The 288,358-nt window shown below is 31.3% G+C and overlaps 1 protein-coding gene and 1 pseudogene across 3 annotated transcripts; one reads left to right on the top strand and one right to left on the bottom strand.

Annotated features, from left to right (window-relative positions):
- Positions 1-3,968: 3,968 nt before the first annotated feature.
- Positions 3,969-176,326, bottom strand: LOC142326313 (sodium-coupled monocarboxylate transporter 1). Of its 3 annotated transcripts, none has more exons than XM_075368721.1 (12): positions 176,170-176,326; positions 90,221-90,426; positions 42,775-42,908; positions 40,801-40,989; positions 31,328-31,482; positions 27,362-27,502; positions 22,951-23,169; positions 18,895-19,013; positions 17,173-17,327; positions 15,426-15,655; positions 12,391-12,491; positions 3,969-10,862 (listed from the first exon to the last, which is right to left on the bottom strand). In XM_075368721.1, the coding sequence occupies exons 2-12, from the start codon at positions 90,423-90,425 to the stop codon at positions 10,660-10,662; spliced, it is 1,851 nt and encodes a 616-aa protein (XP_075224836.1). In that variant the 5' UTR covers position 90,426; positions 176,170-176,326; the 3' UTR covers positions 3,969-10,659. The 3 variants fall into 3 exon arrangements, with proteins under 3 accessions (XP_075224836.1, XP_075224829.1, XP_075224844.1); XM_075368714.1 differs by lacking the exon at positions 176,170-176,326 and adding an exon at positions 128,727-128,749; XM_075368729.1 differs by lacking the exon at positions 176,170-176,326 and adding an exon at positions 111,111-111,266.
- Positions 155,986-158,202, top strand: LOC142317731 (uncharacterized; annotated as a pseudogene).
- Positions 176,327-288,358: the final 112,032 nt, after the last annotated feature.

Here is a 288,358-nt window from a genome sequence, read left to right on the forward strand (position 1 = left end):
ATTTGGACTGACGAAGAATGTGACTATTACCACAATGACCTATTTATTTATGCATGTAGGATTATTTTTTGTGAAATTTTTGAATTTAAGATTACCTATGTAACTCATAAACTTACTTTAGCAGAAACATTATTGCGTACCCAGCGTCTTGCGCTTATAACATTATGTAAGTCATACAAAATGACATTCACTGCGGAATGTCAGTCTCCTAAAGGACTGGTATTTTAGGAATCCTTATTTAGGACTGGATTTAGGACTGGTCAATACCAGTCCTTTAGGAGATGTGGTAGCAAAGTGGGTTGAATTGTCCCAACAGGTTAAGAATGATGAATGTAAGAGTATAGTTAACAAAGAACTGCAGGACATTATGCTTAGGAATTGGGAAATTCGATGGGATAATGGATTAACAGGTCATGTGAGCTATGAATTCTCTTTGTGGACTGAAGGAAAGAATGGCTCTGAAGTGGCATAATTGGGACTACTATACCTTGCAGTTTTTGACTGTCTATGAAGGAGTAAAAAATACAATTCTGACAGACGGTTGAAACAAATCAATAATTACTTAACATGGTTTTTATTACAGAAAAAATATTTTAATAGTTCCCACAGTTTTAAAATTATATCTATGCAAGAAATAATGATAGTCATCTGGTTTATGAATGGGACTGTTGAAAACGAGCAACTATAAGAAGAGTTCTTCTTACATTCTTAAAAAAACGTAGCAGAAGAGGCTATTTTCCATTCATGGTTTCTGCTAATATCCCATTGCAGTTTCCTATTACCATTAAATTCTGATCACCTTTTTCAATATAAATTACTCATCCATTTCTTCATAAATCTTTTCCGTGGATTGTGCTAAAAACCTATTTATTCTAAATTTATTCTCATTTCTACTTGAAATAATACACACTATGACTTATACTTGTGTTTCTTATCCATTATAATTTCTGTTCCTGCATTTTAATTTTTTCATTTTGTATTAATCACTATAATTTTTCTAGACCAAAAGTTTTTTCCATCTTTCCTAATCAATTCCTGTAAAATCTTGTTCTTCATTTACTTTTATTGTTTTAGATTATCCGGTCTTCTATCATTATTTAAGCTTCAAACATTCCATATTCCAACATGAAGATTGCCTTAGTTTTTTTACTTCCTGATCTCTTCTTCAGCCATCCTCACGAGATCTAATTGGAGATATATTTTACTTTCTACATGTTTTACCAAAGAGGATATCATGACATTGAATAAAAGAGAAAAAAGAAAAGGAATAAGGATAAAATTTCATCAAAAAATACTCCAGTAGCTTTCCATTGCTGTCAATAATGCAGTACTGCCTCATAAAAATATGATTTGTTGTTCAGTCTGTACAAACATCAATTAGGTAATACTCTCAACAATTACTGAAAGGGTTTTTGTCCTTTTTCAGGAATAACTTCTCTATCTATTCACGTAGCCATATCTATCTAGTCATAGATACCCAGATATGATAGCACCTACAATACAACAGAGCATTCATACAAACCTACAATTAAATTAAAATTATAACATAAATTAAATGTTTCAATTATTTTAGTTTTAATCGGTACTAATTTATACCTTTTCTCAAACATACATTTACACACATACTTACATCATTTTGTCTACATACAAATACAGTACATTTTGATTCATAATGATCAAACTGTCACATTCACTTTTAAATCCTAATTTACAATATGCAATGTACAATGCTTGCTTAATACATTCTGATAAAGAAACACAAGAAAGTACTTTTGAGAAAGTGAATGGTCATTTTACTTTTAGTTTATTCATGATGTACCTATCAGAATTTAGTGGATTCAGTATCCTAAAAAAAATAATAATTTATGAAATGTATCTAAAATAAATGTAAATCTAACATAAATTATAAATTAATAAATGCATGAATTCTATATAAATGCCTTCTTAAATTCTAAACCTTCTTTATACAATGTATTGTATATATGTTTTTGACATTCATTGAAAATATAACTTTTTATACGTGGATTTTGCTCACACATGTATGCAAGAACAAGTCAGGTACTGTCTGACTTTTTCTGTAACATTCACAGTACCTTTAGAGATGTTTTATTTACCTTAAAATTATTCATCTATAAATCCACTGTTTATTTCTGTATATGGTAAACCAAAAAAAATCACGTTTAAAAAATCTCATTATACAATTCTGACTTATAAGACAAACTCTAAATTCACAATACCAAGTAATTGTTTTATTTTTTGTTTTCATAAAAATCTGATTTTCCTCCTTCTTCCTCCTTCCTTCATCTGGAATGATATTTTTTAATTATTTCTTGAAATGTGTAATTTCTATTCGATTAAAAGTAAGAATTTTCAATAAGTGCTTACACTGAAGAATTGAAAAGTACAATTTAATTTCAGTCCTGATCTGTAATCTACTGTTCTGTAACAGAGTAGTAAAATGTGGTTCACATATATAAATAAATGAAACCAGTGACAAGGCAAATAAAAATACTCAGTTAACAAGGCAGCTGACAAGGCAAAAATACTCAGTATAGCAAATAATAATTAATTTATAATTAATTATTATTAGCTATCATGTGAAGTATGAAGGCTGTTAATTTAAAAGTTGTGACTATGAAAGAAAAAGCTATACAGTACATTCAAGTTTGAAGGGCATATATGCAGTAATGAATAAGTTCTGCATTATCATTTATTATTTGATTACCTTTTTTTAATTCTGTATATTTCAGTATTCTAAAGCAAATTTATTATAGTTTTATAAAGAGGTGAATAGTGCAATAATGTTTTTCAAAATACCTAATATTGATCCTAAATTTAAAGAAATATGTCTATGTAATTTAAGCTTACCTAAATGTAACTCTTACACAAGTATTCATCTTTCATATCATGCAAGTGGTGTATCTTGTGGTCAAAGATGATTCTGATAACTGAGTATTGGCAGTTTAGCCATAAAATCTTTTACAACAAAGAACTATTTTGTACATGCGCCCTTGTTCAGTGTGGTTTGGTCAGTATTCAGTTTTACCAAAACTCTGCAGAGACAATGGGATAAAACAACTCTGTTCTTTTCAAATTTTCAGTTAAATAAGTAACCATGCAAAGTAGCCAGAGAGGAAATTCAGTGAGAACCTTTGGATTGACACTTCTATACATTTCGGATGCTTGAAATTCAAATTATTTCATGGGATCGTAAATTAAGGTAAGTAGTTATGGAGGTGGAGAGGTATGAGCTGAATGCATTAGGACTGAGTGAAGATATGTGGTAGCCTTGGGTGAGATAAGAAAAACAGGTGGTATAACATTTTTATATTCTGGACAAAGAAACAAAGATGGTGCTCACCAATACAGAATGAGTTTGCTACTGTCTGATGTTGATATCTGTTAACAGCTTTTTAAGTAAGTTCAAGGGCTTATATGCAAATAACTTTTTAAGGAGAATGAATTACAATACATAAGAGTATACATAAGTTGCTTGCAAAGGACGAAGTGGTTAATATCTAAAATTTGCAATGTGTACATTATAGACTGTATAATAATCGGCCAATAAGAAATTTAGGCAAACGTAGTAAAAATACAACCATAGTCACTTGTGAGAATTGTAAATCATCTATTTTCACAGTAATTTTGATCAGATCTTTGAGGGTGAAGTGATCAGATGTTCCTTCCTGTTACTTAGTTGATTACACTGTATTGTTTGCACTGCATGACCATTGTACATGTACTGATTATTCATGAAATTTAATTTTAATATATCTGATGAAATAGTTATGAAAAAGAGTTTTTTCAATACTTGTCCAAGTATTGAATATAACAGATAAATGTATCATCAAACCTTTTGTTAAATACATTTAATTCACATTAGCATCACTTTTTTAACATAAATCTTGAAAGAAACATAAAAACTATAGTTTATTGAGATAAGGGAGAAATAAAATGAATGTAAATGATTTATATTCATAAAATAGAATTTATTAATGACTGAGAAGCTTAAAATAATTTAATTAAATTATTAAAAACTTCATTATATAACAATTAAGTAAACATTGACAGTAACTGAATGTAAATCTTTAAAAATACTGAATGATGCTTATAGTTGAAGCTTCATACTTAATATCTAAAATTCAGCACAACTGAATGACTTGGTAAGAAGTTTTACTACTATATGTATATTTTATATGAAAGTTAAAAACTAAAAGATATAAGTACTAAATAACTGTGAAAATACATCTGGACTGCACAATAATTAAAAAAATTTCATTTACATATATGTCTGAAGGAATAAATATCTTACATTTCTTGCAGATTTCATCAAATCCTAAGAAAAATATTAAATTTAATCAAACCGTAAAACTCTTATATTTATCCAATGTCATTCACTTCATCAAACCACCAGGTACTACCACAAGCTAAGCCCCCATTCCATAATTAATTTTAAAGCAATATTTTTTATTTGTTAATACATCTATAGTTTTTGAAATATAAACCTAACATCTATCAAAACTAACAGAGATACTAAATGAAGAAGAAAATATCCACTTAATAATATTTAATTTTAAAATTATTAGAATCTTTGAAACTAATGTTTAGTAATAGTCTATGGTCATTGTTTTTTTTTATTTAACTTTTTTATATAATTTGAATTTTTAAAAAAATTTTTTAAGTAAAGTTTTTAAAAACATTTTTTACTCAAGTACAAAATTAAAAATTCATATTAATATTTTCATACAGAAAAAAGTATATGTGCATCAAATAATATTTTTTTTTTTTATATATATAATTTCCGTTTTACCATTTTTTAAATCAGTTAAAATAAAGAGAACAGTGGTCAACCAATGTTATCTATGATTAGGTATTTAAATTTCTAGGCAACTTTGCAACCTATCAATTTTAATGCTGTTGAGCGCCCTAGTGAAAAATTCTTTGTTCCTATATACTAGGTCACTATTTATAGGTTTTCAAATTATTTTGCTTAACATACTTTATCTATTCTATAAATTATAATTAGTAGAACATACTTCTGAAAATGATATCTAAGATATAATTTGGTACACCCTATAAAAATTAAAAATGAAGATAACACCAAAAAAAAAATGTTCTAATTATACCAAAAATCTCTATGTAACAAACAAATAAATCATTCAAAATACTACCCTGTCTAATGTTTATAAAAGAAATGTTTAATTACAAATATTTTATGAATAAATTACCGTGTTTCACAAAGTTACCAAAAATATGCAAGAAATTACCTTCAGAGAAATGGGAGAAATGCAGCCTCCAAGTACATGCTACTAGCAAACCAACTTAAAAAACAAACGTAAAAAAAACAACAGCCAGACATCATGAAGACATTTTTACAATTGAATTGGAAATGTTGGTGAATATTTTCACTATAAACCATAGATATTTCAATGAAAATAAAATAAAATAATACTTTTTTAAAGAAATTTAAAACAGAATTTATTTCAATATTGAGTATTAAAAGAGATAAAACACAATATTCTGATAAATAAGATTTTTTTCATTTTAATTTGCATCAAATTATATAAATATAGTAGTAACTTTAGAATGATTATTTAAAAAAAATTATTTTCATATTAAATATGAATAAATGATTACTTTCTTCAATGCAGAAAAAAAATGTTTAATACTTAAGAGTTCAGACATAACTAATAATCTATTTAAATAATGTTTTTTCTGTTTGCAGGCAGAATGTTATTATCAACAAGTTATCACAAATGATAGTTCTTTGTAACCTAATAACTATTAACTATTTTTTATTTCTATAACTACTTTTAATGCTCAGGTTAATAAATACAGTCTTAACTTTTGTGGCACAATACTTTTTAAATCTATGATTATTTTGTACAAAGTTTTCATTCCTACTTAATTTAATTTACACATATTTTCTTTCTCACATATTCAATATCTATCAAATTTTAATATTTTATCTCATCTTAATGAAGGATTACATTTTATAATTAAGACAAAAAAAGTGCTTTCCTAATAATCAATGTGGGAGTTTTGACATTAACTTCATTCATGTGTTCCCTATTACACCGGAATTACTTAATAAAAGTGATAAATAAAAGCAAAATGTGGTAATTAATTTAATTTTATTACTGCTTAAATTCATATTTACAATTTAAACTATTAAGTTTACTTAAATATTAATTATATGCAGTTACTGAGTTTTTATCATTGTTATGTTTATTCTCTGTTGATCATTCAGTGCCTGAAATTATGAACTACTTTCTTCATAATTTTTTTAACTGTGTGTATTTTAATCATTTTTAATTTTTTTAATTCTAAACAAAATAAATTTATTTAAACATACAAATCTGTAATATTTATTTTTTCTGCCTTCTAAAATCATTAATGTAAAAAAAAGAAACCTCATTGTTGTATTTAATGCCCAAACCTATTTAAGTAAAATCTTACATATATCTTTATTGTGGCTTGAATTACAAATTCTGGATTTTATTAAATAGTATACAGATTCAGTATAATTATTGTATTTGTAACAATACTTTATTTATTTTGTATTCAAGATTATACTTTATTAAAAACCAGCTGTAAGCACAATTAATTATAATTAAAAAATTGGTCTTGATCTGCCATATGCCAATTACTCCTGTGAAAATACCATTAATTGAACACCACTGATCAGAGTATTTTGGTAACATAATGACATCTTTAATAACATTTTTTAATCTTTAAAAATCAATTAACAGTTTGTTGTAACAAAGACAGCAAGCAATTAATTATTCTCCTAACCTTCGGATTGTAATTGGTAATCTAAAAACAATATACCATTAAAAATGAATGACTCATCAAGAGACATTAATAAACCATTAGCAACTCAAGAGCATGAAATACAGGACGTATAATTTCATGTAATGCTGTTTAAGATATCTATCAGAACCTGAAAAACTAAAAACTTAATTCTGCTTGTTCATTTATTGAAAGTACATGTGGAAATAACAGGATAGCAAAATGATTAGCACTAGCCTTCTTATGTGAGAGGTTAATCGATTCAAACAGACCAAATCATGTACATATTTTGAGACTATTGAGAATATTTTTAACAATATATATTACTATGGATAAACTAAACTGTAGCTTGAGATTTAAATATAACAAAAACTAGTTTAGAAAATCATGATACTTAAAAAAACTTTTTGCAAAAATATTGCATTACTTCCAGGAGCACTGTAGAATGTTTATTTAGGAATATAAATGGAACTAAATTTATTATTTATTTAAAATTAGTTGAAATTATTATCACAATGTTTTTTTTATAAATGAGATTAACTAAGTAGTTAATATTTTTAAATCTTTTTCTATTATGAAACAAATAAACTTTTTTTTTCTTAGTTTTTTGTAGGTAGCCTTAATTGCTAAACTCTCCTTTGGGTATATTATTCAATAAAATATTTATTTCCCTAAAGAATTTTAAATGAAGATAGTCTAAGAAAACTCATATATACTTCTTAGTGATCAATATTACTTTTTAACTTTATATGACTGTATTTTATCTTCCATAAAAGAGCAATGAATATCTGTTCTGTAGTCTGATTTCTGTTAGAATAAAGATATTACAACATTTTTAAAAACAAGCAACAAAAATTTAAAGTTGAAAAAATTGGAGGACCAAAAGCCATTTTTAATCCTTACTCACTTAATAATTTTACCATTTGTTTGTTATTTTTCACATCATTTTGGCTTTTGAAATTCCTGTGTCCCATAATTTTTCAGATCTAAAATTGAACAAAGTAATCTATACTATTAACTTACTTAATAATATCGGTTCTAATTATGAATATTCTTCATGAAAGAGAAATAAAAAGTACTTAAACTTTATAAAAAATGTAAAAATAAAAAAGTAATTGTAAGCAGCTGTACCCAACTATCAGTTTCTTTTACAATATAAACTTGAATATAAATTAATTTAAAAAAATATATATAAATATATTTATAAAAAACACTAGTTTAAATCAAATTTTTTTAGATATTTTACCTACTCCACCTAATACAGTACTGAAGTGAAAATGTGCGCATCCCTTATGAATATGGTCTCTGAAAAAAGAATTCATCAAAATGGAAAAATTTGCATTCTTCATGAATATGCTCCACAAAAAAAAATCCTCATGAATATGTGCATCCTGAGAATATGGTCATTCCATTTTTTACTATAGAAAATTTTCAATAAATCAAAAAAGTATTAGTATCAAAGTACTTGTAATAGTTTACTGAGATGTTTTTAGAGAGGAAATTTATAACATACTTCCAAATATGTTTTGTGTAGTGAAGCAATCACACAGTACATGCGGTTGTATAAATGTATGTATACGATGAAACAGAAGAATTGTTTTATTCCCATTTTAACATACTCTTTTGATTTGCAATAATAGGGACATAAATTATGTTATAGAATTGCTCATTAACACTTAAATGTCTTCTAACTCAAAATTTCTTCAATTTTAAGGAAGACAAAACACATATCCTTGAAACAAACCTTATCTTAGTCTGACAGCAAAATGTTTATGAGGTACACAATAAACCAGAAGATAAAATTCCTGTAAAGTTAAAACAAAAATTTTAAACTGGCTCCCTAGAGAAAAGAGTTAGTATGTTTTCTAGGATTTTAACATATCTGATAACTTATTACTTAGGAACAGCAGAATATAAATTAGGTTCTTATTTTAATGGATCGTACAGTATTTTTACTCTGGATTTTATACTATCTCCTTTTTACTGCTGGACTTTGTACACCATGGCTCAGTGTAAGTATGATTAACTTCCATGTCCACAAGTCTATTTTGTACCATTGGTCTAGTTCAGAGCATAAAAAGTGTAATGTGTAATTTATTAAATAGTGTAATTTATTCACTTATTTCTAAATTAGGTGGTTCAAATTTTAGGAAACTCAGATTTTTGTACCATTTCTTCAAGTGCAGATTACCTGAGTCCAATTTTATTAGGTTTTTATTTTTCTTTGGTTTTTAATGCAACCAGTTCCAAGTTTTCGAACTGATAACTCATTAAAAGGTATACCAATGAGAAAAGTATACATACTTTAAAGGTACATTACTTAAGAAATAAAAAAAAACATGTTAAGCTTTCTAATAACAAATTTTGGTTAACAAAGTTTGAATTCAACAGCCATAAGCAATGGAAAGACACAGTGTATAAAACCATTTAGGAAAGACAAAATACATTGTATCACTAAGCAAACTTTGCCATAGTGAGGAAGCAAGATATTTATGAAAATATATCCATTCACATCTTTAATTATTTATTCCTTGAATTACAAAAAAACAATCCTTCATAAATGCTAACTGCTGATAATTTTAAAAGCAATTGAATATTATGTGGTTTTAAAACAAATGCAGTTTTGTTTTCTGTTTAAATTTTAATCACAAACTTTATGTATTTTCTTAAAACCGAACTGTTTACTGTTTTACAATGCACTAAATTTTGCTTGAAGTACTGTTCCCAAGTGTTTGTTACTTCATATTTCTCTTAAATCTTAAGAGTATTTCTCCATTTATAATTAAATACTATTAAACGGCCGTACAGCCTAGGGTTGTACAGCAAAAATAAGTTAGTTAATGTTTACATTGAGTGAAATATAAAACTGTGGGTACATTATGGTAAATGAAAAAGTAGAGAGCAATTTGTTACTAAACAGAAGTAGGACTGAAAACAATAAACTTATAATGATTTTTTTTTAAATGCTTACTTACAAAAAAAAAATAATTAATTTGTACAATATAATAATACATCTGTATTTACAGATTATTTTTTAGTACAAAAATTGACTAAAATATTACTTCAGTGAAATTGGTAGCTTAATATCCCTAAGTAAACTTTGGATCATGAAATAAATAGTGTGCTAGAAAACAATGAAATTCAGTTAAGCACACAGTTAACATACTTTAGCTTATTCAAGAAAGCTAAAATCATTCATTCTTAAGATATTGTAAATACTTTTATCTGTTGAACAATTAACCGTAAATTATAAAAGTAATTTTGAATGAAATAAAATTAAATTCATGAAAATTTAAGTTTAATTTTAAATAAATGAAGTTCAAAAAATAATGCTACAATATATTCAAATAAAATTTCACCATAAAATTAATTAATTTCTGTGCAATAAATAAATTATAACAATAAAATTATTTTTGTACCAATACTAAATAGAATTGTAATAATTTACAAATATTAATATTCTGGGAACTACTTAATCTGAATGAGATTTAAAGATAAATAATTAATAATTCAAAATAATTCTCAATAAAAATATAACATCACTTAAATTAAAACTTATTAATACTCCATGTACATATGTAACACAAAAGAACTGATTAATGAATGACATTGATGATGCATCAATTAGCCATTCATTTATTATGAATTATTATTTAACTACTATGTAATTATTACATTATTGTTATTTCTATCACAGTTCATTTCTTTATTCACCTAATATTAAGTCTCCATTCATCAACATCAATAAGTTTATTAATAAATAACTCAATACCACATTTGTCTCATAATTAAAGTTCACTTCAATCTGGAACAACAGAACAGTAATAAATTTCTCAGCAAGTAAACAACACAAGATATCTATAAACATCAAGCAGGGCCTGAAGTTTCCTTAAATTTCTCTGATTTTTCAGTTTTTTCACTAATACTTGGTATTATCGTTGTATTTGTAGATGTGCTGTTAGGTGTGGGACGTGAATTAAGATATTTTCGTTTTTTACCTGGTAGCCAATTACTAACTTTTCTAGCGATTGGATGAATAAGTTTTTCGTCATAAATATCATCCTCAGAACCTGCAATCAAATGATAATAAGTCAATCAAAAATTAATTAAAATATTTATTTTTATTTATTTTCAGTAATGTGAAAATATATAGGAAATCTACAAGTATACAGGCCAAATCTCTTTCTCAATAAAAAAAAACATTAATGATAAATTACAGACAGATCTTTGTCATTACAGAAACAAAATAAGAACATAATATAAATACTAATACAACAGAAAACAACATAATAATAGAAACAGGATAAATTTATGAATACATAATATATTAAATATCCCAACACAAATATGTATAGTGATAACATTGTTCAATATTTAACATTTTTATTTAATATTAATATTATCTTTAAACAAATACTGTAAATGAAAGCAGTGTTTCAGTAGTTTCCTAGCCCCTGGAAACATGTAAAATGTTTTTGAAATTTTATATTTAAAAAAAAATAAACATCTTCAGATGTTACTTTTTCATAATTTTTTAATTTCACTGAATATCTTTAAAATGTTAGACTAATTAAACAAAATCAAGAACAAAAGTTTTTGGTTTCTGCATCAGTGGCGTAACTAGAGTTAATAAGAGCCCTGGTGCAGGTTATATAAAATAGGGCCTGAGATTTTTTCATCATGTTTACAGCTGAATAAATCTAGTCTTATGTAATTAATTTTTATAAAAAACTTATTTGCAAAGATTTTTTGCTCACTTTGACTTTTGCAAAACGGTTGGTGATTTCCTTTCCACTGATTTTCTTTCCTCAATCTTTTTCAGTAGATAAAATAGCCAAACCAGGAATAAGTTTTATTGTGTCATTGAGCTTCTTAAACAGTTTTTATAAATTTTAAAGTATTATAATTTTTAAAGTTGAAAACTATCTTTAGCATTGGCAACAGTTACAGGAATTTAAAAAAATAAAATCAAGCTGTATCAGGAAATGTAGACGACAATGCTGAGTACTTTATAAATAACAAAGAAGCAGTTCATTTATAAACATAATTTTTTTAATTTCTAAAGCCATACTATTTCGGAATGATATTAGTTGTTGAGAAAATGAATCAGAATATCATTCCATCATCAATTTCATACCTTTTCAAAAAAAATTGTTCTAATTTCCTTTTTTCAGTTAAAAGAATTAGTAAATCTTTTATTCCATTGAATAAAATTTAAGTTATGCAGATATTTATTTAATTATAAATTTAAGTTATTGTAGATAGAAAACTGATTATTTTAAATTTAGTTTATTATCACATAATCATTAATATGTAGAAAGCTCATCAAAGTGGCACTTAACTATCCCCATTCTTTTTGATGTAATCTTTTTTCTGTAAAAAAAATGGTATGAAACACAAATAAAATGATAAAAAAAGTAAAATTAAACAATTCATAAAGTTACACTACGAAAGTTAGCAAGCTCTGCTAATTTAATCCCCTCCATACTATTACAAATACATTTTGTAGTAAAGGGTAACCAACTTACTTTTTTATTGAAGTTCATTTAGATACTATACTTATATCTGATCGGAATAAATAATTTATATGAAACTCACTTGTGAAATAACTGATGATAACTCCCAAAACTACAGTTATAGTTGTTCCTAGGAAAGAGTAATACATGTATGTAATCATGTACAAACTTGTAAGGAAATCCCTGAAACAAAGTTGAAAAGTTAAATATTCTTTCATTTATTAAATTATAACATTACATTAAATAATGTGTTTAAAAATTCATTGAACAGTAATTACATTACCTTCCTAAAGAATTTTGTTTTTATCCACTGGCATACTTCTTTTTTTTACATTTAACTACCAAAAAACCCTTCTTGCACCAAATATACTGGTTTTATTTGTTTATTTTCTCCACAAAGTATGGCTTAAACTCACTACTTTTTTTATGATGGAAAATAGATTTTGTAATTTATGAATTTGATATTCCCAAGCCTGACTGGGGAATTTGAATCCAGGACTTTCCACATGAAAAGCAAAGGCACAACCATTCTACTACAGAGGTTGGTATCTATTACATCTATTCAAAGGATATGCAAGACCTTGAAATTGACAATTATTTAAGTCTACCTGATTGGCCATAACTGTAAGGATTCTAATATTCTAATTACAAGACTACTTGGCCCTTAACAAGACAGCAGTTCTGTGACACTCCAAACAACATGTTCTTTTAGGAATGCTTACTTTTGTGATGTATATATAGTGTTATTTTAAAACATGCACAAACAATCTGTCTGATCTAAACTGTGTAAACATTATCCTACACTACAGTTTTTAAAAGTTTCATATATTCGTATTATGTCTAGAGTTGTAAAAATGCATTTCAACTGTTGTAAACAGTTTAAAAATAAATATTTATTGACCTCATTTTAATTTGAGTAGTTTACTCTTCAATAGAATGGATGATCTAGCCATCCATCATTATTACTTTTATCATGTTGCTTTGTTTCTTTAAATTTCTTCAATATTATAACATTTTACTGACAGAGACAATATCGATAAAACTTTCACAGACAGTAACAAGTTTTTAATTAAAATTATGCTATTGAAAATAAACGTTAATAAATAGCAGAAAAATATTGCAAAGACATTGCAATTCTTAAAGTCTGCATTTAGTTAGATAGAGTGAAGTCACAGAATCTTGGTGCTTACAGGTTAAACTGATAAAACATCTTTTTTGCATCAAATTAACACCTTCATTTTGAACAAATGAACAAAGTTGGCAAACCTGTCTTTCAAAATTTAAGTCATTTTAATGTGTTCCATACTTATTTAAATAATTTTACAGAATATTATAACAGGAGCCTATTTATTTTTAAAACTAGAATAACGTTTTTAAAGTTATAATAATAGAATCCTGCTATTAGTAAGTGTAGAATAAAAGCATATTTAATGTTATAAATAATGTGGGTAGGATTGAATGATCTAGTGAGCATATTGCTTTGAATATGTTGATGTCAATATACTGGATTTGATATATATATATATATATATATATATATATATATATATATATATATATAACACATACAGTAACATGTTTTTAATGAATATGGTTTTATTGAAAGTAAACCTTGATAAATAGCAGAAAAATATTGAAAAGACATTGCAGTTCTTAAAATTAATTCAATCAGCACATACGACTCCATCTGGAGAAGGGGGTACATTGCTATTTAATATTTCTGTAGAGTTCATTCTTTATTATATAGAGATAGTTATCTGCTAATCACTAACATTCCAAATAATTACAATGAAGGAATCATTACAGTTTTTGAAAATTAAAAGAGGTGGAGTACACTATTCATAAAAGCTATTCAATTAACCAGAAAGGCAAGAGATAGACTGGTTAAATTGAGAAGAAAGACTGGTTTTAAGATATTTCTGCTAATTTACATTCACTCATTAGTGCAGAAGTGTTCATTTAAGTGAATTATGAAAAATCTGATGGCTCGTTAAACAAATGGAGCACAGAAATTATCACAGATTCTACAACATAATGGTTAGGAATTGGTAAACTTAGTTCTGGTGAAAGAAAACAAGAAGCATGTTAACCTATCTTTGTGTTTATATTTATGAACAAACAGGCTTTCCTAAAGGAATACTCACTTCTTCTTAAAAAATAATAATACACATCTTTTCTAAATCAGAAAACAGAAATTTGTATAACTCAATAGAATACTCTAAACTTATGAGAAAAGGCCTTATTATGCTTACATTCCTATTTTTCATAAATTTCTGAACCATTTGAAAAATCTTCCCAGTTTATTTAAAATTAATCTAAAGATTCTCTTTTACAAAAACAACAGTACTGTGTAGATGAATCGTTAAACAAAATGAATTAAAAAACTATTTAATCAACAAATGGTTTAACGTATATGTACTTAATGTTTACAAATTATTATATAAAAAAGCACTTGTAATGTTTTACTCTGTTAAATTGTATCAACAACTAGTTGCAACTAACTTGCTGCTGTAAAAATATATTATATATATAATGTAATTATGAATATTGTATAAATGTTTTACTACTAAAGGTAAATTATTGCAGAAGTTTTCCCAGTTCATGTATGACAATTTTACATAAAAAAACTTACAAATATTAAATATCCTTCTAGTGCTTTTTTTTCTTTTTTTATATAAAACTTTTTAAAAATGCAGAAAAACAGTACAATTAATATGATGTAATACCTATAACACTACACAGTGGACATATATACAGTGATGTCACCTACCACTAATATAAATTTTTCAGTTATTCATGAAACATGATTCATTATCATACAAAGTAAAGAAATATATTCTTTGGATTCAGCTCAGGATATTTAAAGAAACCATTATTTGGAATATATATCAAACTTTTTTCAATACCATATTGTCCGAAAATGTGTGAACAAAAATAATTATAGGACATAAAGTTTTGTGATTATTATCCCAAACTATTCTTCAGTAATGCCAAATTCAAGATTGACTAAAAGGCATACAAACAAATTTGTATCACTTGCAACTTTAATACTATTGTTTAGATCACTTAAACATAAGCACATTATCATTCATTTAGTTCAATATTTGTTTTACTTACCTTTCAGGAGCAGCACGATTAACAATTGGGTTTGGTGTTGTGCTTTGAGTCAAATTCAAGTAATAGCTTGTTTCTCTCACCAGTGGTCTAATATGAGGAGAAAATGTATCGTTTCTGCAACCATCAGTTGTAGTTGGTAACATAGGAATTTTGGGTTTATCTATCATTAATCCATTTATAGTAACCCAAAGTACTGTTATATGTGAAATAATCATACCTATAGCTGCTCCCTGTAACATATTTTTTTCATTGCAAAATTTTTATTTCACTGAAGACAAAATTATTGATATTATAAATTCTACTAATGAATAAATAAATTTTTTAATTATTTTTTGCATTTTAACCTTTTATCTATCAGAAAGTCATACATGACATTTCTTCTGTGCCTAATTGCACACAAGTTATACAGCTTGCTCTTACCTAAAGTGAACTGTCTTTATTACTAATACTATTAATAACCACTTACTGGCATTAAGGTAAGTTTAAAACTAAGGCCTGAATGAACTATCTTTTCTGAGATTTTAGCTTAGATGATATTACCTAGAAGTACATTTGTTACTTTATTATCTGTCACAGTCTTTCATATAGTTATAATGTAAATCATCTGGTGTACAAGGTACACTAGTCAGCTTTCTTTATTCTAAGAGAAATGATCTTCAGTGTACAGCCAGTAATGCAGAAAACAGTGAAAGCTTTACTTTAGAGATGAACATCTGTATTTTGTTGGACTGGACATATGAATGTGTAAAAGTCCAATTAGTTCAGTCAAGAATGCTACTGTAAGCCATAAGAAATGCTAATCAAAATGATATGGTTGCAGATTACTAATTCTTTTAATATGACCTGAAGTACAATAGTAAATATAAACCACCAAAACACAGTAATTGGATAAGTAAACTTACTATGTTATATGTATTACACCTTACAATATATCACATAAATATCAATCAGTATTTGATGATATCCATTTTCCTTTACTTTAAACTAGTAAATTCTAATAAAACTTCATTATTAGTAATTTTTAACTGACTTCAAAAAATGAGATTGTTTTAAATTTGATCGTTATGTATGTTTTTATGTTGGCCATGTCATTTTTTTTAAATATGCTGACTTTGATGGCTGTTTTTTTATTATGTAGAAGTTCTTCTAGTGATTGCAGATAACTTTGTAGAAAATCTTTTAAAATTAAATCTATTAGTTGTCATCATAAACTACTTGAAGAAATTTATTTAAGGTCATTATTATTTAGGATTGCTGAACCAGTCATATGAATCCAGATGTCATATAGATATTCATGAATTTTCTTCTGGAACTTAAACAAAATTGATAGAAATAACATAACTGGTATTTAAAGTTTTGCATCTCATCTAAAAAAAAAATTATGATAGAATTTAAACACAATTTTTAAGTATTTTTCAAATATATCCTAGATTAATGATAATAAATAAAATCACCTTTACCTATAAATTTCATCCCTTTTATATACTTATTCTGAATTTGAAATTTGATGTAATAGTAAATGTAAGAAAATTAATGCATCTTATATTTATTAATAAATAAATCATAAAATATTAAAAATGATATTTACATAGATCCTTATAAAAAAGTTTACTCTGTTGACCAGCAAAATGTTACCATTATCCTCACTTCAACAATGACAATGTAGATTGAGTCATATTTCAGAAAATATTACCATAAAATATTCATATAAATACTGAACAATTTTATATTATCAGTGGCTATTTACCTTCCAGTTTGCAGAAGGGAAAAACATTGCCAGCACAAACACACCAAGGAGGGGTCCACTTGTAGCTGATGTTACTAACAAAGAAGATTCAACAACACCTGACAGCATAGCTACCATACAGGCAAATCCAAGAACTGTAGCTCCACATATAGCTCCTACAACATTTAAATTAGAATTAGTTGCCAAAATTTTGTACACCTTTCCATATAATAGAATACAATAATAACCCTTCACATGAAATTTGCTGACGATTAGACTTCACAAAGTCTCTGTTACACAAGTAGAATGCACATTGTAACCGAGCTACTGAGTTTAGTGTGTTATAATAAATAAAAAAGTATATAGATCATAATTATAAGTCTAAAACCATCAGTCTTTCTGATAAAATGAAATTCCTTTCTTCAGTTAATTTTCATTAGCTAGAAATGAAAAAGACTTTTCTTATCATTGTTTCTCTTCATATGACTAATTGTAAGTAACACTTAAAATCTGATAATCTGAAATCTAGAATTTTAATCAATTTGCACAGTAATAATACGAAAATAAGCCTTTCTTACTCATTTTTAAAGGTGCGGACTTCAGCTCAGTAGCAGAATGTATTTTACATCTAATGAATTGTACATACCAAATATAGAAATCAGAGTACATGGTTAAGATTATGCATTACAATTTCTTTCATAAGTGATCAATTCATTCAAAGTTGCATAATAATCACAGTTAATACTTTTAATTTTTATATAATAAAATATAATAATAATAATTTGTATATTACCAAAAGAAACCACATTCCAATATATGCTATAGACATAGTAATCAGAAAAAACTCTTAAATGATTTTGATGATCATCAGTCATCTACGCTTCCCTCAATAATTTGCAGGCGTCAATGATACTGGAAACATATTGTTATTGATATTACCTACCACTAAGTTAATCTGTCACTAAGGTGAAATTATCATTTCCACGCAGATGAGATTACATCTTACTAGAAGTATGATAATAAAAAAAATCCATTTAAAAACACACACTCTCTCACTCTCTCTCTGAGTATGTGTGAATGAGAGAGAGAGAAAGAGAGAGAGAGAGAGAGAAGGAGAGAGTGAGAGAGAGAGAGAGAGAGAGAGAGAGAGAGAGAGAGAGAGTGTGTGTGTGTGTGTGTATGTAACTTGTAACTATAATAGGTAATGTGAATATTTATAATGGTTGTAATCAATATCCAGTATATCAAACTTTGACTGTGAACATTTTATCAACTTCTGGGATATCAATTTAAACAATGCTGGAGACAGTATGGAACATTTGGCCATGGTGAAATGTAATTTGTCCTTTCTTTAGTTTTTCTGCTACTTATACAAATTCAGTCTTTTCAATTGTTAGAATTTTATTAAATATGATACAACTTCTTTGCAGCAAAAATTATTTATTATATTAAATCATAAAAATTTCTTCCAAAGAGTGTCATGAGCCAGAAACAGTTATAACAAAGTATTCCAAACTTAAACCTTCCTAAAAACCATATACAATTGCAGTCTTACGATTTGATCCATTTATAAAAATAACTAAATCAGAAAGCAATTAAAAAGCAGCGACTCACTTGAAAAGACCTCTTCAATTTGGTTGCAAAATTATACTTGTAGCAATCTTAGAAGAGCTTACTAACAACACTGTTTAATTGGCATTAAGGTGGGATGACTTATTTAGACTTACTTAAAAATTGACTTACCTAACAGCTTAATAACCATTAACTGCTTCCTGTCTGAGAGTCCTTTCATAGATGGAAGTTGAGAAATAAAATCTTCCCATAAAACAGTGGAAATAGAATTGAGATTCGATACACACAAACTGGAATAAAAAATAATAATTTTTCTAGGAAAACAGCAGCATTTTGCTTAGCTTAGTTAAGAAAATATAAATGCATGATGAATGCTAATTTTCTGCAGTCAGTTGGTCCACCATAAAAAAATGTATCAGAAGTGAGGAACAAAACACACTGTTACTGGTTATTAAAAGTTTAATATGATTATTAAACATTTAAAAATAATCTGATTATTAAAAGTTTAAAAATAACAAATTCTTTTATCATTTTTAAATTTTCTTATTAGTTCTAATACAGATTCAGCCTAAACCATTGAATGAATTTGGTAAATCACAGCTCATTTTGAATATTCTGGTGGAGAAATTATATATTGTTTTTACAAAATTGTAAACATTTTATAATCTGATAAAAACAGTGGTTGTTTTTATTTTTCACTATATAATCTCTATTTTCATAAATATTTTTATAATAGTAATAATAGAGTTAGTATTTCAGGCTTTTTGGGCAATTGCAAATGATCAATGGGCAGCTGTGCATGAATAAATCTGAAACTACTAGTGCTATTGAACGACTGTGTTTTGATTATTATTAAATGACCATTCTCATACGCGATTGATACAATCGTACAAGGTTGAAATAAATATCATGTTAATAACACAAAGATTAAAAGAAGTAAATGATTGTAAAATTAGAAATATTAAATGTATTCACTATCAGTTAAATAATTTTGTTCTGCAGAACTATGACTCAATTTTCATGTGATCACAAACAATTCATTGGTGTACTCACAATCATATAATTATGTTTTAAATGAAAATCAAATTATTATGATTAAATGAGGGGCTTTTTTTTACTGAATGCAATTTTTTTTTACATATTAAAGATATATATATATATATATATATATATATATGAACCTTACTACTTAATGACTGTAATACTTTGTCTAATGTAATTGCTTTACATTTCAATCTAATAATCACACTTTGCTCTTACAAGTCTATTGTTCTTTGGCTGGCAAAACTGTATTTTTCTTTACACTTATTTTGTTATCACAGATATGGATCTTTATATAAGTCAGTTTGTACTTTTTCAGAAATTTTGAAAACAAAATCAATAACAAATAACTAAATAAAAATTATTCTTCAAGAGAACATTATGATCTTGTAGATCTTATCAGTTACTTGCAAGAAATCTTCATCATGATTTGTTTTAACATCTAATATTTGCATACTAACTAAATCTACTGCACTTTTTGGTAAAGTAGGCAGGAGTTTCCTTCTAATCTATAAATAGTTTTCCCTACAACTTACTTCAATTATTATTAAATGGACAGTTTCTAATTTACAATTTTTGTTTGGTCTTTCATGAATATCACTCACAGCTTTTTGTTTAGCAATATTACTTACACACTGATGCTAAAGTTGCTGATCGCAGCTTTATAAGTAGAATCTAATAGTTGTCCTTTCATTTTGTTCCTTAAATATTATGTGCTGGAGTTAATGTTTTTTTAGTCCACCTCCATTTAAAATCATCACTTCCCATTAATTTAAATTTAAAAAATGTTAAATTATTATCAATTAGTAGTTCATTATTTCATTCGCTTTTAACAAATTCCATATTACTCCTTCATTGTTATAAGTTGGAGTGAATTGTAAATAAAAGAAATATATATTACTATTCAATAAGTAATTATTATTTTATATTTAAGTAACTTATTAGTGCTTTATAATAATTTAAAAATATAATTTGTATAATTATTATCTCTAACAACCCATAAACATAATAATTATCTAATAAGAATGAAAAAAGACATTTGATTTATTAATAAATTCTTTTATTAAATGAAGTAAATAACTCTGAAATAGTTTCTGTGAAATACATTAAATAATAAATAAATATGGTATGATAAATACGCATGGTTGTAATGTATAATAACAGCTATGAAATAAAAGATCTAGGCCTATGACAATTACCTTTAGACAAGAGACATATTTTATCTAGTCATGCACAGTAGTCCATCGCCTTGTGTTTCAACTAACACTGATTGAAATAAAATAAAAAAATCACTCAACTTAATCTATACTACACCTCCATACCAAAGCATACAACTAAGTATAATTTTAGTAAGTTATACATTTTTTTCATAAAATAATATCTTGTTATCTGTATTTTGTAGAGAATCTGAAAATTTTCAAAAAATGGACTTTTTAATGTTTCTTGAAAAGCATAATTTATTCATAAACTTTCAGCATGATTTTAGGGAAAATGTCTACTGACACAACCACTTCTCAACTTTTAGGAAATATTTTAAATAACTTAAATAACAAATTCCATTTCCAACTTTAAAAAAAAAAATAAAATTACATTTAATTGAATTCGCTTTATTTATTTTTTTATTGATAAAATACCTTAAAAGCATCCTTAAAAGCAATACCTTTCGCAGCATCTTGGTTGTCATCTGTATGCCAGATATGACTGGAGGAAATCATTACCGGTAGTTCTGACAAGATAATTACGTCTGTGAGTCGACTAAGAGCAACTTCCCAGCAGCTGTCCAGTGACCAGGAGGTCACTGGAGAAGTAGGAACTTCTGTTGGTATTTATTTGGAGGCACTTCATTTGCGAGTTGAGCAGTCCCTTGTTTGACTCGCAAATTTCATTTTATCACTTGCTTCAAAACAAATGGAGTATCTTAAGAGCATCTACACAAGTGCCACAAAGGAAAACAGTGCAGTTCCTCTTTTATAAATGTTACTGATACAAAATATAAACCCTTCCCTTGATTACAAAATATTACCCTGTAAATCCTTACTGATTCAAAATATAATTTAAAATCTCAACTCAGCACAGTAATTATTTTATTTGATCAGCATATAATATGATGTTAAATGTTTGTCGCTGTTTTATAGTATTAAAGTAAAATTAAATTAAAAAGACAAATTACCATTAGTCTGTGTAAAGTATATGTTGAGGTCATTAATGAGACCTGAAAATACTAAGTTAAAGTTGGAAAATTAACTTGTTCAATTTTTCAAAAGTTCTTAAATTTTAGTTTGAATTTGGAAAAAATCTGAATTTTTGATAAACTTTTTAATAAAGATTTTTATCTTATTCAGACAGAAATATTTTATCTACAAATCTGAACTATATACTCTCTATTTTTATACTACACTACCTCATAAATCTAAAATGATTGGTCTACACAGGGAATTGAATTTCAAATATGTCAGAATAAAGAGGTTGTTAAAAATTAAAATACACTTAAATACACTCAAAATAAAAACAAAATGAACTTCTTGAAACACTAAAATGTATGTATGGAACTCTAAATTACAGTATTACATGCACAGCTGAAGAATGAAAATGGGGGCGGATGATTAATAGTGTACATAGCTTGAATAAGTATTTTTATTCAGCAAAAGTACATGCAAGTAAGAGTAATTAACTTTCATGAGTGGGAACTTCATAGAGTATTGGGAATAGGTGGGGTAAATATCTAAAATAAACTGGTCTAGAAATTTGCTGTGAATGAAAATGTATAAAACCTCAACATCATTACTTTGGTCAGCGAAAGACTATTTTAAAAAGTATAGCTTTACAACCCTAAGTTTTGTTTGGTTGTTTTTATGGCACTGAATTATTATTTATTTCTTTTTTGATAATTGTAGAAAGCACATTATTTTATGATATCTATTACTTACATTTTTATTATTATTCGTAAGGAAAATAAAGTAGCACAAATCAGAGTTAATTTCACTGGGAGTTATGATATTCATCCATTTTATACAATATGTAGTATTTACAGTAGTATCTAATATTATTTAGTATTATAATATTATTTATTATCTAATTTACATACAATTACACAAATTAATAAATAAATGGATGCACATAATAGTAACAATTCCCATGTAAGATAGGGATCAAATAATAATTTACTTTTAGTATGATTTTACTTACTTTAAAGCTCCATTAAAAAGACTAGCCATAATTAATCCCAGAAATCCAGGAAGAAAATAAAATTTGTCTTCAACATAAAATGGTAGTATTTCATCAATATCTTGAATATATCCTAACTTCATTGGATCACAGTTAGCATAACTTGCAAATATTACCATTCCTGCTACCCATGACATACTGAAAAGAACTGTCATTACAGGCATATTTCCCATCAGTGTTCTGTAAAGAAGGAATGATAACATTATTGTGTAGGTATTATAATGGGTTACAAATATAATTATAAAAAAAATCATAATTTTATTAATTACTGCTTTGCTATCAATGGATGAATGCTGCTTCTATATTCTTACATTTAACTTCTTGGATTGAAATGTTCATTTTCTACTTTATTAATGCTGAGGTAGAGGTTTTAGTGGTTTGGTGAATAGTTTTTCCCCTTCAATAATTAGTGAATATGAAGAGATAATTGCATTTATAAAATGTATCTTCATCCTTTAGTATCAAAGCAAATAATCATCATTTATTTCAATAAATCTCTGTAGTGCCTATAATAGTTTTTGAAATTTATCATTGAAAAAATCAACTTGTTTTTTGAAAGCATTTTCTAAATGATAATTTCACCTCTTCATCATAGCTAAATTTTTTATCCTTCAAGTGTTCTTTTGTCATTGGAAACAGATGGGAATCATTATAAGGTAGGCCTGGACTATGTGATAGCAAACTGAAAAAATTGATTCAATGAACTTACATTGTTTGTTGAGGTTGTCATGCCAAAAAAGAATTTCATTTTTTTTGTCTCAACTTGATTGATTCTTCTTTCCAATGAAAGATTTTTTAAGTAATGTGTAGAATTTATTGTGCCTCTTTTTTAGAAATTCTGCAACAACAGCTTCAGAATTCCAGGTTGAGTCCTTACCTTCCCAACCAATGATTAAAATCAGAAGTTTTTTGGATGATTCTTATGAAAGTATTTTATAGACTGCAATTTGTTTTTGGGGTCATAATGGTGAATTCCAATTTCATCACCAATTTCATCAATTATCTTCATCAAGAATTCTTCACTTTTTTAAAATGTTGCAGGAGTTTCTATGAAACACAAATTCTTTAAACTTTTCTTTTATTAAGCAACATTTTTAATACCAATCTAGCAGAAACTTTGTAGAATCCAAGAAAGAATCCTACGCAGAAATCCTGTCCTTTGTAGAAATTCAATTTATGAATAATTTCTTTATATTTTATGACACAATTTTTGCAAATTATTTAAAGAATTTGATTTTAATGAAAATCATCAGTTGTAATTAGAAGTCTTCCATTTTGATTTGTTGCTTCACCTCATCTTTGCAGTGCCTAACGTCTTACTTCACTCACACCGACAAATTGATCTACATAAATGACTTGAATTTATCTATGAGTTTCAGCTATAGAAACCCTTTCGCAGTTTAGAATTTAATAAAAGCATATTGTTTAAACTGAATATTTGAATATCATCCTTTCAATATGCACGAAGCATAGTTCACATTTATCTCAGTTAGATCAGTCTACGTTAAGTATATGTTGTAATTATAATTTTTATTTAAGGGCATACAAACATCCTATGATAAAACCTTGGAACTATTACTAAAATACTTTAAAAGACCAAAAATGGTGAAATTTATGCAACAAAGAAGTTGTTCATAAGAATGTAAGTATTGTATTTACAAAAATTTTTATTTTCCAAATATTTTGCTTTTATTTTATAAATACGCGTATATTTATTCAATCTGACACTGATCAGAAACAGAAGAGTATGTATATATTTTAAATGTAATTCATAGCTTAGCAAATTGTATCCTAGTTGTAGAATGTAATTGTATTTAAAAAATCATTTTATTACTGCTGTTTTTTTCATTACTTGCCTTCAGTACTTTTGCAGAGATCACTGCTTCTTCAAAACAACTCTATTTTTATTTCAAATATAATTTTAAAAAAAACATTTAAGTCTATTGAGATACAACATAATGCATGTATGTCTACAGTTATTACAGTTATGTGTTATGTCTACAGTTATTTTAGGAGAATGGCCTGAAAAATACGGCACAGAGATTTTGTGAGGTTCTGCTGGAGCTGGATCAGTGTGATGATCAGGTCAAATTTTAACAAGCCATATCCAAAGCCTTGAGGAAGGAGGTAAAGTGAGGAGTCTCACCATGATTGAGGTTGCAGATACTCAGTCTGGATAGCCTTTTGACTCAAGAGAAGATGAAAGACGAGGTTGTGTCGGACATTAGACTACCTGGAGGAAAGTTAAGGTTATCCTGTTCCCACCCAATTCCAGAGTGGACAAAGTCTTTGTCCTCAAGCTTGTTGACAAAGGGGCATCAAACTCTGGATCTGGCTGGGGAATGGGACAATCATATAATCACATAAATGTTAGCTGTTATCTCTTCACAAATGATAGTATCTGGGTAATCCAGTAAGTTTTGAAGGATATGCTGGAGGTTTTGAAGGACATGTTCAGGAGATGCCCTACAGAGGTTATAGAGGTCAGTGACTTCAATATCAGGGTGCCAAAGAGAGGCATGAGTCATTTGGATATTAGAGAACAGCTTATCTTGAAGATGGTGGCCAGATTGGACTTGGTGGGGTTGAACAAGAAGAACATGACTACATACCAAAGACCAGTGTTCCCCTTCTTGATTCCTGATATAATGCTTGAATTGGAGGGACTGACTCTCCTAGTCAGTGAATGAGGTGTGATTAAGGACTATATGAGGACCAGTGACCACAACTGTATTACTTTGCAAATTGGCAAAATAGACATGAGAAAACTCACTACCACTTATCGAAATTTAAGCGAGTAAGTCAGTTCTACTGGCCTGGTGGAGGCAACGACTGATCGATTTCTGCAGCTGATACAATGGAGCTGCAATGGTGGTAAACCCCAGATCTGTTGGTGGACTGATGGACAGTCCACATCGCAGACATCATAAGGAGTGCCTTAATATTAGAATGATGGCGCAGCCCACTTGCAGCAGACTGGACCTGTAAACATGTCTACAGTATATAAGGTTGCTAAAAAGGCACTGATGAGAACCATCCAAGAGAGTAAGGAGAGTAAGGATGGGGGATGCTGTGCTAGAAGATTGATCAGGACTCCTGAAGGAAAGACGTGAAAGCCTGGTTTTGGAACTGTGAACTTGGTGGTAAAGCCCACCTTTTTGGGGAAGCTAGTTCCCCATGCAATTAAGAGGAGATACCCTGAAGAAGAGCTCATGGAGGCAGTCAGCTTTATGAAAGAGAAAAAGGCATCTGGACCAGATGGCATCCCATTGGAGGCATTGAAGGTTGTTATAAAGACCAGCCTACAATTCTGGCTTGGTGTATATAACGCATGTTTGAGTGAATGCTCTTAGCCCTTTGGAAGATCAAGCTGCTGGTGCTAATCGCTAAAGGAAAGGAAGATGCTGACCATCCTTACCATCAGTCTGCAGACCATTATTCATTTTGGACATGGCAGGTAAGCTGCTATTGAGATTGCTGAGACCCGATGACTGTAACTTGCAACTGGGGAAACCAGTAATCTTTTGAGCAGGCAGCTTGTGTTCCGGAGAGAAAACTCTACCTTCCAAGTCTTCTCTCTGGTGATGAAGGCTGTGGAGCAAGCACAGGCACCTTCCCAAGCGGCTAGGCAGGTCCTGCTGATGATGTTGGATATCAGGAGTACCTTCATCCCTACTAGATGGTACAAAATTTTGAACACATTGAAGCAGAATTCTGGTTTCCTGAGTATATCCTCCCCATAATCAGGGAGTATCTGACAGATAAGCCACTCGGGCACATCACTCATGAGGGAATGAAAGGGAGGAACTGCTGGGAATGCAGAGGTTACTGCTAGGGTTGTCCAGGGGTCTTCCTTGGGACCCCATCTTTGGAACTGGTCTTTTAACAACTTGTTTGGGATTGAAATGCCAGAGGATGCATTTTTGATTGTATACTCAGACGATGTGGCTGCAGTCATGTCTGGTCATAGTGCCGGCCTGGGTCAGCTTAAACTGAACCTGATGATGAGAGGGTAAATCATTGAATGACTGATCACGGACTCAAACTTGCCCTTTTGAAGAACAAAATTATTTTTGATGGCTGACAAAACCACATAATCAAAAAATACCACTACACCTGGTGCCTTGGAAGCTTTTCCTCTATCTTGAAAAACAAATTATCTTTGTCTTCAAAAATTCTGTTCAATACACTGATAAATCAGGATTATGATTATTATGATAGGAAATAGATAAAATAAATAAAAAATAAGAATAAATCACTTATCTAAATGTAAAAAATTATGTTAAAAAACTAATACTTTTAATATGTCCAATGTAATAAAAACTAAATAACTGCATTTTAAGTAACAGAGCAAATATAGACAATGACTTACTGGTAAACTTTGCCTTTTGTTTTCATACTGCAGTATCTCTGAACAAAATTTTGCTGGCATCCAAAAATAGAAAGTGACATGAACAGCTGTCCAACAAGTGCAGACATAGTTGATACTCTCTGAGTTGGATCCATGTTGAAACTGAAAAAAAAATTAATATTAATTATTAATAAATTAGATTCTTTTGTAACAACATCTTAAAAAATAAATAATTATAATTTTTTTTGTTTCAGTATTATTTAAGGCAACATACAAAGTCAGCAACTTGAAGTGCTCTTCTTTCAAGTTTGAAACAAAATATGCACTCAGATAAATATATCATTAGTGATTCGGTTCTTTTTGTACAGCATAATAAGGCAGTTTATATTGCAATGGTTTTCAGAGAAACTCTTGATTTGGAAGACTACCTCAAAGAAATTAATTTTAATAGGATTAGTTGGGTTCAATGATTTTGTAAGGGAAATTTTGACAGTAAACAGGAAAGAATCGACAAATAGTAAAGGCATAAAACAAACCTTACTTTGAAATAATAGACAATAAAAACTACATAAAATGTAAACAAACACTGTACTCCCTTTTATTTAATAGAAAAATAATGCTAAAAGATCAGTAGTTTAATGTTACAGCAGCTTCATTTACAAAATCAATTTTTGTCTTTAGAAATGAAACATACGTAATTAAATCCATTGAAAGAGCGAAAGTACATCAATTTTAAGAAAAGAAACTGACATTTAAGATATGTAGGACTAATTAAATGATAAATAAATATTCTATTCAGAACATAATAAAAATATTCATTATTTACATCAAGGCAGGAATGAAAGGTTTGATATTCCATGAGCAATAAAAAGGAATTGCTCCTTCATTTGTATAGAAGGATCAAGGGAAACTGGAAAACTTTGGATCACAACAGCAACGCAAACCATAAAATAAAAATAAAAATACGTGATTGTAGTAATCAATAACACATAAAAATAATTATTTTACAAAATAATAGTCCAAGAAATATATAACGATGGGAAGATAATAAATAAATAGAACTTGTACTCAATAGATAACAAATTTAAACACATTAATTTTAATTTTGTAAGAAGACATTAAACAAAACACAAAAAAATTCATGTTTATCTAATTAGTTATTTAAAAACTTATCAATAAATCATTCTTGTTTATTTTAAATGGAAATATTTTAATTTAAGTTTATATAAATTGACAGGAAGATATTTAAGATCATTAGATAATTTATTAAAAATAGAGACTGAAGTATAGTTAGGTTCTTTCGGTCAGTGTAAGTATTATGATGCTTAATTCAAAAATTTTGTTGTCAGATTTGAAACAAGCGAATATTGTTAAACTTTAGGTCTTTAGGTCAAACTAACACCTGATAGCCTATTTTTATATCATGAAAACTTTACTGACTTTCAGAAGTAGTCCCAAGATGTAATATTTCATTTTAGGCAGGAGTAAATGAAGGTACAAAATATATTAAATAATGATGTCAAACTTAGCAATTGATTAAGACACTTTAACATGAAACTCTCCACATGATTAGCATTGGTACTTTTAAGCATCCGTTCAGTGAATACTTTTACTTTCCTGACTATTATTATAGAATATAACAGAGAAACAGTATTGTTTCCATCTTAAAAATTACCCATCAAGATATGAAACAAAGGAAAATTTAACAAAATAACCAGCCAGAAAAAGTGTATATGTGTGTGTGCATATATAATATGAATATATGTGAGTGCGAACGCATGTATTTCAATCAGTGCTGATTTTCATGAATTCTGTTGTAATTTAATAGTATTATTGCTGTAAAGTATGAATTGAAAATGCTAAAGTCTTAATTGATGAATACTTTAAAGAAGTGGAGAGAGTAAAAGTTTCAGTTTTTGCTTGTATTTCCAAATTCTGTTAACATAAAAATTAGAAATTTTGAAAATTGACTTCTACATAATGACACATTGCATTACTGCCAATAAAATTTTATTTGAAAATAATAGTAATTAATGTAGTAAGATGATCCCCCACATAAGCACAGGAAAGTTATTCAATTTGTTGTGACTTTTTTTCAACTGCAAACGAAGAATTAACTTAATCCTGTTAACTAGTAATCCTCTGACATCAGATGTATAAGCTGTAAAGAGGGAAACAGTAAATGGTGTGATATTTTGAGGAAAATAATTTATAAATACTAAGAAGAGCAAGACCCCCTAAGACATCTGAGGGACCACATGTTCTATATTTTGTAGTGAGGACTTACATTTTTTTAAGGGTTCTATAGTCAAAAGATGAAATCTTAACCATCTATTTAATAAAAATGTGAAACTTTGAATGATAAGTGGAAAAAGGTTGCAACCAAAATAAAGCAACCATAATCTAATCAGGATCATTTTAAGCACAGAAAATCAGAGAAACCAGATGTGAACCAACATTGCTTTGAAACTGGTCATAAAATAAGTTTATTAGATACAAATATTATACAAAATGTTAGTAACCAACAGGAAATAGACATTGGGAAAATTTAGTTTTATTAATAACAATAGAGAAAATTATTGTTGATTAATGATAGGGAGACCATATTTAAATAAACTATAGAATCTTAAATTTAGTAAAAATCTTTTACAAAAGTTTTGGATGTATGTTCTGTATGTACAATCTATGTAATACAGTATTAGTGATAGGGAAAATTTGTTATGTGTTAATATGAATTTTGAATAAACTTCTGTATATTACTTTTACTAGGTACATAATAGTGTAGTACAGTATACTGCATTTTATTTTATTATTTACTGTTACACATTAATGTAAAAGAGCATGTAAATAGTGAACTGCAGTATAGTATTCCGTTATTTTAACACTATCACTTTATTAAATGCTATTTTTGGATCAACAAAAATTTTGCTACGATTTTTTATTATTTGCGATCATCTTCCCAGTTATTATCGCAGATAATCAATAGTTGATTGTATATATATATATATATATATACACACACACACAGAAGTATATAGACTTTTATCTATAATGATTAATAGATAAAATCCTATGTATTGAGATGAATCAATGTAAAATCAATATATATATATATATATGTGTATGTGTATACACACACACACACACACACACACACACACACACACACACAGGTATACGTGCATGCACCTTACACCCACTTTTTCTATACTACTCTTCATCTTTACACATTTGAACTATACTAGCAGATGTAATTAATAACCACAGTGGAGTGGTACAAAAGAGTAGCTGTAATTAAGTGAATGCAAAGATAATATTTAAAAAAAGTTGTTTAACAATATCCCATAGAAAGGGTGACATTAATTTTTCTGGGATGCACTATTTGTCCCAGAATTACTAATGTCTCTGTTGTATGGAAATTTTCTGAGGTACAAGCCATCACTAGAGGTATAAGACAAACTTGTTTTCTCTGAGAGTAATGATATTCATTATACAAGCAATCTCTGTGGTGAACAGGGAGATAGTATATCTGAATATCACCTGAGTTTTGGAAGACTTGCCATGCTGATACTCAGAAGTGTACTTGACTCACTGAAGAAGGCTATGAGAGACCACTTCAAACATTCCCTGATAATCCTGTCAAGTTTATTATTCTCAATAGTTGTCCCATTTTCATTAAAGGCCTTACATTAAAGGTTAACCTGCCTACAACCATTTGGTTGGCATGATACCCAAACACATCAAAACAAAAATATATTTTATACTATTCTAAGACATCAATTATACATGAAAATTTATTTATTAGATTCATTAGTGAAACAAGAGAAACAGGAAGAGAGGTTTGAAGAAGACTTTTCAGGTGTTTATTCTGGTTGATAAGATGCTATTTACTGAAAAAAAAAAGAAGTATTTTGTAAGTTCATAACACTAAGAGTAATAACAATAATATCTTGATAACTTCATTTATTTTTCTTTTACATAACTTACTTGAAAAAGTTAAGACGACCTCTTTCATAATTTGTCTTGACTACAGGGGTGACCCCTCCATTATATATTATACCTTGTACAATAATTGCAACACTGCATCCCATCATTACTAGTAATTGTGCAACATCTGCCATAATAGCTGTTCTTAAACCTCCCTGAAAAAATACATTTTTTTTTAATATTATTATAAGAGTATTTTGGTCACCAAACATCAAACTGTCATAATCATTCCATCAGAACTGCTATAAAATTCAATCTGATTTTAATATGTTCTGCATCACAATACAGCTAATAATAATGAAATTTATGATTTTTAAAAATTATAGTTATGATAAATTTTTTTTATAAGAAAAATAGAAAATATGAAGTTTGTCATCATGTATGATTATCTTTCTTTTCCAAAGCTGAAATTTTCACCTTTGTTGTTGTCTACTTTAGTCGAGAACACACTTCCGAAATAATCACGCTTTATTTTACAGTCAATTTTTAATCCTATCCTTCAAACTTCTCTAATCTTTGTTTTTTATGTATTGTTTAATTGCCCATTTGTACATATATTATCACAGTTTTTCTTTCATTCTGTAATGTATAGTCTAAAATACTTGCATAATTTTAACTGTAGTTCTAGCCTCCACAAACTACTTCGAATGCTTAGTAATTATCCCAAAACTACTTATTCTGTCAGCTTGTCAAGATTATTAAGACACTAATATTAATTTTTTTTAAAGATCATGCAATATCAAGTACTCACTCATTTCTACACTAATAATTTCTCCTCAAAAAGAGGCAGAAAAATTTCTGAAATATTGTTTAAATTTTATAGATACACTAATCAAAAAAGCCACTACGTAATGCTAACCTCCTGTTGATTTTGTTAGATCTAATAAGCATCTAGAGCAGTGGTTCTCAATCTTTTTTTTCAGTACCATTAATGAGAATTACAGATCAGTAGTATATCACTGAACTATTAAATATGTAATATGTCATTAGGATAGCAACAGAATTATATTTCAGTATGGTAAAGGAAAAAAATTATAATCTTTTTAAAAGTATCTATTTTATAAAAAAATCATGTTACAATTTTTTTATTTATTAAAAAGATTTTTAATCATTTTTTATAAAAACATTTATTTACTTTACAAAGAAATGTTACAGTATAGATTTACTTACATTACTGATTACACTGCCCAACAATGCAAATGTTTCAGGCTCAAAATAGCTTATGCTTATGTACTTCCATCTGGTGAATTCAAAAATCACCATAAAAATGACTGATTAGCTCTTGGTTTGGATATACAACAACATGTTATTTTTTACCCAATCTACATATATAGTTTGGGGGTAATTTTGTTTTTGGAGTTTACACACCTGTTAAATGACAAAACACAATGTTCTCCAGCTGTTTGTAAGTTATAAACATTATAACTATTGTTGTGACTGTGAGTTTCAAATTGTTTGTGTTGTAATTAGTGCAGAATTTCTGGTTTTCAAGTACTTTTGAAATGAAAAATATGTTAAATCAAAATGCCATGAAAATGTGTAAATTCAGTGAATAATTTTTGTTATATTTGTGGTGAAATAACATTTTCGTCACAGAAACACAATCTGATACTTCTTGTGAAGACTGCATGTCAGCATTATTTTGACATGAAGGTAGGGGACCAGGATAAGTTATGGGCTCCACATATATGTTCCAACTCTTGCTCAGTTATACTACGAGAATGGCTGAAAAATAAAAAATGATCTATGGCTTTTGCTGTGCCTATGGTTTGGCAGGAGCCTAGAAATTATACGGATAACTGCTATTTCTGCTTGACTTCACCTATAAAGGCAGGATTGTCAATGAAGAAAAGAGGAACAGTTCAATACCCTAATCTTTCATCTGCTATTCGACCTATTCCACATTCAGATAGTTTACCAGTTCCTACTCCACCACAAAATTATGAGCTTGAACTAGAAACTGAAGACATTGTGAGAGAAGAAGAACCCAACAAGCCTTCCACATCCCATGACTCTGATTTTGGCAAAAATGATAAACTGCACAGACTCAGTCAAGTGGAATTGAGTGATCTCATTCGAGACCTTGATTTGTCGAAGGAGAAGGCAGAACTTCTAGGGTCAAGACTGCAGGAGTGGAATCTTCTCCAACGTGATATCAGGGTCTCACAATACAGACATCATCATAGGGATCTGCTTCTTTTTTTTTTTTTTTTAAGAAGAAAAAATCTTGTTGTTTGCTAATGATGTTAATGGCTTGATAAAATGTTTGAATTTGAATCACAATCCAACTGACTGGAGGATATTCATAGATTCCTCCAACCTTAGTTTGAAATCTGTATTACTTCACTAACAGCAACTGTCTGTCTTCCTTCTATTCCTGTTGGTTATGCAGTTCACATGAAGGAGACTTATGGAAACATGATAATCCTCCTATACTGACATTAAATATGCTGAACAAAAGTGGAAAAGTTTTGGCGATCTAAAAGTCATCGCTGTACTCTTAGGAATGCAACTGGGGTTCACTAAATACTACTGCTTTTTACATATGTGGGAAAGTAGGAATAGGAAATCACATTATATTCAAGCAGATTGTCCTGCAAGAAATCTTAACTCTAGCGAAAAGAATGCTGCAGAGCTTCTTGTGGGCCCAAAAGATGTTCTTCTTCCTCCCTTCCATATAAAGTTGGGTTTGATGAAACATTTTGTAAAAGTGTGAACCAAGAAGGACAGGTCTTTAAGTACTTAAGAGACAAATTTTCTACATTAAGTGATGCAAAAGTTAAGGTTGGGCCACAAATTTGACAACTTGTAGAGGATCCTGCGTTTGACCGAATTTTGGAGGGGAAAAATGAGGTAGCTTGGGAAGCCTTAAAGGAAGTCAGTCATTCATGGATTTTAGGCAACAAAAGAGATGAAAACTACAGTCAGTTGGTGACAGTACGTCTGCAAAAATACAATCAATTTGGATGCAACATGTCCCTTAAAATCCATTTTCTCCACTCACACCTGGAATTTTTCCCTCCTAGTTGTGGAGTTGTCAGTGATGAACATGGAGAAAGATTCCATCAGGATACTTCTGTAATGGAACAAAGATATCAGGGTTGTTGGAATGAAGTCAATGTTTGCGAATTACTGGTGATTTGTGTGTAGGGATGCACCGGAACTCACTTACAAGAGGAAAGCCAAAAGACAATGATCTCATGAAGCCACCACATGATTCTCTTCAGACCCAACCAACTGCCAGGTATTCTTCCATCACTTAAGAACTCTTAAAATGTAACTGTCATTAAAAAAATGTCAAATGGACTTTCTATGTTGTTGGTATATGTAATTAAAATATATCGTTGTCTTGTAATCCGTTAAAATGAAATACTTCTATGTATTGTATACCACAGAAACTAAATTGTTGGAATGAAGTCAATGTTTGCGAATTACTGGTGATTTGTGTGTAGGGATGCACCGGAACTCACTTACAAGAGGAAAGCCAAAAGACAATGATCTCATGAAGCCACCACATGATTCTCTTCAGACCCAACCAACTGCCAGGTATTCTTCCATCACTTAAGAACTCTTAAAATGTAACTGTCATTAAAAAAATGTCAAATGGACTTTCTATGTTGTTGGTATATGTAATTAAAATATATCGTTGTCTTGTAATCCGTTAAAATGAAATACTTCTATGTATTGTATACCACAGAAACTAAAGCTAATAAAAATTTTTCTTTGCCATATTAATTTTTCTCAATCCAAAATTAGTAAAAATTTGACTCATGAAGTGAAGGAAACATTAAAAAAAAATTCTTTGTTGGGCAGTGTTACCAATATTCTTGAAGACTAAAAGTTCAGTGAGAAAGATGGTGATACATACTTGAAACAAGTAAAGAGATATCTGGTTCAGTTGAACTTAATTTTTAGTAAAACTTTGGGTCAAGGTTCAGTTCATTCTGAAATTTATTTTTTACTGTCATGAAATCAGAAAATCCAGTTTCACAAAGATATCTGGTAGAAAATGTAATTAAAAATAACAATGCTTTTCTGGACTGCGATCGATATCGCAGATTATTTTTAACACAGATAAAACAGCAGCAAAGTACTACTGTTTTATCTGTAGCAAAGATATTCATTTTTAACCATTAGTCAAGATTTACATAACAATAATTTAGTAAATTCCATTTTCAAATCTCCATCCTGAATAGCTTCATCAAAGATTTTCTGTTATTAGGGATCCAGGAATGATATCCAGCATGAAAGGGTTACATATCCACAGGAATTCAGAATAGTCTTCTTTAAAATATTCTCCAAAAGTTTCAGCAAGCATTGGGCAATGATGTTTTGTGTTATTGATGAAATTATCTTTTATTTCAATTCTGTTTGCAGTCACAAAATTTTTCAAATTCATAAAAGACTGCAGGTTTTCAATCAAAATATTATTGATTTGAAAATTGATTTGTTGTATCTACTTGTAAACTTATGTTTACAAGTAGATACCTCAGTTTATGTCACTGAGGTAACTGAAAATATCTGATAAGTAGGCTAGTGTTGATCCACAGCTCATCTGTCAATCAATCATGTAGTTCTAAATTTGTATCCAATTTAGAGGTGCAGGAGCACCTACACCTTTGAAAAGAACTCAAAAACTTTCTTAGCATTTTTTCTTTAAAAAGCCATCTCACCTCTATGCATAACAGTAACTGAATGTGGGTGGTTACTGCTCATTTCAGAGCACAGTTAAATTTAAATGAGAGTTTAAATTTACACAAAATTGTTTAAATGAGAGTTTAATGCCCAAGATTTAATAAAATTGATCACCTTGATGATCCCTGATGATCCCTGAGAACATGTTTAAACTTTTCAGGTATCCATTTTATTGCTAAAACTTCTCGTGGATACTGCAATGAGTGACAGAAAATTTTTTATTACTGATTTAGTTTGGTACCCACATTTCCATATTTTTCTGTAATAGCTTGAGCACTTTCAGAACAGAAGCCAACTTGCTGCTTCCAGTCCAGTTCATTTTCTGCATTTTTGAATATTTAATCTGCAGTACTTCTTGTTGATAGCTCATCAAAAAACAGAAAATCATCTTTAATTGTTCTTTGAAAAATATACCACACGTAAATCACAAGTTGAGTATAGTTTCTCACATCTGTATGGCAAAAATAAAATCACTATTTCTGACTTAAGCTATGTTTATGCTTTGACTTAAGCAAAGTTATTTTAACATTTAATGCCATCTTTCAATTCTGTACAGTATCATTTGACAATGGTATCATATCTACTGTTTTGCCAATGATTCACCCAACATGCAAGTCCTCATATCTTTTGCAGCAGGCATCAGCAGTTCTTCATTGATTTTATGAACTTTTCCACATTTTCCTATCCTTACGCTCAGTAAGAAAAATGCCTCAATTGCTTTTTGAGTACTTTCTGTGAAATACAAGATACTTTTATAAATATTTTATCTTTTAAAATGTTTGAACAAAATAATCCTTAGGTTTGTTTTCTAACATTGAATGTTTAGTACTAAGGTGTTATTTCAATAATGAGGAATTCATGATTAAGTTTGAAAGAATTTGAAGGGAGATTACAGTTCATAGATAAAAAAGCAGGTCGTAGCTTATTGTTTACATACATTACAGTAGATCTAATATTAATATACTCATTTTCTTACTACTTTTCGTATCTTAGAAGGAAAATGATCTTACTTACTGCAAATTGATTCTGAAGTAGAGCTCAGTGTTACAGAGTTTTTAAATTACAATTTTTAGTTAGTCTATTGTTGCTCTATTAAGTGACTTATCCATGCTGATTTACATTGTATGTCAATTAACTGAACTAAACCAATTTAATTCAATATACATAAGTCTCTTAATAAAAATGCTCGGAAAGTGTGGAAAGCTAACTAAGTCAATAATAAAAGTCTCTTTTGAGATACATATGCCAATCAATGGCATTTCAGTATAATGAAATGAAAAAGTAACACAATAACAATATTTTCAAATCAGATTATCATAAAGTATGTAAACATAGAAGAACTATATCCATCTGTCTGTAGGACATTCATGACTGATTTGCTTAACTGCTGAAGGAAAGCATGGTAATTCTTTTATAGTAGCATTAAGAAACTTGCTTGTACACGTGTGATGCAGTGCACATATAAGACAGATAAGCCACTGCATGTGCACAATGGGATGTAAGAAGCCGTAGGCATTGCATGTTCTTTCATGCTAGCTGAATAATATTCTTGTTGTTGCTAAACACAAATAATTTCCTCAAATTAAAGGAAAAGGAAATGCATGATAAAATATTTTTTATAATAAAATATCAAAAAAAGTTTAAAAACCACTGATCCACTCTATTAATAATAATAAAAACTAGTACTAATAAATATCTAGAGAACTCTACATATTTTTCTGAGTAATAAATTATGATTAATTATGCAAATTATCATTGTATATCAATGTGTCAACAATCCACAGATTTAAATAACCTTAATATTTAAATGGATTTAAGAAAAAAAGGTACTTATTTTTTTTCAGCAGTTTTGTATCAAACTGAGAATTTAAAGAACAATGTAGTGTTTATGGTATCCTGTAGCTTGGCTCTTTTAATGTTTAACAAGTTTACTTCAGCACAGAAATTTTTTTGTTATTTTAATTATTTGTAAAAATTATTTGCTGCCAATTATGCTCTAACATGAATACAGTAATTTATTGAGAATAAATTACATCAAACGAAGGAAATAAAAATTTTTGAAGAAACCATCCTCATTCATTACAAAAAAAATTAAATTAACAAATTATAAAAAAAATAGTTGAAGGAATGGATAAAATTGATATATTAGTCTATTAAAACAAGAACGTACTACAGTACACAGATATTTTAATTATGGGAGTATTATTCATATTAAATTGGTCCTATTATTTGCTTTTAATCAGAATTCCTTTAGAAATTCAACAGATTTTTTTTTAATATAATCATTAGATTATATGAATGTAATTTAAAAACAGAACATACAAAAAAAGTCAAGTGATTACACAGAAAGAGTGTAAATAATAAATATTTTACTCTGAACTGTACATAATAATACATTATATAGATCATAACAGAAGGGAGTAGGTCTGCTAGTCCATAAAAAAAAACGAACTCCTCCAGCATTTGCCTAAATTCAGAGGCAATGAGAGACATAGTAAAATATGCAATTAGACTTAAAATAACACAAAGTGTAGCTAAATTCCTTATCAATATTTTAAAATATAAATTCAAGAAGTAATTGTAAATTAAATGTGTGAAGTTGCTAATATACATATAACAACAAAAAAGAACATATTTTAATTTTTTTTAAAAATAGACTGGTGGAAAGATATTTTAAATGGATCAGTAATTTGTTGAAAATTGAAACAGAAGCATAAGGCTCTTATGCTTCCCACCAAAGAACCGCATTGATTTACATGATGATGGTTCTGCTCTCTGGTTTGAAAGAGGTTTGTAATATTATTTTTAAGAGTAAATAATTATTTTTTAAGTGAAGGCTGTAAATGTGTAAATATAAACATACAAATAAATTAACATTTTTAATTTACTAAATTTCAGCCTTCATACTCATATTTATAGGCCCCAAACAATGAACTGTACAAAGATAGGCCATTTTTTTATCTTGAAAATTATCATTCTTGTTTTGACTTTTTAAGTGAGCCCAAGAAGATATTATATTCCATATGGGAATATGCATAGACATAATAATAAATTATTAATAATTATTACAAGCATAATGTTTTATTAAGATTCTTCAAAGAAAAACAGTAGTTTGATTTTATTGCAAACTGAAATTAATATGATTATTGCATGATTTGACACCTAACAAAATACTAAGGGCAGCAGAAGTACTAACATTATCATTAATCAGAATTCTATTCATGCTATCACCATTATATCTGCTTAAGAACCACAATACAATAATTTTGTCCAAATTTAAAATTATCATTACAATTTATCCAGCGAATAATGTTTTGAACTCCTAAGATATTTTTTTCTAAATTTTCTAGTCTTAAATATCTCTCTATGAATATAGACAGTTTTATCAACTGCAATTATTATTGTAAATACAAAAAAAAATATATATATATATATAGAGAGAGAGAGAGAGAGAGTGTGTGTGTGTGTGTGTGTGAGTGTGTGAGCGAGCGTGTGTGTGCATAACAAAAATATCTTATGCAAACAACCCCTACTTCCTTAAAAATGAGTTATTTAACAAATATGTTTAGTTTATGGTATTCAGATCTTGTTAGGAAACCAATAGCAACTGATGTCACTATAATGCCGAATCATAATATCTTGCTCAACAAAAAACAGTAGCAAGCAATAGCTTAATTTTGATACAAACTCTATCCAGCGTATTTTAGGGAATCAATATTGTAGCCTTTCAAACAATAAAATAATCTAGCAAAGTATTAAAAATTTGTATAGCCGGCATAAACAAATAATTACCAAGACTTGTTTACTAAATGACCAGTAAAATTTCCAATCCAGTGAACTTGATTGATGTTAGAGTCTTAGGTTTTCAAAACTCACACAATGAAATAGTCCAGCAGTGTCCTTTTGATGTTTGTTTCTAAGGTGCACAGCTCCAGCATCGACTATATGTTTTATAATATTAAATTGTGCAGTGAATATTATGTGTATTCATTTTAGTTCATAATAAAATAATGAGGTTTTCTGCTGTTTTTGGGTATTTTACAAGTCAATGTACATATTGTACAGGTGAATAGATTTTGGGTAAAATCTTACAATGCAATAACTGGCCCCTGCTCCAACTAAATTATCCACCTGTAAGCATACCCATTTCCTCAGTCAGACAAGTTCTTACACAGTAGCATTTCTTCCAAACAAATTAATTTCACCTGATACCTCCAAACCTATTAATTCATTTAATGAATTGTAATACTAATCGTGTTCCCAATTTCCCTCTCCAAATCACAGTAAACACTAATCAGCATTTCTTCTTTAAAACAATCACTCTATAAATACTTGTTTTCCATTATGTTTTTAATTCTTTCAAAACATTTTTTTTTTAAATTTATAGATGAGAATCTGCAGTAATTGTTCATGTTCCAAAGATTCCTTTTGCTGTTTCTTCAATTTTTCTATTATCATTGTTTTAGTCAAATCTTCTTACTATAATTAAAAGTGTTTTTATTTAAAGAAGAGATTCTGGGTGGATTAGTCAACTGCATAATTTTCTGCTTCTTCTTACTAATAATGCACTAACTGTTTATTTTTAAAATAATAAGTTATAAGTTAACGTATGCTTATTGTGTATGTAAAAGCATACTATTAAAATTAGTGATATATACATTAAAAGAATGAAAATTATATAATCTGAAAGAATGAAAATGAACAGTTTAACTACATACTGCAAAAACTGATTATAATATTTTTTTTTTTAGCTGAAGAAAAACAGATAAAAATCTTACCATTACTGTGAAGAAAAGAGAAATAGCTACTATACTTGATATAGAAGCAATGTATGGCAAACCAATAACTGTTTTTAATGCAACACATGGAGTGAAAACAGTTACACCAAGATTAAGCAAACTGCGAGCAACATAAGTTCCAGAAGCCAGGCATCTAACCAGACGGGACTTAAATCTTAAGTCCAAATACTGTAACAAATAACAAAAGTAAATATTAGTGTTTACCAAGATAAAAACAATTCCTGAGACATTTTAAAAATTTTGCAGAAAATTGTACAATATACGCAAGTGTTTATCTAAAAAAATATGCTTTTTTATGTCCATTTTCAATGTCTGTAAATTGTTTCAATCAACAGTTTAAAATTAAAAAAAACAAAAAAAACTGCAATTAACAAAACAGATAGTAAAAACATATTTGTTTTGCTGAGTACTGCTTAATAATCATTCTACAGCAATTTGGGATTTTGATTTTTTTTACTCATTATGGAATGAAGAAGTTGCATGTACTATTTATACCAGGTGATCATTTGAAAAGTTACCACATTTATTATTCAACAGCCATCAGTCCTATCAGTATTTCTGTTTACATGCATTTATACCATTCTCGGGGGGGAACCTTTTTAAAATTATTTTCAAAGGAGTGAAACCCATTCTCACCACTACACCTACCCCAACTCAAAAATCTTAAATGGCAATGGTAAAATTTAATTACATTAGTTGACAACCCGAAAAAAATAATGAATTTTGATGAAAAGAAAATTAAAATCCACCCACTCCTTTGCTCAGTAGATGTGAAAACCCATTTGGGGTAGTACTTTTTTAAATTTCAGTCCAACAAAAATAACTTTAAAATTATATGATAATACTTCTTAAACCATATGAAATAATCATAATTATGTGATATTACTTCTTAAACCATATGAAATAATCATAATTGTGGATTAAAACTGTGAAAATTATTTTTTAAATTACCAACATAAAATTTCATTCTTAATTGTTTCTTAAATTTTCAAGGGTTGAAAACTTATTTTTTTTAAATTAACAGTTCAGGCTTAGGTCAGGCTTGGTGTTTTTTACATGCTCACAAAATTTATCTTATTAGAAAAAATATACAATAACAGTAAGTAGGTGTTAGCCTGAATTTACCAAAATGAATAAATACATACTAAAATCATAGATGGGTTTAAAAAATGTATTTTTATTAAAATACAGTTAAAATTTATTACGTAAGCACCGATAACAGTATTTCAATGAAAATGTGAAGAATCCATGTGAAGGTAATAACAGTAGAAATGAACTTATGAAAGTATTAACAAATTATTATATTTACAAAAAAAAAGGAAAAATTGAGTCTTGCAGGAAAATTAATCATGATAGCAGCTGAGAAAATTGTTGCAATACTGGATAGAGAAATACTGAAGTGACAGAGGGATCTAAGTGTAGAAAAGTGTAACAAAGATAAAGAAAGAGTAACAAAGATTTTTGGTAATAAGAAGTTGAGAAGGAAGACCAATATGGCTGAAAAATATAAGGCACACATTTCATACCAATGGGATAATTATGACTAGTGAAAATTATGTTGTAATCAATTTTGGAAGAAAGAAATGCAGAATTACAAAACTGTGATAAAAAGACTTTTACTACATAAATTACAATATGAAATTGTTTAAACATTAATTGGAATTCATTACAGTTGGAATTGGAAATTATTACAGTGTTTTATTTCTTTAATTAAACATAAAAAACATAAATTACATTTATACATTCTTAACAAGTTTGCTTGGATAGATGACAACAACAGCAGTGAGAAATATTCTTTAATAAAACAAAGTGGAAGGTCAATTAGTACAAATATAAAACAGATGTTCTACTTCCTTTTTCTTAGAATAAATAAAATATTACTACTTTTTAGAAATTCTTCATGAGGTTCACAAAACTAAAATAAAAAAAATTTTAGTTAAAAATAATAGTCACCTGATAAACTGATGTAATTCCAAGACTGTAATACACAGGAACAAAAAAGAAACATACTAATGGAAAGGCTACTGTCATTCCATAGAGAGTTTCCCACATACCACTACCTCTATAAAACAATTCAGAGGGATAACCTGTAAAAAGAATTACAATACAATAACAAAAAAGAATCAAAATATTCCATCTATTTTATTCAAAGTTATGCTATGGTTAAACTCAATTGCAGTTAACTGTTAAACAAAGTGATTACTGAGGTTTGGTTAACAGTAACATCCTAGGGAAATAGAGGTAAATATGATATGTATGTTTTGTTCTTGAATATTCCTTTTTCATAAAGAAGTGAAAAATATTTTTTGCACTATTAAACTTATTTGTGTTAAAGGATATTATTTAATTTCTTGCAGTCATAAGATTACTTCACATCAAGTTTTGATTTCAAACAGTTAGTTAATAACAAGTAGTTATAAAATAATGATGGTTATTCTGGTGAAGGGAATAATGATCATGCCAATGTGGCATCATGAGTGTATTAACATACAGTTTTACATATATGTAATACACATGTATATAATGTATTTATCAATTATAATTTTAAGGTATAGTTTTATTATTTTTACAGTATATATATTTGTTACCTAATATTTAGGCTATACTAGTGTATTTTTTATTTGATACATCTGCAAACATAATGAAGCTTATAAAATGATAATAGTACTGATATTAATATAAAGAAGAATGAATATATGTATTACTGTAGCACAGAAGTTAGTTTAAATGTAGTCCTTCACTGATCATACTTACCAAGAAATAATAAATTCTCTATTTTCTTTTAAATGTTTATGTAGTTGTGTGTGTGAGCGCGCATGCGCGTTTGCGTGTGCAGTGCCCACATTTATTTGTAATTAAAGATTTACTTATTTTAATCTATGAAAAGCAAAAAATTTCTCTTTATTAACAAACCCTCTTATTTAAAAATAAGCTGAATAACCAGCTAACACATTGCAGCCTTCCTAATTTTATGTTAAATTTTCTTATCATGATCACATAAGTTTTCACTAATAATAGATTAAAAATAAAGCTTCTTAGTATTTAAAAATCAGTATATTAAACATTTTTTATATACTTGTATTTATTGGTTACATAAAAAAATAAATATCTCATCTTATTTTTTATTTTTAACAAGTGGTTGATCCCTGTTTTGTTTGATCTGGTTGCCCTCAGCGATTTAGTGATAAATTACCGATTACAGTTATTCAATAGTGCTTAGTCATATTATTTTTACTAAGTTTTTATTTAATCAGTCTTCATTCACTGAGAGCTAACTAATTCTTTTCAGTATTATTGATTTAGTCTTCTAACACCTTTATTGCTATCATCAAAACATAATTAAAGACTGAAAAACATTTTTAAATAAGCATAATAAGTTTAGAAAATGAGAATCAATGTAAACACTACTTTTTACTTCAATTTGTATAATCACAAAATAGGTAATACACAAGGTGGGTAAACATAAATTTAAAGAAATTTTAATAAAAACAATATTCACATTTGAAAAAAACAAACAAATACATGTTATTCAGCTGTAATTTAAAAAAAAGATTAAGATGTTAAAATCGAAAAAAAATAAACCTTATTATTCTGAATTTAATCAACATTTGAATTTTATCTGTGGTATTGTACTTCAAATAAACTTAATGCTAGACTCTCACAGTATTCACTTGTTAAGTTTAAACTATTTGTAACGCTATCATATTCCTTCTCATTCTGTATGCAGCTTATTCCATAATGTACAGATTGATAACAAGAACAACTGTTTCCAGAAAACTAAAAAAATAAGTGTAAAGAAAAAAGTAAGTTTTTAAACTTCGTTGAAAAACTAGGCTTTCTACAAAGTTTTCAGTATGGTAAAGAAAATAACTAAATGTAGATATCTCTAACATCAGCATTATTTGAACATTCAAGAATATTCTTGTAATTTTTCTGAAGCGCTGAGTCTGAGTTCCAATAGTTCCAATGGATACATTCCACATTTACATATATGCTTCACTAACAATGTAACCAGCTTTAATGGAAAAAATAACAGGAGGTACCCATCCTCTCTCACAATAACTTCTTCATGAAGTCACAATATTACACACCTAGAAGAAGAGATTATCAAAATCTTACTTTTTTCCTCTCCCCTGGACCGGATCCACAGTTACGCATAACACAGTCCAGAGGAGTGTCCACATACTTAAACAAGAATTCCTGCCTACCGGCTATATCCGGTATGACATGTTGGCCTGCTAGTCGGATCTTTCCATTGTGCCTTCCTCTAACTTCCAGAGAAGAGTAACCAGGCCCAACTATGTCACTCCTGGGCCCCACCCCAGAAGCCAGGTCTCAGTTTTTTCATCAATGCCTTTAACAGTGACACCCCAGAAGGGGCAGCCCCAAAATCTTACTTAGAAATAGGATACTCAACTAAATAAACTTTCAACATATGTAGACAATAGATAGGAGATTTTATTCTAGAATTTTACCAGCTTGGACTAATAATAGGCCTTCATTTTTTATTTCTTTGATGGAGTTGTTGACAATCTATAATAACTGACTCCCTTCCCTATCTGTCTCATATGTTTTATTATGTAGTAGGCTTCAACATAAAACCATTAAATAATTTTTACCATGATCTAAATTACTCATTGCCTGTTTCAATGATTTTCATACCATGTTTTACTTTTAATATCAATCTGTTACAATTCTTCAAACAAAAGACACACTTGGTATACATAATGCAATGTCTGAGAATTCATATTTACTTTGACCTTTAGTGTAACTGAACTTACTTTCATTTTTGGAGAAGGTACTAATCCCATGGATAAAACATGATTAATTACACGGATCTTTTTTAAACATACAATAACAGAGATCTATCATGGATTGTTATTTACAGTCATGTATGAGCAGGTTTAATATTTTACCAATATTTCTGTTATGCAATATCTACATAACATTTGCCATTTTTGTACCAATTTATTGACTCCAAATAACCTTTGTTAGACTTTATAAACCAGTAAAAAGCAAACTGACTATTCCATAGAATGTTTCTCAGGCTTACATTTTCAAGTATCATTATCCTTCTTAATGTACAAAAATGAATCATTTCTGGGTCAATCAAAACAAGATTTCTGGGACATGAAGTCCGTTGCTCCCCTATTGTCCTTGTGAAAGCTGACACAGGTAAAGAAACATCTAAACCAGCAAAGAATGTTGTACACTAACACATATGAAAAGAAATATTTTTTGAAACAGTTATGCCAAGTTTATAAGAATGTTGTTCTAAAACTACTCACCTATTTTATTAAAGAGATTTTTTTTGCAAGAATATGTATATATATATTAATGCAAACTACATTAATGTAATTTAATAGTAAAAATAAAATACCATTACCATTAAAATATTTTTAAAGAACTTATTTTATTTCAAATTTCCTTTTTCAGTTTTTGTCTTTTGTATTTAATTTTTATTTCTTTACATTATTTTAAATAATACTGTAAACACAATGATAATGCTTTGTTTCATTATTTATGTTATTATATATTTATGATTTTTATCATAGTGTAAAGGTTATTTCATTCTAGTCACAAATCAAACTGTGAAAATAAATAACTGAGTAAACTTGTAAGCTATTATTCTAAAAAAAATATTTATTTGAATTTTGTATGCCTATATCTTTTAAATTCAAATGTTTTACAGTTATGAATTATTTATTACCTTAAAACAAATCAATCATAAAATAAATGGTAACAAAGCTAGGTTATTAATGAAAACACACAAAATACTATATATATAAATATATTTTTAAAATATGCTTAAAATTGACAAAGCAAAAAGTGATAAATGATACACATGTTAGAGTCTGTCATTAAATTATTAATGTTCCGATTAAACTAATATTTTAACAATCAAGTTCAGTAAGTTTATTTATTATTTTTTAAACCCTAATACAGTTCCCAAAATCATAAATAAGATATTGAAAAATATAAAATGAAGACATTTTAATTAATTTTTATAATTTCAGTGATATCAGAAATTAATTTTAATATTACTCTAACAATAGATTATTATTACTAACTGAAAAGTCAATTGAGACACAGAGGTATATTCAAATATATTTCAATTAATATCCATAAAATTTCATTTGTATGATAATGTTATAATAATTTAATCATTTGTATGGAAACCTAGTTCAAGAAAGATTAATCTTAATCTAATCTTACAATTAGGTTAGTTTTGATGAAATAACAACAATTTGTATCAAATTTCAATAGAATAAAAATTTAATATGAGTAATCTATTTGATATAAAAGACTGATTATTTTTCATAGATGTTTTCAATCTATAACAACTACTTTTAATGCAACTACATTTAGTGCATCTGCAATGTCAAAATTAAAAAAAATATTCAATCGATTTTCAGTAATTACATCAGAAAACTTAATGGGAAATAGTTTACCTTTGATAACAATTCTGTATGTCAGAAAACTTCTGTCTATGACTAAAGCACACATAACACAAAATATAAAACAGTAAGAGTTCAGGACACCTACAGCTTATAAATAATAACTACAGAATAAAAAATATAATCAAATTCTCCACAGGAAAACTTACTATCTTAAAAATGAGTATAATTTTCTGGTGGAATCAGAATAATGTAAATATCAGTTAACTTATTCTGTCTAAGGTCCTTGTATTTTTCCCGAAGGCCAGGTACCATACTGAAGATTTCCATTATATGCCCCATTAAAGTACAAACTACACACTCATCATGCCCATCATAATGCATAAATTCAAGAATTCAGATAATATTGTTCTATTTCAAAAGATTTCATTTTTTAATATTTTAAGTTGTATTAATAGTAATACTCTTTCTTATTAAAAGTATTAGTAAAATAAAATAAACATAAAAAATAAGTAAGTCAAAAATATAAATTATTATTACTATATTATAAACAAAATTATTATGTTGTTTATATTGTATTTTATTATATTGTTTTTTATATATATTGTCATTTATTATATTGTTTTTTCATAACTGAAAGTTTTCATACAATTTCAATTTCCTAGTACTTCTGAAATAATAGAAGTGGATTTTTTCAAGTTTAATAATCATGACTTAATAATCACATCAACTAATAAAGTTCATGAAAACTTCACAATGATATTCAGCGATACAATCAGGTTTCACCTCCCCCATTCTTAACATTTCTAACACTTTGGACACCAAAAATAGAACACAAAGAGCAGAAAACAGAAGATCCAGAAGCTGCAGACAAAGTGTTACCACCACCAACAGGCATGCTGTCATTGATACTAATTCGACCACCAACAGCAATAGGTATGTTGTCATTCTTAAGAATCCTACTGCAACTACCACAAAGATATTTACTTACACCATTCAGCATGTAGATATCAACTCGTCACTGCCTACATGAAAACAATCAGAATGAAATACCCTAGCAAAGAACCTTTTATAAGATAGACACTTCTGTTTCCCAGAGAAGAGTTTACCATGTAGTAACCACTACAACAAATAGTTTTGGATGGAGCCATCATGTCAATACTACAGAAATAAAACTCAGAACCTAACTAAATTAAAATGTAAAGCTAAGTTAAAAGATAAAAACTTCCTCAGTTTTTGAGTCATTGTCCCATGAGTAAGGATATCAGAACCCTTGCTGATATCGGCTGATATGGGATGTCGGATACCGACATCCCAGAGCCCTGGGATGTCGGTATAGCGGGTCAGGACTAGTATCAGTTACCTGTCTCCCCCAGCCCAGGTTAAATCTGTGGGAGGCGGTTGACTGGGGAACCCAAACAGGATCAATGATCCGGGGCACCGCCAACCACCTCTCCGCCCGCATGTTAAGAAATATTGACTGATGAAATCTCATTTATGGAAACTAACTTCCACAATTTCCGTAACAGAGAGTCCACGTAGAAATCCCTCGTCCTGGAGAGCCTTTGTTTCGCAATAGATGAAAAGGAAGAGCCTTGAGTTCAGCGACTTACAGAAGAAGGATCGAACTAAGTTCCGACCAAAAGGCTACGAAGCCATGCCAAAATATTTGGTGATAAAGAAAAAAGAAGGTGATTTTTCCAAGATCATTCCTTTTGTGATCGCTCGAGGGATCACAGAAGAAGCAGAAGGACCTATTAACGAAACAAGGAAGACTGCGACGGACTGTTTGTTGAGACCCGTCAATGACATACAGTCGTCACGGCTACTCAAAGCGAAGAAGATAGGACTCATCGACATTAAGGCTGTACCATATAGTACACAAATACCTCCAAAGAAGCACCTGTGTGCATGGATTTGCTGAACTGCACAGAAGACGAAATTGTAGAAGAACTCAGTGGACAGAGAGTTGTTGCATGTCGACGATTGAATATGAAACGGAGAAGTCGTACCCTCTGTGTCACATCTCTTGACGTTTAACAAACCTAAGTGTTCTGAAAAAATAAAAGCTGTATTTCATAGGCTAAGTGTTTGTCCATTCATCCGACCTCATTGCGGTGTTTTGGATGTCAGAAATTCAGACACACAGAAGCGAGATGTTCGAGAAAATAAATCTGTGCTTGTAGCAATCTGTTGCACTGGGATAATTCGTGCAGGAATATGTGTTAATTGTAATGGACATCAACGGCAAGAACACGAAATTGTCCAATAAGCTAGAAAAATCGTGCTTAGCAGATTACCAAAGGTCACATCTTATGCACAGGTTGCTGCCGTTTCTGCAGTCTCCTTTAAAACAAAGAATGTGATATCTGAACCGGCGCCAGCCTTAGCGTATTTAGTCGACAGATTATTAATTGCCCCAAGCCTTCAAAAATAAAAATAGAAATGATTAAACAAAAGAGGTTTCCACCACGGAGGAATGAGCCTTCGACCGGTTCCAAGGCGAAGGAAAATGAAAATAAAATGCTGAAGAAGCCAGAAGCCAAAGTTAAAATTGAAAAAATCCCCATTCACCGATCTGAGAAGAAGGAAATTAAAATATTAGAAAATGAGGATGTAGCCGCCGAAAGTTCGAAGGCCTTTAAGTGAGACGGCGAGCATTTCAGCCGCCTCACACACTGTAGCGGGGAGTGCATCGAGTATCAACTCTGATACATTGCTGACCGTATCATCGGAGCTGCTATCATTAGATAGCAGCAGCAAGATATCCTCCGTAATTTACTGTGGAGGATCAGAAAAATCCAACTCCGAGGCCTCAGAAACCTTCTATTCGACTCGAGGCTTCAGGAAGATGAAAAAAAGCAAAAAAAGATGGGCTAAGGGTAAATCTAGGTGATAAAATAAAAGAATGAGACAGTTTTTATTGGAGAATTTTAATAAGAAGACGAGTTTCAGTATTTGTATAACATTGCAGCTGCTTTGGCAGTTATGATAACATTTCGTTAGAAATGGATTGTGTGTTTTTAAGTGGCAAGGACCCTCATTTACACCCTTGTCGGCTTGGATTTCTTTTGTGGTTTTAATGTTCTATGAAAAGTCTATTTCTAGATGTTCTGTTTTAACAAACTAATCTTCTGACTAGTTCGCTAGTGCATTTATTAAGAAGAAAAGATATTCTTTTTCATTTTTTTTTTGTTGTAGAAAAGGGCTAGTCGATGCCATTAACACTAAAAAATAAATAATAATAAAGTAACAATAATAATAATATGTAACTAATAATTTCAGCACCACTAAAAATTAAACGACTAGGTTAACTAAAATTACTTACTTCACTTATCACAATATTTAATTTTAAAATTTAGTTAAATACTTCCGGTTCAAATTACTTAACAGAATATATTTTGAAAGCATACCATTCTACAAGAAATTCTTAAAATGCTTCCCTCTAGAGATCGGTAGTTACAATACAAACGATAGCTGGGGTTTATTGGAATATGTAGACAAATCCGTTTTGGATTTTCAAGACAATGTAGCTTCAGAAGCTGAAGCTTCTGAAGACTCTTGTGAAGTCGCAAAAAACTAGAACTTCCAGCATCCCTAAAATTTGACGAATATGTCAATACGATTAGAACTGAAACAAGTCACCTCCTAATAGAGAGTGAAATTGTTGAATTTTAAGCCACGGCAATATCGCAAGAAACCAACGAAGATAAAGAAGAAAGAATAAATATTGAAAGTGGCTTCAACAGACAGTGTTAGTAAGTGTAGGTTTTGTGTATTTTAAGAAGGTGAAATTTATGTTCTGCAAACAAAAGATGTTCCAGACGGTTCTCAAATCCTTATTTGAAATGGAACAGTTTATGGAAAATAGATTACTCAAAAAACAAAACAAACAAGTATTAGTGACTTAGTCGTGTTATTAATTATGTTTGTACACTAGAAGTCAATACTGCAAATTGTATAATGTACAGTAATTTTTTTTTTAAATAGGGGTTTTTATTACTTTTTTTTTCAACATTGGGCTGTTTATTACTTTTAAATCCCCATTTTACTGATGTGCAGTATTGTAAAGGCCTTAGGATTTTATTTTATCTGTTGATTCTTTAAGGAGTGAAATAAAATTGCAGTAGGCCTAAATGAAAGGTAAGGCAGAATACTTGTAGTAAGGGATATATATTACATATCTTTTCATTAAACTTGTGTTTTCAGTATAAAATACTTCTCAAAATAAAGTATAAATAAAATGATTTTATACTGAGATTTCAGTGTATTAAATCATTTTCACCTTCGTTTTAATAAATCAATTTAATATTCTATCGTGATCGCTTTTACTAAAGAATTTTTAATTTTATAACTAATTTTCGGTCCTACAACAAACGTATTCTGAAATATCCCATTTCAACACTTGTAATTTAGCAGAATTTTAGTTTGTAGGCCAAAGGAAATATTTTTCCACTGTTATAAAAAATAATGCCACCGTTATATTTCTTTCTACAATAGTAGGATAAAAGGTGAGTGCGCAAAGCGAATAAGCCAAGTCTCATCAGATAGGTTCTGAAATAATACTTTCGTTCAAACGTAAATAATTGATACAAACTCACTGTAATAATTAATTTTGCAATTTACTTTTAACTGAATCGAAATAAATAGACCTGCTCGTAAAGAAAGTATGAAAAGTATTCAAATAACGTGTTCTAAGGAGAAAGGATACTACTTCTACCAGAAATATTCTGGTAGAATATTAGAAATCTGGACTTGTCTTTATTTAGTTTTTTGATACCTATTCATTTTTTATGAATTTTCTTTCTAGAAACCATTAGTGTATATACACTTATACTCTCTCTCTTTTACGCTTTTTCTCCCTCTGTAAAAAATTTTTAATTGACAAATTATTATTAAAATTTGCAGTCATTATGGAGAAACTATTTTTTTTTTTTAAACAGAGCATCACTTAAGGGAATTTATTCTTTTAATTTATTTATTAAGTAATCTTTTTATAAATCTTTAACGGAAAAAATTGAAGGAAACAGAATTTTAAACAACATTTGTAGGAAATCCTTTTTTTCGGAATTTTGATTACGTGCCTCAAATTAATAGAAAACAATAATTTATCAAATGAACGGTTAGACAGTAGTTTTAATAAACCCCAAATTGAAACAGGGCCAAAATAACAACATTTCTAGAATAATGGATTCTGAATCAAAATCTATTAACTTAAGCCCAATAAAAATAGTCATAAAACCGTACCAGCTCCTCACACTAAAGTTGATCTGACTTAATAATTATATACATACTAGCTCTACCCGCCACGCTTCGCTGTGGCACATTGTGATTACATGGATGAGAAATGAGAAACAAAACAAAGCATACGTTTCATAGAAGTTTAATTTTGCAATACTTGTGAATATACAATATTTTTTGTTTTTCCACTGTCTGCATAGATATAAAGGCTATCTGGTTTGCCGACTCGGGAACACGCATTGCCCATGTGAGAAGCAATCCGCATCTAAATCTAAAACACACAATTCTAAAGATTGACCTTGAGCTTTATTGATTGTGATTGCAAATGCCAATCGAATTGGGAATTATCTTTTAAATTAAAATGGTGCATCGGTCGGGATTATGAGTATTCGAGGAATGAGGACATCTTCACCTTTGAAAGGCCCCGTTAAAATCGTTGCTTCCACTACGTTATTCATCAATTTCTTAACTGCAAGTCGCGTGCCGTTGCAGAGTTTTGGCTGATTAATATTCCGCAACAGGATAATTGTAATTTTTTGATCGAACCGTTGTTGGAATCAATCTAATGAGAAATGTTTTCCCAGTTCCTCCTGGCGCATCCAAGAAGAAGGTCCCTCCAACTCCGTCATTTATCATTTGCATTATGCGATCATAAATGCCTTTCTGTTCACGCGTTAATTTGGGAATGTTTGATTGGACATATGACTGAAGATCACCAATGTTGTAACTCTGTTCACGGCGTAAATCCACATCAAATGAAGCAATCGCAGCTCGGGTGAGTGCTGGCATTCCCAATTGACTAAGAACTTTATTTGTAATAGCTAAGCACTTGTTTTCAATATTTATCAATGCTTCGTTGTAAATGCCTTCTGTAAATTCCATGGTCATATTGGTATTTTCTAGGCGTACTCTATGCAAAATATCCTCAGCCATATGCGATCGATATCTTTCCCATAACTCTGTGGGAGATGAAGGGAAGCAAGCGGTCAATATAATTGCGAATAATGCGAGAATTTGGTTTGGATGTGCAGTGTTGCATGGGTCATTAATACATATATCCCACTGTTGGTCGTTTTCTAATAAATTCAGAGCTTGGTGAAAGGCGCAGCTCAATCACGACACGATCACACAAAAGTACCTCGATTAAAGTGAATATTTAATTCAGATTGTATAATAATCTGAATCAGATGCAAGTGGATACGTTTTTTTTATTATTAATAAATAATGTAATTGGGAGCAGGTATTGTTTCACATGTGACTGTGGTTGTCGTTAGCTAGTATGGCGAGTGTTCCCCTCGCTTCCGGCAGATGGCGCGGTCATTGGTACACAGCTGACCGTTAAAAAAACTGTTTTCTCGCGGTCGCGGGTATGTGACTGATGCGAAAAATAGATAAAAACAATCTTTGATGCGGGTTATATATCGTGCTAAAATTTGAGCTCAATCGGTGCAGAACATTTTGAGTTTTTGAAGCGTACACAAACGAACTTAACATTTTTATATATAAAGATTTGTGGGCTGCGAAAAAAAGCCCTTAAGTCGTGCGAAAAAACACATCATTTTAAATGCTTACAAAAGCAGAGTAATGCTTACAAATTCAGAATAATCAAACGGCGTTGATTTCAGATGTTAATAAACTGCTAACGTAAGTAGAAGTTGTGCTGCTTCAGTGTACAACGTGATTCTCGAGTATGAATCTACTAATGAATTACGGTCTCCAAAGAAAACAAAACCCCGCAGGTCAATTGAGAAAAAGGTGAGATTTTTATAAAAACGCGATTCGTAAAAAAATTACACGAATTTGAATTATTTAGAAATAGTTTAGCGGTGTATTATGTCATTTGGAAGAGAATCGGTTATTGTCTTCGACAACGCTTCTTATCATTAAACGAAAAGAATTCCAGCCGTGTTATAGAAAAACAATGATACCAAAATGTAGCTTAGTTCAAAAGGAATAATTTTTGAAGAGGTTTAAGTTAATGTTCAATCATTGCAAAGGGTTTCGCGTATTAAAAGTAATTATAGTCCGTATAAAATTGGTTTGACACACAACGCCATATTGGTAAGTCGTGTTTTTATTCGGCTCCTAACGAATATGTTTGCCGGCCTCCGTGGCGCGAGTGGTAACGTCTCGGACTTTAATCCGGTGGTTCCGAGTTGGAATCCCGGTCAGGCATGGCATTTTCATACGCTATAAATCATTCATATCATCATCTGAAGCAATGCATAACGGTGGTTTCGGAGGTTAGAAAAAACAAAAAAAACGAATACTTAGTTGTGTGGTTTCAGTGTTACTATTTGTGAATTTTGTTCTTTGCTTTTACATAGCAAAGAACGCTAAATGACCAAAAAACGATTGTTTGGTCATATATATGTAAAAAAATAACCTAACAAAGGATTTTTTGATCATTATGTAGGAATATTATTTTCTGTTTGGTTATTTCGACTTTTTTTGTTTGCATCGTCTTAAGTCTATCTGGGCTATAAGAAAGTTGGGTGTTTTAATTTATTTACTGTAAGTAATCCTTTTTGGTTCTTTTATTTTTTATTTTTGTTTTGGTTTTTTTTTTTTAATAAAATAAAGATGTTTTAGCTGTTAAATATAATTCAAAAAAATTTGTTACTTCATCAGTTGTGATTTTGTTTACATTGACAACGGCCATACGGGCTCTTTGTGATTGGTCGTTGTGTTTGACAGCGGCCATCTTGCATTGATCTGATTGGTTTTCCTTTGTTTACATTTCTATCTGATTTATTAGCCTCTTATTTATTAAAAAACTGTACAAATTAAAAATATATAGTTAGATTTATTAAAAATAGATGAAAACAATCTTTGATGCGGGTTATATATCGTGCTAAAATTTGAGCTCATCAGTGCAGAACATTTTGAGTTTTTGAAGCCGTACACAAACGAACTTAACATTTTTATATATTTAGATTAAAAAATATAAAAATAAATTATATAAATATCTAATAAATAACCAATAAATAAATATAATAATTATTAAATTTTAAAATTAAAAGTAATGAAAATATTTAGTTAAATAAAAGCGTGGCGCAGTTTTTATAATTTATGTAAAACAACACAACATTTATTTTTACAACAATTAATTTATATTTTCATTTTTAATAACGACGCAAGAAGACGGAAAGATCTGCTGGAACCTCTCCAGTTGAGACTGACTAGTTACAAGTAACAATCTGGGAAAATGCACCCACTCGCTTTCTTTGTACGTGTTCTCACATAGTTAAAGTTCATCTTCGAATTCTGCTTGTAATCTAAGCCAAATTGAACGCATTCTTTCCGCTAAAAGTTTCATTTTAATTAATAATGAATTTTTATTTAATGATTTCATAGTTACGATTACAATTATAATAATGATAATAATAAATAATTTTTCAGATTATCGTCAAAATGTAATAACTTTGTGCAAGATTTCTAAATTTAATTTTTATTTTTAATCTTATTAACCCTTAAAGGTCATCTCAGTGCAAATCTGAACCATCAAAGAATTAAAACGAGTTATTTTATTACAGATAAATAAAGCATATATATACTAAACAACCTCATTAAACAAAAAATATATTTTAAAATACAGTAAATGTCTATACATACTTATTCGAAAAGATTGTTATAAAAACTGCGCCACGCTTTTATTTAACTAAATATTTTCATTACTTTTAATTTTAAAATTTAATAATTAATACATTTATTTATTTTTTATTTATTTGTTATTTATATAATTTATTTTTTACTTTTCAGTGCATTTTTATATTTGTTAATATATTATATTTTTTTGTTTAAAATTCTCAATTTGATTTAATTCCTATTTTTTTTATTTTTAGAGGGTTTTTCTAATTTGTTTCCTTTTTTTAATAATTTTAATATTAATATTAGTTAAATAAAAGCTTTTTTAAAAAATAATTTTTTATATGTAATCAAATATATTTTTGTAATTTTTTTGTATTTTTTGTATTTTTTAGTTTTTAGTCTTAATGAACAATAAACTTTTTACATCCAAAAAAAAAATTCTTAATAATATTTATATCTGAATATTATTGTTTGTTCAGATTTGTTTATTAAGACTAAAAAGTAAAAATATTTATTTTTACACATCGAAGTTACGTACGTGTTCCAAATTTCAATCATTTTCATACGATAGTTCATGAGAAATGAAACTTTTCAACTAAATGCATGAATTTAGCGTAGGGGTAGCGCGTGGGGACGTGGGTGTGGGTCATATCAAATTCCGACACCGTAGTGCTGTATTGTCATCGAAGTTACACACGTGTATCAAATTTCATTGATTTTCATACGATAGATCAAAAGATGTAGCAGTTGCAAGATTTGATTATTCCTAAAGCGAGTTAAATAAAAGCTTTGTTTGTTTATTATGACTAAAAAAAAAGTAAGAATATTTATTTTTACACATTGAAGTTACATAGGTGTATCAAATTTTATTGATTTTCATACGATAGTTGATGAGAAATAAAAATTTTAAGCAACACGCATGAATTTAGCGCAGTGGTAGCGCGTAGGGGGGGGGGGGGTCATATCCAAATTCTAACACCGTAGTATTGTATTGTCATCGAAGTTATATACGTGTACAAAATTTCGTTGATTTTCATACGATAGATCAAAAGATATAGCAGTTGCAAGATTTGATTATAACTAAAGCAAGTTAAATAAAAGCTTACAAAAAAAATTTAATTTAAAAAAATGAGAACATCACTTACAAGTGATGTTTGTCGGGTAACGTTAAGAACTGTGCAAAATATTATTCTATATTACCCAAATAAAACAAGTTGTAACTGGTTATCCGTTATAACCATTATAACCAGTTATAACTGGTTAATCAGTTATAATTGGTTATCCAGTTATAACTGGATAACACACTTTTAATCACTTTAAAAAAGAAAATATAAAGCTTTTATTTTTATTTTTTCTCAAAACAAAAACAGACTTACTCCCAATTTATTTATGATAGATAAATTTTGAAGCGAATGAAAACTATAAAAGAATAAAATAAAGTTTAAAGCACGATTCTTGAACTTACACAATTCATAAATATTACTTAAGAAAAACATTCGGGGTGGTTGAGTTTGTATAAATTATCATAAGCCAGCAATCAAATTTTACAATAAGATTTATATAAAATAACATTATACAGTTACTCCACAACTCTTTCAAACACAAATAAACATGAAAAAAGTCTTACGATTACACAAAAATGGAAAACAATCATAGAAGAATAACCAAATCACAATTTACAATAAAAATGAATCGAATAATTATTAATAAATATGAAATAATTATCAATAAATATAAATTAAACATACATTTTACCAAACTTTACAAAAATTTCAGATTTTAAATTAAATATAAAAAAATTATACATATTTCAGTAATACATGAAAATAATGTAAGAGACATTAACGGACTATTAACATGACTTAGACAAATGAAATAACTTTCTTTTTTTCTTGATGATATCGCCACATAAGCTCGAAGTTTGTGCATGGGATATGGAAATGTAGCGTATGAAAAATGCTGTACCTGACCGGGATTCGAACCCAGGAGCTCTAGATAAAAAGCCGGGATGCTACTTTTGAGGCAATGGGTACAATACGCGAGCTGAAAGTTTGCCACCGCCAACTGCTGTGTCTAGTGTACTAGTCGTTGTATTATACTAGTCTGTTGTGTTCGATTAACAACCGCTATTTTTTAATTATTAAACCATCATTTTTCGAATTTACTCGGTTTCCCGTCATTTCTGAGCACGACTATCTTATATTTATTCAAGTTAACAAGTACATTCCATTTTTGACAGTACCCTTCCAAACTTTTAATCGTTTTTATCAAGGTAAGTCTATTAGGAGCTAACATACGCTAATAACTGTATAAGCGTACCGCGTATATTAGTTTCAAATAAGTATCTAAATCGTTAATAAATATTATTCTATAAAACTCGCAAATAGAACTGGATTCAACAAGCAGCACTGCTTTACTTCTTGAAAACGTCTCAAGTACATCAGATAATCTTTGCTTACTCCCTGTGTACACCCTGGCAGTTGTACACAGACAGATGTTTTTGAGTATTTTTATCATTTTTGACGATAAGCCTAATTCTGTCAACGCAGAAGAGAAATCAACAAAGAAGGCCTCTTCTTCTATACTTTCTGCCTCTTAAGACTAAGTTTTAAGTGTTAACTTGACAATAGTCATCAGACTGAAGATGTAATCGATAGCAGAATATGATTTACAGGACCCAGCTTGGAACTCTTTCAAAACTTCATTTCGATGGTACCGGTCCAAAAGTCTATCAAACAGCAAACCAGTAAACATCTTCCCAGTAGTGTTACAAAATGATATTCTTTGATGATTGGACACTTCATTGATATTTCCCTTTTTAAAAACAGGGAAAATAATAGATCTTTTAAAGATGTACGGGGTGAGTCCTAAAGAAAATAGCCGATTATAAATTCCCACAAACTTTTCTTTGATATTATCCGACACATATTTAAAAAACTCGAAGGAAATTCTGTCGTCCCCAGAAGCCTTTCCGTTCTTAGCTTTCATAAAAATCTTATCCCAGTCTTACTTCAAAAAGGTTACATCTATTATTTCATCCTCAATAAATGGTTCCACAAAATTAATTCCAACAGAGGTGGTATCAGGATTTAACAACTGTTTAAGACCACATAACCAGTCTTCTATAACTATATCAGATCCCGATAAAAATTGTTTCATTTTCAAACGTTGTACCAACGAAAATTAGTCTTTTCACACATCTTTAACAGTCTAAAAGTCCTACGTCTTTCCTCTTGACAAATTAAGGATTTTTTTTGTATCTTTTATAAATCAAATGATATAGCGCAAAAATCTATTACAGATGATCCCTGTAAGCCAATGAAAGTGTACTCGTTTTCAGTCCATATTGATCTCTTACCATCCGTCCATTTAGTAAGCTCAGAATAAATCATCAAAAAAGGACAACAAAGCTTTTACATTTGCATTTAGAACCTTATCCATAGAATTAAGTCTCTTCAGGTGATGAATACTACAAACAATTTCCTCCGAGATGACCTGCTTATTCTCAACTCTTCTATTAAAGTCGCTCAGTAATAAAAATTCGATCCTTAATACTTGAATATCAGATCAGATAATGAATTAAAATCTTGAGATCTTGTTGCAATTCAGGTATACTGGAATTAGATAATCTATTTGAGATTGTAGATTCAGTCTATAATACCAAGATCGGCAGTCTTGCTAAATCTAACGATTCTATCGTTGGTTTTACTTTTTTGATACCAAAAATAGAGCTTCTACTTCCAAACAAAAATCTTAACAGCCGGATGCCAAGTTATTTCATAATTTGGAAATCTATTTTAACATTTATGAAATGTCGTTTCATCAGAAACGAATGTTTTAAACAATAAAAAAATATCGTTCTTAGCTAAATTTCTATAAATTCTACAATTTCTAATTTTTCTAAAATACCCGCTACAAGAAAAGAAATAATGTTTATATAATCGCAACTACTGATGTTTTCTGTATTAGATTTACAAGTATCATTAATTTTAGTCTTAGACAGTAGATGACCTGCCGGGAGAAGCTGACAAACTTCGGGAACGAAAAAAGTCTGTAATACTCGCCACCGGAGCACATTTTATTTTTTTGGCAAGTCTTTCACTTTTCCGAGGATATTTTCCCTTTTCCAATCAAATTTCTTGAATTATTTTAGTTTCTAGGTCGAGATCTGCGGAAAAAATATTTTGCTACACTTGAGCTTTGCACAGTTCTTTATAACTGCAGCTTTCTTTAAATCGGACAAAACGTCAATAAAGCAGGGAGATTCTTACCGTGTGGTTCACCACCCAGTTTTCTTACAAATTTCAGAAGATGATTACCATATCCCCATTACAGAAATTCTAAATTGTTTCCTTTAGTTTCTCATTGTCTTCATCCCCATTTTCAGAGACGCCGGAAAATATTAAATTATTATTATTAGATAACTGTATCCGGAGACTTTCATTTTCCCCACTTAAATCGTCTATTATTTTGTTCTGCTCCTGGAGTAGAGAGGCAATATTTAAAGAATATTGCAGAATATCCTGCTTAATCACTGTAGCGTATTCGCGTTGATTTCCTCTTTCAACTTTTCTAGTAAAAATGCTGGACTGACAGCATTTAACGATTAAAAATGTTGGCAGTAGGACCATGCGCTTCGAATACCAAATCAGTGGAGTTTCACAAATTGTTTAATTACTCGTATAATAATGCAGGAAGCTTGGAAGGGTTTATTAGTGTAGCATTGTTTCTTGCAATTTAGGGGAAACTAGCGGAGACTACCACAGGCACTTAGTGCCTGTCCATTATCCATTATGGATAATGCTCCTTGTCGTTCTGTTCTGTAGGAAAAATTGTATACAGAAACCGGTTACACCGATTAGTAAGTCGGTTACAAAAAACGTTGTACAATATATTAGTGAAAAAGGAACTAACTGTTCATCTGTTAGAATTACACAAACCGGCAAAAAATAATAAATTTAATTCATATCTGTCCACTTTAGATTGTTTCGATCCTAAAGTTCATAGGTTAGCTGGAATCGACTGAATTAGCTGGAGCTAACATAAAGTGGTTATAAGAGAAATAAAATGCGAGATTTAGGTTTTAACAGTTTATTTGAACCGACTGAAAGCGGAGTTAGTACGGTAACTCAAAACGAGTGGAACAATTATTACATGTTGAGGAACAATATCGGATAAAAAAACATAACAGTATTGTGGTCAGATGTAGCTGTCATCGTTATATTCCTTGAAGCTGGTGGTTCTTCAATGAACTTCAAACCCAGTGTCAGTGAGATAGACAGCGATAAGGAACTAGCCTCAGAACTTCCATAATGATATTTTTTTTTGTTTTCAGTCATTTGACTGGTTTGATGCAGCTCTCCAAGATTTCCTATCTAGTGCTCGTCGTTTCATTTCGGTATACCCCCTACATCTTACATCCCTAACAATTTGTTTTACATATTCCAAACATTTCCTGCCTGCACAATTTTTTCCTTCTACCTGTCTCTCCAATATTAAAGCGATTATCCCAGAATGCCTTAATATGTGACCTATAAGTCCGTCTCTTCTTTTAACTATATTTTTCCAAATGCTTCTTTCTTCATAGATTTGCCGCAACACCTCTTCATTTGAAAGATAAATAAAACAATTATTTCAGTAAAATAAACAAAGTAATAAAACGGTCTCCAAATTTAATTTTTAATAAAAAATGTATACTTTAAAAAATAATAATTTATATAAAATCGTATATATAAAATTAATTTAACAAATAATAATATTGATAAATATTTTATTGCAGTGCTACTTTTGCAAACGGCTTTAATTTTGATAATACGTAGTTTTAATAATAGTGTGACCACCCCATCCATCTGTCTCTTTCGTTCAGCCACCCTTTACAGGGTAACAGTTGAGAATAGTAAATCGTTGAAAGTTATTTAGTTGAGGCCAGATTATACCATAAATAAAATTAAAATTATATTGCGACTTATATTAAGACAGAAATTTAACCACCACGCAGCTTATTGGTCTATTAATATGCACCTTAAAACTGTAGCTGTTCATTTTAAAACCTGATAAATAATTACAAAAAATAATCTACAATACAATATCTGTAACTTAAAAAAGATTTTAATAAATAAATTGTATGATTTCTTTTAACCGATACGTTTATGGTGTTATGTCCCACTTTCGTTTACGTAATGTAATCATCTTGGTTACATTGAGCGTCGTTGCTAACAGATATTGTTTACAGCTTTAAAGAATGCTGTTAATGATTTTAATCGAAGTCCGACACTTAAACGTTCATTTACCGCCCGATAATATCAATACTATTCTAATTTTAATACTGTTATGGAAAGAAATAAAAAAAAAACAACCGTCTATTAATAATAGCCTCGCGATGTCTCGTTCTCAAATCTTGTTTTGACTGTTGAGATGGTATGTAGACAATAAAATTGTGCCCAGTGACAATCTGAACAGTTTAAGTGTCAACCAAAGTTCCTCGGCACGCTTACCAGCTTATTTTTAGGTTTTTTTTAATATTTATAGTTTTTTGTTTACATTACTTTTACATAGTTCATTAACATAACACTAGTATATTTTTATTATATTTACGTGATATTTGAATAATAGACCAAGGTCAAACTGCTCTTTATCTGGGTATGAATAGACCGGTTGAATTGTCATAAATATCAGCATGTGCGGAGTTATCACTAGATAAAATGTTTCCATAACGTTTAAACTGCTATTATTCTAATCCTGTACGCATAAAATAAAATAAAATTATTATTCATATGAAAGACTTTATATATTGAAAAAATAATAATTATTTATTGCTGCTTTATTTCTTTGCCATACTGCATCGGTAAACGTATTCTAAACCGTATTTTTTATAACTAAATAGTCAATTAAAATTGATTTGCTTATTCATTACCTTTCTGCACGGGCTAATTAATTACAGTCCTTTTTTTGTTTCAAGAGGGAATTCATTCTTTGTTTCTTGTTAATTTCTTATGGTTATTACTATGGTATTTGTTAGAGATCATAAGAAAGGAAAGCCGTTAAAATGTGTGATTGAGATTTTATTACATTTACAATGCAATAACTGATGAGGGTGAATGAAATTAGAAGAACCTTATTAACCAGAATTATAACTGTATATCAAATAATAGTGAACTTAAATGAAAGGAAGGGGAAAAATAATCATAGTAGGCCAAATTACGAATTATGAATTTTTTTGAAAAGGGATTAATAGGTTAACGTGTAAATTTTTATCATTCGTATGGTTGAATTGTTAAATAGATTCATTAAACGAGAAACTACTATTTTCAGATTATCTCCAAAATAAGCAAGCTATTTTTTACCTTAAAAAAATAAATAAGTAGTTTCATTAATAAAATAATCAGAAGTAACCATTCTATGTATAACAAAAATCTATATATAGGTAAATCTACGTAATATATACGAATGTATATACGCAAATGTTTACGTAAAACTATCCGGTTGGGTCGAGCAACGATTACAGTAATTCAAAAAATTGTGTTCGAGCTAACAGTTGGAATTATTTACTATTCGTAGATGCTTGATTCATCTATAGTCATATTTAATAAGATGAATACATCAGCAGATTCTGAAGAGCTTAGAGACTGAAATAATGCCTCAATCAAATAAAATTTGCAGAAATTCATTTAACAATAAAAGCCGTATATTATGCGAAATAAAATTCGCTTATGTTTTCATAATGTAGTTGTCGAAAGAAAAATTACACGCAGAGTTAGAATAGCTAGGAAAGAGAGAGATAGAGAGATTTGTGATTTACAAACCTATTGAGTATTTTTAAACTTAGTCTGATGAACAAACAAGCAAAAAATTAATTAATGCTGATGTTACTAATTTTTCTTCCTGTTGTTTTAATAGATTTTTCCAACATAATCACCTAAATGTTGTAACAGTGTTACATAACAGGTTTTGATAAATACAAAACAGTAAAAGTAGTGATTGTAAAGGAGTTGGCATACGTCTAATACAAAAAAAAAATATTTATTTATAATTTTTTTTTTGTATCAGATTATAGCTATGCCTCACCCGAACTTGGGCCGGCTAATAAAAATATTCTACAAAAAGGTAAAATGAAGATTCAATTCAACAAAAATACCTAATAAAAGATTTTAACTAGAGACTTACAACATTGAAAAGGAAACAGTTTTATACTCACCAACAAACAATCTTAGTAGATGTCATACTTACGAAATCTAGTAACGTTTTATTTTATAAAGTGATAGGTAAGAAATACATCGTTACAAATAATATTTATTTTAAAATACTGGAAAATACAGGAAAAAAAATAATAGGAAAAATCTTCGAAGAATTTTACTTTTATACCACTTAAAAAAAATCTAGTTATACAGCGTTTTAAACCTTGTTCTGAATGTTGGTGAATGTTGGTGAATGCTGATATTTATTGGAAGGTGTTATATGTTACGAATTAAAAATTACTCAATTTATCCAGAAGTACGGTTTTCAGTTTTGTAACTTCGTTAACGAACAAGCATCAAAAAATTGATTAAATATATTTCAATTTATCTGCCATTTAAGACTTTTTTATTTCCTTGTACGAAGTAAAGGAAGTATTGTGATCGCGAAAACTTTCGGTTTTCAGATTTTAACGGAAATATCCATTTTGATCATTCCTGAATCCATTTGACTAGTTTCGACATGACGTATGCACGTACGTACGTATGTATCTCGCATAACTCGAAAACGATTAGCTGCAAGATGTTGAAATTTTGTATTTAGAACTTTTGTAACATCTAGTTGTGGTGCGCCTTCCCTTTTGATTGCAATCAAAAGTGCCCAAAAAAGCCCAAAATTCAAAAAGATGTATTAATAATTATTAACCTCCGATTGAAAAAAAAAATTAAAAAATCAGAAGTTATTAGTGAAATAAAATTTTATGTACTTAAAATGAAAAGTATAAAAATTTAATTTGAATTTAAAAATTCAAAATTTCTCACACAGGTTAATAATAATAATTATTAATAAATCAATATATCTAAATTAAAAAATAAGAAATAAAAAAAAATATATGTATATGAAGTCGATGTGTGCATGGTTACGGATCCGACACGTTCTCACACTACATAGTTACTTTATTGATGTGAAACAAAATTAATATATAAACTAATATAAAATGCTGATACAGACACCACAAAAAATGTGATGCAATGTGGTGTCCATTACAGTGCAATTGTGTAACTGTCCACTTTATTAAACAATTGGAGAATCGTATCTCACTTTCAAATGAAATAAATTTAAATTAAGTGTAGCAAAAAATGTGTCTACGTAATTTAATAGGCGTACAAGGAAGTCATGATCAGATTTTTATTTTTGAATATAAGTAGAATTTTTTTTGTACTGATTTACATGTTTTAATAACATTGATAAATACAAATGTTATTACTTCACGTATGATACCTAAAACTAATATTCTTTTTAATTCTGAAAACAAATCTATAGTCAGAATTTTTCATCACTTTATGTTTTTGAAATAATCCAAAATTTAAATTTTGAAAACGGTTGATATTATGTGCTGTATGATTATAAAATACGTTTCTTATCTTATACGATCATTTTGTATTTATCTGCTCAGTACATAATTTTAACTTTTTTAATCGGTTGTTAATTCTGAAATAATAACCTAAGTTGTAGGGCAAACTTCACCCATCACATATCAAAAATCATATCTTTCTGTTGATGCGTACATGAACAACATTCATTACATCTGTAAAATTAGAAAAAAAATACAAAAGCTTGCTAGCCTACTGCTTTTAATAGTTTAATTTTTTCAGTCAGTATGGTAAATGTATTAAGTCAGTGAACACTGAAGTCTCATAATGTCTTGTAAGTGTGTAAATAATTAGGCCACTTTTGTTATGTGCGAGGTGAGTTCACTATAAATCTCACAAGAAAAACATTATACCTCTAATTAAAAAAGCTTATAAATTTACTTGGACTGTAAAATCGGTGATCAGGACAAGTCATGGGTTATTCATACAAAATGTGGTAACTGCGCGGTCAGCTTAAGAGGATGGGGTAAAAAGCACAAGGCAGGCCTGCCGTTTGGTGTGCCTACGGTTTGGCGTGAACAAAAAGATTACTTAACCGATTGTTTAACTAATGTATTTAGAATTTCTAAGAAGTCTAAACACCGTATACTCTACCCTTCATTGCCATCTGTACTCAGAACTGTACCTCACAATAAATCCTTTCCACTTCCCATGATTCCTGAAAACTTGTTTCGTGGAAACATTATTGAAGTATTGGACATTGTAGAAGACGACAATCATGATTCAGACTTTGAATTACAATCCAGCGAGCCACATCTCACATCACAAGGTGAGCTAAACGACTTGGTAAGAGATTTAAAATTATCAAACTCAAGCTGAATTTTTAGACTCAAGATTGCAAATTGGAATATACTTAAAATATATACAAAAATCTCTGGCTATCAAAGCCGACGAATAGTTTTTCCTTAATATTCTGCTGATGATAATTAGTGTACAAATATTAATGATCTTAGGTTACAATTAGGTTCATGAACTTGAATAGTGGCCCCTTTTCATAGATTCCTTCAAATACAGCTTAATAGCAGTTCTACTTCACAATAATAATAAATATCCTCCTGTACCAAACTGTTATGCAATTAGTATGAAAGAAACGTATGATGTTACGAAAACTGTCAATTAAAAAGTAAAGTATAAAAAACATAGTTGGAACGAGTGGAAATTAAAAAATTAATAGCTCTTTTGTTAGGCATACACTTAGGGTATACAAAATGCTGTTGTTTTATTTGTGGATGGGACAGCCGACTTAGGGATCGGCATTATTTAAGAAACGTAAGAACATTAATTTTTGTGTGAAAAAAAATTTTTTCATGAGCCTATGTTAAACCAGAAAAAATATTTTTGTCGTATCTTCATCTCAAACCGGAGCTAATCAAAATGTTGTAAAAGTTATGTTGAACGACAGTCAATGATTCTTGTACATAAGGCAGAAATTCCCAAAAGTAAGTAAAGAAAAAATGAAATAAGGGATTTTTGTTGGCCCACAAATAAGGGAACTGATCAGAGATGAAATACTTAACTCTGTGTTAATCGATATAAAACTCACTACTCGTCGAGCGTTTAAAAGCACTTGCGAACACCTCTGACACTTGTTTATGGACATCTCTGGGTGTTCATAAATCGAAAAATTACAAGAATATTGTAGATAAACTGATAAATTCATACAGAGTTATAAGATGTAATATGTCACTAAAAGTTCATTTCCTGTAGTCACATCGGGATTTTTCCGTCAAATCTTGAGGCAGTAAGTAATGAATATGGTGGACATTTCCCCTAATATATTTCAGTGATGGAAAACTATTACAAAGGCGAATGGAGTGTTAATATGCTCGCTTGCTATTGTTGGACTTTTTAATTCGAGTTGTGCCTGAGGCTACCTACAAAATGAGAGCATCTGTTAAGAAGTTTTAATTTACGTATATGACATCCCATAATATTTTTTATATTGACTTTTATAGATTAATGTGCCATTTCTAATTGAGGGTGATAGAAAGATTCTTTTTACAAATCTGAAATCTACATAAAAACCAATGCACAGAAAGGGATCAACACTTAGAGAAAAAATAAATAAGCTTTATTTTGTATTTCAATGTAATTATACTATAGCATATATAAAGCTTCGTAAATTCAATCAATAACATTATGGAGAAGGGTTCTAAAGTTAAAAAAAATTCAATTAAAACTGCTGCCAATCTCGGTCGCCTATCAGAAAAAAGATGCAATAGCTTACCATATTCCACAGAAAATTAGCTGTAACGACAAGTATGTATTTTGTAAAGACAAGTATTTAAATGCGTGTAGTAACATCTACGCTTACTGAGAGCAATTGTACCTTTTTCTAGCAGACATCCGAGATTCTAAACATTTTTAACGGAACATATCTTCCATTCATAGCTCTTTTTCTACCCCGTTGTTAAATTAAATTATAAGACTAGCTAAATAACATAATGGTGTTAAAACACACAGTTCACTACTTTTATTGAAAGCTGAAATAGAAATTTATTTTAATGTCCGACGTCTTGAAATAGATCATCTTTAAAGAATGTCTTAAATGACAAAAATAAATTTTTTTAAATATTATGGAACAGTACTTTTTTAAAATAATCTCTTAATGAAGTTAGAGAACATTGAAAGTCTTTTAAAAAGCAGGAAAACGGTGTATGGTTTATACATAATTTTCGGTAACAAATTTTCGCCAAGGAAAACAAGGTGTTAAATTTTTTTCAAGTTTTTCGAAAGATATAATATATACTAAGCAAAATAAACATTATAATTACTTATTTTTTATCGAGGTAATACTTTTTATTATATAAACCTGCGAATATGCCACATTTGTTACAAATATGGTTATTTGATCTTTGTTACGGTTATTTATTTATTTTGGTTACTTTTTAATATAATTTTTCCCCATTATTATTATTAGCCCTATAATTACTAAGTCTACTAAATTAATTTAACCCTAATGCGATGTGCAAATATAGGCCTAAAAAAAATATTTATATTAATCCGGGGTAGTGGAAAAGTACTCTCAGTCGCTCGCTTTTCTATAAGATCGGTCAACACATTGAAGCGTAGCGGTATAACTATACAGCAGCAGACAGAGAGCCGGGTTTTAGACATACCAGTATAAATTTATAAGAATTTTATACTTTAAATACTTTTAAGTTTAATATTTTATGGATTATTTTTTAATTGTTAGCGTTGTTTCGGACACTTAAACTGCGAATAAAAGAAAAATATATCCAGGTTTTAGTCCATAACATTTACCGTTTCCAGCGACTGATTTCTAATATAACAGTTTGTTCTTAGAGATATAGTTTCCCATATTTTTAATTTAATAAAATTTCAACTTTCTAATCGGGTGGATTATAAATTTTAGTGATTAAAATACGGGAATAATTTTCATTACAGAAATAGTGAAATAGTTCACTCTGCCATTCACATTAATATGTTTTTATTGCTGACACTTGTTTGAAAAATATATTTAAATTTATTTTTAGACGCTTATCTATAAAGTACCAATAAGACCCAGACCATATTTAATTTAATGGTTTTATTTCATTAGTATAAATCAGAGCAAGAATGAAAATTAAGAAGATAATAAACGGGTCTAAAAGTAATATTCTAGCAGTAAATTTGAGAATGTTTAATTTTCAAAAGGAAAAAACTGTTAATAAATATAGAAAATTGAACTAAGGTTCACGAAAGTTACGGGTATAAAATAATGCGAGATGATAGAATTCATTCTAACTAACCAAGAAAAACGGACTTGAAGTGTTACGACTACCACCGTTCCACCCAGACTTAAACACTATTGAGATAGTTTGGTCTGAAGTAAAACGATATGTTGGAAGTCACAATGTCACATTTGACTTTAACGATGTTCGACGGATTGCCGAAGATAAATTTTCTAAAATGGACCCATCGCATTGGATATCTTATTGTGAAAAAGTACAAAAAATTAAGATGAATACATTAGATAGCAGCACATAACTGACAACACTTAAGAATTTTTTCAAATTTCTTTGGTAGACAGTTGTGGTAGTGAAAGTGACGACACAGGAAATTTAGAATTTATCGATTTGGATGATGTTCAACCGCTTTAGTTTGTAAAGTGTTGTGTATATCTTAATTTCTGTAAAGTTTATGTAGTATTTAAATTTGTGTAAAACATGCAGTAGCTTAGTGTTTCATTTTTCTAAAGATCATTAAAACAATTTATACAGCTTCAGTTAATTACATACACTTCATTTAATTCATCACACGATCAGCATAAAATTAATTGAAAAACAAGATTTTTACTTCCTTGTACAAAGTAAAGAAAGTATTGTAATCGCGAAAAATGCCGGTTTTCAGATTTCAACGGAAACATCCATTTTGAACATCCCTGAATCCATTTTGACTAGTTTCGGCGTGACGTCTGTACGCACGCACGTATGTACATATGTATCACGCATAACTTGATAACGGTTAGCCATAGAATGTTGAAACTTTGGATCTAGGACTGTTGTACATCTAGACATCTCTGTACATCTGGACTGTTGTACACCTCCCCTTATATTTGCAATATAAGGGGAGGTGTGCGCCTCCCCTTTTGATTGCAATCGACTTGGCCAAAAGTGTCCAAAGAAGCCCAAAATCCAAAAAAATTGTATTTTCGACTTTTTCTTAACTGCAGTAATAAACCCTGATTGAGAGCTTTTAAACGATATATGATGATATATTGTGGTACTTATTTTCATTGGTTCCAGAGTTATAGCCAAATAAAAATTTAATTAATGAAATGTTTGGATCTTACAAGGGGAAGGCACATCAGTTCGAATCCAACTTCATTTCCTTTTTTTAACTTTTTTTTCTAATTTAAATATATTGATTTGATAATTATTAAAAAAAATTCGAAGTTATTAGTTAAAAAAAATTTATGTAATTTTCATTTTAATTCTTTTTTTTACAGATGTTAATAATTATTAATAAATCAATATATTTAATTAAAAATAAAGTCTAAAAAAATTATATGTATATGAAGTCGTATTCGAACCGATGTGTGCATGGTTACGAGTCTGACGTTCTCACAATTCATAACTACTTGAACGACGTTAAACAAAATTGATATATAAACTAATATAAAATGCTGATACGCACACCACAAAAAAATGTGACGCAATGCGGTGTCCACCACAATACAATTGTGTAACTGTCCACTTTATTAAAGAATTGGAGGATCGTATCTCACTTTCAAATGAAATAAGTTTAAATGAATTGCAGCATAAAGTGTGTCTATGTAATTTAATAGGTGTACAAGGAAGTCATGTGGTGTCCATATCAGATATTTTTCATAAGGTTCATTATCAATTAAATAATAAGGCACGTTATCAATTAAATATTTATCAATTATATTATTTAATTATTAATTCTTGATTAATATTAACACGAATGAAATAATAATCATGATAATAATAATAAATATTAGTAGTGCTAATTTTGTATAGTGTATACAGACGATTCCGTTGCGAACTGTATGTTACGATAAACAGGTAATAAGTGTCAGTTGAAGCAGTTAACAACTGACACAGCTTCAAGATCCATGCCTAATAAGTGTCAGTTGAAGCAGTTAACAACTGACACAGCTTCAAGATCCATGCCCTTTACTGTATAGTACAAAAATAAATAGTTTATACTTCTATTAAAAGATTATTATTACACTCCCGCCATGAAGGAAATTATGAAATGAATGACCATTTTATACGAATAAGGTTATAAAAATATTTTAATTCGAGTTACATATTCATTTTCATTTGTGAGTATTTTTTTTCTCCGTCGATTTCTCCGCCCCTTGGAGCCGCATTCGCGACCAAGCATAAGCTCAGTTCCAAGGGGTGCCATCGCCTCAAACTATCTCGGAAGATCACAAGGCCCCGCCCAGGCAGCCGGGATTCGGTCTTCCTCGTTTGCCATGCCTCAAATGAGGGGATCCCAAAAGGTTCCCCTCACCGGGATTCCAGTCTTAACACCTCGCCTCTAACGAGAAACCCCAAAGAGATCTCCCGCCGGGATCACGGTCTTACTTTCCCCCCCAACGGCACTGCAAGAGATCATCGAAGATGAAACGCCGGAGCCTACCACCCCTTCCGGATGAGGCTGTCCCTTGCAAATACCACAACGCAGCTGTGTACATACTCATGGTGCTGGCATAGGTGAGGCCACCTTACATCCTCGACCTCCGGGTGCATGTTCGTGCGATCTACGTGACAGACAGCGAGGTTCCTGTGTACAATCCCTTCTCACGTGGCCGGTCATGCCGCAGGCAAAACAATGACCACTCCGTTCTGGACCAAAACAAAACTTGGCCGTATGGCTCACACTCCAACACCGAAAGCAAAGGTCATCTTAGAGAAGTCGAGTCACCCGGCAGGCCACCCAGCCAATGCGGATGCGCCCGTCGGAAAGTAATTTCTCCACAAGAAGAGGTGGCACGGCCAAAGTGACCACCTGTGCTGACCCGTAGGCCGGCCGCATGGGCAGAATTTCCACGGACACTGACTCCCCAATGACCTTGCGAAGCTTCTTCATGAACTCATCCCTCGTTGTAAGTACGTCTAAGTCCTTGACAACAACGTGAGTCCTCCTGCCCCCTTTCTCAATTAATGGCGTAGTGGTGCCCTCGACCTTCTCCACAATGTCTCTGATGAGTTGTTCTGCAACACTACCGTCAGCACGCACCCGGAGATGCAAATGTTCTCCCTGACCCTGCCCTTCGGATAAAACTCCCGTCTCCCCTGGCGATACCGCATCCTTTACAGAGCGGAGGAGGTCCGCATAGGTCTTCCCCTCTGCCTTAACTGCAACCGTTGGTGGACCCGGCGGTATCTTCTTGCCTTTAGATGGCTGCGCTGATGCTAAACTGAGGAGATGAACAAAGTGCTTCGTCCCCATCCGCCTGGACACATACTCTACAGAGCACCATAAAATCTGACCGGAACGCTCCGAAGATCCAGAAAAGCAGACCGGGTGATTTCATATCTCCTGCAACGCACGTGGAACTGATCTGCCACTCCACGGTCCCAACTGCCATATCAATCACATTAATGTAGTCCGTCCGTGTACGATTAACGGTACCGCCGCTCTCTTCTCCAGATAAATCACGAACAGAAGACTGTACAGCTAGGATCTGCCCCGCTTTCAGCCTTCCCGTGCAAGCCAAGTCCCGGATTCACGGGGCCTTGGGATAAATCGGCAAATGTCGCGAGTGATCGACGCCAACATCCACATCCAAAATCCACGCAGACCTCACCCCCTCCGCCAAATCAGTAATGTCCTGTATTAGTGTAGAGGATTGGAAAACGTCTTCCGGCCCGCCTTTCAAGACCAGCCGCTCAATATTCCAGCCGCCGAATAGACTTATTCCCCGCCTTCTTCACAGAAAACCTGGAGATTAAACGGTCCGCTCGCCGTAACTTTTCCACAACCATGTCAGCAAAACTCTCAGCTCCACTGCTATCAGTAATAGTAGTGAACCCCTCCTCTTCTGGTGAGGCCATCTCCTTGGACCGATGCGGGCCGGCCAGGTTGATAACAGTAAAAATTTCTATGTACAAATGTAAATAAGCCTATGTAAACAAACTTACAAGTGTAAACAGACTCACAGCTGTATAAACAAATCCCTAGTAACGCTAGGCTAAGTTCAAAATTGAAAAAAAAAATTATTCTAAACCAACAAAGCAGAACAACTAAACTAAAAACTAAAACAACCTAACACAAACAGAAATCCTCACACAAAAACTTAAGAAATCAAAAACCATAAGTAACAACGAAAAATACCAAAATATAACCTATCATCACAGAGATCCTATGCAGACAACCTAACCCGTCGACGTCAGCTGTGATTCCACTTGCGGATATTAGTATTATTCAAGATCACAAGTTCAAAAACTTCGAAAAGAAAAGCAGGATCTTCTTAAATCTAAATCGCAGTCGTGCTCATTCATTACACAAAAAAAAAGTATAAACAACGTTCAAAACCAGTCACTGGACAGTCAGTTTTGATCAAGGCGTTGTAAGAAGAACAGTTAACTAGTTTCTCACAAAACATAATGAATTGCCTACATTAAATAGATTACGTGAAGAACTTAAGTGGTGGATAACTAAGTTTAAGTGGTGTGAAACTGATAATAATAGGAAAAGTTTGATCGAGAAAGACATCCGGAGAAAGCAATATAATATTTAAGAAAAATGACCGATTTCAGAAAAGAAAATTCTTCGATTGTTTATTTGGACCAATAGTATATTTTAACGTCCCATTCGACGACAAAATCGTGGTCGTATGACAGTGGTGGAGTGAAAGTGCCTCTTGATAAAGGTGATCGATTAACCATAATCCACGCTGGACGAGAAATGGAGTTCATTCCGAACTCGATGTTACTTAGAAATCAAGTTCAAAAAGCGGTGACTATCACGACAGCGTTAACAACAATTTCATGAACTGGGCATCTGAAACAAATTTCTGATCTCCCCCCCAGTCAGTGGTTTATTTCGATAATACACTATACCACAATTCACTTCTAAAGAAGCCTCCTAATTCAAATGTTAGGAAACGTCGAATGATTAATTTTTTAACAAAAATAATATTCCGTTTACTAAAACTAATGTTAAAACCACAATTTACGACATAATTAAATCACACAGAAATTCAAATATAATGTACCATTTTGGTAAAATATTAAAAAAAAAAACACGGACATCAGGTTCTGCTACTTCCAACTTACTGTCGATTTAAAACCGATCGAGATTGTACGGTCGGCTCTGAAAAGATACGCTGGTAGTAATAACACATCTTTAATTTCTTTTATTCAAAAATTTGAAGGAAAAAATGAATTAAATGAATAAGGATGATTAAAAACCATATTGCGAACATGTAAAAAAAAACTGAAATTGAGTTTAAGAAGATGGAACTGCTAATCGACGAAATGGCGAATAAATTTATTTATCATACATCTAGACAGTGCTGGTATAAGTGACTGTTTTTTGTTTTTTTTGAGATGAAGGGCATCGACTTCTTTGATCATTTTGCCCTACGAGAATGAAAATTTGTAGTGAATGATAAAGGCCATGCTTGACCGGGTTTCGAATCCAGGACCTCCAGATTAAAGGCTGAGATGCTACCACTCCACCACGGATATTGGGAAAGAGACTGTTCCGATGAAGACAGAGAAGATGGTTAACTTGCAAAGAAACTGGACATATAATGTAAATTTTAAGTAAGAGTTAATAATAATAGTACAATCAACAATGAAAACAACCGTACAAAAAAAAGAATTTGAAAATTCAAATAATAAAAATTTTAAATATTGTAAAAAAAAGAATTGTGCAATAATAGAGTTGTACATCTAATTTAGTGTAATTACGGATACAATATACATTCAAGCATTATTTGAGATTTTGTTTAGCTTAAAAATACACCTAAATTAAAATTCATCTTTTTGCATTCTTTATTTATTGAATTATTAATACTGATTAAGTAATAATGATTTATAACTAATAAAAACATGAAAACGGTAATAAATTAAACTTGCATAAATAACAGTACAACGATTATTGTTGTTGTCCTGTAAGATGGGTTTGAGTGTAGTAAGTTCAGTTTCGGTAGTAATGCATTTTCGACATTCTCCAACACAAACTTTTATTTTCATTAAACGCACTGTATATGTGAGTTTGTTTTAACGTTCCTACGTTTGTTTATCTTCAGTACTCCAATGTTTAAAAGCACAAAGTTTTCTAGGTCATCCAGTCGTAAAAACCAAATTTAATATTAAATCTGGCGGTGTACCAAAATTAAAAACAAAAATTGTCGTAAATTTAGCAATTTATAAAACAGTGCTCGTGTTTTGCGTTGAAAAAACGCAGTTTTTAACTAAGCAAAGAACATAGAATAATGATCGAAGGATAGTAATAATAATATAAAGTTCACTGTAAGTTAAGTGCTTTGACCTGTTAAGTGGAAAACAACGCTACTATGAAATCTGTTGCATGGTAACAATTAATTCGATAAAATGCAAGTATACTTAAATCACGCACTTGATATAGATAGATTTAAAAAATAAATTAATTTCACTTATTTCGTAATTTGATAAGTAATAACTTACACAAAGGTCTTGAAGTTTAAGTGAAAAGGATGCTTGATTTTATTATCAATTATTTAAAAATAATAAAGATAATGATTTTTTTTTTAATTTGTGTATATCTAGTTATTAATTATTTAAATATTTATTGATATAATATGTTACATAAGAACATATTCTGATCTAAAGTGTGTCTTTTGCGTTATATAACATGTCACGTAAGAGAGTAGATTTAGTTTTCACGTAAGAGAATTTAAGTAAGTGCTGACTAGATCGACAAATGTAATAAAGTAAAAATGCCCATCTCAAGTACAAAGAATCGAATTATAATAGAAATATTTTTGACCCGATTTTTAGTTTTTCTTCCAGCAGTTTTTTTTCTCTTTTAGCAGCAGTTTGTTTCTGGTGAATCTAACGCTTTTTCGAGTGACTTGAATGAACCTCATTGTATTTATAACAATACAGCTCAACGTGAAAGTTTTGTCATTAGAAACAAGATCGGAAATGTAATAAGAAATTGTTATAAAATAGATCTTGTGATTGGAATTTAATTTTATCTCATCTTCTTAAAGATCAATGGAAACGTTTTTCTGACAATTAACTTTAACAATTATTTTAGTAGTGGAAAATTTCTGTACTATTTTTAATTATCATTAGTTAAAACACTTTTAAAGGAAAAAAACGAATAAGAATTGATAAATTTCACTTTAACAGCCTTATTAAAAATCGTTAAGAAATAATACTTGAGATGCTAATTTATAATATATTTCGTTACTAAATTGAAATATCGTTTTCAGTAATTCTCAGTCCGGTTTTAAGGAGGGATTTCCACTACAGAAGCTAATTAAAATTTTCTCGGAAAAATAATAGTAATAAAAGAATTGTTTAATCTACGACAGAACTCACTTTGTTTACACATTTAATTTTTATAGATGCTCCTTTAGATCTTTAGATAAACTGAAAGGATATTTACTCAGTCAACTTATTAAATTAAGTGGATAAGTATGAAATTAAATATCTACCGCTGGAAATGTTTACCTTTTTAGGGTTGATTAAAGTACAGAGAAATGTTATTTGAGAACGTAGGCAGTTTATTTTTTGTCTTTAGATCAGAATTTTACGTCATCAAACAAGATGTATCAGAATTAATCTTAAAACCGGTATTTTTTATTTGAAAATTTAAGCTGATATGTATTACGATTTATGCAAATGACATTTTGAACGAATTAAAAACTATTTTTATTAGTTTCGCTTTAAGTTCACAAAAATGCCTGTACATAATCATCGAGAACCAAACCGAGAAAAAATAGATTTCAACCTGAACCGGGTGATCAATCTGAAAGAAATTTACCGTAAATTCTTTTCCTTGAAGGAAATTTTTAAATTCCTGTGACTCTAAGAACTGTAAGTATTAATTACGGAGTGACACATTTCAGACACAGTTGTGTGGATTATCCTTTGCAACTAAGTATTTTACTGACTATTTCTTGTACAAAAGATATGTGGTCGAATTGTGTTTAAAATATAATTTAATGATTGTTTCGGTCAATTTTTATGTCAGTTTTAGTTTGGTGATACATACTAATAAAAGAATTTTATAAGTTACCTCATACCATTCACTAAAGAAGTATAGACAATATAGTTTTACCCATTTTTGGGGGAGGGGGTATAGATTAGGCAAGGACACATGAAAAACTACCGAAGCGAATTACATGATACATAAACATACTAATATGTAACATTACAAAAGAAAAAAAGCAAAGCTTTTTAAATTTAATACGTAGCCTGAAACAGAATACTTAAACGCGATTTCAATCAACTCGAAGAAAAAGCCATCTAGGATTCTAGATGACATCTAGAGAAGTCATTTCTATTTCCTGAATTATTTTTAAGGCGAGTGGATATCTCTAAGTCAGCTCCTCGAAGAAGAGAAGGTATAATAAATACAGTCGTTATCGTAACATGTTAACTTAACGCCGTCATTTAACAGTCGATCGATTCTGTGATATTCTGTGAGCTTCCAGACACGTAACACAGCTCCAGCATTCCTAGCACACAAGGGAACACTTAAAGGGATCACTGGGAGGTACAACGAATAGAATTTTATAAAACGACCTAAGAAACATCACCATATTGAAGGAGCAAGGCATTAATGATGAGCATTGTTCACCAACGGTAACGATCGAAAAGCGTGATATCGGCCGTAGAACGAAACCGACCACCATTTTTTTTTAAATTTTCAAAGAAAAATAGAAAGAGGTGAGGTATTAACAGCAACTACCCTACAATATTATATTATATATTTTTTTCTCGAAAATCGATTACATAGTTTTTGATAAATATTAACGTAGACTGCAGACAAAACACAATTATTCAGAGCTAGGCTTCCTAGTGCTATTTCAATACTTCTGTTAAAGGATTCATCACACGCCGAAATTATGATCATAATTTAAATTAAACACACAAATAAATTACTTTAAATGTCTAAAAATTTTGACATTTGACAAGGTAGTTTATGTGTGTTTAATTTAACTTACGATTACTTAAATGTTCACGGGGACACAAAAAGGAAGTGAAACAATAACTTTAACTTCTGTCATAAGGATTCAAATAAACAAAAGTTAATTATCAAACTATTAGCAAAATTATTTTCCTTCAATAAACGACTTCGTTAGAACCATTTTGCCGAAGCGAACGAAGCGATTATTGCTTGATGAAGAAAGAAAACATTTTTGTATTCTTGAAAAGAAAAATATTGTATTTCCCGAATTAAAAAAAAATATTTTGTTTCTGGGTTTTCGCTAAAAAACTAAAAACCAAAAAAGGCAAGTTTTCAGTAGCTTATGTCCTACACAGCGTATCAACTGAATTAACAAAACGGTATTTACTTATTTAAGGGAACTTCTACGCGAAATATTTTTTTAATTAAGATTTTTTTTTTCCTAAAATCTACATACACATCTGAAAATGTATTTTATTTATACAAATTAATGATTAAAAATTTAATTTTATTGTACTTGAAATTTTAATATTGCAGTTTAATAATCTTATAATCCCAAATTTGATTGTATAATCTACGCAGACGGTATGAAAACCGTCATATTCTCTTGTCGCATCTCTATACATTTTTATTTTAATCGTTAAAACTTACTGTAATAAATTAGTGTACCAAAGATAAAGGTATACTCCTTAGGAGTGCATATTTACTTAAAGTGTACTTAGAGACGATATTTGAACTTAGTCATTGCCAACTGCTACAGTTATTTCTGAGACTCCATCTACATATTTCAGAGGGTAAAGGTCAAATCAGGGAGAATTCAACATAACTTGTAGGGAAAGTGGGTTCTATTCCGCCTATTAATTATATGTTTAGTGCCATTCTGTGAAAGATGCTGTTAACTATTTACCGTTACCGTTTATTTTTTGTTATTTATCATTACGATTACAAATACATTTTGGTAGATTTTCTTATTTATATAAAGTTGGAATTGATCTAAAATAAAACTTACTTATGTGATCAAACATTACCAGTACAATTATTATAACATACTTGTGTGTGAGTGTGTATATATATATATATATTTACAATAATACTATGTAAAATATTCCCCCAAGATATTTTTATTATGTATTTTAACCAAATACACGCCATGCGATTCCTTAGCAAATCTCGTCAAACATTTAATTGAAAAATTTTATGCTGCTAATCAACAGCATACTTATCAGCAATCAGTAATGAGGTTTTCTGAAATTCTCTTATATTTATCGGAAAAACATTTACTTTATTATTTTTTGGATCAGCAGGTATTTCACTTGTTCTGAGCTTGATCAATATCTGATGTTTTGACAACATAATGAATCTGAAACGCTCGTGTACACTAGGAAGTGAGGTATGCCATAAAGTATCTCATACAGATTTCTGCGAAGAATAATTAGATAGTGATGCTAAAAAGAAAATACTGAAAAGAAAATCAGCCTAAAGGCTGATTTTCTTTTCAGTAGAACGTGAAACAGAGATAGCTAACATTCTGGTTAATTCATTTTACATTATAAGCGATCTGAAAAAGTTTTTTTTTTGCAATTCTACTAAATATCATAAAATATAACAAATCCTTGAATGAAAGTAAAAGAATGAACTAAGTCATCGCATCGTATATTATCATTAGTTGTATTAATAAAAATAAATTAATTAAAGATATCAATAACCTATAACTGTTTTAAGTTAATTTCGGTCGAAAGTGATCATTAAAGAAGGGTTATTTATGAATTTGGGGCTTGAATAAAATAAAAAAAACTGCATCCGTAAATGAAAACCCTCAAAACCAATAAAAAGACCATGGCACTCATTTTTTTTCAACTTTTTTTCAATTAAACTTTCATTTGCAAACTAAAATGCTCGCAGGTTAAGTAATTTTTATGTTCGAGAATGCCATAAAATTAAGATGATGGAAAAATTGCTAACATACAAGTTCTGTTTCACGTTTCAGTTGAAGAGAGAATCGGCCCTAACATACTACAAAACTATTTTTCTCAGAAACGTACGTGAGATACAGTAAGTTCTATAACAGTTCAAAGAAATATAACTTTTAGAGAAATATAAATTTTTAGTTAATAAACGAAATAAAAAACTGTTCTCTTACAGCATAAACTGGTTCTGAATGTTTCTGAAATGACATACACGTTACGAATAACATACTTTATGATGTTAACTTCCCACTGAGTGTGATGTCACTGACCAGCAAGTTATTCATATATCACGACATTAATCTCTTTTCCCCCCACAAACTAAGAAATCATCTTCTTTTTCAGCCAATACCGTTGTATGAAAATTTTAAAAATGTGTAAAGTAACCAAGAACACAATAAAATCATACATAACTACAACGTTGGTTCTTCACAAACAGAAAACCGATTAAAATGAATAACATTCAATTAAGCAGTGTAGATGTAGCAAATATCTGTAAGTGAATAACTTGAATGACTAATAACGCCTCTCAACTATTAAATGATTTGTGGTGAATCGCATAATTGTAAATTGATATATACTACAGCAATCCGATCGATAAATTTTATCCTGATTAAAGAGATTTAACGCTTAGACAATGGTAACGTAGAATTTCTATAACATAGTATTCAATTCAAATAAGATCACAATCACATAGACCTAAGATAGTTGTGCGGTAATGATACCTTTCAATACACAGATTGGTCCATTCGAATACACATGGTTCTGTTTCAACCAAAACCTACGCTGGTCATCTTGACTTGTTATACGAAAACGATTAAAGAGTTAACATCTAACTTGTGTTAAAGGAGTAAAATAATAATTGTACACGGATTTTCTCTCTCCCTCACTCTCCACCCTGCTTCTGCATGTTCATATGACATGGAAGTGCTCAAAGTCAGACGTTAGAATGTGGTCGGAAAGTTAATTACATGTCATTGTATAATTATAGTAAAATTCGTGTTCTGATGCACGGACTACTGCTTTCGTTAATAATACTGAAGGAACAGCTATCAGAATAACTGAAGTGATATTTTCATGTAAATGGTATGTTTGTGTATGTGTATTTGTTCATGTCAACGTGAAGTGCTCTCTTATATGTCAGGTATGTAATTATTTTTGAATATTAAACTTAAGGAAAACAATAAAATTGATTTGATGAACAATAGACTTGAATGAATAAAATTCAGAGTGATTTTAATGAGTAAAAAGAAATAATAAGTTCTAAAGACCTGATTTGAATTTAAATTTAAAAAAACTGATTTTATAAATTCACATCAAATCACGAGATTTGATCCTTCAGTGATGGATCTGAAGGAAGGTTTTTAAAATAATTATCAATATAACAAAATGAATATAGTTAAAGTCAAAAGAATTTGATCATAAAACACAAATAAATAAAATCCGACGCAATATAATTTCCTTTTTATATCGTAAAGAGCAACATTTTCTTTTTTTTCTTTGAGCTTTGGCAGGAGTTTTAGTACCAATGTTATTCCATCGGCTAATCTGAAAATCCACCGCGTAGTGTAAGTGAACGGTTATCATCGTTAATCAGCTGATAATGTCACGACAAGCTCCATATTTTCCGTGTTAATTCACGAATTTGCATATTGCCTAAAACTGTTGTTGATATTCTTAAATAACATGTAGAAGAAAATCTAAAAATTAAAAGTTAAATCCTAGCATAAGAATACAAAACAACGTAAATTAACCACCAAAGCAATAATTTTAGCATTTTCAGTATATAAGTATTACGGTATTATATACGCTTTTCATTCAGCTAGTTCTAGATTCGATTTTTAATTACTGTGCATTTTAACACACGTGATAAAATGCACAGTAAAGTGCATCCTAAGCTCGTTAATTTTCTTTTGTATTAATGAATAATAAATAAATGTATATACAAATATATATTTAATAAATAATATACGAGTATGTAGTATATAAAATTAAATAATAAAAACTCTTACGCAGTTCTGAGCAAGCAGACCGACTTTTCGTTTCCGACGCCGTCACTATTTCGTAGTAAGAAATGCACTGATTTTCAGAGTACAATGTTCGTTGAGTATACGTTCGATTAACTAGTAGACACGACACATAAGCATCAAGTTTAAAGTTACTCTCTACTGTTTGCATATGAGCATGTGAAAAATACACCAATAAAAAGTCAACATAACCTTAAATTAAGGTTCTGTTGTCTCTTATCAACATTACACTGAGCGTAACTGAAGAACGATTCAACCAATCTTCATCAATTTTCATATGCACAACGTCAGATGCACGACTACAGCGTATCTAAATCAGATTAATTTAATAATTTTGGAGATTTTCGAGCCATAACTTTTATATATATATATATATATATATATATATATATAAGGAAATTACATTATAATGAAGGTATTCTTGTATTCATCATACTTCAAAACGTAAAGAAAATTCAATTTTACCTCCCTTCCCAATCAAACCATGCAACCGAAAGTAATAATGAACTTTTCTTCAAAAAATAGATAAAAATATAAAATTATAAAGTACTTTTAACATTTTACATGTATTTTCATGGTAAGAAAGGACATCCTATACCTTCCTTACTTTATGAGAGTACTCGTATAATCAAATAATGCAACTATTGTTGAGAACGCTATTGTTGAGATATAGTCAATCAATGGTTTTCTAATTCTTTAGCATCCAAGGTAAAAATTTTGAGATACCATATTAACGTGAGCACAGTTTATTCGGCATCGCTAGAAAGAATTTAAAAATAAAACTGAGCCTATTCGAGAATTGAATGCTTAATGAGAAAATAAAATAAAAACGATAAAAATTGTTAAAATAAACATTGTTTTATACATTTATAACAAAAATCGCTGTAGAATAAATTAAAAATGTTATAAAATGTAGTTTAAACATAACTTTTAGCGGCCTTATTTATTTTATTAATTGTGAGTAAAAAGATTTTTTCCTTAATTAAAAAATCTTTTCTTTTAATAAACATTTAATAATTATCAGGTTTAAAACTAGTAAATAAAATATAAATAATATTTTTATATTTTAACAACTATTAATTAATAATGTAATGTGAGATAGTATAAGGGCTTGTCTTATTGTGTAAGAAGCCTGGTCAGATGGGTACATTTTACGATAACGACTGCTTGTTACTCTCTCCGGCACATCCTAAGCTGGTAAATCAACTCACTGTATATGAGTAAGCGGGGCAACTACCTACATTCCCGAATTAAAAATACAAAAACCAAAGGGATTGGCTGAGTTAAAAACATTATTACTGTCAGATTGTCTCGGACCGGTGTATCTATTGTACGTCAGTTGCTTTACAAGTGTTACAGCCATAATAAAGGTCTGAACGGCTAACCTAAAGGAATAAATTAATTCAATTCTTTCTTTTGAAAAACAATGCAATATGTTTAGCGCTTCTGCAGCAGTACGGGAAAATTAACTGGATGGAATTAAAACATTGAATCACAAAATAATTAATCAATTTGAGTAATGAATAATAATGTGTATAATGATATACGAGTTGAATGAGTATTGATGATGCGTATTATCGGCAAAATGATGTTTGAATTTGATAGTATTTAATAATATACTGAAGTTTATGCTCAATAAAGTCACTTATTATTATTTGAAATATTATATATGTTTGTAATTTGTAATAATAATTATTTTTACTCAACTTGTAGTCAGTCTAATTTACAATAATCACTTATTTCAAATAACCAGGTAAGGTTTGAAATGTTATGGTATGTTGTGAGCGCGCTCACGTTGGCATAGATTAGTCTGTATATGATTCAAACAATTATCTCTTAAAACCCTTTAATATTTATAAATTTGTTATAAAATCAACAATAGAACAGATTCAAAGACAACAGTAAAAATTATTATTTACGTTAATTAAGATATTAAAATATTTGTTTTGCACATAACTACATAGTAGATAAATTAATTTCGTAATCAATATTACGATATGTACATTATTTGCTATGAATCATCTGACCAGTCATTGTTTAACCTCCAACATTAAATATGATAAAATTATTTTACATTTAATGTAAAGTACAGTAGTTTTAAATTAAACTGTATTAGTGTCACGGACACTCCCTCGTAAACACTGAGTTTATTTGTTCATAAGCTTACTGTATGTAGCCTAATTAATTAATCTATGTTTACAGTCGCGTGGTGATGTTTTAGTGCAGTTACAACGCCATCAAATTTCAAGGTTCCATCGGTATTTAATATTTGCAAAAGAAAACACTAACTCCTGCGGCACTTAATTTCTAACGGAGTGATCTCATTCTTTCTATCTGCTTTTCGTTCAGTGTTAACAAAAAAATTATATACCTGTACATTTGTGGTTTTATTTAATAAATTCATATTTATCACGATTCTTCAACGTACAGCTGAATAAACAAGTAAAAACGTTTTGTTTTTGTGTCATTTACATGAATAGCTGAGTGAAAACTAAAAAAATCTGATATGGACACCACATAACTTCCTTGCACGCATATTAAATTACATATACACTTTTTTTTTTTTTTTAATGAAAAGTACAAAAATTTAATTTCATTAATAACTTCTAATTTTTTTTCATATTTTTATTGTTATTATTGAATTATTATTTATTGCAAATTTTTATTAATAATTCAATATTTTTAAATTAAAAAAAAAGTTAAAAAAAGGAGATGAAGTCGGATTCGAACCGACGTGCCTTCTCCTTGTAAGACCAAAATATTTCATAAATTAAAGTTTTATGTGGCTATAACTCTGGAACCAATGAAAATAAGTACCGCTTATGATATATCTTTAAAAGCTTTAAATGAGGGCTTATTACTGCAGTTAAGAAAACGTCCAAAATCTATTTTTTTGGAATTTGGGTTTTTTGAATCCTTTTGGTCTAGTCGATTGCGATCAAAAGGGGAGATGCACAACTATATGTTACAATAGTCCTAAATACAAAAATTCAACATCCTACTACTAATCCTTTTTGAGTTATGCGAGATACATTCGCACGTACGTACAGAAGTCACGCCTGTGACGTCTGTCACTTTTATAAAAGATGAAAAAATTATCAAGAATTTATGAAACAAATTTAAAATTATTTAAGAAATAATTGCAGTACTGTATTAAGAACAAGATATACAAGCGTGTTTTTTTTTTCATTTCATTTCACCGAGTTATTCAGTACGTCTCGTATCTTAGTTCTCTGTTCTTTTAATGGAGTCAATTTTTTAACAGAATTTTATCAATGATAGTCAAAAAACTTAGTCGATTAATCCGATAGCGAGTAGGGTTTGTACCAAAAATTCAAAAGCTGTCATGAGGTACAGGGTGAGCAACCTAACCGGCTCTAACTACAGTTATAAGAGGGTCACCTTTAACGCTGCTGCTACTAATGCCATTATTATTTGTGTGTTACTACTTTAGTCTGTTTTCAGTTGTAAACTGTTCACACTTCAATGCAGTATAGTTTCGTAGTTTGCAGTTGTGTTCTTCTAAAATGCCTTATTCGTTCGAGGAAAGGTTTGCTAGAATGGAAAATCATGTACGTTTTAGATCCTTTCAAGAAACATTTCAATGTTAGCGGAAAAAATCCTATTGCCAGTATCCCGCTAGCACACACGATATGTACGTCAGTTAAAAAACTGACGTACAAAGGTCTCGGTTTAAAATACAAAACGAAATAGACAACCTTCCGTTAGCATTTCAAAGGTCACTTCACAGCCGATATTCCAAGAAGAATTTCTGCCCGTCCGAAAAAATATACGTGTAAGTAATCACAACAAAATGGTGTTAATAGACATATCGTCATAAAATTCTTGATGATTTAAATATGATACAATAAGGTGCAACAGCTTAATAGAACAGTCAAACGTCTTAAGTATTGCGACTGGTTTCTCAAAACCAACGTCGATGGTCTGATAGACTCGGTGCTGTATTTCATATCTGATAAGATATGGTTTCATTTATCTGGGAGTGTTAATTCGCATAACACCAGGTATTGGAGGACTGAAAATCCTCACCAGATGTTTGAGCGTCCACTTCACGATGAAAAAAATCAATGTTTGAGCTGTTTCTGGTAATTCTATAATGGAGCCTCTATTTTTTGATAAGACTGTCAACACGAAGTATATATTCAGAAGAATTCTTCCCTCAGTTAACAGATCGTGAAAGTGAGCATGGGTTTTTTCAACAAGATGGAGCTATGTGTCGCACATCAAACTACTTACTGGCACGCTTTCATGTGGCTTTTACAAAAGAAACCTCTGCTGTTTACAAAAGTCAGCAGAGGGCGATGGCCTCCGAGTTCCCCGTATTTGTCAAGTTGTGAGTTTTTTCTTTGCGGTTATTTAAAGGATAGAAATTATGAATCACACATTTACGCTATCAATGAACTTACGGTGAATATTCAACAAGAAACCGACGTCATTAACAACTAATTTTTGTTACAGATGACTAAAAGTATGATCACTCGATCACAAAATTGCATCACGGTGCATGTTGCTCACTTCGAACATCTTTTGCAAAATTATGATAAATACGTAAAAATTTACAAGTGTAAATACAGGATTTAATTTACGTTTTCATTTTTCCATTTCGTTAATAAAGTATTACATGTTGGAACAGTGTTTAGTCTGTAACGATTCGGGTTTAAGTTGCTCATCCGGTATTTCTATATTATGACATTTTTCCTGCTAAAATCTTTTCTTCAGGATTTATTTGTTTTTAATATGAATTTTCTTCTTCCTTATTGCTAAATCAATGCATTTAGCTACTAATTTTAGATAATTTGAAAAATAATTGCAATTAATGGGGAAAAATATATCTAAAGGAAAATGTTCACAGACGAGGTGTCGGTGAACATTTGTACACGGTTTACCGAGGTGGTAAACCATGTACATATAACGGCCAAACAATCAATAGTCCTTCCGAGCAATTCTCCTAAGTTTGTGCATTACTGAGACGGCGTCCGCCGCTACTTGTTTAATGTGGTTGCTAAACAACAACTTCAAACATCAAACAAACATCAAACTAAATCAAACATCATCAATCAAACATCAAACTAAACATCAAACAAAACACCTAGGTACTTATGAACTCTCACTCGGCTGATTACACAGCCTTTATACTTAATGTGGGGATTTTGACTGTACGATAATTTGTCTGCACCCTTGAGAAGCATAAACTTCGTCTTCAGAACAAGAAATCTTTAAATTTTGAATGACCATCCAGCCTTCTGCAGTTGACAATGCAGTTGGCGGCCTTGTCAACTGGTACTGGAAAATCGAGATGCGCTCGATCTTCCACCGCAGCTGGAAGATCGAAATAAAAGGAGACAGTCACCACGAAATAAAAGGAGACAATCACTGGCGAAAGCCTGGGCCGTGATCCCTTCTGGGAATGTCAATCCCAGAATCCCCTCAAATACCAGGTTTCACAGCAGGGGACCCAGAACGGAATCCTGCGGGCTCTCCTGGAGACGAATTTTTCCACAGCTAGGTGCGCATCTTTAAACAGAGCCGCACGATTAGACAATCACGTAGTACGGTCTGCAGGGCTACGGGAACATTGCGGCTTCCAACTTATAGAGGACAAAACTCCAACACAAGGAAGGAAAGGCTGCTTCTATGAGTATAAAAATTTCCAAAACATATTTACAGTCGGTGCTTTTCACCTTGACAAGAGCATTTAAGATGCAATCCTCAGTGCTAACCCACCACATATTAAATGCAAATTTAGTATAATGCTTTTTTTATTATTTTTATAATATTTGCCTTTTTAATATCAAAATTATCTCAATAGTTATTGAACAATTAAATATCATTCAGCACTTTATCGTTCAACAAGTTGAATAAAAACAGACTTGCGATTTAAATTTTTTTAAATACAATAGAATTAAATGTAAGTTTATGATTGTTGTTCCCCATGGTCGAATTCTCTATTCTCCAGTCAGTTAATATAACACTTTTGAAAATCATAATTCTGTTGTAAAATGATCATTCCCTAAAAATTTCATGGAACTTCTGAAACTCACAATTCAATCTCTCCCATTTTATTCATTAGTGAGTTTTTCCAAGTTAGTCTACTTTCAAGATGTGTTCTGAGGTATTTTACCTACTGCGATAAGGTAGTTGAACACCTCAAGAAATATCGGTGTACATGTTTCTCTTAAGAGCGTAAAAGTAAATGCTTTTATCTTTGTTGGTTTTCATTCGCCACTTATTTTATCGATCTTGAGTTTGATGCGGTCTGCAGTTAAGAGATGTTCTTGCAAATATTGTGAAACCATACTCGGTAAGTCAAACTTAATTAATATAATTTGCGTGTGAAATCAAAATCAGCAAACACTGACGTATTTCTGCTACAGGTAGATGAAAAGTGTAAAAACCACATTAAAATTGATCCAGACTGATTTCTTGTAGCACACTGGTTGTGCAGACTTACAACACTGGTTGTGTAGAGTACAGCTGTTTGCTCTCACCAGAATTTTGAAATGCAAAATCTGTCTAATAGATAATACTTGAAAATATTTAAAAAATGATAAGATAGTTATATTTTTTTTTTTGTACACCAGAGATCTTTACACCACGCTGTCAAAAGCCTGATTTAGGTAAAATAAAATTCAATCTTCTCCTCCACGGTTTTATGTATGTTACTTTATGAACTTTTTCGATGGTTCCTTGATTCCATTAAAAACCAGATTGATAAACTGGTATTTTATGTTCCTATAACATAGTAGTCTTTTTTTGTGTAAATGATATTCAGACAATTTAAATATATCAGGTAGGATTTTAATAGTTCTGCATAAGAGATTTCATTTAAAGGTTTTCCATGTTCAGCGACAACCATAATTTGAACATCTTTCGATCGATCTAGGATTTACTCTGTCCTTAAGATAACATTAAATAAGATTGTTACTGATCACAATAATTTGTTGGGAAGTTCCTTGAGTTCTTTTCTAGTGGTTAGATTATAACTAGGTACATTTCAGAACTAAAGGCATACTTCATGATTGTAGTCACTGAAGTTAAGGAAATGAATCAAAGGTATCAATGAAAGATGACTGAAAAAACATTTGTTAGGTGATTGGAAATCCCATCTGCCTATTCACGACTAAATTTTGCCCATTGCAATAACATGTTAGCATGATGTACTACTTGTTTTGATTTGTTTCATAATCGTAAATGGTTTCCACGGAGAATAGTTATTCTGTCTGGATTAAAAAGGAATTCTAAGTTTTTATGTACTGTTTATATAAATATTGTACTAGCTAAACAATTGTTTAAGGTTTCGTGCTTAATTATTAAACATAGCCTTAACCTAGGAATTTTTCAATCATATTCTTCACAGAGTTTAAACAGATTATAAACAATATCTGTTTCACTAATTTCTGAAGTTAGATCAGCAGGAAAAATTTTCAACATGAAATAATTTGTGTTTTTTTATTACTTTAAGAAATAACCTTATCTTCTACCTGAAAAAAGTTTACTGCGTTTTGTCCTTTAAGGAATTTCTTAATCAAAGGACAATATCAGTATGTACTCTAAAAATGGAATTAAAACTACCTACTTATGATAATAAAAATGTAACTTTTCCTTTTGTTCATAGATCTGGATACCAAACGGCTATTGATCAGAGGATAATAAAAGTATATTTTCTATAACATAAACTTTATTAACATAATATACTCTTAATCTCTTGAAATTGTATTTATGTAAGTTAAAAGGTAAAAGATCTGAGCAGTATAACGTGAGATTGAAAACCCTGGTGAATCTGTTATACATCGCTTTCAAGTACCTTGAAATTATTATCAGTGGTGTTTTTTATCTCATGGGCTACCTATGTTTCATTTAGGAAATTAGCAAAGAATTGGGTAGGTCAAATTGACCTGTTGGAAATTAAATGAAACAAATATTATTAAATAATCACTCACCTAGAAAAACTCTTACACCTAAAAATCCTCTCGCAACTGACAGCATCATAGCTACCACAGATACTGAACTGCTAGCAGCAAAAACATAATCTGCTTTAGTTCTTTCTTTTGGTCCTGACAACCTTCCATAAACCGCTACACTTGTAGATGCACATATCAGCAAAACGAACACAATATAGTCTATTGCTAAACTGCTTTCATCCATCCTGAAACACACATAAAAATGAAGTATAATTTGTATTACAGCACAAATATAAAATACATTATAATTAATAACATCAGATTACAACATAGTTATAACTATCACAATAACTTATTATAGTGATAGTTATAACTAATTTTGCTGTTGGGTATTTACTGATATTTTATTGTATAGTCCCTACATATTATAATTATACATGTTTATATGTTCATAATAACTCAAAATAACTGAAATAATAACAAAATTAAAGTAGAAAAACAAATATAATCAATTAAAAAAGTATACTTAAGTACAGAAAGTAGTTTTCCTTGTATAAATTATCAGAGCTACCTCCATAACTTTTCTCCACAATTAATTTAAAAAAATTAAGTATTTATTCGAATGATCTTGAAACCGGGAAGCCTGCTCACGAGGCTTTTTCTTACACGCCAATTAACCTCTTACCGGTCCTATCTAAACTATTCGAAAAGCCTACTTCGCAGGCTTAAGCAGGTTTTGGAGCGCGAGGAAGTAATTCCTGACCATCAATTTAGGTTCAGGTATGACCAATCCACCATCAAACAATCCGGTAGAGTCGCCAGCATCATAAGTGAATGTCTGGAGGAAAGAAAATTCTGCTCGGCGGCATTGCTAGATATCCAACAGGCCTCGACAAAGTATCGTTGCCTGGTTTGCTCTATAAATTAAAATTAAAACTTTCTTTCAGGTAAGATGTAATGATGAGTTATCGAGATTCTTCGATGTTGGGTGTTCCTCAGGGATCTGTACTGGATCCTGTGCTATATTCAATATATACTGCGATTTTCCGATCCTGGAAGGTTGGATCGTCACCACATTTGTCGATGACACTGCTATCCTTACTGTAAACAAGCACCTTGGACTAAACTTGGGGGAATTACTTTGGCTTTTGCAGAGAAACACATACCTCACATTGTAAAATAAAAATTGTTTTACAAAGCTATCCTACGACCAATCTGGACTTATGATATGGAGTTGTGGGGTGACAATAAGTAATAGTAACGAAAGTATCACACAATTCTTCCGAAACAAGGTAAAGAGAACAAATGCAGAGGCGCTATAAATATCTGGAGCTTCAGACAGTTCGTGAGGTTGTGAGACAGTACAGCGTTAAATTCCAATAACGTCTAGAAAATTATGTCAACCACCTAGCGATCAAACTGCTTGACAACAACGAGGACGTCCAAAGGTAGAAAGGCTTCCGTGTGCGCTTGACTTAAGGACTACTGAATGACAATTTGTAGTTACTATCGCCAAAAATCTAGTGATGTTATTTTTGTTTACTTCTTTTGTTTATAACACCAAGTTGTATTGTTCTTGATAATTTCTACCATGATATTTATACCATGATAAAACATTAAACTTTTATTATAAATTATATCCATTATGCATCATACTCTTTTTATGCTCAATAATTGAAATCAAATATTGAAATCAAAATTACAAGACTTGGACTATTCGTAGAACATTAGAATCTGTTTGTTATTAGTAAGTAACAATCTCTCTTGAACTGGATATTAACGTAGCGGAGTGGTAGCGTCTCTGCCTTCCATCTGAAAAGGTTCTTGTTCGAATCTCGAACCAGCTAAGCGTTTTCTTATATTAAAATTATTATCTTTCACATGTAACTATATATAGGGTAAAATAAATAATTATTATTCTAAAAAATAGTTCTTTTAAGTCCTCTCTCAGAAAAAAAAACTTATTTGGAATTTATCACACACCTTCAACTAAGATTCCTGAATCCAGACCTATAATTTCGTATGTGGTGGTGTAACGATCGAAAACGAATTAGTCCTTTTTCTGACATTGATTATAGCTAATTTTTTAACGAAATTTCTTTTAAATTTTTATTTTGAAAAATTTAAACTTTTAGGCCTTCATACGTAATATGAGCGCCGAAAATTCTTGTACTAGCAACAGATTTAAATATTATAAAAACGGTTTGCACTTTTGGAATAGCAGATGAATACAATTCTGATATTCTGCAAATATATTAATTATCTTTCAAAAAAATAATTTATCTTGCTGACAACTTAAATTGGTTCAATTCTTAGCACTAGGCTTTATATTTTCATCATACAATCACCTAATCGATCAAGTCAAATACGAACAGACTCGTAAGATAATATAACATTTTTTTTTTTTATTAAGCATCAACTGTAATATTAGTAGTAGAAGATATACAAATAAATATCTCCCACACAATCTCTCCGTAAATTATTTACAACAAAATAAAATAATTTCAAAACAGTAAATTAAACAAATCTAACACCGAATGCTAACACGTAACTGATGTCGAGGTACCATCTTTCCGGAAATCCTCGATGACGACTATACGCATCGGAATCGAGGTATAGCATTATCACACCATAATAATTTAGTTCCCGTTGTAGGCTAGCTGTTGAGTAAATAGATAAAAATTTCAAGACGCAATTAAACATTAAACAAAGTTTTTTTTTTGAATGAAAAATGCAACAAACAATTTAAAAAAATTATAATTCTTTTAGATTATAATATGGATTTGGTGCCAATGGAGCGACCTTCCGTCTGCTATCTGCCCTTCGATATTATTCTACTGACTATTTTAAGAAGGGTTCAAATTGGTCACCTAATATTAGGCGTTTTATGTTCTAGTCTTTTAAAGATAAAATATGATAGACTCATTCAGAATATAAAGGAATTTTTCTTTCCATAATTAATATAGTATTCATATCATAATTTAACATACAGTTACAGTCTATTTAACTTCTTTTTTGTTATTTTAACTTTAAGAGAACCTTAAATATATATTTAAGTGTAAATCATATTGAATTTATCATCTATGTGTATGATAACGGCTCTTTTTGTACAAGACTTGCACTTAGATATTCCAAACTTTATGCATTTTATATCTTTTAAAGATATTAATGATGGTCCACTTTATTTATTAATAAAGCAATAATCGATTGTGGAAATATCAAAACATATAATTAAATGCTAATAATTACATTAAGATATAGAACAAACATGTCAGTAGAGGTCCATAGAATTATATTATTTGGATGAAAGCCATCTATTTAAGGCCAAAGTTCATGGAGAAATTACCATATGATATTGGTATCGCTGATAACGCAAAAAAATTTAAAAAAGGTTCAAGCTAATTTTAATTTTAAAAATTGTTTTATTCCTTTGATTTATAAATAAAAGAAACTTTTAAAAAATTTTAATTTATAACGGTTTGTGTTAAAATTAGTAAAAAATAAATAAAAATTACTACAGTAATATTTAAAGTTAGATATCAAAGTTGTACCGGTTAAGGAAAGAAAAAATATTTAGGCCGGGCATCACAGTTTGTCTTCAAGAACAGTTGAATGTGAAACCAAAATAATAGTCAACGGGCATTATGATACAATAAACTGTAATAAAACTGAAGAGCATACGCAATTGTCGTATAGTACTCGTACGATACTCCTTTCAATTATTTTGTTTTGCTTTCTTTTATAATGCAATTGTTGATGTATTCGTTATATTTTCCGTACTCGAGTAAAACTAGCTGGAGATTATTATTGCAATCAGGAGAACGTTTTTTCAGTTTGTAGAATTAACCGTTGTTATATTAACAGAGAATAAATAAATTCTCTTTTGTAAAGTTGTAAAAATTGTTTAATTAATGCTTTCTTTTGGACTCTTTATTTTGGGATTTAATCATTACTTTCATAAAATTGTAATTAAACATTTTTGCACACTGTTGACATTATATAGTAACCGAATTTATTATCTAAATTATAAAACCAAATCACATTGTAGTTAATTTTTATTTAAGTATTACACCAATATTTCTATATTTTCAAAGATTTATCTAATTCTAGACAATTTTTTTCATAAAATGCAATAATATACATTTTATATGTTTATTATTTCTGTGTAATATATTGTTAAAATTTGTGTTCAAATTTTCTGTAATTACAAACAATAGAGAAAATAAATTATTATTATTTCCAGCTGCCGATAGGAATTGATATTTTATAATTAAGAGCAGAAATCTCAACTCGAGTATAAAAATAAATTTCTTTTTTTTTATTTATTTATTAAGAGAGAGAAAGAAATGCATAAAAATATATTATCAAAAAGTAATCTGCAATAAATTGTTATTAATGAAGTTAAGGCGTAAATGATTTTTTCCTCAGTGAAAGCAAAATATACTGTATATTTGCACAATTATGAATTGGTCTATTAAAACCGTCATGCTGACAAGCAGCCGAGTATCACGTGGGCGCACGAAGCAATTCTGAAAGCGGTAGATAATTCAGTTATGTCTTTCTGTGGCTATTTCAGTCTGAGCAAATAAACATGCGCTGGCTCCAATCCATAATGCTACTACTGCCAGAATTTAAGAGAAACCCAAGTGCACGGGTCCAGGTCTTATCAGTTAATTTGGAATAAATTATTACAATCTACATATTTCTCTATATAGTAATCACCTTAATTTAATGAACTAACTACAATACTATTAGTTACAACGCTTTAGTTTAGTGTTTTCTGTATAGATAATATTGATAAAATTGATGAATACATAAAATATGTACTACTATTTTATTGTGCATTAAATAGTTTAATATAAAATAATGTTAATATTCACAAACAAACACACGTACGTAAACATGCATAGTCACCTTATTCGAAGATTTTTTTCAGCGGTGTCTCAAAATGATCTGTGAACAGTACCATTAAACAGCACAGTTTCTTACTTTATAATGTGGTATCTACAAGCAAATTCGGTAATAATTAAAAATTACCACGAGCTAAGAGAATGTTATGAAAAAGAATGACAATGTATAAACAAAAAATTTATTTTATTTTGAAAAATAATCGAGGTATTGTCATCATATTGAGATAATCAGTTTATAGCAAAGATTTAAATAAATAACTTCTCGGTACCACAAGCATCTTTCAGAACAGTAGTATAGTGTGACACCTCGTGATTTATTTTATAATGAATTTACTTAACAATAACATGTTAGAAAAAACAGATTCTTGAAACGACAAAGTATTATTTCCAGCGAGTATAATTTTATTTATTTTTTCACATAATGAGGCTTTTATGAAACATGAGTCGGATTTTTTTAATACGATTGCAGACAGTTGAGGATATGGGTTCTTAAAAGCCGAGTTATTTTTTCGCGAAAACCGTTTGAAAATTGCAGTTCGTGTAGATATTTATTTTTTTTAACCCCAAAAAGATTGACGCCTCTCAATGTGTAATGATGAGATGTATCTTCAGAGATTGTATTAAGAGCATTGAGACATGATTGTTCAACTGATATGTAAAATCGTGTCAATTTTCTCCGGTAACGTGTGTATCTTCTAACTGATATATGAGTTATCCGTCGTAATAAACGTTATACAGATATTTTGTTCCTTAAAACTCATGGATTTTCGTAAAAGAAAATCAAAATAAAAATTAATTTTCAACGTTTATTAGTGATCGTAGATTTGGAAATAATGTCATTTACTTTTAGCCTAGTCATCGGTTCAAATGCTTTAAAGAAATCATAATCTCGCTCTTCATCTTTAAAAAAAAAAACGTTTTCTGATAAAACCTCTACTTTCATTACCGACTACAGACATATTGCTTCTTCATTTCCTTTTAAGTAAATTTATTTGTTTCGAATTCTGAAAATACGACTGACTGATACGTAACCTTCAAAACGAATTTTTCACCACAAAATGTTTCACCAAATCGCTTTTCTCGTCTGGAAACATTGCATTTTCTTCAGTGATTTTAAATCTTGAAAGTCTTCGAAAGCATGCATATTTCAGTATGCAGAAAGCTTGGTTTACGGGAACTGCCCTCACTGTACTTGACTGTGCCTTCACTGTACTTTTCAAATACACACAATTGTAACCAGTTAACTTAATGAGATTTACTATTTTAATGAAAGAATTAAACACATGTTCATATTATCTGAATAAAAATTTTCAGTAAATCTGACAGAGACAACAATGCATTTGAATTAACGTAGAACTCGAGGCACAAAACTTTTATCTTTTAAACCACGTAGGCGGGGCACGTTTCTACACATCTTAAATCATTTCATCGACTTAAATAATTTTGTACTTACATAGGTATTAATATTTCAAGCTGGCGTTTCGATTAATTTGTTCACAGCACAATATATCATCATACGTTTCATTGTTGCATTCTTAAAGCACAAACACAAGCAGCTGACACCTTACACAAACCTTTTATTTCAGTAACCTCGCCTAGATGCAGCAAAAAAAATCTGCTTTCACTAATTCTTTAATTTAATTTATCTCTTGGTAACCGTGGAACTTCCTGGGCACCACTGTGTAACTTGAAAACGGATTGCTATTACAAATAATATTAACAGCCGAAATTGGCAGTATCTTTGGCACTTTTACAACACACATTACTCAAATCGCGTCTTATATTGTTACGGTTACTCAAAACGTACCAACTACGTACGGTTTTTGCAACTCGTAATCTAGTCAGATTTGATCAAATGTAACATTTCCATTGAACTTGCTAAACCACAAAAGCCTTTCAGAGTTTAAAACTCGTTCTTTTTAAAAGAGACCGGAGTGGTGGCCGTTTGGCATCTTGATGCTTGATGTAATATAGCATGATACGAAATTGAGTCTAAAATCGTTGAAGCAATTTGTGGCTCGTATTGACGATTTGAAAGTAGATTAAACAAAAACGTTTTGCGGCCGAGGATTTCATTCTCTTTATTAGATTTTATTTGTACATAGAGTTTTAATTAATCAGTCGTATTTCCTGTTCCTTTTTTCATTTTATGTGTCTTAATACGGTGTTGAATATTCATCTTCCTCGATTCAGTCGGTGGCTTATGTACAATCATATATCTGTACTACTAATAAAAAGAAAATGAGAAAATGGTATAAATAATTATATTATTTTTAATAACGATGAGATTAATATGACACGTTAACGGGTTTAAACTCACTAACTACTTACTCAGTTAAGATTATTTATAAATGGTGATGGAAAATTACCAAAAATTCTAGGAAAAGAAATGTACTTTATCTAACGGTTCAGTTAAATGAAAATTAACTGTTTAGCAATATTAAGAAATCATGAGAAATTTTCAGTATGAATTTTATCGAAGTCGCAATTAGTAATATAGAAGTACTGAAAGGGAGTGGCAGTTTTTCCTCACATGTGTTTATTTCTTTAAAACTGTATAAAGTATTTTTAAGTTTATATTGCGACTCCTACGTTTTTAATTATTATCTTAAAAATATTTTTAAATGTGTCTTTATACACAAAAATGTTTTCTTAACTATAGATTACGAACAGTTAAGAAACGCTGGCCTATAGCCAACAATAATACTAATGATTTTACCCTAGTGAAAAATTAGTATTTATTATTACTACGCAATATACAGCCAATGTCGTACGCACATCCTTTTTCTCGGAAGAAATGGAGGAAATTGGGCTTATATCCCTATATCTGTAGCTAATTATGTTCGTTTGAGATGGAGTTTCATTTTTACTCGTACAAACATCCTCCTGAACCTTAACTTTCATTGTTGACTATACCAACATGAAATACAATATTTCTTTATTAATTTTTTACCGTTCTTATCCACACAGAAAACGTTTCTTGTAATTTAGTGTGTTTTATTAGAAATATGTTAGTTCAGATCCGGCATAAATAGCAGTTTTGTTTAATATTCACTCAGAAAATTAGTTTTCATAGATAAATTGAAAAATAACCTAAAACGTTATAGAGCAAATCGCATTGACCTTAACAAATAAAAGTAACACACAAAAATTAACAATTACAATTTTAATCATTTTAAATCAAAAGTATTCTTTAAATAATCTTATTTATTTAATAATACAAAATAAGATTAAATAAATAAGCCAAAGATTGCAGTTTGCAAAAGAAACATATAAACATGAATCATATTATCACACAATCATCTTTTTTAACTTAAATTGCTCAAACTATTATGAAATTTACAAATCCAAATACGAGTTTTTATAAATACTGCCTAACTTCTCCAGATAACCAAAACTCTGTACAAATTTAATTTCCTTAAGAATAACATTTCTGACAAGAAGAGTTTGTAATTTAAGAATTGAATAAAAGGTTTATTTACATAAAAGATCAGTAAATAATATAGTATATAATATATCACGCCAGAAATGAATATGCTACTCCAGGGATACAAAAAAACTCACGGAATTTTCCTGGATGTAATGAGGGATATGTGATAAAACCTTGATTTGAGTAGGACTGCAGAGATTCTTTCTAAGTCAGCTGATTTGGAAGTCGAGAGTTCCAGTGTTCAAGCCCTAGTAAAGGCAGTTCCTTTTATACGGATTTTAATATTAGATCGTGGATACCGGTATTCTTTAGTGGTTGGATTTCAATTAACCACACATCTCATGGATGGTCGAACTGAAACTGTACAAGACTACACTTCATTTGCACTCATGCATATCATCCTTATTCATCCTATGAGGTATTACCTGAACGGTAATTCCCGGAGGGTAAACAGAAAAAGAAAGAAAAGAAAGAGTAGGACTACACCATACAATATTACTTATTGGATAAAATCTAGATGTAATTAAAGACCAGACTAATTGCTTACAATTTAAACGCATTAAATAATGTTGAGTTAAGTAATTAAAGATATTATTTATAAAATATAATTGGAAAATAATTCACGATTCAGAATGCAGAAGACGTCATTGAAAATTACTTAGCACATGTACAAATTGAACAGGACGTAGAAATAATGGGCTTTTAATTTTTATTTTTTTAATAATATCTCAAATTCATCAACAGAATAATATTGTTTCTGTAAACAAATTTTTTTTAATTTCATTCAATGAGAAAATGTTTTAAATAAATCGATCGGTAATTTATTAAAAATGGCAACGGAAGGATAATATGGATCTTTAACATAAGCTAAATTATTTTCTTGAATTATATGAAAACAGTTCTGTTGTCTGGTAGAAACACATATTGTTACTTTTTAAAAATGACATTTTTAAATGATTATTCTTTTAAGGAAAATTACACATTCATAACTTTAAAAACATGGGTAATTTTACACTTTTAATTTTCTAAAAATCTATTTAGTTTAGCACATTCTTACTTATGAACGCCAAATAATGATTTGACAGCCCGTTTTTTTTTTCTTAAAAACACTTTCTGAGAAAGTTCCAAGCGATGATAATCTTTAGGTTAGTAAGTATAATAAATATTTAATAATGACGAAAAGATTGGTGTTTTATTTAGGCACTTCAAAATAAAACAATACGGTATCATTTTCTTATAAATAAAATAGATTTGATTACCCCCCCTGGGAACTTCTTATCTAATAAAATACCCAGAAATTTCGGTTTAAAAGCGAACAGAAATGATAAAATAATGGTTTCAATAACGAATACTGAAAAGATAGGGACATTATTTACAGAAATGCTTTATAAATATGTCCAGTTTTACCTTCAGTTTGTTGATCAAACCGACCAATAGAAAAATAAATTTTCAGCTTGCAAACTATTATTAGATAAAATCAGCGAAAACCAATAACTTAAAAATATATTATATATATTTACTTTTCATTTAAGTACATACACACATTTTGAGAAGGCAAACTGCAGTTAATAATACGATTTACAAGAAAAAAAATCGTAATTGGGGTTTTCTACTTTACTGAAAAAAAAACCTAAAATTTAAAATACATACCTTGATTTGTAATTATTTATCAGATTCGGTGAACTCAAAAATGCAAATTATTTTCATCTACTTTCAGCAAGATGTCGAGCATCAGATATTAATATCATTTTTTCCTGAGCTTGAAATAAACATTTTTTAGATTGCTGGATTAATCGAAGTCGCCCCATACCCTAGGTTTTATGAAGACACTTGGTAATCTTCATGGAGGATGAGTTCAAAAACATTCTTTTTACACAAAACTTATGCGATTTAAATTATTTTGAGAGAACTATGAAGTTATCAAAAAAACAATAATAGATATTTTACTCTAGAACGAGTGTACCCGCAAGTTAATCGAGATGAAATTTCCTCACAAATTGAAGCAATTGAAACTGCAGTTTATTAATTTGACATGAAAAGTTCATTAAATAAGAAAACAAAATTAATTTGCGTTTTTTTTTTTTACTCAATTACGTTCACTCTCATACCATTATATTATTTATAACGCTAATACATATGATCAATAAATATACACGCTACATTGCTTGGTGAAATAATAAATAATTGTCGATCTTTGTGGCGGAGAGGTATCGTCTCAACCTTTCATACGAAGTTCCCCGATTCGAATCACGGTCAGCATGGCATTTTTAATACGCTACAAAATTTGTATTTTTTATTCCCATTTAGAAGCTTCCAGCTTATGTGGTAAATTAATCATAAAATAAAGTAAGTGGTATTGTGTGTTTGTTCTACGGTTACAATTCAATTAACCACGTTGCTAAAAAAAAAATTGCAAGTATTCTTACATAATAACAGCATAAAGCATACACAACAGTAAAGTATAGCTTACAGAATAATAAATTTATAATTTTGTACTTATATTTTAATTATATTAACATAAATTAGAATCCGGATATACAATGCAAATTATCAGTTCGGGAAGTTAAAAAAAATTGTCGCCATGTTTTTCTTACAAATATTAGCCATATTTAGTTGAAGATTTTGAACAGAATAAATTAAAATTCTAAAAAAATATATTGAATTTTGTAGTTTTAACTTACACTGTCTTTATGCTGAATAATTCATATATGTGTACGAATAATTCGCATTGTTGGTCTTTCTAATCTAATATAAATCGTTAATTCATACAAAAATAGCCATTTTAAACTGAAAGTTACTTACAAATTAATTCAAATATTTTAGCAATAAAAACCTGATGAGTGAATAGCAAGAACTGTTATATACTAATTGCATATGAAAACACAACTCACCGGTAACAAACAAATAAACCACTGAGTTATAAAATGAAAATCCACTTCAAAACACGATAATAATACAAATAACGAGCTTCAGTAATTATCAGCGTAATTAACGTAAACTATTGAATTTAAAGATAAAAGTTCTTTTAAATAATAATTAGTAACCTAGTATTGAACGCTTTAATGATACAGAAAAATGTCATTTTGTACAAATTTTTAATTTGTCCTTTCAAATAACTAGACGTATAATTAAGTAGTTTTTGTCTACTTTCCAGTTTTTACATAATATTTATTCTGAAAGTAAAATTAAAAATGTACGAAATAAACAAAATTTTATTTGAAAAAAAATTTTAATTATTTAAAATATTTTCACTAATCATTGCTAAAAAAAAGATATTTTACATTTTTTAATAAAAAAAAATCTGATGTGGACACCACATTGACTCCCTGGTACGTCTATTAAATTACATATACACATTTTAAAAAAAATGAAAAGTACATAAAATTTTATTTTACTGATTTTTTTTCATATTTTATTTTTTTTTAATTGTTATTGTTGAATTATTATGTATTATAAAAGTATTTTTTTTTATAATCTGAGATTAATAATTATTAATAAATCAATATATTTAAAAAAAAAATGACGTCGAATTTGAACCGATTTGCCTTCCTTGATATATTTTGATAAGATCAAAATATTTCATTAATTAAAATTTATTTGGCTATAACTCTGGAACCAACGAAAATAAGTACTACTTATGATACATCGTTTAAAAGCTCTCAATGGGGATTATTACTGCAGTTAAAAAAAAGTCCAAAATCCAAGTTTTTTGATTTTGGCCTTTTTTTCGACATCTTTGGTCAAGTCGATTGCAGTCAAAAGGGAAGGTGCACAACTAGATGTTACAACGGTCCTAAATCCAAAATTTCAACATCCTACGGCTAATCGTTTTTAAGTTATGCGAGATATATACGTACTCTCTTTTCTGTTCATTTTAAGGAGAGATGCATAAACACACTGCAGACGACAGAGCGTTGAGGAACAGTATGCCTAAAAAACATTACATACTAAACTTATATTTTTTTTTAATTCCTCACAAAATTTTATACTCACTTTACAGTTAATTTATTTATTTAATTATAATTATAATTACTATTATAATTTATTTAATTGCAATTATTTATTTAATTTATATTTACTTTATACTTTATTTTATACTAATCAATCAACTTTTTAATTCCTCACAAAATTTTTAATATAATAAAACCTACGAAAGCAATAATATCCCAAACATAACTGCCAGTATTAAAAATAATTTAATAGGTGAAATATATAACTTGAACAAAACCTTACCACTTCGAAACGTTAAGAAAATTGCTTATCTTATTCTCTGTCAGCGTCCGACAAATACTGGATTCCCTTCATTACATCCGATTTTTTTCACTCCCAGATGTTGGCGTTGACGACGAATCACCTCCAATATTAATTATTAGTTCATCAACCCCAACATCGAGAAAATTATCTAAGTCCCACATCTTTTCTTCTTCTGTAACATGCTTCACGCACTGTTTCCACTTATCAGTTGATACCTCCCTCATGCCTTTTTCAAGCAGGATTTTAATGTCTTTCATTTTATATTTATTATTTCGGGCAGCATAGCCTTTTACTTGGCTCCACACTAACCCAATCGGATTAAGGTTACAGTGATAAGGGGGAAAACCTCGTATGATCTTTCGTTTCAGCCAAATCATCGATTAAAAATTTATTAAATTTGTTACGATTGTGTCTTACATGTTGACAGAGTTCTGCTTTTAAACTGTTTTCTCCAAAGTTGATTTTTTTTTTATTGCAGCCATAAAGCAATTTCTTGTTTCCTTCATGAACTGTTTACACTATGGTAAGGAGCATTGTCCATTACAACAATACTATTTTTGGGCAATAACAATACGTTTTCAAACCACTTCCTAAAAATATCTCCGTGAATATCATGGTAGTCTTCAGATTTTTTGGATTAAAAACGAGTAATCCTTCCTCTAAAAATCAATTTTTATTGACAGTATGCACCACAATAAATCGCTTTCCTTTATTTTTTGGAGGTTGCAGGTCCCTACATAAAATGCTGTTTTTACCGATGTAACTGTCGTATCACTCCAAATTCTTGGTGTGGCCTTCATTTACCCACGTCTTATGCAAACAAAATATATTTGTACCCGTTTTTCTCTAATTTGCTATTTTTTGTTTGTTTATGATTACGCCGCCAAATTATGATCTCTTCTCGACCAACAATTACACTTTTTTATTTCTTTTAATAAATTTAAAATCCATCGATAAGTAATTAGTATAAACTAGTGTATAATTTGTATAACGTCCAATCTTTGGTAAACTCTTGTCACAGTTAATCATATCCAGCAAGTTTTTTAAGCTTGGTATTTCATCGATAAAAGAAATTATGCACATTCAATCTTATTACATTTTTGTCAAATTCATCCCGTTTTCCTAGCACAGGTTTTCCACGTTTACTATTTTTAACAGGGGTCTCTTCTACCTTTCCTTTCCTATTTATTTCAGTCCATAATCTATTAATACTACTAACCGACACCCCAGTTAATTCAGAAGTAAGTTTCACTACTTTCTTTTTAACCAACGTAGGATATTATTTATCCAGCAGTTGAATGAATAAATTTAAAAATATTTTTTTTTTCACCACTTCGCATATTCTGTGCTTATTAAAAGATGTTCCTGAATTATCAGTCATATCGACAAACTATTCGAATACACATACAGGCTAGTCACACTATGAAATCTCACAATAATCAGTAATAATCGCAGAGAAATAAATCTCACAATAATCACACAATAACCGAATATACACACACAGTCACGCGTACCAAAAAAGCACTGAAACAGAACTACAATTGAAAATTAAAAATATCCAGTATGGAATAAGAGAATTTATACTGTCAGTGATAAACAACTATGTTTTATGTTTAAACATCCAGCAGTTACAACAGTTCGGCGTGTACAATAGTGTGCTGCATATCCACACACTACCACACTCGCAGTTTGTTTATTTCATATCTCCTAAGAATGAACATATTATACATACGTATGTAGAGACATCATCTCGAAAGTAGTCAAAATGGATTCAGGGATGGTCAAAGTGGATATTTCCGTTGGCATCTGAAAACTAAATTTACTTCACAATACTTCCTTTACTTTGTACAAGGAAGTAAAAATAGTAAAGGAAGCAATGATAAAGTAATTCGAAAAAAATGAATATTCCCCCGCAGAAGTCTCAGCATATTTTATCTTATAAAAGATGTTTTATAAGATTTGTTATATAACAAATTTAGCTTTTATTTTTTCAGTCTTACAGTACGTTACAAAGCCCTCGTAGAAATTACTCAATTACTGCCCGCGCGTTACTCAATTTTTGAGGATAAAAATCAACAATTTAGCTGCACGTGGCCAATTTTTTTCTTCTTTTTTTTAACCAAGGTTTTCTATCAAATTATTTAAAAGTCGTTTATTTCTACCTAGAAATTTGATGGGTAATCAACACATTTCTATCCCGGAACCAACATAAGAATGTTAGACCCCTTCACACGTGAGATAAACATTTATTTTTAACCCTCTCTACAATTTATAATTAACAATTTTATAATTATTGGATGGCATCCAATATAAAATAACGTGAACATCGTTATAAGTTATAAATAAACTATAAGTTAAAAATAATAAAGTTTGAAATTAAACAGGAGGACCTTTCAAAATAATTTCTTCCGTCAATTTTTCGAGAATTTGTTCAAAGATTTCAAATATCTTTTGAAGATCTGGTAAAGGTATCATAAGAGTAATAAGGCGACTGTAAACTGTGATTAGAACTACAAACCCTTTTTAACATGGTTTTCTCCCTCTTTCTGTCTTTCGTAAGATAATATCACCTGAAATACCCACAAGCAATATATCATAAGCAAAATAGTGAGCTTCAGACACCAATAGGGTTGTGTATTTTACTGTGTATGATACCAAACAAGAAGATACCTGACTGTAATCTTTTCAGCACAATGCGCTAACTTTCCCGAATCAATGAAACCTTTTCTTGTAATTGGTACCTAAAGTTCTCAAGTTTTATTTTCGCGAATGTTTCGTTTTCAGAGAAACGCATTAAATTCTATCAGTACTTTACAATAACAAATTTTCATTACTTCTGATAATTAGTTATGCTCCAGTGCTAGTAACAAAAATTAATTGAAGCAATTTTATATATACATACATACATACATACATGCGCGCGCGCGCGCGCGGGCACACACACACACACACATTTATATGTGTATTTAGAACCTCCATCAAGGCATTGACACTCACTTCTCACAATCCCTAAGGAGATCCTTTATCAGGATGGAAGCAACAAATTACTGATAAAATTTTTATCCATTATCCAGCCCAATATGTGCATCAATTAACTGTTTTTTTCTTTCAGAAAAAAACAACACCTGAAAATAGACTAAGCCTTCCTTTGGAAAAATTCTGATTCTTATACAGAATTTTTAAGAAGTATCTATTTGTGTTATAAACGGTTCAGAGAAACCACTACTAAGACTTACTTTCCCTTTTATTTCCGAGTACAGTTTGTTTTATCTATATTTAAAATTAAGATTACAACAATCAAAATTCAATAATACATCAAAATGATAACAATAATTTGACTTGAATAAAATGTTTTATAAACTTAAAACAATCTGCGGGAAATTAAAAAAATTACATAAAATATCAGTAAGATATTAAAAATAATAACTTCGCAAAAAAGAGAAAATATTAATCATGGTATATATTCAATAAATTAGGTACATATAATAAAGTAATACCAAAGAAATTAACTAAATTACAATTAAATATACATAAAGATGATCTTTTAGATAAAAAGTACTCCTAACAACAGTTCCTTGCATTTAACATAGGTGACTGCTGTAAGCGAATGACTTGCAATCATCAACTAGGTATAAAATAACATTTTTGGTCTCAAAATCCCCGATTGCTGTTTAAGCCAGGTCAATTGAATGGTATATCCATTCCATTGTCTGTAACAGAGGTAAATCGATTTCCATTTGGAATTTTGCACATTTTGATCACTGCTCCGTAAACCTGAAATTTTTTTTAATAATGGCTGATGCGAATTTGATTTTTTGTACGATTTTTTCAAAAACTTCATTTTTAAGTTTTATTTATTTTTTCATTTACACACACATCTTTCTAGAATATGTGGAATTTTTATTGGGCTTTCTCTTCGTCCAAAATTATCGTATTTGGTATATTTTAGAAAATCAGAAGGTACGATACGAATTTTAGTACACTATTAAATACAATAACACCAAATCAAATGTGTGACCAGGTTAAACCAGACTTAAAACCGTTAAAAATCTTTCAAAATGTTTCATTTTAATGTTAGTGGTTTTATTATTGATGACAAGTGTTTCATTATCAGGTGTTCTGAATCACGAGAACAAAGCCGCCAATAAAAAAATGCATCACCTGGTCTATTGATCTTTGGATGTAACATGTTTTAGGTATACTCGTTATACGAGCAAAGAAGCGTAGTTGCTTACGGGTCTCGAATCACAAGACACCTGCGATAGTTATCTGAGACTTTTAGACTGTTATACGAATCGATCGAAAACGGAACTATTTTAAAAGTAAAATCCGACAAAATAATCTGATATTTAGTCGATATTAATCTGAACGGTAAAAGTTAAAATATTTAGTAGTACTACCATAGTATACATCCTTGTAAAGTTTATTAATAGATTTCTTATAGGTTAAAGTAAATTCCATTTCAATTTACTACATTTTCTATTCTTTACACGTGCCTTGGTTTATTTTCAGTTTATACTAATACGATATTTTAGTATTAACACAACTAATTCATTTGTTTACCGATGATACAGTTTCTTTATTTGCTTATACTAACCGGTAGATACAATAAGGTTCTAATTAATTAAGAAGTTGTAACGAAAAAAAACAAATACGTATTACTTATGAAAAAAAAAAAAACATTTAAAAATATTGGTATTTTATACTTCTACGGCAAATATTTTAAGAAATTAACGTTAAGAATTCATTATTGTGATTTTTATTACATTAATGTTATTTGTAAGCGTGTCCAATATTGATAAACGAAAGCTAAAAATAATAAGTATTTATTGTAAAAACATACAGATTGAAATACCGAAGTCGTTTATCGTTCAGATTTGTAATATTCAAGTTGAAAAAATAATAAAAATAATTTCTGACAAATTAAAGAAAATGTCTAAATTCTCCCTTTATATATGCAAATTAAATGTAGAGATTTTGGAAATAGTTAATAAAGGATTGTTTCACTGATAATTAAGATTTATGATGTGAAAACGTTGTGATATTCTAAAGAAGTAAATAAACATTAGTATGACTTACCTTCGTTCAGTTAGAACTTACTATTATATTAATTAATTCACTACATTAACACGAAATAAAGTTCGACCCGTATGATAAACATCTAGTTTTATTATTCATTAAACGAACACGTTTCTTTGATTCTGTTTACATTTTATAGATAAAGTCCGTCTTTATAAGTTTTTTCAAGTAAAAAGTGGAATATTTTTTTCCATAAAAAATTATACTCTTTCCATAGATGATCTTTATTTGCTTCAAATTTCTATTTACAATCGGTTACTGTTCAGAGAGGATCTGATGGTCTGGATTGGGTAATAATTACGAAAGAGAGAGAAAACAAATAAAACAGCACATCAACATTATTTGAAGTTTGTTTAATTTATAATTATTCCAGAAACGCAAGAAGAGTTTATGCACCAACTGTAATAAAGGAAAACAATACGATAAATAATATTTGTGTTACAAGAACAGAAGACGGACCTGAGAACAACTGAATAAACATTACATTCATAAAATAAAAAAAAAACAGGAATTCAAACACATAATTAACTTACAGTACGAAAACACATAGCACGACGAGTCTTATCGAGATGTTGTGCTCGATAAGACACGTCGTGCTTATCGAGCACAACATTTCACTTAAAAAATAATCTAATTCTAGCTTTTCCAACAGCCGTGAGCAGAAAGTAAAAAATTAAATAAAGTCTTTAGATAACTAAAATCTTGTAAAGAGCTTGACGCGACGATTTATTGACAACAAAAGAACAATGTATACAGCACCGAAGCTAACACACCCAACGCACACAGAGAACAGACCGACAACAGCTGACATCGGCATTCGCACACAGGTCAGAATTGGGTTATGTTGTTTATAACACTATTCAGTGATTTGATGACAAACCCTTGCCCGTTAATACGAAATCGACAAAACTGTGGTTTTTCGAACAACGTTGTGTCTGCGACCTTGAGCAAAAACTGATAGTTACATTTTTTTGAATCTTAAGTATATTATATCACAAATTTTTACATTAAAAAGGAATCCCCGTTGAGATTCCTCATAAATTACATACTAATGCTACATACTAGAACTTCTGAGGGTAGAAGATAGAACGTAGAAACGTACACAAGGTAGTTTCGAATAAAAAGTACTTTCAAAAGAGAATACAAATAAAAATAAAAAACACAAAAATGGCAAATTGATAAAACATTTAGAAAATAAAAAATAAACCAATAAAGAAAAAAGTTAAAAATGAATGTGAAAACACAAACAGAGGAAGAGAATGAAGGATTGACTGATTAATGCACAATACTCAGCGGCTGTAATTATTATAGATTTACTAAGGTCCAGATCGTGTAATCGCTTAAATATTCTAACAGTTGTCCAGAAGGTTTACAGCCAAGTGCTTAACGTGGCGATTTAGCCGAAGTTCATATTTCAAACTAAAACGTTGTATTTCTTCCTTGACGTACCGTAGACACAAATATTCGAGGATTTCACTCCACAAGCCTCACTTATACACCTCGCTAGTTTGTTCTGAAACCGCTATATGATTTAAACATTTGCCTTGCTTACCATGCCCCATAGCTGGATGCCAAATGTCCATATTGGTTTTAAAATTGTTGACTATAAAAGTAGCTTGTTAGATTAATTTTATTAGACAAGCTTATTAGTATTAGCTTACTAGACGAACTTAGACCTGCTGCCCATCGGTACATGTCCTTGAACTTCATGTTCAAGAAAATGAACTTGTTTCTCTTCTTCCTCACAAGAAACTTTTACCCTAAGCAACGATCCAGCTGAAGAACCAGATACCTTACACTTTCAGTATATGGGAATAAAATGCTATCCCGCTGGATCCATGGACAGTCTCCTCTCCTCAGTGTGAGTATCACATGACTCGACTTAATTCGGTTTGTAATTGTTGTTAATTCAGTTTAAAAGTTAATAAATTGTTAACGAACTACCAATAACTATTGACAAATGTTAGTTTTCAATTACGCGAAAACTTCCAAAAGTCAAAATTTTAAAAAGAAATTAAAAACTTTAATTTCATATTTTTATATGCGATTTTTTTAAGTCCAATATATACTTATTTTTTAAGATTATTTTATTTTAACAAACAAAACATCATTAATTTGTTTAAAGGCATAAAAGCATTAAATTTTGTAACTTCATCTTATATTTTATTAAGCAAGAACAAAGGATTTTTTAATATTTCAGTTACGTTGGAAAGTATTCATTTTTTCTAAATTTAGTAATGGTAAATTTTTCAGATATTGATACTTTTTATAAATTTTATTGTTTTAACTACTACGACTACTTTTTACTTCCTTTTTCGAAATAAAGGAAGTATTGTAATCGAGACAAATTTCGCTTTTCAAATTTCAACGGAAATATACATTTTGATCCATTTTGACTCGTTTCAGCGTGACGTCTGTACGTACGTACGTACGTATATATCTCGCATAACTCAAAAACGATTAGCTTACAATGTTGAAATTTTAGATTTAGGACTGTTGTAACATCTAGGGGTGCACCTTCCCTTTTGATTGCAATTTACTTGACCAAAAATGTCCAAAAAAGCCCAAAATCAAAAAAAAATTGTATTTCAGACTTTTTCTTAACTGCAGTATTAAGTCCTTATTGAGAGCTTTACAAAGGTATATTATAAGTGGTAGTACTTATTTTCATTGGTTTCAGAGTTATAGCCAAACAAAATTTTAATAAATGAAATATTTGGATCTTACAAGGGGAAGGCATATCGGTTCGAATCCAGCTTCATTTCCCCCTTTTTTAAATTTAAATATATTGATTTATTAATAATTATTAACCTTTGATTGTAAAAATAAATTATAACAAATAATAATTCAATAATAGCAATAAAAAGACTAAAAAAAATGAAAAGAAATCAGAAGTTATTAGTGAAATAAAATTTTATGTACTTTTAAAAATGTGTGTATGTTATTAAATAGGCGTACAAGGAAGTCGTGTGGTGCCACATTAATTTTTCTTACAAATGTATAAATTAAATGATTAAAATGAAAACAATATGAATTTCATCATCAATTTAAATTATTGTAATTATTTTTTTACTAGATTAAACTTTTTATTACTGTACACTTATAACTATGTATTTCAGTAAAAGTAGTTTAAACAAAAGAACGTTTTGATAAATCCAAAAAATTTAGCTCTAATAAAAAGTTTTCCTCTGTTCAAAAAAAAAGAAGATTTTCGCTTGAATTTTTTTAATAAATCATTCATTAATTTGTACTTTACCTGATATTTAATTTTCTCGTTTGTAAATTTCAGAGTAATCTGCAAACATTGAAACACTGCTACTGTATGGAAAACTTACCGTACAATAAATTTAAATTCGCTAAGATACTTCGTTTTAATACGGCTTACCAACACGAGATATGATACCAGAAATCTATTATCATAAATCGTAAAATCTAACTGAAAATTTATTAATGTATATGCTAAATACATATATATATAATTAATTAAAAAATTACCTTTTTGTTTACCTTGTAATATTGTCAGAGCTAATAAGATATCACGTTAACAGATGTAATGACTGTCAGCTACTACAATACATATTTGTTTCTTTTATTGTAGTAAGAAAAATTTATTACTCTGCTGCGTTTATTGTGTTTATTTTACTTATCACAGTTGTTAGCAGTTTATAAAAATAAAATAAAGGAATAATATTTATGTACAAAAGAACATAAAACAATGTTACAGAAATAAATCGATGCATATATATATAATACCATAAGTACATGCAGACATTTCACTATTGTTAAAAAATAAAATAATGGAATGAAGTTCATAAAAATAGTGAACTCTATTCTGAATTTCCTTAATTCTTGTTCATTAGAAAGCTATTATTGAAATGGGTACCATGATTCGATTTCCGGAAAATTTCGACGTATCTTTGTGTTTCACATCCCCCAGACCTCAAACCAACGTCAGTTCAAATGTTTATATATACATTTATATAAATTTCACTTTTTTGTGGCACGATAACTGCCGTAATTTTGCGCTAATCACTTGTAAATTGATACATAAAATATAATGACCCAAAATCTCGGTCTATACGTTAATGGACCATGAGAGTAGAAATGGGGACTGTTTCGAAAAAAAAAATTCCCCATAACTTTCTTATTAAGTAAAATATCGATTTGGTTTAAGTTCCTACTATTCTTTGGATAAGGGATTAAAACTTATCTAAGTAAAGTTTTTTGATATCACCAACCATTGGCTCAGGGGGTGAAAAAATGGGGCTTCGAAGACAAAAAATCATAAGTCCCTTAATAGGCACAATATCGGATCGGTTTAAAGTGGTCGTTAGTCCTTTAAACATTACCTAAAACTTTTGTCAGAAGCAATTTTTGATATGATCAACCCTTACGGCAAGGGATGAAAAAAATATTGCTGGAATTGTAAGAAGATGGGGCTTGTAGTATGTTAAAAATGTGAAATTTTTTCACATTCAACCATTGTCGTATTGAGTAAATTTGAAGTTTTTCTTAACTTTAAGGTGGAAATCTCTCTTATTTCCTACTTAGCACCGATGAAATCTACTTCCAACTTCCGGTGTGTCGAAAGGGATTTTTTTATGTTCATTACATAACTACACAACTGTAAAAAATTTCCTTAATTCTTCATAAGTTCTTAATTTTCTTAAGAACGAGAATTAAGAAAATTTTTAACCATGTACAAAGGTATTTTACCTTTGTAAAATACGTTAAATATTCTTGTTATCCCAAGAATATTTAAAATTTTTTCTCAAAAAAATAATTTGCAATAGATAAATTGAGAATACAGGAGGTTTAATTTATAAATAATGTTAGGCTTACCATTTATAATAAATTTAACTTTTGATTGGTGTGTAAATATATATATATATAAATACACAGTATATATATATATATATATATATATATATATATATATGTATTGTTTGGAGAGATTTTTCTCTTCAATCCGAATTTCTAAATAGTTTCTTCCGGAGGTAGTTTATTTCATACTAACGTAATGAATACGTATTATTCGAGAATTTCGTTGAAATTTTATAAGTTTTCCTTTTTTATTCCTCAAAGTGATATACAATAAAGGTATTACAGACGGTTCGAAACAGTAAAATTCAACAGAAAGATGCGGAAACCAGTGCTAAATTGCTTTGTAAAAATTACTTAAAAATATATTTATAGGAATGATGTAACTGAATTTCAACGTAGTAACGAGCACTCTGAGGAACAACAACAGCCATAGTGCACAGATAGTCCAAATAACATGGATACCAATGAAAACCCAACAATTACTGATCACAGTCCTGTTAAATCATTCGGTGCAAAAAAGTAGGGGCTCTAGCTCGGATGGTAGAATCTTATTAAAAAATCCTGATACTTGGCTTACATTTCTTAATGTAAATTTTAGTGATTATATCCCAGAGATGAAACAGAAAGATATCTTCTTAAGTATTTTACCATCGGGTGGCTCTAAATTGTGAAAACTTTGTCACAAGAAACGTTGTGATAAGCTGTGAAAACGTTTGACTAGACTAAACTAGCCAATGTTTTAGCTAGTTTATTCTCGACAAAACAATAGTGTTTAGTGTCTTTTTTGCAAGATATTTAGTTCTACAGATTTCAATAACACTTTATCAGACCAAAGCGAAAAGTGTGATTGAAGACATACTGGAACTATTAACAAGTAAAAGAATCGATGACGAAAACCAGAAAATTATTGCAAAAGAAAGAGAACATGGAAAACTGTTCTTAAACGACTTCTTGTTATTAACACAATTGCTTGCACAGCAACAAATGGCTTTCCGAGGAACACATGAAATCTTTTATGAAAAGGATAATGGAAATTATCTCAGGCTTGAACTGGATGCAAATCCGAACCCCGTAGGGGAAGACACCTCCTAGTGACCAAGCTCGCGGAAGCGCGAACCCCGCGCTTAGTTCTACTTGTTATGAGCCAATTTCGTGAATGTCTCGTAATTCGAGGCAAAATAACACAACATACCACCAAACATGTTGATCGCAACAACGACATTTAGTCCTAGTTCCCTTAGTGAACTCAGCATATGCTTGAAATAAATCCCCAGACTTAGAACTGAAAGCACAGTTCGATCCTGTTATAAAAAACACATTTCTAGAGTATTATCAAACGAAAAACAAAAGTGTGTGATATATCGGTAAAAACAGCCAAAAAAACCGTTGACTTTGATGGGAAATAAAGTAATAAAAGAAATATTAAGCAGAATTAAAGAAGCTAAATACTGTACTATTACTTGATTCTCGACTGTACAAATGTTATAAGTAAGAAAGAACAGAGATCTACTCTTTCTGAGGTACGTGTATGAAACAAATGAGAATAAAGTTGAAATTTGCTAACGTTTTAAAATTTTATTGATATAACAAATACTGTAAGAAAAAGAATGGCAGAAACAGCCCTGAAATAACTGCAAGAGTACCATCTCTACATTTCAAATTGCAGAGGCCAGGAATAATAATGAGGCAAATATGAAAGGCAAACACTTTGGCCCACAAAAATAAATTTTAGACAAAACTAAAAGAGCTTTTTTCGTACCACGTTACTGTAACAGGTTAAATGTAGCAACAAATGATGTCACATAGACATCGGTCCCAGCAGTTACTCATTTTTGGAACAATTCAGCTATTATTTGTGTTATTAGCTCATCTGAAAAACGTTGGAGCAAGTTACTAGAAAGTCTGTTGGAATCAGCTGAGGAATGTTCAGTATTTGGGCCTTGTTTCACATTAAAAGAACTTGCGCAACTTGCTGGGAAGCAAGAATTTAAAAACTTAAAGCAGTAAGTTACTGTAAAGCAGTAAGTTGAATTGTACAAATCAAATAAGCCTTTTGGGACCTCCATGAGGATGCATCATTTGAAGACGAGGTTAGAAGTGAGGTATATTTCTTTCTGAAACACTTGAAAACTTTAGTTTCTTAATATTCTTGATTGTACGGTACCATGTTCTATTTCAAATCAACATGACCAGAAGATCAAAGATTATCTACTTACCTCACTCTGTAGCCATTTCGAAGTCCGTTAGGGACTTTTAACAAATTTCTGTGAAAATGGATTTGTCATTTGCTTAGTGAAAGCCAAAGAGTTGAAAATTTAGAAGTTGAACGAAAATTTAAAACCCCCGGGTTAGAAGGAAGAAGAATCAGTTAGATTATGAGGCTGATGATGAAACACTTATTGTCCTCAAGAGTGTTTTAGAGTTGAGTTTTTCTACCACTTGTTGACACTGCCCGAATGGCTGTACAGGAGAGGCTTGAGCAACTCAAGACCAACTCATTAAAAATTCAATTCCTTTTTGAACTTGACGAACTGCCCAAAAAAGAGAACTTGACCCTTAGTGAAAAAACCTAGATGACCTTCTTCAAATGGGGATCAAAGTGACGTAACAAGCGCTGAGTTATGCGAGGAACTGATTTTTATAGAGGTCTTCATGCCAAATGTAGCCAGGTTTTAGCTAAAGAAAAATTATCATCTCGATTTATTACTTTCGTCAACTGATTTTTCTGGTGCTCACACAAAATAATTTTATTTCAAAATTGAGCAGCAGTATTTTAACCCCTTTTTAAAATCGATATAGAAACCATAATTTCATTATTAAAATCCAATTTCCCTGTAATGTTTTCATGATTTAATGAAATATTAGAAAAAACGACACAGCCATTAGATAAATGTGTGAGTTGCTTTCAGGGTTCTCCCGAGTTTTACCAATATCGTGGCTTCTGCAGAAAAAAGTTTGTGAAGTAGAAATGAATAAAGACTTATCTTAGATGAACTTTGTCACAAGAAAGACTCAGCAACCTTTCAATATTATCTATTAAAACTGACGTTCGATCGTCACTAAGTTATAACGAAATTATTACTAAATTTTCTGCTATTAACGCAAGAAAGATTCATTTGTAAAATATATTTTCGGACACACTTTGTGTAAAGTAAATTTTTTAACTCGGCGTCGAAGCAAAGGGGAAACAAAAAGAAAAACTCTGATGTGAACACTACATGACTTCCTTGTACGCCTATTAAATTGCATATACACATTTTTAAAAGCACGCATTTTTTTTTGCTCAATAACAATTATAATTACAATCGGCTCTCCTGCGGAGCCATAAGTAAGTTTTCTGACAATAGCACGTGATAAGAAGGTCCTTAAGGAACCCCCAAAATAAATAATACACAATAAACAGTTATAAGCAAACTTAAAGTCAAATATGAAATTTCAAGCTCAGTCATAAATCACAATCCAATAATTTCAGCACCATACAGTCCACAAAACAAGCATTAATAACAAATAAAAAAGAAAAAGAAAGAGAAGTAACAAGAAATTAGATACGACACCACTAAACTTGACAGTGTTAGATTCCAAACTGTTACGCAGATCCTAAGTCGAGTACATCGGTTCGTTTCAACCGTTGGACGTCTCTGCTGTTATCGAGTAGATTAATTGCAAAGTAATTTACATGATTCTCAAGCCTCTGCAGTTATTTGACATTGCGCTGTCGTGCAATCTCACGAACCGATGGGAGCTCCAGATAATCCTGAATTTCATCATTCCGCGTGAACCACGGAGCTTCGGCAATTATCCTCGCTACTTTATTCTGAAATCATTGTATAATTTCCACATTACTAGTACTAGCCGTTCCCCACAATTCCACACCGTACGTCCAGATTGGGCGCAGGATAGTCTTGCAAATAAAGATCTTGTTTGATAACCTGAGGCCTGAGTTCCTCTGTAGCAGCCAATGAAGTTCCCTGTACCTTGCGTTTAGCTGTTTCCTCTTCATCCTCACAAGACACTTCCAGGTCAAACGCCGATTCAGATGAAGTCCCAGATAACGAAAAGTCTCTGTTTGCGGGATCAAAATACTATAGAAGTACACACTGGGACAGTCACCTCTCCGCATGGCAAATGTGACGTGCCTCGACTTACCCTGATTAACCTTAATCCTCCACTTTTTCTGCCACACGCACACACATTCCAGCGCCATTTGTAGGGTTGCGAGGCTAGGCCAGGGCTTTCGTTAACGGCCGGGATAGCAGTGTCATCAGCGAAAGTGGCGATGATGCAATCATCTACGACCGGAATGTCCGCAGCGAATATAGAATACAACACAGGGCCCAGCACAGAGCCTTGAGGGACACCCGATCCAATCTCAAAGAACCTTGAAAACTTGTCATTACATTTCACCTGAGCAAAACGCCCCTCAAGATAATTCCTATGACTAGGAAGTAGGGTTGAGGAAGTTGTAGCTTTAACTTGTAGAGTAAGCCACGTATCCATACCTTATCAAAGACCTGTTGGATGTCTAAGAACGTCGTCGAGCACAATTTCTGCTCCTCCAGACACCCACTGATGATTCTATGGGATTGTTCGATTGTGGAATGGCCACACCTGAACCCAAACTGATGGTCCGGAATTATTCCTTAACTCTCCAACACTGGCCTAAGCCTTTGCAGTAGTAGCTTCACAAACAATTTAGATAAGACCGGTAACAGGCTAATTGGTCTGTAAGAAGAAACTTCCTGTGCAGGCTTCACTGGCTTCAAAATCATCGCCACCTGCAACACCTTCCATTCCGCTGGGAAGTAAGACGTCCGTAGTACAGCGGTAAACAAATTCCTGATGTACTCAATACCTTTAAGGGGTAGCATTACAAGCATTTTGTGCGTCACTAAGTCAATGCCTGGGGCCTTCCTTAATCGTCTTCCTTGGTTGACTAATTTCAGTATCTCCCTTGCAGAGATCGGTTTAGTCGGAAGGCTGATTGGTATCGGGCTCTCAAGGAAGTCGTTAACATCCTCATCACCGGAGCCCTCAGCATCGTGGAGTCGGAACCGTACCTCTAGGTATGAAGTAAACAGATCGGCCTTTTCTCTGTCAGTCCTCGCTCACTATCCAGTACGCCTCTGTAGGGCGGGGAGCGTTCTTGATAATCGTTGCAGTCCCTTTGTAGCCTTCCATAAGGAGCATCCGTCCCCATTCAGGTGAGAAAAATTTCCTATGTACTCCTTAAATGTTTCGTCCCTGATAGTCCTCAACAACCTCCTCAGCCTCCGCGCCGTCCTATTAAGAAGAGTCCTATCTTCTGGCCTTCTGAAACGTTGCCAATTCCGCCGAAGACGCCGATTTGAGACAATTAGTTCTGTCACTTCCCTCGGATAGGTATTGCTTCTGGCTGAGTGCAAATCACCAGGTGTAGACCACCATGCTCCCTCCTGCATGACCGACGTCAAAAAGTACGTCTCGTAATCAATATCCCCAGGGGTATCGAGTGGAAACTGGTCAGTCAGTTTCTCTTCGATCCAATTCTGGTAAGAAACCCAATCCATTCGTCCCGTATTAAGAATAGGCCTCTCTTTCCTCCTTAGCACCGTCGTGCTCAATGTAAGTAGAACGGGTGAGTGGTCCGACGATGAATCATAGTTGTTCTCCACCAAAATGTATGCAGATGATATACCCGAGGTAACAAAAAAGTCAAGCAAATCCGGGATCTTCGTCAGGTCTGTAGGCCAGTATGTCGGCTGGAATCCCGATACCACGTCCAGGCGCAGATTTTGAACACATCTCTTCAGCGATCTACCCCTGCTGGTAGTCAACCGGGAACCCCACAATGGGTCTTTCGCGTTCCAGTCTCCTCCGGCAATAAATCTAGAACCCAGAGTCGCAAAAAAATCAGAAAACAACTCATCAGTTACAGTATGCCGTGGAGTAGAGTACACAGCGGACAGCCTAACAAGCCCCAACCAGTCTGTAACTTCAACCGTGGTTGCCTGGTCAGTGCAGAAGCCTGGAAGTTGATGATGTCGCAGAGAACTCCGAATCAGAATCGCGGTTCCTCCATGGGCCCTCCCATCTGGGTGATTCGTCACATACACAGAATAGCCGTGAAGCCTGAGGTAGTTCCGGTCAGTAAAATGCGTTTTCAATATCAAAATGACGTCTAGGGAATTTGATACTCCCATAACTCCTAGTTCCTCATGCCTAGAAAGTAGGCCGTTAATGTTCCATGCAGCGATTCGTAAAAATTTGGACATCAACATATTTTGGAGAGCACCTGGGTGAGCAATGCTATCAGACTCCCAATCTGTTGAACCAGGAAGTCTGTATTTGATGAAAGCCTGTCCAGCTTGTCCACACTGCCCTCACTAGCACACCCGGCTCTTGCAGCTTACGTTTTACGGAGAGATTCAGGCTCCGCGTTGACTGTCTTCGGCACACCACGACCCAACGAAGGAAAGTTCTTATCAAGCGTTGGGCCGGCCACTTTGCGGCTAGCGGGTTCGATTCTCGGAGGAAGTTGCGAGTTCCAATTCGTCTTTCGCCTACGCTTCCCTTCCAATATCTCTTGATATATTACTCTACAGCCTCGGTAATTTGCCGGATTGTCGGACTGACACAAGGCGCAGGTTGGAGGAGTGCTCCTGTCATTTCTGGGACAGTCAGCTGTCCGATGCCCCTCCCCACATTTCACGCAGCGGAAAGGCCTCTTACAATTGTTCTTACTGTGCCCATATTGCTGACACCCCATGCATTGCACGAGGCCTGTAGGCTTCCGTGGCGTCTCGAACGACACCCTGCAAGTGGCAATGTACTCCAATTCAAAAATGGTCTTATTGTTCTCCTGTGGCTCCAGGTTCACGAAGAAAGTCGATGTGGGCGCCTTAGTTATCCTGTGGCGTGCATTTATCAAGTCCTTCGCCCGATGCCCATGGCCTTCGATTTTGTCCTTTATCATCTCCAGTGGAATAGAGTGGTGCAGGTTTCTGATTACAACACGAAAGGCTCGTTGATCCTTCCTTGTGAAAGTATGACCTATCAGACCGTGTCTCGAACAACATGTATAATCTTCTTGTACGCCTCGATATCCCTAGAGATTATTCTCAGCTGCTTACCTCCAATCAGTCGAATGATGTAATCACTCTTGCACACGGCCGCCTCCAGCAGCTCATACAACTTCAGCACGTCGTTTATTCCGTAAAGCACAATCGGAGGAGGCTTGACTGGCTCAGGTTGGTTCACAACTTCCTTATCCTCTAGTGGAAGGCCACTAAACCTATTTGAGAGTGGTAAGTCGCCACTGCTAGGACTACGATTCACAGTTTTCCTCCTTGGCACAGGTATCGTCCTCCACTGACTAGAAGTAGGCTGGGACTTCATGGTTACGCTCTCGTTATCACTCGACGCACCTGACAGATTGTTCGCCAAGTCGTCTCTAATAAGCCTCCTGCGCGCAGCCCTACTCGGGTCCCTATCCAACGACGGTAGCACAACACAACTTAGTATAACAGAAAAACAAATTCTAGATAGAGAACACAAACATACGACTATTTCAAAGAACAGCTGATAACGACTTAAAAACACATAAAATTTAATTCACAAATAACTTGTGATTTTTCCTTTTTTTTATTGCTGTTATTGAATTATTATTTATTGTATTTTTTTTTACAATCAGAGGTTAATAATTATTAATAAATCAATATATTTAAATTAAAACAAAAATTAAAAAAAAAAAAGGTAATGAAGCCGGATTCGAACCGATCTGCCTTCCCCTTGTATGAATCAAATATTTCATTAATTAACATTTTATTTAGCTATAACTCTGGAACTGATGAAAATAAGTGTCATGATATGTCGTTGAAAAGCTCGCAATGAGGGCTTATAATTGCAGTTAAGTAAAAGTCCAAAATCCAAATTGGTTGGATATTGGGCTTTTTGGACACTTTTGGTCCAGTTGATTGTAATCAAAAGGGAAGATGCACAACTGATGTTACAACAGGCCTAAACCCAACATTTCAACATTCTGCGGCTAATCTTTTTGAGTTATGAGAGATACATACATACGTAAGTACGTACATACAGTCGTCTCGCCGCAACTAGTCAAAAATGAATTCAGGGATGGTCAAAATGTATATTTCCGTTGAAATTTGAAAACCGAAATTATTTGCGATTACAATACTTCCTCGTACAGGGAAGTAAAAAGGTAAAATCGTCCTAAATAAAGAAAGTGGTTATGTTACAGGTAAATTTACCAACTCTATTGTCATTATTTTTGCTTATTTCATGGAATATTATTGTAATACTTTTGTAATATTCAGGTATTTTTATAGTGATTTTCCAAGGTCTACTTTATTTGTAATTCATCTCTCCAATTCTTCTCTTTCTCTACTATAGGTCTTCTACTATTTTCCGTAACAACTGTATTCATTGCTCTTCATATACCTAAATTTGACACAAATTACAGATCCAACCATAATTTTAATACTATTTGAATTTTATTTTCTGTATTTTCACATCATTTTAATAATATTTAACGTTTATAGAAATAAAAATACAAATGTTTTAGTAAGAAATATTGGCAGTTTTATCTTCTATCATGACAAAATAATTACTGAAAAAGTTTTAAATGAGTATTTTGCTTAGCTTAGACACGATTTGTGTTACCGTGAGCAATGAATTAATTTTATAGTTTGAGCATAGAAATATTTTCAATAAAATTATTTATAAAATTTAATAATGAGTTAGAGTTTATTACAGTAGATCCACTGAAAAGAAAATCATTTCAATGTACTAAGTAGTAGGCTTTTTTGTTTTCAAAAATTTAAAAGCTATACTTTAAAGTTATTTAATTTTTGGGTTCAAATATCTTTAAAATGGCAATTTCAGATGTTTGATTTCGAAAACTTTCCGGGGGAGGGCTTTGGACCCCCCCCCCCGTTTTTTGCTCTTCTTAGGCCGGCCCTGAGTATAGAAAAAATATTGCAGAATTTCTAAATAAAATAAAGAATGAAGTAGAGCTTTCCATTACTTTCTTCGTATCATAAGAAAAACTGCGACAGATAGTGTAAAACAACAAATTAAAAACTCTTTTCGTTTTGAAACCATATCCGTTTCATACTCTGCTTCAACTAATTTGTCAGTAGGGAAATAATATATTTAAATACAAACGGTAAAATGAAAAACACACTAAGGTATTACTATTTGTTTAAATATAGCAAGCATAAGGGTGTTAGCTACAAAAAAATTCTGCTTGCTTATGCCGTTTGTGTATGTGTATTTTTCTCTTAATTGTAACTGACGATCTCATTACATAATGGATATGAGTGTAGGCTATGACTTCGAAGATACTATTACATTCATTTTTATTTATGCCTTCCTTAAGCCCACAAAATACCACGTCATAGGAATTTTTATTCATCTCACTACTTTTTTATTGTTATAAAAATGAAAACATAAACAGCGATTTATCACCTCAACAATCTGTTTCTTTTGTTTCTTTTAATTTAGAGCTTTTTATTTATTGATATTTATCTAAAAATAGTAATTTGATATGAAAAGTATCTAATTTGAATTTACAAAACAGAATTTTACATATACCAAGTCTTTTTGCGGAAGTAGTGAAGTCGTATCAGGTTGAAAGTATTCTTAACGTTATGCGCTTATATTTAGAATTTTCAAGATTATAGTATAATCAAGATTATAGTATAAGATTATAGTATAATACTTTCTCTATTTGTGACTACGATTAGTGTAGATTTCTATGAGAAGGTAAGGTTGGGAAATCGTAATTCACAATCATCACAAAAAAGTCTCGAAAACTCAGACAGGATCATCTCACTGTATTAGTGTAACACTAAAAACAGAATCATCTCAAAATAAACTATCTGGAGATTTTTACGATGTTAATATGGTTTCGTGAAATGTGAGATATTCGGAACGTAGAATTACAAACCACAAAAGTAATTGAAAAATATAACAAGAAATTAATGAATACTGTTATGTTAATAGAAACAGAAAAAAAAAACGAGTCTTACTCGATTTAAGACGCATTTTCATAGTATAGAAATTGTATGTCATTTTCGTAGTATATTATAGTATATAATAATAATTAGTGTAAATAATATATATTACAGTATCGTGGTATTTCGTAATATCAGGCTTCGCAATATTAGTAATTATAAGTTGAAACAACCAATATTCATGGAACTATCCGTGGAATTTTAGTCGTTCTCAGACGCAGTCGGTAACTATTTTTTTATTTTAAAAAGTACACTAAAATGATTAACCTGATATCTGGAAATATTTTCGATGGAGAAATCGGTCGGTGTAAGCAGTCAAATTTGACTAGTACAAATCAGTTAAATTTTTTGTTTGGAAAATTTAAAGATCATGAATCGTTGCGAATGTAGGATTATGAACGTACTTTCGATTTCAAGATGTACATCTTTGTGCACCTTCGCAAAACCATACTGGGAATTCGTACAATATACAAAGTCTTCGAGGGTCAGAGGTATTTACACATTATATTACAGCTAATCAAAAGTCTGCTACGCTAGCAAAGATGTTCACGTAAGTAGAGAAGCTGGTGTAGTCAGAGAATTTCTTGTATTTACTGAAGTAATACTGAAATCAAGATGGATTAAAAAAATTAATATAGTAAGGTATAACGGAAGAAAATATACTAGATATGAAGGAAGAATCTGTAAAAAAAAATTGTCAGAAAAATAATATAGTTTTAGTGTCGGCTGTTTAGAGAAACCGGGAAAAAATGTAATATATTGAAAAGGTCGTCATATAAAACCAGTAGCTTTTAATGAAAGAATTAAGGACGTTTTGGAAAAGAAAAAGAAACCTTATCTCAAATGGTTTCAAACTAAAATCCAGAAAGAAGAAATTGATATCAAGAGAAAGTCGAAATTTATATGTCAAACAGCACAACAGGAAGAAAGATCAAATAGCACAACAAGCAGAAAGACTCAAAAAGATAGGAAAAATATACAAATGTACATGGTAAAGAAAATTTTGCATAAACAATTACAAATTTAATCAAGGAAGAAAATTTTTGAATATATTCAGTTATTTGATAAAGACAAATTTAGGTTACGTTGGGAATGTACAGACAATAGGAAGTAATGGAATAGATATTGAAAGGGTAGAACTAGTAGAAAAAACAATTCTGAATAAAGTACATCAGTAAACAGCCATAATAGAGAAAATCCACAACTTAAAAAGTATAAGATTCTTTAGATTTAAAACGAATATCGGACACAGATGTGAATTACTTAAGAGTGGATTAAAAAAGAAATCCAAAACATAAGAATTACAGGATATGCATTTTCTGAGTATATTACATATGACTGTATCGATAATTTTTGTTTCATTTATATAATATTGCGATACAGAGTCTTCAATATATCTCTGGAAATATTTCAGATGATGAAACACATCACTGCTATGAATTTAGGTTAATTATAGAACATGCATCAATGATTTTGATAAGCGTAGTAAAACTTAAGTATGAGATAATCTAGAGCGTAATGAAATAACGAATCAGCTAAAGCGAATCATTAAAAGTTTTCAAGATAACATTAAAATATGCATTATGTAGAGGGAGGACAGGAATTATAATATTTGGACAAAGGCAGGGATGTAGTCTTTCATCTGTGTTATATAACACATGTATAGATGATGATGATCTACAGTTCTGTTTTATGAAAATATCTAAATATTGTCATGAAATCAGTAGGGAGAATTCAATATTTAAAAAATGTTTGAACAACAGTCGCAGTCTTTACTGATGAAGTTTCATTGCCATCATCAGCTTTTAATCTGCAGCAGTTTGTTGTATTTCCAATGTACACATTTTTTTTCTCAAAAATAAATAGCAAAACCTTGATTACATTGAGAACTGAAATGAGTAAATGAACGATTAGAACAAACAGATAGATTTAACAATTTGTGCGGTTTATTGTCCTGGAATTCTGACTTTAGAAGCAAATATGACAAAAAAAAAGGTTGTAAAGCTTAGCAGTATTAATGGAAAAGTAAAATGATTTTTAGAAGGAAAGGCCGGGAAATTTTCTGTAATATAAATAGAAACGGCATTATATATTCCTAAGGTAAAGAGTGTAGTCATTATTAAACAGGACAAAAAGATAAAATTTAGATTCTAAAGTAAGGTTTAAGGTCAGACACAAAAAAAACTTGACAGTGAAGAAAGGAGGCAGTAGCAAAAGACTGAAAACATTAAATATACATTCTAAATTTAAAATTTATAGAACAAGATGGAAACAAAATCTGGAGCGTATGCCAAACAGTAGATTTACTGTTTCTTTTTTTTATTCAAACAAAATTAGATAAGCTGGATTAAGAAGCCAAAATGAGAACATAAGAAAATTAATGGTTGTGATGTATCAAATAATTATTGTTGATTTCTGATGACGTATAGTACTGATCGGTGACAATTTTAACTTAATGCAGAGTTTAAAATTTTTATGTTAAATTAAGATGGCTTCAAAGAAGTATTGTTAAAAACATTCGATTCGTCTAAGATCAAACTTTGACCAAACACTTAATACTAAAATAAAAAAAAGGATATTTAAAATTGCATTTAAATTATCACAAATGATTCGATATACGAAATCAAATGTTTAGATGTTTAATGATTCTTCTAATATAAAAGTTTTATTTTACTTCTTAAATAAAGTTTGACATCTGAATCATTTTTTTTTTCAATTTTAGTATATTTTGGCTGGAAATTCATTTAAAATTTCTTTCTTTTTTCTGCTTAGCCTTCTGAACCTTTGAAAGGTATTACTTGAAAGAATGATATGTATGAATGTAAATGAAGTGTAGTCCTGTACAGTATTAAGACTAAACTTACAATTTCTGTATTTCTTTGTGTGTCAGTACTCCTGAGTGAATGTAAAAACAGCTGAAATTAAATTACATCTGTTGCATGTGAATGTGTGATTTTGAAAAACATTCAATTAAGAAAACAACAGACAGCGAGTAATTAAAATAGCATAATCCATTTTGTTTAACAATAAGAAAGTTTCATATAAGTAAAAAAAATAAAATATAGATTTAAACATTACGTATTTTTAAATCTTAGAAAAATATTCATTCAATAACAATATCGTGTGCGCTTTGTTAACATAAAAATACAGTTCTGGGACCTATTTTTTCAATTTATGAGGTCATATTTCATGTATAACCATTAAATTTATCCCTTAATTTGGGTCCTAATAATTACGTGCGCCTACCGAAGGCGTAGAAATAACGGCGAAATCTTTTGCCAATCGCCACTGGCTAATGAAGCGCTACTCTGGATCTATGCATACGTGAGCTTTCTTCTTTATTTTTAGCAGTAGAACATGTCCTGAAAGTTTATTACATTTTTCGTGAAACACTCTTTATATATAAAATTATAAAGTTCAATTGTAATTTTATCATAAGAAGTGGATGTATTTGAATGTCATTAATTTTACGGAAAGGAACACTGATGCAGTTGCTTTACATGTGCCCAGACTCATCTGCTGTTAACCCACCGGGTTGGTCTAGTGGTTAACGCTTCTTCCCAAATCAGCCGATTTGGAAGTCGAGAGTTCCAGCGTTCAAGTCCTAGTAAAGCCAGCTATTTATACACGGACTTGAATACTAGATCGTGGATACCGGTGTTCTTTGGTGGTTGGGTTTCAATTAACCACATATCTCAGGTATGGTCGAACTGAGAATGTACAAGACTACACTTCATTCACACTCATACATATCATCCTCATTCATCCTCTGAAGTATCATCTAAACGGTAGTTACCGGAGGCTAAACAGGAAAAAGAAAGAAAGACTCATCTGCTGTGTCTAAAAAGAATGATGAAATCAATGATTAACATATTTCATATGTTTTTTGTACAATAACTACTCTGGAAGTTGAGAAAATGGTGTAAATACACATAGGCTTCTACATTTACTGGCAAGCTTTTGTAGTGTTTGCCCAGACATTGCAATAGTATTGTACTCAAATACGTCATAGGCAGACAAGCCTATAATAGAATTTCTGTCTTATTGTTAGTACAATCAATAATAACGAATAATGGGACCCCAACGTTATTTTATCTGGAAATTTTCGTTTATGAAAAATTATACCGATAAACTTATTTTACGGTTTTCCTAACTTTATACATTACTTCGCTATTCACATTAAATAAAAATCATAAAGATATTATCAAACCTGGATTATTTAAAAAAAGTCTTGCTAATTTGAAACGCACTTTATAGCTCCAATTAGCTACAAGATATTTACGATCCTGCACACGTTAATTGTAGATGATGGATTACACCATTTTAACAAAGAAAATTAAATATGTAAAAAAAATTGTATAGTTACGCAATCAAGTGGAAGCATTAGTAATTAAGATTTTTCAATTAATTTCGTGTTAAAATGGCTCTATAGACATAATTTTACTCCAAAAACGTATAATGATGAAAATGAAGTGCTGAACGTAAAGATGAAGTTAAACCTTAACATATAACCTCAACATAACCGATATTTCACTACTTTGCTGCCGAAATTCCTGTTTTTTTACCTTAACATCATCTCTAGATTAATATTTCATTCACAGTCCTATTCGATACGGTACGATCGATATCCTAGGTAGATTCTATTTAAATGTTAATTTCTTACTGAATTATATAGAGATTTGTTATTATAAAAAACGTTTGGCGTTCTCTCGGATGGCTGGAACTAAATAATTAAAAAGGGAGAATGTTGTTCATTTTTACAAACGAGAAATTTCGGGAAAATTTCCCCAATATCCTCTTGGTGAATATCTGCTGACTCAGAAGTCATAAAAAAAATCATTACCAGAGATTTAGACGCAAGAGTTACAATGCTATATTATTATCATTCTTTAACTCTCATTTTAAAGATTTAGTAGGTTTATATTAGGTATAAAAAGTAATAACATTACTTGAATACCAAATGTGAATTTTAATTTCATTCATTCATCTCATTTTATAAGTTAAAGCCTAATTTAATATTCAATCATTTAATCCAAAACGATCATTAAAATTGTAATTATGATATAAATTATTGGTTTCGAGTGCAACAGAAAATACAGTAAATATTACATCGGTGGGATTATTACCATGGATTTATTGCAACCCCTATATACTCGGGTTATGAAGTCGCGTTATATTTTCCTCAATAAGTTTAACACAAGCTTCACCAAAACGGTAAAATAATTAAAATTTGTCTAACTTTAATCCTCAATCAGGTTTCTGTTGATGAACGCTTGTTTTTATTCGTTATAAAAAAGAAATTCTGGGGAAAAATATGGTAAAAGTTCCCCCTTCTTCTGACTACAACTCTTTTGAGGTATCTATCTCTATTTTTCAACGTAACTCGTCTTAACAACCATGTAAAACGCGTTTAAATGTACCCTAAAAACATCTAAACCGTATAAAGTTAGTAGACACTCTTTTTCTTGTAGTCCTCCCCACATTTGAATATTTTTAGGCAAATAGTATTCCGAATATTAGTCAATCCTAACCATAATATAACAATTCCAGTATGAAATAGATACTTTTTTTGGAAAATAGGCGATAAGCGGAGTGTTATGTCCAATGTAGACGGAGATTATGAAAAAATAATGTTTATTTGGTATTTAATTGGATATATTTTTCGAATTTCTATTCTTATTTCATACGAGTGTAATATCCACCTAGGTAAAAAAAGAGACAGAAGTTAAAAGGAGTTTCTTTGATTCCTTCAACGTTACGATGATGAATGTTACTAAAATAATAACACTACTCACATATAAGAAAGTTATTGCGAAATACACCATTTATTTGCATACACATATATCTATTTATATTTGTGAAAATATCCAGTTATTTATCTGTTTATTTTGTTGAAACGATTAGTTAATATTTCTTCAAACTAATTTAATGGCCAAGGTAAATAAGTATAGTATACTGATAGCATTATGAATTAAAACAAAATTTATTCATAAAATCGCCCAGGCTAACGATTTATTAGTACACGTAATACATACCTATACATGGTTTATGAATGCGTGCACGTATACCCGTAGCTGCACGTCTCATTAGGCGATGAAAATGAATGTAATTCGAAGATGAAGTATTCATCAGGCTACGCCGGTTTCACAAAGAAAGATGATGTCGAAGTTAATTAAGAGTTAATAGGTTCGAGATAAATTTAGGATAAGCAGCAAACAAGTTCAAGCTCTTAACACTATCTGGTTCGCTGAATGTACAAAAGCACGTGCACACTTGCGCACTAACACGAGTGCGCATCAAGCTGTCTTATGAAAAGAACCACATTTTTTATCTACACACACAAAAGTATACGCACATAACGCGATGAAGACCTTGAAAACTTGTTTATTTGAAAGAAATAATGAGTTAATAGTAATGATAAAATAACTTTACCTGAAACCGTTCCTGATAATATTTTAATTAATTTACAGTTCCTGAAACATCTCGATGAACGTAATATTACACGTTAAAGTACACATACATTTGTAATACATTGCGTAAATATCTAAAATTTAGAGGAATGTTTTAGCTATTATCAGTAGATTCTTTCGATAATTCTGTTACGTCTATTTTCATGCAGTGGTATAATACTTATTGACAAACATAATATTGCTGAAGTGTTACAGTATAATCATTAAGTATTATTTTCAAAATATAGTATTATATTTCACAATATATATATATATATATATATATACAGAGAGAGAGAGAGAGAGAGAGAGATCCACAGCTCATCGACATTATGATTATTTATTTTCTTTTTGATTACACTGGTCTACAAAAAAAAAGTTTTTTCTTCAATAAGGCGTTTTTGCATTCACTAAGGTATGTCTCATAGTTTTTTGCGCTGATTTCAATTCTGCAAAACAAAATTGAGCAGAGGACAGGATTTTTTAATTACAGAGCTTTAAAGAAAACCTTCTTACTTAATGAATTATACAGCGTATAACATGATATTATCTAATATCCGCTTTTCTTCAGTTTTCTCCTGTTTTCACCCTTAGGAATTTTCCTTTAAAATCTCTAGCAGTATTCAGAAAATACTTTCGAGCTCCATTTTTGATGGTAACGTGTTTCCATCATTGATATATATGCTGGTGAAAGCGTTCATCGTGCTCATTACTTACGTCGCCAAAGTTAGAAGAATAAAAGTCCAAATGTGAATGTAACATGTATATTTATAGACATATTGCATCCCAGTTTTTTAAAGTTTTAAAAAATTTCATCCGCTAATTCTTCATAGTTCTTATTCTTTTTTTGTTCAGTAATGATTAAACAATATTTTGAAATTAAGATTTCCTTAGATATCGGTTCCTAGATAATTCCAGTTCTATGGAAACTGGAATAGGTAACTCTTCACCGTTGAAATAGGTCTTATGACTGAAGGAAGACTAGAATATCCAACAAATTTCTTGGATTTATTTTTTATGCCTTTGATTTTTTTATGCAAAAATATCAATATGTCGAGTGGTCCTTAACTCCCTTCATACTACAGGAACATCAAAATGCATACATCGCGGCTTCATACTTAGCTATTTACTAAGTTAAGTTAACGAATTACAGCAGATATGCTAGACTATGAGGTCTAAGACTTGTCCTGATTTCTTATTTTACACTCAAAATAGAGTTCACACGCTTTAGAAACAAAGGAGTAGTATTTATTCTTTGAAATTTTAATGCTGACATAGTAGCAAAAATTGTTAGCATCATTTATACAATTACGAGGCATTTTTATAAAAATACTAACACTACATAAAAAACAATACGTATGAAATACAACAAAAACAATAGCCGTCTGAATAAAAAAAAAATTGGAATAAAATAAAAGACCGTACACTCAGTGGTATTAGCACGAAATTCAGAACGAAACTGGTCTGGATTTTTCCACAGTAAAAATAGTAATTGAAACTATAATATCAATTTCAATGTCATTAATAATGACTATTAATTAAATCACATTATTGTGACGACTTATTTTTCCCTGAAGGAATGAGTCTTAGTAAACAGTAAGTATCGATGTCACACGACGTAATACCATATTACCCACACTGGTCATTCCTTCAAATTACTCCACTCTGACCCACTTATAAATGTCGTCACACATTCGTACTACATTACCAAGATAAATATTGGCTCCCAACAAATGTTTTCAATTAAGTAGTCTTAACAGAGAAAATAGATCGTTTTAAAAATCTTCATCTTTTACGAGTGAAAACTACTAAAAATTGAAGTTCTTAGTTCATATTTTGAAGTCATGTTTGGATTCAATGTCAAAAAATACATAAGAATAAGCCAAAATTATCTGTGAACAAAACTCTTGTAGACCAGTGTTGTTAATTAAATAACTAAAGCTTCATTCAAGTCAAGAGATAAGTTTTTAAAACTATGTAATTGTGGATGTTGCTTCAAAGCTTACTCGAAGTTAAAGATAATTTTTTTTTTAAGGATAGGCTGAATAAAGAAGTACAAAAAATTATGAACACGATAATTGATGACTGTAATATATATAAAACACTTCACTTTCCGTTTAACTACTTTAAATTTCCAGTGCATCAGACTATTTGCATAACAAAATATGACATGAATTTGGTTGAATAATTGTTTTTTTATATAACGTACTCCACATGAGCCTTTTAAACTTTAGATAAACTTTTACTTATCAAAACATACGGTAAAACGCCTAATACAGTTTTTATCAATTTTGCTAAAAGTTTAATTCAAGAAAAGTAGACGTACTTTCTGTTCAGCATGACTTGACAAAAGGTACAGTTAGCCTGGTAAAAATAAACTATAAAATAATCGAAAAAACTGTTTTGTAAAAAATCAGACATTTCCATGAAAATATGCATGTAAAAATGTCTCTAATCGTACTATATGTTTAGATGTTGCATTGTTGACCATGATATACCTTATAAATTAGGGTGATGTTATAGAAGACAATTAATTGTAATGGGTACCAATCAAGTGTGTCTTTATACAATTGTGTCATTAGTGCTTTGTTGACAATATACATCCGTTAATAGTAAATTGTAGATTACGGAAGCAATAAAAAATAGTTACGGGTGAATTTATGACCGAGTTTTTTTTCCGTATTTCTAATATAACAGTAGTATTATTATAGTACATTTATAATATAACGGTAGTATTATATAGTTTTATCAGTAAAACTGTGATTATCATTATGCCACGCATGAAATTCTTTTCTGATTCCTTAGTCGTTATTAATACATACAATTATGTAATTTTTTCTTAACTATAATGATTGTTGTTTGTTGAAGACGCTTTATTAACAATGAATTTATTTTTATCACTCGATTTAATAATTCTAACTTAATGAGGGATTTATTAATAATAACAATAATAATCTCACAAAGAAAAATAATATTTAATTTAGAAAATGTCCTCTTTATTTTTAAACATACGAGTAAATAAAAACTCACGGTTTATTTTTGGTGTAGGCTAAGGTAGAAAGAATGCATTTACAATTTATTCTTTAGCTAGATGCTTTATGTCTACGAAGTTGCTTAGATAGTAAACTGTATTAACTATAATTAAGTAATAATTAACCTGTCACGAATTTTTCACTTCTAAAGTTTGTTACAAAAATTTAGCTACAATAGAGTAAAAAATCTAATTTGGACCAAATTTTATTAATTTATCACTAATTTTGATTGAAATTAGATCCAGCGCAAAACAATAATTAACACGAAACATTAATAAACGATTTCTACGTTCAAATAATAAATATGATATTTAAAAGAGAGAATGGTTTTTTTTTTTTATGGTCTCTCAATATTTCGTGTTAACATAATACTAATACATAGTACTAATACATAAATTAGTTACTCGTATATTCCAAAAGGACAATTTTCTTCCAAAAATAATGCTAATTTATTCCTAAATTTTGACTAGACGTGCCAGAATACATTTAAAAAAGAAAAATCAGTTAGTATATGAAAATAAAAGTATTGCACTCTCTTTGAACTGAATATTACTTCATTAGAGTTCCAAATTTTGAAAATTATTTACGGATTGTATTACGTACTTATTAACACTTGTAGGATAAAAAAAATTACCACGATAATACTTGACTAATAATTTAAATTAGAAAGTATTTGATAATAATTTACTTATGTAGGTCCAAATTATAAAACCACGTGTACTCAAGAAATTGTTTTTTGTTCGTTATTCCCTTTCCAGCCCCACACCCAGAAAAATTGACGAAAATTATAATTAATTTTTCACGTCTAATATAACCAATTATTTTGGATATAAGATTATTAAACTGAATAACTACTGAATATCAATAATTATTAAAAAGTGGTTCATTAATTATATTTAATTGCCAGTTTATAAACCGATTAAGACGATGCGATTACGACTGTTATAAATTTAAGATCCAGATACTCGATAGAGCAAGTTTTAAATTGAAAAATAAGTGTCGGGATATTGATATTGACTGTAATTTAATAAATATTAATGCAAAACAAATTCGATTTAATAATAATTTGTAATCGCTGTTACAATTATGCGCTATAGTGTAATGTATGTTACAGTAATATTAATAGAGAATAGTAATTAAACGATTATAAGGAGGTTCTCAGTAGTAAAAAGAGTAAGTACAGAGTGTTCAAAAAGTCGCCGGGCAGTATGCTTTAGAATTATGCGGTGCATTGTATTCTTTCGGCGTTAGGTTGGTTTCTCTGTGTGTTCGTTGAGCGTTGGTCAGTACTAAACCAAGACGTCAGTTGTTGAGTTGTAATAAAACGTGCTTCGTTTCGTTTGCTGGAATCAATAGTTGGAGAAACGTAATGGTTTATTCGATAGAGGAACAGATTTTTGTTGTTGAACACGTTTTTTGTGAAGGTAACAAGTATACTGCTTTAGTGAAGTTTTCTGAAAAGTTTCGAATACTCCTATTCCTCACCGCAATGCAGTTCGAACTCTTATCGAAAAATGTTATGCAACAGGCTTTGTTGAAGACGCTGAACGAAGTGGAAGACCACTTAAACTAAACAATAGAAGCCGCTTGATATTTCAGATGGTATGGCCGAAAGTACATCAAAGTCGATGCGTTAAGTTAGCACAGCAGAAAGATATCGGTGTTGGTAGTATGGGCGAGGATTGCAGACGAAGTAGCGACAGCGACCAATGAAGCTATCAATCTCGTGCAGCACTGGTTGATGGATACGGGGCTAACTTTGTCTCCTGAGAAAACATCATTCATCAGTCTGGGCATTCTCTTTCTCCGATTCAGATTACGGTTTAGTGCTCCAGCCTTAGTACCCCAGTTGGAGTCGGTGAAGTATTTGGAGGTATGGCTGGACCGACGGCGTACGTTCTCCATAAACTTCAAGAGACATCTCATCGTGCAGGAGCGATGGCGAGAGCACTGAGTAAGCTCCTGGGCAACGTGGCCGGCCCCTGGTTATCCAAAAGAATTGTACGGTCATGTGATCAATTGCGTTCTGCTGTATGGGGTCATTGTTTGATCGAAAGTTCTGGGGTACGATCGAAATCGGCAGGTACTGGAAGGTGTGCAGAGGTGAATTGCCCTCCACATCCTTTTGGCAAAATCTTCAGTTTCGACTGAGGCAGTTTTAGTCATTGCCGGGATCCCTCCATTTAAACAACTAGCCAAGATGAGGATTGGAAATATTGAAGGAGCAGACAGAAATGATACGCACAGGCGGTTGTTCCGAGAATGGCAGGTCCGCTGGACCTTTCCCCATGGGGCAATGAACACACCGTCTGATCCAGCAGGTCGAACCTTGGGTCAACCGTAGCATTGGTGAGGTCACCTACTGGTTGACCCACCAATTTTTATCTGGCCACGGCGTGTTTCGGGTGTACTTACATGCCAGGAGGAGAGCTGATGACCCTTTTGCCTTTCATTCGGAGAGCCCGATACACCTGAACACCTTGTATTCGATTACCGGACGCGGGGTAGTGAACGTCGCTGCTGTGAGTTGCTGGCTGGGCCCCTTACAGTTGACACAATCATAGACTGTGTATTATCAGGGGCAGAGAGGTTTTCCTGCGGTAACTGACATTTTGACACGGATACTCCAGGACAAAGCCAGGGAGAATGCGTGGCGAGGGGTTGGGGGACAGCCCCCTGCGGAGCTGCCGTTTGTCTGTGCTTGCACGGATGGGCGACAGTGATGAGGCACTGGGACTCGCTCATCCCTTCGCGAAAAAGACTGACCCGGTGTGAGTGCCCTACACAGGGTGCTCTCACTAGAGGTACTGGCGTCAAGACCGAGTCCCATCTGGGGTGGGATCCAGGAACGACATAGTTAGCCTTGGATACCCCGTCCTAGGGTTTAGAGGCAGGTAATGAAAAGATCTAACCGGCAGGTTGACCTGTCGGACCAGACGTATGGCCAGTGAACGGGAAGACCGGTTTGAGTAGACAACCCTCTAGGCTGTGCTTTGCTTTGTTGTGGATCTGGCCCGGGGAGGTAGGGTGGAAGAAAAAAATAAAAATAAAAAATATCGGACTTGCTTTCGCACATAAAGCTGTAAGGAGAGTACTGAATTTTTCCCCCGCAAAATAATGTGTGTTCAAGAACTGAAACCTACTGTTCATGCCAAAAGACTAAATTATTGCCAGTGGTTTAAACGTTTTATTGACCAAAATTCCGAAGGTATCCTCACAATTATGTTTTTTTTTTTTTTTACAGATAAAGTGTAGTTTCATCTGGAAGGCTATAATAATTCACAAAACACACGACTGTGGTCAACAATTACCCCCTAAGAATTACACGAACATTCTTCTTTTAACACAAAGCGAAAATTGGAGTCTGGATCGGTAGAGTAGAACGCGAATTATAGGTTTAATAATTTTTGAAAATACAGTTAATAGTAATCGTTATTGTGCTGTTTTAACAAACTTCATAATCAGTTAACAGAAGTGGAAATGAATCACAGTTGGTCCAACAAGTTGTCGCCACTGCGCACACAGCTAACAGATCAATGACGTTTTTACGAAATGTCTTTGGTGAGCGAACCTTTCGAAGGGTTTGTGATCTGCACGATCGCCCGATCTGACTTCCCAGATTAATTTTTATTAGGGGCAGCAAAACAAGCAGTGTATAGCAACAGACCACGCACGACTCACGAACTAAAAACCGTAACAACGGCATACGTACGGGACATTCCAGTTCATCAGCTGGTTAAAAGTGTTGGGAAGCAAATTGAAGCGTGTGCAAAGTTGTAGTGGTCTTGGGAGAAGGTCATTTTCAAGATCTTTTATGAAATATTCCAGTTACTGTAATATCCGTTTCTATAAAATAATGAAATAAAAATACAAAGTAATAATTAAGAAGTTGCATCATTACACTTCCATTATTCCAGTGACAGCAATTTTCCGAACGCAATGTATTGCGTAATAAGTTAGATTTTACTTCATTATTTTTTATTATTATTATTATTATTATTATTACGGCTACATTGTGATTACATAGAATTTTTTTTTTCAGCGGCTTAAGTGCCCTAACTAAATCAAGTTTTGACGATTTCTGTATATTAAACTTTACTGAGAACTCTCAATAAAACTATTATAGGAATTTTTTATTAAAAATACGTCCTTCATATGGTACTATTCCTGAGTAAGTGTTCTTTAAGGTGATTTTGTATAACTGGTAAAATATGAAAGATAACCGGAAAAACATCTGGATTACTCATTATTTTTACGTATACTTTTAAAGTGATCTTGGTTGGAAAACCACGAGCAATTTGCTGATATTATACAGCGAGTTAAGAAGAAGCTAAATTGACTCTAATGCGGTATAATAAATTATTTATAAAAGACAAATAACGATGACGGATAACAATCAATACTCTACCGATTTCAATTGAAACAATTATTAAAATTTACTCCTAACTTCATGAATCTGTTTTCATATTAATTTATTACCTCAATGATGTTTTTATGCGAATTAATTATATTACCGTTTGAATTTTTTTTATTGTTTCTGATGAAGAAGTTTTTTTATAGGAGGGATCGCTTTCAAATTATTATCTTTCTAAATGAAAGGACTAGACCGGTCGCATTATTTAATATATTTGCCAAAGAGTCTGAAGCCGACTAACTCGTTCCAAGAAGCGCTAAAAAAGGATATGTTATCCATACCGTTACTTTTCTTTAATAAGTTAGATGTTGCTTCATTATTTAAGTCAACCACAAAAAATCTGTACCTCTTTGATAGTTCTCCTACAGTTTTTGCTAAAATTAAACAGTCTCACTATTTTACTTTTAACGTATATTTATGCGGGTAAAGTAAATATTTAGCAAATATTTTTATTATTATTATTATTCGAGTCCAACAAATGAAATATATCACAGGTTTTTTAAGATCTTATAAATTTTTAACATATCGTTATTTTATAGAGGTTGCATTGTATTAAACGTAATCGTAACAGATTATCTAATTACACTGTTGCCAAACCAAAACTATTATACGAGTAAATAGAGGCATTTGAAATACAATAATATTAGAGAATGTTAAAAATTATGAGATAAAATTCTAAAGTAAGCGGAATTAAGATTAATAGAAGAGAACAGAAATAAAGTTTTCGGTACTAGAATCTTGTAAAAAAACTAAGCTAGGAGAGCCATGTGCTGTATAAGAAGTCAAGATTTATTTAATCTGATAAAAAGATTTTTTAAATAAAACAAAGATCAGAATATATAAAATAGGTAACTGAGAATATTATACATATTAAAATTGTTTACATTAAAAGAAGACCAGAACAGAACTGCAAGGAATGGAAAATAACATCTTATCATCGAACCATCGTAAAAAAAACTTAACCATATTAAGTCTATTTAGAAACAAATCGTAAAGATCGAATGGAATAGTGGCCATTGTGTTAATTAGTAGTAATGAATAAGACACAACATCTTTAAATCATTCTAAGCTTAATAAAAAATAAGAACACTAAACTATCGTAATACTATAAAATACTACTATCTGTTTCTTGCAGATTGAATTAATGCGAATTCAATCAAAAAATTAAGTAAAATTAGAAGTTCTTAAACAAGATTAAATAACAGTTTTACTAAAATCTAACAAATCTTATTAACCAGTAAATTTAAATATTATTCTTATAAAAGATTTAAGGTAGTTACCGTCTGAATCGATTAAATCCACTGTTAAGAAAAGCGAAAGGTGCATTATCTGTTACCGGAATCTTGACTTTTATTTCTGCCCTAAGATGATACGGCAGTACGTAATAACAAATAATACAAATTGTAAAAAAAATGACAATAAAATATTCAAATAAACGGAATAACATATTCACAATGGAAGCATAAGGAACTATTGCGACACAAACCAAAATATTATACGGGTTAGGTTGGTATATTCTTCTATTCTTATATATATATCTAAATTTACCTTTTATAAAAAGATAATGTAATATACTATGTTATCTATTTTAAGGGGGAAAAACACTTATGAAAACAATAATTTCTCATTAGATAAAATAAACCTAACTGAAGGGAGGATATAAATATTACTCTGCAAATATTACTCTACAATTATTCATTATTTTAAATAATGTTTGTAGAAATTAAATCGAATCGAATAAACAGGACTGGAAATGTTAGGAATTTTTAAAAATATTTTAATCTACAACCGTTTTAGCGTTTCAAAATTTTACTTTCATTTTAATTAAACATCTTTTTTAATGACTAAACGAAAACCATTAAAATTTTTAGTTTTAGAAAAACGTGATATTTTATTTTTAATACGAATCATTCTCAAAATTAAAGAAAACAATGATGAAAATAGGCTTTCCACTTCGCTTATTATTAAACGAAATAAAAAGTTTATATTTAAATATTTATAAATAATATAAACTTATAACACACGTTATAACGTAAAACATAAATATTTATATATAATATTAACAATCTATATTTAAATAAATATAAACAGTTTAATGAAATTTATTATTTATTTATAACTTAAAAAATATACAATTTAAAAAAATGACTCTTTAATTATACAGTAATATACGCGTGTCAGGTAATATGGATTTATTCTATCAGTAAGTAGAGGAAAGTATTCGCCCTCCTCTAAAATTATTAAAAAATTTAGATGACTGCGTAAGCACAGATCGATAAAAAGATTACGAAAGAATTATAAATTTTAACCGATGAAAATATATTACGAAAAAACGTGTTTCCACATATTTTTTTTTGGATGTAGTATTTCATTAAATGAAATAATGGTTTATTAATCTCACATAAAGGATAGAAAGGGAATTTTTTATCAAACTTTTCTCCCTGTTTGACATACTGAATGTTAGATAAGTTTTTTTTTATTATTGTGGTTATTGCGGTAAATTTACGTAAAGTGATAACGTGATCAATTAATGAAACACAATATTAAAAAATATATTTTGAAAAAAAAAAGTAATATACGACAAAGCATAAAATAAATAAAATATGATAAATTCAAACGAAGAATTTTTATTTACGACACAATATAGTAAAGTTAAAATATTATCCTCAAAATATTACTCGTAATGCTTATTTAATTATATAATATTTTACAACTTTTCTTCTTTTTAAAAAAATCAAAGATTTAAAACAGTATGAGTTAAAAATTGGACAAAAGAGAAAACTTTATTCTGCTGCGACCCTTTAAAAATTGAATATGCAACCAGGTCGATGAATACAGAATGATTAAGGTCTTTGAACCCTATTTGACTGTCATCAGTCAGTCTCGCGAATCTTAATACTTGCATATACAAAAACTAGTGAATGTAATACATTGTACAGTATGAAATATTACTGTAATCTACTTTTTTACAACTATAATTATCAGTATTATTAAATTGAAAAATTACAAAACGGGATTTTCAGTACAATACAGAAAATAACCACAAAAAAAGTATTTGCATTATCTTAGTTTACATAAATAGTATAACATATATTACAACTCTAATGACATATTTTGTACCTTATAATTGTTTGTAGTATTTGAGGTAAAATTAGAAGTAATTTTATAGTGAATATAAAATATATAACTTACAAAAAAATTGAAATGAAAGACTTAAATTTTTGCCTTCTCTATTTTGCACAGAAAATTTTGGATACAGAAAAATTCAGCGCGCGCGTGCAAACACACACACACACACACACACACACACACACACACACACACACACACACACACACACACACATATATATATATATATATATATATATAAGTATATGTATATGTATATATATATATATATATATATATATTCTCAAGGTATAATTAAACCTGCAGATACAAATTCTGCAATTTATTATACAATATTTTAACCGTATATTTTATTATTAATTTTAAATAAATATATATTTACAATTAAGTAAAGTAGGATTTATATCGTGCGAATCAACAACAAATAGTACTTTTCACATGTTTTCCCAATACATACTTTGACGATTGTATTAAATCTTTGTTTCAAATTTCAGCATATAAAGAACAAGTTTTAAATCTGTTAAAAATTAAGAAACATGACTGACAAAAAAAAATTGGATGTCCGGCCAGACCAGATCATTAACCCTACTGTAATATAGAAGTGCGGGCCCCTAAATTTCGGACCATCGCGATTAGATTCCTGAAGGTATTACGCCAATATGACTTAGTTAAAATGTCCATGTACTACAAACTTCCTGTTGCCTATTTCTTGGAAATGACATAGTTCATTTCGTTCGACGTATTAATTTTTTTGCGTTATTTGTATACAGTTTAACTATTTAAAAAATCTATTTAAATATTTTTATATCCTACGACACTTCCGGCAACTTAAGGATTCCATCGCGGGGTCATACATCTAAATCGGTGTAGCCGTTGAGCTGCTACAATGGAACAACTATACATATTCCTAAATAGACACTCCTTTTTGGCAGTCGTGTAACAATATCATTATGATTAACATAAAATTATAAAAAAGGTAAAATATAAAAGTAGAAATCAACGAAGAAGGGTCGATAAATAAGAATTTTAAAGAAATAAACTTTTCTTTCATTACAACCTAAATATTTAAATAAAGAGGAATCACATGAAAACTGACTAAATGTGAACATTTAGTCAATTTTTACATGATTTTAAAAAATATTTTTATGTAGATTTTAAAAAATCAATAGGTTGACAACACGATCGATGGTGCCAGTGGTTTTACAGTACGGAAAGAGATGAAATATTTGCTTTTTGAAAATCCTCCAAAAATACGGATTTCATAAAAAAATCGCAGTGCCTTTTTCAAAGCTCATAAAATTTCGCTTAGTCTGATATTTGTTCGGTCATTACAAAAAAATTTGACCGAGATAATTTTTGAAATACTGGCTTTTAAAAACCTATATATTTTACTCGAAAAGGTATAAAAATTACTTTAGTAGGTTTAATTCCCTTTTTTAATTTCCTTTTTTTTTCTGTAGGACAAAGAAAAAACTATCTTTTCAAAAATATATGTTCATGAAAAAAATGTTGTAAAATAACTTGTTTAGAATGTATATCGACAAAAATTTTAAACGTTCTTTTTAAAAGAAGGTTTCAATGAATACATATTTTTCTCACAATAACAATTTGATAATACAGTTTTTCATTAATTTATCTTTGTATTAATTTTCAGGGAACTGCAGTATTTTCGCTCTTCATTTTTGTAAGATCTTATCATGCTTTTATCATAAGTACAACGCTTAGATAGTCAATAGTGATTTTAAAATTTCCCTTAAATATGTACTATTTTAAACTGTTGAAAAAATTGACTTAAATAAAGATATTAAAAGATGAAAATATATAGTATAAACTAAAATTCCGTAACTTTCATCAATATTTTTAAACACAACATGATATATATGATTTGAATTTGCCTCCTTTTAAAAATTTTCAATGTTTTTTTTTTTATGTATTTAAGGTATCTTGTAACAAAAAGATTTCAGAAAAAAAAACCCTATGAGAAAAATTAAAACTGATAAATATTCTAATTTCCTATTTTCCCGAATTTTGCATGATGAATAGATATTTTCCATTAAATTTTAATTTTTTTTTTTTTTTGCTTAAAGATTAGTTGATTTAAAGAGCAAAGAAAATAATTTGTAGAAATAAAACAACCTAACGATCGAAATCGGATTTACTCTCCTTTTTCACATAACAGACCAAAACTAACACGAAATAAATGCGTTTATATTGTTTGCTCTATATTAATTATTAATTTACAAGTCACTTTATTCAATATCGATATTTATTTGTAATTTTTATACATATGTCTACGTTATTTTTTACGTCTATTATAATATTTTTATAATTTTTATTAATAGCAAACCTTAAAATTTTGTTCAACTATTTGTTCGATATCGATTAAATTTTGTTGAAAAGAAATATAACTTTCTATCAGCTACTGAATTTACTTACTTAAATAATAATACGCAATAATAATTAATAGTACACAGTATCAATTTTATGTACAAATATATTTTATTTCAGATTGAGAATCGCTTGCCAATTAAGTATTGACATAATCTAATTAAAATATTTTTGTAATGAATGTATTACAGAGTGATTCAAAGAAACGGGAAATTTTGAAAGTTGTGTTGGTAGCCGTGGGCGATTGGTACCACTTGATAAGTGGCGCCAGCCTCTCTAATCTAACCTGCCATTTAGTTGTCATGGATCCTTGGAGTGGTGCGCAACGTTCATTTGCTATCAAAGTGTTTTACAAAGATAATGACAGTGTGTAGGGAGCGCGTAGAGAATTTCGCCATCAATTTAATCTGGGACGGCACGACCGTGTTCCATCAGCACATGCAATTAAAACATAGATATATAATTTTGAGGAAACTGGTTCGGCAATGAAAAAGAAACGTCCAGGCCGTGAGCGAACCATCCGTACACCACAGAATGTTCAAGCTTTAACAATTTTACAAGATGCTGTCACACGAAGTCCACATCGGTCAATCCGTCGTCTCTCAGCATCTTTACAATTGCATAGTTCAAGTGTTCGAAGAATGTTAGTGAAGGACTTGCAATACCATCCATACAAGTTGCAGATCGTCCAGGAACTGAAACCGAACGATGTAGTTGTGCAAGCACAATTCTGTAATGTAATGCTTCAGAAGATAAATGATAATGAAGAGTTTGTTCACGAACTGTGGATGTCAGACGGAAGAGCATTCCCACCTCAGTGGATTTGTTAACAAGCAAAGTTTCAGATACTGGGCACAAGAAAATCCTACGCAGCTACACCAGCGTCCGTTGCACAGCCAGAAAGTGACCGTGTGGTGTGCTATGTCATCTTACGGTGTTATAAGCCCTTATTTTTTTGAGGATGACAACGCTCTTGCGACTACAGTGACGTCGGCTCGTTACTTAGCCATGCTTGAAACCTTTGTTGTGGAACAACAAAAGAGATTTCCACCAATTCTTAACACAGTCTGATTTCAACAAGACGGAGCAACGTCACATACTGCACGAATATCGATGGCAGCTGTACGCCGATTGTTTGGACAACGTATCATTTCACGAAATGGTGACATTAGATGGCCTCCCAGATCGCCTGATCTCTCAGCTTGCGATTACTTTTTGTGGGGTCACCTTAAAAGCAAAGTGTTCCACAGTAGACCTGCAATAACGGAAGAACTGAAGGCAAAGATCCGAGAAGCAATTGCGGAAATTCCAGTTGAGATGTTACGTCAAACCATGAACAATTTAACGAAGAGACTTCGTGAGTGTTTACATAGAAGAGGAGGTCACCTGGAAGATGTCATCTTTAAAAAATTAACTAAAATGTATGTATCCTAAAATGGCAACATTTGTACAATAATATGAAATAAAATTCAATTTCTAAAAAAGATTTTTCATTAACGTTATTTAATTTTTAAAATTTACCATTTCTTTGAATCTCTCTGTATGTACATATGTACGTTTCTTAAGAATAAAAAAAGAGAAGTAATGAAATCTGTTTGAGAAAAATCTGATCTTTTTTTATATATAATTATTATTTACATCTGATAAAATAAAAGTACGGAAATGTGTGGAAGATGACTCATTAAACACCTAAAAATTTCATTGAAAATTAAAAGGTACTTTTTAAAATATTTTTTACCGTTTTACTTCTTTATGTTAAACTGAAAGAATTCAAATCTTGAAATTAATTAATTTATTTTTCAATTAATTTAAATACGAGTTCTTTACAAATCTCCTAATTAATTTCATTTCATTCTGAAATTTATTCATTTAGTTTGTATCCATTTTTTATAAATTGAAGAGTACAGATTAGACCTCATATGACATGAGGTCTAATCTGTACTATGTAATCTGTAGTATCGGATTGTAGGGTTCTGTTGACAAAACGTGAAAAAATTCTGACTCTATTAGTCTCATATCTGTTTAATAAAAATTATAGTCGACTAGCTTATCCTAGAAATTTGATATTTTTCGTAAAAGATTTTTATCTGTTGTTTTTCGAACATGATTACGACTATTGAATGCTAGTGTTTCAATTCTACTCCAAATTCTTATTCACTAAATAAGCTGAAAACAAGTGGGTCAGGGAATAATGCTTTCCGCTAAGGCACTTGCAGCTTCAGATCCTCAACTGAACACATCTATTGCTCGTTGTAAAAACATCTATTGTAGTTAGCGTTGCAAAAAAAAAAAATCATAAACGTGAAAAACTGTGAGAAACATTTACTTAGAAAAACTTTCCATTTTGCATGTCATCATTACATAAAAGAGTAGATAAAAATAAACAGCAAAAAGCTTTCCTTTCGTGTGTTAGGAATTATAATTTCTGGATTTAACATTATGATCATGAAATTTTTACTAACTTCTAGAAACAAATCCAGGTTTACACAAGTATTGTCGTTACACAGTAAACATAAATATGTACCTTATTTATGCCATTCTAAAACTTAGTGAATAAGTTACTGCTTACAACTACACAGTAAGCTTTTTTGAGTTTTTCAGTAACATTCTGGAATCTAAAAAATGTTGGATCCTATTTCGGGTAGCGTTTGAAATCATATCATCCAGGAGATTCTCCTTCTTTTAAAAATCTTAACTAAAGAGTGAAAAGTAATAGACAACACACGTATCTGAATGAATACTTTTACATAATTGTATGCACGATAAGCAAATTTTATAAAATGTAATTAATTATATTTATTCCACTAAGGATTATACACGTTACCGGACAAAACATCAAATACTCAAATCAGGAAAGAGCTTAATAGATATTTTAACAAATAAGTAGAAGGCAATCAATGAAACATATTTTACACCAGAATACAGCTTATCTCTACTAGTTTAGAGATTTCCACATGAAAATTTGGGGAAAAAAAATCTTACCGACATCAGAGTTTAAAAGTTAAACATTAATTAGCTTAAATTTAAGATTAAACCCAAGAGTTTAAGTTAAAATAGATCTCAATTTTTAACAAAAAATTCAAATAATCTATAGTTTCGAAGAAAAGTGAAAGATCACAATTAATCTTTACAAAATATAAATTTACTGTGAAATTATGTATGTACTAATTATCGCAAAAATTTAATCCAATAAGAAAACTGCTACAAACTATTTATTATAAATTACCATAAATTATAGGATCTATCCCTTGATTTAAATTAAAGTTAGTCCTTTAATAATTTTTTTTCTTATAAACATAAATAAAAGCACATAGTTAAAAGAATTTCCGCAATTTTACTTATTTCGTGATAATTTAATGGTTTTTGATATTTTTACCATTGTAATGTTTCGGATTAGGTCCTTAACGACCAATTACACCAAAGAAATTGAGAATTATTCAGTTTTAAACAAATAACCTCGGGAAAATACTTATATTTTACATATTAGAATGATTTTTTACTTTTTTATTTCACCAAGTAACAAGTCGATTTATGTTGAAAGTAATTCAAACAGTTCTTTAATACTGATAAAATATTAATATAAAATATTTATTTCAAGTTAATATTTAAATTAGATTCATTTCTTTGGTATATCCGCTTTCATAAAATTTTAACCCGATGTTCTCAATTCTCTTGCTTCCGAGCATCTTTTCGTCACTTCCTTATAGCTACTTCTCTTTCTAATGCCTTTAAGTATTCCTTTCCTTCTCCCTGCTCTTCCTCTCTTTCCCATCCATAATCCTTCACTGATAACAATTTTACGTTGGATGAGCAGAGAAACTGCTTTTCCTCTTCTGTTTCGTCTTTGTCAAATTCCACTATTTCCAGTAGGATAGAATATTTTTAAATTCTCATTATTTCTTTGTATTAATCACCAGAAGCACAAAGTGGAATGGATGGATTTTCATCGATGTTAATCTTGGCCTGCTAACAACTAACAAATTTTATTTTTCATTAATATCAGAACATAGCGTCGTTAGAAATAATAAACGATTGTATGATGATAACCGTAAATTAATTAATAATTACGAGAACGGATTATTAGGTTTTATATTCTTTATCGGCAGCTAAATAATCAACTGCATAAAGAGAAAAAGAATATAGACAATATTTATTCTTGTAGTACATTAGTGAAAGTACAATTTCTTTAAACGTATGGCTATAAAACATAAAAGATTACAAGTTATAATCAATCCCATTGAAATTAGCTCATAAAATCTAACCTAAGACTAGAGTAACAAAAATAAGTATGCATATGTACTAATTATTTAATTTTTTCATTGTACACTCTCTTTCAATTTTCATCACATCTGCCTCAATTTTTTTTAAATTTTTTCATCTTTTATTAATCAATTTTGTTATTATGTTTATTCTCTTTCATTTTATTAAATTCTATAAATTTTAAGTATTAATTTATTTACTTCGAATAGTATCATTAAATGTAAATTTTTGGGTCAGTATTTTACCTGAACAGCCAAGAAAGAATTATCGGATCTTAGCATTGTCAATCGATTAAATATCACTCACTCTCTCTCTCTTTCTCCGAAGTCGAATCAATACTAACAAAAATGATCGGATAATATAATCAGAAGTAATAATTTCTTCAACTAAGTAATTGATATTATATATGTAATATGATTGCATAACATTTGTATATTTTAAGCTGTCTTACAACCAATCTCTCTTGAAAGATTACCTGAACCTTTGAATTAGATGTAGAATTTTAATCAAGATTAAATTATTTAATTTTTACATTAATATCAGTAAACGTTATTTCATTTATAAGCGAAGATAAATTTATTCTTACTGAAACAATGTGTTCTCTTTAACGTTAAATTTTTATTTAAAAAAAATCTCTACTACAAGAAAAAGTCTGTTTCTAATTGTTAAAAATACATTATTTTATAATTAGAGATTACACCAATAGTGATTTTGTCATTTCTGTTATTAATTACTATTAATATAATAAATATATATATTTACATTCACTAAAGACTAGCTTAATAAATAAAATACTGTATACGCGCTAACTATCTAGAAAAAGAAAGGACTTCACTAAATACTATATGTTTCATTCATTAATTAATTCTCTTTATCGGCCTTTATGTACTTTTCTTTGCCTTGACAAAAAACAGGTTTGCTTAAAAAAAAAACAAAAAAAATTGAAGCAAACGAATGCAATTTAAAACTGACAATATAAAGTAAATGATGATTTTTATGAAAATCAGGCATAATATTTTCATAATTGCAGTAAATTAAAAAAAAAAACAATGTATATTTATCAAATGCAATTGTAAATAATTTATTATTATGCTAAAACATACTATTATTGAATATTTAATTACTGCCTTTTTATTCTTTAATTTCTTGTGTACTCAGAAACTTTTAACATTGAAGTTCTGCGTAGATGTTTTCAACAAAATGATTTAAATGCAAAAAAAAATATTTCTTCTTGTGTAGAATAATGATTTTGTTTTGATAAAATCATAAAAAATTAGTTCTCATGCTTTACAACAATAAGGAGTATGAGTAATAATTCATATTTTTATTTGCTGACTGATGTCGATTGTGTATATCTTTTAATTTAGAATTTGCAATCATGAAAAGCTTTTTAATAACTAATCAACAAAGATCACTTTCCCCTTTTGATATAAATCAGGAATTAAAAAAAAATTGGAAATCTTAAATAAGCAAAATATGAATTTAATTAGCATTCAATTTATAAAATATTATTCCGATATAAACTAATAATGACTGTTACGGATCCAGAGATCTTCTACCTCCAACAGATTGACCCTCTACACACATACTAGAAAATTAGTACGATTACTAACGTATAAATATGTCATTATCAATTCAAACTCCTTAAAATTTCTACAGAAAATGGTATCAGTTTGGCAGGTTAAAGGATTCGTAAATATTTGCGGATAATCGGTTTAGGTAGGAACATGCTCCTGTACTCAAAGTGGATTTAAACTTCACGCAAATAAATTAATAAGTGAATATATTTTTCTTTATATTAGTTTTCAAGATTTGTTTATTTAAATAGTATGTTTTATTTACAAAAAAGGTAATTTTCATAACTATATTTCTCTTAAAGACTCTGCATGATCTTAGGAGTAGTTATTCGGCGGTACCTTTCGCGGCGTCGAATCACTAAGTAGCGGATAAGGAAGAAATACGGTTGTCGGCATCAACAACTGCTGAAAAGGAGTACCTGTTTTGTTATTTACTGCTAAAGCGGTGTTTTATGCTGAATAAAACATCCCTGAAAATGGTCATCTGAGTAAGCCGCTGCAGACCAAAACGGAACCAGAGGCCGCAGTAAAATGTTCTGCGTTCTGCCATAACCGATAGATCCAATTCAATCGTAAAATTATCTTTAAAATGTTTTTTAAGATGTTTTATACTCGGCCACTAGGGGAATGTAGACTTTGAAACTTGTTTCCTAATTAATATTTATTAACAGTATATCAGTGCGATTTGAAAAGAAAGTGCAAATAAAAGCGATTTAATTTTTTTGTTTGTTGTTTTGCTACAACACAATGATCCAACAGATATTAATAACCTATTCGAAATTACATATTCTTATAAATTATTATATTATATATTTCAAAATAAATATTAGTAATATTAATGTATTACTTGAGACTCACCATCTCGGAATATAATGGCTAGGATGGGGCAGTACAATCCTGTATCAACAACAGCAGTGTTAACATTGGTAGCTTAGTGGAGGATTGTAGTAAATATTACCCGAGGGTAGCTCTTGAATGGTCCTGCATTAAGCATAGCATAATCTGATGCCTAACTCTTATAGCGGCATTCGTGCACCAGGTCTTTCAAGAGGTCCAGCACCTCTTGAAAAAAGTGAGGATAGGTGCGTGGTGGATCAGTGGCGCCCGGCTTTCGTTATTTAGGATGATCTTGTGCAGAAAGTTCATATGGTCATCCCTGACCCGCCAACGAAACAGTTTTTAAAAAAAAGGAGTTTTATATTGCCATCTTACGGGTATCGTGGAAGGTTCTTTATTGGAAGATTGCCAAACCCAAAGGCAGGGCAAATTAGTAATCCGTACCTGATGAGGAAGAAAACCCGAATCATCGCAAAGGCCCAATGATAAGGAGGAAGCCGATTGGCGCAATCGTCTGATTCTGATACGTCAAACGGATAGATAGTTAACCCAAGACGATTTAACGATAATTAAAAGATTTTATCGCTAACATGATTGTAATGTGGATCAATTTATAGGGGATGGAATAATGACGGCGAAGTCATTGACGAATCAGTAAAGAAGTTTGCGTGTGTATTTAAATGTAAGAGCAAATGTAAAATCTCAATATTTTAAAATAAATATAAAAATAGTACGACGCTTGGATACAGGAACCGTAATGCAAGAAGCTTACCGACATGGTAATTACACTATTCCCATCTCAAAGACCCAAAGTAGAGGATAAATCTCCCAATTACTCAACTGAAAGATGTTTATACTTAGCTCAGGAGTCAATCGGTTAGATAAAAATTCAGTTATTTTGCTGTCTGTTTCAGAAAAGATGACTATTTTTTTAATTATACTGACATTTTCGAGATTAGAAAAGTGCAATTGGTAATGCAATCAAAGGCAAAAAGAACCACGGTTCAGGCGGTCTTTGTCGCAAGGCTACAAGCACTTTCTGCTAAAATTATTTAGTTTATTGTCGTTAAAAATTGTTACCTTAAGCCATGGTTAGTTAAGGGGACTGCGTTCAGTCCCAAGCCGAAGAAGGATCCAAAATCCCAAAGATTTATGGAAATCAGCATGGCTGCCGATTACAATAAGTTTCATACTGGTGAGAGTGTACGCTGGAATTCTTCAGAATTGTATTCTAGGGATGGTTAACGTCCATCCTTCCAGAGGGGATTTATGCCCAGAAATAGATGTTTTGAGAAATATTTCTTGATAAAGGGGCTAGATCGGGTAGACAGGAGGAGGATCACAATGGTTAACTTGTAAAAGTCATTCAACACTGTACAAAATTAAAAAACTTATTATAACAGAAATAATAAACTAAGTTCATAATAATAAACTTATTTTTACGAGTCGAGAATCTTTATAAAGAGCGACAGACTTCCGGTTCAAATATAGTTTACACCTGAGATTGAACGCAATCGGAAATAGCACTGATGTACATGGAGTCAGACTGGCTTTAATATAACACGTAGGAGATGTGTGTTAGGTGGAAACTCTAGGTAATGTGTTAGGCAGCTGGCGGAATCGCAAGACGTAGTACACCAAACATCACGATGAGGACAGAGTTTCCTCATCAAGTAAAATCTCAGGGCGTGCCACATTATATAATAATAGGTTTACAGCATACACCATACGGGGGATGTTATAAATTTAAGAATTAACAAGGCCCGTTAGATAGCAGTAGAGCTCATGGCGCCTCAGTTAGGACAATGCGATCATACAGCTAGCTACATAAGCTTGCTCAACTGGGCGAAGTATCTTAGGCAGAACTCTTCTAATGTAATTAGATAGTAATGTTCTATGAACAGTGTAGTTAACCAGAACGGTGACTTAATTCACAATAAAAAAATAAATAAATAAAATTTTATTTAAATGTAACAAAATATTAATTTCATTAAATTATATTTATTAATAAAACGTTAAATACGAGGGTAAATACGGCCATCTTCGTGTAGAATTCGAATCTGTGTTTTTCTTTTTGTATTTTTATTGCAACAAAAATAGTTATAATTTAAACAAGTGCAATATCTTCTGTAATTAATACGAAAGCGACTTTCTTATCTTTTTATAAGTTTGCAGAGAATTCCATTTTATTATTTTTCACACATTTTATTATTCCCACCCGCCATGACATTGGTTATTTACTAAAACGTTTGCATTTGCAAAAAAAAAAAATTTTATGAAATAAAATTATAATTATTTCATTAGTTGTTTTACAGATATAAAAAATATAATTGAGGAAAGATATTAAAATGATTATTCAGATTTTCTATTGAATGTTCTTCAGTTAAAATATTGCGTTATTAAAACAAATTATTCTTTATATAAGTATTATCTAAATTATTTATAAATATATTAAATTATTCTAATTTATGCCTGATAAGGAAAATAAACGGAATAAAATAGATGAAACCGAAGGAATTTAATTAAAATAGCTATTTACATAGAAAAAGTATTTACAAGAAAAATCTATCTACAAAGGTAATATCCTAACCTGGGCGATCTGTACCGTTCTGCCTTCTGTCATAACCGGTAGATCCACCTCTCTCGTAAAATTATATTTGAAATTTTTTTTTCGTACATATTTCTAATTAAGGTGTTTTATGCTCGACCATTATGAGGATGTCGAGTTTGAAACCGGTTTCCTAATTAATATTTATTAACTGTTTATCAGTGCGATTTCTAAAGCCAGTGCAATATGCATATAAAAGCGATTTAATTTTTTTGTTTGTTGGTATTTGGCTACTACGCAATAAACCAACAGCACATAATAACCTATTCGAAATTACATATTCTTATTTATTCATTATATTATATATTTCAAAATAAGTATTAGTAATATTAATGTATTATTTAAGACTCGGATTCTCAGAATAAAATGGCTAGGATGGGGCAGTACACCATGCATATGCAATTTATCCTTTATCAACAATAGCAGTGTTAGCATTAGTAGGTTACTGGAGGATTACAGTAAACATTACCTAAGGGTAGCTCCTGAATGGTCCTGCATTAATTTGGCATAATCTGATGACTAACTCTTATAGCAGCAGTCGTACCCAAAGCTAAATGCAAAGGTCCAGAACCTACTGAGAAAAGTGAGAATAAATGGATGAGTGAGGCCCGACTTTTGTTACTTAGGATGATCTTGTGCAGCTAGTTCATAGTGGTCATCCCTGACCCGCCAACGAAATAGCTTTAAAAAAAAAGGAATTTTAAAGTGCCGCGTTAGGGGTATCGTGGAAGGTTCTTTATCTGAAGATTGTTAAACGTATGGGCAGTGAAAATTTGTAGACCGTGCCTGATGACGAAGAAAACCTGAATCATCGCAAAGGCCTAATGATGAGGAGGAAGCCGATGGGGCAATCGTCTGATGCTCATATGCCGAACGGATAGATAGGTTAACCCAGGCCGTTTTAATGGAACCCACCCGGTTGGTCGTAGTAGTAGTAGTGAACGCGTCTTCGCAAATCAACTGATTTCGAAGTCGAGAGTTCTAATGTTCAAATCCTAGTAAAAGCAGTTACGTTTGTACGATCTGAATACTAGATCGTGGACACCGGTGTACTTTGGTGTTTGGGTTTCAATTAACAACACACTTCTCAGAAATGATCGACCTAAGACTGTACAAGGCTACACGTAACTTACACTCATACATATCATCCTCTGAAGTAATACCTGACGGTAATTTCCGGAGGCTAAAAAGGAAAAAAGGACGTTTTAATGGTAATTAAAAGATTTTATCGCTAAGATAATTGTAATGTGGATCAATTTATAGGGAATGGAATAATGGCGGCAAGGTTGTTGACGAGTCAGTAAAGATTTTTGCGTGTGTATTTAAATGTAACAACAAATGTAAAATCTCAATATTTTAAAATAAATGTAAAAATAGTACATGTTTTGAGAAATATTTCTTGATAAAGGGGCTAAATCGGGTAGACAGGAGGAGCATCACAATGGTTGATTTGAAAAGTCATTCAACACTGTTAAAAAATAAGAAACTTATTATAACAGAAATAATAAACTAAGTTCGTAATAATGAACTTATTATTACGAATCGAGAAACTTTATAAAAAGCGGCTGATTTCCAGTTCACATATAGTTTTAACTTGAGATTGAACGCAATCGGAAATATTACTGCATGTACATGGAGTCGGCCTGGTATTAATCTAACACGTAGGAGATGTTGTGGTAGCTAGAAACTCTAGGTAATGCGTTAGGCAGCTGCCTGAATTGCAAGACGTAATAAACCAAACATTACGATGAGAACAGAGTTTACTCATCAAGTAAACTATAAAGGACTACCACATTTGCTGGTTAGGAATAGTTTTACAGCATCCACCATACCCGGGATGCTATGAATTTAAGAATTAACGAGGCCCATTAGATGGCAATACAGCTCATGGCGCCTTACTTTAAGGACAATCCGATCATGCAACTCTATGAGTTGCTCAACTGGGCGGAGTATCTTAGATAAAATTGTCTTAATGCATGTAGGTACTATCGTTCTGCGGACAGTGTAGTTCACCTTGACAGTGACTATTGTCACAACAAAAAAATAAATAAATAAAATTTAAAATGCAACAAAACATTAATTTCATTTTTAAATCATTATAAATCATTATTATCATTATTAATAAAACGAAAAAAATACGGCATCAGCTTCGCATAGAATTCAAACTTGTGATTTTTTTGTATTTTTATTTTAACACAGATACTTATACACAAGTACAATATTTTCTATGATTAATACAAAAGTGACTTTCTTATATTTTTATAAGTTTGCGGACAATTCCATTTTATTATTTTTCATACTGTTTTTATTATTCCCAGCTGCCATGAAATTGGCTATTTAGTAAAACGTCTGCATTTGCAAAGAATTTTTTTTCTGTAATATTTTCTTCTACGCATCTGCATATAATATTTTTAATGCACCTGCATCCTTTGCCTTAATGTCTGTCTAAATTAGGTGAATTTAGGAAAAAACTTCTCGTCCTTTCATGTTGAGGTACCGGATTCGAATCCCGGTCAGGAAAGGCATTTTTCATACGCTACAAAATTTCCATTTTACATTCCCGTGCACAAACTTCGAGTTTGTGTGGTGAACTAATGATAAAAAAAACATGTACTGCAGAAATCCTTTTTTTTAAATTTTTAATAATGTTACTTCATCTAGAAAGTACGTATTCAATGTGCAGATGCTTGCTGAGTGCATCTGCACATTGAATACATTCTTATTTTGAATTCATTATATTTTACTTACATTGAATTTAGACAAAATAATTATACCCTAAACAATTTGAACGTTTTCCTTAATAACCGTTAGAATTAAACTATAAAAGCAATAAAGTTATAAACATTTGAAAAAACCGAAGGCCACGACTTTTTGAATCAAATAGGCCAAATTGCACTATGAAAAAAATTATAATTATTTCAATAGTTGTTTTACAGATATAAACAATATAATTGAGGAAAGATGTTACGATGATTATTCAGATTTTCTATTCTCTGTTCTTCAGTTAAAATATTGCGTTATTAAAACAAATTATTCTTTATTTAAGTATTACGCAATTTATTTATAAATATATTAAATCATTCAAATTTATGTTTGATAAGGAAAATAAACGGAATAAAATAGATGAAACCGAAGGGATTTAATTAAAGTGTTAAGTATATAGATTATTAACAGGAAAAATCTTTCTTGGACTTTAATTCAATAGTAATGTTTTACTGCACCGGATGTAAATGAATAAAAAGCACTGTTATTTTAATATATTTTTGGTAGAAAATATTCAGTAAGTTAATATACTGGAAGGTTTTAATTTAATAAGTTAGATTACAAACTGTTCTAAATGTTTTTTATTATATGTATATATATGTTTTTATATTTATTTATTTTTTAATAAAAGGTTAAATTACAATTTTCAATAAAACATAAAACTTTAAAAATCAAAAATAAATATTTCCAAATGTGTTAAAAATGATTAATTTTATTAATTATAACTTATCTTTCTGTTAACATGGATCGAAATATACATACACAGCGTTGCAACCGCTTTAAATAATTTTATATAATAATTTGAATATTTCAGTAGTATTATACAGTTCGTAAGTAGTATGTATCAGCAAAAATAAATAATTAACGAATAAAATTCAGCTTTACAAAATTTGTATTGTTTATCATCGTCATATCTTCTAACGCATAAAACTGCAGCTTTTCTTGTGATATATTCAACTTAATCTCATTAAAAGAAAAACGTCAGGCAGTAGCATCAATTAATAAAGGTTTCCTTGTTAATCTTCTGGGTAAAATACATAAAAAATGATAGAAGTTTTTAAAATACTTTAGTAAATATTTATTCGATTTATTAGATTACTGTTCGTTATTAATAATCCATTTTTTCTATCTTTACCCCAGGAAAATTAATATTACGTATACTTAAACGTAAATTATGCCTCAGAATGCAATATTCATCATACTATTTTAATTAAATCTATTTAAAGCGCGTGCACTTTTTAAAATCTAACAATAACCTATAAAACTTGTACAAATTATTTTCCTAGTATTTGCATTTAAAACAATACGAATTTGTTTACTTTCGCTTCCGCTTTGTTTTAGAATTTCTAACAATGAGTTTCCGATCCCCTTCAGCATGGTGTGTCATACATTAACATTTTTTCTGCGATTAAAAATCCATTATAATAGCAAAGCATAAAAACGTCACGAATGATTTGTTTTTCATAAAATAAGTGAAAAATCACTTTTGGGAAAAGAATGTTAATTACTATTATAATTGGTTTTATATTTATGGGGCTCATTACAAGAATTATAGTTACAACGAATCATAAGAGGACCTTACACGATCAATAATACTGTCAATACTTGAAAATACTGTCAATATTATTGTTCGTGTAATGTGTGTATTGATAGAATGTCGGAGCGAATTGAAGAATATCAGGATATTTTGAAATCCAAACTTCAATACTGGGCGGAGCATCAATCCTACTGCAACCCGCCTCTTTTAAGAGGGGATATTGACAGTAATATTAGTCGTATACGGTCTCGCATCAATATTTTATTTAGCACAGCTACGTTCTTATTAGTTTTGTAGTTAGTGTATAGATACTGATGTTAAAGTTTTTCGTTCTGCTAATGTTTGAAATGTCGAAAGTAAATGAATCTTAGGTGAACACGATTCAAGAAAAAGAACTGCTTAATGAATTTATTATGTTATACGAAACGTTACCCGAATTATGGAACCCTCCGATTATATTAATAAATATAAACGAAATTTGGCACTTCAAAAACTGTTAGACGTGTATTCTAAAATTAAGGGTAACGCTACGATCAATGACGTCAGAAAAAAATTAATAGCTTGAGGTGTAATAACGTAAAGAAAAAAAAATTACTAATTCAGTAAGAACTGGAGCCGGTACAGATGAGCCATCTTCATGGGTGTTCCATGCGTTACAGTTTTTACGAAACATCGAAAAATACCAGCGAAATTGAACACCGATTCAAGCATAGAAGAGGTAAGTAACTTATTTTATTTTTTTGAAAACAATACAAATTACTAACGTAAAGAAGTAACTCAAAAAACAAGTCCACTTATTAAACTTATAAAAAGTATACTGGACATGCCCTTTAGCAGTACAAGTCGATTAAGACTCGAGCTGAAGACGAGCTACATGGCCCGAACGTATGTCCTCAAAAGAACCAACTCGCACTGCTAAATGGCAAGTCTAATATACTTTTTTATTAGTTTAATAAGTGTAATAATAGAAATACATCAGAAGGAAGTAAAATAGGTGTTTCTTTAGAATTTTAATATTTCAAAAACAGTTACCGGTACATTTATTTCTTTACGAATTATAGTATCCATAATTAAAATGTATAATAAAACAAGTAAGTTAAGTCCATTCTGCATATTAAATGCATTCAAGAATACAGTAGTACTAATATTTAAAGAACAATAACAATTTTATTAAAATTACTTTGCTCTCATTGCTTTAACATCTGTACAGCTATTTCGTTTTAGTTTAGATTGTAAAGAAGGCAGTTTATCTTCGGTAACGTTATCACTACTCGAAGGCAAGTAAATCTATGAAGATTCTTTCATCAGAAAATTGTGTAAGTAACAACAAACCATTGTAATCACTGAAGCTTTGTGTGGGTTGAGAGATACAGGCTTCTGAAAGACTTGAAATCTGCTGGCGACAATTCCGAAAGCATTTTCTACTACAGACCTATCTACTTAACCGACAGTTGAGAGCTAGTTGTTCAGACGAGTTACAGTTACACTGCGAATACGGTTTCATTAAATGAGTAGATAATTCAGATGCTTCATCCCCAATAAACACAAATGGAAACGTTTATTAAATATTCAGTAACGGGCAAGGACTCGGCAGATTTAACGCTTTTTGCTCCATTAACTCTCCAAATTTTGAATGTAAGAGTACTCCTCTATCTGATTGATGTTGGCATGAATTAACATTCATGCCAACATCAATCAACATCAACTCTTCATTAGCGTTAACTAGGGCAATAAGTACAATACTAAAAAACCCCTTATAATTATAGTATAACGATTCAGAATGCGGAGGATTTTTAATCTGTATGTGGTTGCCATCCAACGCTCCCAAACAATTCCAAAATTGGTATTTCGTTCCAAAATCGTCGCTAATTTGTTTCCACTCTTCAACTGTTGATGGAAACTGAAACAAAACGAGCATTTCGTTTTCTAAACTTTCGAATTACAACCTTTATTTTAAAGATTTTTAATAAATTAAAACGTAATGTCATAAATTACAATTTTTTATACATTTTTTTTTTTTTAGAGAGCTGAAAACGAGCTTCGTGAGCCAGAAGAGTTAATTGTCAATAGCGGGGACAACATTGAGATTATTGCAAACATCATTGTCTTCTGTCCTATCCAGGCCGCCTCCGGCCAAATGGTAAAAACGTCTAGGCTCCATTGCCAAGCAAAATGAATTGTTATCTATGGCTTGTAGCTTCTTCGCCAAGTCAAATTCAGAAGACGATAAATCTAATAGTGAAAACAGTGCCGTGGCCAAAGTTTTCGCCCAAAACTCGTATCGCCTTGAACCACGTCAAAGATTATAGGCCGAAAAAGCAATAAATGACGTTTTATTTGAAGCTGACCTTCGTAATTTGAAAAAACATTCAGTAAAAATGAACGAATCGCCACCACCAATGACGTACCAAAGTACTTGGTCATCACCATCTGCAGTGACAACTAGCGTTGTTAGTCCTCTTTCTTTAACCGGCAGGACTAGATGAAAATATTACTGTTTTATTTTCTTCGTTTACCGAGGACAATTAATTTTTTTTTGATTGAAATTTGTTCTTATTAATTATTTCCAAAACTACAATCATTTACTTACATAAATTAATTTTTTTTTTTTTTTTTTACAATATAAGTTGATTTATTATATATATTTTATCTTTTCATTTGTTTGACTTACCTTCATGTAGTTTCATCGTACATCAATTAATGATTCGCATGTCTCTAGGACTGCTAAACTTATAGACGATGGTGACATAATGGCTGAAAATTTTAAATCTTTGAAACATCTTCCAGCAGTAAGGCATCGTAATGTTAATGCTAATCTTTCATGTATGCCTAAACTGTTTCTCATAACTGTCTCATTACGAGATAATAATGGCGTAAGAACAACTAACTTGTGAAAGTGTCTTCATTGTTCGTAAGAAATTAAGGTAGTCTTCTTTTTCATTAAGTAAGTAAGTCATTAGGTAAGTTCCTTTTTCATTAAGTTTTTCGGTAAACTTGTTCGGTGAACGGTGGTTTTTTGTTTTCCATTTTTTGCTTGAATTTCACGCAATAAGCGAATGTGAGAATACGCGACCCGCTTTTTAGCCAGTCTTTAATCCAACGTTTACGTTTAACTGATCGTTTAGTCGCTGGAACGATTACTATCGCTAAACACGCTTTAGTTTTATCATCCGTGACCGCAAACCATCATTAAACAAAACACTACTACAGAAAGTACCGATTAAAAGTATTCTCAGTATTAACGATCGTGTAATGTATATAAAGTATTGAACCTGCTTTGACGACGATATTGATGGAGAGAGTATTGACAATATTATTGATCGTGTAAGGTCCGCTATAAAAAATCATTATAGTAAAATTGGTTACAACGAAATTCGTGGCAATAATCTCTGTTATGAAATACTACGATTACATTAATGAATAGCCAGTAAATTAATCAACAGTGTGCATTATTTTATACAATAAATGTTTGTGAATAAGTAATTTTATGATTGAGTGTACTGAATGTATACAATTAAAATAAATAACAATAACAGATCTTTCTTTCGAGTTATGTTTTTTAAATGTATCTGTTTAAAATTACATTTTATAATCATCCTCTAGGTTATCGCTTAAGATTATAATGAATGTTAATTACTTTAAACCATGAGAAAATGAGTTAAAATCTTTATTGAAGGAAATATGTTTTGTTTTTTAATAATTATCATTTTTAGCAGATAATTTTTTTCTTATTCGCAAATTTTCATTATTAATAATAATGTCATGACGTAAATTAATCGTGCAATAACAAAAAAATTAATGCAATTATCTCTACTAATTAATTTATTAGAGATAATTTTCTTTTTTTTCAAAGTTACGTAATTAGCTTATTAAATATCTTTATTCGTGAAATATCGAAAGATTATATTAGTATCATTAAATGAAATACTAATTTTTCTTTTCGCATATAAATAAAAGTTACTGCTTCTTGCAATCACTCGCTCTTTAAGTGTAATTACTTTAGTAATGAACAATAATTCTACATTTTTAGCATTTTCTACATTGTAGATTCTGGTACTGAAATATCACTTGTCAATAGATGAAAATAATATTAAAAAAATCCAAGCAAAAATAAACGAATAAATTTTAATATCAATAACTCTCCTTATTATGTCAGATAAAGGTAATAACTGTTATAAAGTAAAAATAATGTTTTGTACAAAACATAACTCTTTTGCTGCATAAATTTAAGGAGTTGAGCTCACTAATCCGACTACACACGACCACTAAAGTTAAGATCAAAGAGTGCTCCGAGCGTATGAACAGTCATGTTCGTATGTTGTAGGGTTTGCAGGTGTTTTGGATGAAATACTTGTGGACCCTCAGGAGAGATCATCTACTCGGCTGAGCGCAGCGGATGATGCTACACAAACATATTTTATCATCACTGATATGGCGTCGCAGACTCCGGAAGGGGTCTACACGGACTGCAACTTGGTCGTCGATTGACGAACTCCGGCGAGCGATTAATTGCGGAGTTGCGAAGGCAGACATTGAGCGGTTAGTTCTTAGAGGCTGGCCTCAAGAGGTCTTCCTATCTTCAACTCTAGTAGAGGACACGACTAAGTTGCCAGAGAATGTTGGCTGCTTGGATTATAGACATGGCGTTGGAAGTCGAACACCCGCAACAGGCACCGGTGTTCCGTAAGACTACATGCATTAGGGACCTGGCCCGAGCGGCCAATTTGAAGGCGGGCAAGGTCCTTGTGAAGCAGTCTACTGCACGTGATCTAACCGGAGGGGACAATGGATGTAAAATTGATGTCAGCCGGACTATGCTTTAGTGGTTGATTCGGCAGTTGGGGAATGCGAGGTGGCCTCGGTGATTTGCAGGTCCGTGCCGCAGGTGATGCAAGATAGGCAGGATCGACTAGTCTGCTTTAGTGGGACCTCGGTCGGCTTGGCCATATTTAACGGCGTTTCGTGGGTACATGTGTAGGCGGGTGGAGAAGAAGCATTATGTGTATCTTTCACGAGTACCATCGGCATCGTCGTTAAAGAGCAAGATCCCACCCGTGGGTCCACCGATAACAACGGCGGTGGTTAGGGCAGAAGATGAAACCTAAGCTGACCTCCTGTGATGCCTCAAGGAGGCAGTGTCGCCGGGTGTAGTTGGGGTCCTCTCCGCAAGACAGGGGCAGGGGGAAAACTACATCTCCGGGTGCGAGCTGATAGTGGTGCAGCTGAACAACTGAACAAGGACATCGCAGAAAAGGTAGAGGGAGCCACTACGACTCTGACAGAAAGACGCGGCCGGATGGTCCACGTTGTTGTTAAGGACGTGGACGTACTCACTACGAAGGACGAGTTCCTAAAGGGACTTCGTCAAGTTACAGGGGAATCGGTCTCACTAGATAAACTATCTATGCGGCCGGCATTTGGGGCGACACAAGCGGTCACCTTGACAGTGCCGCCCATCTTGGCGGACAAAGTTCTGACCGATGGGCGAATTCGAAACGGGTGGTTGGCCTGTCGGGTGAAGAGGCGCACCTTTGATGACTTATGTTTTCGGTGCTGGAAGCCAGACCACAGGACCGACAGGAACCTCGGAGTCTCACATGCAAATTGCATGGCCATGCGCCTGGAGGCCGTGGATGTAAGGCGAATGAATTCGCCTATGTCATGAATTCGCTGCAATTTCCACAACGAAGCTACGGTGTCTGACAGCCCCATCCGGAAGGAGTGGAGGCTCCGGCGTCCCACCACCAATGATCGGGTGAGGACTCCCTTGCAGACGACGTTGGGAAGGAATGCAAGACCGTAGTGCCGGTGCGGGATCCCTCCGGGGGTTCTCCATTAGAGGCTAGGCGTCAAGATCGGAGTCCCGGTGGGGGAATCCCTTGAAGTTCCCCGCTAGAGGCATGGCATTTAACACAAGACCGAGTCTTGACCGGTCACAAGACCGGCTACCTGCGTGGAACCTAGCGCCCTACCGAGGTAGTTTGAGGCGAAGGTACCCCTCGGAGCTGAGTTTATGCGTAATTGCGGATCCGGCTCAAGGGGGGCCGGAGAGATTACAGACGAAGAAAACTGTTATCCACTACAGTTTACTGAAATCTACTACTCTCATCAACTAACTTGTTAATAAGCGATGGTAACACGATAATACATTTTCGTTTACGAAAATATGATAACTATTTAATTCAATTTGTCCAAAGCCTCGACGAGTTTATTAGTAATTTTAAAGTTCACGGTTAGGTTTTATTTTAAAATTATTAACAGTATGTTGTTCACAAACAGAAGAAGAAAAATAAAAGAGAGGGTGAAGAAAATGAAATTGATTTTGGAGAAAAGGATTTTGAAGTTGACAACAGAAAATGAAAATTTCTGTAAGGAAAATAGCATACATGTATTAATTCATTAATTTATCTTACGATAAAAGTTAATTGAAAAATTCTTGATAAATAACAAGGGCCAATTACAATATTTGAGTATCAGCGAAGAACTAATAAGAGATCAGATTTTCTTTCCTGTTTCAATGAACAAATTTTTAATCAAACTATCACAATTATGTTATGGTGTTTAGTGTTTGAAGTCATTTAAGTTCTTTTGAAGAAAATTTAAAATAATGAAATAAAAATTTGTCGGATGCACTTAGGGAATAAAATAAAACTACGCTGAATTCTTTACTATTATGAAGAGAGTTCTAAACGTCAATGCCAAAACGTAACACAGTAGTGTAGTAGTATTAGTGAAATACGTCAAAAATCCATTAAAATTATAAGATTATTATTTTTTCAAATATTGCCTAAAATCTATACGAAACGTTATCACAGCTTTTTGGATTATAACTTCCGTCGGTTTGAAGAGATAATGAATACTTAAGTAGGAACATGTAAAGTACCTAATTAAAAGATTTGTATGTAGTCTTTTTGTAGTGTAGGCACTTTTCTTTATATAGATTGGCAATTAGGCAGAAATTAAAAACTGCATATATTAAAACAGTATGAATAAAACTCCTGGTTGCAAATATAATAACACTTCTACCGATCCAGAAACGACTTCAGTAGTTAAAATATAGTTATAAAAGAGTAAGGAATGAAACAACTTTACACCTGAGTTTTATAGTGTTTTTTTCGCAGGTAAAATACTTTTAATATTTTTAACAAATATGTGACCATTATAATATAATTTAAAGTTCAGAATAATAAAAATCGGTGACTTTTTGTGTATAATGCAATTGAAAAATAAATTTTCCTTAAATTAAAAAAAAAAACTATTATTTTCTTTGGAATGAAATTTTGATTACATAGGGGACATGTGAATAAATTTCACAAATTATTATAAAATCTACCGGATATGTTCCTTAAAATAATTTTAAAATTCAATTTTTCTTTCTCAATTTATACAAAAAGCCGATATGGCTATGTTTTACTATTCAGGAAATAAAATATGAATTTTCAATGGAAAAATACAGTTGAAGAATCGGTTCCTAAGATTTTGGGTGTAACGGGCATCGGTCATCATCAAAATTTGTTCATTTCTGAGAATCCTGCTCACAAGATGCGAAGCAACTAATATAACTCGGTTTCTTTAAGCGAAAATTCTCATTTTTTTCCGAGACGAATGATTACGTGCCATCCTTTCGACTTAGTATTATATAAATAAACCTGAAGTATAAGTAAACTATCTTCACTTCAAATGAGAATAAATAAATGTTATCTAATAAACGTATTGGATACTATCTCTTATTCAGAAAAATATTATTTGAATTTTCAATGTATAAATATACAAACCAGTTAACATTTTTTTCTTCGCACTTCATGAAAAATAATTATGAATAATTAGGCAACACAGTTATGATATAGTATTTGATATAAATAAATATAAAATATTTAATCGGTTAAATAGGCTTATCTTATTGCTTTTCTAATAATGTTTTTTCTCATTATCTTATCATTGGTAATTTTTTATCGTATGTACTTAAAACTTATTAAGAAATAATTCTTTTAAAATGAATTTTTTAATTAAATAAAGTTATTACATGTATATATAGACCCCGGGCATAATCAGAATCACTTAGTACAAAAAGTAAACTTTGAGAAAATTGAAATTGAAAGTTTCAATGATATGTTAGAAATCAAGGTTAAAATGAGATCACGTTTTATTCCCAATTTTACAGATATTGAGTTTTTTGTAAATTATCTACACTACCGACTTAATTTTTCTGTCAGTTTGTGGTTTTAAAATATAAGTAAAGTATTGTTGCAATTAACGTCTTTTGAGAACCTATATTTTGGCGATTGTAGTACCTCATGGAAATCTTTCTTATAGTAAAGGAACAAAAAAAAAATCACTAAGATTCTCCTTAACTTAAATCTTAAGAATTAAAAGTTAAAAATTAATTATTGCGATGAATAAGAGATGATATTATTTTCCTAGTGAATTCTGCCAACTTCATTATCATATTTGCAGGATTACTTGATCAGTAACGGGAATTACATAAAATAAATTTTATTTTCTGTTACTGTTAATTAAGTTATTTTATAATTCCAAAATACAACAAAAATGATAATCTCTCTTCATAGTTCAATAACACTTATTAAAAAAAAATCCATAATATTCTTCTTTGTCAGATTCACTTGAAACACATTGTTCTGGATTTGCGTCTGGTTGGTTAAAATATGGCAAATTATTATACCAATGGTGGAATTCTATTGGAATCACGCCACTTGCACATATTCACTGAAAATGTGAAAATTCTTCATCTGAAATCGGAAAAGTACTTTTTTTTAAGCACGACTGAATTTAGTCATCCTCGGCCAAAAATCTTTGTACTCACCAGTGTCAATACAAATGATATGAACAAATTTTCTTTATATCTGAAAAAATTCTTCCAGAGTGACACTTAAAATAACGTAAACATCTTCGGCCAGTTAATTTTAAATTTATCAGAATTTTTTGTTTTATTTATTATTTTAGGGTTATATCTTTAAATCAAAATATTTGCCGTTCTTCAACTTCCTGACATTGTACGGGGCAGCATTTTCCTTCCTATTTGGGATCTAGCTCCTCTAAAAATAATCAGTTAGTCATACATGGTGTACACAAAAAAGCACTGTTTTTTGTGTTTAACATGTATGATAAAATTTTAGTATGTAAGATAGAATTTTCAATTTTATTTATTTTTTTAAAAATATTGTTGACACGTGTACATAGAATTTTATTAAAATACCTTAATCCCTCCTTGAGATATAATTTTTTATTAGAAAGACGAAAAATGGTGAACAGAGGGAAAACGAAGGGAAATAGGGCATTTTTATAGATGAATTTTATTACTTATTTTGATGTCCTGAATAAGCCCTTCAACTTTATGTAAACTTTATAAAATTTACAAACTTCATCATCACAAGCTGAATTCAGCGAGTCGCACGATATTATCTATTAAAACCTCCGATTGATATAAAGTGTGTTAAACAATTGTGTTATATAAATTTTGTGTTATATAAATTGTGTTAAAAAATAGAAGTTTAATAGCTAAAATTACTGTCGACTTTTACTTAAAGTATGAATCACAAATAAAATGAATAACTGTTAGACTTTTCAACTTAAAAGTGTTCAATATGAGCACTTTACGTCGCGAGGCATACACATCCAATCGATAGGAAAGTTCATCCCATACTTTAATCGGCATGTCTAGAAATGGGAGCGGCAGCTGCTTCAATCCTGTACCTCAAATCGGGTATATCAATAGGTAGTAGAGGCACATACGCAAGATCCTTTATGCAAATGAAGAAATCACGAGGGGTCAGAACTTCAAGGCCCCCGCAAACAAACTGTGTCATGGAGTCTATGCCGACCGTTCCAACGATCGGAGAAAAGTTCATTCAACCGATCCCATACAGAGTGCCAGTGAGGACGCGCATCATTATGTTGCCAAATAAGCAACTTATTTTACGCTTGCTTCCCGCAAAAAAAAAAAACTGCTCTTAAACTTGCCGTCCGGATATCGCAGAGAGAACATTTAATTTTGGGCAGTTCCTTTCGAATTATAAGATTTTATGGGAATTTTCTAACATTATGTATCCTCATCACATAATGTGTGTTAACGTTTTTAGTAAGATGGAATGTTCATTAATCAACGAACACAATACGATTAAGAAAGTCACCATCTACATGTGCAACATTTCTATTGCGAAGTCGGCAGGCTTCAAAGGCTGTAGCAGCTGAACATGGTGCGGATGCATATATAAACGCTTCTTTAAAACATTCCACAATGTCATCACCGGCATTGCTAGTTTCCAGCCGGCCTTCCTAATACATTTTTTTAAGTGTTTATTTTTTGTGGCAAATCAGATGTGTTTAACTTATTCTGAAAAATCTTGCGGTTTACTTTGTCATTTATACTAATTCAAAATTCCATAATTAAGCTCTAGTATCTGTAAGTAAACCCGTTAAATAATGGTTCTATGGCTTTATATTTGTTATTTCTATTCCATTTTACGCAGTCTGAAAGAGTTTCCTGATATTATAATATGGATGCGCAAAAAAATAGAATCCATTTTTTGTGTAGCTTAACGATTAACTAGAGCTTCTATAAAGGATATAATAAGAGCCTAAGCGTCAACTTACTGAATTTAGAAAAATTATTTATTTTTTATTTATCAAAATCGGATATTCTAATTTCGAAAAATCGTGAATAAATTTTGAGAAACTGATAATTCTCCATAAAACGGTGATAACACAAACGTTGTAACTTCATTTTTTAATTAATAAAGAAAGAACTGTTTCAATTAATGAAGAGCAGTTTACTTTGTACTTCATTAGCCTTTTGATAATGTCCCTCATAAGTAAAATTTCTCTGAAATTCTGACTTAATTAAGTTATATGGTTAAAGTGTATTTAACTGACGATGATGAATACGTAATTCTTAAAAATTTATACATTTTTCATGTAACGCAGTTGGATTAAAGAATATTTTTACTTTGTTTCTACACTGCAACTGCAATAAACCTTCAAGTCACGTGTACGAATTCACAAGACGCACGCGATTTAGCTGACAGACTATTCATATTTATCGGTAGTAGGCTACTCGAATACATCTAAAGTAAAAAACATTGTAATGTGATGTCTCGAACTAATCAAATTACTTAAATAAACCAATTAAGTGTCCTTTACAACAGCTTTACTATTCTATAAGCGTTTTGAAATCGGATAATAGCCATCTTACTATTCAGAACTGATAGTTGAATAATATGTTAATCACAATAACAATAAAAAAAAAATAGTAAAAAATTGGATTATTTTAAGTTTAATATTAAATATACAGATGTATAATAAAAGTATAATTACTATTTTCGGTCAGCATAAAAATATACTAACTACATAATGCAAGTGTATTTCGTCTCTCATATATTTCCGGAAATATTTTTAAACACTTATAAAATAAATTAGTAATAGTAATGATCGAAATAATACAATAAAATTGTTAACCATTTATTTCTTTTAAAAAATGCAGAAAAGCTAAACTAAGGACAGCAATAATACAATCATCATCTAGTAGGTTAATTTCTATTGGTTTTTGAACAAAAACTTACTGTAAAGCAATAAAGACAAAAATATTTTTTTCAGGTAGATTGGTGTTTCCCCTTTTAATCCGTTTAACCAGATAGTATCTAATATTTTTTTAACAATACTATTATAATTTAGTCCTCCACTAATACATGAGCTTATTTCTGTTATTATTCACTTCCCTCTCCTATCAGAAACCGTGTCAAGATACCAATATAAAGAGAATTTTAAGAAAGTTTTTTAAAAATCCATACACACTGAACAAATGAACTATAGAAAGAAATTTCATATTCGTAATCTCTTTCTCGAGATCTGAAATTATTCTTTAAAAAAATAACATTATACAAGGCATGTTTTTATGTAAAGTCCGTTTTGAATTTGGAGTCGGTATACGCCATGTAAACAGATGACCCATGCGTAGCTCAGTTATTTCAATCAATAGTCAGCTGTTGGCAACAATTGTTTAGTTATTTTGTTGTTAGTTTGTACATTAATTTATAATGAGTGCTACGATTTGTGATACCACAAAGTACGAGGAGAAATCCGATTATTGATGGCAAAAAAAATTCCTCAGCTAAAGAAATTCACCGGAAAATTTGTGACTTTTACGGGCCGAATATTATGAGTGATACTAAAGTAAGACAGTATTTCTAGTCTGAGTGCCATGAATGAATGGCATGAGTGCCATTCATTTCTAGAAGGACGAATGAATTTTCATGAAGAACGTAGCGATCGGTCTTCGGTGATTACGGATTATTTGATTGAAAAACTTAACGAAAAGATTCGAGAAAACCGGCGCTCCACCGTGTCCTAATCGTCTCTGATATTTCCTCATGTTTTTTCATGAGTTTTGATTTATAAACTTTGACTGAAGAATTTGGCTATAAAATACCGTGTACCAGATGGGTCTCGAGGATATCATCTTCAGAACCCATCTGGTACACAATCTTTTTACTCGTCATACACAAGGAAAAACGTTTTGCCGGATCGCATTAATTTTATTGGCGCTACCAAAATGAAGGTGATGAATTGTTTGATCGTACTGATTCGTTTGAGGGATGAAATCTGGATTTCTTATTCGAACGTCGAGACAAAACAGTAAAGATGCGATGGCATTATTCATCTCGTACACTGAAAAAGTTCAAACAAGAATGTTCGGTAAAGAAGCTTACGGATACTGTTTTTTGAAGCAAAATGATGTCTCGGTTATCGAATTTAATGATCGCCGAATTATTGTGAATGCCAATACTTATTGCGAAATATTAAAAAAAATCTTAGGATTATAAAAAACAAATGACGTGGGATGCTAGTCTACAAAATTCTTTTTGTACGAAAGTGTGCAAAATTCTTTTTGTACAATTGACAAAAAAGACGGTGAAGCAAATGGAAAAATTTCGTCAGAAAATCTTCAATCATCCATCCTAGCCCTGACATAGTTCCTAACGATTATTTTTTTTTTGTTTACCTTAAACAGTGACTTACATCACAAAGTTTTGACAATGACGACCAAACTGAAAACTGGCTTTGTCGGGTGGTTTAAATCACTAACGGCGGAATTTACTGAAGAGGGAGTGAAGAATATAGAGAAACAATATGAAAACTTTTTCGAAGTTGAAGGCATAAAAAAATATTTTTTATAATGTAAATAATAATGTTTGTTCAAATTTTTCAATTTTGTTTTTATTTCATAACGGACTTTACTTTAAAAACACGAATAACTTGTAAAAGTTATCCGTTTAATATTCAGATGAAATGAACCAGTACTCATGAACTCCCTAAATTATTCTTGTTTCACACAGGATATTTCTTCTCGTAAATAGCTAAAAATAAACAATAATTGTTTTTATTTTAAAATGTTTTTGTTTTTATAAATTGTTAAAAAATTAAACTGTTAAAAATAACAAGTGTTAAAAATAAATTGTTTTTATAAATTGTTATAAAAAACAATGTTTTTTAAAACGTGTTTTCCAAGATAAAATTTATTGAAAAAAAAAAAGTTGAATTCGAATAACTTACTGTGAAATAGAATGTTTTCTGAAATAGGATAAATTCCTTGAGAACGATATAATTGAATAATACCTACTCTTTTTAATATAAAAATATCTTATCAAAAGCAATTTGATATTTAAGACTGAGAAAAATAAGTCCATTGTAATGACCAAAAATCGTAAAGAAAATTCGCACTAAACTTATTTTCAATTTTTATAAATGAAATTAAATTATGCATGTATGTAAAATTAAATTATTTCAAACATTATAGATAACTGTCACTTTTCAACGTTATTACATCGACAATACAAAAATTATCTTGAAGGCATAAATATATCTGTTGTATAAAGTACTTAAATTAGTTCTCGTTCTCTGTATTATGAATGATATAAAATGATTATATATTTCTACCTTCCAGTAGTATAAAATTAAGCTTATCGGAGATGTACGAGTAATTAGTGCAGCCCTGAATTTTTTTGTATATCTTCTATAGATACGGTTCAAAGAGGGAAATTATTTTCACGCAGTATAAATTCTATTATGTAATATATTCCACAACTTAATAAAAAGAAAATAAAGTAAGGTAATAGATTTATTTTACTCTAATTCTTCGGTACCTGATGTTTACATGAGCTGAGTGGTATGATTGTGGTATTAATATAAAAACTTGAGTTAAATTCTTACTAAATTTATAAATTAAGAAATTATTTTGTTAAATTTATTAATTCTTATTACAAGAGAAAAATAAAAAAAAGATTTCCAATAAAAATCAATTATCTAAAATTCAAAATTGAACTGCATAAAATGAAAAGTTAAACCTAAGTAACTCATTAGAGAAAAATCGTTAAAATATGTATTACTTGTTTTAAGCTTTTCATTTCTAAATGTGATAATGTTCTGCGAAAAAATCTTATTCGAGTTTTACTTTAACTTCACGTAGGCTATCTTTGTGACCATATAGAATGGGCAGTTTGCAATATAAAAAAATATCTACTGAGCATACGTTAGAATAATATTTTGAGATGTCAGTTTTCTATACTAGTTAAATTATTTAAGGAAGATATAATATATTTAAAAAAATTACTTTTTTGTACCCAAAACAAAGTATTCAATCACTATAATTCTTTTAGGAGATAAATATGGAAAAATTTGACATATTTACATAATAAGATGTGATAGTCTCCCTTAAGACGGAAGAGAAATTAGTTAATACACGTTTGGTACCTGTTTCGGAGTATAAAAGTGATGTACAGTTCAGTCCGAATCACTTTAATACAGAGATTATAATTCAAAACAGTAATTGTACTTAAATGAATTTTTACTTTGAATTTGTGTCTGAAATTCAAATGTAATGCCTTTCCGTGAAATCGCAAATAATAATAAAAATACCCTACATAAATTGTTAGTATTATGATTATAATAAACAATACTTGGTGGTTTATTAGTGAATGTAATTCACATAAATGAAAACGAAGGCTAATGCATTTTACGGCCCCACTAAGTTAGACAGAAGGTTGATGATTAGATATAATTAAATTAAATAACAAATTTTATAGCGTCACAATACTTTAAAGATAAAAAAATAAAATAATAATAATAATAGAATATATATTTCTTTGTAAACAACTGGTTTAAAATTGTACCCATTTTCTTGTTTTTAAATGAATACAGAATTTATATCATTTGTTCACTAATTGTTTGAAATATTTCGTTGGGTGATGAAACGGAGTATCGGCAGATTTTTCATTCCCGATACTTTTGAATCCCTTTCGCCAGAAAGTTGAAACTTTCCTGATATATTCAGGGACAAAATATTCATGCGAATTATCCCACCTCTCACCCAAACGGGAAATAATTTTATATACTACATTACAAATTCTACATGATCTGAAGACCTATTTATGTAAATAATGTTCTAAAAATTCACATTGATTATTTCTTTATTTACAATTGCAAAGTATTCAAATATGTTAATGAGACGACTTCTTAAAATTTATTGCATTAAAAAAAAGAGAAAGTTTAAAAAACGTGTAGTGTTTCAATTTTTTATAAATTTGCATCGATATATATGCGGTTCAAATTCTAGGCTTTTGTTTAATTGAAAGTAGCCTAGTTAACCGTGAATGTAGGAAAAAATACGTTAATCGTACGTAGATTTTATCCACAGTTCTGGCATTATTTTTATTACGCAATTTTAGTTAAACTTATAAAAATAATAATAATTTAACTACATTCAAATTTAAAATTCTCTCAACAAATATTCTTGAAAGAAAGAATGGATACTGTCAAATAATTTCTTTAAACAATGAAGAAACCGATTTTTTGTGATGCTTAAACATCTGTATTGTTTACAGGAATAAATAATGTCTAATATGATCTATAATTTTGGAGAAAAATTTTAGAATTATTAAAGAATTATCGTTAAGAATTCACGTATCATTTATTTAGGATAAAAATATAACCTTAATTATCCAAAATCTTGAGACGATTTCGTTTTCCCTCCTGTAACCCCCCCCCCACCCTATGACCTTTTGTATTGAAAATCTAATAGCATCAATGCCCCTACTATAGAAATATTACAGCCACGTTTGGTGAAAACCGGTCAAATAGTTCTGGAGATATAAGGCGATTTACACGCCAACATATATATACATATGTACGCACATTTTGTCGCGGGTATTTCGATATCATTTTTAGGTTTTCTGGGGTCCTTAGGGGACAATTCGTCAAGATTGGGTGAAAACCGGATAAACCCAATTTTTGCCGGTCACCATACTTTCCCTTCTATATAGCTATAGCTGGTATATAGACAGAAAAGTAAAAGTAAATATCTAAATATCTTCTTATTCATTAATCTTAATGGCTCATTTAATCATATGTTATTTTATAATAAGTTTAGTACTTGTTTCGGAGTACATTAGTGAAGTATTGTTATGTTCAAATTATTTTCACACAGAGATTACGATACAAAATACTAATGGTTATACTCAACTGAATTTTTACTTTTAACACATCTGAAATTCCAGTCAGAATATACTATCTTTCCTTAAAATCTCAAATAATAATAATAAAAATAGCCTATAAAAACTGTTAGTATTATGATTATGATTATGATTAACACTTGGTGGTTTATAAGGGAATATAATACACATAATATCTTATTAGAAATCACAAATTTAACAACAACAATAATTATTATTTGGTTTTTAAATCGTAAAATATCACAAAAAAATACATTCCCAATTTTTGTATCATACTTTCGAATAAAAAAAATCAATACACAGGTATTAAAATACAATGAAAAAAGATGAATTTGTTGTACTCCAAAAAATAATTTTATCTCAAATTTAATAAGTTCTGAAAGAATTAAAACAAACAAAATGAAATTCTAAATAAACGTATGTTTTTAAAACAATGTTTTAACATCCTTTTTAATAACAATATCACAACGTTGAAGTGGTATTGAGTCCGCAACTTTAACAATTAATTTTTAACGTGTTTTTTAATATTGATAAGCGTGCTAAGGATAAAATCTGAAACTTTAATCATGGGGACATGTACTTCTAAAACTATAAAATAATAATTAGAAGAATTTTCATTTAATATCAATTATCAAATTCACTTAATGTTAACATTTTAAAGAGATACAAGGTAATTGATTTTACATTAGGACATACACGAAATGTACTGTAGTGTAGTACACACACTCTTTACAGCGACGTCTTAACTAACAGCCTACAACCTTAATACAGATCGATGTAAGTATGGTAAAATTTTACAAAGGTAAAACAGATCGGCCGACCTCTATACTGGAGTGACAGTTTCACCTTCTCTTATCCGGAAGGTTCTGGGTTTGAATCACAGTTAGACTTTACATTTTTGAAATGCTAAAAATTAATTCATCTCTCATCCAAAAGCAGAATAACATTAATTAGACTCCAATGTGTAAGTAATCGAATGGTAAACAAGTTATTATCTGAAATATTAATTTCTTCAATTATTTTAAATATACCAAAAAAAAACTTTTCAGACAAGATTATTTGTTACAACTCAAGTGAAATGCAATTTCTTAAGAAAAAAAGGCGATTTTTGAATGGGAGATTATAGTTTTCAATTAGATTTATGACATGTACATTAATAACAAGTATTATATTGACTATTTCTCAATAAATTCAATACATTAATACTTTTTATTTTTTAAAACAGCAAGTTAACTATGTCATTCTCTAATATTTTATAAACCTAATAACTTATGAATAAAAATAATTTTAGTAGAATTCGGATATGATGCATCACTGACACAAGAATTTTAAATTTAAAATAAACATATTTCTTTTTAAGCAAGCATATTATATTTTAATTAACGCTTGCTAATTATGAGTAAAATAAAATAATCTGATGCTGTTCTACTACACGATCCCTATCACTGGATTTGTTCTATCGTAATGTACAACTACCGTTTGATATTAATACTTTTCTAAACCATCGTTGGTCTAATGGTGAACTCGTCATCGCAAATCAGCTGATTTCGAAGTCGAGAGTTTTAAGGTCAAATCCTAATAAAGGCAATTACTTTTATACAGATTTAAATACTAGATCGTGGATAGCAGTGTTCTTTGGTGGTTGGATTTCATTTAACCACACATACCAAGAACGGTCGACCTCAGACCGTACAAGACTACACTTCTTTACATTTATACATATCATCATCATTCATCCTCTGAAGTAATACCTTACGGTGGTTCTGGAGGCTAAACAGAAAAAGGAAAGGAAGGAAGATAAGGCAACTGTGTGAGTTACTTTGTAACTCACACAGTTGCCTTATCTTAATGAACTTAAGCTGCTAATTTAACTTAAGCTTAATGATTAAGCTGCCTTAATCTTATAAACTGTGTTTGTAACTCACACTGTGTTTCTATTTATTTTATTTATTTCTATTTATTTTATTTTGCTAGTCTATTGTTCGAATTGGGAATTAAATTTAAGGAAACCTTTATGAAAATTTTGAGACCGAGCTAAAATGTTGATAGAATGCTAAAATTTGCAGTTGGTTAATTCGACAGCAACTTTTCGAATTAAGCAACTTTAAAGAATAAAAACCATCAAAGAGATTTCTTTTGGTTTTTCTCAGTATTACTGTCTGATAAATTGACAAATATATTCACAGAATACACATACTTATCACTGACATAAGTGTTACTAAATAAACATTTCGAAATAGCGAAATGAAAGGTTAAAATGATCTCTAAAATTATAATTAACTTACTAAATTCTCTTTACATTATGAACATTTATGTCGTTAAAAGTATTACATTGGATATTATAATAGATACTGGAACGAATATTTGTATGAATATTCGCGCATTAATTTTATAATTAGAATTTTGATTTTAAAAACCAAAATTTAATAACTGTTACGTTTTATGTTGTTTTTATTACTCCAGTTACAGTATTACGTATTACATGAAGCGACGTACAAGTAAAGTACTTTGAAGGCTTCGAATGTGATAAAATAATACAATATTTACACCATTTTATCTGTATAAGTTATTTTTTTTATTATTTATGTATTTAAAAATGCATAAATAAATTAAGTAATTAAGCAACTACAGGCTTACTTAAATTCTATTCCGTAATTTAATTTTATTTTATCTGGATGACGGTGGAATAAGTTTAAAAAATGTTATACTGCTTTGTAGCAAAATTTACTGTCAAAAGAAATACATATGGGTACTGGACACGAATTTTTAAACGGTTGCAGATTTGTAATGGAATGGAAAATAAGGAAGGTTCGTTTTGTTAAAGTGTAGTCCATTCATTACACAGATTATCCGGCGAAAACATCACGTTAAAAGTCAGTATTTATAATAAAGAAAATATTTCAAAATAAATTATAACAGTAAGGAAGTAAACTATTTACGCACTTTTAATATTCGTAGAATTTATTTTCAAGGATTCATGCCGAAAACTTAAAACCAAAATCTAAACTAATGATAAAAAAATAAGAAAATTACTGGTATTTAAAATATGGATACCGTATAGTGTAGTCTATCAATACGTATTTATAGGCAGAAAATAGAAAAATCAACAAGATTTTATGTTTTATCGACAAAGATAAAACAAAAGAAAATAAAGAAATAGAATAATTCTAAAATTATGCTGCTTACAGCACGCCACAGTATGCAAGTCCATAAATTAATTATAAAAATAGGTAAAAAGCTAAAATCAAGGAAAGAGAAAAATTACATGATCCAATATTGTGCCAAAATTCATTGCAAAGTATTGTAGAGATGTAATAGAAATATCTGAAACATATATCATGTTAAGAGAAACTTCATTGTTTTGCATCCAGTCAGTGGAATTCTTACTGTAATATACTCTTACTAACCAAATAACAGTCTGCCAATTACATCATGAGTTTAAATAAATAGAGTAACTTTGACTAGTGATGACAAACCTAAGGCAAATAGTAGTTTAATAGTGTAAGGCAAATCTCATCAACTTTAAAATTACAAATTAACATTTACATTAACATACGCATGTTCAAAAAATGCGTCGTGATACTATTAAAAAAGAAAGAAAATCAAAGTGAGTTCATTAGTAACACAAAAATCAATTTGTATTTCTATACTGTTCATAGGTAGTTTAACACAGCTTCGCACATGTAACATTTTGGAAACGCGGGAAACTAAATAAACGGTGAAAATAATTTCATAAGTTAAAGATACTATCTTCATTTTTATTATAAAAAGCATTTGTTATTAAATTAAAATTACTCTTTATTTCCAATATTTTGATTAATGTTATTATATTTTGATAGTTTAAGAAAAATTTGAACCCACGTCTTAACTGTAAATTTCTTCTCATCGGTGTTGTTTATAATTAGGAAAATAATTTTTTATAACTGAAAATAGTTAATTAAAAAAAATTAATAAGAAATTACCTTAAATACGGTTGTCTGTTCTCAACGAATTAGACGTCCAATGGTACGGACGAATATCACATACACACAAGAAGACGCTCCAGGGTGAACTGAGAAGAATCAATGCCAACTATTCTGTATACAGACTGAAGCTCCCCACCACAGTCGCTTGTCGTAACGTTAATCATTTTACCTCTCATTCTTTTTAACAATCCCTTCTTCATTTCAGTCACCCTCTTTGCGAGAAAAGTGTTTTATTTAAAACAAAACGTAAATCTCATTAGCATGCATACCTACACGTGATAGCGGTTTTAAAAACTGACACAAAACCTTTACACTGTCCTACTACGCAATCAAAAGTATAGGTCAGTATAATTACGGAATCCTTTTTCAAACGTATAATTAAGGTAAAAAAAGCCTCTCAACTTATTTTATAATCATTTCCGTACAATGAAATCGAAAACATTTTATCGTATAATTCTCATTCACGAATACAAAAGATTTGGAGCTATTTAATTCAAAGATTGAAATTTGAAAGATTTAATTGAGAGTATTGTGGTTGATATAGGCTTATAGATTAATTATCTTATCTCGTCTCAGTCAAATTAAAATAATTTTAGAAGTATTTTTATTTAAATGTAATAATTGAAAGGAAATTTACATAAATTTCGTACTTTCCCAGTTGATTATAATCTTCAATCGGAAGAAATTCGATTTAAAGATTTTGGGCAGAATAATTTTCAAAATAGCTTTTCCTAGCTGTAACTTTATTTAAATAAAACCCTTCCGTACTACTAAACGATTATCAATATTAAGAAATAAATATGTTTTTTGTGTAAAGAAGTTAATGTCAGTCAAATTTATTTCTAGTTCTCCTTTTTTCTTGTATATAACTACTTCAGCAAGAGAGAAATAAATCTGAATGAAGTCAGCCTTTTCCTTATAGCTTTCCATTTTAAATTTTAATTATATTAGTTAATATAACAAAATAGCTGATAGGTTGCTAATTGTTAGTAGGTTTATGTAAATACAAGAGAAATTTATTCGCGTAATTTTATTTACCGTATTATTTATTTTTTTTAAATAGATCAGGAACTTCTTTCCACCCTTTAATGAACTGATAGATCAAAGTTCTGATTTAAATTCTATAAACTATTCAAAGCCCTTCTGCTTCCCAAGGTTAATGTGAATGGGTTTTCTCAAAGCAACGGGGATTGCTTTGAACATATCTATACGTAAAGTCATCGTCAACCTTTCTCACAAATAAGTGGAAACGGAGTCATATCGAGTTTGCGTGTTTCAGCTAGTTGTGAGAGTTGTTATTTTTTTGGAAAGTGTTGGTTTTTATTTTGTAAAACGCACATACCCACAAATACCTTTTAAAATTAATATTTCTTGCATCAATATTATACTATTTACTATTTTTTCGGTAATGATTGCTTCTTGCATTAAAAGTAATGCAAGTTCAAATTAGTAATATGTATCGTTGTCAATTATCTATCTACTACGTAATCGGTCATCTTATTATGTGGTAAAGATTACCGCCATATTCAGATTCTTCATTTAGAATTTTCATCCAAAAAGAATTTTATCGAAAGAAGCTTATTCACAACAATATTGGCTTAGTAAAACCAGAAACCATCTATAGCAGCAAAATAATTGTAGCAAAGGATATATAAAATAAATTGTAAACAGATGAGACAAAAGGAAAATTTCCATTAAGTTTATTTAATGGAGTATAATAGTTCAGACATTAATTATTCAGAAAAGGAAATGATGGATTAAAAGAAAATTAAATATTGCAAGAGAATAGTTACATAATATAAATATAAAAAATAAAAAAAGGGAAATTAATACAAAACAATAAAAATCAGATTTGTTTACGATTTTAAATAGATTAGTGAAAATCCTTTAGTATTTTCATGATATGATAATTAAGTAAACGATTCTTTTTATTCTTAAATTATAATTTCCTTTAAAAGGTATAGGAATGTTTCAGGGATGGGCTTCTGCTCCGATATATGCCAAGGAATCCTTTAAAACATGTGCCAATCTTTAGAAACATCAGCTAAAATTTTAAGCAAAAATATCGCATTGATGTACAACAGTTTGATGAAATGGAAGGTATAAGAAAACGCTCGTGTACAATACCAAAAACAGGATACTATGTGACTATTTAGGAAGATTGTTTTGTAATACCATTTACATAGATCTCAATGAAAAGTTAACATAAGTATTTTAATATCAATAATCCACGAGTTACACAAGATATGGATGATAGCTAAGCCGGAATGATCAGTAATTTCAGAGAAGGAATTATCGTTTTATGGAAAAGAACATTCTGTTTCTATTAACATTACATTTTTTTTATCATCCAGACTCAAACAAAAAAAAGAGACTTTACTTTGCATGCCCAAAACCAGGTTCTAAAATTTTTTGAAACCGATTCATTGTTGCAGGATTCGTATTACCAGAGAATTCTAAAATAAATAAAACTGCTGTTAGTAAATAAGTGACACAGAAATTACGTCAGAATTACAAATGTGACATAAATTCAATAAGAATCATCTGACGACTGACTGGCAATAACGTGTAACGCCAACGTATAAAAAAAGGACGTATTAACACATAAATCATCATTCGTTATTATTTTTTAAAAGTAGGAATAAATTTACTAAAAACTAATAAAAATGATTTTATAATAGTAATAATAATTTATTCCATAAATAATTTATAATAAATAATCTTAATCATCAATAAATCACATTTAAAAATTAAATTAAAAAAATAAATAAAAATAAAACGTTAAATAGTATGAAAATAAAATAATATATTTATTTACTACTTAATTATTTTTAAATTTATTAATAGGCGGAAAGTTATGAATGGAATTATAGTAACTAACGTAATTTCAATAAGCAGGCTTATTTACAATATAGTATTTAGATTAGTTGCGGGTCGCTTCTAGGACTGCCGATGCGTCACACAAGCTCAAGCGTTGGGTAGTCGTCAATACAAATCACTGACCACCTCTTAACAAACTTTGTTTGCTGCCATCCATCTAGAATTAGGTATAAAAAAAATTGAAGTATTCTTATTGCCATATGCTAAATATCTTAAAAATGTTCCAATAACGTTGATTACAAATTCCAGTTTAATTGTCTCCCTCAAAACTTTGAAACCGAAACAAATAATCAGTTACAATTTATTTAAAATTATATTTTTCTTATGACTAAATCTTCATTTTTGAAATCTTTACGTCCTTTTCTACTAAAAATGATATCTGCTTATTCTGCTATTCTCTTTTTTGAAAAAAGGTAGTTATTCCGGTCGAACTTATTTTGTCTTCTGATAATTTAACAATTTAAGTTTGTTACTACTTGAATTGATTATAAAAGCATAAAATCTAAAAAAGTATAAAATCTAAAAGTATAAAATCTGGTAAAATTTTATTACCAGATTAAAATCTAAAAAAGTAATAAATCTGAAATTTAAAAAATATAAAATTTGGTAACATTTTATTTTTATTGTTGGTATTTTGTTGCCATCATCTTTATGTCTGTTCTACCTAAGAATTATGCCATCCTCACGTACCTTTAATGATGTTCCGTGAGAGTTTTCCTCAGTTAAGTAAGTACATATGGTTTTACCAACTGACCTGATTAAATCTATATTCCATTACTTCCTGTCAAAAATTACATTGAGCTAGATAAGAAATGCTACTATATATTACAGTGGAATGTCTAATTTAATTTGGTAGGGTTTGGGTAGACTTATGTTAGTTTTTACAATAATTGTCAGTATTGTCTTCTTCTATGTTCACAACCTTTGTCGCTACCAGTCTTAAAATATTGCCGGCCTCCGAGGCGCGAGTGGTAGCGTCTCGGACTTTCATCCAATGGTCCCGGATTCGAATCCCGGCCAGGCATTTCATTTTCACCTGCTATAAAATTGTCATTTCATTCCATCTTCTGAAAAAATATCTAACGTTGGTCCCGGAAGCTAGAAAAAAGTCTTAAGATATTAGTTCTTAATTCTGGCTGGTTTACAGCTGCATATTTATATTGGATTCAGCAAATTGAATTTTTTAAATTATTGACAAGAACTTTTTTAAAATAGGTTTTTTTTATATATATTAAACGAATCGCTTTCAAATTGTTGTATTTAGAATTGTTGTGTTTTCAAAAAATTATTTTGAGACTCAATATATTTGACGAATATGAGAGTGGTGTCAATCTTATTTAAAAATGGTTTATATCAGCTGATTGTAATTTTATAGTTCTATAATTAATTGACTACAAATGTAACTCACATACCTAATTCAAGTGGTATCCGCACCTATTCAGAATCGCTATCAGAATTAAGAATAAAAAATATGACGAAATAGAAATCTTACTCAATCATACTGTCACCTTTTTAGAATTTCTGTTTGTTAAACTAGTTCTCATAGATTGTTTTATTCTCCTATAACTTTATGCAAAGGCTTTACTTTAAGGTTTTATGCAAACGATTAGTGCGTGTGATGCATACGAAGAAATTAAGAATCAGTTTGAATTGTAAAAATCAGACGAATGGATGCACAGATATAAGCAAATTTCTAATTTAACCGTGGTAGATCCAGAGTAAGCCTGATCATGAAACAGATAGCTCTCAATATAAAATACTGCGTTTACATTTTGAAAATCGAAACGATTGGTTGCGGAGGTATTGTAATAGCACCCCATTGCGCACCCGAAATACGTCCCCTAAGGTCAATCCAATGGTGCCAGTCCATAACTGGTAATGAAATCAGATAACTCCCGCTAGAGAGTTGAGAATTTTTTTCAAAGCGCTAGGGCTGTCCATTTTTGACATATTTAGGTTTTTATCAGGAAATCTGGATAGGGAATATTTTACGTTGCTATTACATACGTTTATGAACATAAAGTAAATATATTTGTTTTATTTATTACTAAACATGTACGCGCGTACACGCACAAGCATACCCAACGATTATATATTTTTTTAAAAATAAATATTTATTGTTTAATTTTTATTTAAAAAAATATATACGTAATTATAAAAAATTAACATCGAATACTTTAACTTAGAACGATATATCAAAAAATTGTGTTTACACTACCCTCAAATACATCTGCTACGATAGTTCTCCCGTGAAGTTCTACCAGCGAATTTCATCTGTTTGCTTTATCTACCCACAGAATTTTATTATAACAGTAATAATTTTATCTGATGTAACAAAATTACATGTTACAACAGTAGATGACAAATAAATTAAAATCTAGATATTTGTATTTTTAAGTTGTAGGATACAAATTAGTACAATGAGTTCTACCCATATTCGATGAGTTAGGTATACGAGAGAAACCCACCAGGTTGGTCTAGTGGTGAACGCGTCTTCCCAAATCAACTGATTTGGAAGTTGAGAGTTCCAGCGTTCAAGTCCTAGTATAGCCAGTTATTTTTACACGGATTTGAATGTTAGATCGTGGATACCGGTGTTCTCTGGCGGTTGAGTCTCAATTAACCACACATCTCAGGAATGGTCGAACTGAGAATGTACATGACTACACTTCATTTACACTCATACATATCATCCTCATTCATCCTCTAAATTATTATCTGAAAGTTAGTTACCCGAGGCTAATAGAAAAAAGAAAAAGGAATATGAGAGAGAGGGTGAGAGAGAGAGAGTTTGAGATAGAGAATATCTTCTATGAACTATTATTAGTAAACGCGTGTTGTTCTCTTACAATCAATATTTGTTATCTTCAGATATTTATATTTTTATTACTTCATGAAAAAATTGTTATATACATGAAGTAGCAGATCCCATTATTATTGACATGGTCTCTATACATTTATAAACCGATAAATAAATTTATAAACCGATAAATAAATTTTTTTTTTATTAAAAAAAAAAAAAATTTATTTACATTCATTCAAAGTCTTGTTTAAGCGATTAGGATTTTGACAGTAGTTATTATAAATCACAGGATAAAATGTCAAAACATCAGAAAGAAGTGACACGTGTGTTTCTTAGTGACTGTCACTAAATTACATGTGTATGGTATTAGTTATAATTATTGTCAGTAAAACAATACTGATGGTCTACCAGACACTGACAAGTACTGTTATCAGATAATTAGATATACTTATTCAGATAAGTAGTGATTCCAATACAAAACATGATTTGGTACTTCCAATAAGTGAAAGTAAATTATCACCATAGAGTAGAATCGTAAACTCTTTTCAGTAGGCTTAACACTTATCACGAAGCTAGAGCTAGATAACCCAAAACGCGTCCTGTAGCTTTTGGGAGTGGACAAACAAATAAAGATTCTGGACCTGGAAAAATTCTGCTATTACAAAACAGTTTACTCCTGCTTTATGAAAGCATAAAATCCTAAAGAATTATACTCATAAATGTATAAGGAGCACCTTATATTTATGTCGGGGATCAGACCCCGAGCCGGAGGTACCCTCATACAGCACACACTGACAAATCAACTTTGCATATCAAGGCTTTGACTACGGAAGCTAAGACCCCTATGACCATCACGTTGCAGCTAAGAGTGTAGCTGGCACACATCCACCGAGGAGCAACGGAAAAACCCAAATAGAGCCCGCCAGTCAGCGGTGGGCTGGGATTGAAGCCATACCGACAGTTTATGGATAAAACGCCGCGTGGTCAACCATTTACCTAGAAAGGGTAAATGCACTACCAGGATCCTCGACACCATGCCTACTCATGTTAGTGAGGTCCCCTCATAGCCCTTCATGAGTAGCCGCCGGGTCACTCATGTGAGACCCCAATATACATCATTACCACAAGCCGCATCCATTACCCAGACTTGTCTACAACACAAGCAAGAAATACACCCGCCGATGGTAAAGTCTCCCCGTACCACTTGGTATAGGGCAGCCACACCGACAGTTCTAAGCGTAATCGCGGCGTGGTCAAACGTTTACCCGCAGTTGCTCGAATTCTTCACTTTGGTAAAGTCAAAGTGAAGAAATCACATTGAGTAAACACCCAGCTGGAACCATTGGCATGCTTTGCTTTAACTAGACAGTTGGATTTTCTACTGCAGATGTGAGTATGAGTCGGCGTGACATTTCGAGTAGCCCTCAGCCGGATTTTCAAAGTCCAGCGGAAACATCTGGACACCATCGTAACTGCGGTACTCTTCGCATTCTAAATCCTACATACTTGCTATAAGGTTTCAGGTAACTCATACACCTATAAAGAAAAAACAACACTTTCAGACTTCCCGCTGGCGCCTCCGGGTTATTATGGCTTACCCCGATGAGAGGTCGCAGTTGACTGCCCGTGAACTGACGTTTCCGGAATAGAAACCGGTTTATTCTTCATTCAGTCCACTGGTCGTAGGTATCGTATTTCTTTAATTTTGGTGTTTTATATCAGAATGATTTAAATCCAGTGGTACTGTAAATCATGAATGGATGAAAATAAACGAAGAGAAAATTTGTTGTGCGTTATAAAAATTTTATTTTCTCTATATTTTATCTCTTTTATTTTCTTACCGAAAGGTTAGGGAAGTGCCTCTCTTAATTTTACATTTTAAAAAGTTTTTATTTTTCACATTTTCTGTATTTCTAAGCATGGTATCTTACGTCTCCTTCTAAAACATAAATATTATTTTAAATAATAGTCGATTTTACACTGTAACATTTTAATTATTTTTAATAATAATCATAATAACTCTGGCAACTTCTTGTGAGGGGTACAGTTTAATGTGATGTGATGTTCTCTCCGTTGAAGGACAAGGAAAAGTTATCGTGAATATGACTGTTGTCTCTCGTCACGCACCAACCCTTGGTTTTTAAGCAGATATGAATTATATAACCGATATTCAGTAAATTAGTATTTTCGACTTTTCTGTGTCACATTTATCAGTATATTAAAATATTATATTTATAGCATAATATATATTTATTATTATAAAGCAAAAAGCAACAAATTGATGTACTTCTTTCCTTCTGTACAATTTTCTTTCTAGAAAATAACAATAAAACTTTGTAGGTAGATTTATTGAACAGGTGAGGTTCAGATTATCAACATATATATATAATATATACATTGATTATTGTTACTTTTCGATCGAATTTTATACCTGTTTAACAATGTTCATCTTTTGTAGTGGTTAAAATGTTCTTTTTTGTTTTATTTTTGAGTTGAACTTAAGATTAATTTATAAAATATTTTCCTTCATGAAAATTCATCGTCTCCCCGAACATCAGTGAATAAAGCAACGGAACCACTTCCCTTGTTATTTTTCCCATTAAGGCTGAAATATCTGTGTGTGAGGCTTATACGGATAAATCATAATGTCCATGCCCATTCGAGTACTTCCATGTCTCTAGTATTGATATCAGCTCAGCTTTGCTCTGTACTCTCAGGAACTCCTGGACCGATTTGAATGATTATTACAATATTTATTGAGCTTTAAGATAGGTTTTAGGCGTAAATTTATCCAGTTAGTTTAATCACGTAACAACTTACCAATAAGTTTTAAGTCATGAAAGTGTTGAACTTACATAATAATCTTTTTTATCGTAATAATTTTGATGCTGATTAAATGACGCTTTGTAAGAGATGGTTAATGTAGTTCCCACTTATGAAGTTTAGAACAGATTGAATTTTATTTTGGGAATTTAATTTATTCAAACTATACTCTCAGTGTTAGCAATTTTATAGAATATTTTATAATTTTATATTTTTTCGAAAACAAACCAAAACGTAATTCCTCGAAACGAATAACATAAATCTAACTGTTTACACTTACTGCAAGCCATAGAATAAAATCAAACTCTTTAAACTTACTGGAAGCCATATTTTTTTAACTAGGAAAGTCTTTATATTTTAATCTTAAAGTCAGACTACTTTGAGGAAAGTTTAGACGTTTTTCCAGAAAAAGTCATTCTGACTTAACAGTTATTTTGTTTTACATAATTTTCATTTTAGCGATGTTTTGAGTTCCTGAGAGAATGCGATGAAACTTCATATTATCATATGAAGTATTTACTAGACTTTAAACATTGTATGAGGTTTTGTATGAAAACTTATAGAGGTTTTCTCTCTGTATTATTGTAATAAATAAAAAAAGAAGCAAAAACGTACATCTCAATTATACTTCTTTTTTTTTTCAGGATCATGCATGAAAAGTAAACCGATTTTTACAGAACGTGCAGAGTAAACTAAACCCTGATTTCTGTACTTTTCAATGACTTAAAATATTTACGATGGGTCCCCTGTTAAAGAACCTCCCATATTTTAGACGAAAAATATACTTTTTGCACTTATTAGCTCAGCATACATTAAAAAAAATAATGTTATAGGATAAAAATTAGTCGAATCTAAATTAATTTTTGACTAGGGATTTCAATCCCCTTAAAGAAACGTGCTTGTCGTTCGTTGTTAGAAGATGCATGACGCAGACATCTCAAGGGAGAAAGATTAAAGACAGTAATGTTCGATGGGAAATATTTTGAAATCTCGTACGATAGCTCTAGTTTGATGGAAACAATTTAAACGATTCAATTTATTCAGTGAGAAAGTTACTTTTTTTTAAATTCAAATATTCAATTATTTTAGCGAAAAAATTCAACATATAAAGATTAAATTTTCAACAATACAATTTTTTTTGTCTTCAGTCATTTGACTGGTTTGATGCAGCTCTCTAGGATTCCCTATCTAGTGATAGTCGTTTCATTTCGTATACCCCCTACATCCTACATCCCTAACAATTTATTTTACATACGTTTCCTGCCTACACAATTTTTTCCTTATACCTGTCCCTCCAATAAGCGACTATTCCGGAATGCCTTATGTGGCTTATAAGTCTGTCTCTTCTTTTAATTATATTTATCCAAATGCTTCTTTCTTCATCTATTTGCCGCAACACCTCTTCATTTGTCACTTCATCCACCCTCTGATTTTTAACATTCTCCTATAGCACCACATTTAAAAAGCTTCTAATCTTTTCTTCTCAGGTATTCCGATCGTCCAAGTTTCACTTCAGTATAAAGCTATACTCCAAACATGTACTTTCAAAAATCTTTTCCTAACGTTGAAATTAATTTTTGATGTAAACAAATTACAATATAAAATATAATTTTATTACTTGAGAAAATACAATTATCCCCTACATCCCTATAAAGAACTGAAATATAGAATAGAATAACAAATTAATACTACTTTTGATCATGAACTAATATGTATTACAGATAAATATATACACAGTTTAAACTGTACTTAACACAGTTGTAGTGTATTGTTATACAAAGCGTGTTACGAATAGTGTAGAGATTGCGGTTCTGGGACAACATTGAGCTCTGACTCCTGTGGTCAGTAATAGTATTGCTGTGTACATATTCCTGTGTAATAGTATTTTACACAGCAATAATATTGCTGTGTAAAATATTAGACTACGAATGACGCTTAATAATATACGTACGGCGAGGACGAGTAGTAAGCGTCCTCGCCGTAAAATTAGTACATTGACTGGAGGATTATAAAGTATATCTCACGAAGAGATATTATGAGAGTGCAAACGAGAAAACCATAGAAGATATGAATAAGAATGGTGAGGTTATCTATAGAGGAGAAAAATACTTGGGTAGGGCAAAGATAATGAAGCTAGTTGAGTTTACATAATGTAACTTGAATAATGCGTAAATAAACATTAATATATTTATTTTGTTTTTATATATTGTTTATTTTTATTTTCATTCCACCATTTATATTTTTAAATTTGACGCTAATAATTTTTGACTATCATATTTGAATGTGGCGCTACTTTCAAATTGGCGGTGTTAGTTTAGAATTGAAAACCATTTACATACGTTTGAGGAAATTCGGAGGTAATAAATCAAAATTAACCACCATTTTTATGTAGATTTTAAAAATTGGCTGTAATAGTTATAAAATGACTTCCATTTATGATTAACGCTTTCAAAGGTTTAAACAATTTAAAATTGAGCACCGTTTTATATACAGTTTTGAAGGTTGGCACGCAATTCCGACGAGAGAGGACGTGTTTTGTATGCTCTAGCTAGGTGGGTTTTTCATTATACTATTCTGTATTATTTTTTCTTATATGTTTTTGCGTTTATTAAGGGTTTTTTTTGTTAACGTTCTGTGTTAGTTTTAGTTTATTTTTAGGTATTTCGTTTTTTTTTTGGTTTTTATACGGTTTTGATTATATGGATAGCTCAGTTTACCTGGGTTTGTTGAATAGATGTTTGAGTGTTAGGTTACTCTTTTGGGATGTATTCTTTTTGGAATTTCCCCTAGTTTGTGTGTTTGGTGTTTAACAACTTGGTTTAGAATTTTAATTTAGTGTTTTTGTCGTTAGTTTTTAGGCTTTTCGGACTGTTATTCTACCTTGGCAACGGCAGCCATACTGGTATTCTGTGATTGGCTGCTGGTTGTTGTTTACATTTGTAGTTTGTTTACACTGTTTCTTATTTTTTTTTTTATATATGTGATGATTGATATTATATTTTTCCTTGTGTATTTGTTGATTTTACTTGATGTTATTACTTGTTTAGTTGTAATATTTTTATTATGTGTGTTTCTTAATACGTTACCATGAATAATTGGAACCGAAGCGCAGTTATTCCGAAGCCCGCTGTTTGTTTCTATCCTAATATCACGCATAAGGGAACGCAGCCGTCACAACCGGTTCCATCACCTTTTACACCTCCACCATCATCATGTCATCTACCTTTACCATTTCCGTCTTCATCTTTTTCACCACCTCCACCTCCTCTGCCGTCACCATTTCATTCACCACCACCACCATCATCGCTCTCACCCCTCTCGTTATCACCTTCGAGAATTGCATAACCTCAGAGGCTGCTGCTGGAATGCCCTCAACAACTAGGGCTGCAGCAGAATCAGTGCCATTACCTAAAGCTCGCAAACGCCCTACGGCCCGCGGCTGCTGAAAGACCTTTTACACAATCAGCACTGTCTACATAAGGCCGTTGAGTAGTTACACTGCTGGAATTAGATGTGGATGCTGGAAAACCTTTTTCGTCACCAGCATTATCAATGTAATTGGGTGCACTAATGGCATGTCTAGTGTGCGATTTTCTTTTCCTATCTTTCTTCCTTCTCGTTCCGATTGAGAAACCAGTTGAAGTATCATCTCCACTTTCAGCATCAGATTTGTCATTGCCATCTGTGCTTGAGACTCTATTTCCTTTCTTATCTCATTTAAGGCATCTTAATCTAACTCAATCAAGTGGCAGATCCTTTTTAGCTTCTCTGATAGTACGGTTGGGGGAGGATGTGGCGACATCTGAAAAAGCATTCAATCAATAAATGTTAGCTTACTATATTATTTACAATCCTTCATTAATAGTCATTCATTAAATCTCGATAATGGATGCATAATTCTTTGCAAAGCAAGATTCATCCGCTCCTTTCCAACTGACAAGATATCCAATAATACCATAGTTATTGGATGATTTTTATTATATTCAGGCTCAGCTGGCTGTAGATCCTCCATCACTTCTATCAACTGAGCTATCACTTCGCACTCAGTAGAATCGTCTGTGAGATCGATCAGAATCTGTACGTCATCATAGTTTACATCTTCTCAGCATTCAAATCCTAACCATCTTCTATAGTTACGCTCAAATGCGTCAATTAATTTATGACAACGTAGCTGCTCCTTCCATATCCACTCCGCATTCTCATAGCCAACAACTTCCCTCTTTACCAAGTAGTAGTACATTACACCGAGGAGTTGCTCTGTTGAGGATTCCTTCACATCGGTCTCATCATAGCCTTCAGCCATCTTGAAGCAATATCTAAATCAGTATATAGTTTAGAAATATTACAAACTCGCCAAAATAATTTTTAAGCTCCATATACGTCTCACACATTCGATCTTAATTAAAAAATGAATTTTAAGAAACTGTAAAATCATGAATTCTCGGTAGCAAGATGCAATTCTTTCAGAAGTAATGTAGTTGACTGTCGACCAAGCAGTTTTCAACCATATTTTTTGCTGTACATTGAATACTAATTCGCATAAGCGGCAGACTGAAGTCATATTATTACGAGTGTCTAGTGTGAATATTCAAAAACCATTAACGCGATGCAAATAATATTAACTTCCATCTCTTCATTCAGTGGAAGTTCAATAAAATATTAAAGTCGTACGTGAATAGATCTACGGAATATATCGAAAACTATATATCCTTCACCAAATTTGTTTCTTTTATAATATTCACATTTATAATTTATCAAAATGTTATAAAGACTGCAGCTATTTAATGAAAAAAGGTTGCTTCACATACAATTTAAACCACTTTAGGGCTCCATCCGGACTCGTATCTGTATGGTAGTCAGACATGAATCAAAATTTCAGTTTTTCTACAAGAAGAAGATGATTTAACAAATGCTTTTCCACCTCATCTAACTGAAAACAATTCTGAATATTTCTTAATACCAATAGAACGGAGTATCCTACTAAGGATAATGGCGAATTGTATGTTTTAAGCTGAACATGATATTGCGAAGGCATTTCTCCATCTTACACAAATTCATCTCAAAAATCAATAACCTGCAAAAACAATCAAGAATTAACGTACAGTAAAAGCAAATCTCACAAACTTACATAGACTAAAACATCTTCCTCGCTATTTTACACCAATTTGATACCCATTAATATTGCGCAGTGTTTTAAGGTGTTTTAGTTTATGTAAATATGTGTGTGTGTGTGTGTGTGTGGTTATGTCTAATTTAAGTGTGTATATTTGTGTTCTCGTGTTAGTTGGTAGATGATATGTTGTTCATAATCATATTAATGGCAATGCGCATGAACTGCAGTGCAGAAATCTTAGATGAGGTCTTTCTTCTACTCAAAACGGTTGTCACAGAGGTGTCCGTTTATATAATATGCGCAGGCCAACCCCGATATTAAAATTATGCGATAACTTCGGCGCGTTTCACACTACCCGAATGGTCAATAGAGAGGAAGCCATCCATGTATGATGTTGCAAAGGAGGAATCTATACGAATTTTTTTTCGTATACTTAAGTATATTTTCGCCCGCAACCCAATAAACTCTATGATTGGGACGCCATTACACTCATATTTGAATTTTTTCAGATCTTTTCTTTAACCAATGAGAAGCAGGAATGATTGTGAGAATAATCAGAGGTATCGAACCATAAATTAAGGGTGGGATCCTCTTTCATATTCTTATAGAAAATTGCGCGCCCTAACTTCGTAAGGGGTTATCAGTATCCATATATAGCAAATCAATATCATGACCATACTTACACTGTAGTGGAAATTACACATTAGAGTTTTTCTCAACTCTAATACTGCTAATATATGCTATAATATATTCAACTCTAAATAAATACATGGGCTTATCCAACATTACATTTGTTTTCAGCACCTGAAGCACACAGAAGTTTTGAATAAATTAACCTATCTTAAAAGGAGGGTTTCGCAATCAACTTTTTTAATCGTGCAGACCGTAGTGCTACTTCTATATTAGTACGTTTACGCACATTTTCCATACACTTGCCGGAAATGGCGTTATTCATTAACTTGAAGAAATCCTTTTCAAAGCTATTTTTAGACACTTGTATTAGCAGTATTCAAATGAATGTACCCCTTCATGCATGCCTTCTGAGAAAATTGAAGTACTCTATGAACCTTAGTGACCACCATTCGCTATCGCCAGCTTCAAGTTGATGTAGTGGGACACATATTTCTTAGGTAGAACAATGGTCCGGAGCTTAGAATGATTAGATCCTGGTGGTTTTTCATTTTTCAGGGAAAAATGGTAAATTATAATGTTCTTCATGAAGCCTTTCGGGATACTTTACATTCACTTCTAGGATTTAACCTCTATCATAATCTTCTGGCAACTTGAAAATCGTTTCGATCGCTGTCTTTAATTTTTTTCAGGAGTCCATGCGAAATTTTTATAAAAAGGTGTTTACTCATTGGCCAGCCATGAAAGTTATTTGCATCAACATACATCAGATAGTTTGACACCGAGTTAGAATCATAACCTTCCACGTATGGATTATTCGCTAAAGCATGTTTTTTCACACATGTTGTTATACCATCTCGTATATCCTTCTTAATAGACATGTATATATCATAATCGGTAATAAACTCGATTTTGATCTCAGTCTTTAGTAACATGGTATCGAATGTAAATTCTGTAACTGTGTAGTAATAAGCACAGCCTAGTCCATATTCCCTCATACACAGAATTCTGAAACTCTGAAACACATCAGCCAACAGAAACACGTTGCATTTGAGGTACAGGTTACAAGTTATTCGCACAGAGTTTTGATATTAAAGTGTCGCCACATTTTTTTGACTCTCATATTCATTATTAGTTTCATGCTATCCAGTCAGTTTGCTATAAAATTTCTTCTTAAACGGAAGAGCTGTTTCATCGAGCGTGTCCTATTTTTTAGTATTTCATAACGATATATCCCCTTAGTTGTTACCTATGGAAAATCTTCTTCAGCGAACAGTTTGCGAATATGGTATCTAAGTGCTCGACCATTTTTGGTTCGGCAGATATAATGTGAAACTTCTTCTGCAGATGCTTATTTTACCGTCATGCTTTGAGTGCTGCAATCTAATCAATCTCTCATAATTTGAAATGTAGCAATAATGCCATTTTTCTTCAGAGGAATGAAGAATGTCAAATTGTTCCTCTCTTTCCTCCTCACTATCGAGCAGAAGTTCTATTAACCCCTTTTTAGCCTACTCATACAGATTTATAAATATGCCGTTCGCTTTAGCAAAGGTTTGGATCTGATGGATGGTAATGGAAAAATCTATCATAATAATTAAAATTTATTAGCAAGTTCAAAGTAACGCTTGTTCACTAGTTTTATATGCACTCCTTCAACATATTTACGAATAATGGTCTATTTGAAGCAGAAATCATCATAATATTTTGGGTTTAACATGGCTTTTCATCTGAAATAGATTCTGGTAAGGGGATCAATGATGAAGATCTTAGCGGAACATAACAGTTAATTCTGACAAGAAAACCCTCTACGTTATATAGGGTCCAACCGCTACCTTTACCAACAAATGTTGCTTCCTCATTAGCAGCTTATTGATAGACTGATCTATCACGTTCACGTTTTTAAGATGTCATATTCATAGTTTTATAGGTAATATCGCGATTCTCGTAAGTACTTTCTTTGAAGTTTGTACACTCTAATAGCAGATTAAATTTGATGGGGCTAGACATTTAGTAGCATCTCTTAAAAGTCTGCGTAATCCAACACTTTGAACTTGTAAGAACGTTGGAATGTGAGTGGGTACAGTGTTTTTAAAATAATATATCAATAGATTGCAGGAATGCGTGTCCTACTTCCTCAAAATGATTTTCATAGTTGACTTATGAGAGTCTCACCCTTTTCGAATAGAAATCAGGATAAAACTATACTAACATATTCATATAAAATTACCTTTTAAAAATCTCCAAAATCCTTTCCACTACTTCTGAAATCGGCAGTTATCGATATTCGAGAAACGTGTTAATCTCCCCCAGCAGAATGACCTGTAGGGTTATCAAAAACCGACTGATAATGATAAGCTGAATTGAGGCAATAGTGGACCTGTTATGAGAAACATTTAGTTTCACAATCATTCTTCTGAAGGATTCATATTTTCATCACAATCTCGACAATAAATTCTCCGCGATGGAGGAATATAAAATTTGTTAGTAGCAAACTATAACACGTATTTTTCGCTGACCAATAAGCATAAAATAAATAGCAGAGAAAAGAGATCTTGAGAAAGGTGGATGGTTGAAAATGAGAAAGAACCCCTTAATATATTGATGAGAGGTGTTTAAGTTGAGATCATTGCGCGTTAATTAGCAGTCTGACGGACTGATTATTATAAGAAATAGAAGAGGAGCAAAAATTCGCCAAATCATAAAAGAGAAGTACGCAAGTTTAGGTCATTACACGTTAATTTTCTGAAACAGTTGATCTAACGGACTGATCGTTCAAAATAAACAAGAATCTTGAATGAAATGTTATATCGGATCTACATCCGTTATAAGAAAGAGAAGAGGAGCAAGAATGCAAAATAGGTGATTAGGCCTTCCATATGATGAATCACAATTCAACTGTTTCATCCTGATGGAAAAAGCATGACCACTTTACCTATGAACAGAAAACGTTAATAATAAATCAAAGTAAGCAATGAAATAACGTGACTACCTATTTTTTTGAAATAGATAACATTAAAGAGATAATACCTCTAACTCTAGTGGCGATAAACAGAAGTGGAAGAACCCCTAACACGAATGACTGCGAAGGCTTGAAAGAACAATCAATCAATCGATAGAATAAGGCAAGAAGATGCTTAATAGGAAATCGGAAGTATACAGTGACTGTATCCTTAGATTGACTGTTCATGAGAGAAATACCCAGAGTTAGACAATCACATTGGTTGCAACCATTTATTGACTTTTAATACCCAACGTAGGGTGGAGGCTAGGAACAACTTTGAGAAGGATTACTTTAAACTAATGAACAACGCTGTGTACGGGAAATCCTTTGAGAACGTATAAAATAGGATTATGAATTAATGAAAATTGAAAATATACCCAATGTAGAGTGGAAGAGCAAAATATGTTTGAGAAGGATTACTTGAAACTAAAAGAAGAAAATAGAACAAGTATTATGAACAAACTCTACCATTTTATAACAGCAATTTAAACTTCTTTACTGTGTTCTTATTTTCTCTTTTTTTAATATTGTCTCTTTTAGAAAGTTATTATTAAGGTAAGTAAAACACGTATTATGAAGGAAAGTTAAAAAACCTAGAAGGAGAGTGATTGAGTCGTAAGGACTTAATCACGAAGTCATTGAATTAGATTTCTATCTTCCAAAGGAATTGAGCAAATAAGATACCGTCTACGGTAGATCCCTTGAAAACTTATGCAGTAGGATTTTGATTTAATAATTGAATCCAAATAATTTCCGTCTTCAAAAAGGAATAAAGTAGATCAAAATCAGAAAATTGGACCAGAAAACGCTTTACAACAAAAAAGATCCGTAATGTGAAAAGGGACTAAAGGAGCTAAAGAGCCTAAAAAATGATTCCACCATACTGCGAATCATTTTTTAGGCTGACTATCTGGTTCACATTCACCTAAGGCATGTGAAACAGCCACTGCTATCGTTAGGTTGTTTTAAAACCGTAATGATACAACATAATCTTAAATTCGCGCAAACGGAAACGAGTGGACACCTACTTTTTGTAAAAGAAGAAAACAAGTTGAGGTTGAGACAATGGATATTGAGGAAGACTACACCGCTAGACATTACTTACAAGTGAAATATACCAGCTGAATTAGCTAACTGAACAAACATATAGATAAGAAAACTGGAACACAACAGTTTTCAAGCTGATAAACGTTAACGAGATCAAACTTACGAAGGGAAAAGATCCGAAATGTCGAAAATTCGCCATGCGGTAATCATTTAGTACAAGTGAAGCCGAAATATCTTTAATAAACTATCATTTTTTATATGCACTAATAGTGACTTCAAGAGAAAGAACCAGTTATAAAACTTTTAAAAGGTTTTGTACAAATAGTACAACTAGTCATCGACAAAGAGCATTATTTGTAGACTGCTAGATGGCCACTTGGTATGAAAAGTGTATTCCTTTATTCGTGCAACAAATTCTACAAAGTAATAATTTATCCACAATTTCATCTCTAGTATGAAAATCACCATTTTTCTCTTCAATATCCTTTTCATCAATCGCTAAATTGGTGGAGATGACTACAAGCCATTTAGAAAGTTTTCTATATATAAGACAACTTCTCACTGAGAATAAGCACGATTTGCAGACCGTTAAGTAGCCGGATGGTAAGAAAACTATATTCCTCGTATATCGCACAACAAAGTAATAAGTAATTTATCTACCGTCTCAAGTTGAAAGCCATCACCACTAAATTCTCTGACCATATCCTTCTCATTAACTCTTACGTTTGTACTTTTTTCCAACCTTTCCTTTGTCAATCTGTACGTTTGCAACAGTCTAAATCAATCATTACCTGTGTATAAAGTCAGAAATTACCAAAATATCGAGTGTTTTCAATCCAGGAGTCATCATCATCTACCTAGTTATACATACCTCGACCACAGGAAAAACATGTAACTTTATCACATGTAACAATGTAGAAAATCCTGCCTCATTAAAATTTTCAGGTCTATTCACTATATTGGTGGGCCATTCTATAAAGCTACGCACACGATCAGTCTCTGATATATATTCGGGGATTTTTGAAGTAGTTATGTTTGTATAACACATTCATCATCTTCTTTACTTGAGCGAAGTGAAATTTCCATTCTGAAATAGACCGTCACATGCAGTCTGTTAGCAATATTTTCACAGGCTAGCTACAGGCTTTTTCTAAAGAGTGAAAAAGCGTGCACGCTAGCGTACTCGTTTTTCCACGCTTTTGGAAAACCGCACGTGCTAGCGTACACGCTTTTCAGGCTTTTAGAAAAGCGAACACGTTTTTTCACACTCTTTCACGCTCTATTATCTCATACCTATACTACAGACTTAAGCATATAAAAGAAAAACATACCTATTATGGAATCTGATTGAGCCGAGAAACTACAGCACACATTCAGAGAAAAATGATCAGATTCATTCAAATCACTGTAATCGTCCTCTGCTCTAACAGGGAAGCAAATTTAGCCGCTCTGAAGCGTACTGCTACTCGTGAGAATATGATAAGAGACCATCATTGATCATTTCTTCGTAACCATTCCCACATCGATAAATGAGGCAGAAAGCCATGCCAACATTGGACTAATTGCCCATTTCGTTGGCGGCAAGGCGCAAAACAATAATGTGGTCAAGAGAATAGTCCCTGCCACACGTTTTTGAATGTGCAGGCATGGAGAATCTAAAACTACATATAACATAAAAGAGATTACCCCAAAAACTACAAAAAAGTATATGTTGAGAGGTAAAGAGGAAAGTCTGACAATAGAGAGATTTGTGGCTGAGGTTATTCGAGCAAAGTAAGTAGATTACAAGAAGTTGGAGGAGTCCTCCTCATTATTTGTCAAATTCTTTAAGATATGCAACCATGAAGAAAGCTCTCACCATATTTGGACGGATAGGTCATTTGCAAAATATTATGCAGTGTTCTCTCATAGTGCTTTTCGTAGAGATGAGTTGGTGGTAATTTAAAGTTATAATTTCATTGGATTGAGGAAGAATAGATTAGGTCTGGGGGGGGTAAGGAAGAACTAGTTGAAAAGCTAGCTCCTACATCCTGCTTCACCTCTTTTAAAATAGGTAAAACTACACCCACCGATCACTTGGGCTGATGTGGTGAAGTATCTACCAGTCACATTCCTACAGTGTCCAGGAGTTTTTCACGCTTTCAAATGATTTGATCGGCGAGAAAACATTTACCTTAACCTTCTCCCATCACAATGATCCGCGCTTGATTAGCGCTCCGCGAAAATATGTTGGTATCTGATTGCCTCCCTTTATAGTCTTATGCTACCCTCTTGTGAAAAAAATTTCAAACAATTACAGTATATTTAAGAGATTTAACAGATACTGACAAAAAACGTTACGACTGGATATTATTTATGCCTGTAACAACAAAAAATTGTAATAGTACAAAAATTACGATAATTTAATTGCAGAATTGTTTTGCGCATTTCTACCGCGTTTTGTATTAGCGAATTTTTTTTGCTTTTATGAAACATAGTTTGCTGATTTTATAAATAATACTTTCAAGCAAATCGGTTGAAAATTGGGCAAAATATGATGAAAACCCCGTCATAAATCACAGATTAAGAACATATGTTATATAAGTGAAAGTAGATTCAGAAAATTACGTTTTATAAAAATCTCCACCACTCAAAAGGCTATTCAGATTGACAAAAACAATTTTTACTGTACACTGTTATTCAATACGAATCGTTATGTGTTACATGTTTACCGATATCATTTGTCAGAAAAGATATTTATAGACCTCAAGTAAAAGTGACATATTTATGACCACAAATTCCTTTTTTTGTGTGTGCCGTATATCATAATTTATTATGGGTTTCGATACATCGATATGTTGCTACTAAGATAAGCTATTTTTGTAAATAATAAATAAATCCATAATCGTCATAGCAAATATAATACACAAGTCACACACACATATACACACACAAGCACATTTCTGAGAAAAAAATTGTCATATTCTTTCTAGTATAATAAATAAAACATTTTACATCGTATAAACGTCCTTCAAATAGTGTAATAAAACTGATTCCTTAGTGAATATAAAACAGAATAACTGACTTAGATGCCGTATAAAATGATTTTGTAACAGCGTTTTAAAACTGACGCCGTACACAACCAGTTCCAAGGCTAAATGATCTGAAAAGGTTAATTTGCTCCTTTACGGAAGGATTTCTGATCACATTGATTCGGGAATCATCTGACCCTCTCGGAATATTTTTATCAATCGGTTTCCGATACAGATGTCGTTAACTGATGTCATCTATGAACATATGGCACGTTTGGTTTTTGTCAAGTCTACAAATGTAAACTAATAAGCGCTTCGTTAACACCGCTAGGTATCCGCACAAATACAAAAACTAAATAGAGTGCTTAGTTATCATCACTAAATATCCACATCCAAAAAATTCACTCATCTTTTCAGCAAATAGTTCTACTAGTAGTAGTTCCTCACTCTTGATACTGCTACAATTAATGTTTCCAATGAAAACTGATCCCTTTATATACCAATTTATTGCTCCCACCATCACTTCTCCATCCTAACCTACACCATTGACCTTTGAGTTTGACTATGCCCTTTGACCGTTGATCCCTTGGATGCTGGCACCATAACACTGATCTTCGAACCTGACTTCTGTCTTTGACCCCACAGAGGTCAAAGGTCAAGGTTGTCCATGAACCACCATTTCTATACTACTACTACTGTTACGCATTTGATGTTTGGAATACATTGTCTTTGCTCGATAAGGGAAACAGTTATTTAATATCGTTAATAAATATAAAACTAAGCTTAAATCACATTTTTATAAAGAAAAGTTTTAGAACTATTTTCGTAATCCGGGATTGATAGTAACTTACGTTTTAATTAAAAATCTGTAATTTATTTTTATTAATTCAACTAAATATTTTATATTACTTTAATTACGTTCTACTCCTTCACAGAAAGTACACTATCCAACCTATCATATAAAACGTGTATGAGGCAATTTAGAAGCGAAAAATTTCTACGGCTGTAGAGGATGAATAATGACCATTTAAAAAATAATATTCTTAATAGCTACCTGAGTAACATTAATAACATTACTTAAGAGACTGTTCAATTATGTACTTATACTAGTGCAACTGCATCATGAACGAATCAACAGAAATTTTGTATTTATTTTAGGACAAAATGTTCTCTAACGAACGATTTTGATTAAAATAATACATCTGAAATGTTTGAACACTGAATCAGAATGTGAAGACATAAAATATTAATATATTTTTCATAATAGAAGTTAAGTAAACTGAACCGTCTTATTAATTAATTGTATTTTTTATTATAGTGTGTTTGCACAGCTTATTTAAATATTTGTTTGACATTAAAATAATTATAAGTGTTTCGATGAATCTACACATCAAATTCAATACTACTTTAGGTTATAAATATTTTAATTTAATAAAAGTTTCTTGTAATCTATTTTATAAATGATAAAAATAGGCAGTTATTTTAAAAAATAGTGTCTGAAGATAAAAATAATAATTTATTAAAAGTATGACGCAATTTATAATTGCTTAATTATGTACTTCTTATGAATAAAAAATATCTAATCGTTGCTTGTGATTTAACACTTAAATCTAATAAGTGTTACTAATTTTAGTAATATACTATTAAGCATTTTGAATTACTCATGCTTAACATAAATATAATTTCATGTATTCAAAAAGACATAGTTTTCTCAGCCATAGATTTCGATGTTCCTGTGCGGTAATATTTTATTAGGCTTTTATAAAGAGATTCTATGCTCCACGTGAATATGATAGATGAACAAAAACTTTGCGAGTTAGAGTTTACGTCATAATAGTCATGTTTTAACTATGATAATACATAGTCAATATTTACTGAGTAAATATTTGCAGTTAACATAGTCGCATAGCGTAATCTCATGAACAGTATTTATAAATTATTAGTATATATGTATATATATATATATATATATATATATATATATATATATAATAGTAAAATTAAAATAGTTTACTTCATCCGATCTATCTTAATTAAACATTTAAACTACATACTATTTTATTTTTTAAAGATTTAAATCTGCCACACAAACACACATTCACACGGCGCGCGGGAAAACGTTTCTAATATAACTTGAAATAGTGACAGCCTCTTTGATAAACTGAATAAATTAGCTTGGCTTTTTAAATGGTTGTTTTAATACCAACAATCGTTTTCTCTTTCGCTTCAGTGTCAACAGTGCAAAAGTGGAGCACTCTGTACTGTAATTTTTTTGAAGTAAGCTTTTAATGAATACTTTTGAGAATGAGCGTCTCATTGGCGAAGCGAAATCGCATTCACTCCTTAAATAACATTTAATAATAACTTGCTTTACAGGTTATGTGTGTTAAGTTAGTGACATCAACGTAATTCTTCAATTCACTGGTATTTCAAAATTAGTCAATACTTTCATTCATTTTATTCTTAACATCCACACAGGTAAGGCAAAACGGAAATACACTTTTTTGTAGGAAAATATTTCATTCGAGATAGATCAACAGGTAGAAGTATGAATTTTATTTTCAATAATATTATACAGTAACAGCTTCAATAACAATCACCACGCATCGACACAGATTCTATCAATTGTTACAGGACCTAAAAAAGTAAAAACAGTAAGGAAGTTTTGCTTCCAAAATTATCGGTGATTTTGTTCCCTAACATTCGAATTTGACGGAAATTACTACTCCGGAGGCCACAGTCCCCAGAAGATTATTTTGGCTCGTAGAAGCAAACGTTAGTAAGCAAAAAATTAATTTTGGGATTGGTTTTAGAAGATTAGCCTTAAAAAACCGTTTATCAATAAAAAACCTGTAATAAAACACAAGAACCAGAGAAAAACTTATATCACAAAATATTTACTTTGGTATAAGAAAAAATTACACACTAATGATCACAGTTATTAGGAGCTCAGCCTCTGCAACTCTTTTACGTAAAAATAAATATGTCTTCGAATCACAGTAAAGATAGAAATTCAAATCTGTAACTTCTCATTTTCCAAAAAAAATTTAGTAGACACTAATTCAAACAATAAAGTGTCCTCACAATAATACAATCTACAATAAAGGACAATTATTGAAAATTAATCTACGTTCATCAATTTTTTGTTCAGTTTAGATTTCAAACTTACCTGTTATTCAGAACGCTACAACAGCAACTTGAGTTAAACAAGTGCGGACACTATGTTCCAACATTAATCTATATAAATATTTATCTAGAAACAGTATACTATATTTAAATATCCTGTCTTGAACTCACGAACGAAGCAGTTTTACAGGTTTTACGTTTTACAAATCATCCGTTTATTAAAACAGAAGTTATTCTTTCAAAAATATCTACTTAAACCGCTTTTGATGGATGGGGTTCAAATTCTTGTTATGCTAAAGATAATTTAAGATTCATTCATCCTACTTTCCAGTCAAAACATTTTCACATGACAAATTTTCGAATTAAGTATTACACGTTACATTTTGATTTAAAAGTTTCTTTATAGAGAATGCAACTGAAAAGTTTAAAAAGATTAAGGAACAGAAGATGATCTTTTCCATTTACAGTTTAAATATTTTGAATTAGCTTTTCAATACAATAAATGTTTTCTTCTTAATTTTATTCCTTAAAATTACTGGAACTTGGTTATATTTTCAAAACGTTTAGTGATTGCATTTAATAATTTTGTTAAACATCATGATGTGCTCTGTTGTGCAGTTTTAGATAGAAAATAAAAATCACTTAAAAAGTATTGTTTGTTAAATAAAAAAATAATTTTGTTGTTTTGAATAGAGGATTCTTTTTATTCAAGAAAAAAGCGGTTGACATAAAATATTTTACACGGTTTAGTTAATTTAGTGAATCACAACCTTTCCAAGTAAAGTGATGTATGACATCACATTATGTTGAAGTAACAAAATCATTATTACAAATAAATGCTTAACAGAAAATTTACGATACATTCTTATCAACCTCAGTCAATAACGATTAAACGTTCTGCACTCTTCTAAGTAATCAAATCACGGGAAAATCATGCAAAACAAAAACAAAACCCAATAAAATGTCATAATAGATAAATAAATCCCAAAAGTATACTAAAATAAACATGATGTGATGTTTTTGTCTGAGCATAAAATTTTCCTAGTTTTTGCTTATTACACGGAAAAACATTTTTTATTATCTATTATTGTACCGATATTGTCTATATATTTAACATGTATTATTTTTTTTTAACAAAATTCCAAATTGATAACAGATTTTGATAATAGAAATGTAGTCTCTCACCTTTTTTGATATCAATATCATTTTGTTATCTGCGATACTCTTACCATACGATTTACAATTTCATTGTAATTCTTTCGGATATCATTGCGTTTTATTAGAATATTCTTTTATTTTTTAATGAATTACTGATTGTTATCTTATGAATTTATTATTAAAATCTGTTGCCTTTTTAGAACAAACAAATATACATTTTTTTTTAATTTCACGACCAATTTTTTTGTCGATAGTCGACAAAAAAGTATAGTATTCCTTTAATATTTAATATTTTTCCTTTTTTAATAAAACCAGTATAATAACTTCATGAATCGAGGATCCGTGATGTAATATTGCACTTATTATCTTGTAAGTGTAACCCTCAATTTTTATCGTATCCGTGGATACACTTTTTTTTTTATTGAAGTTATACTTCTTTTGGCGCGTTGGGAGAAACTGATCAGACTGTATTTTCAGCATGTTACGGAAGTTGCGCGCGCCTATGTAACACACCATGAAGGTTTGCACAGGCCCAAGTGGATCAGTTTGTACGCACATGCGTGTAGTGTCTAATTCAGTCAGTCGTTCATTGCAATTAGTGATTAGCACGAGTTGTAAACATAAGAGATATTGCGTCGTAATAAATATATATTTATATACACGGATTTCTGAAGACATATTAAACTGAGAATAATGTTGTTCATATTCATAAAACTTTATTGCAGCGTATATTTTTTTTGTGAAAATTGTGCATGAAGATTTGAGATTATATTTAGAAAATTATTATTTTTTATGAGTAATTTATATTTTTTAATGACACAGAAAATAGCACACATCAGATAAATTCTTTTTTGATTTTGCATAAATAATTTTAAATTTACCAAAAGCAAAATTTTTGATCAAATACACTATTATAAAATAAAAATATTTGTATCATATTTTTAATATCATAAGCCACTGATAACCCTCGTGCCTATTCAATCGTCATCCGAAGAATTAATGGAACTAAACTAATCGAAATACATTCGATGAACTTTGTTTTATATGACAACGAATACTTCCAATACTTTTTAAATAGTATAAAATTAATATTATTTAATTTAATTTGTTATTTATTCAAACAAAGTTTTATTCATGATATTTAATGTCGTCTATTGATCGTTTGACTCAGTTCAAATTTTATTGAAAGCGTAAAAAAAATTATTTCTTATTCACGCCAAAGAAGTATAACTTCTTACGCGCGTTCATAGTACAAACGAGCTTTTTTTATTAAATGAACTTTATTTAATTTTTCCATCAATTATTTCAAATAGTTCTAATTGTTGAATAAAAGTTTTACTAATCAAATTTATTTCTGTTTTAAGTAGCAAATCTTTGTTGCTACATTTACAACACTTTCCTACCGTTCCTGTTTTTTGTGTTTTATTAGCAGCTATAATCTCTTGTAAACTAATACTTTTATTTTTGTTTAATAAAGTGATGAGAATTAAAAAAAATCTGATGTGGGCACCACATGACTTCCTTGTACGCCTATTAAATTACATTTACACAATTTTTTTTAACATGAAAATTACATAAAATTTTATTTCATTAATAACGTCTGATATCTTTTCATCTTTTTTTATTGTTATTATTGAAATAATATTTATCGTAAAATTTTTTTTACAGTTGAGGTTAATAGTTAATAAATCAATATATTTAAATAAAAAAATGAGATGAATGATACGAACCGATGCGCCTTCTCCTTGATCCAAATATTTCATTAATTAAAATTTTATTTGGCTATAAATCTAGAACCAATGAAAATAAACACCACTTATGAAATATCATTAAAAAGCTTTCAATGAGGGCTGATTATTGCAGTTAAGAAAAAGTTCAAAATCCAAATCTTATTTTAGGCCATCTAGTTGGCCTAAAGAGTAGACTAAATTAAATTTTTAATTTGAAGCTATGACTTTCACATAATCTTACATATTACCATCAAAGCTTGTTGTGAAAGTCATTCCGAGATACCGTTCTAAAATTATTTTTTACCTTTTATTGCGTTTAATTTAAAAGTGGTGTTTCAAAAATGTTTTTACATATTTTTTATTTTCTTCTTCTTTTCATAAGTTTTCATAATTTTATACTTTACAGCTGCGATAGCGCACAGGTTTGAGCGTATTTAGTGAAAGATCGGATCGGTTCGTTTTACGGTAGATGAGTGCAATCTAAACATAGAACTAAACGATTTAATTTCCTGATAACCAAGATCCGGTCGATCAAGAGTGTACCCGATGCGTTAAAAAGTTAGCGCTCGACCTGCTGATACATACGCCGTTTGAGTCTTAAAAATCGAACGAGCGGTTGCTGAGATATTACGGTGGCATCCCATTGAACCCCCTCCCCAATTTCCGAACGGCGCCCCGAGGGAACTTGACATATTGTCATCCGACAGGTACCACTGGGAGCGGATGGAATTATCATTTAGAAGGGGTGAAGAAATTTTTCAGATTTTCTTCCGAAATTTCGGATCCGGTTAAAAAGTACTAAATTTTCGCAAAATTTCGGTCGCGAATTTTAGATCCAAACTTACTGAAACAGGCTAGGTTGTCTTTCACTAAGAAAATATGCAATTTTACATATATTAATATTTATATTATTAAAAAAATTGTTTCTTCTTTAGTACTTTCGTTTACATAAGAGACTTTACTAATAAAACAAGCTGTAGTGTATTTTCTTTTAAATTTTTTTATTTATTTCAAGTACATTATCAAATTTTTGTGCGCCACCTAGCACTGTAAAGTATTGCTACCTATTGCGACGCGATTAGTAAAGCCACCTTCTTGAGGAAAAAGTGACATATTCCAGTCCCGCGGTTCATCAAATGGAAGAAAAAAATGTTGTCTAACAAAATTCCAGAATTTTTTGAAAGTATTCTTTATTAAAAATCTAACTGAACTGAAATATAATTTTTCATACCTATTTTAAAATTTTTTTCTCATTTTCTTTTCACTTTTAGTAGGTTACGTCATGTTTAGAACTGTAAACATAGTTCGTTGACTTCTCCAAGCCGTCCAGTTCTGCGGACTCTTATCGGCGAAGTTCGAATGAATTTCTTGATTTTATAGTAACTCATTACTATTGGGTGCTAAGAAGAATCAATCCATATAAAAAAATTTGAAAAAGTAATCAATAATTATGATTTAGGTATAAAAAATATCATTTTACGGAAATACTTCTTTACTAAAATTAAATCATAAGCAGCGTAAATACCATTCATAGAAATATCAAATTATACTTTTTGTCAACTACAGGAAGCCTAAATGACGCACATTACATGGACTATTGATTATAATTTCATTTCAATCTCAAAATATGAACTCAGTTTAACCTCTGGTTTTCTTGGTGAAGCGTTAAACGGGGTGAAGCACATCGCATTTAAAACAAAATTTGAATTCACCACTTAGATTTAGATATATTATTCTTAATGGCAAATAGTTTTTTTTTTTTAACCAATTTCATGAAATATAAATTGAACTTCTTTGTGTAAAACATCTTATGTGTAATTGCACTTTTTTAAAGACTATTTCTTGAAGTGATCGAAAAAAATTTAACAAACAAGGGGGAGAAACAATGACCAAATATATAGCCCCTGAATGAAAAATATATACTTTAATATGTTTGAATTATTTACTGTACAATAGTTTACAGTAAGTGTATGTAGTAAACATATTATGATTTCTATAGATTTTACATACGTCTGACGCTCTACGGAATGCTATAAGACGTTTTGATGTTTATAGGTATTTTGACTTAATGAATTGCATACTTCAATTATCTGTATCTGCATTTTAAAAAGTTTTTCATATTCATTCACCTGGAAATGATGGAATTTAATTCTCAGTTACGAAAACAGAAGAGTGCCTTATAATCTTGGAATTATCAAACTGGAATTTGAAGGTGATAAAGTTTCACAAAAAAAAAATATATATATATATGTGTGTGTGTGTATATATAAATTATCTGAGATAATCAGGAAATTAATCGACTGTTGAATTATGTAAAACATAAAGAACATGTATTAGAGAAATAATACCCATACAACAAGTTAAAAAGAAAGGAAAGTGACACTACTGTCGCGTGCCCTTGCGAACATATTCTTAAGAACGGCCCTGTAAGCTAGTCATGATTCACGATACGTGAGACAAAATACATGATATGATAGTGTTTTTTTACTCATTATGACCTTTGTCTGAACTTATTTTTGTGTTATATATAACTCAAAGTTAAAAATTAATTTATAAAAAAAGTCAATTTAATTTAAATTATAGTAGAATAATACCAAATTAAAATTATCTAAAATGAAGAAAATAGGAATTTATAAGTCTGAACTAAGGTTGTAGTTTTACATAGTTTATAATTTTCTCAGAAAAATTATTAAAAATATCTTTATTTATGACGTAAATCGACTGCCAGTTGCTTAGTTGTGCCTACAAACCTCCACGCAAACAACAACAGTCAGGAAAGTAATCCGCTAATAAAGTGGTATCAAGAAAAGACGTCTCTGTAATAACAATAATATCATGTTGTAATAAAGCTTAGTTGCAACAGCTTAGTGCGAAAGCCTCTAACTTTCTGATAAAAAATATCAAGTTCGGTTCAGCCCATTGTTGATGTTAGTTTACACACTCCTCCGAAATATTCTTCTGATTTTTAAACACTTTATTTATATATTTGGTCTTCCTTCAATGCTCCATGAAGACCAAAATTTCCTTAGCAAGACCTCCGAGGCAATTGCTTTCTCACAATTTTCTTGTAATAAAGTAACATAAAAAACGCTGTATCTTTCTCTTATAGTCTTGGCGCAAACATTTTATTAAATCTGAGTAGCATGTTTTAGTAGCGTTTGTACAGCAGGAAGTTCAATTGTGTTTTCAAACCGTGTCACAAATAGAGCTTACCTATTAGGATTTTTTCTTCTTTGTTTAATCTCCGGGACCACCATTAGGTATTGCTTCAGAGGTTGAGATGAATGATTTGTAGCATGTGTGAAAATTCCATGCCTGACCGGGATTCGAATCCGGAACCTCCGGATGAAAGGCCGAGACGCAACTACTCGTGCCAGGGAGGCTGGCGTGCCTATTATGTTTGACAAGATGTAAGTTAACTACATTACTTACTTTCCTTTTATCTACATGCTTTCCTTTTATCACCAGTTTTCTTAATCTCGGAATTTCTTCGTGTGCTTACTAGGATTCATCACATTCCTCTCCTTTAAAAGATTTTCCCTCTGAGAAAGAAGAATGCTGCTGTAATTAGTGTTACAATAATTACGAGAACTACCGTATCACATAGAACAAGAACTATTTTTCTCGGCCGCTTTGCCTTCAATCCAACACCTTCAATTCTCTTAATAATTTTAGCGCCCAACTGTACAAGTTAGTACTACTGACGCAACTTGACGTGAATACAAATGTAATCCAGAGTTTCTTTCAAAAAAAACATTCTTAGTCTTTAATTCATTAACTGCGGTTGATGAGTATCTCATCTGCATCATCACCATCATCATTTGACTTATTTGTTTCTTTAACTTAGAGATGAGCCCAATCAACTTCGGAAAAAATGTTAGCACATATAATAAATTGATTTAATAATAACGTTATTTTTTTTCTTAATTTCAATACTATTTTTAACTTTAGCAACACTATTCATGTTATTTGTGGAATATTTATTTCTGGTGTTTAAATTCCTGAAATAACACTGGTGATCAGAAACAGTAATCGGTGTGGTGAAACAGTAATCTTGGGTATAAGAGAATATTCATCACCAGTATATTTACTCACGCAGTTACCAATGAGGAAATCATAATCTTCGTCCGTAATACGCATACATTCCAGATGAAATAATTCTGCGCATGGACCGTTGCACTTCAAAAGCTTTTGTTTAACATAAAAGTCCTTCATAAATTTCTCGCACTTGATATTAGACAGTGCTATCCTGTCAGTAAATTAAACAATAAGTCTAGCTAATCTAATTTTAAAACTTTGGGTGCCGTAAGTTAGCGTATCTGTCAATAAAAGCCAAAAATAAATATAGAAATTAAACCTAACCTTTGGCCTGAGGTGAGTGAGAAAAGAATATTTCTTTGACCTGATTGAGACTAAAAAATGTTTCACCTCATGACCTACCTATTTATTGGGCACGAGATCTAAACAAGAGGAAAGAAAAAATATGAAGAAAAAGTAAATGGATAAATAAATTAAACTCAACGAAATTTTTATTTTTTAAGCTGTACTATGGAAGAAATTAACAGACTAATCCCACTGGCAAAACCAAATCAAGTTTCCGTACTCCAGACCGGCTGGAAAGTAGATAAGTTCAACAACCAACACGTCGTCGAGGTAGGATACATTTACTGTTAGTTGGTAAATGGCCTAAGGTGCTGAAGATGTCCGAAATGACAAGTTGAAAATTAAACTAACCCAGAATAGAGCTGTCAAAACAATTTAGCTATCTTAAAAGAATAAATTAGTATTATTAATAATATTATTATTTTTATAATTATAAACACTTTTCAAAGCAATTTTTTTTGGGAACAATACAGAAAAGACGTTTTGTACCGCAGGCCAGAGGCCGAGAAGCACTGGTAATGATGACGATGATAGTAACTGTGTACTGTTTTTCCGAGAGCATCCGCAGTTAGGTGATAGAGCACGTGTGAAAAAACCAATTAACACTTGCTGACCAAAAAGTGGAAACATAATCCAGCAGTGTCTACTTCCGCAGCCGTTGGCGGTCTGATCGCCTTCTGTTTCCCACATTGGGGCTGGTGAATATCAAAGCTACTGGAGGCCTGCTCGCAAGTACTTAGGTCGCAAATCCATTTTTTCTTTGTGGAATCAAATACTGAATTAAATACACAAAGCAGAGGAAAGAGGGAGTTGAGGGTTGGGGCTCCCTTCAGAACTGTCATAGTTTACAGCCAAAAGTTGAGATGGTTGGAGAAAGAGGCAGTCTTCAACCCTCTGGAGCCATATGAACTAGATCGATTACGCATACTATGATTGAAAGGAAGAGTTTGGTGACCCTGAGATGATGTTTAGCATGGGATCATCTCTCCATATAACAAGCCAAATGAATTTGGAATATCAGATTAATGCACCTATTAAGATTGTTTGGACCAAAGATGATATGATATAAATAATGTGGTCTTACTAGTATTTTAAACATACTTCAAGGAGTAGTGAGGTGAAAGTGTACTAGATATGGCGTCACCACAACCTGGATAGCAACTGAATATAGACTCTAAAGCTAGTAAACTAACATCGATGTATAAAAAGAAGCAAAAAGCTTTCAAAATTACAAGTTAGGAAGATTAAACAAGATATAAAGGATACCTCGTGAATAGAAAATAGTAAGGCGCACAGCCAACCAGACCAGTCAGATATCCTTTAAAACCCAAATAGATCAGCATCATCCCCTCGTAAAGAAATAACCCTTGTAAATCCATATTCATCTCCAGAGTTTTTTATCTGATACGGGAAACAATGTTCAAAACCCAGAACAGAGTATTCTGAGCGTCTAAAGAGCCCAAAATTATCTGATAATGATAAGACCAAGGAACTGATCTAACTAGCCAGTAGAGCGATTGGAAATATCGTCTAAACTCTCACTAGTTACACTATCTCAGATTTTAATTTATGTTGCAGCTTCAACAATTACTGACTGATATGGTGATAGTGCATCAGTCCTGGTCAAAAAAGAAAAATATTAACCTGCAATATGATGTACCCATGGAGGGTCTCCATGGGTACATCATATTAAGACAGAAATAGACAAACTCAGGATAGAAGCTTTATAGGATAGAAGCTTTATTAGCTGATGACAGATGCAACAAGGGCAGAACCAAAACTAAGAAAGCTATAGATACCCTGAAGCGTAACTATCATATTGCTACTGAGGAAGATCGAGAATCTAAGGTCAAACAACTGAAGTAAATAACAAAAATAAAAGCGAAGCATAGATATAAAAAAATATGCATTTAAAAAAGAAAACCTCATATTCTTACACGATGCGAAATGATTCTATCAACCATTAAAGACAAGGAATTCCAGAAATATCCAACCTTTTATCGATTATTTGTTTCATTTTGGAACAAACAGCAAAATATAATACAGAGGCTCTTTGGATTAAAGCAGAAGAAATTGTTGCACAACATATTTCAGAAATAGCCTCTGCATGCCAGTCTCAAGAAAGAATGTTCAGAAGTTATAGCTATAACAGGTAATTGGAAACATATTGGGATCGTTAAAACACAGAAATTCTGGGTCAAATGACTGGATGGCATGGATCCCCTTGTAGCTTCATATGAAAGACTATTGTTGAGAATAGAAATTTTCCCTAGTAGATGACACAAGGTTTGACGTATTTAATACCTAAAGATAACTACACACAACTATTATAAAATTTTAGGCTTATCACATGCTTATCCGTCTTTTAAGAACTATTTACAACAATTATATCCAATAAAATCTGTAACCACCTAAATACAAACCAAATATTCCCTTCAGATTAGCTTTAGAGACACATTTGGATAAAGAATTCTGTAAAGAATTTCTGGTATTAGTCAACACTAGAGAGATGCTTCTTGGAACAAGACCTTTCAATAGCCTGGTGGGGTTATCAAAAAACGTTTGCTAGCTTGTTCTTCTTAACTAGTTTATTGAATCCTTGATGTTAGTTAAGGGCCAGTTCTACAATACTTAAGATGTGTAAAAAACTATAAAAAATTGAAAAAAAAAACAGCTAAATTACTATGATATATGTAAAATGAAATCACCACAAGAATCCTATCAAGTATCGTGGAGTGAAAGAAAACCCGTAAATTTCTACAGAACCAATTAAAATCAAGTTATGGAAAGAATATTTGCTAGAGAGTCCGGACTGTTCTTCGTAGAGAGCTAATAGGTATAATAAGATTTCCTCTACTGGGAGCTTAGACACCCCAGTTTTGTAATACAACTTTAGCACGATCGGATAGAGGGTTAATGAATTGGAAGAACTTGATCATATGATAAGGAAAATGCTGAAAACTTATGGATTAAGGTACTGAAGATCTGAAATAGACAGATTACATGTCTCTAGGTATGTAGGTGGAAGATTCCGAGAAATAGTAGCTGCTCATGATCACACCCTATTCTTAATTGCCTTTGCGAATAAGTGGAAAGAGAAGAAATTGTATTGAAGCTATGCGATAAGGATGAATGCACAGGAGATAGATGAAAAAAGATCCGTGCATAGGTTAAAGGAATATGGCATGGGGAAACGGAGGCCTTGATAATAAGCCCTCAGGACAAGCCTGAGAATGAGGAATTACGAAAAAGCCGTTTTAAAAACAAGAATGGATGACAAATACAAGCTGTATTATTTAAAAAACAAAATTATTGGTCGCATAATTTCAGGATATCTACAACTTGCTAAGCATGAATCTCTAACATGACATAGTAAGGTGTGAAATTATATACACTTCTCAGGACGTAAAGGCTTGAGAATATGCATCCAAACTGAGAAGTGATGTATGCATCTACGTGACACAGTAGTAAGCACTGAGTGATACACGATAACGTACTACTTATCTGTACATACTGACCGGACAGTCAGTGCTAATAGGGCTGATCTGATCATTAAACATTTTCAAGAGAGACACTGCCAATTAATCAATGTTGTGATACTATGTGACATTATTCTAGATGTATATGCAAAATCATGAGGTATCTTTTCAAACGCCTTCTGAAAATCAAAACGTTCACCATCAACTTGTTTCTTATCTTCTTCCTCAGGCCCTATGAATAGTAACATATCATTAAAATTGACTAGGCTAGACCTCATAAACATAAAACCATACTGAAAAAGCAAGGTACTATGAGGCAGAGCAGAAAATAAATGCTGGTGAATAGTTGTTTCAAAGACTGTAGAAACCACATTTAGCAATGACATAGACATATAGTTCGAAATTAAATGGAGATCTTCCTTTTTATGAATAGGAGAAAACAGTCTTCTTCCAACAATCGGGAATCACTCCAATTGTTAAATTGAAATTAAACCACCGTTGCAATATTGGAGCGATACTATCACCCAAACCTTTGATTATAAATGGAGGAATACCATCAACACCAGCTGCAGCTCCACATCTAAGAGAATTGATGGCCTTTAAATCTCCTGCTTTGAAACCAAATACACATCTATAGTACCCATATTGTAATCTCTGTCACAGACGATAGTATATGCGGAATTATTTTTTTGAAATATAGAAAGTAAATAAGATTCTCACATACCTCCTAATATAATAATAATAATGCCTTACATAAATCTTCTGCATTATATATTATTCTATTATGAATATTATTCTATTGTTATTATGTCTGGTTGTCTTTTTCACACCACAATTTTCATTTAGAAAAGACTTCAAATATTTAAACAAATCTTGTGATTTACATTTGAGATCACCCACTATACCTCTAGCTCTAGTAGCTTCATTTAAATATATTTTTGGGTTGCTAAGTTCTTTTTATACTTGTTGTACTCAATGGTCTTATGATTTTAGACACAGTACCAGTCTCGTGAAAAACCATCTGTTGAGCAGCGACCTTTTTTGAGGAATATGATTTTCCATATTCTTACAAAACAGTTAATCACAACAATAATAAAAATAATGATAATAATAATGTCGGCAGAAGAAAATACAGTAAACCAATTCTTTGGCATAACAGATTTATAAAAACTAGAAGTAGCCACCTCGATCAAAAGTAAGCTTCTCAAAATTTAATGAAACTACTTCCGTGTCGAGGCCTATGAAGATGTAGTTTCCACAACTAGGAGGTGAGACACTTCCACTGAATAGAAGTTTAAGTAGCCGGCATTTGCATAGGAAATAGAGAAAAAAATTACCTACTCAATGATCCGCTGTGGAAACACGGGGCCAGACGACGAGAAGCGAATAGTAAAAATAATAATGTAGTATTATGTTACTGAATGAGTTCCGCAAAGAAATCGCACCCCGTATCGTCTGTTAGTAGTAAGGATATAAATGAAATTCTTATTTGGTTTGTAACAACCATCACGCAGTGTGGTTAAATGGTTAATTATTTTTCTATAATGATGGGGAATTTTTGCTATAAACGTCTGCAAGTTGGTTTTGTTTTCAAGCTTAGATTATAAAGAATATATACAATATAAAAAAGATAAGTTCTCAAAATGACAATTTTTTAGAAAAATAAAAGCTTAAGAAAAGAATTAATGTGTTCTACATGCGTGCGCCTGTGAGTCCAAGCATTCACACACGCGCACGCGAAAAACAGAGATATAAAAACGTACCCGAGATACACACACTCCTCTCTCTCTTTCCTTCTCAACATATTCCCAAAGCTTTTGGGGTAATTGCTCAAGGTTATTTCTAATAAATAATGAATTTTATTCTAAACCGCCTATAATGCATGTGATTTCTTTTAAACTCACAACTTTGAGCACTAAAAATCTAGTAAAATATTTTTAAATGATTTTAATCGAAAATTTTAGTGAATTAACTTAGAACTGAAGAGATATCAAATTCTCTATTCTTTGTGGAAGGTAACTAAAAAAGGAAATTGTTTACGCCCAAATATTTTATTTGTTCAATGCATATACTTTTTTTTTAATAATAAGATAAGTTATCATCATTATGACTTATAAAATAAACAATAAAACTAGTCTTTTTTACATATTAAATATTTTATCAAAATTTACAACAATTTCCTGGCTTTACAGTGTTTTTACCGTAGAAATAACAGAAAACAAATGAATGTAATCCTTTTTATAGCATTTTTATGTTTTGCAGTATTAAACAAAGATTAAAATTAATTAATTTTGCTGTTATTATACAGTGGTGAAATGGGTGTAAATTTTCTCGATAAGAATAAATATTATCTGTTATCTACTTTTATTTATTTGACACTAATGTTCTACAAAGTTTTATACACTCTTCCACAATCATCTATGAAATTAATCCTTTAAAGATTTTAATTGTTTAGTTGAACTAGTTCATTCATTTAAAAATTGAAATTTTAAATAAGTTTCAATCAACATTAAAATTATGTAACACGTTATAAACAGAGGTCATCTGAATAAAAAACTACTTATAATCTACGAATTTTTTTAACGTGTGAATGTTTCCTAACCGGAACAACAATTATTAATAATGCATGTAACTTAGAAGAGATGTACAAGCATTTCATACTTTTTCAGTGAAATAAATAAATTTGTTTCTACACTCCCAATGTAAAACGTTCAATTTTGCTGTCGTTATTCACATAAGTTTTTTCAAAAAACAGTAATTAAAAAGATAAAAAATAATAATAAAATATTTATTCTAATTTGTCTTTCTTTGTTTAATGCTTGTTATTAACACAAATTGACTACTTTACTTCATTTTTGAACAATATTTCTTTCTTAGTTATTTTTTCCTTAAAATTTGGTAATTTTTTTTTTAAATGGGTGAACAATTAGAAAGTAGTTCCTGTAAACCAAGAAATATTTATTGAATACAGCATAATACATTTTCTGATTTAAGCTAATTATCAAACCCATTATAATGAAGATTCTACCAAAATTAAATCGGAACATTCGTTTTTGTGTCCAAAGGGCTGTAGGCTTGTCGAACGTGTTGAGTGGAGAAATAAAGCAACACAATAAAGTAGCTGACTTTAGTTTAACTTATAAGTAATAAGTTTTCAGTAATAAGTCGGAGATAAGTTTAACTTATCAGACTGTAAATTACAAATGAACGCATGTGTTACTTAAGTTGTGTAAACATCAAGGAATACGTTAATGAATATTGGCCGTGCTAGTAGTATTTACTGCGCTTAATTTCAACACTACATTCAAATGATTAAATTGATATTTGTATATATTTAAATTTAATTGATTCTTATTACCTTACATATGTATTAAATGTAATTGATTATTACTAATAACATATGTTCTTATGTTACGAACAAATAAAAACGAAATTTCTGTAATGAAATTAATATTACATAATTATACGGAGTATTTATAAAAGAACTCCACGGTTTCAAGAACTATTTAAAGAGCATATTTAAAATATTACAGGATGGTGTTTAATACACTTCGATATGTGCACCGTAATTGCCCTGTACACGTCCAGACGGTAATCTAGCTCTTTTCACGTACTCGCCGGCATGTCGGGTACATTGGATACTACTGTCGCAACAATCCTCTCCTGTAAGTGGTTGATGTCACAGATTTTCTCCTAATAAACAATGTATTTTTCATGCACTCACAAAAAAAAAATTTAGTGAAGTCATGTCTGGGCTTCTTGGTGGCCATGCGATCGGACTCCTCTTCCAGTCCACGTGTTTTGAAACCCACTGTTTAATGCAGCACGGTCACGGTTGCTGTAATGAGGCGGAGCGCCGTCTAGCTGATAATTAATCTTTTTTTTTCCTTCAGTATAGCCAGTCTGCGGAAAGACGTAAAGTTTGAGGATATCACAGGAAATATCTTAATTAATTGTGCTTTCTTCAAAAATGAACAGGCCCACGATACAGTCATTCATCAGTTTGTACCGAACATTGACCTTGGAAGAGTCAAGTCACACAGATGTTCGATAATTTCATGCGATGACTGTAATCTCCAAATCTTGTAATTGTGTCGATTTACTGACCCACTAATGTAGAATGCCACCTCATTTGAAAACATGACATTTTTCAGGTAGTTCTCATTTTCATCAATATTGTTAAGCATTAAAGCTGCAAACTCCAATCTTTTCACTTTGTCATTGGATTTGATTTCATGTAAAAGTCGTATCTTATACACACGTAGTCTAAGCCTCTTACGCACTACTTTGTTCACTGTAGATTTAGGTAATCCTAACTCTAAACTGCGCCTCGGGCTACGCGTTCAAGATGCTCGGATCCGTTCCACATCCTATTCAGATACGGACGACTTCCTGGTGACATCCCCTTTAAGACACTGCCTGTTTCTTTCAACTGATTAAATCACTGGAGTATTTCACATATTCATATTATATTACTACAGTGTTATGCAGTGTATTATTACAGTATTATATTATTCATAGGCGCGGCACTGTCATATTCACGTCAATAATTACGCTGAACTATGATAACCGTTCTTGTTTCGGTAAACCAAATCGCGAAGTGAGTTTTTTCCTGCGGTATAGTCATTTCTGAGAATGAGACTGCCGACCGGATACGCTGTGAAGGTGAAACAGTGGTGCCAACCGAGACGAATATCTGTGATGAAAAACTTATCTGAAAAATTTCTTAAAAAAGCCTTTTCAAAAGAGGATAATATCTGATACTTTAATAAAACTGAATGCTTTAAGATAGGAATACCAGGTAAATATACGCCTTTATTCACTATATTTTAAAGTATTATCTTAAAACGGAAACTACCATGCGGTATTAGTAGATAGATCCACTTAACTCACAGCCAAACTGTAGAGGTAGGATTTTTATCGCCACTAATAGAACACCTTTAACTATCCCCATTTTAACAAACGATACGTCTGTTATACTCTTACATGGATTGCTGTGAAGTTAATCACTCGGTTAACAATGTTAAACTAAATGAACAAATTTTGAGTTAAAACGTCAGTTTCCTAACAACGAAGCGACTCCGCTGTTGTATTATTATGTTTTAATAGATAACATGTATAAGTTAACATGATGGTTTAATTAGTTACTACAGGAAAAATTTTATAGGGTTGCAAGAGTTAATGATAAGTATCTCTTTCACTAAAAAAATAAACTCGATTTTTCTGAATAAATCTCAATAGAAATAACAGTTCAGTTTATAAATTTATTGAAACAAAAGCATTTGTTAAATGCTGTTTTCATACAGATTTCTGCTTACATTTATATTACATTGCATGAAATAAGTATTAGACCATTCCGCAACGACATTAATTTTCTAAAGGTAACGATAATTTATGTAAATTTCAGACAGTAAAATTAATAATTAACTATGACAATATAATCCTATATAACTCAACTATGTTAGATACGTTATCTAGAAAAATTCCACAAGATTAATAGCAAAATCACGAAGGTCATCGAATAAGTGATATCATATTCATTTTTGTGTGGATGGTGTTTATAATGAATTCTAATGAAGAAAATAATCAGTTCATATAATATTTGCCTAATTTAAGACTTACTGCAGTTGTTTCATCAAATGCAGCAAATATTGGTTATTAATTAGGATCAAATGAAGTACAATAATAAATAAACTCATTTAGTTTTTGACAGAAGATGCTAATCAGACAGTTTAATATGATTTGCACAAAATATTTCATAAGGTTCCTTGCTTGTATGAGGCTAATTTAGTCAACAACAAACATGGTTAAAGTAACCGAGAAGACAAGTATCAAAACATTATCGAGTTACAGAAGTTAATCTATCCGTAACAGAAACTGCTAGATTGGTTGCAAAAAAAAAACCAACTGCAACCGAAATTAAATTTTCTTTCAATTAGTATTTTACAGTAGTCTGTTTTTCCATGGTAAATCATAACAACTACTACACCATGTAAACAGAATAACTGTTACCATTAGAAAGATTTGATAATACTTCATAGGAATCCTGACTTCCCTAGGGAAAGACACCCGCCTTTTGACTATCACGGTCGCTACACTACCCCCTCCGTTCCTAACCATTATGGGATTTACCAGAAGTCATCTTATAGACCCTTTAAATCTGATTACATATCACATCAGTTTGTTGAATGTTGTGACTTAAGTCGTCGGTATACTACTTCAACTAGCTTTGCAAAGAACTATAAACGTACTATATTCACCATTTTTCGCTAACCCACGCAGAAATCTAAGCGGCCGGAGTAGTGCAATTATCAAAAATTTATTGCGATGAATAAAAATAGGTAATAATAGTATAAGTTTACAAAAGTTTTATTTATTTTCTAGTAAGTTTGAAATATAACAGCTTCATAATAGTAAAAAATACGATGTCGGTTATTTTATTTTCCATTTATCTTCTGTTTGTGCAATTCCATCTCGCTACTAAAATGTTCTTTTTTTTGACTATTTTTTAACCTAACCTTAATTTTCATCTGCTTAAAAAGCTTACGTATTAAAAAAAATATGTCTTATAAATTGGGGTATTTTCACAAATCCTCGGCCAATTTGAAAAATTTTTTAGACGTTTAATTTTACGGTAATCTGTCATTTTTCAGGTCATAATTTCAATCAGTAATGATTATTTAAAAAATTATAAAAACTAGAATTTGATAGTTGTTTAAGAAAATTAAGAATAACAAATAAATAAAAAAGAATTTACATTACAATTTGGATGGTTCGCTAATAAATAGATTTTTTTAAAAGAAATTGTTACGTGAAAAAATGAAAGGGAGAAAAGTACTTTAAAGATCACTTGATAGTTACACCCCACACTTGCTACTATAAACTGCTTTCATAAGGCCTATCACTTTCTTGCAAAATTTACTGACCACCGACCTTACTAACGCGAAATATTTCATCATTGTTTTTTATTAAAATATTTTTTCATCCGCGATATTTCTTTAACTACAGATAAAATTAGTCATTGTTTAGAACGTTTTTATTCGTTTCACAGTGTATGAAGTCGGATTAGGGTAAAACGGAGTTACAATAAAGGAGAAGAATTTTAAATTAAATTCTATAAATTAATCTTAAAAATGAAATGAAATTCTAAATATTAGCCGAAATGTAACTAGGGATGAAATATATATATATATATATACCTACTATAGTTTTTTTAAAAAAATATTTAGGTACAAATTCATAGGTAAACATAAAATGCGACAATTATACATTTTAAGCTTCTGGGTGATAGGAAGAAGATACTTTACATTCATAAATACATAAGTTGCATACTTATTAATATCAATTATATTAACATCCTACACTGGAAAAAACTTCTTCAGGATGCTGCAATCAAGGAATAATAAATACAGGTATTTCTTACAAAAATAATTACTTTAAGACAGAATATGCAGAAACTGATTGAACTCGTTTACAAGAAAAATTACTCATCTAAAAGTAAATCGGTCTGACAGACGTGGTCTTCTTTCTGTGAGCGAAAGAAATGCCGTGTTCACTAGCGAAAAAAATCTAAAGATAATGAAAAATTTGATCTTGTACAAGGTGAAAAAAGGTACATGGGTGTGTGATATGCTAATTAACCCGAAGATAACTTCATGTTATCATCACAACATCGATGTTAGCATCGGAGAGTTCACTCCCCTGTAATTTTTTTGGCGGACTGAGGATTAAACCTGAAGTAATGGTTATAGAATATTTAACATTATATCAAACATGCAGTATTATATAGTAGACGTTAACATTAACAAATTACGTATCGCGTCTGTTTGTTTTAAGCTTTTTACGTTTTAACTAAGCATCAAGGTCCCTTTGAATAATAATTAATTAAATCAATTGACATCTTCAAAAGATGTAGCAGTTGCTTTAGTCAGTGTTTTTAGCTTTGATAATCACTAGTTCTACTGTTTTTCAATCTAATCATCTACTATTAATTATTACACTTAGCTTGGCTTCAGCAGGCATCATTATTTTTATAACTAGTAAATTTTGTCATAAAATATCTTCAGAATGGTGGTTAGGTATGCGTGAGATGAAAAAATACCTTTAATGATTATCTTTTTAATCACGACCATATAAAAAACGTCCCACTGTATCTTATAAAGTAGAATGAAATATATTTTTTTATTAATCAAACGTGATCTCTTTTTTACCAATTAAACATGCTATTACCTTTTTTATTGCATTAGGAGCACGTATTTAAAGGTATTATTTTTTTCCGTAAGGAAGATAAGTGGTTTCCCAGTCAGAGGACATTTATCAATCGCCAAGAGAAGATTTTTGTGTGATCTACTTGGAGATCTAACTGCTTAAAGAATGTGGTCTGAATTCAAACATATTTTGGACGATGAAAATCACCAGAAAATTTATAAAGAGGCGGCTTGCATCAGACTATCGTTTGCTTCGCAGAAAAAAAAAATGTTATGGTTTATAAAATAAACAGGGTTAGTGTAGAAATGGTTAATGTTTCAGTAATTTCGTTTTGTAAGAAACTGTAATTCTATTAGTATATGTCATTAGTAAATAGATCAGAGGAAATTTTTTTTCTAATCAAGAAATCCATAAGTCTCAAGGCAAATGAGATTGTTTATGAAGAGTGATATTTACTTTGGAAATGGAATTTAAAAAAAGAAATACCATTTTAAAGGATACTGTTGAGTCTCTAATTACAGTGTGTGATAAAACTAGAGATGAACATCTCTAGCGTAGCCAAGATACTCCTATGGGAAATTTCGCTGCCTTTCTTCATCGTACGGAATGGGATTGGGCTTTTATGAGGAAAATTTTTACGTTCCTATAATAACAGGTTGCGTTGTGTTTTTGAGAAGTCGCTGGCAGACACACTTTCTGCTAAGAAACGCACGAAAACCGTAAAGAATTAAGTCTCTATCAATGAAGGGAATGCAACCGCCCTTCACTTATTCAGAAAATTAGATTTAAACATTTCTGGATGTGTTAAAACTTATACCTTCACTTAAAAGGGTAGACTCAAGGTGAGAATAATAGAGGTTATCTTGGATTTATGAAATCATATTTACAGTATTTCATTCTATCTATATATATAAAAATCAATGTTTATTTGTCTGTCTGTTTCAACTTAACTCGAGATCTAACGGACAGATTTGTCTAAAATTTTGTACACCTACACTTTGAAGTCCTGCGGTGAACATAGGCTAATTTTTTTGTACCTCCAACATAACGAAATTTAAAACACTTTAATTCTTCCTTAAAGTTTATTTAATTTTCAAAATGACTTTCATTTTCAAGAAAAATTTAATTTTTAGCTAACATTTTTTTTCAACATTGAATTGATTAATTTTGAAAGGAGCTGAGGTTTTAACGTACAGTTATTCCTAAGTTTCAATTGATTTAGCGCACATACATATGTAATTTTTACGATTCATTCATTTAAATTTTTTACAGCTGTTTAAAAACATAAATAAATAGCTTCTTTTGTTTATCATGTGTTTGTTACTAATTTAAAGTGTGTAAAGTATTTAACTGCAATCTTTTAAATTCTGTGATCTTTTTCAAAACATCATACCATGCCTAAAGGACATTCTTCAATTGGGAGAAATACAAAAAAAGCACGTATGATGAAAACTGTTCGTGCGGCAGAGACTGAAGACGAAAGACAGTCAAGACTGGAAAGCGACCGAATACACACAGCCCAATCCCGTTTGACTGAAACAACTGAGCAACGGGAAATGCGATATGCCACCGTTACTGTATGTGAGACTGACTGCACCTGCCTCCGGTTACTTGACTAATAAATATAAAATAAAAAGATTGACTACCACGGGAAACGCAAGTAACCATATAGCGCGAGCAAAGCTGCGACTGGGAGCTAGTTTAAAATAAAACCTTCTACTTAACAGTAAAATACCAAGAGTGTAATCAATTAAAAATAATTGCTGAGCTTAAAATGGAAAAATTGTTGAAGGGTTTTCATAAAGTAATTGTTTTAATGTTATCTTTCAACTCTGCATTATATGTGACAGGATCTTTTCTGAGAACAATATATCTCAGAAAAATATGTATTACATATATATAATATATTAATATTATGTAAAATATTTACCGGATCTTTTAACTGCAGTACGAACTTGATTACTTTTTTCCAAAACACCTACACTCAAAATTTCACACGGTAACGTTTGACTACATATAGACTAGAAATAGCGGTAAATATAAAGTAAAGGTTGGTGAAAAGTCTGGTCAATAATTCATTTGGGGGGGAGGAGGAAATTACATATTGTATAAAGCATAAATTGGTATAAACATTTTGTTATTGCAATAATTTAATTTCTTTCTAAGGAATAATTTTTAAAAAAAGGAGTAGAAGCAGTGTTTTCAAAAACTGCTGCAACCCATTTTGATGAAACTTTGAGAGCTCAGAATAACAGTCACCCGTAACGCAAAGTGGGTAGCTTATGAACGGGAAAATGATGGTATCCAAGTTGTATTACTAAAACCTTTGCTTATTTTTTTTTATCGACCTATAATGCACTTAAATGTAATTGGTTACCAATACCGTTAACTAAAAAAACAATTTTTGTTTGAAGCAGTTATCTGTGAGTTTTATTGTCTTAAATAAGTTTTTGTAATCCTCTATAGTTTGATTAATTTAGGTTGACACAATTTCATATTTACATATGTTATCTCCGCCATCTAAAATTTTGTTTGAATACTGTCTGAAGGAAGGATTTAATACTAACTAAATATTAAATATACAAAATCGATTAAATTTTACAAAATCTATATACGATAAAATAAAGCTATCTTATTAATAAATCATAAAGTATGTTATACAAAAAAGGACAGTTTTTGTATGAAATCTACTACTTTTTTCAATTATTTCCTTCAAAACGATAAAAATCGACAATTTTAGTGCACACAAGAGTTAAAATTCTTTATTATTTTTTCTTGACAATTTCTTTTTTCTATTCGGTTTCAGATAAGCATCTTTTTTACTCAAATCATATATTCTGAACCGCACTTCAGAACACTGTTTCATAAAATATCTGAAATAAATTTTACAAAGAATTATTGTTTATATAATTCCTAGGAAATCTTTTGTTGTAGAATTATGAAGAAATAAAATATTGTTCTAATTAAAAACCAGAAACCAGTAACAAACACTGTACTAAATGAAAATATTAACTGTATATATATATATATATTACGACTATCTTTGAAAGATGTTTTTCATGGCATAAATACGTTCATAACTTCTGTGGTATGTAGCATTTGATATATAAAATAGAAAAAAATTATTTAACTGAACAAAAAAACTATTAAATAGAATGATTTTTACGGGGTACCTCATCATGTTCTAATTTACATGAATTTTTAAAATTCAGAATAGTGTCATTAAATCTTCATTAAAAATAAACTGATTAGAAATGTAGGCAGCCTTTTGTATCACTATATCTTTTAGCCATGGGAAAGTTACGAAATTTAAAAACACCTTAAAAAATGAAGATTTCCAAAATCACATTACGTTAAATAAAATCAATATTTACAATGGAGAACGTTATTTAATGTTTTTAAAAAAAAACCTTCATATAGAGGAGCTAAATAAGTACAAAATCTTCAAAAAAGAAGTAAATATTATACAGATTAAAATTATTCAAAGATCTCTTAAAACATTCAGAACTGATAATGAGTTCTATTCAGTTAATGAATTCCTTTCCTTTTGAAACTAACTGCTGTATCAGATTGTATTATAATAAGTTAGAATTATGTTTGGTAGAACTATAATATTAGTTCTAATAATAGTAATACTAGTCACTCGAAAGATATATATAGACAAATAGTTAGATATTACGTTATATCTTGATAATAGCTTTATATTTTTCTTACTCTTCTTTTGAAGAAATCATTTTTTTAAATATTTATAAAAAAAATAATGGAAAAAAAACTGAAATTTTATTGAGATTGGGACATCATTAATTAAACCGAACAACCGCGTTTATTCTTATTCATTATCATATTAACTTCTAATGTGTGAATCGGTGTAGCGCGGGTTATTAATCGCTAGCCTTCTGTTTTGAGAGACTGATAGATCGATGCTCGACTATTCTGATACCATTTTAAGTCAAACGGTTCCTCGAACCTATCGCGGTTACCATCCTATTGTCGAATTCAAAGTGAAAACTCCTTGGCCGAGCAAATTATATACAGAATTAACAAAGAATTCATCTGCCTAAGAGCTCCAAAATAAGAAAGCTACACTAGATATTTGGAGGCTACAGAAATATCATACAAAAAAACTTCAAATCCTAAAAATAACAAACATTTTTTTAATTTAAATTAAGAGGTTTGAAATTTATCAAGACAAATACGATAAATGCTAAATGATAAATGCCAAATACGATAAATCAGTCAAGAATGAAACACTATCTACAGTATTTCTGTATATTTTCTACTTTCAATTACTAACAGAAGAACTTTCTTTAGGAATTAAATCCCAATCATTCTTTAAAACAATTTATTATTTTTTATGGTTTGTATTCATATTTAAATTTGTTCTTTTACAATATGACATTGTTGTGTTTTTACTTATACAAGGGTTTGCTTTCAAATTTGTCAATTTGGTGGTCAATTATTGACAGTAATAATTGCTGACAATTGTTATTTACTTACAATATTCTATTCCTTATTTTGTTACCATATATATGCCTAATTTAATATCGGCAGTCGACAACGGTAGCAGCTCAGATGTCAGCGAGAGCACAGTATACGTTCGCTCAGGTACGCGTCATTCCCGCCGCGCAGTTCTCCCACCATAGCGGCGCTGCGGCCCCACCACTCTCAGGCTCAAATAAAAGAGCGTACACGAAAGTGAATTTTTAATTCATTATCGACCACCTCCTGGAGAAGTCCAAGAAAAAGACAGAAGAACTTCCCTGGTCGCCTCAATGTGGGACCTCCCGACGGATGCCAACATCCCCGCAGGAGCAGCAGGTCTGGCCGGCCCGTCGACGGAGCCGCGGACGCGGACGCTACCGTCCCGCTCCAGCTCGCCGGGCTTCAATCGCCCTGGCCGGCGGACTCAGCAGCAAGAGCCGGCCCAGCTGGGATCGCTCGGGGAGAACCGCCTCGGACGCGCCGGCGAAAGACGACCGACACTGCGGGGCGTGGGGTCCACCAGTGCCACACTGTAGTGGGGACCCAACTGCCGCTGAGGGGAATCCCGGTCTGAATACAATAGACGAACCGCAACACCCCAACTTCGTCGAAGACCAGCTTCCGGAGACAACAGCTCTTCTCAGAGCTAAAGCAAAAAATTACCCTTCTCAGGGCTACAAAGGTTATTAGTTACAACAAGCCGTCGAAGCCAATTGACGACAACAGTCCTTCTCAGGACTACAAGGTTACTTAAACGCTGACTGATAGTCTAAAACATTCACTCTCAAAGTGGTCAACAACGTCTCCTTGTGGGCGCTGGAGGCCTTCAGGGAGGACGGTAGAAGGCCAACAGAAAATTGGGGGCGTTCAGGCGGTCGCCAACGTCAATGGCTGATTAAAAACAAAAAGGCAAAAATTATTTTTTCCTGATTTTCAAACTAAAATTAAATACCTACTACACTAGTACAAAGTAGTAAAGGGACGCGTATATTTTATGATAAGAAATGATTGCATTCAAAGTACTTTCTTTGCAGCCAAGAGGCTTAGAGAGAGGATTAAAAAAAATAAATATTGAATACTCTACTTTTTGGCAGTATACTTTAGATTTCAAAAATCATCAAATTAAAAAAAAATCAGTGAAAAGAAAGGTTATAAAAATTTGAAGGTTTTTGTTCGTGTTTGATCGAGCGCATGAAGGAAACGAAATCTTTTCAGTAAACTGCATTTAAATGGTTTAAAGCTTAAGACATTTGCTTTAATTCCCTTTTTTGTATGTCTCTCTAGGATTTTCTGAATCAAAATATTCCACTTTAAAGAGAAAAGGCCATTTTTGTCTTTAAAACTGCAAATCTCCCGATCTAAGCAACGTATTGATACAAATAAATATGGAGTTTTTTAAACGCTGTTTTTAAGAGTGCATCTTACCAACAGCAACTGCAATTATTAGTTTTAACAATGGTAAGTTTAAAAATTTTGGGGCGCTAGAACATTTTTGATTAGCAATGTATGCGGTGAACGAAGAAACTGGAGTATCAATGTTCTAAAAGGATTCAGCTCACACATACTAATTTTATGTGTTTTATTTTCTAGTATAGTTAATCTATATCAATGTGTCTTAAATGATCAATAATACGCGCGCGCGCACAAACATACCGAGAGAAGAGAGAGATACAAACACCCACTCTCACCTTCAAAAATGTTTTCGTACCGTTAGATATTTTTTGTTAAAAAGTAAATTGTACTTCAACCACTATCTTAGATTGAATCCACAAGTAGTTTTCCTTAAAATCTGTTTTATATTTATGTGACAAGAAGAAAATTAAACGACACAAATGTTTCAAAGTGGAATACGATAATATTTTTGGGTGGTAACATTAACACAAAAAGAATAATGTTAATTGTCAACATTATGTAGACAGAAGTTCAATTTAATAGAAATACATTGCAATGGCTGTTAGTTTCATTAACTGTTAATATGTTAATTTTTAGACACATCAGATTTTCATAAGTGATCTAGACCTTGGAAGGCAAGGACTGTTCAAATCGCTTCGATACTAGTGTATTTTATTAACCCCAAAAAGTAGCAAAAATTTTAAATACAAATTACTGTTAAAAAAGTATAACGATATTTAATTTTTTAACTGAATGAGGGCTAGTCAGAATCGATTGGAAGTATTCTCTCTCTTCCCTGACGCCGCGAAATACTTAACGTACCCTTGAAGATAGAATAATTTCTGAGAAAAAAGTTAATTTTCAATATCGTATTCTATTTTTGTTAATGAAAGAGGTCGGGCCATTATTCTTACTGTGTGGATCACAAAACTTTAACTTCCAATAAGATTACTACTAAGTGATCTGCACAAGCAAGACATTTGTAAAAAAAAATCTGTGAATCGTAAAATTCAACTTGTGTTAAGTAAAGAAAGCTAAATATAGTGAATAGACGAGTATGAAATTTCTATTACTCGTACATCGTTATATACCTTTATTTTTGGCTTCAAATGTTGATCTGTTTTTATTCGTACTTCGGAGATAGGAGATATTTTTTTGGAAAGAAGTTTTTGAAAAAGAAAAGTTTGAATTTTGCAATACCTTTATATTTGTTAACTTATTGGAGGGCTAAATAATTTAAGTTAGCTGGGTTGCAAGAAGACTCAACTCTATGCAACCATTGACATTTTTATTGGACCCTGGAAATATGTACTTTTTAAAAAACTAGTGGTTTGAATAATTCAATAGCTAATCAATTTTTATCATTTGAGGATGATTAGAGAGCTGGGAACGCAAGGTTAAATTTCTTCATTGTTAATAAGACTAATAAGTCTTATTAACAATGAAGAAATTTTCAAATTCAAGTAAACAACTACCTTTATTGGGATTCGAACCTGAGAACCCTCGACTTAGAAATCAGCTGATTAACGATGACGAGTTTAACCACTAGACAACCAGCGGGTTAATTTTTATGTTCAAATTCTTGTTTATTTTACCGGACTGGGTTAATTTTGGAGGTAGACAGTACTGGGAAAGAATTGAACATAAATAATTAAAAATTCATAGTTCTCCTTGTAAAAAGGAGGTTCTATGGACAGGGTTTGAGGGAATTCTTCTTTTACCAAACCAGGAATGATCTTTCTGGATTCGAGGAATAATATTTCAGATTGATAGAACTTTAACTAATATTTTTCTCATTTCTAGATTTTATTATTTCTTCATAATTAACCACATTGTCATGAAGGTATATGAAAGGCGTGGTGACAATTCTTTTACAGTCCACGTCATTTCAAAAGAAGTAAACATTGAGCGAATTTTTATGGTCTGTTGTGTAGTTTTGAAAATTACAGTTAACAGTTAATTGAATAAGCACTGTGTCTGTATAATATACAGATGACTGGTGTTTGTGAAAATTTGTTAAATATTTTTTTATCAATCTTTCTTTCTTTTACTTTTGTATTCGAACAAAATAAGATCGACATGTTAGATGGGATGTTATGTACATTCTTTTTAGGTTGGGTTTTCCAAACTCACCGGCTTGGTCTGGTGGTGAACGCTTCTTCACAAATCAGCTGATTTGGTAGTAGAGAGTTCCAGCGTTCAAGTCCTAGTAAACCTCAGTTATTTTTACGTGTGCTTCAATACTAGATCGTGGACACCGGTGTTCTTTGGTGGTTGGGTTTTCAATTAACCACACATCTCAGGAGTGGTCGAACTGAGAATATACAAGACTAAACTTACACATATCATCCTCATTCATCCTTGTAAGTATTATCTGAAAGGTAATTACCGGAGACTAAACAGGAAAAAGAAAATAATAAAAGGTTGGGTTTTCCAGGATTTTTGCTTATTAAAGTTCTAGAAGGAAAATAAGAAAAATTAAGAACAAAAGTGATTAGGAATTTTTTACTAATAATGTTTAAGAACAGAAAGTATATTTCTATGAAAAGGCTTCTTAGTTCTTATTTCTTTATTTTTTTTAACTATCACTTTCCTAGATATAATTGCTAGATATAATTTGCTTTGAAAGAAAATATTCCTTCATTCTGATCTTAGCAAAATACAGGTACAGTAAAGGAAATTACGTGGGTATAAAGTGTAATTTTTAAATATTTTGGCATAATAGTAAAAAATCTTGCTACATTTTTCTCTTGTGTGTAAGAATAAATCCTCATTAAGTCCTGAAAACCTGTGTAACAAAATTTTTTTAACAGGTTAAATTTGAAACTCTTGGACGTTTAATTCCAAGATTAAATTTGGAATTTTATTTATTCATTATTAATAAAGCCTTGCAGTGTTTTTAAAAATCTGGAATCTAATTGGTATCAATGACACTGTTTAGTAATTAAGTAGTTTATGTGCTATCAAAGTTGAGTACAGATCGCGCTGAGCTCGAAACACTAGTATTCATATTTCATCAGTTTGTATAAAGCCGACATTATGGTGATTAATATCCGGAAAACTCAGTAGACATAATTATAAGTACAGTTCAGTTCGAATATAACTTCACTTTCAAGAAAATTATCTTAATTAATGATTGCAATCCGATCTCTTCTCAGCTTAGTTATGCAAGTAGCTAATTTAACACATGCATTAATTACTGTAAGTGGCGGTGTGTTTCTTCTTTTTTTTATTCTCTACTTGTCCTACTGTGGTGAGCGGACGAGCTGACGAGGCCAAAATTGAGACAAAATTGACCTTAAAATTTTATTGCTTGATGTACCGCAATGAATCAGGCCTATCGAATGCTCCCAACTTGATCACATTAATAAATAATATGGATTCAACAGATACCCAAATAACAAAAGCCTAGGGGTTTATATAAGAATCATACGAACAAAATGTATAATTGACACTTAAAACTCTAGTAACATACAATCAAATGCATTTGAGATCTTCAGTATTAATCTATAATTTATCATAACGGTAGTTTTCTCCTCACGTAGGTTTCACTTAAACTCTATTAATTTGTTTTCAAAATTTTGGTCAACATTATTGGACATTATAGCTCGGAAAGACTACGAGTTGTCGGGCCGTCAAATGTTCATGGTGTTCCGAGTTGTCTTTGAAAACATGACTTCTTACGCGGCTCCCTTTTGAGCGTAAAATTTAAGTAGTGCCCAGCGCAGAGCCTTAATTGTATGTACTGGTGTTTTTAAAACAACCTCCTACGAGGCTACCACCGTATTGGGGAAGGTTTTCCCCGTCGATTTAGTGGTGAAAGTTCGGGCAGCCATGTGGAAATTGCGAAGAGGTCGGGAGGCCGAGGTGTTTGGAATGCGGTTTCGAGCCGGACCAGTACCGTAGCGGAACGGCGATCCCAATGCACCGGATCTAAATTTCGTTCAGTTGCCCATCTGCCGCCTACGGTAGAAGCTGCAGAGCGTCTGTGGGGATGTCCAGTCAAAGGAACACCTGATGTTTGACTGCCCTGCTCTTTGGAGGGGGGGGGGGCTAAAGACCAAGCCACCCTGGAATTTTGAGGTCGAGGAGAAAATTGGCCACTCTCAAGCGGCGAGTCAATATGGCGAGAGCCGCATTATCCGACCGTGTGGAGTTCCTTGATACGGTTCCTTTGTTCAACCGACATCAGTAGTTTACCTAAGGGAAATAGACTCCTACCGCACTGCTTTGGGAAAGCTAACGTAGAGATATATATGGCTGACCACCAGCCAACTAAGGCTCCAAGAGCTTTAATATGATAGACTGGTAGTTGCTGGCATTCAGCAACCTAGTCGTGGCAGCGAATTGCTCTCTAGACAAAGCAAATTTTAATTTACGGGTGTCATATATATTTTTAGTAGTTGACGGGGTGTGCCTGCCCATTTTAGTAAATATATGACAGTGAGCGGTTGAGACACGTAAGTCGGTGGTGTATGGCACAGCGCTTAGTCCGCTCAAGCTGTTAGGTAAGCTCTATGAGCTATTTAGGACACTGGTCGCTAAATTGTTTCAAGGCTCAGTATCCGTTTGTGGCACAGACATTCGGTCTTATGCTTTAGGGCGACCGAATGGGGTCGTGGCGGAAGAAATGCCAAGTAAACCAATACCTTTTAGTGAACGTTAATTGTGGTTTCGAGGGGGGGGGGGAGTAAGGGATAAAAAAAGCCTTTTCTGCTAATTCTTTATCGGCGTAAGTTCTTTTTTTAGTATCGCTATAGATGCTATACGCTATATCGTTTTATCAGGATTTATAGATCGGGTTTATCCCCAAATCACCTCTCTGCAATCGTTTTTCTAGTTTAGTCTCGAAACCGCAGAACTGATATCCTGGTATGTGGGATTCGAAAGGGAGAGATCTGTTGCACGATTGAGTACGGTACCCATTTCGTTACTCGGAAGACTGGCGATTGAACTTATCAAGCCATCCTCTTTTAACACTAATTTTCGGCTTGTTCACTTTCTTCATTTTATAATTGACTAAAATTCCTTAGAGGAATCACACAAATTTATAACCATTTCTTCTCTGACGGTCTTGGTTCCTTCATCTTTCCCGATTTTGACCAATCCGGCGATGACTTTTCTTCAGATCATACTTTCGACTTTGACAACAACTTGGTCGAATTTTTGTTGAATGTGAAACCGCGCATATCTCAGCTTTATCAGATCGTCTTCATCGTCCGGATGAGCTGCGTTCTTAGCGCAAACTACTTTGAAATCTGCAACGTTAAACCTTTAACGCTCCTCGCATACTAAAAAACATGATCTTCAGCGTACTGCTTATGAAATACAAGCAGTCGCCCATCATCATAATTGACGGCATCATCATAATTTTCTGCATACACCTCATTGCAGATTCTTTTTCGCGGACATCGATGTCACCTTCATCAGTATCCCAAAATTGGATTCTTGAGCTGAATTCTGTCTGATCTAACCTGTTGATTGGCATGTTCTCAAATCGATCACATACACTACACTTTCTCTTTTTATCAGTCCTCGTTCTTTCATTTCTTCGATTATCGGTATGATTTCAATATCGTGTGCCGTATTGCCCGCCTTCTTCGATGCAATCAACAATTTTACCCTCTCGCAGATTTCGTTAGGATCATCAAAATAATCGTATTCAACTTTACGGTTATCACATAAAGTCATCCTAGACCTTCTCCTCGATTTTAATAGCGCCAAAGCGGAAAAGGCTTGCTTATTACCTCCACATATTTGATGTTGGATTGGTTTTCCCCCTTTTCAGTGCAGAGTTGTTTCTCTAGTGCGCGTTTGGTTTGTCGCGATCAGATTCATTCTATATTCTTCCAAATCTTCTTCCGTGTAAAGCGTTGGTTTTTTCATATAAAGCAATTCGAATAGTCCCCGAGTCGCTCGAAATATCACTTCTCATATGAGGATATTACTGTCCTGATCAAAGTCTATGATCGCATCACCAATCTTCAGTAGGTTCCCGTCCAAGTGACACAGTACACGTTGTCCATTTTGTTTTCTACATCTCTGATAGCATCTAGCATATACTCTTGCACTTGCCCTTCTCAAATGCTAATTCTAACAGTCATGCTTACTCTCATGTTGGGGTCAGGCGTATGTAACAGCTGTTTGATTGTGGGTTCGGATTCATAAGACTCTTCGAGTTTGACTTTCGGTCGCAGCTCAGGAATTTCAGCCTATTTAGCCTCTTTGTCGGCACGACGAAGAGCCATGTAAGGGATTAATCATTTTGTCTCGTGTAGCCGCTTCACTCCTTCTATCTCATCATCGGCCGTGATGGAGGCAGTCCTACTGAAAGCATGCTAGACATATCCATCTTCTGGTGCAATTCGTCTGAGGGCCGTTTATTTCCTTGAGTAACTTTGTCCGGGAAAGAATGTTTATTATGCTCCATCCTGCCTTCTTCGGTCAGCTGATCGTACATAGCGCCCGTATCAAGCCTCTTTTTGATTTCACGATACTCCCGCTCCTCTTTCTCTTTCAACTCTTCAACCGACACCACCGGTTGCGGTCTTGTCTTCGGATATATTTCTTTCTTTATTCACTATTTCTGACCCTCTTCTGAACTAATTTTATCAGCAAGCCTTATCAAGGGTTCGGTAAGAAGTTTAAAATCTCATTGAAGCTTCAGGTCAGACTCAAATATTTCTCAATTATATCTGCAATTTACATTACCGGTAACTGTTTTCTACAAGGCGAGTGTTCTACGTACCCGTCGTCGGGGCTGTACAACGATCGGTGGCAGTTAGTTAACCTGGGTTGCTGTGAAGTGTTTCACGGAACAGCGGCGTAGTGTGTAGAAGGAGGGCCACCATCGGCTAAATAAGGACGTCTTCTTTGTGTGTCGGTGTCTCCAATTCGTAGGTCGTGATGTCAATAAACTTTCTCGATCCTCTGGAAGGTTTGGGAAGCGATTTCGCTCCAACCTCGCCGATGGTCTGACTTAGAAGCTTTTAGCTTTTGACGTTTCGAGCGGGGTTACGTGAGAACAGGTGACCTTGCTCGGAAAAGAAATTGTTAAACGCTCACCTATCCTTGAGTTAGGTGTTAGTTTCTTTCAGGCTGTGGACGAAGTGCCTAGCGTCCCAGTCGGTGCTGCTTGCTTAAGCTACTGCAGCAATCCGGGGGAGATTCTTTGGAGGAATTGGTTGGTTTTCCAAGAACTTGGTAGCCGTTGACCCCTACCATCCGAAAAGGTCAATCGACGCCTCCGCAAAGGCTCCCGTCCTCCCCAAAGGATGTCAGGAAGGTTTCCACAGGAAAGGTGCTGTACCCTCGTGAAGCGGATTGCACAAAAACTCCGGCCAAAACCTGTAACGAGTAGCGCAAGGAAGGCTGCGACCAGTACCGCACATGGAGTGAGCGGCAAGAAGGGGCAAGCCAAGCCCGAAGGGCGGCTTCCCACGAAGTCAAGGGAAGATGAGGATCTAGATAAGAGGTCTTGAAAGGTAAGCCTGCTTAGAAGCAGATGAACTCTTGGTTTGAAGGTTTAGGGCGGATTGAGAGGATGCAATCGACGTGGATCAAAATCTCCTCTAAAAAGGAGTCGAGAGTGTCCCGAGAGCCCGAAATCCTCAGGGACGTGCATGGGCAAAATCCTACATTGGATATGGCTATCGAGGATTTCTATCAGAAATTATGGTGGTCAAGCAGCTGGTGAGGAAGGAAGCCCCAAAAAGTCACTGCGTGTTGGAGATCTTGCCAATCCGGCAAGTCTTGGTGGCCGGTGGACGTCTGTTTTTCTGGTGGACGTCATGTTGGATCGTCGACAATATAGAGGTCGCCCGATGCTACAAATGTCAGGACTTTGGTCACACCTCTCTCCGCTGCAGAGCACAGTCGGAGATGTGTGGTCACTGTGCTCTTCCAGGGCACAATGCAGCCAGTTGCCCTGCTAATTGCGCCGACTGCACCTTGGTGAAAGGCAACGATGCTGGGCATCGGGTCGTGGGTAGGCATCGAAGGGCGTATGATATTGGACGGGCGAAAGCTGTAAAAACACAGTTTATGGCGACTCCTGAATTGGGGGAAGCCTTTGAGGACAGATTCACCATGTTGAACACTTACGCCTGGGGCAGTTGAATCTGCATCATGTCCAGGCGGCCATCAGTAAAGCCATGAGGCTCTTTGAGGAGTTCAACCTTGATATTCTCTTGGTCTAGGAGCTGTACACGGTCAGGGTCAGGGTGGTCGGCTTCCACGGTGTAGATGTTATTCATTCTCGTGGGAAATGGTCGCTCTACGCGGTGGTCGTTGGCTCGTGATAAGCCTTAGTCTTACTTACATGTCTGTTGTTCTCTCTTCCACTTGTAGCTCTATCGGAGATAGAGTGGTAATGACACACAGCGCCTAGTATGATACTCTGCGATACGCTGATGCTATTGCCAGCAGGGATCTCCTGTGTACACCCTGCAATCTGGTCAGATTTCGTTTTATCCTGAGCGCTGCTTTCCAAACTGGGGCAGCGTACAACAACGAGGATTTATCTGCCGACACAATTAATCGCCTCTTCGGAGCTCTTGGATCTTGCTGCGATCATCTACTGTCTCAGTGCTTTAATTGTATTCTCGGTTTTTGTACAATTTTCTAGTATTTGATCCGTAATTTTACTTTATTTTTTAATACACCGCTTGTATTTTTTGGTCCTCTATCTGCAGGTTTATGGGTTTTACCTTTTTTTCTTCAAGTCAATGTGATATATGTACGTTTTTTAGGAGCGAGCCTTAGACCGTGGTTACTCATCCACCATGTTCACCAAATACAGCGCCCGATTGCGTTGCTCTTTGATTTCATTTTTCGTCCTTCCTCTGACCAGAATTACGAGATCATCTGCATACGTTAGCGTCTCAGTGCCCTCTAGCAACCTCAAACCGAGCACTCCGTCATATGTCCCGACCCAGAGTAATGTTTCCAACACTAACCCTTGCGGAATTCCACCAAAAGATTGAAACCTTATATCCTGCATATCCGCCATATTCCAGTGCTTCGACAAATTCTCCCGCACTTGCCTAAGTAAATATTCACTAATGCCCTTGTTCTCGATAGCGCACATTATCACGCTCCAAAGCACGGAGCCAAATGCGTTGCATACATCTAATAATATCAAGTGAGGTATGTCCCTAGTCCGCCAGGTTCCTTGTTTCATCTCAGCGGCTCAGCTCACAATCTGAGACAGCGCCTGTAGTGTTGATTGGTCCTTCCAGAATCCGTATTGGTTAACCTAACTACCTGCCCCGGCATTAAGCTCGTTTACTATTCGTGAATCTAATACTCTTTCCACGACTTTCCTCACGTTGTTCATGAGGCTCAACGGTCGATATTCAGAACTTCATCCGTGTTCCAGTTTTTCGGTAAGAAGAAAACCCTAGCCTTCTTCTAGCATCTGGGGAATGTAGCATTCTCGATTCCATAGCTTGCTACTTCTACTACCTCCCAGAAGGCTTGTTTGAATAGCACCTTCAACACTGGGTCTGGTATACCATCTCAGCCAGGGCTTCGTCGATCACCAAGCTGTTGCACTGCCGCTGTCACTTCATCTAATGTGAATCTTCTTTTTTCGCAGCCTATAACATCAAATTCACTTTCTAGTTTGCAGGGGAAGAGCCCTGTGATCTGAGCTTTGGCCTGTGAGCTTGTCAAAACTCGCAGAAACTTACCGAGCCGTTTAGTGACGATGCGGTAGGCCTGACCCCATGGATCTTCATCCTATTCATTAGATACTTTTCGCCAGTGTTCATTTTTTTGATTTTTTAATCTCTCTGTTTAACAGTCTTCGGCACTCAATGTACCGCTGTACGGCGGGTTCATAAGCGTCTCCCACTACTCGTCTAAGCCTTTGTTTTTTCCTACGTTTACCTTGCAATTCTCTCCGAAGCTGTGCTATTTGGTGAGTCCACCAATAGTCCGTCTTGTGTCTTCTTCCTGCGAGCGGCAGCTGGGCAATCTCTTGTTGGATGATGTTCTGCAATATGTCTGGTGTTTGCCGGATTCCTGTCGTTATTCTTCCCGTCACATTTATGATTGCCGTCGCTGTTTGCTATGCAGTCAACCCCAGAATAGGACCAGGATCTACGGACCTGTACGATGGATCCTCGACTTCAAGAAATGTGGCCTTGTGATCACTTGCTGTTTCGTCTGTAAGTATACTCCAGAAGCACTGGTTCTGGTCTAACCTTCCATCCATGATAGTTAAGTCTAAAACCGACAAGTGTCCTCTGATCTCATACGTCGGCGTTTGATCATTGATGCAGTAGCACCGTGTTACCTCCAGGAATTCAGTAAGCAGTTCTCCACGCCGGTTTGCATACCCACTACCAGTAGCCACCGCTTTACTGTTGAAATCGCCAAGAATTATGCTTCTCTTAATTGTACTATTTATTATATCGTGAAAATAAATCATAAATTGTTCATATACTTCTAAAATGACATTAGAAGAAACATATACTTCTACGACTACTGAATCTTCTTATTCGATTTATTTCTTCTCTACGCTAATAAAGCCTCCAAGCCAATCTGTCGCTGACAAAATTAATGGCAACATCTCCCTCACAGCAATGACACTTGGCACTTGTTTCTATTCGGCTTCGAACGAACACTTAGGCACACGAATACTTATTGGAAGCAAAGCACACTACCATTAGCGGGAAGAAATCTCTGAACGTTCAACAAGAAACTTTTATCTTCATACGCATGTGCTTTAAAGCCGGTGCATTTGTGATGATCTTCCCAAATACTAGTGTCTAGTAGTAGTGCAGGTTTACCAAAGTTGGAACAAAAAAAGTTAATCTTGAGCACCTTTACACCCCAAACTACCCCCAAAACTGCGCCACAAAAATGTCCCCAACTACTGCACCGCCAACACAAAATAACCCCCCAAAAATGTCCCCAAATCCATCAAATATCTAGCGACCATGCTGGATGAGGTACGGCATGTGAAAATCCCTGTGTGAGGTAAGGCGAGCACCCAGTGCGAGGCTAGATGAGGTAAGGTTAGTACCCCGAGCGAGGCTATGGAAACTAAACACAAAATTTTGAAATGAACTAAATAAACTGCAAACTAAATAATTCGTATCAATTGAATGATTAATAACTCTTTTCTCTCGTACTACCACTGCACAACCCTTCACAGTCACCCTTGTCCATCTCCCACACAGTAACAGGAATATAGGTTCCTCGCGTCAGAAGCCAAACAGAAGACGGCATTTAGGTCATGTGACTAAGCCCCGCCTCCTGGCCAATCAGATTGGCTCATTTGATTGACTCTTTCTAAAAATCTAACAATTCGTTTCTAAACACTTTGCAACAATTCAATTCATAACTCTTGCGTTTAAATTTGAAAGGAAACAAATGCATTCTTCGGTTATTAAGGAGATTTATATTCTTCATAGACTTAATAAAGAAACTGTAGGTTGCAAAGAGCTATTTCATGCCATACCGTGTGAGGCGAGTAAATGTACACTTGATAACTTATTGGATTTACACTTATGAATATTCAAACATTCTGTTTTAGACTATTTTGATGTACCAAAATAGATCAATTTTTGATCTTACATAGTGTTCCCGTTGTTGAAGAGTAGAACAGAAGTGAGAACTTTATTGCGGAGAAATGTCATATTATCATTTCTTTGCTTGATACATTCAATTATTTCCTAACGACAAAATTTAATTTATAGATCTTACTGAATTTGAACATTTTGAACGATGGTTTTTCAGTTACTGACTTTTTTCGAGTAAAACTTATTTCATGTAGCATTGTTTTTATGAAAACCAAATTGACAGATTTAAAATGTAGCCTGTTACAAAATGTGTATTTTAGTTAATGTTTTTCCTAATGTATACGTTGCAATCTGCTCGTTACAAAATCACTGTTCGTTTAAAGTTACTATTCCCTGAAAAAAATAAGATAAATAAATAAAAAATCGTAAAATTTTATGAATTAATTTACTTAGTAATTTAAATTACTTAATACCAGTTATAGGATGAGCAACATACAACCGAATCCATAACGTAATCGCTGCATAACAGATAGGTTATATTGGAATGAAATTTTATGAATGATACCGACAAATTAAATAAGAAAAACATAAAACGTAATTTAAATGATGCATTTATTTACTTTATTGTTACAAAATATGTTCAAAATGACTACTCTGGGCATCGATGCACCTTTGTGCTCCACTGATAATATGGAGAGTCGTCTGACGCAAACGTTGTTGTAAATTGCGTTGATTTCTCGTTGAATTTTCACCTTCATTTCATCGATATTATGGGATTAGATGCATAAACTCTCTCCTGTAAGTAGCTCCAAAGGAAAAAATCGCAAGTAGACAATTCTGGGGAACGTGGAGGCCACTGGCCTCTGCTGACAGTTTGTTCATTTGTGAAAGCTGCATGAAGGCGATTCAGTGAAACGTTTGATGTGTGACACGTTGCTCCGTCTTGTTGGAAGAAGCTGTATTCTTTTTCATAATCAGTTAATTGCGCATAGAAAATTGTGAGGTAAACGTTTGTATTGACAGTCCGGTCAAAAAATATTGGTTCCACTATACGATTACCGGAAACGGCACACCAAACACCAATTTTCTCATCGTAAAGTGAACGCTCGAATATTTCGTGAAGATTCCTCGCCTTCCAATACCTGGTGTTTTGCAAATTAACATGGCCGGATTAATGAAATCATGCCTCCTCTGACATGAAATACAACATCGGGTCTATCTGTGCACCAACAAAGTTTTTGAGAAGCCAGTTACAATAATCAAGTCGTTTAGGTTTGACTGTCTCCTTCAGTTGTAGCGCAGTACAGTTTCAATTTTAATTAATGAAGAAGTTTATGACAAGATGTGTATTTAACACTAGATTGTTGGGATAACGTGCGTAGTAATTTTTTTGGACCGTTAGTAATTCTCCTTTCAATTTCGGCAATGGCCTGTGAATTCCTAACGAAAGGTGTCCTATTTCGTTTTGTATTTGAAACTGAACCTTTGTACGCCATTTTTTAACTACTAGTGTATACTACTCTTCGGTGGGATACAAGCATTCGGAAATTTTTCTACGAATACTTGACGTGATTCTTCAAACGATCCACAAAGAATATAGGCATTAGCAATAGCTATCCTATTTTGGATTGAATAGGACATTTTGTACAGACACAATTACACTCAAATAGTGCACTGCAAAAAAACGTATACTGCACTGACACGTAACCATCTGACAAACGGCAGCAACAATCAGTAGTAATATATACATTCACCAGTCGTGCTAGTTGTGTGAGACTCTCATAAGTAGTGTTGTGTAGCGGTTTTATTATGATTTTATGTTGCTCGCTCTGTAGTATTGAAAATACTCTATTTTACACTGTGAAAGGCGAATTGATAAGTACTGTTTTAACAAAAGGCAATACTATTTTATTACACCAAGCGGAACACTAGACAGGATTGCACTATACAGGAATGCAACCGATGATCGCCTTCCCCTTCAAGAAACACAAGTTGTTCTACTGAACATCGTTGTGTTTCGGTAACATAACTTTGACGCCCTCTAACTGAGTTTTGATGTTACTGCACTGTTAAAAATGTCGGTAAAAAAATGCTCAAGTGTTTTTCTAAGATTACTGAAACCATAGTAATGGTATAAGCACATGATAACTATTCAAAGTACAACGAAAATCTACTCTAACTTCCTTAATTCTTGACTTTCATAACAACTCTCGAAAATAAATGATCAAATTATACTATTTTTTAACAGTTCTCAGAACTTTAGGAAGTAAATTACACCAAAATCGGAAAAAAAGTTTAAGAATTACACTTCAAAATATTACTTAAAAAATGTGTATTAATAAGAGATAATAAAAAAATATGATTAACATTTTTGTATAATATATACATATATATAAATATGTGTACATATGAGCTTATAAACATAAGAAGAGCTTAAAATTATCTTAAGTAGTGAATATTCATTCAAAACACTTATAATTAACAGTAAAAGGATAATCTGATAAAATAATTAAATGTAAATAAAGTAGCCGAAAAAGTCTTTCGTTATATAATTTGGTTTAATAATACGATTATTATATTATATATATATATATATATATATATATATATATATTTAATATTATATATATATATATATATATATATATATATATATATATATATATGTAAAATACGGTTTTTACGTAAATAGGATCTGATTATTTTTTATGTTTTAAGGTTGAATGGAAACTTCAAGCTAAACGTAATATCCTTATTGTTTTACATGTGAACCGACTTTAATTGGGTGTCTGATCAGATAAAAGTTTATGAAAACATTTTTTATTGGACCAATTAAAGACCGCCTATGAAAAAAAGAAAAATAATTTTTTTTTAATGTGAATTTTAATATCACAAAATACATCTGAAACCATTTTAAATTGTTTTTTATAACTAGAATAAATTTTTACTTTATTAAACTCGCCAGAAAACATCATTAATTACCAGTTGCTAATTTTATTTTTCTCGTTATTAATAAATGCTAGATATTTTAAGGCTTTTTACATATTTATGATGTATTGTATGAAATCTAGCGTTTTATTCAGTAAAACCATGGTTTATGGGTACTCTGTGTATCATATGTTTTATAAAATTTTAATGTAAATTGCAGTAATTACATAAATAAAAAAAATATATAATTCATAATTTTTCTTATGTACTCAATCTAAAAAAGAATAGACGTTAAATGAAGAGACTAGTTTCCAGCTGGTCGGGTGGTTTTTAGACCATTTCTTTTTAAGAAACAAAGAGCAGATAATTACTCATTGAAGAAAAAGAAGATTTATATAATAGACGGAGTGAATATTGTTTTAAGTCTTTTGTTTATTTTAGACATCTTAAGGAAATATCACTTCAGTTATAGTGCACTAGGAACAAATTATCATTACTCATTTTTTGTATTGAAGATTACTTATTTAGCTACTATCTACTTTGGCGTACCGCTATTCTTGATATTACAAGACTCCAACTGAACGTAAAATGAATAATTTCTATAACACAAATATGAATGGGTCCTAATTCTATAATATTTTAATTTTCCCAATAAAAGAAAGTCATTTCTTATTTGTAGACCCATCGGGTTGATCTAGTGGTGAACGCGTTTTTGCAAATCAGCTGATTTCGAAGTCAAGAGTTCCAAGAACAAATCCTAGTAAAGGCAGTTACTTTTATACGAATTTGAATAGATCGTGGATATCGGTGTTCTTGGTGATTGGGTTTCAATTAACGACACATCTCAGAAATGGTTAACTTGAAACTGTACAAAACTATACTTCACTTACACTTATACATATCATCCTCATTCTTCCTCTGAAGTAATACCTGACGGTGATTCCCGGAGGCTAAACAGGAAAAAAGTTCTTATTTGTAAACTGTCGGGTTAACATTACAATGAAGTGTTTGTTTAATTGGCCGAATATAGATTCGTGTTAGTATGTGAATTCAGTTAGTAACCGGATTTATTTCACGTTAGCAATTCTACATAACATGTTTTATTTTACATTTCATCTTCATTATATATATTTTTAAAGATTTTTTTTTCCTGTATTGGAAGCTGCGACGGAAGATTCTTTTTCGTAAGTAAAAAGTCAATGTATGTGTAATGTAATATTATTCAAGTCTAAATATAATATACGTAATGCATAATTAAGATAAGCGTACTACAAGAAAACTATAAGTATGTATTTATAATAAACTAGGATATCAGCCATATTTCTTTTCTAATTACCATTTATTGTTGTACAGTATTATACATGCAATTTCTACATGGTTAAAATCTGCTTCTTTTGGATTTTCTGGTGTAGTTTGCTGTAGGTACATCAGTTTTCAGATTACAGCACTGGTGAACCAGCATTCTTGAGTTCCTTTTCTCTGGTAGCGTGTTTCCACGGTGGATATTTCATGGTAAAATCGTTCTCAATTCAAAGCGTTCAGCCAGAATTTTTGGATTCTTTTTTCCCTGGTAGCGTGTTTCCATGGTGGATATTACTTTGAAAAAGCGTTCTTCACTCACAGCTCCAAAACCTACTGGGAAAATCCAGATAAAAATCTAAGAAGTGGATCTTTAGCGACGTATTATATTGAAGTGTTTTAGAGTTTTTAAGAGACTCAGTTAAAGTTCTTTGCATTTATCTGCCTTACGATTTCCAAGGAAGTTGTTTACAAAGTTTTTAAAAAATTATTCCCACGCAGCAAACTCGCAGTCATTAACCAAACTTTTCTTTAAACCTAGCTTAATGTGTAGAGACGGAAAGTAATTTCAGGTTTTACTTGTGCTGGACTGATAGTATTCTTTTATCCCACAGTCACTGCTTTTCTTTTCTGTCACTTTTTTAATACACTGATTCTTCCTAAATCTACTTTTCCAGATCTATAGATGTTTTCTAGACGAGAGCAGCGAACTATCCATAAATGATTTTTAGTTAAATCTTTTTAAACATGCACATAACGAAATTGTTTTCCTCTAAAAAAAAAAATAGCCATTTACAGCAAAATCAAGTTCTCTGAAGAACTTATCTATCGGATCCCGGAGCTGGATGAGGTGTGTGGAAGTATTCAATCAATTAATGAACCTTCCATTCCCTGCTCTCTAGCGCAATAAAAACTTTAAATCTTCCTGAAATTATACTAGTGGATTCCAAAATAACAATTTTTATCATCGTATCGATAGAGCTGCTTCCTTCATATAACCAATCAAAATATGGATTTTTAACAAGTGTCTCCCTCCACCGTCGGAGAGTTTATGAGAATGTAATGACTGATCAATTAGCTAAATAAAGAAAAAATGGCAACTTTCCTCAGAAAGTTGCATTTCATTCAAGTAAAACTAAAAACTTTAAATTTCTAAAAACAATTTTTTTCATTTGTAGCACAACTGATTAAATGTTTAGCATTAAGATATCTATAAGGATGTGACACGAGTACCGATCATTTCTTAATGTTCTTTCATGTCCCAATCAATATTATTTGATAGAGTGAAATCTAATTCGATGAAATACAAAGTTAGCAGAATTAACAAAATGGAATAATTTTATTTTTACTGAAAAATTAAAAAAATAAATTTTTTTCTTCTGTGATTTTATTTTCTTAATTTTCCTTACAGTTACTTAAATTTTACTGAATGTTTCTTCTAGTATGACTCTCATAAACCACGGTTACTTTAAACCATCCTTATTACGAGAGTCAAAATGGTCATTTATCAGCTGGTAAAAAATGTAATTAAAACTTTTAAAAACCTACGACAAAAAAATCTTAAAAATCGTAAAATAATTAAATAACTGTATTTTTACCTTCTCTGTGACATTGTGATATTGTTTTTAAGACAATAAAGTTTAAGATTTTGATTGACCGTCGTGCGTGACCCGTAGACTACTTAAATAGGCTTTAGTTATCATCATAGTCACGCACGACGGTTAATCAAAATCTTAAATTTTATTGTCTTAAAAACAATATCACAATGTCACAGAGGATTATAAGGTAAAAATACAGTTATTTAATTATTTCACATTTTTTAACGTTTTTTCGTCATGGGTTTTTCAAAATTTTTAATTTAATTTTTTATTTATTACTTTTTAAAAATTAGTAGGTGAAAATTATTTAATAATTCACACAATAATGTAGCCTTGCTGGAGTTAGAAAGACTTAGAAACATTTGAAAGCCGTTTTGAAGAAACTGCAGCGTACCTGCTGCTTATAACCGTAAAACTAATCTAAGAACCTGCTCCGAGGTGATACCTATGTAATGCAAAAAACCGCATTGAAATTGTCCCAATAGTTTTTGTAGAAAATGCTAATAGACAAGTACGCACACACCAAACGCATATACCAACAAACCAAACCTCTTACCCCAAACGCATATACCAACTCCGTTACATCATTGGTAAAAATCAGAAAAGAAATTTTGCTGATTTTTCTTTTGGTTTGTCAAGTCATTTTATGCTAACATAAATCACCACACTCGTTGCTCATATGTGACGAATATGGAAACGTATTTACATATGCAGTTTTTTATTCGTATATTCTACTTGCGTAGAGAGAGGCGCTACTCCGAGGGAGTAGCGGTTGTACTCTCAAGTAGAGAGAGTCTTTGCGTAGAGAGAGGCGTCTACTTCGAGAGTAGAGGCGCTACTCTGCCTTTTTAGTTTTAGTCTACATAACAGTTTGCAGGTTGTGCTTAAAAATTCCACTGAAAATGTTAAATTTTTGTTACTATGCAACTAAGCTTTGCAAAGCAAAAAAAGTGCTAAGTCATTTGCTATAATTTTCTTTCTTTGTAATATACATTTCATTATTAAGTTTAACAATTTTAATAACAGATAAGTATTACTGAAGTATGAGCAATATCTTAATAAAGCTCATTTAAATGCTCTATAAGAATGAAAGTATGCAGATAATAATTTTCAAAAATATTCTCAAATATTATGTAAAGTAATACAAAATGTAACCTCACATTCTGACTATTTTCAAAACTACATCCCTTTCTAATTAATAATATTAATTAAAAAAACAAATTTTAAATCTCAAAAAGTTTCAGGATTTGTAGAAAGACTTTTGGTTTGACTCCTCTAACCTCACCAAAAACTAATAAAATTATTATTTTTGTACCTATTGACAACTATGCTTATTTTTGTTTTTATATAAAAATCTAATCTCTAAATTAGAAGAATCTAAAATTCTAGAGAGAACTTTGCCAAGGACGCAAAATCTAATTTTTCATTTACTTAGAAAAAATATAATTTCTGCCCATAACCCCTTCTGTAAAATATATCGCAGCATCGTTTCTTGCCATTTGGAAGAACAAATGAGAACTTAAAAAAATACTCCGAAATTTCCATTAGACACTCTCTATTTTCTCTGATTATTATCAGGTTGATAATTTTTAAATTATTTAGATCTGCGTCTAGAGGTAGAAATAACTTCTTTTTTATTTAAACTGCTGAAAATAATTTTCAGCATATTTTAATGTAAGACAGTACTTTTATCAGAAGACAATTTTTTGAAAAGTATATTAAATTTTTTTATTTGTTAAAATGTAAAGATTATGAGTAATATTTATAATGTACATTTTACATCATTAAATTCAAAATGAATAAACTAAAAGTATTTGTGCATGAAATATTTGTAAATATGTATTACTGAGATATTCTTTCGTTGAAAACATTATAGTGCAACAATAAAGCATTCTTGATAACAGAATGAAAGAAAGCGGTGAGAAATTTTCTCCCTCCCTTGAGAACAAAATTACTTATAAGTGAGTCAAGATAAAACATCATAATTCTGACTAATATGTTTCATATTTACTATGAATTTTAATTTTAACAGAGATAAAATACAACGGCATAAAATAAAAAATATCTTACTCATAAATTTACTGTTTATGTTAAGACGAAAAATTTCAATATTGTCATTCTTTTTAATATTGCCTCAATAGTAAGAAATCACATGTGTTATTAGATGCTAATTAGGCTTTCTACTGGGTTTTTCACACTAACTCCCGGGCCGGATCCACAACAAAGCAAAGCACAGCCCAGGGGGTTTGTCTACTCAAAGGGGCCTTCCAGTCTGCCGGCCATAAGTCTGGTCCGACAGACCAGCCCACCGGTTAGATCTTATCATTGCCTGCCTCCAATCCCTTGAGCGGGTTATTCAAGCCCGATTATGTCGTTCCTGGACCCACCCGAGAAGCCGGGACTCGATTTTGACGCCAATGCCTCTAGTGAGAGTACCCTGGCTACAGCACTCACCGGATCTCGGTCTTTTTCGCGAAGTGGTGAGGGAGTCCCAGTACCTCATCACTGCCGCCCATCCGTGCAAGCACAGACAAACGACAGCTCCGCAGGGGGCTGTCCCTCAACCCTTCACTGCCCCATCCTTCTTAGCTTTGAGCTGGAGTATCCACGTTGCAAAGTCAGTTACCGCGTGAAACCTCTCTGCCCCCGATAAAATTCAGTCTACGATTATGTCAACTGTAAGGGGCCCAGTCACCAACTCACAACAGCGAAGTTCAGTAGCCCACGTCCGGCAGTCGATCACGACGCGTTCCGGTCTATCGAGCTCTCCGCAAGAAATGCAAAAGGGGTCGTCGGGTCTCCTCCTGGCATGTAAGTATACCCGAAACACGCCGTGGCCAGATAAAAATTTGGTCAACCAGTAAGCGACCTCACTAAATCAGCGGTTGACCCAAGGCTCGACCTGCCGTATCAGACGGTGTGTCTACTGGCCCGTGAAGACAGGTTCAGCGGACCTGCCATTCACAGAACAACCGCCTGTGCATATAACTCCTGTCAGCTCCTCCAATAATCTCAGTCCTCATCCCGACTAGTAGTCTAAATGAAGGGATGCCCTCAATAACTAACACTGCCTCAGTCGAAACTGAAGAGTATGCTGAAACGATGCGGAGGGCAATCCGTTTCTGCACACCCTGCAGTACCCGCCGATTTCGATCGCATTCTAGAGCTTTCCACCAAACAATGATCCCATATAGCAGTACAGAAGTGATCACATGGCCATACAACTTCCTTTTGGATGACCTGGGGCCGGCCACATCTTTCTACTGTTGCAGTTAGGTAAGTCTACGTCTCTAGTATTGAGATAATATGAGTCAAAGCGGTTACTTTTTAAAATTTCTTAACTGAATTTACTGACCATTTGGAAGGATTTAAACCTCTTATATACCTTTAATGAAATTTTCATCAAATTTCTTCGAATTTTTTGTAAGGCTTATACCGGCTCATTATTCTTATTTTCAATTGAATAAAATTAAAGGGATGCCTTTTTTTATACGAACGACCTTTAAATCATAATCAATTTTAATTTATCATTATACTGCTCTCCATGAGGATCGTGATAAATTTATCAATAAAAAATAAAATTACTTCAAACTGCTGTTTTTTTTGTTTTTCATTTTTTTGCTTTAATGATATGATAAGTGTTCACCACTACAAAAATTTTCCGTTCTGGTAAAACCATTTTTTTTAACCTACAATGAAAAAAATGTAACGCTTAAGTTATCTTAAAATGAATTATTAAAATGAGAAATCGTTTTTTTTAACTATAAAATAATTATGAATATTTCACGCACACACACACATTTATACTAAGCTTTCTTTCAAGATACTGCTTTTGACAGCTGATAACATTTAAAAAACTTTATCATACACCATATTTGACGTAAACTTGTAGATGATGGTACTCGACATGCACGATAATCTAAATTTTCTGTGGGGCTGTTAGCTAATAGATAATAAAATTACTTTTCCTTAAAATATATTTTCCATTCATCCCTTATACAGTCCGAAATTAAAAACAATTAATGAATTTAAATGAATAAATAACTAATGCATTATTCTTTTCGAGGATTATGGTAATATAATCTCCGTATCAATTTAATTTCATAAAAACCTACATAGTTTAATGTTTTTCCCCCTTTTATTGTTGCATTAAAAAGCGGTGTAATCCAATTGGCTGGTCGTTAATTTTTTTTACGAGTATACAGAAGAATAATTAAGTTAAAAGTTGGATTTTGGGGATAACTTCACCTTTTTAATTAATAACAATCATAAGTTATAAACTACGTAACATAATATTTTTTTTATCTCCTATTGAAATTTATGTAAAATGTTTAATGTAAAACTATTCTCTCAATTTACTGTAAGCCTTTAATTTGAAGAGGATGATGTTGAGTTATTTATGAAATTTTTGCGAAGAAATTCTCAAAATTTGGGTTGGAATATTTAGCTTTACTTTATTTTATGTAAATAAAAAAATTTAATGGAGTTATTTTTAAGAAAGGAAAAACGAAAGTTTGCAAGAACATTGTCATCAATAAATCAGATTCATATTTTCTCTGTGAACGGTCGTATTAATTATTCAATTGGATCAAAAAGAAGTGCCGCTGTATAAATATAATTTTGCTACATTTCATCCTTAGCTTTTAAGTTATTATTTGTTTTGAATTCTTTGTTGTTTTTTTTTTGTATTTAAATTGTGGATAGTGGTTTTGTTACGAGACTGCAGTCTCGTATCGCTGATGGAATCTTATAATTAAACAATTATTTTATTAAATACGAAGACAGTGTTCTTGTGAGTTATATCGCTAATTAACATAAAGGCTGGAATTCAACATAAAATGATTTATAAATTGACCAAAAATCTAAACTTACTTCAGTATTTTATTATAGTAAATGTATGAAAGTTCAATCATTTTAGCCTTTTCTTTTGTTTGTTAGATTTCGTAACACTGACAGTTGTAGGGGACTTTAACTTACTCATGAAACACTACCAAAAACCATTAGAGCCGTTGTAAGATTCTAATCGTAATAGGGAAAATTAGGAATGAAGTTATTTTCCATTAGCTTCTTCGGTGTCACGAGTGTACACCTCGCTTATAACTACTGCATATCGGCGAGTAAAATTCTCTTTATAAGTGATAATCGATGATGCAAGTGACACCTTCGCTAAAACGAATGGCTATAAAATGAATATCATTAGTATCAAAAAAAGGTAATTCTTACTGGTATTTATTGGATAATGCATTACTGTGAAAAGTAACATTAATGAACATTTTTATTGTAGTGTGTTGTATTGTGAGAATTTACTTCTATTGTACAAGTAAATAAAACTATACAGAAAAATAAGTATCCTGTCAAACGTTTAATTAATTATTTTTATTTAGAATATCTTTGCAACGACTAAACCTTTATTTATTTGTTGTTTTAAGAAACTATCTGTTAAGTTCATTTTTTACTCATTATAGTTACTACTTTATTATTTAGGTTTTTATTTTAATATATTAGGTTCGGTTATATAAAAGTTCGATTAAAATGTTTCAGAAATAATCTTTATTCGATTTGAAAAAATACAAACAAAGGGTAGTTTCTTATCCTTTTTTAAAAAAAATGAATCATGGTCATTGTTTTATCGGATTAGTGATGTTAGGTTGGTTTGGGTAAATTGGCTTCAAAATAGAGTTTGTTAATGGCCTTACTCTGATTCTTTAATAAAAATTATTTTAATTAAGAATGTTGATTAGTTTATTTGTTTTAGGCATATAATGAAATAAAAGTATAAAAATAACATATTAGCATTAAAAGTATAGTTTTTCTTACCGTAATATTCTTATCGATAAAGAATCATGATTTATTTTTTTTAGAATGCTATTTCTTTATCGGTTTAATTATTTCTCCTTCCCCTTCTGTTATAGATAATTTTTTTTACTACATCCCAGTTTTTCCATTTCATTGTCATTTAATGTGCCAGTAACCCACATCTCTGTTGTCAGTTTCTTATAATAAAATCATATTTCTTATAATAAAAATTTCTTATAAAAAAGTTTCTTATAATAAAAATTCATCAAATAAAATCACTAAATTATTTTGATTTATTGTATATTGCAATTTGTGAAAAGGTATAGTTTCTCAATTAATAACGAAAGATTTACTAATATGTGAATATATTTCACTGTATTTTCTTGTACATAAATGCCACAGATTCAGAATGTGAATGCGCTCAATGCAGAATTTTCATCTAAAATCTAGAAAAAAACTTTTAATCATAGAACACATCTACATTTTTAAAAATCTGATGTGGACACCACATGACTTGCTTGTACGCCTGCTGAATTACATACACACCTTTTTTTAAAATGAAAAGTACATAAACTTTTATTACATTAATAACTTCTGATATTTTTTCAGGTTTTTTTTTTATTGTTACTGAATTATTATTTATCGTAAAAATGTTTTACAGCCTGAGGTTAATAATTATTAATAAATCAAATTAAAAAATTAAATTAATAAAAGTAAATTAAAAAAAATTAACAAAAAAGGAGGAGATGAAGTCTGATTTGAACAGATGTGCCTTGTAAGATTGAAATAATTCATCCATTAAAGTTTTATTTGGCTATAACTCTGAAATCAATAAAATATGTGCCAGTTTTGATAAATCGTTGAAAACCTCTCAATGAGGGCTTATTGCTGCAGTTAAGAAAAAATCCAATTTTTTTTGATTTTGGACTTTTTTTGGAGACTTTTGGTTCAGTCGATTGCAATCAAAAGGGGAGGTGCACAATTAGATGTTACCTAAATCCACAATTTCAACATCCTATGGCTAATCATTTTTGAGTTATACGAGATACATACGTACGTATATACGTACATACGTCATGCCGAAACTAGTCAAAATGGATATTTCCGTTGAAATCTGAAAACTGACATTTTTCGCGATCATAGTACTTCCTTTACATCGTACAAGGAAATAAAAGCTTTAATTAACATTATTAATTTAACTGAAAATTTATTTTTAATTTAAAATACGATAAAATAACATAGAACTTGCGATTTTTTTTCCCCCTAAATACAAGAAACTAAATCGTGTACTTCTTTCAAATTTAAAAATTAAAAAAATCAGAGAGAATAGTCTAACAGCTGGTTACAACAAGAATAAAACTGGAAGAAAAAACCTTCCCGGTTCATTTTTCGAAAATATTCTGACACGTAACTCTTTCTTTCCTAGAATACTCGTGTGACTGACCTTTTATTACCAGTTCATAAATTTTTTTGAAAATCTTAGGTGTAATGCACTAATATGTTATTTAAAAACAATCCTTTTTGAGAACTAAACAATTTTCTTCTAAAACTTCTTCCAGGCATATATATATATATATGCCAATGTTCATATAGTCAATTTATTAAGTACATCTTTTTCGCGAACGTTACTGATTTCATTGTTAAGACATATGCTTCTCCTCAGTAAAGTAAATATTAATAATACTTAATAATTATTGCATATAATAATAAAGTAAGTAAGTATTACTATTAAAATAATAATAAAAACGATTAAAATAAATAATAATATTAATAGATCAATATATTTAAATTAAAAAAAAAGGAAATGAAGTCACTTTCGAAACGATCTGCCTTCCCTTGTAAGATCTGAATATTTCATTAATTAAAATTTTATTCGGCTATAATTCTGGAATCAATGAAAATAAGTACAGCTTATGAAAGTTTATTACTGTAGTCACGAAAAAGTTCAAAATCCAATTTTTTTTTGGATTTTGGGCTTTTTTGGACACTTTTGGTCCAGTCGATTGCAATCAAATGAGGAGGTGCACAACTAGATGTTACAACAGTTCTAAATCCAAAATTTCAACATTCTACGGTAAATCGATTTAAGTACATACATACGTCGATATATAAGTACGTACATACACACATACGTACGTATAGACATCACGCCGAAACTAGTCAAATGGATTCAGGGACGGTCAAAATGGATATTTCCGATGAAATCTGAAAACCGAAATTTTTCGCGATTACAATACTTCCTTTACTTCGTACAAAGTTAAAAGGATGCTTCACTTCAATTATTGAATAACTACTATTAGTTATTGAATGGAAATTCAATTTCCATTGAAAATCAACAATTGAATGGAAATATGTAACATTAATTAATTTTACTGATCTGATCATCAATGTCACTTTGAAGAAATAGATTAAAAAAGTGAGGTATTCCAGCTACCAAATAAAAATAAAAAAAAATACTAAATTAATTCTTTTATATTTTCACTATAAGCTCTTAGTAACTTCATATACCAATCGTTTTGTAAAATTCATATTAATTTAAAAGGAAATGTTTAAATCCTAAATGTCTAAAAGAACCTATTTATGAACGCATAAAAAGAATAACTTATAGAATTATCAAAATTTGTGATTATTATATCTTCACCATAATATGAAATATTATTAAGTACCTAAATTTAGTACATATTATACTATGAAGTACTATGAAATATTTCAATTACTGTTAATTTGCGAAGACGAACATTTTCATCAGAGAAAAAGATTATCCTAATTTAAGATTTAGTGTTTGATAAATTATAATTTTTTAATATTTTTTGTCTGAACAATAAAATATCGATTTACCGTAAATCAATTTAAGGTTAAATAATAAATTTATTGAAATTAGTTTCGTAACACAATTCGAGGTGAAGGACAATTTTAATACTTAAGAACAGTAGCCTGTTACGTTACTTTTTAATGTCTTTGTTGTAATTACATCTAAATTTACCTATGAAGGTAATAGTTGGCCTGTACAGTAATTTTATTATGTAACACAGAGTACAGAAAAGATAGATCCCTTCCTGAAACTAGATAAAATTTATTTTGAATTGTATATTTTTAAATTAAAATATTTATAATAATTTTTTTCTGCTTACTATCTCGGAACTGGTCTCCTGAAAGCATAGTTTTATGTTTTTAAAAAGTGAAGTCTTTTAAACTGGTTTAAATTTCATTTCATCACATTAACTGTAATTATAAATTTACCTGTTCTTTAAGGTTTTTTTAATTTTTCATGAAGAAAGGCAAATTGCAACTAATTTATAACCTTAATCAAGATTTCTACCTAGTGAAGGCTCAAGTTTAACCCTATAGTATTAGTGATATCCATTATTAACTGGGGACCAATAACTACGTTCATGGTGTGTAAAATTTACTTCTCACACTAACAACGAAATAAAATATAATAAAAAGATTGAGTCGAATGATTTGCTTAAAAGAAGACGTCAGCAGTAATAATAAGGAATTTTCTTGATTTTGAAAATTTTTTAATTTTGAAAATTAAAAGATTTTTACCTGACTACGGAGGGTAATTTTACTGTTAGAGCTTAATGAATAAATCACGTTCTCAGTTCTAATATTTTGTAATTTTCTAAAACAATTAGTTTATGTGATTATCATTATTATTTTTTTTTAATAATAAACGATTTTTGGTCATGTGAGGAATGCCTTAGAAATCACAAGTTTTAATGATTTGATGTGCTTGGAGATAGGATTTAAATCCCGAAGTTACTTATTCAATATATGTACCTCGTACCTTGTACAACTACTGTACAATAGTGTGTATTATCGTGCTAGCGTGTGATTATTAAATTAATTTCCTGTAACATGAGATAATCATTTATTATTCATAAAAGAAGGTCTAATTTTTTAAGACAATTTCAATAACAATTGTTATAAAAGATTACAGTCCACTTTGCGAAAACCTTTCCTTTTATTAATTTTAAAACGTCCTCCTCCAATAGAAATAATTTTTGACTATCAAACCACTGATAAAAAATGTAATATTATTGTCTTCCTAAACAAATTTCCGGCTATAACTTTTAAAATATTTTTTCGTAGAAGTGGAAAATAAAAGTTTTAGTAGTAAAATTATATATTTATAAACACTGTGTTAGCTATATACTCGTAATGCTGTATGAAAAAGTAATTTTATTAATGAAAAATAGGATAATTTTGTAAAATGAAACATGAAGTTTACAAATGTAATCAGTGAATTTAGAAATTCGGGCAAAAACCAAATTTTTGCCCGAACAGTTAATTACAATAAATCACATAAGCTCACTGAAGTAATAAATTTAGAGAAATTTAACATTAAAAATACTTTAACATTGCCTCGAGACGAGACACAGCCTTTTAATCTGGGACATTTCGCAAGGTCACAACAAATTTTAATGCAACCAGTTCTAATTCAAATTGTAGTTCAATCATTGGTTTTTTTTTTAATTTTTCTATCTCATTTGCTCGGTTAGAAAACAGTTTCTAATTTCATTTTAATAATTGATTTCAATTCAATAACTTGTCATGTATTGTTTTTTAAATTTCATTATTTACTATTAAAATAAAGTACGAGTAGTTTACAAGAAAGTAAGGGATTTATTTTTAGAAATCATAAAACTTTGGCTTTTGCATGGTTGAGTATGAATTCTCTGAAGATAAAAAATATAAAACTAGAAGCTAGAGAGGCTGATATCGAAGTTACCTCGAAAATGGTTGTCACAAAGAGAGAAAACCCTAGTAACTACTTTAATTATAAAATAAGAGAATGGTCAAAATTCAGACTAAGAAAAAATAAATAGCTACGTTAGGTCTACTTTACACAATCTACCGAACCAACACATCGTACTCGTAATCAGGGTGTCAATTTTATTAGTCCCATACACCTTCGGCGCATGTTTCCAAATTATTGTTATGTTATTATTATTATTAAGTTACGTTCGTATATTTAACTTAAATCTGTCCGTTAAAAAATTTATGCGTGAAAGCTGCAAAAAGAATTCGAGGTGATACACAAATTTGTTTTAATATTCTCTAATGACGTTAGACATATTAATAGGATTTACTTCACATCTAACGATGAATTCGCACTAGTTAATGAAACGTTTTCCTGCTGCGAGGAATAGTATAGTCTGTAAAATTTACGGCAAAATGAAAAGATACCATATGTATTCCCCTTAAGGCTGATCCTTTTAATCTTTTCTGATATTGATTTCCACACCATTGAGCTAAATGGGTCAAACTAAGAAAAATTCCATTTGAAAGCTCAATTATTTGATTCCCTTCAACTTAATGTCTATCTTTCAACATCGAGTAGTGTATGAGCCTTTGAATTTTAGTTTAGATTTTTCATTTAAATTGTTTGTCCGGTATCGTAGTAATACTACCATACGTTCTGATTTCAATTTAACTGCTGATTTCATTTTGAATTCCTATATTTTCTCATTTTTCTCCATTTAACAATATTTGAAAATATATTTTCATTTTTGTTTTGATTTTTCATTCGTGCAAGAGACACTTGACTAAATACTAAATTTAATTGTTTATCGTAATATTATTGTTTGAATTTCGATCAACCTCATCAAAAAAAAAGTATGGTAACTTTAATTGGCTTTCATCGTCCTGTAATTACAGCATGAATTAATTAATAAATGAAAAGCGTTTTTATGAAGTCTATTATAATTTGTAATTTTTAAATGTAATCCTTATTAAACCTTTTAATCTTTTATTTTTTTTTAATCTACATTTCAAAAACGGAGAAATGTAAGAGGAGATTTTTTCTATCGCATAAAAATGGTTTTATGAAAAGAAAGAAGGAAAACAAAAAGTAAATTACTGATACTACTTTAAAATTTCTAGGAAAAAGTAGTACTTAAATAAGCTCCGATCATTTAACACATCTAAGTCATCTTGGGTTTCCCAGCACGATGCTTAGGGAGGAAGAAAGAAATATAATTATGAAAATACGAACATTTTCACATAAATATGTATGTGTTTACAGATACACAAACTCTACATCGTTAAACCATCTATAGAAATATCGATGTCTTACGAAAAGCCAACGCCTTGCGTGATGACTACCTGTGATCGGCATAATTACTCGCAATTTTACTCCTTCAGTGTTACATTGCCAAGGTCGTTATCATTTATCAGATTAAATGAAGGATACTTACTTATATCGTGACAAAATAAGATTATTCTGGTATGTTATTAAATTCGCACAATAATATTCATAATTAATATTATGCAATGGTACGTTATATGTTACACATTTTAATAATATTATGTTTACCATGTAAACACAGAAACATTTCTTTTTTCTCTTAAATTTTGTAAAATATTGTTTTAGTATAAGCTTATATTATGCTAAAGATATTAGAGTAAACAGTAAAAAATTGATTAAAACTACGTATAATGAATTTTTATTTTGATTTCATTTGTTTACAATATTTATAAATTTCATAATCTCCAATAAATCCTGATCATTTTATCAAAAATATCCTAATGATAAATTATCATTTTTCAAGTTATTTAATGATTTTACATAAGACGGCTTATATTCAAATAATGTTAACTTTGAACTTTTACGAACCTAAATATACTATTTTTTGTTGAAATTAAATCTGTATTTCTTTTAAGATTTATCTATCTACAAGTGACAATTACTTTATAAATAACTAACAAAGGAACAGTTCATATTTCATACGTTTAAAAGATTACCTAACGGTTTCAGATTTTTTTATCCCTTCGATGAATTTAATATATTTCTTCTTTAGCTTAAAACCTTCTCTAAATTTTGTTTAGAAGATGATTCCGAACTATAATACTGAAAACGAGTTTTATATTATGGTACTAATCAATTTATCATCACTAAACGTAGATCAAAATTTGAACAATTTTTTATTATTTATTCTTTTAATGATTAGTTCACCACATTAAAATATAGCTTATATTTGAAATATGGAATAAGAATTTTTGCAGTTATGAAAATCCTATGTCAAACCGGATCGAACTTGAGATCTTCCGGATGTAAGGCTGAAACATCACTCACCACTGAGATCGATAAATTGACTTTATTTTTAAAAATGGCCATTATCATAATATATTATTCATAATAATAATAAATATTATTATGAATAAACATTATCTCTAAGAATTTAACTAGTGATTATGGTTCTGCATATTATTATCTACAATTATATTACTTATTTTATAATATTTGAGCCCTGTTTCAATCCTTAATGATATATATTGAACAAGTAAGTAATTCCGTCAAATTCTAAGAAAAAAATGAACCACTTTTATATTTGGTTGGTAATATAAACAGAAATGTTATTTTTTTCCTGAAGGACAACATGTTAAGAAAAATGCTCCAAGATAAATATGACATTACGTCTAACGTAATTTCTCAGAAATGTCTTGGAAAATCATGAAACCAATACTAAACTCCACACTATCAATTAAAAATAAAGAATTAAGAGCAAGAACCTCTTAATTGTTATGATTATTTCAATGCACAATTAATGATTGATAATAATACGAATTTATTTATTTTAATGTTTGAATAATTTTAGAAGCTCTTAATTAATTTTGCATATATTAAGTAGTTGTGGTTTGTTTATAGCAATCTCTTTTAATAAAAGAGGACATCGTTATTAATTTTGCGGTAAGTTCATCTTAATTGAACTTGTGTAATTTTCTTCTTTGTACCTCAACATTATGCTTATTTTTATCCAAAAGTTTATAATTTTTACGAATTTTCAGCGTCTGCTCGTTTCATATGGAATTTTACGGGTTCAATTCTGGGTAGGCTTACGAATTTAACACATTCTGTAAAACATCAACATCATATTCCATGCGTAATCCTCATAGATGAAACCTTTCGTAATTACGACAGCAATTCAAAATTTTTAATTTTTAAGTTTAAAAAAAATATTTTCAACTGTACAACATATTTTCCCATTTTTACAAACAAAAGAGACAAAGTGTTCTGACTCGAATGTTATTAATTAATCATTGTAAATTTTTTTAACAACATTAAATATAAACAAAAATAGTGATGTTAAAGTTTTTGGGAAAATAGCTAAACGTTTTTATTTTTTTTCTTTAGGAAGAAACAAACAAAATTAATAATTTATGCATTCAGTTACAGGAGAGTAGATTATTTTAATATTATAATAAATCCCGTGGAAATACATCTCAACAGATGTAAAATATTCACCACCATCGAATCAACTGAACAATGTTTTTGCTTAACGTTATGATTTAGCTATGTTTGAAAATATCACCTTCATTCAGCATTGAAATGATCACTAACACTTTTACAAGTTAAATAAACTTCCTTTATGAAGGTAAAGTGTTTCTGTCGTTGATATTTACTCCGTTACTCATCAACTGATCATCAGGTCAAAGTTATTTGAAGTACATACGAGTAAAAAGATTGATTGCAGACAGATGAATCCTGAATGCTTTAAACATAAAGCTACAATCAGTTTCAGAATTATGTATACCCAAGTTTGAGTAATTTTTTTTTCTCGAAGCCTCCCAGATCCAGACCCGGGGCTGTGCATTGCCAGAGGCCGGGATATCCTGGAGCGGATACGAAGAAGAATGGCGATACGTGTGGTCTCAGCCTACTGTACCGTTTCTTACATACTTACAGAAGTTTGCCCTACGGCCGAAGCGACATTATTTGAAGCATCGCTGTACGTCAAGGTACCCCTTGATGCGACAGGATGCACCTTGGACAAGAACTTCTGGAAGAGACAATCCCAATCCCGTAGGGGAAGACAACCGCCTAGTGACGTTCCAGCCACACCCCTCCCCCCTTCCTACCCCTGTTGTGCTTTAACGGGAGTCGTCTATCGCCCTTGACGTTTTACATCTCATAGTAATAAGCCTGGCCTCGTTGGGATGCCACCGATGTAAATGCCTTGGTAGACATTTGCAGTGGTGATTTATTAACAGTTTTTGCCTTCGATGTAGGCCTCGTCCGGACATCTTCAATGTTCTACATCGTATCCCTTTGAACTAGCTAACAGAGTTCGCGAAAGTACGAACCACGCGCCGCCTAGTTCTACTTATACTGAGCCAATTTTGTTAATGTCTCGATTTTCGAGGCAAATTTAAACTTAACATACCACTAAAAATGTTGATCACAACAACGAAATTTAGTCCTTAATTCCCTTACTGAACTCAACTTAGTTCAGTAGACATTCATAAACCATCATCGAGATGCCGCTACATCTCACGGCTGCATGGAATCCATGCCCTCGGCAGTGCAGTCGCCATCCCGCCAACAGTGTCGTGTGCTTATCCTAATCTGCCCTCGTCAAATGCCGCTACACCTCACAGCTGCATGGTAAGCCATGCCCATCGGAAGTGCAGTTGCCGTTCCGCCAAAAGCTTATATAATTTATAATCACCTCAGATGTAACTAACCGTGGCTCGCCGCCAAAGCGCCTACCATCGGCCAATCAAACTGTCCAGGTGGACCCTAGTCGGCCGGGTTCCTACTCTACTAAATCCCCTCGGCCGTCCTACGCTGGACGAGGAATCGAAGGAAGCCAGCCACAACTGTCCAATCTCTGCGAGTTCTCCAGTTAACTCGCAGATCAAAGAAGGAGTTCTGGAAGATACCAGCCCCAAACTTGAAAACACCGTGTTACCGTGGGGCATCATGTTTCCCTGTCTTGAAGACCAACCTACATTCTTTCTTGAACGCAGCCTCGTCCAAGTCGGTGTTCTGCTCCCTAATCAGGGTCAGAACTTCCTCACCGGATAAATTGCCGTCGATGTCATAGATTATGACACTAAGCCTACGACTTCGCTTGTGATCCACCTTAAACTCAAGCTTCTACACCGCAGGAGAGTCCCGGATGACTCGGACTATCTCCTTGTTTTCAGCTACCACGAGTAGACACTTGCTGATCTCATTTATGTCCCTTATCTTAAGGCCCTTTCGGCTATGGTGAGGGGCAGCCTGAACGTCCTTCTTCAGATCAGAACTTGCCTTCGATGAACCCTCTGGCGTGTTCACGAACAAGAACTCCAGTTTTTTAGCCTGGCTGGCTTCTCTCTTACTACGGACAACCATAGCATAGCGCCTCGGTTGTACTTGGGCAGGAGCTGATTTTTGAACCACCTTGACCTCCTTGGGCTTGGAGGCCAAGGTCTTGTAAACTTCCGCCACAGCAGAGAAGGCTTCTTTGATCTTCATCAAATGAGAAAGAATTGTCTTCTTTGCGCCTGAGCTAACGCTGCCGGGCAAGACCAAGAACTCTATTAAGTAGTCCAGATCACCCTGGACTACTTTAGCCAGCGGGGCAGAATTGCCCTTCGCCTTTTTGAACGCCTCTACCACCGGTATGGGTTTAACCCAGGTGGTGTCCTTACCTCCATCTTCGATACCTCATTCTTAGAGGATGTCGAAGGCACTGGCTCCGGCTTCCTCTTCCACCTGGGCTAGCTAACTACCTCACCAAAATCTTCCATGGCCAGAGATTCGCTGATCTGACTGGACATTACTAATTCTCGCTATCTTCCTCCTACTTGTAAGTTGGGCGAGCCTACGTATGTGACGGCTGCCCGCAACGAGTACGAGCAGCTGGACACCTGAGAATTCTCCTGTCACTGTTTATACCTCTTAGCCGCTTCCGAATCAGTTATAAAATATCTACGGATTACGGTTTTCGTTCTGAGAGAACGCGAATAGGACTATCAGGGAGTATTCTCTTACTCGTTTCAGGGGCTTATAACCAAAAGTCGTTGTCACTTCTTCGCCGCGGTGAGGCAGGTGCACGTTCCCAGAAATCTGTGCCTTATACACCGCAAGTGAGGAGCAGATAGTAAGTCTAAATATGATACTAAACAGCAGCAGCAGTATGCCATCAGCACGCCTTGACACTGTCGGAAAGTACACATGCTAACGACAGCCAAAAACACTAATAGCAAGCCAAGAAATCAGAGAAGTTTCTGGAAATGCATCCAAGGGACCAGAGAATATGCGGGCGCGACAATGGACCCACCGAATCTTGACCCGGTGTTCAACCAGCTTCTTTGCCGCACCAAATATTGTTCAACAATGGCGTTCTGCACAACGCAGTGAACACGCGTTCGGCGGTCGCGCCGAACGCCGGGTGAACTAAGGACACCCGGAAGTCACCTCTAAACGTAGTAAGCAGATTAAACCTATTTCTCACGAAGAAGACTCAACAAGAAAAGAGTCGATCCGGACCGATGAGTGCCTCAGTAAAGAAGGATTTCTATACCTTAACCCTACATTGAATTTTCTAAAGTTTTGCCCACGGTATGGGTTATTTTAGAGTTTTAGATAGTTAGGGAAATGGACCGTGTGTTTGGGAATCAAGAAAGTTAATGGGCAGCGTATAGAGAAAAAAATTGAGATTTGATCACGACGGTATGCATATTGACAAACAAACGTTTTCATTAATAAACTGAAAAAAATACTGGTCCGTTACAAATAGTGATCTACAAAGGCCCTGATGTAGTTAACAGATAAGACATACAAAAAAGATATGAAAACAAACAAGGTCATATTCAAGGCGATAGTTACGCATTTGATGCCATCGTGGCAAATAAAAAGCTATAAATTATATCCGAAGCTATTTAAGCCCTAAACGCTGGTCAAGCCCTTAAGTCAGACGAATTATTCTTCTATTGCACTACACCAACCTACCGCCGAAAGCACAATATGACGGTAGATACATCGTTACGCTGATCGCAGTTACTCCTCTATATATGTAGCACCTCTTACCTAGTCTCTACAACGACCTACGCGGTCTGAAGGAAGTACTCTGCAACCTGACTAACAACTCGCGGATTTACAACAATCTGTCTACCGTCGAGCGCCAAAAAGATTACATTATGCTGTCAGCCCTGCAGAAGGAACAAAACGATCTTTCTCTCGCGATCGGACATCAAGATATATTGTGACGAGAAGAGATCTCAGTTTAACGCTTTTTAATACCTCCAGTCCTTTCTTTTCTTTCTTTTTCCTGTTTAGCCTCCGGTAACTACCGTTTAGATAATTCTTCAGAGGATGATATGTATGAGTGTAAATGAAGTGTAGTCTTGTACATTCTCAGTTCGACCATTCCTGAGATGTGTGGTTAATTGAAACCCAACCACCAAAGAACACCGGTATCCACGATCTAGTATTCAAATCCGTGTAAAAATAACTGGCTTTACTAGGACTTGAACGCTGGAACTCTCGACTTCCAAATCAGCTGATTTGGGAAGACGCGTTCACCACTAGACCAACCCGGTGGGTTAATACCTCCAGTCCTGGAAGACACATCAGTGAAATTATCACTTTTAGCCGGTGATCGACACTCGCATACCGACTACGTCGAACTGTAACAGAAGGGGAAGTAGATTAGGTTAGATTGGTCCTGCAGGGAAAGTAGACTCCGCGGACTTAATCCAAGAGCAATGCAACCTACATAGTTATCATACACCGACTCGTTCGCCGAACTAGTCACAACAGAGATATACTTCTTGAGTATATTTCTTGTTGTAATCATGGCGCGTTGAGAATTTTTTTATTAAAGAGTGAAATCTCTCGCCTAAAGGTCTACTATAAAAAGGATCCTGAAAGGGACTGTGCGGGTGATCATCATGCTCGTTCCAAATCTTTCTTTCTTATTCGTCAGTTTTCTAACTACATATACTTCGCGGTCTCTCTTTTTAATTATTTTTCAGAAATTCTACATCAATAAATTTATATTTTTCATAGAAATGTAAATTTTCTAATATATAGATTGTTTATATTATATGATTAGCAAGGGCTAAAGCGATCAGAACTATATTGTTTTCTATCCAATGCGCTAGCATATTTCCATTTCTCTTCCATGTAACATATACACGCTATTAGTTTTAGCTAAATATTTCAGAATATTAATCAGTTAATTTTTACTTCCTTTGTTATAAAAGCCAAAATCCTTTAGATGGTTCGGAGCAGAGAGTACCAAGCTAATTGTTATATTCTTTGTAAAAAGAATCCATTTGGTTGCATTTCCACACCATAACAGAAATACGTGTAACAGTCCTAGAGTATTATATATCTTTTATTAATGTGTGAAACCTCTTCATATAGGCCTATCACTTTTTTTTAGGTTTTTAAGATAAAGCGAAATAAGTATTGATGTAATAGCAACTTTAATTATTGGTTGTATGTTTTCCCATCTTCTTTCAATCGAAAGTAAATAAATTTTATTAAATAAAATTGAGAATTTCTTAGTTCTTCATCGGTAAATCAAGTTACATAATAAGGCGGTAAATATACTTGATTCAACTCGTTTTTTGAGGAATTATTCAAAATGCATATCATAGAAACACCATAGTTGGTAAAACTTGCTTCTTCCCCGATACATTGTGTACTTGAGAGGTTTTTCAATTCGTCTTTTAGTCTGATTAGTAGATGATCCTAGTTAAGATACTGGTGAAGGGAAACTGAATCCAATCCTTTCACCATATCCAACAGGAAGTTATCACTCATTTCTTTACTTAATCAGGCGTTTGTTTAATTTCTTCATAAAATCCGTCATCAATATCAACGATCCTCTATTTTGAAATACTTCCCGCAAACGTACGATATAGTTCTTTAGAAGTCCTATTTTTAGAGCCTCTAAATTTGGCAATTTTTTATTCTCTTTTTGTTCAACTGCTAGTGACAGCTTTTTAACCCGTTCTTGAAATTTCATGATGATCGAAATTATTGATAAAAGTTTATTTGATATTTTTTTAATTTGGTTTTAAACACTAGTATTATGCTGGTATATTATAAAGAAAAAATATTATAAAGATCATCGTATTTAAGCTGATTGCATCACCACTTTCAGTGGATTCGGCTAAATTTGTAATTTAAATCAGTTGTCACCCGTTACACGTTGTCCCGTGTGTTTTTCTTCGGAGTTGATCATTTTGTATCGTTTCCTTTTAAAAAGCTCTTCAGTCATATTTAAGTATTTCAGTCATTTGTTTATCTACACGACGAGGTTGTTGATGCAGCTCTTTAAGTTGGCTTCCTTGACATCCACTTTAAAACTAAATAGCATGATAAGATGTATTTGTTTAATTTTTACTGTCAAATAGAAAAATATTATCAATATCATCTCTATATATCGAGAGGCATCGCTAGCGCCCGCTCTGGCAAGTATGACAACTTATCAGAGAGGCGGCGGCGACGCTATTTCTATAATCTTTAAAATAGGGTTTTTCGACACCTCCCTTACATTCTAATTCAATTAAATAAATAGTCGCATTCAATTCTTATTAAATAAATAAGAATGTTGTGTTTATGAGTGATTGTGTTTAAGAATCCTGAATAAAAATGTAAACTTATGCCCAAAACAGTTTCCCATTAGCATGCTTGTTATTTTACTGGAGCGCATCAAAGTCCCACAGTAACTATAAAGATATTCAGAATTCAGAAGTGGTCCAACTGAGATCAGGTGATTCTAATAGATCAAGGACGACTCAGGAACGACTCTACCAATATTTCCCATAAAAAAGGATGATATGATGCGTGGGGTTTGTTTGTTTGATGTGTATGCTCACATTTTCATTTTAGATGCTACTAGCGCAGAGAGGACTACGTGGTGCCCCGGACAGCTGCGCGCAGAACATAAGCGATAGATTCATTCGAAGGATGTATACTTCTCGAATGATTTATACTTCTTGATACGAACGATTTATGTAAAATTATATTTTTTTTGGGGGGATAAAAAAGGAAAAATTTGATTTACAGCTGTGTTAAAAATCACGACTCAAGAAACAGCTAAAAATGCACGCACGCTAAATTCATGAACGTTATTTTGTTACCATTTGTCAAAAACATTTAACAAAATCATGCGTAATGAAACATAAACCATGTAACATTTTCGCGGCGGGCCGTAGCCCGCTTTTTTCCTAATTTACAAAAAATCTTTAACATGTATATCTTAATTTCAATAAAACTGATGAGATTTATGAGCCTCAAAATTTTATACATAAACACACACACGCACATATATATATATATATTATATATATAACACATCCCGTAAATTATTTTTCATAATTTATTTAATATTTATATTGAACAGTCTTCACGCATACAACCCCGCTTTTTCAAAACAGAAATTTGTCTCCAAATTCATTTTCAAAGTAAGTAATCATTCTTTTACAAAAAAAAAAAAAATATTTATGATAAAGAACTAGTATTAGTAGTATTAGTATGAGCAACTTTATGGTCCGCACTACTTTGTGGATTGAACTTTCATTCAATCATTTTTCTTCTACATACGTTCATTTTTATTTCAATATAAGATAATTTTTATCAAATCCACATACATCTTCAACACTATCTAAAAAATGAAATAAAACACATTCAAGCTTAAACTTTCATTCCTAGGTATGAAAACAATCCTAGGTAGAATTATTTTCCTTCTACATGAAATTTCTTTTACATTTCAATAAAATACATTTTTTCTACATACAACTCTATGCCTAAATATATTTATGTTGAGCTAATGTATTTTGCAAACCATTTGTATACTAGATCTTAACGAAAGAGATGTGATGAACAACTTATTTTTAAATAGTATTCTTAGTAGTGTTTCTTATCTTACAAAATTCATCCTGTAGAATTCGTTGTAGAATTCAACGAATTTGCAATTCAAAACAGTGAATTACAAATAAACATACCTCTGGTCTTGTCTTCTCTCGGAAGCAAGGTCAATGCCTCTACCCGTTCACACTGTTCCATCGTAAAGTAATGATCTAAGAGAATACCTCTATAATCTAACGGGGCTCTTGCCAATACTCCTTCCTTCGGCCAATAAACGTCCAGATGGTTTCCTAGCAGTCCGGACTGCTGAGTAGAAGTACAGCCTACTATTTCAGATTTAATACCGGAAATAACAGAGACTGCCTTTTACGAAAATACATATATGTAACCGCCGATGATTGGCAACAAAATATCATTATTACGTTTATAACGCATTTTTCGAACCCAGACTGACACAACGTACAGTATTATAACCTTACAACAGTGAGGAAAACACGCATGTTTCTGAAATTCTACCCTCAAACGGGATGAGTGATCCTATGACTACCAAAGAAAGCATCACCTCGCAACATACTGAAAATGCTCTTTATTTTCAGTAAACACCCAGAAAACACCCACATACTTGTGAAGAGGGACATCTCCTAATGGATAGGCCCGCTACCGATAGCCAAACCGGCCGGGTGTCTACTAACGAACTTTTAGCATTATTCTTTTTGGGAAAAAACCATGTATGATGAAGATTTTGCAAAATTAAAACATTTAAAGTCTTACGTGCCTGAGTTGTAAGATTTAGTAAGATCTGAATTGTAAGACAAGCATTTAACATTTTAAAACATTTAAAATCTTACATGCCTGAGTTGGTTGTGGAAAAATCCGTTACCAGGGTAAGCCCGCAGGGTTCCGTTCTCGTTCCCATGCTGTGCAATCTGATATTCGATGGCTTTCTGTGATTGACATTTCCAGAAGAGGTCACGGCCCAGGCTTTCACGGATGACTGTCTCCTTTCATTTGTGGTAATTCACGACCACAGCTGGAAGACCGGGCGCAGGCGGTCTTGTCAATCGCAGAGGGCTGGATGGACATTCAAAATTTAAAGGTTTCTGTGTCCAAGACGAAGTTTACGGTTCCCAAGGGTGCAGACAAATTATCGTACAGTCGTAACTTCCAGTTACGACTGTAATCAGCCGAGTTAGAGTTCTTAAGTACCTAGGTGTTTTGTTTGATGAAAGGTTGCTTTACGCGGCGCCCGTTTGGCAGCAGATGATTTAAGATTATCAGAGGTACTTTCTTAAAAGTCAAAAACATTGTGTTGATATTACTGAAGACTCGTTATTTTCGTTTATAGCGAAAATAAAGTTGATTTCAACAGGTTCAATTAGAAAAATTACGAACGCTGGTGAGGGGATGCAATCCCACGCTGATGTTAGAAGAGGGGAAAGTCCTGTCTCTTAACATTTCTTGAAAAGTTGACGGAGAGGGTAGAGCTCTGTTATACACACCTCTTAACCACGTTTTGTCAGCTGTCTGATGTGGCCTATATCTGTGAATTTTGTAGATTCCGTTGTCGAACGCATGTATGTGTATGCTTAATGATTTATTTGATTTTTTGTCTTTTTTCCATTATTTACTTATGTATTTTTAATCTAATTCATTTTATTTTAATTTATTTCATTATTAATTTGTTAAATTTATTTATTTTTTTTCTTGCCACATCATAAGCTTGAAGCTTGTGCGTGGGATACGGAAATAAAATTTCGTAGCATATGAAAATGCCATGCCGTTAAATTATTCTTTTTCGAAACTTAAGTAGAACAAATTCATAAAAACATTCCTAGTGATGCCGTTCGTCTCCCTTCTTACCGTGCAACAAGGTTTGAGATCTACCGGAACCAGTTACTTTTTTACAAATTAAATTCTAGAGCTAGTGTGTGACGTCAGAACATGGTGGTTTCATGCAGATGACAAACAGCAGCTAAGTACTACTAACTTTGAAATATTTAAAAAACAAATAAATAAAAAAAGATAGCGGAAACTTAGGTTATGTTACGCTGGAAACACTACTAGGAAAAGGAATTTTGCACAATGTAAAAGAGAATTTCATGATGCAGTGGTGAGGAAAATCGTACACTTTTATTGGTTAATGGTACACTACAGGTGTATAAGTACCACTGACACAATAGAGAAAAATCATCGATCTTCCTTTGGGAATTCTCGAAAAATTAACGACTTGTTAATCAATTAACTCAAAGTGTTACTTACTCAGAGATCATATCCTTCCTAGTTAATTGATTAATTGTAAGAGGGGGTTTTCACATACTACGGCTTTGTTCATAAAGTACCAAATAAGTTACAGGAAATGTAATATGTAAAAAATATTTTATCCAGTAAATCATCTCTTACAAATTTCTGATAATTATAATAATTTTTATTTTTAAAATGTATACATGTTTTAGTTCTTCAACAACTTTCATTTCGTGCAGAAAAACTATATTTTTCAGTTTTCCGTATCCGATAACAGATTTTTGTACCTTTTCTAAATTAATTTTTTGGTAGGCTGAACAGTGCCAAAAAATCAGAAGTTCAGACAAAATATTAGGTAAACTACTTTTCGCTATAATTACCACCAAATACGTTTTCCAAAATTCAGCTACGGATCATACTCTATCATCGCTACCGTGATACTATATAATCACTCTTTTATAATCCCTATTATAGTTAACCCTTTGGTGATTTTTAATCGGCATAATATTGACCCTCTGCGGATTCATTTTGTAAAATTCCAGCACTTTTCATCTACGTGAAATAAAAAAGTTAGTAATAAGTTATTCGTTAAAGGACTTTCCTTTATTATAAATTCAGTATCTAGAAATTAATTCGTTCTGGAAAAGATTATGAATTTTATTACTATATTTCTTTTCATATTCGGTTTATTAAAACCGAATATGACTTATTATTAATTCAAAATTTTTATTTATTTTTTTCCAAGTAAATACATAATAAAATGGAAATAAAAAACACAAGCGTTTGATTTATGAAAACAAATTTCTCAAATTTAAACTAACTTACCAAGTTGTTACATTTTTACTTGATTTTCCTGTTACTGTTACTACTAACAATTTAAAATGTTCAGTATTTGCACCAAATTAAGCAAACAAAACAAACTATTCACTAGTAAATGCTTGTACTTGTGAATGCTGGCATTATGCTAGTTTAACATTGCTTGTGTACTAACAATGGCAGCTAATGTGATTAATATATACTAAAAATATGTACAGAATTCAAAATAAATCTAAGGAATTCACTTTGAAAAATAATCTCCAAGGTTGAAATAGCACATAAGGGTGGTGGTCAAAATACCAACTTTGTTTCACTCGTCAAGCAAAAATGTAAGAACCTGAATTTTAAAAAAATTGCATTAAATGAGTGATCTAGGCTTTCAAAATGGCTCATGATTCTGGGATAGGCAGATCTCTCACTGCTTATGAAACTTTTATCTGTATATACAACAAAGAGTAACGTGCTATAGTTTGGATTTATTTTCTTCTTACGAATTACATTATGTTATGTTAGTATCCAACATTACACATAATATAAATTATAAATATGTAACAAGCCTGTTTTTTTATAGAATAAAATAGCCTTTATTTAATATATATATTTATTTTATATACTACTTATATTTTGCATATATAAGCTATAAATCATTCTGTAATATAGTGCTGTCAGATAGCAGTAGTTTATGTGCACCAATAAGATCAAACATTATTAAGTACTTTCTTTTTGCGGATTAAAACACAAAATATCAATGCAAGATATTATACGCATATAAGTTATTACACTTATAAGGTCCGGGAAAATATTAATCTGTCATTTTAAGTAGCTATTAAAAATAATTTGGTGGATAATTATAAATTATATTATCTATTAATTATCATTATCATTATTATAGGTGGTATCTATGGCTAGATATCCTACATCTAGCGTCTGTTTATACGTTTCTTAGGTTTTCAAACAAAGAAATGCATCATCATAAATATGATGATACTTATGACGATCAGTTTCAAGAACACTTAATGAAAAAAACCTATCAGACTTTATAAATTTACCAATAAAATATTTTTAAATTAATAAAAAAAACATTTTCATCTATTTTAATGAATGGAGATTGGTAATTAAATGTTTTATATGAAAAATTATCTTACCTCGTCTATTTTCCATGATATCCTCACATTTTTTCTGTGCGTACACCACCATCCTCTGTTTCCTAATAGAATAAAAAAATTAAGTCACTGAACCGTCTGTTTACGTTGAACTAATTAAGATTAACTTTTTATAGCAAATTTGAAATAAAAAATAATAATCATATTTTCTCTACACCCTACTGATTCAGAAGTTCGCTTTCAAATGCATTTCCTCGCCTATCTATTATAACAACAATAAATACTGAGCTCCACCTGTTACTGCTTTAACAATCGATATAGCAATCCAGTTCACAAAGACCATTATCCTGAAAGAATACAATTAAGCTGTAAATCAAATATTTTGAATTTATTAAAAATGCTCTGAAATCCTTCAAAAATCATTATTGTACATAATTTTGTAAATAATTTGAAATCTTAACCCGGTTAATATCTAACTTAACAAATATTCCTTATTTTCTTAGATAAATAAAATAACTCAATAGGATTATGTTATGAATGATTTTTTCTTCTATATTACGTACAGAAAGAATATTATCTTACCAAAAATTAGTAAATATTTTCTGCAAATAAGCACTGAAGTTATTCCTAAGAAATGATAAATAAATCGTATTGGTTTTGAGTTCTGCGTATTATGACATTTATTTTATTGTACTTTAATTTATTCAAAAATGATAATGAGTGTGTTTGTTTTGTTTTGCGGTGAATAAGTGTATTTTTTACGCATAAAAGCTTGAAAATTATTTTATAAGAATAAGAAATAAAATAAACTTAAAAAAGTTATTATCCATATACATTTTAAACGATGGTAATTATGGTATTATTGTTTAGATCAAATAATGAAATAAAAATGTCTGTTTTACAGATAAAGAAATCCAAATTAGTACGTGTAATAACAAAAATAAATCAAAAGAACGTGTAATGATGATTTTAGTAACGTTTCAACGAAAACGAACCGTAAAACTATTTATCTTTATCTACAAAAATTCTTGTTTGTCATTATTGTTTTTAGAATGTGATGTTTCACACGATGAATTATTTATGATTTTTAAAAGATATTTTTAATTGTTATTAAGTATTTTCTTTTAGTTTATGAAATGAATAATCGCAACATTTACATCTACGGCTTAGTAGTGAGACTGGCCAAGTCCATATTTCTTCATTTTTAGTAAACACGATTATAATATTTGGCTAACAGCAATAAATCAGTTGATCATATATTATGTATGAAACTGATATGACAGCTTTCAGAATTTTTTTGTGATCTGCTATGTGTATATAATATTTACGGAACTATTAGTTTCAGTTAACTGTTTTACTTAAAGTAGCTACGGAATTGAACAGTTTTACTTCTTAACTGCGAATGCATTTTTGATCATTGATGAATAATTTAAAACTTACCCTGAATTTCTATTAATTTTTTTCGAGTTACTCTGTAGTCAATTTTTTGTTTGTTTGTTTAACCTCCGGGAGCACCGTTATGTATTCTTCAGAGGATGAGATGAATGTTCCCGGTCAAGCATGTGTGCAAATGCCATGCTTGACCGGGATTCGAACCCGGGACCTCAAGATGAAAAGCCGAGAGGCTACCACTCGTGCCACGGAGGCCGGCACTCTGTTGTCTATTATAAGTGGTTCAGATTACTTAACAGTTGAAATGATAATTAATCAAAACAGCCGAACATGAACTGGAAAATACGATTTATTAATAATCTACAATATAATACAAAAATGCAAATAATGAAATTGCTGATTTTGTTCTTTTTACTGAATCAGAACTTTTATGAAATTATAAAGTATTTTTGATAATAAGTAGCTAACCTTACTGATTCAAAACAAGAAAAACTTACAAATCATGAAAAATATAATGGGCCTGCGTAATACAAAACAAAAATTTCATAAAAAATAAAAACAAATAATTACAGAGATCATAATAGACCTAATAATAATTTCTACACAGTCTTATTTCTGTTAAAGAAACGTAATTACAGTGAAAAAAAAAAATATTAGAAAACAGTAAAATTAAACAACAGATAAACAATACAAATTAGCGCAAGAAAATTTTACAATTTGTTAGAAAAGTGTGTTAATTTATTAATAATCTTTCAGAAAAGAATCATAGTGATGAAAATTAATCAAAACCCTAATAAATTATTACTGAATTACGTCGAAGTTAACATATTAAATAAATCTAAAAAAAATATTATGTATTATTATTCAAATTCATTTTCAGTTCGTGACTCAAGTACTCTGTTTCAAGATTAACACTTGTTTTTTATTTCGGTAGTTGATAGCAATGGTAATTTTCTTTTAGTATTATTCCATTTTTGTTGAGTTTCACTAAATCTTTCTACTTTGTTTCAGGAATTGGCAGTTTTTTTGTAAAGATTTTTAAGTTCATCAGATAAGCTAAACGATCTGCCCTTTTTATTCACGTTAAGTACGCTGTTTCGGTAGAATAATCATAACTAAAAATAATCCGATTTTTTCTTTGATTTTATTTTATACCGTTGTACTATTCGATTTTCGGTATCAATTTTTGTGTTATTACAATTTGTTCTAAGTGATTTAAATATTTCAAGTCGCTAAACCGTAATTCGTTGGTAGTGAAGATCTCTAGTTTGTTTTTATTTCTTTTTGAACGACCCAGTTGAAATATGTTCAACCGATCTCGCATTTATAAACTACTACATTTTTCTGACAACATTCAATGACACTTTGCATGGAATCGCATTCCACGTACGTATGCCCTTTTTCCAAAAGTTTGGAGAAAAAAATACTATATAATTTACATAATTTGGAAAAAAAATTGAAAAAATTACTGTATAATAGAATAATGCTGCAATAAACTGATTTGACTGAGTGAGGGGAAGTTCTGACCCCCACATGAATCAGAAAATATTATTTTCTGGTACCTCTTTAACAGTTCTAGCCAGGGTCAAGAACCAATTCAGTAGAGAGATGCCAGTTTCAGAACTTCCTTTTTGACTATTTACCTCCGTCCATCCATAACAATATGATTTATTTGGTGGTGATGCTTCATACACAGTAACATTGTAAGCGATGTGTTTTCGGCTATAGTATAATTGAGATACCTCTAAACTGGGAATTTGTGATAAACCGTGGAGATCCAAAGTTGCAATTATGAATTTTAGATCATTAATACTTCTATTCCCATCATCTCTTTTGCTTACATACGAATCATTTTTTAGTTTTTCATGTTACTCAACTCTTTCTCCAGGGCTAATTTTTATTATCACTAGCATCTTCATATTTTATGCATATGGCGCATTGGTCTTTTTTGGGATTTTAAACGGTCAAGTTATACTCCTTATATTAAGGATGCAGTTTCTGTGGTATTTTCTAACCATTCAGTTTGAAACACCTGACATTTTTAATTATTTCTTGAAATTGATAAATGTTCGTTAACATATTTTCTCTTCGATAATTTTCTGCAATAATGACTTTCCTTAACTGTAAATTTTTCTGTATGAGTTCTAATTTTATTAAGAACATCTGGGGCGCGTCATTTTATAAGGGTGATTTCCATCCCGTTTTATCAAACTCAGTAAATGTGCTAGTACTCCTTGATTTTTGTACACCTGTATCTACAGGGCCGGTGACTAATACTAAATGTCTTTAAAAAAAATCGTTTGCCTATCCTGATTTTTTTTCATTATTTTTTCAAAAGAGTACTGCTTGCATTTAGTTTTATCATGGCCTTGGGTTCTTTCCCGTTTACGCTGTGCAGAACATATATTAATAATTTTTAATAACATATCCTTCTATTTTTCAAAAGATAAATTGTGGTATGTACGAGACAGACTTGATCTGAAATCATCATCGAAATTTGTTGTGCATTTGTAAATGCATTTGCTACAATTTACAGGTTTATCAATCATTGCAGACTGAAGGCGTCCTGTTTTTTACACATATTCTTGCCCTAATTCTTTGTTTTTAATATTTTTCCAAATAGACGGATGGGGTTTATTTAATCTGCTCCTTTTTTACATAGTTATACGAAGTAAAGGAAGTATTGTGATCGCGAAAAGTTTCAGTTTTCAGATTTCAACAGAAATATCCATTTTGACCATCCCTGAATCCATTTTGACTAGTTTTGGCGTGACATCAGTACGTACGTATCCCGCATAACTCAAAAACGATTAGCGGTAAGATATTGAAATTTTGGATTTAGGATTGCTGTAACATCTAGACGTGTACCTCCCCTTTTGATTGCAATCGACTAAACCAAAAGTGTATAAAGGCGGTTGAACAGTAACATTTTATATAATTAATTATGTATTATTTATACTCAAAAAATTATACTTTTACTAGTATATTGTTCAGAAGACAATTTTCTTCATAATAATTTTTTTTAATTTTATACAAAATTTAAAAAATCAACTGGTTACTCGGACATATCCTACTAGGGTTTCATCCTTCGGTTTTAAAACTTAAAAATTAATTTATTTTAACCTTGATTGAAATTTTTACTTTAAAATATTATGTAATCAGTATTTTGAAGGTAATGAAAATACATATTAATTAAGCTCTACTACATCTATACCTATCTATTTTATTAACAATTCCATTTTTTTCCCTCATATTTCTCAAAGTCGCTTTTTAAGAAGAATTTAGTGATAAATAATAAAATTCCATAACATTTGCAAACGGCACATATCTTAGAACAAGTTTGTTAACAGTTTCCGAATAACGGCTTCACCTAAAATTAATATTTATAATTAGCAGTGAATAAATTTAAATCTCAAAGGAAAAGAAATACTCGTAAAAATTATAAACAAGTTATATTTTGCATAACAACAATAAATTATGTTTTGGCTTAATAAATAAAGGTTTACTGATTTCATGTTTCATGTTTTCTCTTACGTTACCTCGACTCGAGGGAATTCTTTTACTGCTGAAAACAAACTCCAAAATAAACTTGTGTTTAAAACTTCAACAAAAGTTAAAAGTGACAAAATTCTTCTCGCTTCTAAGTTATTATTTTTATTCATTCTAATTTTAGTATTCGTATGCAAATTTTTTGTTTTTTTTAAACTTGGTGGTAGAACAGTGCCACTAGAATAAAGCTTTAAGCTGATTATGCACATACTCCGCTTTTTAATATATAATTGGATGACATATTCACTAGAAGATGAACCACTACGAACAAAAAAGTAAAACTTACAATTTATTTTGAAATATACTTTTAGAAATATAATTAATAACGTACAAAGAATTCAAGTGTAATTTAATATTCTTGAATAAAGAGTATTATAGGTGCCCTAGATTACAAATGAATTGAATAGTGTCTTTACTAACTAATTTCAACAATTAGTAATTATTACGGTTAAAATGTTTTAGGATTAGGCTCTGAGATATAATATAATTTACCTCTATATTTATCTTTTCTAGAAATTAAACAATATGAAAAATTAATGAAAATATTAAAATGAGTTAATTATTAATTAAATTAAATGATTAATCTAAAGCGGAAAGCGTTATTGCCAGATTAGCGGCAATACGTAAACGTCAATAGTGATAACAGTAAAGAAGTTTATGAATATTTTTAGTAACAACAGAACAATTATTTAGCCTTGTTACAGGGCTTGAGGAAAAAATTGAAACGAAGTAGATTTCATTAGTATTTTGCTACACAAGGTCTTTTTTCCACCTAGCAAAGAAAGTTAGTATGAATGATTAATATTTTTTTTTAATTCTGCGAGTTAACTGAGATTGTTGATTTAAAAAAAAAAATTATTGATATTAGACGATGAGATGATTAGTTAAAAACTTCATAAGTGTTACTTAGTGGTTAATATTATGAAACCCTTTGTGAAGTGAGCCTATTCTCAAAAAAATGAGGTCCCAAAATTTTAGATAAAAGTTTAAATAGAATGTATAGTGATGAAACACAAATAAGGGCTAAATCTGTGAAATAACTTTAATTTCATAATTATGAATCTCTTAGTTGTGAAAGCTACAAAAATAAAAGCTAATAGGGAAATGTCGGCTAAAGTTAGCCAGCGCGGATACCGGAGCTGAATAATTGCAAAGAACTAATTAAACTCTTACATTTTATTTTTTATCAGATTACGACACCAGAATCAATTATTAACAATTATTCAGTCGGTAAGTGCTTAATGAAAACTAGAACACGTTCGACTTCTTAAACATGAAAAAAAAACGGTGGTTTTTTTCTAATGCAATTCCAGAATACACAGTTTATTCATATTTAGTTTTCTCATCAACCTTAAACTTTTGTAGATGTGACTGAATAGATGACGTATTACGGAGATCGAGCCGAAGTTCATTGTAAGTCGTTTGACGTCAATGAAATAAGAAATTCTATTCGGAAAGCCCACTCGCCATTAATTAATAAGCGATATCAGAGAAAAACAAGAATATTTATTATATATGATCAGAGAAGATAGAATTTTTGCTGCTTTTTTCCTTTGTACATTAAAATAAAATTTGTTTCCTATGAAAGCCACACATTAAGTAAATTTAGTTTTGGATATCCAGAAAAAAATGATAAAAAAATATAAAAAATAAAAAATAAACTAACCTAAAAAATGATAAAATTAAAAAAAATAAGTTGGTATTGATAGTTTATTAAATGTTTTATTATAGAAAGACAATAAACCTTACCGTACTAGAGGTTTTTGAGCCCCTAATATAAGCTTTTTTGAAAGAAAAAATCTTAATAAAATTTCATATAAAACAAAAGGCATTAAAGAAATTAGGTTTTCTTACATCTAAATTTTCAAATAAAGAGAAAGTATGATTTTACCCATTCCCAGGAAGAGTGGTCACCGAGTGGAATTATTATTGTATCCCTCTCATCTAATTGTTGAAATTCTAAATTATAGAAATAAATACATTGTTTAGAATTGGATGAAATATTGACGGAAATAAAAATCTACAATCTTGATTGGAGAAGTAAGAAGGAACTCCGAAAAGATTATAAAAAGAATGCAAGCTGATTCATTGTCATATAGACATGATATTAACATGTTCGTTGAAAATCTGAAAAAATGAGGCAAAGATAGATCGGTAAAGAAAGACTAGAAAGAGTAATATAAATACTGAAATAAGTAATAAGAGTGGTGAGAAAATGAGAAGTAGACAGAGTAAAATTAATAAGGCTTCTGATTATTATGAAAAACGATTTAGCAGTCCAGACAATGCAATAGGCATGATGTTACTATAAGTGTAGACGTATCCTATTTTCGAAAATGTTAAGTGATCGAAGTTCTGAGTATATTAAAAATAATAAAATGGCACGGAATGCTAAAATTACAAATGTGATGATAAAAGCAATAGGTTTAAAATTTATGGAGGTCATATTGAACTTGTTTAACAGGATATTAATAGAACAAGTATACCTTATTAATCGAAATGACCTGATATAATACTATTGTTAAAAATGGTCATTACTACGATATAAATAATTATCTTCCCGTAAGTTTAGGTCAAGTTTTTGGCAAATTGTTCATGAAATTAAATCAGAGTAGTCTCTATTCCCAACTGACTAAAGACGACTGACAAAAGCCAGGTTGAACAAGCTGGCTTTTGAAACTGGTTTTCGACTCTAGAAAACCTTTACGTTATTAACCAACTTATTGAAAAATGTGAAGAATATCATATTTGTCTTTATCTAGCATTTTTATTAAAAAAAAGCTTTTGATTGTTTAAGTCAACCCTTATTTACATCTATTCAAAAACAAGATGTCCCAACAAGTTATTTAAATATAACTAAAGACACGTATAAAAGTAGTAATGCCAGGTAATGGTAGGAAAATTAGGAAAATGGCCAAGCAATGTGACCAACTTAACGCTTATTATTTAATACGATTTTTCAAGACGTTTTCAATCATTGCATAAATGAGTCTTTATTAGCATAAATACTTGCTACCTACGATATGCAGTTGATAATATACTTGTCGAAAATTTTCTGCAAAAGCTCAACACTCTAGCAGAAGTGGATATTGTGCCGGCCTTACCATAATTCCTGAGAAAACACATCTTATGACCAATAAGAAAGTAGAAGATATTGAGCTGGAAGGATATAAACTAAACTGGATTTAAGAAAAACAGGAATCTTCAAGGAAATAAATAGAAGGTGTACGATCGCATGGAAGAAGTACTGGTCTTTAAAGTTCATCCTTAAAATTATAGACGTCAGTTTGGCAAAGCAGAAGAAGAAAATATTAAGGTCTTGTTCCATCATTCGTCCCCTATTTTGTATTATTATTATTTTATTTTTTTAACAACACGCAGACTCCCGCACGTACAATCCCCACGTCAGAGTGCCCCTCACCCATGCATACACCGTTACTCCGCCCACATTGCACCACCGGGCCATCGCCACTCTTACTATTCACCAGGCTGCACATCCAATCTTTTCCGGAGGCCGAAGCACCATCCAGTATCAAGTACTCTCACTAACCTTTGTGCCACTTCGCACCCGGGTGTTGCCAGCAGTCTTTAGTCACTCGTTAGCCTCCGTCGCAGTGTCTTTGAGAAACCGTAGCCCGGTATACAATCAAGGTAATACTAAGCAAAAAAGAAGAACGCGCAATATTATCATAAAGTACAATAGAACAGAAATCACACATTTATCAAGATAATTTCAATCAATCATCCTTGTCCGCAGAAACCAAACAAGGACAATTACAACAAAGAAAAAATCAACATATAACAAACTGCTACAAAGAAATTCAAAGTAAGAACACACAGCATTATCATAGAGCACAATAGACACAGTAATAACAATTCCACCAGAACGGCCCCATTGACCCTCGCCCTGAGTATTAGAAATATACATTTATAGCAGAAGAAAGACAATAATACAGAAAAAATTACTCCTTACCCTAAAAAGTAAGTATATATGTTAACAGGTCTCTACCAGGCGACGAGTCCTGCCATTTGCTATTCGTCAGTCCTCATTGTGGCCATTTAGCGACCTATAGCCTCCATTACAAATATTGAAAAGTCCAGTCAGAAGAAATACACAACATTATTATTCATTACAAAAAAAAACCAGAGAAACGATGAAATTATCAGAAGAATCTCAGTACAAAAAAGAACAGATAAATATTACTCAGCACCATCGAGCATCGCATGGCTACTCTCTCCTCTTCGAGCGTGGTTATCTGATGAGCCCAGTCTTTAGGCTCGTAACGCCGCCTCCTTGAGCCTGCCCTCCCTTCCTTGGTTCCCAGGATCCGTCCCACCATCCTCTTCACAGTGTTCCAATCTCACCTGCTTCGAAGCATGCACTCCACCACGTTTTCTGGAGTAGGCCACACCAGAATCAGATAACTTCTGACATGATCCCACCGGGCACATCGAAAGAACGTGTGCTCCGGCGTATCTACTTGATCGCAGTATGCACACTTCGGAGAAGTCCTTTTTCTAAATCTGTTTAGATAGGCTTCGAAGTCACCGTGGCCTGAGAAGAACTGGGTAAAATAGTAGCCCACCTCCCCATGTTTCCTCCGAAGCCACGGCTCCCCCGATTCTGCCACTCCTGCAGCATCAGACTCCACGCTTCAGCTCCCCATTCCTCAAATCTCCGCCTGAGCTGGTTTACCTGCAGACGGATTGGAGGGACCTCGGCTATGACCTCCACTGCATCGTCCGATATCGTGAGATACGCCGAGGACACCTTGATTAAGTAGCAAAACCTGGGAAAGGCCGACACTCATTAAGGGTCTAGTTTTCAAATTTCAACCGATTTGTATATAATGTTTAAAAGAGTTAAAATGTTTCACAAGTAGAGGACAATAATATAATTAATTACAGACTAGATATTGAGAAATGAATATTTTATAAGATTTTTATTTATTTTCTTATTAAGTATTGAATATTTTATTTTAAAATAATTTAATAATTTTACAATTTTTCATTTTATTATTTAGAAATTTGTATTGTAAATTATGGAAGCATTAATTAATATAACTGTATTTATTTATGTTTTTCTACTTGCTCTACTTCCCAAAACACCACTTTTAAGATTATTCATTTTTTTTTAATGTAAACGAATACTCATAAACATTTAAAAATTATATCCAATAACGATACTTCTGCTCAGAATTCCGGTTACTATGCTGCTGTTTAAACGAGCGTATTAGTTGATAAGCTGGATTAGAATTTAATGATCAATGTTCTTTCACTTTTAACAGTGATATCATTTCTAAATAAATTATAATTAAGAAATAGTGTTTCACATGAGAATAATAATATTAAAACACTATATTAAAGCAATACGCATATATATTTTTTAAATATAGTTCTTAAACGAACTAATTTTATCTTTACCGAGTGCGGTTTAAGCATTATTATTTTATATGTACTATTATTCTAATAGTCTACAGTCTTTCTTGGTTAAAATTTATTTAGTAGTGGTACTATCGGTAAAGTTGAAAGGGAAGCGATAATTACTTTACACTCTTCCTTATCGATTATTGTAGTTGATACAACACTGAATAGCAATATTCTTACTCTATTATCTGTTTCATAATTTCAAGGTAGATTGTGAATCCGGGATTGCACGTAATTTTTATATGTACAATATAATAGTGAAATTCCTTTGTAGTTTTTTGGGTTGGTTTTGTCTCCTTTTTTGAGTAATGGGTGTATGAATGCAGTAGTCCAGTGTTTAGGTAATTTTTCTTCTTTCCAGATTTTTTGGAGATTTTCTAGAAATGACTTTTTAGTCTCCTTGGAGGAGTATTTCCAAAGTCCTACCACTGTCTGGTCTTCCCCACTTTCTTTGTGATTTTTTTTTTCCTTTAATGCTTGATTTAGTTATTTTAGTGTAGGTGGGTTTATTTGGTTTTGGTTTGATTTGATAAGTGTGTTTGGGTCAGTTTGGAAGAGTTCAGTGGGTCTTCACAATTTAGTAGTTTTTTTGGATGATTTAGCTAATATTTCTGCGTTTTGTTTATTATTGTGTGAGGGTTTACCATCTTCATCTTTTAGGATTAGAGTTGGTGGTCCATATTTTTGTATTTGTGTTTTAAACATTCTATAGTATTCCCTTATATTATTTTTATCACTTTCAGTTTCGATTTGTTTTAGTAGATCTTTTTGGAATTGTCTTTTGGTGTATCTTATTGTTTTGTGGGTTTCTTTTCTTTGTTTTGTTAGATACAAGTGAGACTTCATGCAAGTGAAATACTTATCTTGTTTTTATTATATACCTTCAGGTATAAAATGTAGATAAAAAGGAGGTCATGCGGTATGTAAGAAGTACAATGTAACATTTTTAAACGATGTGAAATCAATCATATTTCTCTTTACAAAGACAGATAAAACCTTTACTGAAAAGTTTAATAATAAATTAATAATTCAGTAAATAGCAGTCTATTTACTGAATTATTTATCTATTAGATGGCATAAGGTAATCGACAAACCATTGTTGATGATGTCAAAAGATAGAAGTTGCTATCAAATCAAAACACAGTCATTTATAAAATTAGCAAAATATCATGCCTGTATATTAGGGAAAATGAGGAATGATGTAGCTTGCTGTTGCCTCCTTCAATGAATCGAATATGTTGTTTCACATCAGCATGTCAAACTCACTAAAATATGATTGATATTTCATGCAAATGATTCACTACAAATGATCTCTTCACTCTGTTCACTACAAGAAATGGATATATTTAAAAACCCTCACTCATACAGATAAAGTGCACCAGTTAAACTGGTGCTTGTTTTGCTTAATGTGCTGTACATAGGTTACAGCATTAAATAAGTCTGAGACAAATAGTACAAATATCATACATACCATTTTAATGAAACAATGCATTTTAAACCTCTGTATTAAATTAAATCTTTAATTAAACAAGAAAAGAATTCACAATCCAACACTGAAATCACTGAAAATAAAGTTCATATTCAGTTAATAACAACAGAATTGATAAAGAAAGTCAGTTTCTAAATAGAAATTGCATTGAAACAAAGTTCAAAGAACGTTATAAGCACTAACAATTAAAATTTTAGGGTATTTTTTAAGAAAAATATGTAGCAATAAGATAAAAAAATGATATAAAATTTAAATTAATCATCCTGTATATTAATTAATAAATTTTTATTTGATGGTACTTCCAAATCTAACTCATTAAAATGCCTTTTTCTTATTTTCAATTATGAATAAACAATAAGATGTGACCGATTTTCCCCTTTTAGGAAAAAACTGGCATTTACATTTTTTCTTTTATCCTGTTACTGAATTACTTGATATTCACATGAATGTAACAATGAGAAGTTTTTACAACTTATGTTTGAAATTTTAATGATGTTAAGTTGTGATTGGTATCTTCATCCTTCTTTCAAGATGTTTTGAACAGTATCGGGTGGATAAATGCAAGTTAACACTTTGTAAGAGATCTAGCTTCTATCAGTACCGTTTATGATAAAATCATTCATTCTACCACGGAACAAAGTAGTAAAAAATGTTAATTAATTAATTATATTCTTCAAATTTCTATTCCTAAGTACAGAATTTATGTGCCATCTGCGACTTCATTACACCACTTATTTTAAAAATATAAAATTATATCACTTAGAACTTATTTTTGCTATATATTTTATAGCAATACTTTCTTCATAGAAAGAATTACATTTCCTTCTTTCATCGGTAACATACGAGGTCGAAAGCAAATTTTTATGATGCGCGAAATAATAAAGTAACCCATCTTCTTTTGTCCAGAAGTAAACGAAGTATTTCCTTCTTTCTCTTCTTAATTTTTAGAACAAAAGTTCTTATTCTTCAGATGGTTAGAAAAATGCAAGTAAAGTAGGTACATTTTTTCTAGAATTCTTAGTAACTTTCACAAGTTTTTCACATCATGTATAGATGAACTTCCCTGCAGGAGATGTCCATCCGATATTTTTGTCAACATAGACTTAGGTGTTATAAATTCAAGGAACTGTCAAAAAATACATTTTAATTTCATACTTTGCAGGATTTTACCAGATAAACTGGCATAATTGCCGTTGCCTACTAAAGGCTCACATTAATTTCATAAAATAGTCATAATGTCATTTAAAGACAGAAATCTTTAAAGTTGAATCATTTTATCCGACTGTAATCAGTAATTACTTGTATCAATCCCGTTCGGTCGTAAGGGAAGACTGAAATGTTTTTACAACATAGTCAAGTGAAGTAACTCGGTTTCAGTATCTTTGGTATTGTGGAGATTTTCAGAATTTAAGTGGAACTGTTCAAGTACGCCAAGTACAACAGAGACAAAACAACACCTTTATTTCATTGTTTTTAAATTTTTTCTAATTCCCAATTTCTTTCTTTGTTACAGATAACTTATTTGGGACTTAAAGATTGCCTGAAATAATATTTAAAAAAAAAATTCTTTAAGGATTAATGGGAGGAAATATTTCAAGTTTTGATGCAGTTTAATTCTAAAGCGTCTACTAACCAAGTTTTTTGAAGCAAGTTTTTTGGACTAGTATTGACATTTACACTTCATATTGTAAATTGATCTCGGCTAAACTTCTTAGCTATTTCTCAAAATTAATTATATTGAATTTATTTCTACAAGTTTTATGCCTAAATCCTTCAAATCCATTCGTGTATGCATGCTAAAATACCATCGATACTTTCTTAAATCACTTTTTATCGACATCACTTTCAGAGTCAGAGTTGATTTGTATAAAGATTAAAAATTTTCAGATATAGAAGGAAAGGTTCGTTTTGTACAAACTTGGTTTAATTGAGTACATTAAAGAAATTCATATATTTTTTCACATTAATTAATTTTTGAAATCTGATTTTGAAAATTAAAAGAAGACTATTCGGAGGAAGAAAGCTGTAATGCTGATGAATCCGGTCTTTTTTTTAAACTGACGCCAGAAAGAACCCTTCTGTTTAATGGCGAAACGTGTTCGGATGCAAAATTATTAAAACAAAGGCTCACAGCACAAATTGCTACAAATATGGAACTGACAAAAAAAACGTCTGGTTGTAGAGAGAATTGCTAAACCCCGGTGTTTTAAAAGTTCGAAAATCGCTTCCTGTTATGTATGAAAGTAACAAGAAAGTTTGAATGGCAAGTGATATCTTTACGCCTCGGTTACGAAAATGGGACCGTGAGTTAAATATTGAACATGAAAAAATACTGTTGCTCACTGACAAGTGTCCGCCTCATTCACACGTCGAAAATATTCTGTGTATAACGTTACTCTTCTTACCACTGAAAACAACAGCGGTCTTACAGCCCTTAGATTAAGACGTGATCAAGTCGGTAAAAGTCTACTACAAAAAACACCTAATTTTACAAATGATTCAGGATTTAGATAAAAAAAAAGGAAACATAAATAACTATTCTGACCAAAGGATGACAAAGTTACTGACGTTGAAGAAGAAGTGAAGAAGAATCTTTAACGGAATGGGGCAATAACTCTGCAAAACCAATCGTTGTCAAATGCGTTGTTGAAGACTATCAAGAGGTTGGCAAAAATTTAGAAATGCTTGAAACTGTAACAGATGATGATGATGTAGTGACTTCAGTACTAGTAGAAATAGTAGGGAACGTAGGTAATGATAATGAAGGTAACGATGAAGACATCAAACCCGCCAATTCTTCCAGAAGTTTTAGCGGCATTGAAAACCGTTTGCCGTTTTCTTAGTTTTACAGAAATTTCTAATGAAAAACAAAGAGTGTTTGTTTTGATTTAGAAAAGAACCTTCATAAACTGTATACCAACACAAAATGTTCTAAACAAAGCAAAATAACCGACTTTTTGCAGAAAAAGTAATTTTTAGAATTTTTCTCTATTTTGTTTTACTCTACCGTATTCGTATTTATTATTGTGTATTTTTTTTTTTTAATAATATTTTGCGTAAATAAATTATCATTATTATTGTATTACAAAACCCGTGTAGATCGCATATTAATGTAGTACCACTAAGCTACCTAAACATCGGCTATTGTGACTATCGGTTATAATGATCTAAATTCGTCGGTCCCATGGAGATCCTAAAATTTAAACGATATTTGCAGTATTATAATAATAAATAAGAATGCCTATCTTACATAAATACTTTGTCCACGTTCTCGACCATCCGAATAGGAAATCACGTCGATAAATATAAGAACGAGTTGGCGATAAATATTAAGTATTTCATGAAGATTAATGGTCATGGGGGGAACTAATTGTCGCAATTACTGCTAATTATCATAATAAATATGCTTACCGGTGTACGTTTTCATTCATTATATGCATTATATCCATTAACGTAAATTGCATTACTATACCGTTCTATTCAATTATGGCTTCGACAATTAAAAACTGAATGTCACTGTTGTTTACTAAACCACTGTCAGTCACTAGCTATTTATTTCCTACTTTAAATAACCAACCGTTAATGATAAGTAACGTATTAAATGAAATAAAATCTTTCCTAGATTTTTATTTAAATTCATAGTTGTAAAATATAAAAGTAACAATGCATATATATATATATATTTTATATTTTTTTAAATATAGATAGACTGACTAATTAAAGAATATTATTAAATGTTTCAGCTCGTAAACTAAGCAATAAATCCTTCATCTCCAAGCATAAATTCACTTTTTTTCTTTAATTCTAATTAAACCGTATTATCTATTTAATTAGAAATATTTGCACAGATATAAATAAATAAATCTATTTATTTTGAATTTTTTAACATCGGGAAAATGCTACGTAGAAATACCACATTTGATTAAAATTACATTAAGAGTATAAAACCAAAATATTTAACGTTTATTTAATAACATTATTAAAATAGTGTTTAATAATCTAATGCAGAGTTAAACATTTATCGTTTAACATATCATTATCAAGTGGTCCGTCAGACATAAAAACATTTGAGCAAAATATTTACAATTATTATTACGGAAAAAATATATATTTATCTGTAGTATGAATTAATATTTTTTTATAAAACAATACGACCTGAATCGCTGTAAGCAAATAAGATATTTTTAAAAGTTATTATATCTGTGGAGGTATTTTTTTTATTCTGTACTTAGAGCTTTCGACGGCTAGTTTCTTCAGATCATATTTATTCTACGTGGTAATTTAAAATAATAAAAAGTAAAAAAAATAAATAAGAGCTGTCATTTGTTAAAAGTATGTTCATTTTTTGTCTTTCTACATAAAACTAAATAATTCATCGTGGTATTTTCTGTGTTATTACTGATGTTTTAGAACCAAAGTCAGTGGATTTTATTTTTCGATCATGAATAACAGTACTGTTTTGCTGTTACAGAGACCTCTTTAACTGACAACATACTCATTTAATCACTTAAGATTACTTTTCTGATTCTAATGCGTGTTTCTGTTGATCGGTATATTGCTTCAAAGAAGTTCTTTGGAGTTAGAGTGTTGGTCGCTGTCAAAATAAATATGCAGGGTGCAAGGACTTGCACCCTGATAGGAGTGCCTTCCAGTGCTCAAGTCATGACCTGCAGCAGGGCATGATTTTGTGTCGGATATTGAATGTACTCTGGCGGACTTAAAAACACATGAGGGTGTCAACTTATTAATTAAATACTTACACTCGATCAACCGAGACAGATTCATAATTATTACTTTGTCCCTGACATAAAACAAGTCAAACTTAGATAATATCTCGATGGTTTAAAAAATAAATTACGTAATTACCGCTAAGAGTACTGATGATATGAGATTTTAATCACTTTATCTTTTACTGGTCGAGAGGGAGACATCAAGAATAAATGCTTATTTCTGTGTAAGTAAGAAAATTGATTCCGTATTGGAGTTCTTCAGTCCTACAAATCAATATAATCTGTATATTTCTCAGGATGGAAAATTTATCCTTGATTTCATTTTTTTTTTTTAAATATTACAACTCTTGTTGAAATTAAGTTTAACACTGTAGCGTTTCCGTATACTGTATGATCCGCCAAACTGTGGAGTAATTGACATCCACAGCTAGCCAAAACTATTACAATTTAATTTTTTCAACGGAGATTGTTTTAAATTGTATTTTATCTATTTTAAACCAATCCTGATGTAATGTTTTACTTTTTTTTTTTAATTTTTCATAATTTAAAATAACAAGTTTTTATATGCCAGTATCATTTTCCTTTGACTTATTGTTTACTTTTCGCAGTAAACTTATTTGTCTGATTAGCAGTGCAGACAGACAAGGTAATATTTCATGATAAAACCAATTATATTTAATTACAAATAATTTTATTTCACTCCGAATAAACTGTTATGTTTTTTACTTAAATACTAAACACACATCATAAACACATTTATATATGCCTTTTTTTCTCCTATGCCTTTTAGCCTCCGGAATCATCGTCAGGATTATTTCAGAGGATGATATGCGTGATTGTATATGAAGTGTAGTCTTGTACAGTCTCAGGTCGACAATTTCTGAGATGTGTGATTAATCGAAACCCAATCACCAAAGAACACCGATATCCATGATATAGTATTCAAATCCGTATAAAAGTAACTACTTTTACTAGGATTTGAACCTTAGAACTATCGACTTCAAAATCAGCTGATTTGCCAAGACGCGTTCACCACTAGACCAACCTGGTGGGTTAAATTTATTTATGCCTACATAAAATTAACTACAGTAAACAGTATAGAAACAAAAATACAAAATTGATTTCAAAACATTTGCTATAAATGAAGGCTTAACTTACTAAAAATACTTGATGTAAAACAATAATAACATGATTGTAGACTAAGTAATATATATTGTTTTAAAAGTTTATCGCCCTATTCACAATCGTTGGCATCAGTCTCACTCTCCTCTTCTTCATCCTTTGAATATCTTCTTTAGAGACCTTTGGCATTCTCATCCTTATCATCATAATTTACTGCTGTAATCTCTTCCGAATGAACGAGGTTTGGTGCTCCTGCCAGTAGAAGTTCTATTGCTTCTTTACTGAACGGCTTGCTTCTTTTCTTCGGTATTTTTCTTGTGCGACTCAAAAAGGTTTTTAAACTGGAAAACAGCCTATTTAAAATGCCCGTGTTATAATTTTCCCTCGAAAAATTTAATCTACACTGCCAAAAGTTTTTGTTTCAAACTTCAGCTGCTTTTTCCGATAGCTGACCGATCGGTAATATAGCACTTCTAATTACAGTTGATCTGTGAATTAAAATTTTATGTAGGGTTGGGGTCATGAGATGCCATCCATACAGTTCAACGTATACGTTTGCTGTAGCAGAAGAAAAAAACCTAAACTTAAACTCAGTATGTTATAAACATACTGAGATTGGGGTCAATCCTTTTAGATTGAACTAATTTCTACATTAACCGTTCATTTGACGGTACTATACAATGATTATACTATGAAAGTACAAAATTCATTGCAGTTTTAGAAAATATAGCAATCTTCCAGCTCCGTTTTTATAAAATGGCAGCTGTAGGAGGAAATTTTTTTCTCAGCTATGTTACTACTAAGAAAAGGATCTTTTCAATACAAACATCACGGGCCAACAAGCCTTGACAAGTTTTCGAAAGCCTTTCTGAAGTTAAAAGTATGTTAAAAAACTGTCTAATTTCTTACTTAGTAATGCATGTTTAATTTTGTCATTTTTAATTTACAAAATACTGTAAAACTAATTAAAAATAAATGTACGTACCTTTTAATCCGTCAATGCAAAATTTTAAGCCAATCGCACAATATAAATTATCAAAAATAATAATTCAACATGAAATAACGAATTTGCTGCTCGCTTCGGTGCTTTTTTATGACTAAATTAAAAATCTCTTAGCATTAACCAGATATGAATCATCCGACTGAAACTGCGACTTTCTAATGCGATAAGATTTTAGTTACTGGATATGTCAGTTTTGCCGAGGTTTTGTGAAGTTAAATTGTTTTACTTTTGGTCAGATATTTCGTAAAATTACTCCACTGTGCGCCGGTTGTAACAGTACTGCCCGCTGAAGCGATTGAGTATGATAACACAGAAAAAACGATGTGACCTGCAGGTCAAGCTACCATGTAATGCCTACCAACTCGGGCTTTCATCTAAAAGATTCCAGGTTCGAATCCTGGTCAGCGTTGCCATCTTCAATTTGTTAAAAAATTTCCACTCCATATTTCAGTGCAAAAGCTCCACTTAAATGGTAAAAAAAAAAAATCATAAAAAAAATATATGTATTTATGCAGAAACACACATATAATAATATAGATAATTAAGAAATTATCTATATTTTGCCTATAAAATATACGTAAATCATTCGAAGTTTCCTGCATTGTTTGTATGTTTTCATAACCAGCGGATGTAAACAAATTAACATGGTAACATGTAACATCTAATAACCAAAAAAAAGGTTTTTTTTGTTTACCTATTGTTTTTTAACAAAAGATTATATCACTCTTTACAAAAAAAATAAATCAATAAATTGTATTGTAAATATCTACACAAAGTGTTTAAACTGCTCCAATGTTTTGAGATAGAAAAGTTGTAAAGGTCTCTTAATATTACGCAGTGTCTGTAATGGTACTGCACATGTAGTTACAATTCTCTGTCTCACTTCTTCAAGATGTACAGGCTTAAACTGTAGACATTACTCTTCAAATATTCCCTTCCCAAAGGAAAAAAAAATGAAAAGAGACAAGCTCGGTGGACAATCAAGGACAATCAATACTTTCTCGCCTATCAGTCTAATTTTCTTGAAATTGAGTTTAAAAAAATTCCTTACAGAGAATCAACAATGTGGTGGCAAGTCGTCTGTTGGAAAATCGGCTGGGTTTTTTTTTTACTTGTGCTAGACTGAAATTTTTAATAGTACTAAAAATAGTTTCCCCTATCTACTTAATTACCCATTTAGAGAGATTGATTGTAATGACCTAATGATACGATTCCTGTAAATTCTTATCCAACCATTTAGAATATGTAAATGCTATGGGTGACCTTCATGAAGCTAGAGAAGATTTGTACTT

Source organism: Lycorma delicatula, chromosome 1, assembly GCF_047948215.1.
Source record: "Lycorma delicatula isolate Av1 chromosome 1, ASM4794821v1, whole genome shotgun sequence".
NCBI classification, from domain to species: Eukaryota; Metazoa; Arthropoda; class Insecta; order Hemiptera; family Fulgoridae; genus Lycorma; species Lycorma delicatula.

What these genes read in the sequence shown, in the direction of transcription:
- LOC142326313 (XM_075368714.1), bottom strand. An exon ending in GGTCGTCTTAACTTTTTCAA is followed by an intron (nt 27,503 to 31,327) that starts GTAAGTTATGTA and finishes TTTTTTTTTCAG; the next exon opens with TTTCAACATGGATCCAACTC. An exon ending in CTTTTTAATGGAGCTTTAAA is followed by an intron (nt 19,014 to 22,950) that starts GTAAGTAAAATC and finishes TTTTTATTCCAG; the next exon opens with TTTGTGTGTATCGAATCTCA.